General features: G+C 42.8%; 4 protein-coding genes across 7 annotated transcripts; 3 read left to right on the top strand and 1 right to left on the bottom strand.

Moving 5' to 3' along the window:
- Positions 1-44,437: 44,437 nt before the first annotated feature.
- On the top strand, positions 44,438-50,225 carry ZBTB39 (zinc finger and BTB domain containing 39). Its single transcript, XM_063444764.1, has 2 exons — positions 44,438-44,494; positions 47,991-50,225. Exon 2 carries the CDS (start codon positions 48,117-48,119, stop codon positions 50,205-50,207), a length of 2,091 nt encoding a protein of 696 aa, XP_063300834.1. The 5' UTR covers positions 44,438-44,494; positions 47,991-48,116; the 3' UTR covers positions 50,208-50,225.
- A 37,763-nt stretch (positions 50,226-87,988) lies between these two features.
- Positions 87,989-198,401, bottom strand: GPR182 (G protein-coupled receptor 182). 4 transcript variants are annotated; one of them, XM_063427301.1, is made up of 2 exons: positions 198,367-198,401; positions 87,989-90,096 (listed from the first exon to the last, which is right to left on the bottom strand). In XM_063427301.1, exon 2 carries the CDS (start codon positions 90,076-90,078, stop codon positions 88,939-88,941), a length of 1,140 nt encoding a protein of 379 aa, XP_063283371.1. In that variant the 5' UTR covers positions 90,079-90,096; positions 198,367-198,401; the 3' UTR covers positions 87,989-88,938. The 4 variants fall into 4 exon arrangements, with proteins under 4 accessions (XP_063283371.1, XP_063283364.1, XP_063283353.1 ...); XM_063427294.1 differs by lacking the exon at positions 198,367-198,401 and adding an exon at positions 197,047-197,202; XM_063427283.1 differs by lacking the exon at positions 198,367-198,401 and adding an exon at positions 151,466-151,520.
- Positions 140,485-202,037, top strand: LOC134568658 (retinol dehydrogenase 16-like). The gene is made up of 5 exons (XM_063427312.1): positions 140,485-140,547; positions 151,357-151,695; positions 151,992-152,250; positions 169,756-169,919; positions 201,753-202,037. Exons 2-5 carry the CDS (start codon positions 151,377-151,379, stop codon positions 201,977-201,979), a joined length of 969 nt encoding a protein of 322 aa, XP_063283382.1. The 5' UTR covers positions 140,485-140,547; positions 151,357-151,376; the 3' UTR covers positions 201,980-202,037.
- A 4,560-nt stretch (positions 202,038-206,597) lies between these two features.
- LOC134596336 (17-beta-hydroxysteroid dehydrogenase type 6-like) lies at positions 206,598-223,970 on the top strand. Its single transcript, XM_063444763.1, has 5 exons — positions 206,598-206,643; positions 216,497-216,833; positions 219,136-219,394; positions 220,013-220,176; positions 223,563-223,970. Exons 2-5 carry the CDS (start codon positions 216,518-216,520, stop codon positions 223,796-223,798), a joined length of 975 nt encoding a protein of 324 aa, XP_063300833.1. The 5' UTR covers positions 206,598-206,643; positions 216,497-216,517; the 3' UTR covers positions 223,799-223,970.
- Positions 223,971-241,508: the final 17,538 nt, after the last annotated feature.

The raw sequence follows: 241,508 nt of genomic DNA, 5'->3' as shown, positions 1-241,508 counted from the left end.
TTGTTGGCAAGATTTGGGGTGTCTTTGCCTCTCGGTTTCTACCATATAAGCCTTGTTAGGGCGAGTTAGAGCAGGAGCTCCACGAGATGCGACCGCTCTGTTGCCTGGCTGGCTCCGCCCCCCGATGTTATTGTTAAATATACACACACACATATATATATATATATATATATATATATATATATATATGTTTTATATATATATATATTTTTTTTTACATCTAAAACATTACAGTTGTGCAATAGCACAATTTAGACAATGGGAATGTCTGCCTTGGGCAAAGTGGTGTTTCAATTGAACACTGTACAGCTTCAACATTTTGGGTCGCATCAGCATGGCGTCAGTTCTGGTCTAAAAGTTGAAGTATTTCTGTGAGCATATAGCTATGTTCCAAAATGTTGTGGTGAGCCCAAACTTCATAAAACCCTGGACACTTTGATACAAATTACCAATACTTTGGACAACAGTAATTTTTGACTGTGCAATAAACTGCAGGGGGTTCTATGTTATATCACACTACAACTAGAGACTTAAAGAGATACTCTAACCACCAAAACATCTTTAGCTTAATTAGGTGGTTTTGGTGTATAAATCATGACCCTGAAATCAGGTGTGTAACTAGGAAGGACAGGGCCCCCTTTACTCTTTCACTGATACGCATACACTGACACACAAATTGTTTAACCAACACACATTTTCCGCGACTTTGATTTGACACAGATACACTCCCTAACAGACATTGTAACTCACTGACACATACACTGATTAGACAGACACACTCACTCATTGACACACACTAATTTGACAGACACACACACTGATTTGACACATACTCCCTGACAGACACACACTGATTTGACAGACACCCTCACCGACACACAAACTTACTGACAGGCACACACTGATTTGACACACACACTGATTTGACACACACTCACTGATTTCACAGGCACACACACTCTCACACACAGACATTCAAAAAGTAGTTTTAGTATAGTTTTGTTTTTTAAACCCACCTAGCCTCAAATACCAGCTCGATCGGCATGGACGCTCGCATGTGAGGCTCCTGCAGTATTGGGGACACGGCACACATAAACGGACTACAAAGCATTGCCTAAAGGTACCTCCAGACTCACAATGTCCCACAGGCAGAGGCAGAAAGCTGCCAAAGCAGAACGAGCAACTTTCTTCCTAGCCAGATCGGCCGCAAAAAAAAACGCGGGAAGCCGGCGGTCCCGTCCAAGATGGCGGCGGTGATCGTTCCCGCGAGGGATCTATCTCGCCGGCGACATCTATCACCTCCCTGACAGAGGAGCAGCCCCTCACCACAACCTCAATGAGGCTCATGCTGGCCGAACTGGCTGACAACTTCCAGGCTACTATGAAAAAGCAACTCCAAAGCCTGGCAGCAGAGTTGAGGAAAGATGTTGCAGATATAGGCCAGCGCACAGCCCAAATAGAGCAGAAACTGGATGACTGCACAGACGCTCACAATTATTTAGCTGAAAAAGTGCAAGACTACGAAACTACCCTACATAATCTTAAAGCAAAAGTGGCAGACCTGGAAGACCGCTCCCGGAGAAACAACATCCGGATAAGAGGCATCCCTGAAACAGTGCTGCAGGAGGGCCTTGGCGACTATCTTCAGGACATGTTCCAAGCGCTGGCACCAGCAATACACCCAGACCAGATGGTAGTGGATAGAGTGCACCGCCTCAGACGGCCGCAACACCTGCCGCCTTCCACGGAAAGGGATGTCATTGCACGCATACACTTTTTCCACGCAAAGGAGCAGATCGTGAGAGCGAGCAGAACAGCAGATATGCCGGACCCATATGGACACATCAAATTTTTTGCCGATTTATCAGCAGAAACGTTACAGTACAGGAAAAGCCTGGCCCAGATCACCGCCACCCTGCGAGAGAAGAACATCGCCTACAGATGGGGGTACCCGGCCAAACTACTGATCCACCGTGAAGGGAAAATGCATGCGATACTTAACACAGAAATGGGGCTTACTAAGCTCAAGGACTGGGGTATACCAGTCCTGGACGAGAAGAAACAAAACCATAACAAAACCCCCAGGGTAACCAGAGACTGGTCAACCACTTGAACATTGTAGCCTTACCTTACCTCCGGAAGGAGGCAGGTGGTGGATAACCCATGGTTATACTGCTAAAAATTTAAGACAGCGAAAGTGTAAGTTTAAATTACCAATGTATTACATTATGTTTCCCCTTTGGTTGTTATACCCCGTACTATCAGTTATATGCGTTCAATGTTATAGATGCAGGGGCTGGATAACAGGATCCCTGGGACGCAGGCGCTGTACTCTAGGGCCACCATCTTGAAACGCCAATGAGTTACACCCAGATAGGCGCTCATTATGCTAGCACAACGCTGCGACCCCACTGCTGCAGCCACGAATGAGTCACCGGATTACGGCCGGGCTCATACACCCACCCCCCAACAAATGTGACTGGGACCTCCCCGGCACATCTCAGCTCCTTATGGAGACGTTCTTTAAGGCGTACTGCCTCACTGTTTGTTATACCCCCTCTAAGTTTTTCCCACCTTCTGATGTCCCCTCCCCCCATGTCCCGTATAGCATCAAAAGACACCAACCACCGCCCTGTGGCCACACTGAACCGAAGGCAAGCAAACTAAATCCCACTATAGAGATAACCACGAGTAGATTCAGAGACCACCCAATACCACTATGAAAGTAGTCTCATACAACGTAAAAGGGTTAAACACCCCTGGTAAACGGAGGCTACTGCTTAAAGACCTCACAAAACATCGGGTTGATATAGCCTGTATCCAGGAAACACACTTTAGAGACGACCACACACCGGCAATATATACGAAGATGTACCCCACTCAGTTCCACTCCCAAGCTGCTGTAAAATCAAGAGGGGTGACAGTCCTTATACACAAAGATGTAGCAACTACCATACAGCAACAGTGTATAGACCCGAAAGGCAGATATGTCATACTAGTGGGCCAGTTTAACAGCGTCCAACTTACGCTGGTAGCCACATACCTCCCCAATGAGAAACAGGGACAGTACCTACAAATGTTGCTTAACCAAATAGACATGATTAAGCAGGGCGGCGTAATATTATGTGGGGACTTCAACTGCATCCAGTCACCCTCCCTAGACACGACAGCCACCCTCACAGGTAATAGCAAAAAAAGGATGGTCTCTACCAGCACACTTTTCACTAAGCTGATAGACCGTTATGACTTGTATGATGCGTGGAGGACACTACACCCCGGAGATAGGGACTACACCTTCCATTCAAGGGTCCATAACACTTACACACGCATAGACACGGTCTTCCTAGATAGGCCACTTCTGGCACAACTCAAAGAATGTACAATAGGGGAAATAACGTGGTCAGACCATGGACCGGTGTACCTAGACCTCCTCGATGCCTACCAATTCAAGGGGAGGGGCACATGGCGCCTGAATGACTCATTGCTGCTGAACCCAACCTTTGCGCAGGAGTGCAGGGAGGCACTCCAGAATTATTTTGCTACCAATGTAGGGGAAGGGGTCTCTGACACCATAGTATGGGCAGCACACAAAGCAGTCATGAGAGGGATATTCATTAGAAGGGCATCCTTCCTGAAACGGCACCACCAAACCACTCTCCTTGACTGTCAAAAACAATTGGCACTAGTATCCAAACAAAACAAACAACAACCCTCCCCAACACTAGCGACACAACTACAACAACTGCACACGAGACTAAACGAACTAAACACAGAAAAAACTAAAAACTTACTCTATAAACTGAAAGCCAATGTCTACCATAATGGAGGTAAAGCCAGTAAACACTTGGCCAATAGGCTGAGAGCCAAATATGCCAACACGAAAATCACACGAATCACAGGGGCAGACGGCAAACCACACCACACGCCAGCAGACATCAGCAAAGAATTTGCCGACTTCTACTCCAAACTATACAATCTACAATCGCAAGACACCACACACACAGTGAGCCACACAGACATAGACGAATACCTGAGACGAACCAATCTCCCCCAAATATCCCAAACCCAAAAAACGAACCTGACTAAACCCATAGGAATGCAGGAAATCCTGAAGGTGATAGCGGGTCTCCCTCATGGAAAATCTCCAGGGGCAGATGGCTTCACTAATGCCTACTATAAACTATTTGCTAAAGAACTTGCCCCACACCTACTTAAAGTGTATCAGGCTACCGCGAGCTCAGGGACTTTGCCGCCGGAGATGCTACTAGCTACCATTGTCACTCTCCCTAAACCAGGGAAGACACCAGACAAATGCCAAAACTACCGTCCAATCTCACTGCTCAACACTGATGCCAAAATATACGCAAAAATATTAGCTAACAGAATCAGTGACATACTACCCAACCTCATAGGAGATGACCAGACCGGGTTCGTGACGGGTAGACAGGGACTGGACAATACTAGAAAATTGACGCTGCTACTAGAGGGCCTCAGGAAAAATAGGGAAGGAGGACTGTTACTAGCCCTAGACGCCGAAAAGGCGTTTGACCGCCTTAGCTGGCCCTTCCTAGACCGAACCCTGAGAGCATATGGATTCCCCCAACCAGCGATAAACCAGATATTCGCCCTCTACTCCGCCCCGGCAGCACAGGTCCTTCAATCAGGGTTCAAATCTGATCCCTTTAGCATATGTAATGGAACGAGACAGGGATGCCCGCTCTCCCCTCTCCTATATGTGCTGGCACTTGAACCCCTACTTCGCACTATCAGGGCTCACCCCGAGATTAAAGGCATTACGGTAAAGAATACAGAATATAAAATCAGTGCCTTTGCGGACGACATCTTAATCTACATAACCAGACCCCAGGACTCACTATTACACATAATGCAGGCAATACAAACATACGGTCACCTATCATACTACTCCCTAAACTCCTCAAAAACCCAGGCCATGGGGATAAATCTTCCCTCCACCCTAATTCAATCGCTACGCAACAAATATGACTTTGACTGGAGGAAAGACTTTATAACATATCTGGGGCTCCACTTCACCAAACAAACCAAAGATTTAGTAACAGGGAACCACATTAGAGTGTGGAACGAGTGCAAGTCAACCCTCAAAATGTGGGGGCCCCTATTCCTTACATGGACCGAACGAGTGACTGCACTGAAAATGTCCATACTCCCCAGGTTGCAATATGTCTTTAGAACGTTGCCCATAGGGGTTCCCCAAACGTACTTCAAAACAATTCAAAAAGACATCAACGCATTTATATGGAAAGGAAAGAAACCGCGGGTAGCACGGAAACTGCTGACAGCACCGCTGAAAGCAGGGGGACTAGCAGTACCAGATATACGTGCCTACTACCATGCCGCCATTCTGGCGTCAGCACTGCCACACTTACTGGACCAACCACCCCCCCAGTGGGTGACACTGGAACAACACCTGATGGAACCGTACGAACTCTCACATGTGTTATGGCTCCCCAAAACACTTAGGCCACCAATGATAGATATCCCTGCACAGATCACTTTACTCCTAAAAATTTGGGATACACACAGGAACAAACTAAGCTCGAGCCTCCATGTCTCACAAGCCACGCCAATACGTGCCCTAACATACTGCATACCCACATTCCACGCAGCGCCATGGCATGAAAGAGGCATCACGACCTTAGCACATGCCCACACGGGTAACGCGCTCACAGATTTCAACACGCTACAACAAACACATAACATCCCGACCTCCTCACACTTTTCATACAGACAACTGGCATCATTCCTACATAAACACAACACAAAAGATCTCACACGACACAGCTCAGGTCCACCCTTGAGCACCCTCTGGGAGGACATTTGCATCAAACGCAGACTCCCGAAAGCATACAGACCACTGTCATCCTGCTATAAACAGATATTAGAATACACGCCACTAGCAACAGCCTCACCGGCGACACAATGGGAGAGGGAGTTGGCCACAGACCTTACCAGACAACAGTGGGACGACCTGGTGGTCTCCCCCAGGAAACTGATAAAATCTGCGACGCTCATAGAGCAACATATGAAGATGGTGTACAGGTGGTACTTGGTCCCCGAAAAATTACACAAACTCTACCCATCCAGCTCTCCAGGGTGCTGGAGATGCACCAAACATATTGGCACAACACTACATGTCTGGTGGCACTGCCCATCGATACAGCCCTTTTGGAAAGCCATCAGGGGGGTGCTCAGGGGAATCACACAAGACGAGCCGCAGTATGAACCTAGCACGTACCTCCTGCCTGCACTCCCCCCCAAGATACCCCAATTTATAAAGAAACTCATATACCACCTTCTACTCACAGCCCAACGAGCAATCGCAAGGGCATGGAAATCTCGCATCACTCCGCCATTAGAAGTAGTATTAGCAGAAATGGATACCCAAAGTATATACGAGAAACAATTCCATACGGTATGCCCTCCTAATGTAACAACGTTGGCTACTTGGGAGAGATGGGAGAACTGGAGACGAAAGCACCCGCCATAACAGCTAACTACCGCACCCCACCTGTGATACAGGGTAACTGGGAGGGAGACAATAAGTGCGGCCAAGTCAAGAGATAGAGGATACTCGGCTAGGCATAGCGAGGTCAATAGAAACCTACAATAGAAACCTACAAAGGTACCACATAGACTTGCCCATAGGAGAATAATAAGGTCTTGTGGGAAATATATGTATATATATGTGTGATGGCTAGATGGAAATGCTTGATTGATGCTTACCTTCCCCCCTCCCCCCCCTCCCCACCTTTTCTTCTGTATCCCCTCCCCATCACCCGGTCCTCATTGAACTTTATGTTGAATAAAATAAAAATTGTCAAATTTAAAAAAAAAAAAATATCAGCAGTAAAGGGTATATTTAGAATTTTATAATTCAACTAGGTTTAACAATTACACCCAGGAGTAATCTGACCTGCAGCCAGCCTGGATTATTCCGCGTCCACTGTCCATCAATCACTGCCGACCAAACCACGTGGCTCTCAGGTACCGCTCTACGCCAGAGAGGACAGGGATAGAATGCAGCCTAAGAGGAAAGGAGGGGATAGAACGAACCTGGCAGGAAAGGGGCGGGGATAGAATGCAGCCTAAGAGGAAAGGATGGGGATAGAACGAACCCTGGGAGGAAAGGGGCGGGGATAGAATGCAGCCTAAGAGGAAAGGATGGGGATAGAACGAACCCTGGGAGGAAAGGGGCGGGGATAAAATGAAGCTGGCAACTAAATAGGTGTGGATGGAACTTGTAAACTAGGAATGGGTGGGATGAAAACACAGACTGCGCTCAAAGGGGCAGGGACCAAACGCAATGATCTCCACCGCTAAAACAAACAAAAACCATAGACATTGTGACAAACTTCTCTTTTTACCTGAGTTTGCCATGAGCTCCTGGAGAAGCCTGCTTGCCAGCCTCCTGCCCACAGACTATGGACCCTGTGGAAAATAATGTAAAAGTCTCTGTTCATGCAATTGGGATTATATGGTTAGTTTATCGAACAACCGCACGGTGAGACCACCCTGGAGCTTGTTAACACCTATTAACAACTTGGAACGTTTCTCACCGCAGTGTTCTAATTGTTAGTCTGGTGGGCCGCAATTTCTATAGACAACCACGAGGTGGTGACCATCTTGTTCGCATGAACGCAGGCAGCGGTGTTTGGGCATGAATCTCCTGAAACTAAAAATCGGATACTGAAACTCCCGAACACCGCTGGACTTCCATCATTGACTGAGTTCGATTCTATTCAACTTAGAAGGGCACTGTTTGGTGAGATCATACGTCTGGATGAAGGGAACAAGCTCCAGGGTAAGACTATTGACTCTGTTCGGTAGTTTGTTCGTTTTCAAACTACTGAACTAGACCGACCGCAAGCCCCGATTCTCTGGAACTGTTTTGGGCATGGGACCATGCCTGCGGTCGGTCAAATAAATGACTTCCATAGAATATCTGAACCCCTGAATTGATCTGGGTGATTTTTGGATATGTTGGTCACCCAGATCAGGGGATGTGACATTTGTGGGGATATCATGTGTTTTGGGGTACTTTTGGGACTTTTTAGAAATGCGTGTTTTTTTCTGCCTGGAGATAACTGCACCCCAAACACACACACTTCACCTCAAACACACACACACTCTCTCTCTAAATGCACCCCTCACAAACACATATTGCACCCCAAATACACACACTCTAACTGCACCCCTCACTCACACACTGCACCCTTCACACACACACACACACTTCACCCCAAACACACACACTCTAACTGCACCCCTTACACACACACACATTTTACCCCTCACACACACACTGCTCCCCAAAGACACACATACACACACACACACACACACTGATCACCTCATATACCCACATACAATGACTGCACTCTTCACACACACACTGCACATTTCACTCACACACACTGCACCTTTCACACATACACACATTTCACCCTTCAAACATATACACACACATACTGCCACACTGAACCCTTCACACACACACACACACACACACACACACACACTACACTACATTTCTGGCATACACATTTTGAATCCCCTGTGCACACACTAGATCCCCTGTAAGCAAACACACTACATTCCCTAAACACCACTCTTTACAACCCCTCCACACATTACATCACCTACACATATACTATAGCCCCAATGTACACACTTGCTACATCCCCCATACACACTATGCACCCTATACACACACACTCTTTTTTCACTCTCTACAGCACCTAGCCACACATATTACAACACAACTAAAACCGACCTATTTACACAAAACACCACACCACAATCGGCTCACTCTACACACACAAACCCACAAGCAGGCTCCAAACACATGCACAATACCCTTTTCTGGCCATTTGGCCTCTGGTATCCCACTTATGGAGACAACAGAGACAAGTCACAAACAAACACAGTTCAAGCATGTTAATAAATGTACTTGCGCTGCTCAGAACAAATACAGGGCCTTTTTCTCATGCAAGTGCTCTTCACCAAGGCTTTGCGCATGGGAGGCCCTGGAAGAACATTGAACCAACATGGTCACTTTCAGAGGGGGGCATGCTTGTCATTGGTGATGACGATGGCCCAGACCCCTTCTCAGTGAGCCGCTGTTTTCAAAAACTCACAGTATGGCAGAGCAGGCACCTTCTTACCTTGATGACAGGTACGTGCTCTGCCATCAAATGCCGGTGACCGAAGGAGAAGCCAGGCGGCATCGAGGCATTTCTTGCAGCCTCTCACTCGTCCTTCGTGCACCCTCTGTGATGCCGGGAGCCGTAATATGATGTCATTCCGGCCCTGGCATACTAAACGGTGGGCAGGAGGAGTGAGGAGCTGTCTCACACTGGATCCCAGGGAGGTGAGTGTTTGAGTGTTTGTCAGTCAGTGAGTATCTGCCTGTGTGTGTGTCTTTCAGTGAGTGTATGTATGTCAGTGAGTGTCTGTCAGTGAGTGTGTGTCTGTGTGTGTCTCTCAGTGAGTGAGTGTATGTCTGTCAGTGAGTGTCTGTGTGTGTGTGTCTGTCAGTGAGTGTATGTCTGTCAGTGAGTGTCTGTGTGTGTGTGTCAGTGAGTGAGTATATGTCTGTCAGTGAGTGTGTGTGTGTGTGTGTGAGTGAGTGTATGTCTGTCAGTAAGTGTGTGTGTAGGTCAGTGAGTGTGTGTGTGTGTGTGAGTGTATGTCTGTCAGTAAGTGTGTGTGTGTGTGTGTCTGTCAGTGAGTGAGTGTATGTCTGTCAGTGAGTGAGTGAGTGTCTGTCAGTGAGTGAGTGTATGTCTGTCAGTGAGTGTCTGTGTGTGTGTGTGTGTGTGTGTGTGTCAGTGAGTGAGTATATATCTGTCAGTGAGTGTATGTCTGTCAGTAAGTGTGTGTGTCTGTCAGTGAGTGTTTGTGTGGTTGTATGTGTGTGTCTATGTGTGTGTCAGTGAGTGAGTGTATGTCTGTCAGTTAGTGTGTATGTCTGTCTGTCAGTGAGTGTCTGTGTGTGTGTAGGTGTGTGTCAGTGAGTGCATGTGTGTCAGTGTGTGTGTGTGTGTGTCTGCCAATGAGTGTGTGACATGAAGGGGTGGCAAAATGGATCTTTGCCTAGGGCGACAGAAATCCTTGCACCAGTCCTGTGTTAACCTGCAATATGGGGCAACAGTGCAGGCAAGAAAACACACAAGTAAAATCTTTCAAGAACATTTTTCCAGCTTTTTGACAATATACTTTGCCATAAAGCTTCATACAAACAGTGCAAAAAACTCCTATCTCCGACGAAAACGGAGAATAGGACATGAACATCAATAATGGAGGACAAGATCATACTAGACCCCAAGCTATAAAAGATCTATCAGTGACATTACAGTGCATAAGTGCAGAAAAATGCATCAACAGTGAAAAATATGTGACCAAAATTGAATCTAAAATAAGAGATAGATCAAATAAATATCTGGGGAGCAGTAAACTAAACTGCAAACATACAGTGCATATCATATGGAATAGTGTACCAAATGTTACTATATACAGTACAATTGGTACAAAGTCAAAAAATATATATTTATATTATAAGCATATGTATCAATACTGTTCTAGTTAAAGGAGAAGCATCAAATACCATCCTCTCGGTTGCTGAATGTGGGAGGTAGACAATATACCATACAGTATGAAATCAAATTCCTCTTATTAGGCATATGTCTATGTGAGGTACACAATTATTAAATTAACGTCATAGCATATCAACTGGCAATGTCCCCATCCCACACCTATAGGATCATGGTAGTCTATCTAATGTCAAAAAACAAAGCAAAAGAGGAGCTAGCCATTGACTAGTATTTCTGCCCCATGAGTTACATGGTATATGTCAAAATAGGATCACTCCTTTTCCAAGTCTGTACGAACAGACAAAGATAAAAAATGGAAAAAGTGTCAAAGAATGTCAAAGAAATGTCAGAAAACTGTGGACATAACAGAAGATACTCTAGAGAAACATCGAGAGGACAAGGTGTTCATTTAGTCCTTTAGGGGTCACCGTATTTAAATTGTGGATCCAGTAGGCTTCACGCTGGAGTAATAGCTTAGACCTGTCTCCTCCTCTTGGTGGGATCGGGACATGGTCAATCGCTATAAACCGGAGAGTCGGTAGATAGTGTTGTGCTGATAGGAAATGTTTGGCCACTGTTTTATCCGTTCTTTTGTCCCTAAAGGCTGTAGTAATCCCCGAGCGATGTTCCCTGATCCGATCTCTTGAGGTCATATCAGTCTTTCCAACGTAAGATAGTCCACACGGGCATGTAATGATGTACACCAAATGAGCAAATGTGGTTCCAGTAAGCATGTGGCTGCAAGTAACGCTGCAAGTAACGCAGCCACTGCATTTGTAGAAGCGCTTTTTATGGATTTTGGGCAATTGGGCATAACATTGTCGAGGGTCATTTTGCACCAGTAGATCCCTAAGGTTTCGATTCCTTCTGTAGCTGAAAATGGGTCTAGTTTTAAATCTGTCAGGAAGATTATGGTCTACCTGGAACATGTTCCAATGCTTGTAAATACATTTTTTGAGGAAAGGAGTTGCAGTGTTAAATGTCAGTGGAAGAAAAATGTTATTCTTCCTGGTGGCATTTATGGTGTTTGATTGATTGAATTTATTCAAAGCATTCTTTCTAGCTTTTTCCAGGGTTCGAGGATGGAAGCCCCTCGCCAGGAAGCGGTCCCACACCTCCTGTAGCTGTCGTTCACAGTTAACTGGATTACTATTGTACCTCATGACCCGAAGGAATTGTGAGATTGGTAGCGAATCCTTAACATGTTGAGGATGGAAGCTGGTGGCAGACAGAAGCGTATTCCGATCTGTGGTTTTCCTGAATAAGGTAAACCCTAGATGGTTTTCATCTTTGTATATTTTCACGTCCAAAAACTCAATGCTGTGCTCATTCCAATTAAGTGTTAACCTAACTGGGATTGGTAGAGCATTAATCTATTGAACCATCTTTTCAAGTGTAGTTATGGTGCCTTCCCAAATTATAAAAATATCATCCACAAACCTGGCGTATTTTCTTATGTATGGTTGGTATTCGTGTAGGATGTATTTCTTTTCGAACCAATACATGAAGCCATTGGCATAGGCTGGTGCCATGGCTGCACCCATGGCAGTCCCGGAGACTTGGAGGTAGAATGTATCCTCAAACTTGAAGTAATTGCATGATAACGCAATATCCAGCCATTCCATGAGATATGGGATGTGAGGGCCACTGTATGTGTCATCATTAGACAAAATCCCAGTTATAGCTTCAATTCCTTCTTGTTTAGGTATTATTGTGTAAAGGCTCTGGACGTCCATAGTGGCCAATACAATTTCTTTGTCCGTGATATCAATATTCTGTATCTGGCTGATGAAGTGTTGTGTGTCCTTCAGGCACGTCGGAAGTTTTCTCACACTGTTGTTAATGTAGTGATCAATGAATTGGGCAATCGGCTCAATTAGTCCACCTTTGGCTGATACAATTGGACGGCCTGGTGGCTGCTCCAGGTCCTTATGTATCTTCGGTAATGGGTACATAATCAGGTGTTTTGGATGTTTAACGAACAGAAATTTGGCCGTCTTTTCGTCCAAGTAACGATGTGATAAACCTTCATCAATGAGTTTTTCAATCTTTTTCTGGAATTTTTCAACCGGGTCAAAAGTAAGTTTTTGATATGTGGACGTATCCTGGAGTTGGCGTAAGATTTCTCTTCTGTAGTCAACGTAGGTTTGTATAACTGTGGCGCCACCCTTATCGGCTGGCCGGATTATAATGGTGGGATCCGGATTATAATGGTGAGATCCTTTAGTGCTGCATGTTCTTCTTTGGATAGATTGTCCCTGTGGAGAGGTGGAGTTGTCACAATAGGGCTTATCTCATGTCTCACTACTTGCATGAAAGTCCTAATCGAATGATTAGATGTATAGATATCTTTCTTGTGGCGATTAGGAAAGGTATGTGTCGTGGTGGGACTCTCATCCCTCCTTATTTCATGGCTGTATAGGGTTCTTTGTAGTTTATACAAGTCAATGGCCATATCAAATTTCTTGGGTTTGGCAACAGGTATAAACGTAAGTCCTTTCTGTAGGAGTGAGATATGATTATGATCCAGGATTTTGTTCGTGAGATTGAATATAGGTGTTATCTCCGTTGTCTGGGGTTTTTTCCCATGGCTCCTATATTTCTTGTGACCCTTTTGTCCACGTCTAAGATGTCTCTTGGGTCTCTTCGACTCTGTTCGCTGGTGTTGATAGCCCGTGGCAGATCGTTTGAATGCCCTCCATCCTTTAAAAAAGGAGCCTGTACTTCTGTTTGAGGGTCAGTTTTCTTTTCTCCATCTGAGGCTGATTCACCCAAACTAATATCCACTGTTTGTAGGGCAGGTTTTCTTATCCGAGTCCTGAATCAAGGAGCAGGGTTCCGTGTATTAGAATCTGAACCGCTTAACCAGCGGTAGACCTGGTGGAATTTATAATCATGGTTTACTTTTTCAACCTTAACTTTCTTAAAACGGATCAGTTCATTTTGGTATTTCTGAATGTCGTCCTGTAGTTTGAGCAAAAATTCCGTGGATGGCATAGCTTGCAGTGCAGTGACATGAGTCAACTCAAATTCCTGTATTGATTTTTTAACTTCAGCTTGTCGGCTGTCTGATTCTCTAATTGGTAAGCGTTACTACACTTATATGTATATATTGTACACGATAAGAATGTTTCACTGTGATCTTGATAAAGACCCCAGGAGGGTCGAAACGTCGATTCTTTTGCACAGGATTTGTATTATGTTTTGATACAGTAAAGACTATTTTTCCACTGTTTAGAAGCCCTAGTGTGCTCCCTTTATTTATTAGTATATATATATATATATATATATATATATATATATATATAAAATAAATGGTTCTTACCAGGCCCAGACTGGCAAAAGCCCGGTGGTCTGCAATGGCCATGGATCCAGAGGATCTCCCCTCCTGGCCCATGCAGAGAAATGTCGACCCTGCTGTGTGCATCATGGGCCAGTAAGGGAGATCATTGATCTCCCTAACTAGCCTGTGACAGTGAAATCCAGAGGAAAGAGAGAGAGGAAGACCTGGGGGCACTAACCTGGCTACTGAAAGTTCATCTTGCGAGGTTGGACCATTGTCGCTACAGGTTAGAGTTCATTCCCCACCGGACCACCAGGGTTTGCAAGCAATGTTACACCCTCCTAGGCCAAAGAAAAGAAGGTAGGCGAGATATAAAGTTTATTAATACATTAATAGCTTTACTTCCACCTGCTCCCCCGTCACACACACACTGCCCCCACCCACCCACCCACCCACCCACAATATCCCCTTCACACACATTATACCACACACACACACACACTGCACCCCTCACATACATTGCACCACACATACACACACACATTGCATCCCTCACACATAGACACACACATTGTACCCCTCATACACAGATTGAAACCCTTACACACACACTGCACCCCTCTTACACACTGCACCCCTTCACACGAGATCCCCTATAGACATTACATCCCTTATACATACACTCCAGAACTTACACACACTACATTCCATACACACACACTAAATTGCAGGGATATCCCCTTCTACACACTCTGGATCCTATACACTCACACACTAGATGTCCTACACCCACTGCACCACCTACACAGACACTACATTCCTGATATACACACTCTGGATTCACTATGCACACACTATACCTCTTGTACACAGACACAGACACTACATTCCCTAAACACACACTCTCTACAGCCATTACACACACTACATCATCTATGTACACATACATTGCTGCCACTATGCACACACTCACTACATCCCCTTTACTATTCCCCTATACACAAACACTCTCTCACTCTCTACAGCCCCTAGTCACACATTTTACACTACAAACACAACACGACTGAAACTGACCAATGTACGCAAAATACCATACAAAAATTAGCTCACTTTACACAAACTCAATCCTACAAGCAGGCTCCAAATACATGCACAATATGCTTTCCTGGCCCTTTTGTCCTCTGGTATCCCAGTTATGGAGACACCACATACAAGTCACAAGCAAACACAGCGCAAGCATGTCATTAAATTTGCTTGTACTGCGCAGAACAAATACAGGGCTTTTTTCTCATGGAAGAGTTCTTCAGAAGGGCTCTGCTTGTGGGCTGCCCTGGAAGAGCATTGAACCAACATGCTCACTGTGATAGGGGGCATTCTTGTCATTAGTGATGACAAAACACCCAGGGCCGGATTTAGATGAAAAGAGGCCCTAGGCTATTCCACTTATGAGGCCCTTTCACCTTCCATTTTTAAGTTTGTAAATTACATGAGAGACAATAAAATACATCATTACTGTGATATATATCAATATGTTAAATGAAACATGTTGTGATTGGTACTAACCTTTATAAAAAATGTGGCACGGATAATAAATAAATAAAAAAGTCGAAATGAGGAGAGGGGGGTGATTGTGAGAGGGAGGGGGGTGATGAGGAGAGGTGGGGGGATTGTGAGAGGGGGTGATTGTGAGAGGGAGGGGGTGATGAGGAGAGGGGGGGTGATTGTGAGAGGGAGGGGGGTGATGAGGAGAAGGGGGTTGATGATGAGAGGGGGTGGTGATTGTGAGAGGGAGGGGGTGATGAGGAGAGATTAGTACGCCACTGGTCATATCATATGCATACAATTTCTCCTTATTTTCAGTTCAGTGTTTTAGTGTTCACTGTTTTTAGAATAGTGTAATTTTAATTTTGCTGACAATTTGAATGTAGGCCCCTCTTGATCTTGAGGCCCTAGGCTAAAGCCTAGTTAGCCTATAGGAAAATCCGGCCCTGAAAACACCCCTTATCTGGCCCTGCCTCATTCTCAGAGGGCCACTGTGACGAGAGCATTCTCGCCACATTGCATTGGAGAAGCCTGGTTGCCCGCCTGCTGCCTTTGGACTATGGCCCTGGGAGATTGGGCCCTTTAAAAACAGTATCCGACCATACCAGAGTGTATGTCACTCATTCTGGCCCTTTAAATACTGTGGGGAAGGATTGACACTTTTTATATGGCACTTCGGATGCAGCCGAAGTGCAGAAGTTGCCGAAGTTGTCGAAGTGGCCGCCATTTTAATTCATGCGAACGCGGTGTGTGCAGCCAAATCTATGGAACTGTTTGCGGCTACCCAATTGCACGAACACCGCTGACCCGTACCGTCTTCGACACCGCGGCTGGAGACTAAGTCCCGTTCGAAGATTCGAACGCTCGTTCGAATGGGACTCAGTCATTTTCTCGGTGCAAAATAGACCGACCGCACAGCCCAAATCCATGGAACTGTTTTGGGCATGAAAATGTGCTTGCGGTCGGTCATAAAGGACTTCCGGCTTTCTTTTTATCTCCTGGGGGGATTTGTATGATTTTTGAGAGTGTTTATGTTTAAAGTATGCTGAGTTTAAATATGTAATTGTATCAGAGGCAGAGGGGAGGATTTTGGGTGTAAATGCTGGGAGTGTCTTCTGTAATGTACGTGTATGGTTGGTTATTTTGTAACACCCTGTGGGTGGTCCTACCTAAGGGTAACTGTCATAAAAGAAGGTTCTTTTGGTGCCATTAAACAGACCACTGCTTGACCCTCAACACGGAGCTCTGTCTCGTCTTTGGGGGGATTTACTGTATGCTGTTAGAGACTGATTTCCAGGAGTGTAAGCTGATTGTATGCTTTTCCTGTTCGTCTGCTAGCAGCTATTCGTGAGATTCCAGTTCGGGAGTTGGAGTGCTATTTTGTATCCAGTTCGGGAGTTTGGTGTTCTGCAGTAGCTGTGCCTGTGTCTCTGGAAGGGGAAGATCTCCTAAACGGCGGTTTAACCCTTTTATGTCTGGGGTTGCCGTTATAATTGGTGGCAAGCGGCGGGATCATCCCTACAGCCAGAAGGACAGCTACAGGAGACACCATTTCTTTGGATTTACAAGTTAAGGGCAACGCATGTCCCTAAAAGCAACAGAATGGAACCAGCAGTGGAGTACAGATACTCTGTGGAGGAATTTGATCGTATGATGTGGTTGTGGCTGAACTTCTTCAGACCCAATCCACCTGAGAAATCCATGAAGTTCGTGAGGAGTCTAGTGTTCAAGACTCTGGGCAGAAGGTGACGGTCAGCTGCCACGTTGGGTGGACCTCCACCGGCAGCTACAGTTGCGGAAAAGAGAGAGCCCAGTCTCCTCTCCCCAGCGGCAGATACAGCAGGGAATTGGGATCCCAGTCTCCATTCCCCAGCGGCAGATACAGCAGGGAATTGGGAGCCCAGTCTCCATTCCCCAGCGGAAGTGTGAAGTGCCAGGAATTGGGAGCCCAGTCTCCATTCCCCAGCGGCAGTGTGATATGCCGGGAATTGGGAGCCCAGTCTCCATTCCCCAGCGGCAGTATGAAGTGCAGGGAGAGGAGAGCAGCGTCCTCCCTCCCCAGCGGCAGGCTGAGTTACAGGGGGGCAGAGGTAGTTGTTCCTGCCCTCCAGGAGCAGAGTGGTATGCCGGGAAGGCAGTGTGAAGTGCAGGGAGAGGAGAGCAGCGTCCTCCCTCCCCAGCGGCAGGCTGAGTTACAGGGGGCAGAGGTAGTTGTTCCTGCCCTCCAGCAGCAGAGTGGTATGCCGGGAAGGCAGTGTGAAGTACAGGGAGAGGAGAGCAGCGTCCTCCCTCCCCAGCGGCAGAGTGATGTATTGGGAATTGGGAGCCCATTCTCCATTCCCCAGCGGGAGATACAGCAGGGAATTGGGAGTCCAGTCTCCATTCCCCAGCGGGAGATACAGCAGGGAATTGGGAGCCCAGTCTCTGTTCCCCAGCAGGAGATACAGCAGGGAATTGGGAGCCCAGTCTCCATTCCCCAGCAGCAGAATATCCTACAGGGAATAGAGAGCCCAGTCTCCTTTCCCCAGCAGCAGGTCTCTGTATTGGGAGCAGAGACAGTCGGTCTCCCTCCCCCGCGGCTGGAAGTATATATGGGAGAGGAACTTGTTACCCCCTCTCCCCAGCGGCAGCTTAACATACCAGGGGGAGACAGTAAGCCCCACAACCGTGCAGATGGGACCGTGGTCTCTGCACTTACAGCACAGGGGGTAGGGACGGTCGGTCCTGCCTCCCAACGACAGGGTTGTTTAGCCAAAGGGGAGACAGTCGGTCTCCCCCTCCGGCAGCATAGCTGTGCATCTAAAGGGGAGACAGTCGGTCTCCAGCAGCAGAGCGGTGTATCCAAAGGGGAGACAGTCGGTCTCCAGCAACCAGGCTCCAACCAGGCTACTTCCGTGGTAGCGCTGGCACCAGGGCAGAGCACCGCTGGTCTCTGCCCACTCAGCAACCCACCAAGTCAGCTTACCAGTCACCCACACAGCCATGGTGAGGCACCTGGACATGGACAAGTTTATCCCTTATTCAGGTGTAGTAACCAGTTATTGTGGGTGGGCTGTACTGCTGTTTCTGTTTTGTGGGTGGGCTGCTTGACTAACCAGGGCACTGACCGGCAGGAGCTCAGATACCCTGTTAGTCTGTTTGGAAAAGGGAAGAGATGTGACGAGAGCAATCTCGCCACATTGCATTGGAGAAGCCTGGTTGCCCGCCTGCTGCCTTTGGGCTATGGCCCTGGGAGATTGGGCCCTTTAAAAACAGTATTCGGCCATACCAGAGTGTATGTCACTCATTCTGGCCCTTTAAATACTGTGGGGAAGGATTGACACTTTTTATATGGCACTTCGGATGCAGCCGAAGTGCCGAAGTTGCCGAAGTCGTTGAAGTGGCCGCCATTCGACAAAGGAACACGTGGCGGCGGCCATTTTAATTCATGCGAACGCGGTCAGCGGTGTGTGCAGCCAAATCTATGGAACTGTTTGCGACTTCCCAATTGCACGAACACCGCTGACCCGTACCGTCTTCGACACCGCCGCTGGAGACTAAGTCCCGTTCAAAGATTCGAACGCTCGTTCGAATGGGACTCAGTCATTTTCTCGGTGCAAAATAGACCGACCGCACAGCCCAAATCCATGGAACTGTTTTGAGCATGAAAATGTGCTTGCGGTCGGTCATAAAGGACTTCCAGCTTTCTTTTTATCTCCTGGGGGGATTTGTATGATTTTTGAGAGTGTTTATGTTTAAAGTATGCTGAGTTTAAATATGTAATTGTATCAGAGGCAGAGGGGAGGATTTTGTGTGTACATGCTTGGAGTGTCTTCTGTAATGTACGTGTATGATTGGTTATTTTGTAACACCCTGTGGGTGGTCCTACCTAAGGGTAACTGTCATAAAAGAAGGTTCTTTTGGTGCCATTAAACAGACCACTGCTTGACCCTCAACACGGAGCTCTGTCTCGTCTTTGGGGGGGATTTACTGTATGCTGTTAGAGACTGATTGCCAGGAGTGTAAGCTGATTGTATGCTTTTCCTGTTCGTCTGCTAGCAGCTATTCGTAAGGTTCCAGTTCGGGAGTTGGAGTGCTATTTTGTATCCAGTTCGGGAGTTTGGTGTTCTGCAGTAGTTGTGCCTGTGTCTCTGGAAGGGGAAGATCTCAGCTGACACAATTATAGCATAAAAAAAAAAATGTCATGTCACCATAGAATTAGCAAAATTTGCTTTTTGACCAATAAAGGCGATATGCATCTCTATTAACAAATTCAATCTATGGATGACATTTCTCCATATAATGTTTGCTATTGGTGTCTGCTGAATTGGCTTGTTAGTTTCTCCTATGTGCCTTGGACATATCCCATCATATCTAGATTAGATTGTGATTTATGGGCTGACATTTTTTTTCTTCAAGTCCGGCTTCAATTGTATTTTTGTTCAGCTGACAAAATATGCAGGGGATAAATCACAGAGCTCTTCCGTGTGGTCACAAAAGCAATTTGAATTTTATTATAAAGTAAAACTATCGTTGTATTATTACCAAAGAAGATGGAAATAACCAGTGGTTCTGCAAACTGATAGGAAATATTAATAAACGACACAGATAAATAGGCCTATGTTTCAATTTCAATGTTAATATACTGCTTTCAATTGTTTTTGCAAAATATCTTACTGATTTAAATTGTCTATTTAAATTGGCTTAATTCTGCTCTGCTACAGTGCATGATTGAAAATGTGGATTTTAATGAGATATCTTAAAAGAAAATCAACAAGGATGATTTTGCAATCTTGGCTTTATGTTCAAATATTTTTTTGCTTAAATTGTTGAATAATTGCATTTATTTAGAACTCCTGAAACAAAGCTGTTCTCCCTGCTTACTAAACACAAAAAAGAGACATATCTAGAACATATATTTCCATGGCACTGACACTTGAACGTCTAATAGACGTGGTTATAATGCATGGAGTCTTTGGGGGTGCCATCCTTCTATTCAGCTTGAACCATTTTTAAGGAATTAACATTAAATGAGAGCTATGTGCAGCTTGGACTGATGAGAAAGCATTGACCTTAGCAACAACTGTCTGAGATTGTCATCTAACCACTTTCAACCTTTCACAGTTGCCTATTGTGGATATGAATTTTATCACATGACAGGAGGCTTCCTATTTTGCCTAACTTTCTTTACTTTATGCCTCCAGCAGCGCAAGTCAATCAATAAATTATTTAAACCAATCAGTAACAGGTATCACATCCATATATAAAACCCTGACAGACACAACTTCCTCTTTCTTTGCTGCTCCAGCCCAGGCACAGGTCTACTCTATTTGCTCTAAACTGTCTTTCATTAATATTGCAGTTTGACATTTATGGTGACTTTATATATATTGGAATACTCTATGGTAATATTCTTTTGTCTATAGGTCTGCTGGCACTGTTTTCTACTACTGTATATACTCGAGTATAAGCCGAGTTTTTCTGCACATTTTTTGTGCTAAAAAAACCCAACTCGGCTTATACTCGAGTCAATAGTCTGTATTATGGCAATTTGCATTGCCATAATACAGACTGGTGGAGAGGGGGGCTGGCAGAGCTGTAACTTACCTTTCCTGCAGCTCCTGTCAGCTCTCTCCTCCTCCGCGCCGTCCGTTCAGCACCTCGGTCAGCTCCCAGTGTAAATCTCGCGAGAGCCGCGGCTCTCGCGAGACTTACACTGTGAGCTGACAGAGGGAGCTGCACGGACGGCGCGGAGGAGGAGAGAGCTGACAGGAGCTGCAGGACAGGTAAGTTACAGCTCTGCCAGCCCCCCCTTCCCCCCACTGAACTGCCAATGCTGGACCACCAGGGAAGGAGAGCCCCCCTCCCTGCCATATATCAAGCAGGGAGGGGGGACGAAAAAAAAATAATGAATAATAATAATAAAAAATAATAATTAAATAATAAAAAATAATAAAATAAAATTAATAATTAAATAAATAAAAATAATAATTAATAATAATACAATTTTTTTTAAATAATAAAAATTTAAATAATACAAAAAAAAAAAACACCCACCCCCCACCAAGGCTGTGCAACTCTCACCCTCTCACACTCTCACACTCTCACTCTCTCACACACTCACACTCACACTCACACACTCACACACACTCACTCACACACACGCTGCACTCATACACACGCTGCACTCATACACACGCTGCACTCATACACACACTGCACTCATACACTCACACTGCATTCATACACTCACACTGCATTCATACACTCACACTGCATTCATACACACACTGCACTCATACACACACTGCACTCATACACACGCTGCACTCATACACACGCTGCACTCATACACACACTGCACTCATACACACACTGCATTCATACACTCACACTGCATTCATACACACACACTGCATTCATTATACACACACTGTAAATAAATATTCAATTAATATATTTTTTTTAGGATCTAATTTTATTTAGAAATTTACCAGTAGCTGCTGCATTTCTCACCCTAGTCTTATACTCGAGTCAATAAGTTTTCCCAGTTTTTTTGGGTAAAATTAGGGGCCTCGGCTTATATTCGGGTCGGCTTATACTCGAGTATATACGGTAATTCATATCTTCTATCTTTAACCGCGATCGCGCATTTTATTTACCGGTGCTGGAACTTCAGACAAGGCTACTGGGGGTGTGGGAAGCGGGGGGACGCTGTACCATACCGGGGTTGCGATCGCGGGCCGCACTTGCGCGAAAATGGCGGCCATCTTGAATCTCGCAGCACACGCGAGATTCACGTCGGCCATCTTGTTTCGCCAGTTCATGATTCCCACGAACTGGCAGTGTTCCCTCTACAGTTTTCCATATAAAGTAACTACTGTAAGTCTTATCTATGTACATAACCCACAGCTGCTGTACATATTTGTGAATATATTATCTACCTGATGTGTGCACATAGTGTAAATCATACCCAAAGAGTGTGACCCAACATGTCGTACTCCCCTCAATCAACCCGACCAATTTTCAGGCGATGATTAATGCTGCCGTGGCGGCTTCGGTGGAAAAGGTCTTCACCAAAATGCTGGCAAACAACCCTTTGGACATGGCAGGTGTGACAGCCCCACCACCGATGGAAGTCAGAGATACCGACCATGTGAGGTCGGACAGCTTGTCATCAAAACGTCATGGGAAGGGCTCCGCCATGGCCCCCCTGAAGAGGAAAGGGAAGGCCCGCTTAAGCGAAGCCGTCACTCGGAACGTCCAGACCATTCACCACCTCAGACTCTATCATCGGGGACGAGAACTCCATCCCACCCCCTTCTCTGTAGATCATGGACGAATGGAGAGCAGATGAGTATCCATCTGAAGAGGAAGAGTGGCAGGTCCTACCACAAGAAGAAGGGAGCTACACCTAGGGCAAATCACGTACAAGACGCCCTAACAAGAAAGGCCTTCGAGGGGCAAGTAGCGATTCATATGAGGATGGAGTCTTCTTCGACACACTAGGCACACTCATGTTCGACCCACGCACCATCCACCATCCAAGGTCATCCGAATGGGGTTTACCGGATCACTTGGCGCAATTTATCCACTTCTGGCTCAGGAGGCCTATGGAAAAGGAGGTTAGAGCCAAGCTCAGGGTGGAATGCCCACGCCCCATCTTACCAGACAAGATAGCACTCACACCGGAGTTCGCTACCACGGTGGTGGTATTCATGTCCCGATCAGGCTGGGTCCCACGAAACGGCATAGAAAAAGGGCTCAAGACAGTTCAGGATAAAATGCTGGACATGATCGGGCCCCTGGCAAAAATCCTATATTTTGTGGACCTGGCCCTCACCCAAGACTCATCTCTAGAAGCTCATGACGTGAGGGAAGGGGCGCAAAGGGCAATATGCATGCTGGGAAACGCAAATGCAGCCAGGTGCACGGACCAGCGCAAAGCAGCCCTATTAAAGATAGATTCCAAACTTCTGGAATTGGGGAAGAAAGAGCTGGACCCTCAAGCGGACAGGCTATTATTTGGAGAGCCATTTATCGCTGAGCTCAAGAAACAAGTGGGCCTACATACCACCCTGAACAAGGCACAGGTTTCCATAAGGCAGGTCTTCCGCAACTCTACACCGAGCCGGGGGTTTTTCGGAAGGGCTGGTCGGCAGAGGGGTGAGGCCACTAGCCGCTTCTCGTCCTCTTGCCCCAGACATCAACCCACACCTCAACCCTTCTTCCCAGCCTCAAGAGCCACCTTTGCAAGGGGATCCTTCCACGCAAGGGGCACTAGAGGCAGAGGTCGTGGACGATTCAATTCAGGTGAGCATGCCTCTCCCACTACTTTGTCAGTCAGGTATAACCGCAGGCAGATTGTCTCTCTTTCCACAGAACTGGGAAGCTATCTCCACGGACGCCTGGGGACGCCAAATGATGAAAGGGTACGTTATAGAATTCACCAGTACTCCAGTACAGGTCGTACGAACAACCCCACTACGAGCAGCGAATGCCCACACAGCGCTCATAGACAAGGAGATTCAAGCACTGTTCGCCAAAGGAGCCGTGGAATTAGCTCCAGACAATCAGGGTTATTTCAGCAACATTTTTGTTGTAAGAAAGAAGATGGGATACTATCGTCCAGTCATCAACCTGCGCCAACTGAATGGGTTGTGGCGTACCGACACTTTAAGATGGAAGGTATCCATCTCTTACGGGATCTACTCCTTGAAAACGACTGGTTCACCTGGTTGGATCTGAAGGACGCTTACCTATCGGTATATGGCGGTATATTCCACTTCACTTGGAAAGATCGACCTTGCCAGTTCACGTGTCTACCGTTTGGCCTCAGTTCGGCCCCATGGTGTGTCACGAAGCTTCTGAAGCCGGTCATGACACATTTGAGAGCGCAGGGCATCCGCTGCCTCATAAACCAGGACGTCTTGCTGATTTTTTGCAAATTCAATTCCAGACTGCAGTCACAGACAAGATTTACAATACAGTTTCTGGAAGCGTTGGGGTTCATAGTGAACAGAGAGAAGTCAGCTCTTTCCCCGTCCCGGGTGATTCAGTTCCTCAGCTTCGAAATAGATTCCACTTCATGTGTCTTACGACTACCCACATAAAAAAAAAACGTCAATCCAGAAGGAAATTCGACGTGTACTCCAGAAAGAAACCATCGACTACTAGCAAGGATTGTCGGACTTCTCTCGTCCTCCATCCAAGCAATTTTCCCGGGTCCACTGCACTACCAGGCCATGCAAAGGCTGAAAGCTCACTACCTGAGATCCGGACACACATATGACCATTGGGTGCCGGTTTCGGCAGAGGTACGGACAGAACTCCATTGGTGGATCCTACACATGGAAGCCTGGAACGGCAGGCCCATATTCGGAGCAAATCCGGACTTCATCATGGAATCAGACGCGAGTCTATGGGGCTGGGGAGCACATTGCACACACGCCTCCACGGGAGGCCCCTGGTCAGAGGAGGAGTCAGGTCTCCATATCAACTGCCTGGAACTGATTCCTTTGTGATCCGCAGTCTGGCCAAGAACATGTCCAATCGCTGCATTCTCCTACGCATGGACAACATTTCCTCGGTTCAATTTATAAACAACTTAGGAGGAGCACGGTCACGCGCACTGACGGAAGTGACAAGGGACATTCACCGCTTTTGCCTTCCCGGCAACATTACGATAAAAGCTAAATATTTACTGGGGATCAACAACCTCACGGCGGACTGGACCTCCCGGCACTGGCAGGACGGCAGCGACTAGCGTCTGGACACCTTGATATTCTCCATGGTGAGAATATCCTTCTGACAGACCCGAAAGGGGAACCTCATCCGTTGATGATGCAGGAGCGTCTGGAGTTAGTGACTTGGAGTCTTTTAGGGGAGCCTGGAACGTCGAGGGACTATTGCAACCAACTAGAGATCTATTATGGGACTCATGGGCACCAGGTACTCGACAGAGTTACATATCCACATGTAACACCTGGAGTCGCTGGTGTATGGGAAGGGACTGCGATCCCTTTACTGCCCCTGTCTCCACGGTGCTGAATTTTTTATCTCACCTTTTCGTTACGGGCAGATCGTACCGTTCCATTAACGTGATACATTCCGCAATTTCAGCGGCACATGTTCCAATGCAAGGCACTCCGGTCAGTCAGGATCCTTTGGTATGCCGCCTACTGCGTGGCATCAAACTATCCAGACCACCGGCGCCAAAGTATAACTGTTTGTGGGACGTAGATTTGGTTCTTCGGTTCCTTTGGGACTGGCCAGATAACGCAGAGCTATCCCTCCGTCAAATGTCAGCCAAAGTCACGCTACTTTTATGTCTAGTGTCCTTTCGCTGGCATTCGACGTGGACGGTTTTTCGGTGTCACCAGAAGGAGTGACTTTTACGGTGCCCCGTAGAACTAAAATGGACTCTGAGTCCGTATCATATCCCTTTTCCCCGTCTTTGTGTAGTGAAAGCATTGCTCCGTTATGTGGAGATCACGACACCCCTTAGAGCGTAACATTCAGGACAACTTCTGGTTTCTTATACCAAACCCTACAAACCAGTTACCAAGACCACTCTGTCTAGATGGGTTTGCTGGTTACCATCTCTAGTGGAGACATGTTTCGGAGCGCATTCGGTACAAGGCACGGCCTCTTCTCCAGCCTTCACGGCGGGTGCCTCTCTATCGGATATTTTACATGCGGCGGATTGGACACGGGAAGACACTTTCCGCTTATTTTATTTTCGTCACACCACACACGCATCTTTCTCGTTCATACCACAGCGTTAAAAATGCAAAATAGGAAGCCTCCTGTCATATGATAAAATTGTAGATTGTGCTAATGTAGTGTACCTATTATCTTAATATTAATAATGACAGGAGGCAAGTTTTTTCCCTCCCTGTTTCCCTCCCTATTCTCTGGGAAGTTCTAATTTTCACTGTTTGACATTTTCACAGTATATTAAAAATTCATTTTCTAATTCCGAATATTTATGGGGTGCTTTACCTGGTTGATGTACATTAGATCCTTGTTAATTATTAAAGGATGTTGGAAGTTGTATAATGCAGTTCAGTATACTAAATTGATGTAGATATAGATACATGTCGTATTGATCTTAATGCAGACAACAGTTTGTTTCCGTCACCTTTCACTTGTTTCTGTTCGTTTCAGCATGATCATCATGGATGGATTCGGCATGATAAAAGCTGGAATACATCAAGTTTTGATTCAAGTTTGCGTTCTACATGTTATTCAGGACTTTGTTTGAATTCCCTGACGTTGTATTAGAATGTTTCGCATCAAAGAAAGAGGAAGTCATGTGTCTGTCAGGGCTTTATATATGGATGTGATACATGTTACTGATTGGTTTAAAAAAATTTATTGAATGACTTGTGCTGCTGGAGGCATAAAGTAAAGAAAGTTATGCAAAATACTCGCCTCCTGTCATTATTAAAATTAAGATTATAGGTACACTACATTAGCATAATCTACAATTGTTATGGAATTATGCATTCTATGTCTTAGTCATACTTCCAGTGATTGCCGACGCTAATTCTGTTAGAAAATAGTTTAAAGGGTTGCTCCAACTACCACAACCACTTAATTGATTTGAGCATTTCACTTTGTACCGGTGGGGATTATCCCAATGCCCATCAGCACAGATATCTCTTCTTCCTTAAATTTTGGGCAATCACCTAGCTAAAGCGATGCACTAACCTTAGCAATCCAAGGTGGCCACTAATCATACTACACCACAGATACCGGTCGAGGAGGCACCACGTAGGGGAAAAGAAGACTTTTTCTTGACATATGATGAAATTTGTTCTAATTTTTGTCAAAGGCACAATGTGCTTGCACTCCAATTTACCTTACCAGGTACCAAGCTGGCTTCCAGTGGTGCATCAGACCTTCATTCTCTCACTCTGTTGTGAGTCAAAGAGGGTGCTAAAGAGGGTATAATTGAAATCAGGGTCATGGGTGCCCAATGCTCTTTGATGTATGTGGGAACGATAGCACCCTTTTGTCTCTAAACCTTTCCTTTTTTGTATAGCTATGAGACTTTTTTCCTCAATAACAGCATTCTTTGAGATGCCCTGAAGCAACAGGACTAGATTGTGAATTCTCATTGTATTTCTGTGTGTGTTTGGTATTATGTTGCCTTGTTAATGTATGGTAGGAGATAGCATGCATAGTGTGCATAGCGTGCATAGCATGCTCATGTGGAGTGCTTGTGCTCTTTGAAATAGTCTTTAATTGTGTCTGTGCCAATTTGTGAGCTCTAGCAACATCTATTGCTTGTTCTAGTGTTAAAGGACCACTATAGGCATCCATACCACTTCAGCTCACTGAAGTGGTCTGGGTGCCAGGTCCCTCTAGGATTAACCCTGCCTGCTGTAAACATGCCTGCCTGCTGTAAACATAGCAGTTTCAGAGAAACTGCTATGTTTACTTTAGGGTTAATCCAGCCTCTAGCGCAGGGGCGGGCTGGGCCGGGGGGCAGGGAGGCAATTGCCCCCCAGGCCGCCCGAAATTATTTTAGGACCGGCCGCGGCGGGCCGGCCCTTTAAATGCTGCAGCCGCCGAGCGAGCGCTCAGACGGCTGCAGCTGCTTTTCCCTCCCTTCCCTCCCCTGTAGGTGGCCAAGCTGCACTCCGGTCCGTGGTCCCGGACGGAGTGATGGGAAGGTGCACACTGAGTGTGCACTTCCTGTCAGTCCGGCCGGGTACAGGAAACAGAAACTCCTGTTCCGCGCGGAACAGGAGTTTCTGTTTCCTGTACCCGGCCGGACTGACAGGAAGGTGCACACTGAGCACCTTCCTATCACTCCGTCCGGGACCGCGGACTGGAGTGCAGCTCGGCCACCTACAGGGGAGAGAGTAAGAAGAGGGGAAGGGGGGGAGAGTAAAAAGAGGGGGGGGAGTAAAAAGGGGGGGAGAGTAAAAAGAGGGGGGGAGTAAAAAGAGGGGGGGGGGAGTAAAAAGAGGGGGAGGGGGAGAGTAAAAAGAGGGGGGGAGTAAAAAGAGGGGAGGGGGGAGAGTAAAAAGAGTGGAAGGGGAGAGCAAAAAGAGGGGAAGGGGGGGAGAGTAAAAAGAGGGGAAGGGGGAGAGTAAAAAGAGGGGAAGGGGGAGAGTAAAAAGAGGGGAGGGGGAGAGTTAAAAAGAGGGGAGGGGGGAGAGTAGAAAAGAGGGGAGGGGGGAGAGTAAAAAAGAGGGGAGGGGGGAGAGTAAAAGAGGGGAGGGGGAGAGTAAAAAGAGGGGAGGGGGAGAGTAAAAAGAGGGGAGGGGGGAGAGTAAAAAGAGGGGAAGGGGGGAGAGTAAAAAGAGGGGAAGGGGGAGAGTAAAAAGAGGGGAGGGGGGAGTAAAAAAGAGGGGAGGGGGGAGAGTAAGAAGAGGGGAGGGGGGAGAGTAAGAAGAGGGGAGGGGGAGAGTAAGAAGAGGGGAGGGGGGAGAGTAAGAAGAGGGGAGGGGGGAGAGTAAGAAGAGGGGAGGGGGGAGAGTAAGAAGAGGTTAGGGGGGAGAGTAAGAGGGGAGGGGGAGAGTAAGAAGAGGGGAGGGGGGAGAGTAAGAAGAGGGGAGGGGGGAGAGTAAGAAGAGGGGAGGGGGGAGAGTAAGAAGAGGGGAGAGGGGGAGAGTAAGAAGAGGGGAGGGGGAGAGTAAGAAGGAGGGGGAGTAAGAAGAGGGGAGGGGGGAGTAAGAAGAGGGGGAGTAAGAACAAGAGTGGGGAGTAATTAGAAGAAGGGGGTAAGAAGAATAGGGGGGTAAGAAGAAGAAGGGGGTAAGAAGAAGTAGGAGGGTGAAGAAGAAGGGGGGTAAGAAGAAGGGGGAGTAATAAGAAGAAGGGGGTAAGAAGAACAAGGGGGGAGTAAGAAGAACACAGGGAGGAGGGGGGGTAAGAAGAACACAGGGAGGAGGGGGGGTAAGAAGAACACGGGGGGTGAGAACACACAGAGGGAGGAGTGAGAAGAACACAGGGAGGGTGGAGGGGGGATGAGAAGAGCATAGGGAGGGTGGGTGGGTGAGTGTGAGAAGAGACCGCTAGGGGAGGGTGGGGGAGAGGAGAGACCACTAAGGGGCAGGGGAGAGCTCTAAGGGACAGAAGGGACAGCTCTATAGGACAGGGGGCAAGACAGGGAGCTCTTTAACACTACGCGCACACACACACACACACACACACACAATGCATCCCTATACATACACAGAAACACACAATGCATCCCTATACATACACAGAAACACACAATGCATCCCTATACATACACAGAAACTGAACATGCTTCCCTTACACACAGAGAAACACACAATGCATCCATTACACACACACACAATGCAACCCTTACACACAAAGACAATGCATCATTTGCACACATACACAGAAACATACAATGCAAACCCTTACACACACATGCAAACACACACACTGTTTTTCTTACATACACACAGAAACACAATACATCTCTTACACTCAATGCACACACATACAGACACACACCTTGCATCCCTTATGCATACAAACACAGATTCACACAATGCATCCCTCACACACAACCAGGAACACATAATACATCCCTTATACACAAATACACACTGCTTCCACTACACACAAACACACTGCATCACCTGCACAAACTGGTATCCCTATACACTACATACCATAAGCACACATATTAGATAACACATAACACATCCCCTACACACTCCACTCCCTGTGAGCGAGCTCATGGGTGTGTGGAACATATAAGTGGACTTATGAGTGGGCCTTATGGGCATACTCACCGTCAGGCACTGGGGCCCAGACCTTGAGCTGTGTAAGAGGCCCCCAAAAAATGGAGCTGCTTCCAATTCTCCCAGAACGTTGAATTTTGTGACCACAGTTGCAAACAGCCTCCAGAGGTCCTGTTCTACACCAGACCAGTGGAGCCAAACTGCAGCCCATCATCATCCTCATCTAATTGTAAGTAGGCAATCTAGTATATTATTAGTGACACTAATCTATAATTTACCTCACATTAAAGGGACACTATAACTTAATGAAGTGGTTCTGGTGTCTATAGCTGGTCCCTGCAGGCTTTTTAATGTAAACACACACTGTGTGCAGCACTGGCGTTAGTTCATATGGCAGATCATATGGGTGGGGCATTGTGATGTCACATGGGGGTGGGGGGGCGGCAAATTTATATTTTGTCTAGGGCGGCAAAAATCCTTGCACCGGCTCTGATCCTGGGCAGGTGCACCAGTCTACTGGTGACCCACAGGAGGGGAGTGCACTGATTGCACTGCACTCTCCTCCTGCCCAGACCCGTCTTGACCGCAGTGCAAGTGCCCTCTGCCCCTAATTTATAGTGGCTCACACTCACAACAAGCAGTGCCTGGAGCCCTTTGCAGAGACGGAAACAAAGAGGTTCTGCGGCAGCTGGCCGTCCTGCAAGCATTACATTAAACAGATGTTCCCCATGCAGCCACAGGTGGCGTTGTGCTGGGAGACTGTGATTACTCTTCACTTCCTCCCAGCCTACAGAGCAGCGCATGGGGGAGAGAGGAGGAGGCATGATTTAATCTTGAATAAATCCTCTAAGCAAACCTTTATAAATTTGAGGGGATCAGCTCTGTTTCCACAGTTTATTGGTGTTTACTCTCATCTCTGTATTAATATTGAGGGATGTCTAAGTAGTAACATCAGTGTGTGTCAGCAGGGCCAGCCGTTGGGGTGGGCAAGCTGTGCGGTCACGCAGGGTGCCATGACAACAGAGGCGCCCGGCGGCCAGCACAGCTCTCAAGTTGGGTACACCAGCATATTTAATTTAAACGATTCGCTGGTGGTCCACTGGTGCGCACCAGCAGTAGGTGCAGTCAGATCATATCCTCTCCCTCGTGGTTCCGGTGCTCAGTTAGTGAGTCAGAGCACAGGCTCAGAGATTCTCAGCCTGTGCTCTGACAACATTGAAAGTCAGAGCCGTGAAGGAGCGGGTATGGCAAAGAGCTACTGATTAGCATAACATCAATATCCGTTATAAAACCTGAAAAAGGTGGGCATGGATGGTGAACTGATTTGGTGGCGCAATGGGCCACTTGACTGGTTTTGCCCCCCAGGCCTAAGGCTGCCAGCCCTCCCCTGCTCTAGCGGCTGTCTCATTGACAGCTGCTAGAGGCGCTTCCACGCTTCTCACTGTGAATTTCACAGTGAGAAGACGCCAGCGTCCATAGGAAAGCATGGAATGCTATGGAATAGCCTGCCTACCGCCATCAGACTCTCCCCTAGTCTTGCATCTTTTAAGAAGTGCCTTAAAACCCATCTCTTTAGGAAAGCTTATGGCCTCCAAGACTAACCCTTACCTCACATACCTGTCTCTTGCCCTCTCCTAAAGGGCAGCCCACCTTATTTGATTGTAAATTCCTGTCCTAATGTGTTTTACACCCCACCTCCTATAGAATGTAAGCTCGTTTGAGCAGGGTCCTCTTCAACCTATTGTTCCTGTAAGTTTATTTGTAATTGTCCTATTTATAGTTAAATCCCCCTCTCATAATATTGTAAAGCGCTACGGAATCTGTTGGCGCTATATAAATGGCAATAATAAATAAATAAATAAATAAAGCAGTTCCTCCCTTACTCTCAATGTTTTCATTTTGCATTTGGATGGCCGAATTTTGCCTATATGGCAGTTTTACTCCAATTTCAATTAAAGAAAAAGATTTGGTAAAACAAATCAAGCGAACCAAAATAATGTGAAAATGTGGCAATCGGTGTACTGCTAAATATATATGATATATAAATATAAAGACACCTCCCTGGACTGACAAGGAAGGGGGGACATGACTGATGCTAGGCTAAGGAGTCTTGAAGGAGTAGCAGAGGGGAGGGGTATAGATGGATACATAGTGGCCAAGATGGAAGGACAGTTATAAGGACAGTTAGGGGAGGGGACTTACCAGTCAGCTCTTGGAAGTGCAGGGATCCTGACTTTCCCGCCCTCCCGCCCCTAGGACATTTGGGTACTGAAGGAATGTGGGTTTGTTTTTTCCAGTGCTTGTTGTTGGTTTTTCTTTTCTTGTTTTGTCACAGCACGCAGGAGTCCTGGCCAGCGCAGGCAGAAGTGAAGAAGTTGCCGAGGAGGCTTGGGGAGTCGCAGCCTGTTGGGAGCTGATGGCGGAGTCAGGCTGCTCTGGATTGACCTGTCTGTTGGGCAATCACCCCAACAGCTGACAGTATGGTTATGTTGCTGGCATGTAAGAATGAATAAAGCTGTGGCCGTTGCCCTTACCCAACTTAATATGGTCTCTTGCGTGTCATTGGGAAAGGGGGGCAACGGGTTGGTTGGGCATTACATCTAGACAGCAGTCATGTACACATTTTGCAGTACATTGCAAGGGAGAAAAAGTAACAATAGAGGTAAAAAGTGGAGGAGATGTAAAAATCTATATACATTATGCCTGCTTCAGATGCCCCTCTGGAGGTGACCATAGGAATGTATAGCAAACTCACTTTCATAATAATTTTTATTTGATATAGAGCTATTATATTATATGCATAGTGATTATATTAAAATAACTCATTTAATTATGTAGTTTTACACTGTATTTTACTGTAATTAATTTTGCACTAGCACAATTTAATTTGTCTACCACATTGGAATTAGTGATAGTGTAAGTGTCCGCTTATAACTTTAAATCTTTGTTCAGCACTGACTGCTTCAGGCGGAACCTTTCTGCCTTCTTCTTGTTTCCCTGGGGAATGTTTGATCACCAGAGCCCTCCTTCCTCTAGTTTTGGAGGCAAAAGCTCTCTGTGACTCAGCATACAGATGCAAAGCAAGCCAGCAGCACCTCGTGGGAAGGCGATTGTTATCGAGGTGTTTTTTTTTTCTAAAGTTTAAAGTTGCACCCCTTGGCAAGCAGAGCGAGGTACTCTGTAAAAGTTCATGTTTCTAAAAGTATATATGTTCTTAGACATAGTTCTTATAATTATGTCCATGCCGTTAGTTAAAAGATATGTTGTATAGTAGCCAATGTTTGTATATTAAGTACCATAGTCCAAATCGCTGTACAGTATATAGTTTGTACTCCTCAGATGGTTAAAGGGACACTATAGTCACCTGAACAACTTTAGCTTAATGAAGCAGTTTTGGTGTATAGAACATGCCCCTGCAGCCTCACTGCTCAATCCTCTGCCATTTAGGCGTTAAATCCCTTTGTTTATGAACCCTAGTCACACCTCCCTGCATGTGACTTGCACAGCCTTCCATAAACACTTCCTGTAAAGAGAGCCCTATTTAGGCTTTCTTTATTGCAAGTTATGTTTAATTCAGATTTTCTTATCCCCTGCTATGTTAATAGCTTGCTAGACCCTGCAAGAGTCTCCTGTATGTGATTAAAGTTCAATTTAGAGATTGAGATACAATTATTTAAGGTAAATTACATCTGTTTGAAAGTGAAACCAGTTTTTTTTCATACAGGCTCTGTCAATCATAGCCAGGGGGATGTGTGGCTAGGGCTGCATAAACAGAAACAATGTGATTTAACACCTAAATGACTAAATTAATTGAGCAGTGAAATTGCAGGGGAATGATCTATACCAGTGGTAGTCAACCTTTTTCTAACTACCGCCCACTAATGCATCTTTTTGGTTGAAAAAATGTCCTTACCGCCCACCAGTATTCGCGCAAGTGCAGAATATTTTTTTCGAAAGGAGGGTGTTTTTTTAAAAAAAAAAATGTACGTACATTTATCTTTTTATTTCCAATTAATGCATGTTTATAATGTTTTTAACTTTATAAAGTTTAATGAGAAAACAATAAAGTAAATTGAAATTACCTTTACTAGTGATTAATGAGATCCTTGAGGTTGATGCTGCAAGGCTAAATATTTGATATCTGGTTCGATTTTCTTAAGGAACAAACGAAGGTCTCCTCTTTCGGTGATATTCAGACGACTTCTCTGTTTGCGCATAATATGATTTCTCATCTGTGCGTCAGCTCCCTCTTCTCCCTCCTCAATTCCCCTCCCCACCTTTTTTTTCCCTTTTTTTAACCTTCCTTATAGCAATGCCCAGTAGGAAGGTTGAGCTAGGTATCCCACTATAACAGACTTGCACACATACATACATACATACATACATGCATACAGACAGACACACAAGACACACATGCATGCATACATACAGACAGACAGGCACACACACACACAAGATATACATACAAAGACACATACACACATACAGACAGACACAAGAAACATAGACACACATATATACAGACACACACACACACACACACACACACACACCACATACAAAGACATACATACAGACACATACAAACAGACAGACAAGACATACATACAAAGACACACACACACACAACACATACAAAGACATACATACAGACACATACAAACAGACAGACAAGACATACATACAAAGACACACACACACAACACATACAAAGACATACATACAGACACATACAAACAGACAGACACAAGACATACATACAGACACACACACACAACATACATAGACAATACACACATATATACAGACATACACACACAAGACACATACATAAGACACACATACAGACACACACAAGACATACATACAAAGACAAGACACACATATATACAGACACACACACACACAAGACACATACATAAGACACATATACAGACACACACAAGACATACATACAAAGACAAGACACACATATATACAGACATACACACACAAGACACATACATAAGATACACATACAGACACACACAAGACATACATACAGACACACACAAGACATACATACAAAGACACATACACAAACAAACACACATTATATTTAAGTCACCCTCCTGTTTCCTACCTTTAAAGTGCAGCAGGGTGACTTTCCCTGGGGTCCAGTGGTTGCTCAGGTGGATGGGAGTCAGAGTTCCCACTCTGACTCCCTCCTCCTCTTACCTCCCGCGCGGGCTCTCAGTATGCTGGGAGGAGTGACCGGGAAATCACTTCCTCCCAGCAGAGATGATGTCTTCACAGGGGGCCCGGTCGCGCTGTTAAAGCGCCCAACGCTGACCGGGCCCCCTCACAATCCACATCCATCGGGTGGCCCAATGGACCCCTCCATATGCGGCCCCAGCGGGGCCGCAAGTGGTGATGGCGGTACCCAGTCACAGGGGAACCGCCGGCTCGCGCCGCCCAATCAATCACCCAATCTGTAAAAAAAAAATTGAAAATCCCTACCGCCCACCTGGAATCCTGAAACGCCCACTAGTGGGCGGTAGGGACCAGGTTGACAACCCATGATCTATACACTAAAACTGCTTTATTTAGCTAAAGTAATTTAGGTGACTATAGTGTTCCTTTAATGTAATTTTGATATGTGTACAGATAACTGAACTCCACATGTGTAATCCTGTTTTTAACACCCCTTTTTGGTGAACTCTGTAAACAAATATATTCGTATGTCCTATTACAGTTTTCACAGTGCTTATGGTTTCACAGTGTTCGGAGCACTCCTGCACACTCCTGATGCAAAGAATAAAATACTGCACCCTTCAGAAGCTTTCCTCTCCTTTCTTTACTCAATGTCAAAGGGGCCGCTACAGTAGGACCATAAGTAATGGTGGGCTTAACATGATATGGCCATATGGTGGAAATGAATCCCCATATTTGTTTGCTGAGATAGGTAATTTTAAGTAGCCTTGTTAAATGTCAAACTTCATTTTTGTTTTACAGATCATTTGCACATTGTTCAGCCTCATGTACTTGTATACAGGTGCTACTCAAAAATTAGAATATCGTGCAAAAGTTCATTTATTTCAGTAATGCAACGTAAAACTAATATATGAGATAGACGCATTACATGCAAAGCAAGATAGTTCAAGGCGTGATTTGTCATAAGTGCGATGATTATGGCTTACAGCTCATGAAAACCCCAAATCCACAATCTCAGTAAATTAGAATATTGTGAAAAGTTGCAATATTCTAGGCTCACAGTGTCCCACTCTAATCCGCTAAGCCATAACACACGCAAAGGGTTTCTGAGCCTTTAAATGATCTCTTAGTCTGGTTCAGTAGGAATCACAATCATGTGGAAGACTGCTGACCTGACAGTTGTGCAGAAAACCATCATTGACACCCTCCATAAGGAAGGAAAGCCTCAAAAGGTAATTGTAAGGGAAGTTGGATGTTCCCAAAGTGCTGTATCAAAGCACATTAATAGAAAGTTATGTGAAATGGAAGTGTGGAAGAAAAAGGTGCACAAGCAGCAGGGATGACTGCAGCCTCGAGAGGATTGTCAGGAAAAGGCCATTCAAAAGTGTTGGGGACTTTCACAAGGAGTGGATTGAGGCTGGAGTCAGTGCATCAAGAGCCAGCACACATAGACGGATCCTGGACATGGGCTTTAAATGTCGTATTCCTCTTGTCAAGCCGCTCCTGAACAACAAACAATGTCAGAAGCGTTTTACCTGGGCTAAAGAAAAACGGACCTGGTCTGTTGCTCAGTGGTCCAAAGTCCTCTTTTCTGATGAGAGCAACTTTTGCATCTCATTTGGAAACCAATGACCCAGAGTCTGGAGGAAGAATGGAAGGGGACACACTGCAAGATGCTTATAGTCCAGTGTGAAGTTTCCACAGTCTGTGTTGATTTAGGGAGCCATGTAATCTGCCGGTGTTGGTCCACTGTGCTTCATTAAGTCCAGGGTTAACGCAGCCGTTTACCAGGAGATATTGGAGCACTTCATGCTTCCTTCCGCAGATGAGCTTTACGGGGATGCTGACTTCATTTTCCAGCAGGACTTGGCACCTGCCCACACTGCCAAAAGCACCAAAGCCTGGTTCAATGACCATTGGGTTACTGTGCTTGATTGGCCAGCAAACTCGCCTGACCTGAACCCCATAGAGAATCTATGGGGCATTGCCAAGAGAAAGATGAGACATGAGACCGAACAAAGCAGAAAAGCTGAAGGCCGCTATTGAAGCATCCTGGTCTTCCATAACACCTCAGCAGTGTCACAGGCTGATAGCTTCCATGCCACGCCGCATTGAGGCAGTAATTGCTGCAAAAGGGGCCCAAACCAAGTACTGAGTCTATATGTATGCTTATACATTTCAGAGGTCTGATATTGTTCTATGTACACTCCTTGTTATATTGATTGCATGCAATACTCTTATTTACTGAGATTGTGGATTTGGGGTTTTCATGAGCTGTAAGCCATAATCATCGCACTTATGACAAATCACGGCTTGAACTTTCTTGCTTTGCATGTAATGCGTCTATCTCATATATTGGCTTCCCCTTTTGCGTTGCATTACTGAAAGAAATTAACTTTTGGACAATATTCTAATTTTTCGAGTATCACCTGTAGATAAAACATAATACATTCTCCGCTTTCTAAACTAATTTTATCATTATGCCTACTTGTCCACACTTGCTCCCCTCAGTCTACTATGACTCTTGTAGCATTGCCAATCCCAGTTCTTAAACCCCCAACATCAAGGAAAAAACACCTCACTATCGGCACCATGCAAACTTTAATAATCCCACCTACCCTCTAACCACCTCACTATCGGCACCATGCAAACTTTAATAATCCCAACTACCCCATCAATCCATCCACCCTCTACTTCTTCCTACAGTTCCCTTCCTACAACCAAACTACCCTTCTCTTGACAATCCTTCCACAGTATCTTTTTTCACTTCTTTCTTCTTTAGGACTGTCTTTTACTCAGTCTTCCTCTACATATGTTCATAGTAAAACCTTCGATCGCATTCCGACTTCTGGTTTGCTATTCCCTCAAGTCTCCATATTCCACCTGCTGACCATTTCCTACTTTCCTCTTATCTTTTACTACAAACTAGCTCCTCTTACCATTCACATTATTAAACTGCATCTATTCTTTGGATAAAAAAACCTATAGTCCATCAATAGTTACATATTGTCTTCTATGGTTTAATCACCCCGTGGCCTTCCACCCTCCTCCCACCTCAAACTTTCTCCACTCTCCCACTTAATGATACTGTTTCCTGATGTTCTTGTCTCTCTGCACCATGCCCGCCCATGATTCCAGCCATCTCAAACCTGGTTTAATTATGAACTCTTCATCTGCTCACATTCAGGAACTCATAATAACACAATAACTTATTTATAAAGGGGTGGGAAAGACTATAAGTAACAAGAAATATGTCCCCTGCCTGCAGAAACCATAACATGCAAATCTGCCTGGATATGCAAATGAACGGACTTTGCTACAGAGGTAGTGCATATAGCGGTTTCAAAATCTTCACAACCAACAGCTGGCGATGTACAGGCTCTATAGCCAAATCCATCTGGTCAGGAAAAAGCATCAGCAGGACAGGAGCGCACACAAAACTTTTAACAATAATACACATCCTGCAGCTATAATGGGCACAGGGTGACTTAAATATGAGACATCTGGTAAACCACAAGAGGTGTCAAAGATACAACAGACAGCTCCTTAGCACCCAACAGAAAAGTTAGTCACATATGATCCCAGCCCAAGGTGTAGCAACTCAGGGGGAAATGGAGGCCGACAGTTATTAAAATAGCTGCCAGAGAGGGCAGAGTTTATATGGTCCCAGACATGGTGACTACTGTAACCGTTTCAATGCCCATTTTTTCACAAATGACTTCTAGATTGTTTTTCTCTTTTTTTTCTACCTGATCTTGCCTCCCACATTTTGTCATGCATCTCTGACATTGCTCATTTATTCATAAATGTACCCTGCTATGGATCATCTTTTCTGCAAAACTCATTATCCACTCTGTGATCTTCACCAGGCTTGATTACTGTAACTCCCTTCTACATGGCTTTAAACAAAAGCTCCATTACTCTGCTTCAACAAATCAAAATCGCTGCTTCCTCATAATAGCCACCGTGCACCCTTCTGCGCATGCTTGACTCCTTCTTCAAAAGCTTATCTCTTCAGATGTCTTATCCTCATGTTCAAATCCCTCCATAACCTTGCTGCTCCCTAACTCTCTAAAGTTATCTCCCCCTGCACGTCAAACCATCCACTTCCCTGTCACTTCCTAACCTGATCATTCACTTGTCCCTCACAGCTCAACATATCTGACCTCCCATTATTCCCTAATTCCCAGCAGTGTGTTGACCACCCATTTTGATTCTGCATGTGTTATGTATGAGTGTGGCGGCTGCTTTGTAAAGTTTTATGTATGAATATGTGAGCTTTGCGTGGTGTTGTGTATGTGTGTGCATGCATTGTGGGTAGGGATATGTTTGCATGGATTTTTACTTGTGCAAGCAATATTGTTTTTATAATAAAAAATGTATTCTAAAGTATTTTTATGCCCCTCCCCTTGCCTAAGTTTTGCCAGGGATGGAGCATTAATACTCCCTTTTCACTGGTGGTTGCAACTTGAGGTCTCTATCTAGGACTGCACATTTTTTAAAGTAATAAACAGGCTGATAAGTTATGTCAGCTAATGAGATGGCAATAAGGTTGAATGAGACATGTTATTTAGGCTGAAATTAGAATAGTCAAAGAAACAAAAATAAAATTGTGTAACACGCTAATCTATAGTTACTTCTATAGCTTAATTGCCGCTGGGAACTATTCTCAGTTGTCGAAGCCTATGAGAAGAATAGATTTCAATACAATAGCTAAACTAGCATGCCTATCACGAAATGTATCAATAGCAGCAAACCGAATGTTTGTTAGGTAGGTTGGTGTGGCCTGGGACAAATGCGTCTATGGGTAGGATCTCACATGGGCCAATCAAGTTATTTCAATTAAGGCACAAGAACACAAAATTATAACAATGAGGATTGGAGGCATTAACCATAGGCTATGCAGTCAGACAGTGGTGAGTAATGCAAGCCCCCGTAGCCGTTCGTGTTAGTCAGCTGATGTTCAACCTGGAGGCCTGAAATGTCAGCCTTTTGTGGAGGTGCTGATTCAGCGGTATACTATTATGCAGTGGGTCAGCCAGTGGGTATATAACAGCAGCTTTCAGTCCTCTGTAGGAGGTGTTGGGCCAGGGCGAGCTATCACGGCTTTCCTTCCAGGTCTGTGGCATCAGGGTGTCTAAGTTCTTCCGTTGCAGATAGCAGCATAAGGCCCTCCAACTGCGTTGTGGATGCAATCTCCGACGGTGGTGTCTCGTGGCCTTCCGCCTGTGGGGACTTTGTACCAGAGCCATACCCCTTCTGTTTCTCTGCCCCAGAGGGTGTGCGCGTTTATTTTCTGCAGTGTGAGAAATCACCTTGCCCAGCAGAGGCCTCTCCAGCTCCTCTCCGTGGAGCCTCTGAGCCTCCTGTGCTGACCAAGCAACCGGTGTCAATATTCTCAAGCAGGCCTCCAGTTTCGCCCAGAAAAGCTTGAAGATAGCATTCAATGCAGCCATGGGTTGAAGAGATAAGCTGGTCGAGCTGTAGCTGGCCCTGCAGAGCCAGACCATTTTGTGGAGCTAGGCCTCGGGTCAGGAGTGTTGCAGTGCTCACAGGATGCTTTGTTGGGTCAGTGTTTGCCGCCCCAGCAGGGACCGGGTTAACCCCTGCCTGCCCGGGGGGAGCGTGGCCCAGACCATAGTCTTGTTGACGGATAAGCAGGAGACGGGCTGCGTCTCCCACCCCAGTACAAATAGTAGGCCGCAGTAAGCTTCGGGCCCCAGAAAAATCTGAGCAAAGCTAAGGAGGTTGTCACATTTGTCTCCCTAGGTCATGGGTCAAATTCAGATGCACAATGTTAATATTTTACACTTTATAAGCTTATATCACAGGATAATCCAAGGAGCTCCCTGAGCCTGCGTTCCTGCTCGCTTGGTGGTCAGACTCTGTCCCCCCAGGATTGACCTTGTTTAATAAAAATAAATGTCTTGGATGTAAGTGGCAATTAGATACATTGAAAGGTTCATTAGTTGTGTTCACAAGTGTCTATAATGTATATGTTTGTTTTTGTTAACATTGATTGACATTGATATATTTCTAATGAACATATGATGTCCTTTGTCTTTGTCTGAAAATGTTGCCACGCTGAATGTTATTATAGTCTCTTTGGAACATGCAATGTTTCTTTAGCTATAGTTATATAGATATTAAAACTATTTGTATTTTTCATTACATGGCATTTGTGATGACTTATAAACTCTTTACAATTCCCAGTTCATATTCCAAGTTTATATTAATTGTTTTGAAATTGTCTTGTTCAGAAAAAAAAATTAAATAAAACTTTATTTTATAAGAGCTTTCAAATAAAACGTTGTTACAGCTGCTAATGTTGTATAGTTTAGCTTATTTGTTAAAAAGAGAGATGTCAGCCCATTAGGAATTTCATGCTTTTAATAGATTACCAGTTGTGTATCTAATGTTACTAAAGTTTCCTTATGGAGAACAATGTCATTTGATGTTATAATTGACATATTTTAGGGGAGACAGGTTGTATATGCATAAAAGGTAACCAGGAATCAGATAACTTGTTGAAGCAATAGCATCATGGAACAGTACACACAAATAACTGGTTTATATGTTGGCAGATGCAGGTTCAGTTCCTGTATTAAACATCACACAGCTAAGGGCCAAACATTTTCTCAAAACAAACAAAAATGGCGCCACCATGACCCACTCAAAGGCTAGCTAGAGAGAGTAAGCACAATGTAGAGGCACTCCACCGACCCCCCACCTTTCACCCTTACTATAGGAGCACTATAGTCACCTAAATTACTTTAGCTAAATAAAGCAGTTTTAGTGTATAGATCATTCCCCTGCAATTTCACTGCTCAGTTCACTGTCATTTAGGAGTTAAATCACTTTGTTTCTGTTTATGCAGCCCTAGCCACACCTCCCCTGACTATGATTGACAGAGCCTGCATGAAATAACAACTGGTTTCACTTTCAAACAGATGTAATTGACCTTAAATAATTGTATCTCAATCTCCAAATTGAACTTTAATCACACACAGGAGGCTCTTGCAGGGTCTAGCAAGCTATTAACATAGCAGGAGAAAAGAAAATCTTAATTAAACAGAACTTGCAATAAAGAAAGCCTAAATAGGGCTCTCTTTACAGGAAGTGTTTATGGAAGGCTGTGCAAGTCACATGCAGGGAGGTGTGACTAGGGTTCATAAACAAAGGGATTTAAAGGGACACTCCAGGCACCCAGACCACTTCTGCCCATTGGAGTGGTCTGGGTGCCAACTCCCACTACTCCTAACCCTGCAAGTGTAATTATTGCAGTTTTCTATAAACTGCAATAATTACCTTGCAGGGTTAACTCTACCTCTAGTGGCTGTCTACTAGACAGCCACTAGAGGTCACTTCCTCCTTCATAGCACAGGAAACCTGTGCTAGAGCGTCGCTGGACGTTCTCACGCTATGTGAGGGCCTCCAGCGTCGCTCATTTCCCCATAGGAAAGCATTGAAATTATTTTTCAATGCTTTCCTATGGGGAGACGTAATGCGCATGCGCGGCATTGCCGCGCATGCGCATTAGGTCTCCTCGGCCGGTGGGCGGGATCAGTCTTGCCCACCGGCCGACGCAATACAGAGGAGGAGCGGCGCGGAGGAGGAGACAGCGGCGAGGGACATCGCCGCTGCCTCAAGTAAGTGACTGAAGGGGTTTTCACCCCTTCAGTAACTGGGGATTGGGGGGTGGGAGGGAGAGGGACCCTCCAGTGCCAAGAAAACGGATCGTTTTCCTGGCACTGGAGTTTCCCTTTAACTCCTAAATGGCAGAGGATTGAGCAGTGAGGCTGCAGGGGCATGTTCTATACACCAAAACTGCTTCATTAAGCTAAAGTTGCTCAGGTGACTATAGTGTCCCTTTAATATAATGCAATATAAGTGTCTCTCATACAAATACAACCTACCAGTCATATGCTTAAAGGGTAATTAAAGACACTGTACGCAGCTTAACAACCTTAGTTTACTGAAGTTGTTATAATGCCTTCAGTCCTGTCCCCCCAAAATCCTTCAGTTCACTAGTAAGAGGGTTTATAAGTGCAGCTTCAAGCCACGCCCTCAAGCCATCTGGGTTTGAGAGACTGGAATCGTACTGCTCTCCTACCGTAACATACAGTGACGTCACATGCGCATGGCCATTGTGGTGGGTCATAGAGCATCATCGTATTCAATGATTCTCTATGGCAGGATCTTATATTGCAAAAATGGCAATAGGAGCTGCACTGAATCTCAGCAGCCACCCGGTGCTCCGGAGCAGGACCAGCAATCCTACAACGATAAGAAAACACAAGAAATTCTCCAGGCACTCAAGGTGTTCAAGCCGCAGGCACTTTTAATAGAACAAAAAAAGGAGCAGCAACGTTTCGACCTTCTAAGAGGTCTTTGTCAAGCTGACAAAGACCTCTTAGCAGGTCGAAACGTTGCTGCTGCTTTTTTTTGTTCTATTAAAACTGCCTGCGGCTTGAACACCTTGAGTGCCTGGAGAATATCTTGTGTTGTCCTATGGCAGAATCTTACGCGCAACATGGTGCGTATGGGCCTAAGGTCCCCAATAGTCCTCAAAGAGGAGCATTGGACTGGCCTTTCATCGTGGAGGCGTGCGCAACCCAAGTGTAAGGTCGTGGCAGCGCCGAGACTCGGTGCTGGAGAAAATGTAATTTTTTTTTTATTTTTTATTTTACACAGTGGGGTGGACCTAATTAAAGGTTAGGGCTGTGGTGTTAGAAATATAGTTATGTATTCCCAACTCTACAGTGGTCCTTCAAGTCAAATGCATGTTTTGCTATGATTTCGATATCCTGCTCTAGTGAAGATTCACTATTACCTTAACACAGTTCAGTTTCATCTATATGGAAACGAAGTGCCAAGCTGTGTCCTTGTACTGATCTAGTAATTTGTGGGCTCTACTCCGGTTCCCAAGACAAAGAGCATGCCTGTCAGACTCAAGCTGCCTCTGCCCATTATTTGTTCCCTGCAGTTCAGCCTCCGACCAGCAGATGTCGAACTTGTAAATTCAGCTTGCTGGAGAGTGAGGTCTCTCTTCCTCGGATTTTTGGCGGTGTCGTCATTGGCGACGGAGGCCGGACGCACCGAGCTGTCTTTGTGTGCCCGGCCGGAGCGGCACTGAGGAGATTCCGGTAAGATATTTCAGCGGAACGAGCCGTGTTTATACATTGTGACATATCTCTATGGTGATAGAATGTTCGCTGAATGCATCGTTCCATGGTGAACACCATTTACACTCATTATATAGGACATGTTTATCGGATCACAAACAGGTTGCTTGTTAAATATCAGGTTACCCAGTTGTTCTATATTTTTTCTGGTATATTTATTAAAGAGCGCGATGTCAGTCAAATATTCATTTTTTTCTTTTTTTTAGTTGTATTATTGTAACTGCTGAGTGTTTGTTTTATTTTTCAAAATTGTAACTAGAAACCTGTATGTGAGTTATTGTTTTTCTCCAGCCTATATGTGGGTATGGTTACAGTTCACACTTTGCTTTTGTGTTTTGGGATGCTCATGGAATCAAGCCCCCCCCCCCCAAAAAATAATAATAAAACAGGTACACATTAAAATGTCGAGTTCATATGCTTCACTTGGGTTCAATCATACCTGAGCTATTAAAGGAACTTGTCATTAAAAGGGTTACTGAAACCAAGAAAACCCTGGCTTCCATGGGAGTAACCCTTGCTAGCCTTGTTCTCCCCATCTCAATAAAAATAAAATAAACCAGTGTTCTAACTCATTGGAATTCAGAGCCAAAACCAAGTTCTCCCCTTTGCCCACAATTCTTCTTGACTGACATTACTCCGCTTCTTTAGAAAAGGGGGAACATGCTGACATTGGCTCTCTTGCTGTGTGTGCGCGCGCGCGCGCTGATGTCGGTCTTCAATTTTGCACAGGATTGATATTAGCCTGCCCGTACTGGATAATAACTCCCAATGACACTGCCGGAGGTGGTTAATCACTGTATGTGGGCTTCATAGCAAAGTGTTGCACATACAGACTCCAGGCACCATGACCACTTCAAATCACTGGAGTAATTAATTTAATTTAGAATGTTTTAAAACATTAATTGTCGAGGACGGCAAGAATTTATTACATGTTCTAAAATACCCATGAGCTTATAACAGATTACTGAGAAACAGCCAGGGTTCCTTATTGACTGTAATACTTTGGATGTAAATATTCAGTTCTCAGATATGCAAACACTATTGAAATATACAGATATTTCTTCTTTGGACAGAACAACTATTAAACATTTGGCCACTAACTGGGGATTTTAGAATACAAAATTCAGAGGATTGCAGCGTTATTTTCTTCTCTGCCAGTTATTCCTTACAGCATAATTGTAAAATGTAATATCCCTGTGCTGTGTAAAGGTAAATAAGGATTTTCTTTTTTTTGTACAGAGCGCACTTGAATTCTACATACTTATTGGCAGCACTATGAAGCGCTAACAGAATGCAGAATTCATGCATCACAAAATAAAGAGCCTAGGTAATATCTATCCAAAAACTTAGAATTTGTTGTGAAATATGTACATATACCTTACCTTGAATGGCAATCCTTCCACTGACTGCAATAAGTATAGATAGTGGTCTGTTGATCAAAGGGTCAGATAGCTAAAGTTTAGCTAAATCTTTAAAACTTCAAATCCCTTGTGATGTTATCCACCTTCCTTTTAATGCAGTTCATTACCAGATAAAATATTATGTGATATTTTAGTGTATATTGATAAATTATTGCATTCAATTTGCAATGGCTTTTAAATGAATATTTAAAATATTTATGATATTTAAAAAAAAAAAAATGTTTTGGGAAAGAAACCATTAACCACAAAAGTATTGCTTCTATTATGTTTAGTCAGCATGGGCATCATCAAGTTGTAATTTTACATCTGGAAGGCTACTTACCTTTTGAGTAACAGTTGTTTATATTGAGTGATCTTTATCATAATGTTTTTCTGCCTTCTTTTTTCCTACTTGATTCCATGAAGCGTAAAACCAATTTGTTTATAGTGAATTTAACATCTGAATCTTGAATGGTAAAAATTTCACAGAATGCTTAATGGCTATTATTTTTCATTGAATAAATGGGTTAAACCTTAATTTTCCTGTGTGATTTGTAATTACTCTTTATTTAAAGGGACACTATAGTCAACAGAACAGCTACAGCTAAGTGAGTATACTTATTCCTGAAAAGGCAGTGTTTACATTACCCACTAGGGACACCTCCAGTGGCCACTCCTCAGATGGCCACTGGAGGTGCTTCCTGGGGCTACAGCACTGTCGTTCAGCTGGAGACGCTGAATTGTTCTCATGGAAATGCACTGATTCAATGCATCTCTATGAGGAGATACTGATTGGCCAAGCTGGCGTTTGGCCTTGCCCCCGTCGCCCCTCCTCGCCTATTTCAGCCAATCCAGTGTGTTCCCTATGAAAAAGCATTGGATTGGCTAAAAATCATAAATTCCCATGATTTCAGCAAGGAGACTGATTGAGGGCGGAGCCAGCACCTGCAGACCCACGCAGCGCTGGAAATAAGCCACCTAAATGGCGGTATTAACACTATAGGGCCAGGAATACATGTTTATGATTATTATATTAAAATAGTTTAACGCCCCCCCTAATAAAATTAATAAGTAGCTTCTAATAATTTATCACTTTTATAGATTTTTAAATGGTCTGCTTTAAAGGGACACTCCAGGCACCTAGACCACTTCTGCTCATTGGAGTGGTCTGGGTGCCAACTCCCACTACCCTTAACCCTGCAAGTGTAATTATTGCAGTTTTTCATAAACTGCAATAATTACATTGCAGGGTTAACTCCACCTCTAGTGGCTGTCTACTAGACAGCCACTAGAGGTCACTTCCTGGGTTCTAGCACAGGAAACCTGTGCTAGAGCGTCGCTGGACGTCCTCACGCTGTGTGAGGACCTCCAGCGTCGCTCAAAGCCCCATAGGAAAGCATTGAAATGATTTTTGAACGTGCACTATTGACTCCGTCCTGAAGGGGTTAATGCTAATAGTTAGGTTTCATTATAAGTTTATGTATATATTTTTTTGAGATATCCTTGCTGGAAGCACTTTTGTTTTATGTGCAGATTATATTCAAATATTTAGGTGATCTACCCCACTGCATATTGACAGTAGTTCAAATTAATTTCTGTTGGCTGATTTCAGAATAGGGATATTGTGTCTCTTTACATTTTTGCCATTGGGTTTTATGGTGCTTAGTACCATATGTAATGTTTCTATAAAGTGTTATTTCATCTAGTCACTCTCTGGTGCGCACTCACTTTTTATGTGTGTTTATATGCAGATGTTCCCACTAAAAAGAAAAACCTAGAGTGTTTGACAGTGATGTCTGTAAAAGGAACAGCCATGAGTTCAGAAACTTGGTGCTATGTAACATGTGGTGTATTTCTACTGGGTATATTCTTTGTATAGTTTGGAATAATCTGTTTGTGAACATTTAAATTCACTTCTATAATTTTGTCTAATTTGTACATATGTATTATTTTTAAATATTATTTCACTTTTAGTAATCTTTTCTTAGTTCAAGAGTTGGCTATATCGTGCTTTTTAGACAAGAAGTGTTAATGCTCACTTTATTTTTTTCCTTCAGGTATATCCTCATCATTTATTGGATGGGGTACAAGAAACTTTTTCACAAGTGGAAGAGTTAACAATAGTGAGAGGTGAAGAATTAAAGCAGTGGACCGGGTATCCCTCACAAGACAAGAAAGTAAAAATGGGCATGCGGATCAAGCTAAACAGTAGTGATCACCCCAACAATTTGTTACGGGAGCTTAACAAATCACGCTTGTCACAGACACTATGTGATGTTACCATTGTAGTAGGAAATCGCTCTTTTGCAGCTCACAAAGCTGTGTTGGGCTCTGCAGCAGCCTATTTCCAAAAATTATTTTTGAGCACTGAGCTGGACATAGCACGTACATATGTGGTGGACTTTATCACACCGACAAATTTTGAGAAAGTGTTGAGCTTTATTTATACGTCTGAGCTATTCACAGACCTTATTAATGTTGGTGTTATTTATGAAGTGGCTGAGAAGCTTGGCATGGATGATTTATTGAGGGCTTGTCATGCAACTTTTCCTGATCTGGAAAGCTCCTCAGGACAGAAGAACCAGTGCTCTGTTTCCTCTAGTGAAGGTCGCACAAGTACTTTAAGTTCTGCTTCAACAGAGCAAATCCAAGTAGATTCAAAAGGCAGTGGGTTGGATAACCATCAACAGAATACAGATAAGACATTTGTTGGCCAAACAGATGGAACTAGTGGCTTTAAAGGAGAGGACATAGATGTGAATTTGAACCAAACCCAGAATTTCCCACTGACAGCAAAAACCGAAGAGCAAAGCACTTCTGGGACCTATCAATCCTCTCAATGTTCAGTAAATGCAGGATTTGGTCCAACAAGTACAAGCCAATCGTATAAAATTCAGCATAATGGAGAATACAACAAAAATAGTTATTTCCCTGGGGACAGTTCTGTGAGCGGAAACCCCAAAGAATCTACTGGAGGGTTTGATCCAATGGGAGATCTGCACTTGGATGAACTTGAAGAGGAAGAGCTACAGTTTGATGATGGTGGAGAAGAGGACTCTGGGCCTTCTGGAGAAATTATAGAACTTAGTGATGGCAGTGAGGATGAGCTGCTCTTGTTTGGACAGAGTGATGGCCGAAATAGTAAAGCTATGCCTTGTCAAGTGTGCAAAAAAGTACTCGAACCCAACCTGCAACATATCCGACAACATGCACGTGAACACGTGGACCCCCGTACTGGCTGTTGCAAAGTGTGTCAGGCCCGTTTCCATGATCGTGGCGCTATGATTACTCATGTCCTGTCTCATGTTGGGATATTCCTTTTTTCCTGCGATATGTGTGAAGACAAGTTTTTCAGCCAGTGGCAACTCACTCTTCACAGAGGACAAGAAGGGGCATCATCAGAGCACAATATTATTATTCACCCAGGTCAACCACTTCCAGGTGAAGTGAACACTTTTGTAGGGGCATTGGGTAGTGAACTACCTTGTGGAGCCTGTCATAGGACCATGCTACGTGATTTCCACTCGGTCCGATCTCACGCTTTAGAACATCTTAACCCTAAAACTTTAATTTGTGGACTCTGTGAACAACGACATTTAACACTTTGTGGGTTGATGTGGCATACCTTATCTCACATGTCTATATCTGTTTTTTCCTGCTCACTCTGTGCTAGCAGCTTTCTTGACCGCCACCTGCTTGAAAAACACATGACAGTCCACCAAAGTTTGGATGAACCATTATTCCGCTGTCACCTTTGCTCCCAGGGATTTAAGTCCGAATCAGCCTACCGGCAGCACCTGACTCAGCACCGCTGTGGCAGTATCCCAGCAGAACGTCAAGGGTTCTCAGACTATCCACAAATGCATATGGCATCTTCAAAGCGAAAGGTACCAGAGGATTTTGCAGTTGATGACCTTTCTCTCAGTGGACAGACAGGTCACAGTAAATACACATGCAAAGTTTGTGGTAAAAGTTTCTCTCATACCAGTGAGTTTAACTACCACCGGCGCATTCATACTGGGGAAAAGCCTTACCAGTGCAAAGTGTGCCACAAATTCTTCCGTGGCCGTTCAACCATCAAGTGCCACCTGAAGACTCATGCAGGAGCCCTGATGTATAGATGTACTGTTTGTGGACACTACAGTTCTACCCTGAACCTCATGGGTGAGCACATTGCAGTGCACCGGGGTAACCTGCCTACAGACTTTACCATTGACCAAACATTCATGTACACTATTCACTCCAAAGATACAGACAAGAGTGCTGACAGCTGATGTGTTATATTAAGGGAACAGGGCAGAGGGCTGTATTTTTTTAATCTATTTTTTTTAATTATATATATATATTTAAAGCTCAGTTCCTTTTGCAGTGTGACAAGCAGAACTCAGATTAAGGTATTTACATGTGTGTTTTCATCTCTCTGTCCTAATTTGTTTTTTTTTTTTCTTTTCTTTTTTTTAGAAAATGTTTGAATAATGGGGATTTCTTTTCATAAACAAATAATTTAGCTTGCGTGCTTAATGTGTCTTTAACGATTCATTAAGTCTTCAGTGCATATGAAATTAGTTTTGCATGTGTTAGAATGTATATCACTGTAGTTCTAGTTTGGGCACTTTAAACCACTCTAATTATAACCTCATTTGCTGCCATGGAGCTACAGGTTAACTCCTTTTAAGATGGCATATCTGACCATGGCAGGAACATGTCAGATTAGGGCATGACCTTTTCCTCAGAAAAGGATGTGCGAGCTGACCCGCTTTTACAGGGAATCACAGCATTGTGCAGTTATACTCATTCGTCTGGTGTGTGTGTGTGTGTGTGTGTGTGTGTGTATATCGCATTTCCATTTCCACTTTACACTTTACACTTGTTTTACCGTCAGGTGCGAAGTCAGCAAATTCAATTTTAAACTCTCTTATTGTTGCAGGTTGATGTTCAGTTTCTTGAACTAAACTAATTTTGTAATTACTACCAGAGAAGTAAATATGGTACACACAACGTTTATTTTAACTTTTGCTTCTTTAATAAAAGCAAGTGATAAAATGTGCTGCCTGAAAAGTGCATAAGCAGCATGGAAAGTTGCTGATGACCCTAGCCTTTCAGCTGATCTTAGGAGACCTATCTGTCCGTCACTTTCTCTCACTACTAATATAGAGAGGGAGTCTTATATTGTCAATGAATTAAATATGGGGGACTTCATTTTCTTTCTCATCTGGATAGAATAATTCTAAAATGTAGTCTTTTCACTGTTAGAAGCAGTGTATGTATACTGAATATTTTAACCTGAGACGTGTAGGCTCCGTGGTAACATATAAAATGGCCTGAAAGTACCTTCACCCTTCTGTTCAAATAGAAAAATATTAGTGGTTGCTTTGTGGCCTGTTCAAATAAAGGATATGAACATTTTGTAGAATGTTTCTGTGAAGAGATGTTGAAACCTGGTATCTCATACAAAAATATCTGCTGTAGTTTGGGGACAGGTAATACTGCATGAGTATTCTATTTAAGCCTTTTTTTTTTTTTTTTTTACAGCCTAAACACTGACTATTAAATGGATGTCTCAGTTCCCTGAAAATAACAGAGGGGGTGGGTAGAGGTATGTACATGTGCATTTCTCCCATAGTGCCCTGGGCGCTCAAATACCGTCATGATACCATGACGTTAAATAAATTTACATCATATGCTCTAGATGTAAATTGGAAAAGAGCAAAAATAAATTTTCAAATAAAGGAGGACAACATAGCTAACATCTTTTTAGTTAGCTGTTGAAATGTATAAAACGTATACAAGCTATGGTTCCAATTTAAAACATATGTTACTTGTGTGTTACTTTGTGGTTTCCTTAAAAACGTACACAAGTTGAGACCTTCTTAACCTACTTAAAAGAAATAACTAATTGTCACTGTCCTTGTCATCACAAATTCTAGCTAGCTTGTTTGACAGGAGTTGTATCACCAATCTTGTGCTTATTTAGGAACGTGGAATGCTCTCTATGGAACATCATTCAAAACTACAGATATTAAAGGTATATTTTTTATACTATCACCTAAGACCTTGGCTGTCAAACATTGACGGCTGGGAAGAACGGCTTACCAATAAAATCCTGGTTAAGCTTTCCAAATTCAGGTAGTGTTTACTTTGTGTTAAGTACACCTTTTAAATGAATTTGAGAAATATATAGTAATAAGGAGTTTTTCAAGGGGCACTCAATGCATCATAACCACTACATAGCACAGTTGTGGTTTTGGTGCACGTAGTCTTTTTGTGAGTACCGATAACAAAAAAGCACGTTTTGAAACTGACCTGACTCTGTCAGGTACCTATGGTCTTACCGGTCTGAGCTGGTGTGGTAATACAGACGTTCATGCCTGTGCATTATCATACCATGTTTGGATATTATTCAATGGTTGAGAGTGGTTATAGTGCTCAGAGTATCCCTTTAATTTAGAATTCAACTTCTTTAGGAACTGACAGTGTGTTTGCTTTAACACCCTTACTTCCTTAGAATGCTATTTAGCAATAACATTATCTAACTTTTGTTAACTTACCCTGTATGACTTCAATTGGAGAAAACTTGGTACCCCGGGGAAGCTCATAAAATGGCACTTGTAACATTTTGAACTACATTTTAAGATACATGTGTATATTGTGCTCTCTACCCTTTACACTATCGCAGTATCAATCAATACATGATTTAAAGGATGTTTCATAGATTGTTCTCATCTGCTAATAGGAAACTAGTGTGTCACTCCTTGATTTAACCAAAACATCATGAACAAGACTTATAGTTAAAACATGTAGGCAATCCAATATTCCCTTGCTTTGTATCACTTTTCACTACAAAGTTAGTTTCCAGATTTATGACACTAGATCTACTTTTTCAATAAGACAAAATATAAGTCTGTAAAAAGATTTAAAGTGGAGTATTTGCAAATGCAACCACACCAAATACACTGAAATAGTTGATGATATTTTAGCAGTAAAAAAAAAAAGTGCATGAAATTAAGGTCTGTGGCTTCAATCAGGAAGGCAGCTGAGATCTTCCAATAGCTCTCCATTCACAAAACCTAGTAAAAAAAAAAAAAAGTACGTATCTTTTCACTCTGTTTTGTGAACGGGGAGCTATTGGATAGACTGCTGATACTTTCAGCCTGTCAGCAGGAAAAAGTCAGAGGCTTCTTCACTGAAGCCTCCGCCTGAAACAGAAGTGGAGGGGCAAAGCCGACGGGCAGCAGACTGAAAGCTTTGAGGTTAAACCAGCTCTAGGGGCCTCCTCGCAGCATAACTTCACTCAGGTGAAGCTGTATTGGTGCCCATAGTGTTTACGTCAGTATTTCACTACTTCAGAGCTGTTTAATTGTTCTGGAGGTCAAAATTTGAAAACTACTAACTACTATGGACTTTGATTCAAATAAAATGACAAGTACCAGCAGTCCAAAGGAACATACACGAGACTACATGTGGATATAGGACATAGCTCATGTGGATATAGGACATAGCTCTTGCAAGGTTGCAGTCTGGAGAGCGAGAGAGAAATGGAGTCTAATACAATATTATCTGTTGTACGTTTTGTACAAATATTTTTAATTACGTAAAACTAACCATGCTTTCTGTAATGGTTATTAATCTGAATCAATATGGTGCAAGTTAATATCATTTTCTTTAACACCTTCACTACCATAACTGCATATGTACTTTTTTCAACTTTTTGAACAAATTATAGTTCATAAAGCCTCCCTTACCTACATTTATATTAAATTAAAATTACCACTTCGTGCATGAACTCATTTGATATCTGCATATAAGTTGTAAATGACAGCCCATTCCCCTCTAAACCGTATAGATGTTTACTATTCCTACCAACTGTGAAGGGAGAAGTTATTGAGTTCACTAATATGCCTCTTTGAATTATATTGGCATCACAGAGATTGCTGTAATACTTATAAATATATTTATTTTAGAAATATGTGATAAAACTACTTACTGTTGATCCACATTATGGTTAAATACAGACATTTGTTTTACATTATTTTACCACTCTTGGTATGCTCTGTTTGTATTGCCATCAGGGTCCTTACAAACACCTATAAGCAGAGTATTTTACACATAGTAGGATACTGTCTGAAATCATCATCCCCCCCACTATTTCTATTTAAGATGAATGAAAAATGAAATTTTATATCATTTTTATTATGTTTACCTTAACCGCAATCTATACATAAAATTGCTGTTTTATTTTATGTTTATGTGCTTGCTACACACACCAATATCAGACAAATGTTATGCTAATGTTGTTCTAAACATGCTTGGTAGTGATGGGCTTAAAGTTATCTCAAGCCCCTGCATTATCCCCTTTTATTCCAGAAGTTTGGTCTTTAAGGGGTTAAAGTAATAATAACACTTCACTTTTTGGATTCGAACTCTGTCATATGATATCCTTTGTTCTAAATAGTATAGGGCTGTTCTTTAACAACTACACAACCCATGCCATTAGAGAGACACTATCAGTGATTGTGACTCCTATTTTACAACAAAGTTCTTACTTTTCAAATTTGTACAGTTTAAGTATTTTCATGGCAAGATGATGTAATTTGCACAATCAACCATGTGGACAACTGTGAAAGGAACACAGGATTACCAAATCTATTACATTAAACAATCATTAAAATAAGTATAGTTTTGGGAGTATTTTAGTAAAATCTTACATGAGCTGCCTATAGACATCTTGTAGATTTTCCCCAGATCATGTGATCCGTAGTACTAGATGGAGTGACAATCTTGTAAGTGGGCGTGGATCTTGTTTTCTTAAGAATACGTCTTAAAGTAATTCTTCAATTTAACATCCAGGTGTAAAATAATCCTCCCGTTTTTAGCTTCAGATTACTTTTGTTTTAACTCTGTTAGCTTAAAAAGTGATTTAAAAAAAATATATATATAAAACCTGGAAGTGTTAAAATGGTTGTCATATATCTTTAGCAATTTAGAAGAGGAAGAACACAAATGTGTTACTTACCGGTAGTTTAGAAATACAGAAGGAAGTCAGTGTGTAACTCCCAATTATCACATGATTCCGTCATGACCGGTCTGATAGAACTCTGTTTAATAAGGCATCTAATTATATCTACATGGTGTGCTTGGAAAATGAAACCATGCAGTTGTTGCTTTATTCTTCTGCCCATATCAAAAACCGGCAGCAATTGCTATCAATACTTCAATACTGTAAATTAGGCATTGTAAAATGCTCCTTATGTCATTTGTGAGCATCTAACTGCCTCTATTATGGCAGTCATCTTGGAGGAGGCAGATGTAATCTGTTGGCATATCCAAACATGTTTTAATGTTTATTTTAGCTTAAGGTGTAGATAAAATTGACATCCAAATGTTTAGTGGTTGATGAGGAACCTTAACTGACGTATTGCCTTTCTTATTTAATGGCTTCATAGTGCATCCATTCCAGGAAAATGTATCTATGCGAATTCTTTTTCTCCATCATATAGCATTTAAAATCAACTTTTCCCTGTAAACTGAGCCAGGTAATGTGTACCACTGCTTTGATTATGCAATTAAACATATCTTCCCTCATTTGATCTCCTCTCCATTGTAGGTCACTGATGGATTTTTGAATTCCCTTTGACTTTAATGGGAATATGGTCCATTAATCTTCACAAGTTCTCAAATGTTTGCAGGCTCTGAAAGCAACTAAAGAATAAGTTGAGTTGCATAAAATGTGTATTCATAGAGCAGTAGCGACACCAGCAGTAAAGTTTTACTAATAAAATTAAAAAAATACCAACATTTCAAATTTTACAATTTCAACAGCACATTGTGTAGGTTCAGTTTATTTAAAGAAAACTGGCCTTATCTACATTTTGGTGATGACATGATTAATTTTAAGCTTTTTTGTTTTTCCCTTTCCTTCATTGAGGTAGGTACTAGACCATTAATTTGTACGTATGTGTATGTAAAATTATTTAATCTGTATATTGTATATGAAATGAAGGATCTGAGCGCTCATTTTTATTAACACCTTTGCCCCTTCACACACTTTTAGGATTTCACTATAAAATGTTAGTTTTTTTTTTTTTTTTCAACCATGTTTTAGGTTTTTAGATTGTCAACTAGGTTATTCAAAGTTTGTTGAAATTTAAGCACAACATAATAGTGCACACTTTGGTTTCAAAAAACATGGTGTGCTTCTTACACATGCATGTTGTTTCAGCCTGCGTAGAGTAGAGTGAAGTGGAACAAGGTGATTTTTGCATCATTAGCAAGTTGCCCAAATATGTGAGGCCTGAGTCTAGGTTTGTCAGTTTTGTGTAGAATCACACAGTTAAAATTTGAAGGGTAGGACATAAAAGATGAGAATGTAGCTCACAATGTAATATTTATTGGCAATTAAACACAACTCCTGAGTGACAATAAAAGTGAGTGTAAACCAATTTACGTTTGAAGAACAAACGTGTTTTTTTGGGTCTAAATTGTTATAGTTCACGTTTGATTCATTTATTGAAGTCAAATGTTTCTAAATGTGTGTTGCCAAAGTAAATATGTTTGTGTGGTTTAAATGTGATTCATTCTTACAATTTTAACTTTTCATAAATAAATGTCTTAATTAAAATAGTCGCTCCACACTAAACTGAAATCAGAGACCTGCAAGGGATTGTGCTTTCAAACACATTAGCATTTCAATGATATATCAGCTAGAGTTTGATATACAACATGAAAACATAATTTTGAAAATTATACATTAGGATATCATCTTGTTTAATGACGTGCTATGTCGGCATGGAATTTAGAGGAAAAAATTAATGAGCAACAAACAAAATCTTTAACAGAAATCTGAACTACGGGGCTTTTATTCTGTACATGAAGAAGTAGTATTCTTTATTTGCAACCATTCTCCATTTGAGGTAGAGTAATATATATTTGGGTGCTAGAACTTGTTTGTAAGTATGGAGAAAAACATTGCAACGATTGAATAATGTAATTTAAAAATGTAATTTATTATAATGGTGCAAGGACTGTTCCACACAGTAACAGATTATTCACCATTACAAATATGATTGTTATCAAGGCCATGGAGACAAATAATCATTGGAGATTCAGCCTCTATCACTTGGGCTCTTACCCATTTCACCGTTGCTTGTTGGATCTCACAACACGCTAAGACACACATATATAAAAACAACATATACATACATTTAAGTGTGCAGAATAAAAGAATAAAACAAATCCTATGGCTGTTAATGCATTTTAAACACTGTCTATTAATTTCAGTATGACTCTTTGAAATTATCAGTATAGTACTCCATGTTCACCATTTTCTATTATTAAGGTGTTCAGGTATTTACATCAATAGTGGTAGTGCATGTTTCTGGAAGCTAGACACGAGGAAGACATTGCTGTAGTTTTGACCTTCTAAGCACTGGAATTTCTTGAATCATTCTGTCAAACTTTTGATAGTAAAATTACGTTTATTAGTTCACTATGTCCTGAGTTTGCTTTAGAGTAGATTAGATAAGAATGTTTTAGGTCACTTGGCAGACATATAGACTCTTCAATATCCAGTCAAATTAAAATGGCGATACGTGTTGGCTGCTACACATGATCGGTGTAATTTCATTTGTGTAATTTCCATAATTTTTTAGCTCATTTTAAATGTGTCTATTTGGTGCAGTAGACTACCTCTGATTTTATTTCCCATAAAGCAAACTCTTATTACTCTGCCTCATTTATTTTTTCCTCTCTTTGGTCTTTCAGATCATTTTTGTTGTCTTCCTTGTCCTATCATCGGACCATAAAAAACTTGGCATGCTGATGTATTATAACTTTTACCGTTGCATACACAAACCAAATGGCAGGTTAATAAAGGTGTATATGTTATTAGATTAAGAAAAAAATGTCTGTACACCAATCTTATTTTTTAATGTAAAATAGTCAAGCTATCTAAACAAGACTCAGGGTCACGATAGCCCCAAAAATGTGCTTGTGGAATCCTCCTACTGTTTGTGGAGAGGAAGCATCATTTCAATCCACAATTGAGGATCTCCTAAAAAAGAAAATGGCTCACGCCCGTGGGTGAGGGTGGGGTTTCATAAGTGTCTTCCGCAGGACCGCCACATTCATTGTGTCTACGAAGGAAGGTCATACTCGATTTTTATCACAGCTAACAGACTCCTATTTCATGACATGTGATATTTGTTTTGTTCAGGCAAGCAAAGACATATTTAGCCCAGGGACATTAGACTAAACTTATATAAAAATTCTATACCATCAAGGAGAGTACTGCTGCTTTCACTGGTTTATCTCTTTTAAACAGGGTTTGTGCCTTATTCAAAATGCCTGTGCAAAGTTCATGGTTTCACTCTGTTATTAATGATTGGTTTCCAAAAATGTATCTACATTCTTCTGAACAAGCACTGTCACAATGATAGATCCTACTCAAAGCTGTAAACCTTTTTTTCTTTTTTCTTATGGACCCATATTAACGTGAACCAAAACATAATTCAGAGCCTGTCTACCTTCAATAATAATAGTCTGTTTTTCTGGTAAATATAGGCAATATTATGGTTAATTTCTACAGGATGACCACTGGAGGTCACAATTGTTATATTGAAATATATTACGTACATAGGACCTCATGCAGATGTTTATTTGCACAATTCCTCTTAACACTTTCTGTTGAACGTTTAGAATTTTTTTTATGCTGTTTGTTCGTTTGAGTTGTCTGTCCATCTGATTGTATGCCGTGGAAAAAATAATTCTAGGGAGTTTAGATTACCTCTAATATTTTCTTTTCTCTTATACCTTTTTAAGGTTACTGTAGACATGAACTTGTTAATATTAAAAATTTTACTGATCACTGTAAAGTTTTGTATATTTTGTAAACATTTTTAGATTGTGAATTTTTCTTTTTGTATAACACCATGTGAATTTAATTTAGAATAAAAAATATTTAAAACCTTTTTCTTATACAATGTCTTAAAACATCCACAAAATGTCAGCTGTACCATTTGTTGTTTATCATTCTGCAATGCCCCAGCAAGGGGAGGAGACAATTTTTTTTCCTTTTCTTAATTGGTACACAAAGCAAATTTTAGGTCAAAACAACCATTATAATATTGTCTGATTCAGAGCTGATGAATTGTTCCAGAAATTTCCTGGCTGGGACCCAAATAATAATTTATGACCCTTACACTAACATATGTCTTGATATATTCCCACCTTTCTATGGTTTTTGCCCTTCTCTCTACCAATGAACAATATGCTGCTGATGCTCTCTTTGACCTCATGGAAATTATAACCAGAAACAATCAAATTCTGCACAGCCAGGTATGTAATGTGATGACGCCACATTACTAAAAAGAGGGGTTTTCAGGCAAGTTCTGTTACCTAGCAACCCTCCCACCAGTCACCTGGGGTTTCACTTCCCATTAGTAGTCCGACAGAACATTATACCATTGATCTTACTTTTTATAACAAGCGGCTACTTTGAGAAGCAGCTGCGTTAAGTAAAAATAAAAATCACTAATATCCTCCTGCCCCTACACCAACTGAAGAGATCTGCTGCTAAATAGTCCAACATCCTGGGCTTCAGTCCCTGAAATCCGAAACACCACCCCCAGCAATATCTATGATTCTTTATTTATAGTAAACAATGTATCTGAAAATTCAAATTTTGGCATCTACATATACAACTGCTGTCTGGAAGCATAACATTCACTAATCTTGGACTATTGCATTTATTTCTTTGTGCTGATCTGAGATTATGGAACCCGCATTTTGCCATCAAACCAAGCATCAAAGGGAATAGTGCAAGGATGACAGCCACCATGCAGTACTAGATTTGAAGCTTTGGTCTGACCTTTCAAATAATGGACATTTTATGAGGAGTCTACATCTGAACACTGGTATGTATAGCACTGTAACTTGGATAATGGACAACAGGTCCATTAAATGTGTTCCTTCTCAACCCATGCTAGCAACAAGCTATAATTATGTGAAACATATAATAGTGAGAGCACAGCATGGGACTAAAGATGTGAAATATCTTCATAAATGTAAAGGCTGTTAAGCCTGTACTTATTGAGCCCATACATATCCATATCTGCATAGAGAGAGTGACGCGTCCTCGTATAGTAGTGTTGACTTGACGCGTTGCAACAGTATCGTGTGGCAACTTCTGGTTCTCCAAGTCTCGCATACAGCAAGGATCGACAGCGGCGTGTTCAGTTCAGTTCTCTACATCTCCTGGGGGCTGCATCCATAGAGCCTTGCACAGATATTGACCCAGAATAACATTGCTTTACATAACATACAATGTCCCATGCCCTTCTTTACATCACTCAGAGGTGGAGAGCATACGATGGCTTGCTGGTATAGTTTAAACTTCTTGAAATTAACTTAAATGGCACACATATGACTCCTATAAAGCATTTGTCTGCATCAGAGGTGTAACTAGAAACCACCGGGCTGTGCGGCCCCCCCATGTGTCTCCTTTTCCCCCCCGCCAGCCCCTCCATGTGTCTCATACTCTTGCCTGTCCCTCCACTGTCTCATTTCCTCCGTCTGTCCCTCCACTGTCTCATCTCCCCCCAATTCCCCCACATGTCTCATCGCCCCCCAGTGCCTCCATGTTTCTCTCCAACCCTCCAGCTCCCAGTCCCTTAATGTTTCTCTCCCACCTTCCCCATGTGTCTTTGCCACCACACAGTCCCCCATGTGTCTCACCCAGCCCCTCCGTGTGTGAGACACATGCTGACAGATACACACTCACTAATAGACACATACTCACTGACAGACACACATACGTTGACACACATACTCACTGACACACAGACAGACATAAACCCATACACACACTAACAGCCACACATACGCTGACAGACACTCACACATTCTAGCACACTCACAAATTAATTTTACTTTTTTGAGGCCCATCCAGCTTCCCTACCTTTGGGAGAGCTGGTCTGGATCCTCTCCATTGGGCTGTGCTGTGACAGTTTCTTTCTCCTCCTGCGCGGTGTTTAGTATGCCGGGCCGGAATGATATCATATTCTGGCTCCTGGCATCACAGAGGGAGCGTGAGGGAGTAGAAAGGAACTGTCCGATCAATGCTCCCTTGGCGAATGCTGCCTGCCTCCTGTTCTCCCCTCAGTATATATCGGCAGTGTAGGTACCTGCCATCAAAGTAACCAGGTGCCTACTCAGGCTCACTGCCCATGCGGCAATTCAGGGGGTGCCCTAGGTGGGCCCCCTTCCACAGTTCTTCTCACGGCGGTTCCACAGTTGCATGGGTGAGCAGGACTGCGACCGTGGTAGTTCCGCCACTGGTCTGCATGTCGATTAAGTTTTCATTTATTGGATTTCAATATGCTATATTTGTTACAGTTCTGTGTTCTTTAATACAGTACTTGTTTGTGTCCCTATATGTCATATGATATGCAAATTGTTCTAGTTTATATACCTCTAATGTATTCCACTGCTCTCTACACATTAACTTTTTTTTTTTGATGGGAAAAAGAAAGTACACCTTGTTTGAATTCTATGGTTTTACATGTCAGGGCATAACAATCATATGTTCCTTAGCAGGACTTAAAATTAGTTAAAATTAACCTCAGATGAACAACAGCGCATGACATATTACACCGTGTCATCATTTATATAACAAAAATAAACCCAAAAATAGAGAAACAATGTGTTTAATGTCATGTGATGTTGTTCATCCGAGGAAAAACGTATACATTTGAAATATGAGCCACTATATTAATTACAAACATTTCACTAATATGAGGGTTACAATTTGTGGAACTAGGCTGCCAAGGGGTATACAACAAAAGGTTGGGAACCACTGCCCTATGGGATACAGTGAAAGGGAGGTGTTTCCTGCAGACATACAAATTGGTTTTGATTTATGTAGGTCTCGGAAGACCTGGTGTCTTGTGGCAGGTATGTTTAGCCCAATAACATTAAATAAGAGGATTTTAAGATCCATAATTTGGACTAATAACATCAGTCGCCCCCAGGGTTCATAAGCGTAGATAGGTCTGTAAAATGTCGTGACAAAGAAGAAATAGTCATAGAGCGTTTCATGGCTTCAGGTTTAATTGTGTAAAAGTGTTATTCTTGTTATCATATCCCTCGGGGCACCTTGAGGTGCTTTTGTAGGCTGCTGTAGCTTGTGTGTACAATCCAACAATGCCCGATATAGGTCAGGGAGGAGCTCTAATAAAAAAAAAAAAAAAACCTTGCAAAACTCAGCTTTGTTTGATGTCCCCTGCAGCTTGAGCGCCCTCATTTCACCTGGTGGACTGTCTCATCCAAATCAGAGGCCTCTGCCATCTTGTTTCCACCGTCAAGGAATTTCTGTTTTGTTTGGGTGGAAGGGATAGCTAGAATTGTAGAACACTTTGTGCGAGCTCTGACTTTCAAGGCATCTGGGCTGCATAAATTGGGAAGTATCACGTCTCAGAAATTTGGTTTTAAAAGGAAAATGGTTCGCACGGAGCATCTTTAATGCTTGTTCCTCCCCCCCCCCCTTCCCATAGTGATTTTTTTTTTAACCGACTGAAAAAAGTCACTTGCCTGTCTACAGTGACCTGATACATACCATTCTTTAAATCACTATCCTTGTTATAAAATGCATTAGTGATGACAGATACACTCTATGGGTCATTCTGCTCTACTATGCTGTAGCTATTGGTTTCTGATCTTCCCAGCATTTGAGGAAGTCCCACAGTGCATACATGCTTTTTATTTCTTATAGGCTTAAATATTACAATCACTAACTATCCACATGCTTTGCTCCTTATTCTCTGTTGTAGAGACAGGTCACCTAGAAACAAGTATCCAGACCAGGTCTAATCTAATTTTTCACACTAAAAAATAGATAAAACAAGAAAACATCCAAAGCTAGTTTTCCCAGCTTGAGTTCTGTGAGATTTCCATTTAGCTAGTGCACAGACTAGTTATTTAAATACTTGTGAGCACATAGAGATCTGAGATAGATTAGTTTGCTGCAACCCAGAGATTTGTGAAACGCATCTTTTGCATTTCTAATACACTCCGTTCTAATTCTACTTGTCATCCAACAACACTTTTCCATTGTGCACATTTATTATTACATAAGAATAAAACAATGTTATCATTAAAATCAGGATGGGGATGGGAGGGGAAAAGGTTTGTCCACCACGACTGGTAGCTGCCATATTAGACCTGAGTTAACCAGAGTGAGCCTCCTTGTTTTTTTTTTTGTCAATCATTTTTTATTGAAGCGTGCAATGATATGGGTACAGAATAAAGAAGAAGGGACATAAAGTTTGTGTACAGGTTGGGAATATGCTAACAGGTTGTCACAGCTCTTTTGAGCGAGAAGTTAACTTAAGAGTTAATTATGCATTTTGCTATACAATCACCTTGTAACAGTAAAAGAGAAAGTAGGTAGACATAACCAGCATATATTATCTACAAATGTGAGTAGTCTATCAGTCAGCTTTTCATGGGGGGTGGTTCTGTACTGCAGGAACAATATTGGGCAGTGTCGTAACGATGTTACAATTCTAAAGATGTTTTATAACACACGGATAACATTAAACTGTATGACCAGAGGTAGCAGTATTGGTATCATCTTTGGTAGAGGGTCGGAGGTAGAATTCAGGGTCCGGCTAGGCTAATGGTTACCCAGGTGTTGAGGGGAGGATCACAGGAAGGCGTACTGAGATGCCAGGCTTTATTGCAAGACATTCGCGGTGAGGCCTGTGTGACCCGTGGCCAGGAACACCTATGAGTAGGTGGGTGAAGTCTGTGGGTACAATACCTGAGGTTGTTAGGCCGGCCCTATGTAAGTCGTGTTTGAGGTTACCTGTATAGGTCCCGCTGAGGGTGGAGGAGGCCTGTTGTAGCTGTAAGACGTCTGTGGGTGGTATGGCCCATATGGTTATGAGTAAATACATACGTTAGTATGTAGGAGATCGATTTGCGTCGGGAGCCAAATGTGTGCGTTGGTATGTAGTTGTCCGTAAGATGGACTATGTACAAGCTTCAGCTAGTCCGTCCGTCTGGGATTGTCATGTGGGTGGGGGAGAGGGGGGGAGGGAGGGGGGGGTGGGAGGGGATGGGGTGGGGGGGAGAATCTGAGGACTCCGGCCCACCGCCCCTGCTACCGAGAGGTACCATAGCCAGGGCGTCCAGGTACGGGTACATTTCTGCTGTCTATCCTGTAGGGTTGCCGTATATATTTCTCCCACTTTGTCTAACCACTGCTGGAGCGTGGGCGCATCCCGCCTCTTCCATTTTGTGGGGATCAACGAGGTGGCTGCTGTCAGCAAGTGTTTTAGCAGGGACTTTTTATAAGTAGAGGTTGGCATGTCTGTGTGATGTAGGAGCATGGGTAGGGGTTGGAACGGTAGGGAAATGTCTGTGATTTGTCGGATGGAGTCTCTGATCGATGTCCAGAAAGGGATGATACCGGGGCAGGACCACCAGATATGGAGGTATGAGCCATCGGCGGATCCGCATCTCCAACAGTGTCCAGGTATCTCCGCGTCCATTCGGTGCAGAGTGTCTGGGGTTCGGTACCAGCGAGTCAGGATTTTAAAGTTTGTCTCCTGGTATCTGGAGCTGACGGAGCATTTGTGCGTTAGGGTAAAGATCTTTTCCCACTCCTGGTCTGTGAGTGTGGTCCCCGTCTCCCTCTCCCACCTGGATACAAATCCAGGATGTGCTAGGTTTTCGCTCGTTAGTAGAAGTGCATAGAGCCTGGAGACCCCCTTATCGGGGTGGGTCCGTGCTGTGCAAAGTGATTCGAACTGCGTGGGGTCTCTGTGTAGGTGTTGTTTGGACGGGAAGGTCATGTAGTATGCCTGAATTTGTAGGTAATGGAAGTTGTCTATGCCCGAGGGAGTTTTGTCTCCAATGAGATCTGCTAGGGGCGTAAGTCGGTTCCCTTGTAAAAGTTGCCTCCTTGTTTTTATCCCAAGGCTCCCATTCGTGAAATCAGAATAGAGTGTTATGTATTGTTGCAGTCAACTAATCCACAAGGTGCTTTTCCTCTGTTTTGGCATGCACCTCCCGGATCACTGGAGCCTCCGTTTTTATCCAGTTTGCCACCAGCACATAAGAGCACACTGTGTGATCTTATTGAACTATTTTTGTTCCCTCAGTGGCAGGCCTTCTAAGTGCCTAGACAGAAGGAAGAGCCAACTGTCAAGCTTTGTGGAATACTGCTTCCATGAGTTCCCCAACATCCTTCCTGAAGTTGCGCAAAGCAGGACAAGCCCACCACATTTGGAGGTAGGAGTCCCTGTGCCCACAGAGCCTCCAGACATCTGCATTCGGCACCTTCCCTATTCTATATTACTGCACCGGAGTTGTGTGAGACCTAAATAAAATCTCCCCCCAGTCCACCTCCTCTATATCTCCCTCCAAGTCCTGCTCCCATTGCTGCATGTATCACATAACTGGAAATACATTTGCATGCATCTTCAATGTTTCTGAATTGCAATGGATGCACTTGTGGGGTCCCTTTTTTATTAAACTGGGGGTAACGAGCGATGGATCAGAGCTCAGCTGGAATTTGCTTCAGATCTTATCCCATATAGTCAATGAGGAAACTACATCAGGGAAGCCTGTACGTAACAAGGTCCTTTGCTTCCTCGCCAGCCACATGTAAAACGTTGGCAAGTCCGATCCCATCATCTGGACCTCCTATTCCACTCAACGCCTCTCTCCCACATGTGCATGCCACATTACCACCTAAGCTAGTTGCGCTGCATAAGAGTTCCAGTACCAATGGTAGGGCTTAAAACCTGAAGAGCACCCTTGGAAGCATATTCATTGTGTCACTATGCAGATGTCCCATCCAAGAGATTGGATTATTCACCCATTTCTCCAAAATACATAAACTTATACAAAGTCATAATTTTAGCTTGATGATATAATGCTGTTTTCCAGGTAGTTAATCTAATTTTGTCATTAGTGCTCTATGGTTTTCCAAAAAGCTATGCCTGTGTCCTTGCCTAACACCACAGGATCCTGTATTCACTATATTTGCTTGCTACCCCCATGAAGTGTTTGCCATAGCTCATATCTGTTGACCTTTCTAAATGTACTTCAAGTGGCAGATTCTGACTTTTTTTGCGTTTTCACCATCTAATGACTAACTCTCAATTTAACTCTCAACTCTTGTTGGATAGTGTTTGCTGTTGATAAAGTACACTTTCATTTCCCTTCCTTTCTGATTACTGGTTCAGCCAAGTGGGCTCTTTCCATTGAAATAGTATTATTAAAGATGAATACAATATTAAAGTGAATTACAGTGACACTCTAGGCACCCAGACCACTTCTGCTCATTGGAGTGGTCTGGGTGCCAACTCCCACTACCCTTAACCCTGCAAGTGTAATTATTGCAGTTTTTCATAAACTGCAATAATTACAATGCAGGGTTAACTCCACCTCTAGTGGCTGTCTACTAGACAGCCACTAGAGGTCACTTCCTAGTTTCTAGCACAGGTTTCCTGTGCTAGAGCGTCGCTGGACGTCCTCACGCTGTGTGAGGATCTCCAGCGTCGCTCAAAACCCCATAGGAAAGCATTGAAATGATTTTTCAATGCTTTCCTATGGGGAGACGTAATGCGCATGCGCGGCATTTCCGCGCATGCGCATTAGGTCTCCTCGGCCGGTGAGCGAGATTAGTCTCGCCCACCGGCCGACGTAATCACTAGGAGGAGCGTCGCGGAGGCGGAGACAGCGGCGAGGGACATCGCCGCTGTCCCAGGTAAGTGACTGAAGGGGTTTTCACCCCTTCAGTAACCGGGGATTGGGGGGTGGGAGGGAGAGGGACCCTCCAGTGCCAGAAAAACGGATCGTTTTTCTGGCACTGGAGTTTCCCTTTAAGAATTGTGAGTTTAGCATTGAGGCTTTCCAAGAGATAACATTCCTTATCAGTAAATGCATTTCCTAAAATATTTATTGTTATGCTGATTTGCTGTTATTTCAGTACCTTTCATACTTTAAAATATTCCCATGACATTCATATTTTCAAGATGTTATTATTACGGTCTAATCTTATGTGAAAGGGATGGTAATCCGGCTGCTAGATCTTAATCATATTTAACCTTTTTACAACGGGATTTGTGCATACATAATTCCCAGGTTACCCACCTATAACCCAGAGTCATATACACCATGCCCTTCACTAATATTGACACCCTTGTTAAATATGAGCAAAGAAGGCTATGAAAATTGTCTTTAATGTTGAACTTTTTGATCAAAAAATACTCTGCTCTAATGTATATCAAACAGTTGCAATCACAACACAGGTTGTTTTTTTTGTTTATATATATGTGGAACGATTATTGGCACCCCTATGAATTCATATGAGAAATATATATTTGAAGTATATTCCCATTGACGTTTTTACTTTTTTTTTATTACACCTGGGTTAATTGGAACAGGGAATTGGTTAACCCTGATTTCCTGTTTCACGTGAGTATATGTGTGTGTTTATGTCAGGAAATGTGTGTTAGTGTGCATGTATAAACACAATATAAGAACATATAGAATAATATAAATGTGAGAGGATTGTAGAGTATGTGGGGATAAATTGTCTTTGTTACATACTCAGATGTTATTTATTTACTGTTAGCTGTTCTTGTGATCACTAGGAGGATCACTAGGAGGATTAGGGCCCCCACCCCTGAGCTGCGGGTGGGGGCCCTAAATACTAATAAGGGGGGGACCTAATGTCCTCCCCTCTGGCTCCCACCCCTGAGCGGTGGGTGGGGGCCCTAAATTGTAATAAGGGGGGACCTAGTGTCCTCCCCCTGGCCCCCACCCCTGAGCAGTTGGTGGGGGCCCTAAACAAGAATAAGGGGGGGACCTAGTGTCCTCCCACCTGGCCCCCACCCCTCAGCAGCGGGTGGGGGCCCTAAACACTAATAAAGGGGGGGACCTAATGTCCTCCCCCCTGGCCCCCACCCATGAGCGGCGGGTGGGGGCCCTAAATTGTAATTAGGGGGGGACATAGTGTCCTGGCCCCCATCCCTCAGCGGTGGGTGGGGGCCCTAAATACTAATAAGGGTGGGGGACCTAAGGCCCTCCCCACTGGCCCCCACCCCTGAGCGGCGGGTGGGGTCCCTAAAAAAAATGCCCCCCCCGGTGACTAGGGGTCCCCAAACCCCTAGTCACCCCCTCCCCCTAATACAACTTATCCCCCTACCTACCCCCTCACTCTAAAAACTAATGAGGGGGGACCTTTAACTAAGTACCTGTAAAAAAAAAAAAAAAAAAAAACTTTCCATTCAATGTTTTCTTTCTTCTAAAATCTTCTTTTTTCAGCCCCAAAAAAGGCCAAATAAAAAACCATAATAACCGACGCAATAATAAAAAAAAAAAAAAACCAATCGCAAAAAAAAAAATCCTTCTTCACCCATGGAGGGCGGGGGAAAGCTTATAAAGCCTTGCCCCGCCCTGCAATTAGGCTCAGAGCACTCTGATTGGTGGATTTAAGCCATCCAATCAGAGTGCTCTGACAGGTAATTGAAGAGACTGACAGGTAAGTTTCTACATTTACCTGTCACAGCACTCTGATTGGTTGGTTTGAAATCCACCAATCAGAGTGCTCTGTGTCATTTTACACAGCGTGGGACAGTTCTTTGGAATTTTCCCACGCTGTGTAATTTGACTCATAACTCTCTGATTGGTTACTTAATCCACCAATCAGAGAGCTATGAGTCAAATTACACAGCGTGGGAAAATTCCAAAGAACTTTACTTAGTATTAGTAAATTTGGCTGAAAGACCAATTTAGGTCTTTCAGCCTTTTAGTAGATAACTCCCTAATACAACTTATCCCCCTACCTACCCCCTCACTCTAAAAACTAATGAGGGGGGACCTTTAACTAAGTACCTGTAAAAAAAAAAACAAAAAAAACTTTCCATTCGATGTTTTCTTTCTTCTAAAATCTTATTTTTTCAGCCCCAAAAAAGGCCAAATAAAAAACCATAATAACCGACGCAATTATAAAAAAAAAAAAAATCCTTCTTCACCCATGGTCTTTCAGCCTTTTAGTAGATAGCTCCCTAATACCATGGGAATTAGGGAGTTATCTACTTATTAATTCCTGTCATTACACTGACTGGCCAAGTAACTTACATTTTATATGAATGTATGTTACTTGATTGTTGTGAGTGTTGCAAATGCTTACAGGTGAATCCTGGCTATGTTTGTATACTTTTTATACAAACATGTAACATGTAACATTCTTCTTATTTCACTGGGTAAGTATATTAGTACTTAGGCAATACTGTGCTTCGGAACTTCGGCACTTTGACACTTCGGAACTTCGGCATTTCGACACTTCGGAAATTCGGTAATTTCGGAACTTCGGGACCTCGGCAATTCGGGACTTCAGCAATTTGGACATTCGGAAGTACCCGAATGTCCGAATTGTCCGAAATTAGTCCGAATTCCTATTCGGACCGAAACGAATTGCACATGTCTAATGTGATTGTCATCTCAGGTAATTGCACTGTTTGTAGTTTCTCCAATAATGTCGGTGTATTCTTAATGCAAGTTGGTAAAACGGTGATTGGTTCTTTAAACAAATAATCCGATCACTTTACCAAGTTCAATTACCTCTCCATTAGCTGAGACTATAGGCCTGCCTGGTGGTTTCCTGGAATTCTTATGTACCTTCAGAATACAATATATCAGTGGAGTACATGGATTTGGGTTGAACAAGAACTGTGCCAACTACTCACAAATGTATGCAGTTTCCTCAAAACCTGTGGTGTTGGATCCGATGGGATATGCTGATATGTGGATTCATCACTTAATCGTCGGAGCACTTCTTTCTAGTTTTCATTAATCTCGAATAACTATTCCTCCTTACTTGTCAGCCCCTCTAATAACTAGTTTTGGATCCTGTGATAAGGCTTTAAATTCTTGCCTCTCCGCTCTTGACAGGTTGCTATTTCTGCATGAGTGTTGTTTAAAGAATTGATTTTATTTGAAGACACAAAGGCCCGTATTAATTTACATAAACACAGCAGCAAATAAAAAAACGATAGGACAAAAGGATGTCATGATTGTGATTTCCCAAACACCACCCCTCAAGATTAGCCAGCCCTATAATAGCCTAAACTAAAGCCCCAACTTCCCCTTTCTTTGCTGCTCCCTTGGATGCAAGTTTAAGTACAGATTTCCTCACTTGTGTTTTATCTATGTATATTATTTATATGCTTTGTTTCTCTTACACGTCATGTTTCCTGCCCTCCTGGGCCTTTAATTTCAATCCCTGTACCTACTTAAGTTTTTCCCTTTAGGCTTTTTATTTTAGCCTTTTGTCACTAGGTCACATCCCTTTCTGGTTGTGTGGTTTCTGGACTGTTTGTCCCTGCTGTGTGCTCCCACATGCTGTGCTGCATCTAGGCCTGCTTGTCCCTGCTGTGTCCTTTAGTGAGCTTTTCTGCATCCAGGCCCGTTGGTCCCTGTTGTGTGCTCCCATGTGCTGTGATGCATCCAGGTCTGTGTTGGCTCTCTATACAGCTGCCCTGGTGTTTTTCCTATCTGCCTACTTTGTATGTCCCAATCTGGCACCTTTGGTACCAGTAGAGATGATGAGGAATGTCACTCCTCTGAGCTGAAGGCCTCTGACCCTCCTTCCTCCCTTGAGCTCAAAGATCATGTCCCCCTTGCCCCTGGGGATGTTGCTGCTGCTTTTTAGCTCTTCCTATCTGATGCCTTTGTCTTCTACTATTTCCCAATCCATTTCCTAGACATTGCTGCAGGTACACCCTGATCCCTGTCTGACCTGGCTGACTCTTCTGTCACCCAACCTATGTCCCCTAAAACTAGAAGCAAGAAGACAATTGCTAAGACACGCCACGTGCATCCAGAACCTGACTGATGGTAATTTTTGACCCAAATGAACTGCACCGCCCCAGGTTGGCATAGTGTTTACCTGTTGACTATATTGCCCAATATCTTCAGTTAAGGGTTAGGCACCCCCTTACCAAGGCTAGACGGAGTATCTCCAAACTGAAGGCCCACATCCCTTGGTTACATGCACAGTTGGTAGTCCCCACAATGGTCCAATTTCTAGTTAAACCTGGATGGAATCCCTGTAAAGACCTGGAATCAGTTTTGAAGGTTTGCCAGGACAAGACTTTTGCCATTTTTGACCAAATTATTTGTGATGGCCATCCTATTGATCATCACTTAATGTGGGATTGGCTCCAATGTGCCATATGCCTGACAGGCAACGTTACTACTTCACTAGCCATCGAGCGGTAAAGGCCATATTATTCAAGATGGAACCTAAGCTTGCCAATCTGGCTTTTGCCAAAATGGGTAAGCATACAGATGCAAAATACTATTCCAACCAAATTCAAAAGTTATTTTTTTTTTCACAAGTGAAAAAACAAGATGAAAGTAAATAAACAATTAATAGGTATTAGGTATTTTCTAGCATTGGTGGAGGTTGACTGCATAGTTTATTATGTATGTATGTATGTATGTATGTATGTATATATATATATATATATATATATATATATATAGGTTAGGAGTCTGGCACTCTACCCTAAAATAGTAAGAATCCAATTAACTACGATGCTGCACAGCGTAAGGTAATACAGAAAATAGGAAAAATGAGAGCACTCAGTGGATTTTGCAAAATAAATAAATTGTGTTGTATTAAAAAAATCAACGTTTCGATCCGCAGGTCTTGATAAAGATCTGCGGGTTGAAACATTGATTTTTTTGAATACAACACGATTTGTTTATTTTGCAAAATCCACTGAGTGCTCTCATTTTTTATGTTTCATGTGTAAGGTTGTCCTAATGAAAGTTGTCTCATAATTAAAGTGTTGTTTAAAATCTAGAGGTATTCATATATTTCATGCACATGAGTAAATTAAAAGGTAATTTACTAAACATAATCTAAAATTGCCTAGCTGCAAGTTGTACAAGTTTTCCAAATCAGCAGCTTTTTCCTAAAAGTTCTAGTTATTTTTTCAGTTCTCCACATTTAATTTTTTGGGTGCAAAATAACCCCCACTGTGTTGGAGAAAATACCATGACTCTAGCTATATTGGTCACAACCTGTTTAACTCTAAAGATGCTTTTACATACTTAACATAAGTGCACTGCTAAATTCTGGCATTGTTTCAGAGTTCAACAGGAAATATGGTGGAAGTCTAAATGAGCCAAACAATACATGGGAAGACTGTACTTGTGTTTTCACAGCATGCCCCTGAAATCCAACTGGGGTCATTCACAGGGGTCACGGTACATTACGTTGAAGTAATATCCACAACAGACATGAAAAGACTGTTACTTTTTTTTTTTTTCTTTTAAATTGAAATTCCACCCCATGATTAATGTGAAATTTTGACGGTTTAAAAAGTACAATACTTTAAAAGTATATATAAGATTTTAAAGATGTGCATGCAATTATTCCTTCGTAATTCAATGCCTATTAAATTTCAATAAAGCATTCAGAGTAAGGGTATACATAGATCTACATACAATTATTTATGCATAGCAGGGGTAGTCAACCTTAGGAACTCCAGGTGTTCTGGACTACATCTCCCATAATGCTCTTACAGCCATAATACTGGCAAAGCATCAGGGGAGATGTAGTTCACAACATCTGGAGTGCCGAGGTAAGGCACCCATGTGTGTAAATATGAATGAATATTTCCAAGGCTCAACTCAAATAACAAAAATGGCTATTGTGACGAAAGCAACTTCGCCACTGGTTCTTGGAGGGGCATACTTGCCAGCCTCCTACCTTGTGACTATGGCCCCTGTGATAAAACTTGGTTTAAATCACTGTTTGTGCCTTTTTGAATTTTTATGGCCACAGTTCCCGAACAGTCCAAGTGGCCACCATTCGACATTCGAACACGGGGTGGCGGCCATCTTCAGGGGGACTTAGCCGCAAATGCCCTGGCACCTTGTGGTTCCCGGTCAGTCCTCCAGTGGCACTTAGCCGCGATTCTATGGAACTGTTTTGGGCAATGGACCATGCCTGTGCCTGGGTGAAACTATGACTTCCATAACATTTCTGAACCCCTGATCTGATCTGGGTGATTTGTGGATATGTTGTTCACCCAGATGAGGGCTATCAGGGGATGTGGCATTTATGGGGATATGTTGTGTTTTGGGGTACTTATGAGACTTTGTAAAAATGTGTGTGTTTCTGCCTGGAGATAATTGGATTAATACAGTATCTGACTCGGTTATCTCACAGGCAGAGGGGAGGGATTGTATGCTTGTTATGGGAGTGTCATACATTTAATCACTGTTTTTATTGGTTTGTTTACTTGTGTCCCTGTGCCCAACAAGGTCCACGTGGGTGTCACCCTTGTTGGGAAACTTGCATAAAAGGCCAGTGTGGCTGCATTAAAATTGAGCTCCTGCTTAACCCTCAACACGTAGCCTCCTCTCGTGATTGGAAGGGAACTGCTATATTCACAATGGGGATTGCTATACTCCTTATACTCCCCTGGGTTTTAATCACTCGCTCTTGTAATAGCTGTTCCTGCTACGCTCTCCGAAGTAGGAGAGGTCTTTCTCACACGGTCCTGGATATCCAAGGTTGGTCCAGGGTGGGAGGAAGACGGCGAGATCCCAGCTAAGCTACGGCGGTTGTGGAGTCTGCAGTGCTTGTGGTGTCCATTGCGGTGCGTATCGTCCTCAGCATCAGCTAGGAAGCATCTGTTGGAGGAGGTGCCCAGTCGGGGTGCAAGGTGTTTCATTACAGCTATTTTCTCAGTCCTTGTTTCTACCCACCTAACTTCCCTGGTGGGGTAAGTCTGGTGGTCTCAAAGAAAAGATTTGTTCCTTCTCCATCAATATAAACTATTTTATCAGAATCATTGCATTGACATTCTTTCATTGATGGGGAACTCTCTTCTGTTGTTTTAACAAATTTCTTTAGCACTGGCTGTTTATAATAGCATTTCCTATCCCCTTAAGTCTGTCAGGAATTTGTTGACAGCTTGGAATACCAACCTCTTAACCCTTGCACCTTATGCAGGGAACAGCAACATGCTGTGAGTCATGAAGTCCACATCTCACATCCAGGATTTTGTAATACAGACCTTGTCTGTAATTTATGGTGAAAAATAAAAGATGACACAAAGTAAATAAAAGACAGCCTCAAGAATGCTGGTATGATGAGTCTTGGCCTGACTATTGGCCAAGCAGAAAGCACAAAAACAGCTAGTATTGGCACTATGTGGCACTTTCCTCAGGAATTTGAGCAGCACAGAGGCTCCTACAGCTGCTTCCCTGACCGTCCATTTCTTTTTTATTTCTTGCAGCATACAGCAATAGTATCTTACCTTGCTTTAGAGACTATGAGCCAACTAACTAACCAATGTTAGACACTACAGTGCTCTAAAAGCACGAATTTCTGCAATGTATCCCTCTCACACCTCCCGGGCAGATCCTCTCCTTATCAGTGACCTAGAAGCAAATTTTACTAAATTTCTGCACACTTTGTGTTTTGCCAGCCATTTTGTTTCTTCAACCATCAGACACAGGTGCAAATATTATTGTAGTATCGACATGGCCTCCCTCATGCACATGACAGGTACCAGTCTCACTTACCATAGTTAAATACACCCATCTGGTAGCTATGATAACCTCATTCAGATTCAACTTTATTGTCACTATACCATGTTCATACACAGGCAATGAAACACAGTTAGCCCCTGAACAGACAGGCAGCAGTAATTTACAAAATACTATTTAAAAAAATACTTCCAGTTAATACTTAATACCATAATTCCCTAATACTTAAGAATACAATCCTTCTACGTTACTACAAATTTTCAGGCTAAAAATACATCGACATTATACTGTAATGCCACCGTATAAAAATCCAACACACAATCTATAACCCCAATGTAAGTAAAAAAGTAAGTGTACCAGCTGCCATTCAGTTAATAATCTAGTGCAAATAAATACCCAATCCGTGATCATATGACATAAAAGTGCTTAACGTAAGGCCACATGCATAAAGTGCAAAATATAAGAACATAAACCATCTACATGGGCGCAATGGCCCATATGGTAAGTGTAACACATAAATCATGTGCAAAAATACATGTAAAAATGTGCATATAAAGTGCAAAATGTGAACACACAAGCATGTGCATAAAGGTGCAGAACATGATCTCATCGACCATGTACGTAAGAGCAATGTGAGCTCAATAATATGTGTAAATGTGTGTAATGCCACATACTTAAAGTGTAATTATATATTATGTGAACATATAATTGTGTGAATAAAAATGAATAATGCAATCACAGAGCAAATGAAATTACTTTATCATGTGCATAAAAGTACAAAATGCGATCACCATGACCAGGTGCACAAGTGCAAATGTGAGCACAATAATATGTGTAAATGTGTGTAATGTCACATACATAAAGTGTAATTTTATATAATAAACTGACAAGTGTATAATAGAAACCACTAAGTGCCATTTACCAATCGATAAAGCCTAATGTATTCTCCTGGCAGACAGACCAGAATGACTAAAACTTTGCACACCACAACCGTTAAAAAAATATTGCTGTTGGATTACCTATATACGCCTTACGACTAGCAAATGCATACCAGCTGACTCATAGTTTAACCTACGCTGTATTTTACTGTCGGTACATTAAGAATAGTTAATACACTGTTAATTTAGCATGTTACATACCGGATCTTATGATCCATAGCTTGTATTTTCATACTACAGTTTAAACTTTAAAAAATGTTATACTGTTAGCAACCTATGACAGCCCTGTCTATTTCTCTCTTGTAAATTAATCTTATGCTATTGCCACTCGCAAGGTCTAATCTACAGAATTACTCAGCATTACTTTAACATATATAAAAATGTGCCGTTAATCCTAATGCACCAACTGTATTATCTGTGTATAAGCTCGAGGAATGCTGTTGGGGCACCACGAGCCTGCATGTTATTCATTCACAGCACAATAAAAATAAAGAATAAAAAAAAAAAAAAATATTGCTGTAAACACAGCAGGACACAGTTTGTTTTTATATTTGCTAGTGCAAAAAAGCCTTAAAACATGTTTATACTATCATACATTTTGTGTATATTAATTGCGTAATAAGTCTAAACCAAAGAAAATGCTATCACCATAGTTACTGCTAACCTTAAAATAAACTTAAAATAGTGGAGATGCATAATTTGATATAATGGAAGAATGCTGTATTACCGAATCACCACGAAGCACCATACAGTAAGGTACTATACCATATATATAATTTGCTGACGAACTGCTAATATGGAATTGATTGTCTGAGTGTGGGCTATATAAACTTTTTATTCTTCTCTTTTGTTTTTATTCTAGGACTTTTCTTTTACTTTTTTTATTTTACTAACATATCTCATAGCTCAGCCAAGGGATGCCCCATTTAAAAGGAAGGATATAGGTACCCCTGATGTTTACTGTGCTCTCCAGCTGGACTTGAGGACCTCCTGTACACATTTTACATATTGAGCGACTGAACGGGAGATACTCTGGAACTGTTCCTCATATTGGGACTGTGCCGAAGTCCAGTCGACCTTTTAGCGGGTATCGCTCAGTCACCCAACCTCCAAATAGAGCACTCTTTGAGGCAAATAGGCATTAGAGGATATCTGGGGATAGAGAGCTCTCCCCTCCCCAGAGTTTGGTACAAGCATAAACTAGAAAGGATGCTTGTCTGGATCTGGTTACAACAAACAATGTTGATCTTTTGACCAACATTGAAGTAGCTGAGCACTTGGGAAATAGTGATCACAATGTGGTGTCTTTTGAAATAAACTCAAAAAAGCAAAAGCTCATGGGGTTTACTAAAACTAATCTTTATAAAAAGACTAATTTTAATAAGATAAGGGCAGCTTTACAACATATTGACTGGCATAAACACTGTAGGAAAAAATACACTTAAGGTAAATGAATATATTTAAACAAATATTAGAAAGGTACATGTCTCAATATGTACCATTGGGCAATAAATTAAAAAGAAACAAATCGAAATCGATTTGGCTTAGTGGGAAAGTAAACCAAGAGATTAAAAATGAGAAAAGGGTATTTAAAAGATTTAAATCTGAAAAATCAGAGGCATCCTAAATAAGATATAAGGAAGCCAGTAATGCATGTAAAAAGGCAATTAGAGTAGCTAAACTGTAAAATGAGAGCTTGATAACTAAAGAGAGCAAAACCAACCCCAACATGTTTTTTTGGACATAAATTCCTTAAATACAAAAAAATGAAAGTGTAGGTACATGGAAAACAGAGAAAAGGCAGATATTTCAAATATTTCCTCTGTATATAAGAGATATGCAAATGATTGCTGCTAAAGAATGCTGAAAATTGTGATTTGATGACTCAAGACAAGGTGCTACAGCAGCTAAAGAAAGTTAATGTAAATAAAGCTCCAGAGCCTGATGGTATTCACCTATGAGTACTTAGGGAGCTAAGTGTGGAAATAAGTGAACCTCTGTATTTAATCTTTTTAAGATTCTTTTCTTTCAGAAATTGTACCGGAGGATTGGAGGAAGGCAGATTTGGTTTCTATATTTAAAAAGGGTTCAACATCTTTGCCTGGAAATTTTAGACCTGTGAGCTTAACTTCTGTGGCTGGTAAAGTATTTAACCCATTAAGGACCAAACTTCTGGAATAAAAGGGAATCATGACATGTCACACATGTCATGTGTCCTTAAGGGGTTAAAGAGTTATTAAGGGATAATATTCAGGAATTCATTGTGAAGAACAGTGTTATTAGCAATAATCAGGAATTGGGGTAAAGAAGGAATTATTTTCTAATTTGTTGCAAAATTGGATGTGATTCAAACTGGGTTATTTGCCTTCTTTTGGATCAGCAGCAAAATTAAATGTGAGAAAAGCTGAACATGATGGACACATGTCTATTTTCAGCTATGTAACTATGTAACCCCATTTTGGAGACCGGGACTAAACCACCGCATTCCTGGAACTTCTCCTATTCTCTGATCTGGTAAAACTTTAACATGCTGTAACTCGGGCATGGATTATGCAATAAGGGTGCTATTTGGACAGCTACGGCGATTGGTAATGTGCTTTCCAAGGATATATTTATTGTGTGTGGGTATTGTCTAGGTAAAGGGGGTATACTGTGCTGTAGGACTGTGAGAGCACAGCATGGATAACGTAATTAAGTCCCCAGACAGAGTGGCGCCGGGAAGCGACAACTGTATTGTGCATTGCTTTGTATGGAGCACCCCCTGTAGGGAGAGTCAACACTGTTATGTAAAAATAGTTGTGTGCCATACAATAGAGTACATTCTACTCCCTACATTCAAACATCTAATCTGTGGGGGAAATGCTATAGTTAAGCTATAATCACTGCTCTACATGAGAGAATGTCCCCAGAGCTATAGAGCTATATTCACTTCAACTTGGTCTGGTGGAAGAGGTCCTTTTGACCCCAGTCAAGCTTTGGTGACTGGGTCTGAAGCAGGGCCGGACTGGGGATACAAAGCAGCCCTGGAAAAAAAAATCTATGCCAGCCCCATAAGTCATTGCGCCATATATTGCCGTATGTAATATGTAAGGCAATGTCTTGCCACCCCAGATGGTTGACTATATATATATATATATATATATAGATAGATATAGATATATATATATATATATATTGCTTTTTCTAATATATAATATTGGTCCTTTTAATTTAATTATACATTAATCATACTCACATGCAGTGTTTACATTGCTTCCTAGTGACACCTCTAGTGACACTCACTCAGACAGTCACTAGAGGTGCTTCCTGTGTCAGTGCTGCACAGCGTGATTGCACAGTGTGCAGCACCTACTATCAGGGCCTTTGCAGCCAATCCTATGGCAGAGCATTGGATTGGCTCAGATCATCATGCTTGATGATGTCAGCCATAGAGGCAGGGCCAGTCGAGGGGAGACCAGCACGGCGTGGGGAGAAAAAAAAAAAGGTGAGTAAAAACACTTTTTTTTTTAATTCTTTATTTTTGTTTGACAGGAAAAATTCATACATAACGGACAAGAATACAGTCACAACGCATATATAGCTTTGGAGGTACCACACTTAAGGCTATTGTACAGCGTGACTGTATTACAAACACTTGGTTACCCAAACACTGCACCGTAACCTGCTTCCCGTCCTATCCACCGTACAACTCTAGTCAACAGAATATTTTAAAATAACATATCCCTTTAACTAATGCTAAGACACTCCGGCCTGTGGACATCCTCCTCCTGTAGCAATGCCCATGAAACTCCCCTGTCTAGCCTAAGTTACCTGCTGTCTTTGTTAACTCTGGCCCTCCTGCTCCGGGGGCAAGGGCCCTTACGACACCCAGCTGCAGCGAACTAGATGTATCTTGCGTCCGTGGTCCTTAGTCCACCTCCCCGGCACAGGGGTGCCCATTGCAGGCGTGTTCGATTCGTTGCACACTGCTATTCCTATATCCTGGCCGGAATTCGGCCTGAGGCCTGATAAATTTTGAAACACTTGCTTCCATAAGTCAAGAATTTGCCTGTTGCCACACTTGCCCAAATGAGCTCAAGAGTAATATGGATAAATGTGCCCAAGAGGTGAATACTCCCAACAATAATTGACCCTACAGATCCTGACCTCCCAACAATTTCTCTTGTTGAAGAAGAAACAACTAGCCTAAGCTCCACTGGACTTGATATTCACTTCCCCTGGTGCAGTTACTTTAAACACAGATGCTTGTCCTTCGCGTCCCACAGGACATGCAATTTGTAAGCATAGCTACTTCCCTCTTACTATCCACTCCAGCACTAACAGGATAGTACTGCTGCTGACTATGCCTTGTAGTGCTGGACTTTCAAGGACACGGAGACACTTTTCCTGCCTCTTCATATATGGTATCCCACACCACCACCCGCTTGTACTGACTGTTTTAATTTTTTTTTTTTGTAAATCTCTTTTTTATTGAGGCATAAGATTATGAGGGTACAGAATGTAAAAATGGAAGACAATAAAGTTTCAAACAATTCGGGGGTAATACAATGCAAGACTTATCATCTCTGGAAGGTGCTAGCCTCATTTTATATGCAGAATAACAAGGTTTCGTCAGGCGATTATACAGTTGCAGTATATCTATATATATATATGCTAAGACCAGGCTAAGGTATCTATTAGTTGAGTAAGGATGAAATATACATGCTGGACAATGACGCAGCTCAACGTCTCCTAAGTAGGGCTGTCTCATGTGATATCGTGTGAACAGACTAGCTGAGTATTAAACCGAGCTTCTTAGTGATCAGGATTTCAGCAGCTTTGCAGTCCAGCCCAGATAAGGGTGGCTGGGAGAGTAAGGCGAAACTATGGCCAACATGGCGTATGCGAAGAATTAATATGCGTATCATGAACATGCTATGTGTCGGGGGTCAGTGTATGCTAGCGAAATACGACAATAAAATACAATAACATACCAGTACATACCCCGAATATACCTGTTGCGCTAGGCCTATCAGCCCATATAACATCTGTAAAACTTATGTGGTACCAGAGGGTAGTTATGTAAGGTCGTTTAGTATGGCAGAATTGAGACTGGTATGACAAACTGGCTATAAGAGTATAGGTAACGATCTAAGTCATACAGAGATTGCTAGCAATAAGGTTTTCTATGTCAAGCAGGTGCACTAATGTTGCACGGCTAAGGTATGTATGAGTCCGGCTATATGCCATACTGGAACATGGGAAACATCGCTGGGTTGGGGAAACTCGACAGAGACGGTGTCGTAGACCTCGTGGATCAGTCCAAGTGGGGTGCACAACTCCTGGCTTGGTCTCTGGTCCCGGCCCGCTTCCTCAGCCGATCCCTTCGCGTGTCTTGGTGGTGTTTGAAGCTGGCAGGATATGCAGGGTGCCAGTGTGTTGCACGGATGTGAGGACCTCCGCCTGGTCCCAGGCCTCATGTGGGGTCTGCATCTCGGTGCCACAAACTCGGGTGTACTTGTAGGCCGAGTTTTTCCCTGTTGGGGCGCTACGGAGATCCCTGGTGGTTCTGCGCCGCCAGCGGCGGTCGGACCTCCGGCGATGTGGACGATGCCGTGGAGGTAATCTCCCTTTGACCCTCAGGCCGGGTGATAGGCCGGTGGCCTTTGCTGGGACAGGAGGGTGAGCATAGCCCGGAGTAGGCCTGCTTTTCCTCTGATTTACTGGTTCTCTAGTCGGGTCCCCAGGTAGTAGGAAGGGTCTCGTGAGGAGTTGCTCCCATTTGTCCCAGAACCGCTGAAATGCCAGGTCTAAGCTTGTGGGTTGGTTCGTGGGCGCTGGCCTCGTGAGTTGGGTTGCATCCGCCATGTTGCCGGGTCTGGAGTGTTCAGAACCCAGGCTTGAGTGGGCAGCTGCAGGTCGACGGATCGAGTGTGTCGGCATGGTAAGGACCGGGATAACCCCCGCCGGTCCATAGGGGGGGGACGGGAGTTCAGACTTAGCTTTGCTGTGTTTGTGGACGGCGGGAGAGCGGCCGTCTCCCCCACCGCCGCCATGCTTGTAGGCCGCAACATTAGGGGACTCTGGCCCGCTGTCGAGATCCACGTTCGTGGTGTCTAACTGCAGGTCTCGGGCTCCCCAGTCGAGTGGGTTCCAGCTTGAGTTCAATCGCGGCCTCTGCTTGTCGAAAATCGACTTTGGATCGGATCAGCTACGGGAGCAGCAGCGACGTGCGTCTGCTCCCTTCTGCGGTCAGGCCCCGCTCCCGTAAAAACACTTTTTAAATACACACAGATACACCATGACACAGACACACAATGACACAGACACACACACCATGACACACACACACACCATGACACAGACACACAATGACACAGACACACAATGACACATACACACACACCATGACACAGACACACACACACACCATGACACATACACTCACACTGACAGAATTACAAATTTTACCTGTGGGTGACCGGCTGGGTGGGCTAGTGGCCGCTGGAGGTCTGCTGGCCGCTGGCTGGGGGAGGTCTGCTGGCTGCTGGCAGGGGAAGCTCTTCTTGTGGCCTCAGGGAGAACTTGAATGGCGGCCGCAGGGGAAGCTCTTTTTGCGGCCGCTGGGGGAGCAGGCTGTTCTGTCACTGCTCCCCCGCCCTCGCGCGCAGCTTAATGAGACCGGGGCCGGAATATGACGTTATATTCCGGCGCCGGTCTCTTTCTAGCGCGCAAAGGAGGGGGAGCAGAGACAGAACAGCCTGCTCCCCCAGCGGCCGCAAGAAGAGCTTCCCCTGCGGCCGCAGGTCACCCCGGCCCCAGGTGCTGACGGTTCACCGGGAAATTTCCCGGTATCCCGGTGGGCCAGTCCGGCCCTGGTCTGAAGTGTTCCAGAGTCCCTGGTAGCAGGGAGGAAGCTGACCTGGTGGAGCTACTCAGTCTGAGTACAGGAGCTCTGTCACACAGGACTCCAGGGAACTAAAGCGGAATGACAGGACATTACCCCAAAATTGGGGCTGTCCTGCCGAAAGCAGGCCTGTTGAGAGGTTTAATCCTCCTCCCATTTCATCCTCTGAGCTATCATCCAGTTTCATTACTTAACATGGACGTAATACTTATGGTGAAGGTTTTAGTTAATCTCCCTATAATCTTTGTTGCATTGAATCCACCCAGATTAGATGGGGTTTATCCTAAACCAGGTCACATAACTGGGAGGATTTAGTTAATTGAATTTTATAACTTAGTCGTGTGGTGCAGTATAATGCCAGGGTAATTGTATTACATCTAAACGTGTAAGGATACATTGACATGAAATTCCATCAAGAAAACAAAGGAAGTAAAGTATAGTCATTCAATACCAAAGTATCTGTAGGCAAATTGTTGTTTTAAATAGAAAGAAAATTATTAATTACACACTCTGGATCCCCCCTGCACACACTAGATTTCATTTAAGCAAACACATAGTGTCTCCATAAATGGGATACAGTGAGTATCCCAATTATGGAAACCACTGAGACAAGTTTCAAGCAAACAATGCAAGCATGTTATTGAATTTGCTTGCACTGTGCAGAACAAATACAGGGCCCTTTTCTCATGCCCTGGAAGCAGGGCCAGATTAAGAGCCCAGTGGGCCTGGTGCTGAAAATTATGACGGGCCTAATTACAGAATCACATCGACCAAAAACAGTAAAACACTCCCAAGCGTCATGTATCTGATGGAGATGGTGCTGAGAGAAAGAAAAAAGCAGCTATAAGAAAACACATACCCTAGGCTAATCTCTCTCTAATTTATGTTTTCATCTTTCAAGTAAATCCATAACCCCTAACAGCAGTGTCCAGTCAAGCAGGAAGTCAATGGGCGGGGTAAAAGGGTGTGCCACTGACACAAATCACGTAACCTGCCAAAAGGGGCGAACATGCCCAAAAAGAGGACATGTCTGCCCAAAGAATTAGAAGGCCAGCCTGGCCTGAATGCATGTCAGGCTGCCTGCCAATCCTGCAGCCGGCCAACTAAGGGCATACTATGCAGACAGCACCCTGAGCTTGGCATAAATGCATCTAATGATGCGCTCGCTCAACGCTTTCTAAGGACTGTCCCCTAGCACTCGCTGGTCCACTTGTCTCCTTACCTTCTTACTAGCAGGCAGAAGCTCCTGGTATATAGTCTGGGACAGAGAAAAGCTGTATGTAGTGACATGCCATAGTGTTAGAGAGACCAGCAAATCAGTATTACCTTAAAGGGTCACTATAGGGTCAGGAACACAAACATGAATTCATGACCCTATAGTGTTAACACCACCATCTAGCCCCCCTGGGCCCCTCATGCCTCCATAAATATAGCAAAATCTTACTATATTCAAGCCTGAAGCTGTAACTCTGCATGCTGTTTGCCTCAGAAAAAAGCAGTTTGCTGACATCATTAGAAGTGGTTGCCTGACCCAATCACAGTGCTTCCCCATAGGATTGGCTGAGACTGACAAAGAGGCAGGTCAGAGCCAGCATGATTCAAACACAGCCCTGGCCAATCAGCATCTCCTTAGAGAGATGAATTAAATTAATGAATCTCTATGAGGAAAGTTCAGTGTCTGCATGCAGAGGGAGTAGACACTGAATGTTTGGATGCATTTTAGGCAGCCATGACCCAGGAAGGATCTCTAACAGCCATCTGAGGAGTGGCCAGTGAAGTTATTACTAGGCTGTAATGTAAAGACTGCATTTTCTCTGAAAAGACAGTGTTTACAGCAAAAAGCCTGACAGTAATGATTCTACTCACCAGAACAAATTCAATAAGCTGCAGTTGTTCTGGTGACTATAGTGTCCCTTTAACTATATTCATTGTCAGCCAGTCCACACAAGTTTTGTTCCCATACAGCCCTCTTAAGTTTCCATACTTAAGTAAGAGTATGTGAAAAGTAGTTAGGGTTGCCACCTTTCTTGGAAAAACATACCGGCCTTACTAATTTGCATAATTTAATATGTATGGGTGACATCACATGATGTAAATCACAAGGAGTGACATAAGAGAAAATGCTGTAAAATCACCAAAAAACTACTTAGTTTGATTCTGCTGTATATATGGATTCCTACCAGTGCCCCCCATGTCTCCCATTGCCCTCATGACTCAGTGCCCCCATGTGTCGATTACTCCAGGTCTCAGTGTTCCTATGTATCAGTGTCTCAGTGCCCCATGTCTCCCAGTGTCTCCCAGTGTCCCCTAGTGTCGTGTCCCCAGGTCTCCCAGTGATCCTATGTATCACAGTGTCTCAATGCCCTATGTCTCCCTGTGTCCCCATGTATCCCAGGGTCCCCATGTCACTAGGACACTAGGAAGACTGGGAGACCTGGGGACATGGGGAGACCAAGGGACACGGAGACACCAGTGACACAGGGAGACTAGGGGACTCTGGCTGGGACACATGGGGACACTGGGAAAATAGGGGACACTTGAAGACATGGGGGCACAGACACCAGGGACACAGACACTAGAGACACTGGCTGGGGGGCATGGGGACATTGAGACATGGGGCACTGGGAGACATGGGGACATTGAGACACCAGGGCCACAGACACTAGGGACACTAGCTTGGAGACATGGGGACATTGTGACACTTGAGGCACTGAGAGACATGGAGGCACTAGGAGACATGGGGACAGTAAGACACTGGCAGACTAGGGGGCACTGGGAGACTAGGGGGCACTGAGACACCAGGGACACTAGCTTGGAGACATTGAGGCACTGGGAGACATGGAGGCACTAGGAGACATGGGGACAGTGAGACACTGGCAGACTGGGGGCACTGGGAGACTAGGGGTCACTGGGAGACTAGGGACACTGTGTCCCCATGTGTCTGTGTCATAATGTCTCCCAATGTCCCTTAGTGTCTCAGTGTCTGCCATAATGTCTCCCAGTGTCCCTTAGTGCCTCAGTGTATGTCTCCTTGCAGCCTTTCCCCCCCATTCCTTACTTCGCTGAGCTGTAGGCTGTCTCTGCAGGGTGGGTGTTGCTGTCTGGACTCTCTGTAGCTGCACCCCTGCAGATCAGTGAGTATAGATAGGCAGGGAGGGATATGCTGGAACTTCCTATCCCTGCCTGTCTCCACACACAGCGACCCCTACTGGTGATGGTATTGCAGAGTAATCTCTTGTTTATACTGAGAAAAATACCAGCATTGGTATTGCCAGTATCACTGCAATATTGGCACCAGCTAACAGCCTCAAATACTGGCTGTGCCAATAAAATAAAAGAAAGGTGGAATACCTAAGAGTAGTGTGTGTGAAAAAAAAAATGTAAAAAAAAAATATATATATATTTTTTTAAATCAATGGGCCTATTCCATGGGCCTGGGCCTGGGCCTGGAGCTGCAGCTTCATCAGCCCCTATGTTAATCCGGCCCTGCCTGGAAGAACATTGAACCAACATGCTCACTTTGAGATGGGGCGTGCTTGTCATTGGGGATGACAAAACACACCCTATCTGACCCTGCCCCCTTTTCAGTGGGCCGCTGTGAACAAAAAATGCCCGGGCTGAATTTTTTTCCCAGTCCGGCCCTGGTCCCACTTAGTTACATAGTTAGATAGCTGAAAAGAGACTTGCGTCTATCAAGTTCAGCCTTTCTCACATTTGCTTTTGCTGTTCATCCAAAAGAAGGTGAAAAACCCAGTCTGAAGCGAATCTAAGTTTGCAATAAAACAGCAAAAAATGTCCTCCTTGACCCCACAATGGCAGTCAGATATCTACTTGGATCAAGAAGGTAATACCGCACTATTTAAAAAAATATCCCTCTAACTTATGTTTTATATTTAGTTTTTATCCAATTGCTGTTTAAACATCTGTATAGATTCTGATAGAACCACCTCTTCAGGAAGAGAATTCCAAATCCTTAATGTTCTTACGGTAAAAAAAACTTTCCTTTGTCTTAGACTAAATCTCCTTTCTTCCAATCTAAATGTGTGACCTCCTGTCCTATATATAGTCCTGTTTATGAATAGATTTCTAGACGATGGTTTGTATTGGCCCCGAATATATTTATACGTGCTATCATATCCCCTCTGAGGCGCTGCTTTTCCAAACTAAAGATATTTACATTTGTTTACCTTTCTTCATAACTAAAATGCTCCATTACTTTTATCAATTTTGTAGCCCACCTCTGCACTTTTTCTAGTGCCATAATATCTTTCTTTAGAACAGGTGCCCAAAGATGCACAAAATATTCAAGGTGTGGTCTTACCAGTGATTTATAAAGAGGCAAAATTATATTCTCATCCCGAGAATTAATGTCCCTATTTAGACATAACAATACCTTACTGACCTTAGCAACTGCCGATTAACATTGCATATTGTTGTCTAGTTTGTTATCTATAACAATTCCCAAATCCTTCTCATGTGTTATTATTTTTCTAAATACTTTTACTACTCCCTGGCCTTAAGTCTAGGATAGCTTTATGCCTATCCCACGCATGCTTAACTCCCTCACTGAGTTAACCTCTACCATTATCATTGATCTATTGGTTGCATCTTTGACTAATATCCACCCTACCCAATCATAGTTTTTTTATTAACTCCCTCACTGAGTTAACCTCTACCATTATCATTGATCTCTTGGTTGCATCTTTGACTAATATCCACCCTACCCAATCATAGTTTCTTTAGACAAAGTATCAGTTGTGCCATAGCCTTTACATATTTGTAATAATGAATTGTCATAGTATTCTAAGGACTGTTCAAAGTTTAGTGTCTTCTTGGTGTTTTTCAAGAACTTTATCCTGAATTCACTAGGTGATTAGCATTTGTAAAGCTGTTTAAGTATGTGCTCTCACAAACACTAAGCGCTCCAGAAATATGTGTACTTAAAAACAGAGAAATTATAATATTCGGGAGATAAGATGTATTTTGGCAACAACTATTAGTTATAAGTCTATAAGTAACATAACATAAATTATAAAAAAAAAAAGAATCAAGGACATAGTGGTTCCCTTTATCTATTCCTGTACAATGCTATATATTTGAGATGGAGGTGATGATAAAAAAAATATTTAAACACGACTGCAATTTTATTTTTTCACTTGGTGATACATTTAACATAATTGTGGATGAGGCATAGTGCTTGCTTTGGGCAATTGTGAGGACCATGAACCAGATTCCAAATAATTTACAATGTTGCCACCCCAGTTTTCATTGCCAACACATCGCCCAGGATAGAAAAAAAACAATGACCAAATACTGTTATTCTCATAAAAAACAATTCTTGTTTATTTCAGTAGATTCTCAGTACAAACAATAAAAACAAAGACAACCCTTGTTCTTCTTGAACTCTATCCAGAACCTTCGATACCCTGTCAAAAGTTGGATGACATATCCATTTACCAAGGCAAATTAGAGAAAGCAATAGTTTTCAGTTTGTAGTTTCTGAGTTTGAACTGGACCTTTTGTGAACAAAGCAGTCCTGACGCTATTTCCCGGAGTATGTGAAAGTCCCAATCCAGTTTTTCTCCCAGACTGTCCCCTTAAAGTAAACATGTCATATAAAATATCTAGTTATAAACTGTGCATTGTTCTTGTGAGTTAACAAGCAAATATATAGCTTAAAAGATCTGAAGACTGTTCCTCCATACCTGTGATAGTTTGGGGAAATGGATAGAGCCATATAGCCAACTTTAAACCATCTACGTGACTCATTCTGTATCATGCGAAGTCCGCCTGAAATTTTCTAACTTTCTTCCCTCTCTTAATTAAATATATTTTAAGTGAATATGTGTACTCCGAGTCATAAAATTTACACACCCTATAGATTTTCACAGTTTAAAGAAAACTATAACTGTAAACATTTATATATAAGCTCGAAACAGTGATGCCGATTATTTACAAATGTGGTTATTATTTCTAGTGCAGTAAAAATACATAATTTTTACATTTATTTTTAAACTTATATTTATATATAACTACCAGAGTGGTGAACAATGCATTCAAATGAATATACTGACCACCACTGTGGTATTGAAAAGCAAGCAAATTGCAGAACAATAGGCATGCAACACTTGAAACATATAAATGCATGCACCTTGGTGTTCATAGATAATAGGTAGGTGCTATAACAAAAGCATTGTGGGTAATTCAATATATGGCCACTGTAGAATGTATGATGCTTATAAATTCTATGAATGTGTTTTCATATAGAATAGATGTCTTCATATAAGTATTAAGTGCTCTTCTATATGAGATGAATCTATAGTATTCTTCTAATGTCATATCCGTAATGCTTTTATTTTGTTTTCAATGGAGGTAGGCAATAAGAACCAAAAAAAAAAAAAATGTTTATCGATTTTGCCAATGACCTCGTCTTGGCTTTGTTCACAGTAATGTAAGAGGCAGATATTGCAGAAACAAACTAACGAAAATTCACATAATGCATTATGTTTTAGGAAATTCGGATGAATTGTAAGGGCATTGTTTTTTTTATATTTCAACATGCATGAATATGCAAATAACAATGGCTATATGTCTATACTACATTTTTGTTCCTTCAATGTTTACAGAAGATTGGTTTGCATTTGGAGCACTTTCCTTTGAGATTACAACGGAATGGTCTGTGCTGGAAGTGGAGTGTTCTTTTACTTCTCCACCAGCCATTTTCTCCTTGGGTATATACTTAACAACTGCATTGATGAATTTGCCTCTGAAGTCCTTACTCAATAAGTTATAAAGTATTGGGTTAGCTACACAGTGCAGCAGTGATAGACAGTCAATCAAGTCATACAAAAAGTAGAGAATGTGAACAAAATAACAGTGCAGGTTGATGTGACTTCCATGTAGGGTTAGTAATATCAGGGTCAAGTGATATGGAAACCAACTGAGAACAAACGTCAATATGTAAGCATAGATGAGTCGACAGTGCTTTCTGTTCTCAGGTCTTCCAGATGTCTTGATGTGGTGGGCAGTCAACAGGCTGAAGGTAAGTATAATTATAAAAGGAATGACGAATCCCAGAATGGTAGTCAAGAGACTAACCGCCAGAGCCCATTCATCAAATGTCTCAAATGGTGCCATGAACATGCACACAGGTTCAGAACCTGTCAATAGCTGAATATGAGCAACCTCTGGTATGGGAAATATGGCAGCCAGGACCCATATTCCGATACAAAGACCCTTGCGAATCCGAATCTGGTTCTGCCTCCAAAAAACAGAAGAAGAACATAATGTGAAGTAACGGTCAACACTTAAAGCTGTGAGGAAAAATATGCTGCTGAACATATTGACAAAATAAAAATAGTGTGTAAATCGACACAGAAAACTGCCCCAAAGCCATGTGTACTCCAACATTGTTTCTAGCATCCAAAATGGCAAGGTAATAACTACCCCAAGATCTGCCACAGCCATGTTGAAGATGTAGATATTTATGGAACTCTTGCTTCTTCGTGATTGCCAGTTGACCCATAGCACTAAAAGGTTTCCAGCCAAACCCAAAACAAATATAATGAGATACAGTATGAATAGGAAGATCTGCTTTACACCCTCATCCAAGTCAATGTCACAGAAAGAAAATGACCTGTTCAGGTAGTTCAAAAACTCTGTCCAGTTGTGGTATTCATCAAAGCCATCTCCAGAGAGATGATCTTCATGTTCTGATTCAGCAAACATCTGAGCCATTGCAAATAAGGAGAATGTCTGAAAAAGATGGGATACGGTTATTTGAAGAAATTCAAATATTTTTAGTTGTTTATAGAACAGCAGATAAGCTGAAGTACAATTTTTGTCTCAGGACTCTTTGTAGTTTTACTTAGTTTTGATACTAGAACAACAATTTGTATGTTAGCCTACAATAGCTTTCAACTGATTCTGAAGTTTAAAAAGTATGTAAGTCAGCCATTTACTTACAGTGCATAATATAATGGGAAAAAAGATCAGTGGAATTTACTGTGACAACATATTTTAAAAAGATAATGTGATCGACCCATCTGGGCCTTTATCAAGATGAAGACTAGAGAGGATGAAACACCAATCATATGCTGGCTGTATTTCTTTCAAATATTTTTGTCATGGAGTATCCCAGAGAGTGTTCTATGTTTTTCTGTTTTGTAATTTGTGCCAAGAGCCAATTAGGTGGTTACTAATTTAAAAAAAAAAACAAATAAAAAAAACCCCAAATGTTGGATTCTATGCATCTGAATAAGATAAATAAAAAAAACAGATAGATATTAACATGCCCATGCTTGTAATGTCACAATACACAATATGATAGTGTAAGATACTTGTGACAAGGTCAATCCAAAGAAAGCAAATGCTCACCCACATTGCATGGATTGTGTGAAACTATACATTAAGCGGTTAATTACAATTTATTATTTATACAAAGTAGAGGAGGGGATGGTTGGAAAAAAAAGTGGGGGGGCTCTCTTCTTCAACCATCCCCTCCTCTACTTTGTTTGGAGCCGGGTACATCGTGTCCACGCCATAGTGAACCCTTTGATTAATATGGTGAATTCAAACGTGATACAGTGTATATCACTTGTTATTGTTGATTTGTCTGTCTGACCATATTCAGTTTATTCCTTAGTTTTGGTTCCAATTTTTACAACCTCTATACATGACAGCCACTAATCATTTGTACCTTGATACTCTGGAGGTATCGATCTACTGAACTATGCAATTACTCAAATTTGAGAATACTTATGATAGCTATTAAAATACTCTTACTACTTGAAGTGGCTTTTGAGACTACTCTACCCAGAATTTTAAAGGTGTATTATCACTCTGTTTATTCACAATGTCACCTTTGTTTGGGTTTTGGTTTAGAACCTACTGTTTTAGTTAGGCTCTTCATATTTTAATATCCTAATATTCGGCTTTAATAAAGGTTTATACCACTTACGAATTTTTACTTTTAAAGGTACTTCTTTTGGTGGAGTGGGAGTCCGCACACTTTGAGTGGGCGGTCTTCCCATCCCGCTTTATTTTTTGTCTATACCAAAGGCTTATACCATATTAATGGATACTTCATTCATTTAGAGGTTCTTGTGTATGGAGGAGGGACCCCCCACATATTTGCGAGGAGTTATCCTGACTCCATTTAGTAGTTTGTTCAATTTACTTTGGGTGATGTCCTTGAGTTCCTCTGTAACCGATTAGGAGGCACTAGTGCTGTCTAGTGTAGCCCTGTTGCCTCTTCTTGTGTGTACACCAAAATTACTACATTAAGCACAAAGTGGTTCTGGTGACTATAGTGTCCTTTTAAGTGTCTTCTTCCATGCAGGGCACTGATTCGTAGTCCCAGATGCAAGCACACACACAGATCCACACTCCCAGAAACATACATACATTTTCATACACATGGGATACTTTTCTGGTAAAATAAAGCCACGTGGAGTAATGAATATAAGCAAACTAAGTAGCAAAGGAGAAAATGCTGGGACATTTTTGCAGACGGTTGATGTCAGATGTTGGGTGAAAGTGGCTAACTGCAGCTCTTAGCTAAATTTAATGTAAGCATATTGGAAAGATATCAAAGTGCTTCCTAGGTCATGAAAGCTAAGATGAGAAGGTAGAGGGGTCTCATACTACATAAAATCATTTACGAGACTCATTGGGAAATTGAAGGAATGTGTGATCTACTTTAGGCCATTTATGAACACCCCTATCTTAGGATGTAGAATGTTTGATTTAAAACTGTAATATTGTATCTCACAATCCTTTAGTTCCAGCAGCGTTCTCCAGTTTTTAATGTTAAATGCAGTAGTGTATTTGATAGACAGGCACAGCTTGAAGGTCTGGACAGTATTAAACCAGTGTGTACTATAATTGAATTTATGGAATTTCCAGGAATCTGTCCTCAAATTAATGTTTCTCTTTCCATAAAATTTTACAATAGAAGGTTGTGCACTTGAACTTTAGTTAATGGGGATCAAATGTGAGGAATTACTTATCTGCTGAAAGAATTATGAGACTCATCTAACAGATTTGTTTCAGAAAATGTATAGGCTATTATAGGAAACACTATGTTATATAGGAAAAGGTCAGGGGCCAAATAAAATGCTTAGGCGGCTCACATTTCCCTTTGTTCATACCTGGGAGTGGAAACCCAAGTACGAGCTGTTTCTAAAATTGCCTAAAGTATCAGCCCAGTGGCGTACACATGACCCATGGGGCCCCGGTGCGAAAATTGATCCGTGGGCCCCCCCCTCGCGCTTACTCTACGCGGGTCGGGGCAGCAACACATGGCGGCAGGCACCTGGTCGCAGGGCTGCGACCGCGGTATGTACGCCAGTGCATGCAGATGCACACACACTTAAAGGACCACTACAGACACCCAGATCACATCAGCTCAATGAAGTGGTCTGGGTGTCAGGTCCCTCTAGTTTTAACCCTGCAGCTGAAAGCATAGCAGTTTCAGAGAAACTGTTATGTTTCACTGAGAGTTAATCCAGCCTCTAGTGGCTGTCTCACTGACAGCCGCTAGAGGCGCTTCCGCCATTTTAAGACACTGAACGTCCATAGGAAAGCATTGAGTAATGCTTTCCTATGGGCGGTTTGAATGCGTGCACGGCTCTTGCCGTGCATGCGCATTCGGAGCTGAGAGGCGGAGGGATCCCCAGCGCCATGGGAGTCCGGCGCTGGAGAAAGGTAAGTGCTGAAGACACACACACACTCACAAACAAATGCATACACACTAGCTAACAGACACACACATTTACTGACAGAGACACACTCAGCGGCAGACATACATACACACTCACTTACAAAACATACACTCTCACTGACAAACACACACTCACTAACAGACATCAAACAGACTCACTAACACACACACACAAACACACTCAGTAACAGACACACAGTAACACACTCACTGACACTCAGTAACAGACACACACAGTCTAACACAAACACTCACACTAACACACACACACTAACACTCACACACACACTCACACACACTCACTCACACACTCACTCACACACACTCACACACACACTCACTCACACACACACACTAACTCACACTCACTCACACACACTAACACACACACACACTAACTCACACACACACTAACACTCACACACACTAACACATGTTTTTTTTTAATTTTTATTTAATCCCCCCAGCCTCCCTACCTTTTGGAGTGCTGAGGGGATTCCCTGGGGTCTAGTGGTGCTGCTGGGCTCCTAGGCGGGCAGTCAGGCTGGCCGGTGCGCGAGGGAGCACTCTCCCCTGAGTGCTTCCTCTTCAGCTCCCTCGCGCGCCGTGTAGGGATGCCGGCGCCGGAAGATGACGTCATCTTCCGGCTCCGGTATCAGGGCGGTGCGCGAGGGAGCTGAAGAGGAAGCACTCAGGGGAGAGTGCTCCCTCGCGCACCGGCCAGCCTGACTGCCCGCCGTGTGTAAGCAGGGCCAGCCTCGGGGGGCCCGGAGGTGGCCGGCTTCAGGGCCCCCCAGGAGAAGAGGCTGGCCCAGTGCGTACATACAGGGTCGCAGGGGTGGCCGGGCCCCCTGGTGGGCCGGGCCCGGTCGCAGCCGCGACCCCTGCGACCCTGGTATGTACGCCACTTTATCAGCCTAAGGCTGGATGCTTTACAATTTTATTGTATTTGTCGTCATTTGAAAAAAAGCAATATTTATGTAGGGGCTAATCAAAGCAGTGTTAATTTTGTCGACTAACAATTTTAGTTAAATTTTAGTTGACTACAATTTGTGAGATTTAGAAACTAAAACTAAAACAATTCTGATGACTAAAATGTGACTAAAACAAAAAGCCTTTTTATGAAAAAAATTTTTTTTGACTATAACGCAATAGAAATTTGCCACCAGAATTAACACTGCACAGAGAGGCTGTGGAAGGGGCAAAAGAGAAAGACCAGGGCTTGGGAGAGAGACACCTAGAGGGACTAGGAGGACACAAAGAGACACAGGGGTTGGGGAATTGGCAAAATAGACAGATAGGGCTTTTACTAAACTCATTAGATTTTAGTCACATCGACTAAAATCTATTTAAGATTTAGTCGACTAAAACTAGACTAAAACTAAAACAATTCAGATAACTAAAATACGACTAAAACTAAAATGGCTTTTTAGTCAAAATACTATAACTAATCCTAAATTTAAATTTGCCACCAAAATTCACATTGGATCATAGAAAATATTGATGCATCAATCCTTATGCATGACTTCTATAAAGACCTGGACTTGATAAATGCCACCTTACAGACTAAATTTTTTTCCAGCTTTTTTGTTTTATTGTGATTTTTACCTCCCATAATATAAATATAAAATGTAAAATGTGCTTAGAACATAGGACAGTCAGTACAGCACTGCACATTATATTTGTTTTGTTGAGTATGTCAGCTCTGCCAACTGCAATGCTTTTCATATTATTATTATTATTATTATTATTATTATTATTATTATTATTATTATTATTAAATTGCACACCATGTTTTTATTGATGCTTTGTTAGATACAAGGTTACAAAGTCAGGTACCTAGAGTGTCCCTCTAACTGCAATATGGTAGGTTTTGGATGGTAAGGCTGCTTTATAAATTACTTTTTCACTATACTTTTATTTTTAATTCAAATTATTTTTATTGCATTTTCAAAGTCAGGGTGTGACAAATACAAGAACAGTAAATATTGAAAATTGCTAAATATTACAAAACAGTACATGAATGTCCATCTAGACATGTGCACATTTTGGCAGACAACGTATAGACAAGTATTCCGAATAGTGATGTCCCGAACGGTTCGCTGGCGAATAGTTCCTGGCGAACATAGCTTGTTCGCGTTCGCCACGGATGGCGAACATATGCGATGTTCGGTCCGCCCCCTATTCGTCATCATTGAGTAAACTTAGACCCTGTACCTCACAGTCAGCAGACACATTCCAGCCAATCAGCAGCAGACCCTCCCTCCCAGACCCTCCCTCCTCCTAGACAGCATACAATTTAGATTAATTCTGAAGCTGCATTCTTTTTTTTTTTTTTTTTTTAGACAGAAGTGTGTTATATTTGAGCATGCTAGGCTGAACGTGCGTATATCATGGCTAGTTGCACTGAGGGTATGAGTATATAGCAGTACATTGTTGTGAAAGATGGCTGTCATGTTTAGGGTGTAGCTTGCACGTTATCAACTGTGTATTTATATCAGCAGCTCCACCACTAGTTATAAATCAAGTGTGAGTCGCCCCATGAGATGAGACTAGTGAATAACATAATACATGAACGGTTAAGGTAAAGGCATGTAAGGAACTACGACAATAAACTCTTTAGGAGGTGAAATAATGACATGTTTAAACGCTTGCTACTTTACGATTAGTTAATGTGCAGAGAGCAGTTCATGTGATCAAAGGCATGGTGTGGAGGATCGGCTATAGTGGGACATGCTTGGCAGGCTGCTGTTTACTGCTTGTGCTCATCCGATCCCTTCTGGGCACCAGGTGCAGACCCTGGGAGTCCCTGATACCTGGAACAACAAAGGCAAGTCTCTGGCTGAGTGCCGGGTTTGCGGCTTGAGGTGGTGGAAGCTTGTTTTGTCGGGTGGTCGGGTGGTCCCGGTGGTGCTTCACGTCCGGTGCGGGATTGTGGTGGCTTAAGGTGGAGGCGAGTGCTTGACGTGGGGCAGGCTCTGCATTTCTGTTTGTGCCTCCGGTCCCGTCTTCGACGCCTTTTGCGTTGGTGGATTTTAATGGGGACTGCTTCGCTTAGCTGTGGTGGAGCTTGTTGGGGCTGTGGTGGAGCTTGTTGGGGCTTCCTGCTTGTTATTTGCTTCCAAAATTGATTAAAGAGTCTGTCCAGCTTAGACTCAATATCCTGCCATGCTTTGCTGGTACCAGGAGGACACACGGCTGCTGCCATATTGGGAGAGTCGCAGATGAGTATGTCAGCCTGGGTGGCTGTGCTCTGTGCGTCCATTAGCTCCAGACAGCCTGTCAGGGCTGAACCGGGATAACCCCCACCGGTCCGAGGGGGGGATAACAGAGCTCCTGCCGGGATACGGCTGCTCCTGGGCATCTCAGGATCGGGAGATAGGCCGCCTCTCCCGCCTGGTGAGCACCAGGCCACACTTGCCACGCGGAGGTAAGTAAGACTCTGTTGAGTTGCTGACCGCTATTAAGCATGTCGGGTCGGTCAGGTAGGAGCAACATTGCTGGGTCATCCCCTTCTGGGGTGAAATTTGCTTGTTGATAGTGAGATATTGAGGGAGCTCACACGAAATGCGTCTTTCCTCCATGACAGCTAGGCCCCGCCCCCCGGAAGCTGCATTCTTAGTGAGAGGAGGGACAGAGTAGCTGCTGCTGATTTAATAAGGAAAACGATAGCTAGGCTAGTGTATTCAGTGTCCACTACAGTCCTGAAGGACTCATCTGATCTCTGCTGTAAGGACAGCACCCCAAAAAGCCCTTTTTAGGGCTAGAACATCAGTCTTCTTTTTTTTTTTTTCGGTGTAATCTAATTGCAGTTGCCTGCCTGCCAGCGTGTGTGTCAGGCTCACAGCGTATACTGTGCCCACTTGCCCAGTGCCACCACTCATATCGGGTGTCACAATAGCTTGCATTTAAAAAAAAAACAAAAAACTTTTTTGACTGTAATATAATAGCAGTCAGTTTCCTTCACACGTGTGCGTTTCAGGGCCTGCCAGGGCACAGTGTCACACCAGTGCAACTCATATCTGGTGTAACAGTAGTGTACATTAAAAAAAAAAAACTAGAAATTTGACTGTGAAATAATAGCAGTCAGTTTCCTTCACACGTGTGCGTTTCAGGGCCTGCCAGAGCACAGTGTCACACCAGTGCAACTTATATCTGGTGTAACAGTAGTGTATATTTAAAAAAAAAAAATACAGGGGGCTTGTTGTCACCTTTCGGGGACCCTTGGTGTTGTACGTGGCTAGGTGGAGGAAGAGACCTTCAATGACATCAGTGAGGACAAGGAACGGGACATGGCTAGCTTGGTATCCAACCTTGTGCAAATGGGGAGTTTGCGGTTGTGCAAATGGACTGTTTGCGGTTGTTTGCGGTGCGTTAAACGGGGAGTTTGGTCTGTCACTGTGAAGCGGGCGTAACCCTTACACTACCTGATCGATACAACATCATACCTGATGTTTTAAAGCACGTTATTCCAAACAATTTAGGAATGTTAGGTGATTTATGCCCTTTATGGATTAAAACCAGACTCTGCATCAACTATGTAATTTTCCATGGGAGTTTTGCCATGGATCCCCCTCCGGCATGCCACAGTCCAGGTGTTAGTCCCCTTGAAACAACTTTTCCATCACTATTGTGGCCAGAAAGAGTCCCTGTGGGTTTTAAAATTCGCCTGCCTATTGAAGTCTATGGCGGTTCGCCCGGTTCGCCCGTTCGTGAACATGTGCGGAAGTTCGCGTTCACCATCCGCGAACGGAAAATTTTATGTTCGCGACATCACTAATTCCCAATATTCTGTACATAACAGTAGTCATATAGTTGTCAGTAGTTCTTCATGTCACTCAAGCTGAAAATAGGTGTAATGTGTCATAATCAACAAAATCTGTGGATTCACAACACCACGCTACACAAATGCCTAATATACCGTAAGCCTGGGTGTCCTGAGGGGTAATTACTCTATGTGAGGCCTGCTCGTATAGAGGAGGTCTTCTAGACCAGCCAAACAGGCTATCTTAACGTATACCCACATGAACGTTTGGACAGACAGACTACCTTAGAATCCATAATGAGTAGATGTGTGATACATAAGTAACATAAAAAGAGTAACATCGAGAAAAGAAAAAAAAAGAAACAACAGACGAAATATAGATATCAAAGTGATTCACATATCACTAACTTTGAATTTGAATTTGAATTGGAGAGTGACTATAGTTTCAAATGTATATGTAGCTATAAACCCCTGAGGAGGCCTATTTGTGGTTCCTGATGAAGGTGTGGTTGAATCAGTTTAAGACATCTGGAAGTCGGTTTAGCTATCACCGATGTGCCTGAGCACAGACGTTCAAATTCAGTGTGTTCCCTGAGAGCTACTATGGAGAGTCCTGACAAAATGTGAAATCTGGAAAAATTGGAAAGCATGTGCTATGTGGGGCGCTGTCTCCTGTGTAAACTTTGAAAAAGATTTCTGCCCCCTTGATCCCCATATGCTGTCCGAGGGGATATATGGGGAATTGTCTAAGTGAACCTGTAGTACCAAAAAAATGAGACCTGCTTCCCCTGCCAGGAACAAAGTATTATGCAAAATAGGATACCTAGGCAATATATCTGGGGAAACGTCTGGGAGGTGGGCTATTTTCTTCCACATTGAAATTGTGGCTTCAATTGTCCAGTGTTGGGGGCTTGGGTATTCCCTGGATCCAGTGAAGGCCCACGGGATTGCTTGTAGAGGAGTTCGAGTTGCGGACTGTTCAATATGTATCCATAATTTATTGGATGGTTGTATTGACCAGTCCAAAATTTGAGCCATATGGACTGCGTAATAGTAATGTAGCAAATTGGGGAGTCCGATACCACCACTATGTTTGGGGCGCATGACAATGTGGTATGAAAGACGTGGTCATTTCCCAGCCCATATGAATGAAGTGAACAAGGATTGAATGGTTCTAGGTATCATGTGTAACAAATATAATAACCGAGGGAGTATATTCATTGAGAGGATGTTAACTCTGCCCAACCAACAAAAGTGAGGATTGTCCCACCTTTTTAGGTCGGTTTTGTATTGCATTCATTAGTTGGGGGAAGTTTTAATGATATAATGCATACGGGAATGCAGGAATGTGAATACTTAAATATTTTATTGACTTCTGTGCCCATATGAATTGGAAATCCCTCTGCAGCTTTCGCTTCCTCCTGCTCTACAGTAAGATTCAAGATTTTGCACTTTTCAGCATTGATTTTAAAGTTAGTGTATGAGCTGTAGTTAGTCAAGTCTCGCAATAGGTAGGGGAGAGTATGGGACGGATCAGTGATTGTAAAAAGTAAATCATCCGCAAAAGCGGACACTTTGAATTCTTGCAAGCTCACCTTCATACCCTTGATATTGTGGTTCTGGCGAACCGCTTAGAGCTGTGGTTCTTGCACTAAAATGAAAAGCAGGGGTAAAGGAGGGCAAGCGGGTTAGACAATATCCCATTCACTTTAATTTGTGCTGTGGGCTTCGAATAGATGGCTCTAATCCAGTTAAGCCAGTTAGGTCCAAAGCCAGGGCTTCCAGTGTGAGCAGGAGGAAGGGCCAGTCCACCCTATTGAATGCTTTTTCAGCATCAATGGCCAACAGGATGGCCGGGACTCCCCTGTCCCCAGTGTATCAGGTCTATAACCTTCGTGGTATTGTCCTTAGCTTCTCTCGCTGGGACAAACCCCGTCTGGTCAGGATGTATTAATCACCATAATATCGGTTTCAACCTGAGGGCCAGCATTTTAATAAACAGTTTAATATCAACATTGATTAACGATATGGGACGAAAACTACCACAAGCCTCAAGATTTTTTTCTGGTTTGGAAATCAATGTAATTGTGACTTCTAGGCTGGAAGGGGGGAAAAGCACACTTGGGGACAGGGAGTTCGGAGATTCTAAGAAGTGGTGATAGTTCTTTAATGTAGGTTTTATAATAGGCCGCCGAAAAACCGCCCGGTCCTGGGGCTCTGTTATCGGGAATAGCATGGATAGCAGTCTGTATTTCTTCTAATGTTAATAGTGCATCTAAAGCCTGACAATCTGTCTGCGATAACTTACTCTCTAATTGTTGTTCCAGGATGCCCACGTTGTCTCTCTGTCTGGTGGGACGTGGTTAAAGTTATAAAGAGAGTGGTAGAACTCACAGAATGCCTCTGAAATATCTTCCGCTGTGTGAGCCATGTTACCATCAATCTTCAGGACTCTAGGGATGTATGTGTGCTGTTGCTGTGTTTTTAGTGCAGATGCCAAAAATTTCCTGCACCTGTAGCCTTGAGAATAAAAGCGCTGCTTAGTCCACAACAATGCTTTTTTAGTGGTTTCCCTTAGGAGTATCTTGAGGTCAGTTCTAAGGGTGTTTAGCTTGCAGTAGTCTGTATCTGAGAGGGTGTCCTTGTGGCTATCTTCCAGATGTTTAACGTCCTTGAGTAATTTTTTCCTAGTTTTGGATTTTTCTCTTTTCAGGTGTGAGCCCCATTTGACTAATTCTCACCTTATGGTGCATTTATGTGCCTCCCATTGTAGAGCCGGGGTAGGGTTGGGTGTCTTATTGTCCTGAAACTAATGTGTGATGGAAGACGATAGCGCCAGGCGCGCTGTAGGGTTCTTAACCCCTTAAGGACACATGACATGTATGACATGTCATGATTCCCTTTTGTTCCAGAAATTTGGTCCTTAAGGGGTTAAGCGAGTGAAAGACTGCATTTTCCATCCTGCAGTGAAACACCTACCACTCTCAGGCCTCACTCAACTCAGTGAAAGACTGCATTTTCCATCCTGCAGTGAAACACCTACCACTCTCAGGCCTCACTCAACTCAGTGAAAGACTGCATTTTCCATCCTGCAGTGAAACACCTACCACTCTCAGGCCTCACTCAACTCAGTGAAAGACTGCATTTTCCATCCTGCAGTGAAACACCTACCACTCTCAGGTACTGACTGAAGCTGTAAGACACTCCACCTCCTGTATTCCTGTATTGCTAACATTCTCATGTATTACTATAGATTTGTAACCATTTTACCTGTAGTTTGTAATATTCTGTGCATGCAGTATTCACTATAGTCATTTAATGTTTCTGACCAATATTTCATGTAGACAGTTATTAATATTTTGGGTGATAGAATTTGGTTGCTAAACTTTTCAATAGTATAGAACACATGGATACTCTACCCCTCCTCCCCCCCCCTTTTCTCCTCCCCAGTTGTAAATACCTCCATATAACTGTTCAATCCTATTTTCTGTTATTCAGGCCTCACTCAACTCAGTGAAAGAATGCATTTTTTCTCCCCACAAAAGGGGGAGAATCTCTAAAAGCCAGAGATATGTGCAACTGGTGTAGTCTACTGGACCAATGGATTTATCAGACACCAGTGCCCATGGGTAGTCCCTATTGTCCCTATTGTACGGAGTTCGGAGTTCCGGCCCCCATGTGCCCCTTATTCCCTTCTATAACAACGTAAAACATAACATATGTACACAAACAGGTGGTCCCTTATCCCAATGCCCTAGCATATTTCCCCAAGCGACATCCCTCCAGAATGAAATTGAGCCGTGCCGCTAAACCACAACGACCTTCTTAGGAGGGGATGGGATGGGTCGGTACCGAGTCTTAGCCATATACTCAGAGAGATTGTAGGGTATGTTAAAATCCCTTATGCTTAGGAGGAAGAAGGGGGTATACTCCAGACTCTAGAGTCGTTAGAGGAGAGGGCACTCTCAGTATCTTAAAGGTGGGCTGTGAGTAAAAGGACCACCACCTGGGCCTAATGGGTATTTCGACCAACGGAATAATAATTGGAATTTTATACAATACCATGTAGCATTAGGATCTCTTGCGGAGTATGAGAAACGGCAACCTCAGTGAGAATCACTGAGACCTTCTGGGGATATCAGCAAGTCTTTGCTCCCCAGTTCTCAGTCCTCACACCCTCGGAGCAATTTAAAAGTGTGTCCCTCATCACCCACTTGGGGGCTTCATGTTGTTGTAGATTCATGCCTAGCCCTAGTGCTAGGTACTTGGGACTGCTGTTTAGGTGTGGACCCTTTCTGTGCCAAAGATGATTTCCACTTCTGCCTCTGGGGTGGGCCGGTGCCGCAAGCTGCTGGGGTTCCATATACCGGTCCTGGATCCTCATCTGAGGTAGCTCAAAGTGTTGCAGGAACTCCGGGACATTCGCCACTGATCTAATAGTGTACGTTGTGCCATAATGTTGTACTGATAAAGAAAACGAGTATCCCAACGTTCCTTTCTTTGAGTATCATGGTAATTGGGTGTAGAGCCCTGCAGCGTCGTCCAGGCCAGAACTGGGAAAATTTGTATATTGATATTGTTTTTCCGCAGAGCTGGTGAGTCTGTGGATTGGCAGAGAATGTCTTCTTTTAGGTTGTAATGCACTCTGCAAATGACATCCCTCGGTGTGTCTGGTGATAGACATTTGAGCTCTATCCTGGAGTATCTGTGGGCCTCCTCAAGATGTCATTGAAGAGGGCCTGTAGTATAGCTGGTAAGTCCTCCGGGGCATCCTGAGATTCTGGCAAACCTCTAAAGCGCAAGTTATTTCAACTGCTCTTGTTGTCGAGATCCTCCAGGTTCTTTACCACATTAAGGCATTTGTTTTCCAATACCTCCTGTATGTGTTCAATTGCTTTAAACGCTGCTTGCGTTTGAATATTTCCCTCCTCGAGTTCCCCCACCCTGTGTCCAATATGGCAGACATCTTTCACGAGGTTGGAGATCTGACCCTGCATAGAAGCTTCCAGTTGCGCCAACATGGAGGCTAGGTCAGTCTTGGAGGGGAGATTCTTAAGTAAGTATCTTATTTCCACCTCTTTAGATGCCACTGATCATTCTGAGATTTTTGGAACCTGGTTCCAGATGGTCCTGAGATTCCAAGAACTTCTTTTTGTTACCTATCGGAGTGAGTTTTGGGTTAAGGTTGGCTCTTTTTTATCGAGGTGTCGGGAGCACAAGAGATATGCAACCGTTCACATGTATTGTCAGCCATCTGTGAGCTGATGCCCATATATAAATATGCTATTATCAATGCTATGATTCAATTTCTGTTCTTATTATTTAATGCCAAAAGCCAGTGTCCTTAATTTAATAATTCATAAAAACAAACCTATTTGTTGACATGTTTAATATCTGTTAAGGCATATTACTTACCTAAAATTGCAGAAATGAGTTTCTTGATACAATTATTTAACTTATTTGCCCTAAATAGGTTAAATATGTTTTTTAGGACTTTACTGCACGTGAACGGGTATTAAAAGTGACTCTCAGGGAAACCTAAATTAACTCCCTGATATCCACATCCTTTTTACCTATTCTCCTTAACCACATTCTTCTTTAACAGATTATGATCTTAAGAACTCCCTGTTCCTTTCTTCTGACATCCTATTCCGTTTAGCTGCAGGAATTTGCAAATACTGTGCCCTTCACCACTGTTTAAGCCACGTGAAGAAGATATTCTTTAACTTGACTGTCATAGATAATGTGTGAATGTATAGTCGGTGAATAGTGGGTCTTATAGCTGTTTATGAGCAAGAATGCATAGCATGCTCTGCTGCGAATAGATTCATTCATCAAATGTGTGTGACGCTTATAGCAGTTTCACGGTGTCTACTGTTAGGTTGTGGTGTAGTTTAATTCATGTTGTGTCAATTAAGCCATGAAAGAGATATAACAGACTGGCACACATATAGACCAAGGCAGGACTGCCCAAACCATATGATGGAAATGTGCTCCAGATTTGATCATAGAGCCTGCTGTACCACAAGCGTATTTATAATTCATTCATGTTTCATTTAACCACAGAAAAAGTCATGGTTGTACATCGATGGAATTTGGGAATGTCCCTCCAGATTCGGGACTGTTGGCAACTATGTATAAAGTCTTGTTATACACACATAATGCCCTGTAAAAATGCCGCTGGACATCTCAAATGGACATCCAGTTTTATGGAATTTAGGAATGACCTCCCACACACTTTCAAATCTTCCTCCAGCCTAAAATCCTTTGAGAGATTCCTCTCTACATATCTCAAAACAGAATGCACCTGTCATGGTTGATTATATACTTCTTACCTGTTCTATGTTAAATTTTGTATATATTGTGTATTAATATTCTTTCTGTATTTTGGCATACTTGAAAACGAGATAAATCTCAATATATCCTTCCTCGTAAACTTTTTTTTATAAAGAAATAAATATATATATATTTATAAAAAAAAGTCTATTTATAAATATATCTATATATATTTATATTTATAAAAAAGTTTACATATATATGTGTCCTTCATGACTAATATTCAATTATTAAGCCAATATGTACCAAATATACATTTAATATAAAAAAAACAACCTGTTTTTACAGAATAAAAAATGCAGATAATTTCTATCTGATTGGCTTGAGGAATAATATGATCTTTTTTAAAGGCAGAAAATGTGTTGGTTTTATTTTCACAAAAACATGTCTATTCAGAAACTAAAAGAATTCCGACACACAGGGCCGGACTGGCCCACCGGGATACCGGGAAATTTCCCAGTGGGCCGCAGCACCTGGGGGGCTGGAGAGAGAGAGGGAGCCCTGCTCTCTATATTTTTATAATATCGCGGCCACTGGCCGCATGACGGTGCCACCGGGTGGCCGGTCCGGCGGCACACTCTGAGGTGATTACTCACCTTGCGGCCGGCGGCCCCATCTCCTGTGCTGTACTGCTGTCAGTATCAGTGAGTGTGCCGGGCGGCCGCCTAAGCGATCCGGCGGCACACTCACTGATACTGACAGCAGCATAGCTGTCAGCACAGGAGGACTGAGGGAGAGGGCAAAGCTAACTACCATGCTCCCTCGCGGTTCCCATAATTCCCAGCATCTACACATCATAGACAGTGGTGTATCTTGGTTTTGTGCTGCCCTAGGCAGGACAAAACTCAGACACCCCCCCCCCCTGCGCGCGCCACCCCCACCCAACCCTTCCCCCCTGCCCCGCCTTCTAAATACACACATTCACTGACAGATACGCATACACTAGCTAACAGACACTCACACACTAACAGACACACACACACACACACTAACAGACACACACACACACTAACAGACACACACAGTCGGACACACAGTCAGACACACACACACACACACTAACAGACACACACAGTCAGACACACAGTCTGACACACACACACACTAACAGACACACACAGTCACACACACCAACAGACACAAACAGTCAGACACACACACTAACAGACACACACACAAACAGTCAGACACACACTAACAGACACACACACAGTCAGACACACACAGTCAGACACACATACTAACAGACACACACACACACACTAACAGACACACACACACACACACACACACACACACACTAACAGACACACACACACACACACTAACAGACACACACTAACAGACACACACTAACAGACACACACAGTCAGACACACACTAACAGACACACACACTCACTCACATTAATAATCACTTCTCTTTTCTTTTTTATTCAACTCCCCCCCCCCAGCATCCTTACCTTTGGGAATGCTGGGGGGGGGGTGGTGGGGGGTTCTCCCATTCCCTGTTGGTCCAGTGGCTGCTGGGCGGCACTGGCGGGCGGGCGGCTGGCGAGGGAGCACTTCCCCTGAGCTCTCTGCTCAGCTCCCTCGCCCGCCGCCCGCAGAGTGAGGCTGGGAGGTGGAGCTGGAATATGACGTCATCTTCCGGCTCCCAGCCTCACTCTGCGGGCGGCGCGCGAGGGAGCTGAGCAGACAGCTCAGAGAAAGTGCTCCCTCGCCAGTCGCCCGCCCATCAGCCCGTTCCGGCATGTCGGTTAGCCGCAAGGCTAACAAGGCATTTGCCCTGGGCATTTGGGGGCGGCTATTTTTGCCGCCCCCTGGAAAATGCCACCCAAGGCAAATGCCTTGTTTGCCTCACGGCTAATACGTCCCTGATCATAGAGTGGGATTACTCTATGATATGTAGATGCTGGGAATTATGGGAACCGCAAGGAAACATGGTAGTTAGCTCCGCCCCCTCCCTCAGTCCTCCTGTAACAGCAGGCACACAGAAAAATAGGGTAAGGGGAAGGGGGGGACAAAAAAGAGGGGAAGGGAGGGACAAATAGAGTGGTAATAGAAACACAGGGGAAGGGGGGACACAGAGACTGAGGAGTAATAGAGAGACATAGGGCAAGGGGGGACACATAGACAGATGGGGTAATAGAGAGACAGGGGATGGGGGGGCAAAGAGAGGGGTAATAGTGAGACACCAGGGAAGGGGGGGACAAAGAGACAGAGGGGTAATAGAGAGACAGGGGATGGGGGGGCAAAGAGAGGGGTAATAGAGAGACACCAGGGAAGGGGGGACAAAGAGACATAGGGGTAATAGAGAGACAGGGGATGGGGGGGACAAAGAGAGGGGTAATAGAGAGACACCAGGGAAGGGAGGGACAAAGAGACAGAGGGGTAATAGAGAGACAGGGTATGGGGGGGACAAAGAGAGACACCAGGGAAGGGGACGACGACAAAGAGACAGAGGGGTAATAGAGAGACACAGGGGTTGGGGGGACACAGAGAGGGGTACTAGAGAGACACGTGGGTTGGGGGGACAAAGAGATGGGTAATAGAGAGACAGAGGAGAAAGGGGGACACAGAGACAGATGAGGTAATAGAGAGACACCAGGGAAGGGGGGACAAAGAGACAGATGGGTAAGAGAGAGACACAGGGAGGAGATGGGGAAGAGAGACACAGGGAGGAGATGGGGAAGAGAGACACAGGGAGGAGAAGGGGAAGAGAGACAGGGAGGAGAGAAAGAGACAAACAGAAGGTTTGTTGGGGGGACAAAGGGACACAACAGTAGGGAAGGGGAACAAAGTGACACAAGATTTGTGGGAGGCAACGCTGGGCTGCGGAAAAAGAGACAGAGAGTGGCTGGGAGAAGAGAAAGAGGCACACAGAGTCTGGAGTTAGAAAGAGACACACAGATGAGATTTGGAAGGGGAGAAAGAGACAAAGTGGCTGGGGCTAAAAACAACACAAAAGGGGCTGGGGGGGAAGAGAAATACAGAGGCTGGAGAAGGGTAAAAAGAAACACACAGGGACTGGGATGAAGTAAAAGATGCACAAGGGTCGCTGTAAGAGAAAAAAAGGAGACAATTGGAGACAAGATACTTTAAACGAGGTAAAGGTAATAGACGTAAATTGATGTGATCCTGACAGTAATACATATATATATATATATATATATATATATATATTGATGTGTGTATTAGTAACATATAATTATGCCTATAATATTTACACATATAGTAATATACATTTATATATGCATAATACACACATAATTGTCAATATATATATATATATATATATATATATATATATATATATATATATATAATGAGCACGTATTGGCCCAGTCTTGTTGCTAGTTGCATACTCATGCACAATAACATATTCAAAGTGAAGAGCGCACCCATAGAACTTAAAAATAAACAAGATCACTTCATTTTTTTTTAGTTGTGCAACTGCAGACATTCAGCATTTGAGTACCATTACTAAAATGTCCTTAATAGGCCAAAGTAGTTGTACTGAAACATTGATTACATGCAAATGTACGTCTACCTAAAATAAAGGCGCTCTTTGGTTTATTTTGAAGCCCTATATGCGTTCTTTCGTTGGAGTAAGAGTTTTCAATTTCAAGTTATTTTTTCACCCTATATATCAGCACACTATGCTGGCGCGACGCATTATTGGGCTGGTATAGAATTTTTTTCCAGGGCTGCTTTTAGTTCCCAGTCCGGCCCTGCCGACCCAGTCCTAAATTCAGGCATTCACTGTGGACTGCACAGCTCTTAAATCAGGGGCAGGCAACCTTTAGCACTCCACATGTTGTGGACTATATCTTCCATGATCCTTTGCCAGCATTATGGCTGTATGAGCATTATGGGAGATGTAGTCCACAATACCTGGCTTGCCAAAGGTTGCCTATCCCAGAGCTATAACACCTGACAATAAAAGGTCCAGGTATAGTGACAGATACTGTCTAAAACATGCTGTATGTTACATCAGACAGATCTAATAACCACAGCAGTTAGGTATTTGTCTCTCCGCTGTGATACAGTTATTGAAAAGGCAAAGAACATGCCTGCATGTGAAAAGCTTGTGCCAACAGGTGCACCAAAGAATGCACAATAAACAAGAGTTTGATTTTTATCCTTTGTGTTAACAATGTCTACTTAATGCCTAGCCAACCCAAAGCATGAGAATCGAACGATAATTATTGGGTAATCAAAATTATCTAAGGAATTAATTATAATTAGCAATGTTTTCTAAATTTCCCTTTCATATTCAGATCATCATATGTAAAATTGTATCTACTAATTTAACAAAAACATAAAAACTACACATGCTTTGAAGAATATATATATATATATATATATTTTTTTTTTTTTACTGGGACTGGGTCATTTATTCTTTATGATAACGATGGAACAAAGGACCCAGTCCTGGTTTTCTATTAGACACACTGATATTTCCCGATGTCCTCTCTTTCTGAGTCCTACTTCCTAACAACACACTGCATTTCCACCAGGGTTAAACATGCTTATCGTCAATTAAATATCATCAGTGTTGACTCTTTCACTCTGGGAAACAAAGAACCGAAAACAATTTAACTAAGGTTCTACTTTAGTCTGACTGCACAGAGCTCTGTATATATAATAGCAGCTTTGTTAACTGCCCGACACACTGTAAAACAGATTATTTCATCATACTGACGTAGTAAAACAGTGTGTACAGGAGTATATGCACTCTACCTGAACAATTTGCAGTGCTGTCTATAGTAGATTGTAGATAGTGTAGGTTCTAAGTTAGGTCTTACCTGCTGATAAAACAGAAGACTATCCAGGTATCCCTGGTGATCTGCAAACCTCCTCTACTCCAAATGAGATGGCTTATTTTACACTTGTTAGTAACCCTTCTCTTCAGGAAATGATTCCTGATACGCAAACATTGCTTCTGCTATGCTGGTCAGGATATCCTCTCTGCAAACACAAGCACACTCTAAGATTCTCCGAGCGACTTACTGAATCTGACTCTTTGTCCAGTGGAGATATCATGAAATACAGCTAAATACAATCTGGATATAAATAAGCTCTTTATTTTTTGAAGGGAACACACACGGAGAAACTGAAATCACGTACTGGGATAAAGAAACATTAAACAATTGCTTAATTTTTATGGGCTGAAAATTGCTATTTTTTTCTTAAATCTGTGCATCTGAATAATCTTTTCTTATACAATATTTTCTACAATGCACAATGCATTAGTGGTTTGATAACTACTATACTACAGAAATAAAATATGATGAAACATGGGCATCGATATTAATTCATCTATTTTTAAATTGTGTTTTATCTCAGGAGACTGGAAATAAAATTCAATAAACAAGTTCATTGTGATAAAATGAATACAACATTTAAAATGTAAAGTCTTGTTATCCAAGTTGGAAAAACTAATTAAAAACAAGAATTTCTTCAATACGGCTACTTTGGCCTATACGTTTTAGAATACATTTTTCATTTCAGCACAATTTATAATAATAATAATAATGTTTAATAAATAAACCCCAGGATGTTTATAAAGCATAGGCTTTTGCAAAGAAGACTTCTCCAAATTCCTGAAAATACTATAGCTTTATATATAATATAAACATGCACTAAAATAAAAAGCACATCAAACTCTGAGGGCAGCAATTTTTGTTTTCTTTTCGTCAAACTGAACCCTATAATGCACTCACAGTGGAATACAGGAGTAAGCGTTCCACACAATAGACACCTTCTTCACTTTTCAAGGCAAAAACCACCACGAAAACCACAACAAGAAATGAATAACTAAATAGGGGAAAAAAGAAACAGCAATAGTGTCTGTGGAATTCTGGTCTTTCCTCTCTCAAGTGTTGCTACTCCTGTGTCTATCTCCCTCCAAGTAAACGGTGCTACCATCAGCTCCACCACACAGGCTCGCTGCCTAGGTGTCCTCTTTGACTACTGTAATACGCTTCTCAGTGGTCTTACGTGCTCCCAACTTGCGCCGTTACAGTCCATAATGAATGCGGCGGCGAGGCTTATCTTCCTGTCCGCCCGCATCTCCAACGCCTCACCCATCTGTCAGTCCCTACATTGGCTTCCTGTAACATATACAGGGCTCAATTTAATATTCTGGTTCTTGCTTTCAAATTTCTACATAATGCTGCTCCCACCTATCTATCCTCCCTTATACACAAGTATGTCCCGTCTAGGCCCTTACTCTCTGCTGAAAACTTACGTCTATCTTCTGTCCGTACTCCCACCTCTGATGCACAACTTCTCCAGGGCTGCACCGTTCCTGTGGAACTCACGTCCTTCCTCCGTTAGATTCTCACCCAGTCTCCACTCCTTCATAAAATAATTAAAAACCCACTTCTTCATAAAAGCATATCAATTAAACTGTTAATAGCTCCAAACTGAATCCTCTTGCAACTGTTATTAGTCTAATACTATCCTTACCTTTTGTGTCATTTTACCCCACTCCCTCTAGCATGTAAGCTCATTGAGCAGGGCCCTCAACCCCTCTGTTCCTGTGTGTCCAACTTGGCTGGTTACAACTACATGTCTGTTCGTCCACACACTGTAAAGCGCTGCGGAATTTGTTGGCGCTGTATAAATAATAACATAATAATAATAATAAAATTACACTTATGTAATAGAATTGAATGACATAAAAAAGACCCAGAGTGACTTCTTTCCAGAATATGGATAGACGACCTTTTGGTGGTTCAGATGTTGTGGGACTATATCTCCCTTGATACGTTGCTAGCTTTATGGTTGTGAGAGCATTATGGGAGATGTAGTCCATAACATCTGAAGTGCCAAATGTTGCCTACACCTGTCCTAGAAGGTACAGTGGGTAAATCGTAAATATGGACCTATAGCTTTAATGTCTTTGTCATCAAAGAAAGAATATTATAATTATGCATTCTAAAAATGAAGAATGAACCGGTCATAAAAATGCTGCACTATGAACTCATTATCTGATCATGCTGACAGTTATTACAATGCAATATGGTATGGTGTTATTCTATACATGCCGTGTCTCGGCAGGATCTGTTGCAGCTGCGCTGCCTCTGAATAAAATCAGCAGGCGAATTCTTTTGTTGGAGAGAAGATCATGTTAATGTTCAAAAGTTATTTAAGTTTGGGTTTGGCTCAAAATATATATCTTCCTCAAATATGTGCCAGAGGAAGACAATGAAGGAATGTTGGGAAACATTAACAAAATCTCAAAGATTTATCAAAGTACTAGAGCAGAGGATACTATTTTAGAAATACATTAGGTAACTACCCATGAAGTTGTAAAGAAATAAAAGTAACAGCAACAAATACTTTTTTTCATAAAGAGTCGTAGATCCATGGAACATCCTCCCAGCAGATCTAATAATGAAGTGGATGAGTTAAATATCCAACATTCTCTCTTTCAGACAAAACTAATGAAAAATAAGGTTGTTTAGATATGGACACATACGCTAGTTTCCTTTTAATATATATATTTAATGGAATTATTCATTACATAGATTATTTTGGAAACTTTTTGTAACTGAATAAGACCACTTAAGTAGGCAGGAGCAGAAAATGGTTCTGTCAGCTAAGGGGCTATTCATTTTGGGATACCCCAGGTATCAGGTTATTTTTCTTTCTTTCAATTGTAATAAACGGGATCAAATCTGTCCCAACCAGAAGAGGTAGCAATACCAAAAGGCAACACCAAAAGGAACATGGTTTTGATGAGTGTTGAGTGTGTCCTCTTTTTTCACTTTACAAAAAGTGCTGATTTTAATATAAATTGGCTCTGTTATAAATTAATCTAGTTACACTATTTTGGCTGTCAATCAGATAACAGGTCCTGTTACTTCCAGGTTGTCTTTATTTGCTCAGTAGAGCTAAACTCGAGAGGCGGCAATAGTTTCGAGTATCTTCCTTGCAAAGACTTTTTTACTGCGCTGCATTGGGAAGTCACGGCAGGGTTAGAAAGTAGGGTTTTTAAGGGCTTCAGATTTGCAGTTTCTGCAAGCTGCATTGGGAAGTCTGTGAGTGGAAAGCCACATAGACTCTGTGTGGAGGAAAAAGAGGAAGTCTTGCAAAAGCTGCAGACATCATTTGCTCTGCGTTTTTTTCTAGCTGATATTAGATATATCCTATTTTTTTTAATTTAGGGATCACTCTTCCTGGGGGTAACCCATGTAACGGTAAGGTCTCCTTATTTACAATTGTATAGAATCATGTCTGGGTTGTTAGGTATAATTGTAAATAAGGAGACCTTACCGCACAGTATTGCACAAATATAGAAACAATCTTGACATATTTCTGCATCATTGCAAACACCGCACAAATACAGATTTAATTATATACAAGCATAATTGTGATACTATTACCTAGGCAACAAATTGCATATGATTACACTACTAATAGTATACCAATACATGTGTATATAGACTTGTATATAAGTTTTGTTTTTTAACTTTACCTTGAGCACTAAAATATCACTTCATTGAATATTCTCTCTCCATTCATTTTACTCTAATTACTAATAAAAGTTTAGTTTTATCTTTATTGGGACACTCAACTCTTGCCTATTCAATAAAAAATAGATATATATTGGTGGTATATCTGCTAAATTGTTGAATGTTTTTAAAAAAGGTTTCCTTTACGTTCGAAGCTCCATCTCTATGCCTCTTCTAAAATCCTTAGCTCTGTTTCTGCCTCCCAGGAAGAAGGTAAATTGGTTGAATTTCTGAAGAATATATTTTATTTTTCACATGCCGACATTAAGGATATGCTTCAAAACAAGAGACATCTGGAATGGTGTCTGGTGTCATAAGACAAGTAAATGTTGGGGTCTAGTTCACTATGATCGCATGTGGAGGGCTGACTGGCTAAGGTGACATTTGAATGGTAACATTTGTATGGAAGGGCTTGCATGTAGTGACTGCATGGGGAGAGCTGGTTGGCACTAGATGTGAAAATGGGGAAGGTGCCATTGTAATGTGTCGGCTTAGTAATATTGGCACACGGGAGGATGGCTAACAACAGAGACATGGGAATGGGGAGGACACTTTATGGTGGTATGATATGTGGGAATGAGGATGGGTGGCTGGAAATTGTGGCATGAGATGAGGAAGTGGGGAAGGAAGGCTAGCAATGACAGCAAGGGGTGGGTTGGCTGGTAATGGTGGCATGAAAAGGGGAAGGACTGGCTATGCAGGCATGTGATGTAACAATGGGGAGGACTAGCTGGCTATTATGACATAAAAAAGGGGGAATATGGAAGAATAGCGATGGTGGCATGAGATGAGGGAAAATTGGAGGGATGTCTGACATTATCATTGCAATGCAAGCAAGATAAACTGATACATTAATAATAAGAGCACACATGAAAATGTAAATATACTTTGTATTTTGAACCTTAGCTATATCCTCAATAAAACAAAAAATGCACACTTTACACATCAAGAACACAGAGAAATAATTTATATATAAAAAAAGTGGAGCACAATCACTGAAGCCTGGGCCCTGCCCTAGAGTGTGAAGGAATGACCCTGGAGACTGTTCCACAAATACCTCCAGGGAAGTAAAAAGCATATGTATATCCTAATATCTGCAGGGAAGCAACCTGTCCTTCATGCATCCTGTTCAAAACACTATAGGCAAAACACTTGCCTCATTGGAGCCTTTGTTTTGACATAAAAAGTGCCGCAGAGAATACCTGACCCACCCTTTAATATGTGATCATTCTAGATGTATCACATGTGTTTTGGTATATTATATATGTTATATGTTTGGGGAAAGAGAGCTCATAGGGGCCTAATAAGATTATATAGTGTATGCAGAAGATGGGGAAACAATATTGACATTTTTGTCATCCCAGGTAGGACAAATACACATGTTTACTACCACTATTACTAAAAAAAAAAAATATGAATTTACAGTAAGTCAGGTTTCTGTTTTTGGAATCAATAAACCAGCACTTTTTCATAAACTATACATCTAGTATTATGATTTTAACTTGTTTAATGGTGACTCCCATTATTCTGTGTAAAATTATATTTTCTATGCAAAAAAAGCTGTTTCACATAGAAAATGTTATCTCCGATCCAGGTGACATTTTTATGTTGAAGTCTACCTTATAACAATTAATTAGCTGGAGATTCTCAAGGAAAATAGCGCTTAAAGAGATAAAATCTATTTTCACCGATTTTGTAATCTGTTATTAATCTGTAATAAAATGGACCCCAATTATATTAATATGAGAGCAGAAATTGTGTGTTGAGTTGAGTATGGAAAGTGATCCAACATAACTAACTTTCTAATAGGTCAGGGGCAAGAGTAAAAAAGATCAGCTGAAAATAACAATTCCTGGAAGCTTCACTTTCAAGACATTACTGGGAAGGAGGGAGACAGGAAGAAAAAAAATCAATGAGACAAGGAAGTTGCCAACAAAGATACAATAGTTCCGGAAAGGATACCATTCAGTGCTGACCCCGAAAAAAAACACAAATTTGCTGAGTAAGTGATTTGTTAAGTACATAAGACTAAAATCAACATAGAAAATTATCATTATAAGAGAACAAACATTAAACATGCATATTTGTGTACCTGTATGTGTGTCAAAATCATGGTAACGTCATACGTAGGAGCAAGTATTCATTTTTGAAGCAGAGAATTTTATCAAGTTCAAAGTTTTCAATCATCAAAACAAAAGACATAGAGAAATTTGAAGAACGTGAAGTCAAAGTTGTAAAAACAGATTAATCTGAAATTTTAACATCAATTAAAATATATTTATGACATGTCTTTGTCTGCTGGTCTGTTTTTTTTTTTTTTGTTTTTTTTTTATACAACCATTTAAAAAAGTTCTAAAAAAAAAAAGTAAAAAAGGTTTAAGATTATCTCCAGATTGTATTGAACCCCAGTGTGGATTCATAGGTTCATCCCAATTATCCCAGATGCTTGCTGGTGGCACTGTGGAGATGTTGGATTCACTGATAGATATAAGGTGGAGCTGCCTTTTAATAGACCTGTGTTGGAAAAGGTTACATGTGGAACTCAAGATTCAAGAAGGGTTTTGCTAGACATTAAATGCCGCAATGGGGGGGCGGAGCCTGGCGTCCGAGGAGAATGGCGGCAAAGTGTTAGAGCTCCGCTGAAGCAGGCGATTAACGGCACACAATAGCGGTCAAACCCACCCGAAAACTACCCCACTAGCTGGAGACAGACCCCAACATACCTCGGCACACGATGGGAGGCGGCAGAAAATCTAGACACAATGTGGCGGTAGCCCCAATCTTCCGCAGCTGCGGGGAGCGGGAACACACACGTGGTGATGGCGTCCCAGACTCTGACACAGAATCCGAAACCAGCGAGCACGGTCACTCTCAGGAGCAGGCACCACTTACAAAAGCAGACCCGCAAAGCCTCCTGAGAGAAATGAAAACAAATATGACGGCTGAATTCACCAAACACCTGGCCCCAATCAGAGAAGGGATTGCTGACCTGACCAAGCGGACCACTGAAATGGAGGACAAGATGGAGCAAGTGACAACAACATCCTCCTTTCAAGCACAAGCAATACAAGATCTCAGAGACCAAGTCAGAGCACTAGAGGATGCCCAGGAGGACCTCAATAACCGTTCCAGAAGGAATAATATACGCATCAGTGGACTCCCTGAAACAGTAACTATAGAAGCTCTAACCACCACTCTCAGGGAAACGCTATGCGGATTGCTCCCGGTGGCGCCACCAGCAGAACTGTTAATGGACAGAGCACACAGGGCACTGAGGGCCCCAACTCTGAATACCGCCATGCCCAGAGACGTCATAGTGCAGATGCACTATTTTCATGTTAAAGAAGCAGTGATGAGAGCGGCAAGAGACACCCCACTGCAAATCGATGGACACCAGATCCAGCTTTACCAGGACCTGGTCCCCAGCACCCTGCGCAAAGGCAGGGAGCTGCGACCCCTCACACAAGCGCTCACCCAGAGACGGATCCGGTACGCATGGGGACACCCGTTCAAACTCCTAGTTCGCAAAGACAATCAAACCCATGCCCTGCATCATCCTTCAGAAATGCTGAACTTCGCGGAACAACTAGGAATAACAGGCCTGGAACAAGTGCAACCCGGCCAGCCGGACGGGATGACCCAGTGCCGAGCCGGCGTCCCTGGGAGACCAGCTGTGACCAGAGACCAATAAAAGCAAGCGCTCACACCCAACCCCAGGTGGCCAGCTGATCCAGAACCGACACCCCACTCTATCCCGGACGCTAAGCAACCATGATTCTACCTAAAGACCCACGATGCAGACTACGGAGCGCACACTGAGCTAACCCTGCGCGAGCCCACGGGAGACCGAAGCGGCTGAACACTGAACCCAGCAACAACTAAGCCGCAGAAGGGTGCAGAGACTCAGAGAGACGTTCTGCAAGTATACCAACAGACTCTCCCCTTAGGGGTATGCACCCCTCCACACCCCCTCCCACACTAGACCCCTCTCACTCCCAGCCCCTCAACCTAATACTCACCCACCAGGGCGAAAACCAGCGCATATCCACCTATATAGGCAATACTAGCCACTATGCTGGGAGACCCCCCTTAGACCAACATGAGACAAGGGGCACCTAGTCCCCGATACACCAGGCCACGAAACCCTAACCCAAGAGCAAAGCGCCCAGGCTTTAGTCAGACCAAGCAGGGACCCCCCCACAATGCAGCAAGAGCCTAACTGTCAGGGGGCCGGGAGGGAGGTCATAGGAGAAGGTACTCCTCAATACCGGACCCCGCCACAGACCAAACCTAAGGTGCCCAACTTAAACAATAGAAGGGCGACCCCCGGCATAAGAAACTCCCAAGAACTCCCCCCCCCCTTTTGTTTTCTTAAACGGAACACCTGGGGAAGGGTAAAAATGTTGTGTTTTTTTTATGTCTTTCAACAATGTTTAACTAAGAGGTTATACGATTTTCTTAAGAATTGTTAAAGTTAATGTTCATGAATGTTTACTGCATGTAGGCCGCGCCCCTGGGCGGCCCTTAACAGGGCAGACTCCTCCCGGCCCCCTCCCGGCGGGGTGCGGGGAGGACCCGTCCAGGCCGTGTGCTCAAATGTTGATATAGGTGACTATGTAAGCTGCGCATGGGCTCTTCGCTACACGATACAAAGGGGATATCCCGGGGCCGTCGGGGCGGGCGTCCGCGCTGACAGAGGGCGCCCAGAAGAGGGGTGCCTACCGGGCCTTCCCGGGCCCCCCCTCCCTCTGGGGGGGCGGGGTCCGGGGACGCGTCGGGGGCGGCGCGGACGGCCGCGCCGACTCCCGGGGCTCCGAACCTTACTGCAGGGTTTGACCTTACACGCATGACCTTACATGCCTGCACAAGAGAATCTGCCAGACCGCCAGATTCCAGTATCCACACTTCTCACCCCACCTGAACTTTGGATAGGAGCTGCCAGGCAGCTACCCCCAACCTCTACTGGCCCAACGGATAAGTCCAGTAGTCCTCATCCACCTACCCTTCTGCATCTGCTGGAGCCCCGGGGATCCTACACTTCGACCCGGGGACCCCCCCCCCCCATACAGCCACCTTCCCAAGGGCTCAGGCACAACCCCCACCAACCACTATGCCCCTTGATATTAAGTGCGTATCGATCAATGCCAAGGGTCTTAACTCAAACGACACACCCTCCTAAGATGGGCCCACAAACAAAAATCGGACATTTTGCTTATACAGGAAACTCACTTCACCGATCGAGCGTTCCCCATAACAAACAGATACTACAACCGCAGCTTCCTCGCCAACTCTTCAGACACAAAAACAAAGGGAGTAGCCATCCTCCTTCGCACATCATGCCCTCTAACAAATATAACGAGCACTGCGGACCCACAGGGACGATTCATTACAGTAACTGGCAACATAGGTACCACCACGTACGCTTTTATCTCATTATATGCACCAACTACACCAGAACCTGGCTTCTGGATTCAATACCAGACGCACCTACAAAATGACACCAACAGCCCACTCATTATCGGAGGAGACTGCAATGCAGTACACACCCCAGCAATAGATAGACAAACTAATCACCAAAGCGGCACACAACCCACTAGAAATGACACCCTATTCGCCGGTTACCTAGCAACCAAAAACCTACTAGACCTCTGGAGAGCCCAACATCCCTCCACGAGAGACTTTACCTTTTACTCCCACCCACACAAATCATACTCTCGCATAGACCACTTCCTGGTCTCGCCGAGATTACTCCCTCACATCACCAACACGACTATAGGCACGATCTCCTGGTCAGACCACGCCGACATCTCATTAACTATCAATCTGCCGCACCTCAGATGACAGTGGACATGGAAATTCAATCCACTTCTCCTACACGACAAATTAATAACAGCCAAAATAACTAAACGCCTCAAAGACTACTTTGACATTAACGCCAACCCCGAGACCTCCCCGCTCTCCGTGTGGGCAGCCCACAAAACAGTAATTCGAGGCCATTTAATCAGCATAGCAACAGCCAAAAAACGACAAAGACAACTACAGCTCACAAATGCCCTATCAGACCTGCGCCGCCTAGAGACTAAACACAAACAACAACCATTAGACTCCACTCTAGCCCAATTGATGGCCACTAGGGAACATGTAAAACGACTCACACAGGCTGACACTGCAAAAGCCATGATGTGGCTTAAACAAACATACTATGAGAAAAGCAACAGAGCGGATACTATGTTAGCGCGTCGCCTCAAAAGCAGATAGAAGCCACTAGAATACACAAAATCCGCACCCCATCAGGTCAAGATAGCACCGACCCCAATAGAATAGGGGAAACATTCCAGAACTACTTCACGGCCCTGTACAATCACTCCCCCCGTCAACAAACGAAGACCACGCGCGACAGACAGCCACTGACGCCTTCCTAGACAAATTAAACCTCCCCACCATATCCCCAGAGGCCAAACAGGCAGTAGCAGCAGAGGTAACAACAGAGGAAATGGCAGAGGCCCTTAAAACCTTCAAACCCAATAAGACAGACGGGTATACGGCCCTATATTACAAAGAATTTAGTCAGCTGCTACTGCCACACCTCACACGTGTCTTCAACACCTTGCTCAAAGGGGACACACTACCACCAGACATGACTACTGCGAATATCTGCCTCCTCCCAAAACCAAACAAGGACCACTCACAGCCAGAACACTACAGACCAATATCCCTCCTTAATGTGGATCTCAAAATACTCACCAAAATAATGGCCAACAGACTGAACCCACACCTGGAACGCATAATACACCCAGACCAGGTGGGCTTTATTCCTAACAGACAAGCCTCAGATAATACCCGCTAATATTCTCGCTAGATGCCGAAAAGGCATTTGACCGCCTCCTCTGGCCATTCCTCTACAACGCCCTTGCAAAATTCGGACTTCCAAGGGAACTCACAACATTCTTAAAGGCTATATACCACAACCCCCAGGGAGCACTTCTGCTCCCTAGCATAACCCCCCCACGTTTTACAATCACTAATGGCACGCGGCAGGGATGCCCCCTCTCGCCCCTGCTGTTTGCGATTTCCCTCGAACCCCTACTACAAGCATTACGAGCAGACCCAAAGGTAGAGGGACTACGGATACGGGGGGAGGAGTTCACAGTAGCCGCATATGCAGACGATGTTCTGCTAACGCTGACAAACCCGGAAACATATATAGAAGCCACATTAACCCTCATACAGACCTTCTCTACATTGAGCGGATATAAATTAAATGCAACAAAAACAGAACTCCTCCCAGTTAACATAACCAAACCGAGGCTGACGAGCCTACAACATTTATTCCCATTCCGCACTTGCCCTTCAAACATCACATACTTGGGCATCCAGCTAACAAATGACATCGCCAAACTCTATGAGGCGAATTACACTCCTCTCCTGCAAACAGAACTCAAAAACCTCATACACTGGCGCGCCCTGGGGATATCGTGGCTGGGGAGGGTAACATCCGTTAAAATGAATCTCCTCCCCAGATTTCTTTACGCGTTCCAGACCCTCCCGATACCGTTTCACAGGCAGGACCTTAGGGCCCTCCAGAGGGCGGTGAACTCCTTCGTGTGGAACGGACGCAAACCGAGGGTGCAAAAAGCTACTCTTTACGTCCCCAAACAGGCCGGGGGACTCGGCCTCCCCTGTTTTGCACACTACCTTACAGCGACACACCTCGCCCAAATACAACAATGGCACCTACAGCCAAACCAGAAGCGATGGGTGGACCTAGAGCACATGATTTTTGGGTGGGACCATCCCTCACTGTACATGTGGCTACCCAGGTCACAAAGACCACTGCCCCCACCAACAGCACCAGCAATCACATACTCACTTGATTTGTGGGACAAAGTGAGAGACACGTATGACCTGTCCTCCTTCTTGTCCCCAAATACTCCCATCTGGAGAAGCAAACTCTTTCCCCCCGGGCTAACCCCGGCACACTTTGCCAACTTTGAAAGGAGAAACATATCTAGACTGAGACACTTATATTCCAACAACACCACCATAGCCTATGAAGACTTACCGGACCACAACACACTAACTACATTCGACCACTTTAGATATATCCAACTCCGAAGTTTTGCGTCCACACCCATCATAAAACAGGCGGGCACGGCCCCTCTCACACAGTTTGAAAAAGACTGCATGTCACACCCAACACGAACGGGACAAATCTCGAACTTATACCTCACCATTGCGACACACCCGACACAAGTCACGCTCCCATACATAAAGGCCTGGGAAAAAGACTTGGGCCCACCGGACGACCCCACAGACTGGTCAGACATCTGGAATGCCACAGCTACTATATCCATATGTGTAACGCAAAAGGAACAGGCCTAAAAAATGCTGTTCCGGTGGTACCTTACAAACTAGCAATTATGCACAAGACCCCATCGAACCTGTGCTGGAAGGGATGTGGTGAAGTGGGAACCTTCCTCCACTGTTGGTGGACCTGCCCCAAACTGCAACCCCTATGGCACAGCATTACCGCCTTGATCACGAGACTGTTAGATGTAACATGCCCAATGGACCCATGGATGCTCTTACTGTCCAAACCCATAGACTCATTCTCCAGGGCCGAGAACAAACTAATCGCACGAATAGCACTAGCCACACGCCGAGCAATTGCAGAGGTCTGGGCCACACCACACATCCCCTCACATAAGATTATAGCGCACAAGATACAGGAGTGCGCTAACATGGATAGCCTTACAGCCCAGATACACGAGACCACCAAATAATACCACAGAATCTGGGACCCATGGCTCGAGGGAGACACCACCCGACCCTTGTAGAGGGTACCTACAACCCAACAATCTAAACTGAACCGCCCGCTACCACTTCAATAAAATAGCTATACGGGCTCAAAGAGGCCCCGAAAACTACCATGCCCACACCACCCAACATTCGGCCCATCACCCGGGGCCGGTGGGAGGGGACCCGGGGTACCGGTCGAGGCATACCCATCCCCTATAAATACCTACCTACTAACAGACCCCCCCCCACATCCTACCCCCCCCTTTTCTTTTTTGGACCGACCTACCCCAACACACACAGCTTATATATCAAAGAGACCAACACGCCCGGCGACGGTCCCAAATCCAACTGGTGTCACTCACAGAAGGACAAAAAGAGGGAGGAAGTAACTGGGATCCAGGTCCCTAGAGCCCTAAGACACCAAGCTCCCATAACTTTGAGCGGACAGAGGGCAGACGGGACACAATCCGAATACCTCAAAAGAGGCGACAAGCACAGCAGAAAACTAAAACCAAACTAGACCACACACTAGAAACAAAGCACATCCCTCCCCCCCCTTACACTAGCAAAGATCCAGAATAGCAGATGCATAACGACCCCTAGACTTAGCTGAACGCACGAAACCCAGCCCTAATATAAACTAATGAAGCACTGGAGAGGGCGACACACCCGATCTCGGTGCATACTAGTCAAACCGGGCTTGGGAAGCTAGGAAACGAAACACCGGACTAAGGGAAAAGTGCTACCCAGAAATAGTAACATTACAAAGCTGCCCTCACAAGTGCCCCTAGCATGCCTCGAAGAATGTCTTAACCATACATAAAAGCCTAATGTATAGAGGTATACTGTGAGATGATACCATTGGAAATTGTATCGATATATACCCTACTATGTACCCCACCCTCCCTCCCTTTCTGATTCTGTAACCCTCACCCCTACCAACCTATGACAAAAATACAAATAAAGATTTTTTTTTTTTTAAATGCCGCAATGGCTCTTATTCCTACTTACTGGAAGCAGCAAGTTGTGCCCTCACTGCGGCAGTGGAAGTCCAGGGTGGATAAAAGATAGAGTCCTTGATTGAGCTTAATATAAGACAACAAATGTAGTTTTTAATTTTTTTATGGAAAAGATTTTTTAAGCAGCTACACAATTTTCATTATGAATATTTTTGTGTCTTACTACTCACCGATAAAGGAGTTCAGCAAACTGAAGAGGTTTTGGGGTGTAGAGTGGTCCTTTAATGATCTTTAACCCCTAAGCAGGTTGTTTCCTCCCCACAGATATCAGGAGAGCGTACAAACCCGACAAACAAACGCTACCAAAAAGCCAGAGTGTGCGTTCGGTATTTCTTTTGCATGGAACTCCCAAAGTTGACCGGCAAAAGCACCAAACGACCATGGAACTGTTTTGGGCATAGGGCCATGTGTGCAACCAGTCAGAACTTTACCCCGGGGACGTTTCATCTGTGTTCGTGGGATCTGAGCGCTTTTCGGATATGTTGGGTGCCAGGCTATCCAGGCTATCCAGGGATATGTGGGAAATATGTATTTTGATGTGTTTTTCCTATTTTATGTTTTATGGCTGAGTCATGGTAACACTGCACATTTTGTGGGTGTGTTTGTGGGAGTGTCCTGGGCGGGTTTGCTGTGACTGAAATGTATAAAAGCAGGCACTTTGGCCAGATTAAATCATTCCAACTTGTACTCCCAGAACTATGTGTTGTCTGGTTACTGGGAGGGGAAAGGGCTAATCACTGTTCCAGCTTGTTTAAGCGTGGAGGATTCAGCAGGTAAGGTCCTTGTAAGCACTCCAGCTCCCAGGACTGTGTGTTGTTCAGTCCCTGGGAGTGGATAGAGCAAGTCCCCTAGCCTTCTCCAAGACGGAGAGGTTCCAGGACCCCAGTCAAGTCACGGCAGCAAGGGATCTGTAAAACCAGGAACTTGTTTCCATTGCCTAAGTTGCCCCTATTTGTGGTTGCAGTCCACCATTGAGCAACTAAGAGAAAGCTCAGCAGAGATTGCTGAAGAGGTAGAGCAGAGTACCCAAGTAGTGCTCCCAGTGTCTGATTTTGTTGGTGGTTGTGGGGGTGAAACTTGTGATGATGATATTGCTCTTTCCTCCTCTTACGACATTTGTTTGAATCTGGCCTAGGAGGACATTGACTTTTATACAAAGGAATTACAAGAGGAGAGTCCGGAGAGAAGAGGCAATGGTGTACTATTTTCTGCACCTAGTGTGCACTGGCCACTTTGTCTATGTCCAAACCTATCTGCAGTAGAATCGCCTCTTTTAATGGAAACAGTTGGATCATCATCTCCTACAACAACTAGATGTAGCTTACCCAGTGATATTATTATTAACACCACCACCTTTTTTCCAATTACGATTAGTCAACCGAGTGCTAGTGTGCAGCCTAGTGTTGTGACAGCTTCCACTGCAACCTATTTAAATCAACCCGTGTCTTCATCCTTAACAAGACAAAGGGGTAACACCTTAAGGACTGAGCCAAATGTACCCGTTTTGGTTAAAAATAAAAGGTAAACAAAATTTGGAATTTGACTATATTTCTGTTCAACCGTAATTCACCTCTTTCATATACACTTATTATATATCATTTTATTCAGGTGAAATAGGGCTTTAATTTAGCTTAAAATATTTAGTTATAAAACATAATTTAATTTGAATAAAATATATATAAAAAATTATTTCTGCATAACATTTTAACTGTGAATGTCATAATACTGGTTTTACTGCAATAAAATACACATATTTGTATTCAGCGATGTCTCTCGTGTAAATCAGTAGCCCCTATGTACAGGTTTTATGGTGTTTTGGGAAGTTACAGATTCAAATATAGCGTGTTACATTTTTCAGTTAGTGTTAATATTTGTTTGTGTATGGAAAATGCTAAAAACTAATTTGAACACCAATTTTGGCCAGTGTTTGTGACTAAGTGGGTACTAAAAAAGACTGGACATACCCTATTTGCAAATGGTCTACTTTTGCAAATGGTATGCCATCATGGGGTAATTCTCATTCCTGGGCTATCATACGGTCTCAAAGACAATGTAACCAATCTTGCAAATTTTAATGTGAAAAAACTGAAACACAAGCCTTATATTTGACTCTGTAACTTTTGAAAACACCATAAAACATGTACATGGTGGGTACTGTTATACTCAGGAGACTTCGCTGAACACACATATTAGTGTTTCAAAGCAGGAAAATGTATCACAAGAATTATATCGTCAGTGTAAGTGCCATTTGTGTGTGAAAAATTCAAAAAAACGTCACTTTCACTGATGATATTATCGTAATACATTTTACTGTTTTGAAACACTAATATTTGTGTTCAGCGAAGTCTCCTGAGTAAAACAGCACCCCCCATGTACAGGTTTTATGGTGTCTCGGAAAGTTACAGGGTTAAATATAGTGCTAGCAAATTAAATTATCTGGACTTTCTGCCTGGGTTATCAGACAGGCCCCGCAAATTGTAATTAATAAAAAGACTTAATTATGTAAAAATATTACATAAATATATATGTAGAATAAAAAAAAAAATATATATATATATATATATGTATGTGTATATATATATATGTATATATATATATAATTTTTTTTAAAATATTTGTATCTATATATAGGTATTTATATAGTGATATATACATATATATTTATGTATATAGATATATATATTATTTTGTTCTATGTGTATTTTAATATCAATATATATATATATATATATCAATTAATATCAAATTACAGTTAGAATGAAATTACATGTATATACCGTATATACTCGAGTATAAGCCGAGTTTTTCAGCACATTTTTTGTGCTGAAAAAACCCAACTCGGCTTATACTCGAGTCAGAGTCTGTATTATGGCAATTTGCATTGCCATAATACAGACCGGGGAAGAGGGGGGCTGGCAGAGCTGTAACTTACCTGTCCTGCAGCTCCTGTCAGCTCTCTCCTCCTCCGCGCCGTCTGTTCAGCACCTCGGTCAGCTCCCAGTGTAAGTCTCGCGAGAGCCGCGGCTCTCGCGAGACTTACAGTGGGAGCTGACAGAGGGAGCTGCACAGACCGCGCGGAGGAGGAGAGAGCTGACAGGAGCTGCAGGACAGGTAAGTTACAGCTCTGCCAGCCCCCCTCTCCCCCCCACTGAACTACCAATGACACTGGACTACCAGGGAAGGAGCCCCCCTCCCTGCTATGTATCAAGCAGGGAGGGGGGACGAAAAAAAAATATAATAAAAAAAATAAAAATTTATAATTCCGTTAATAAATAATAATAATAAAAAAATATAATAATATTAAAAAATAAAAAGTAAAATAATAATTAATAAAATAATTAATAATATATCAAAATGCCCACCCCCACCAACACATACACATACACAAACACACACTACATCACACACACTCACACTTCATTCATATACACACACACTGCACTCACACACACTGCATTCATACCCACACACTGCACTCATACACACACACTGCACTCATACACACACACTGCACTCATACACACACACTGCACTCATACACACACACTGCACTCATACACACACACTGCACTCATACATACACGCACTGCACTCATACATACACACTGCATTCATTATATACACACACTGGAAATAAATATTCAATTAATATATACGCACACACACTGCACTCATACGCGCACACACTGCACTCATACGCGCACACACTGCACTCACACTGCACTCATACACACACACTGCACTCATACATACACGCACTGCACTCATACATACACACTGCATTCATTATATACACACACTGGAAATAAATATTCAATTAATATATACGCACACACACTGCACTCATACGCGCACACACTGCACTCATACACACACACACTGCACACACACTGCACTCACACTGCACTCATACACACACACACTGCACTCATACACACACACTGCACTCATACGCACACTGCACTCATACGCACACAATGCATTCATTATATACACACACTGTAAATAAATATTCAATTAATATAATTTTTTTAGGATCTAATTTTATTTAGAAATTTACCAGTAGCTGCTGCATTTCCCACTCGAGTCAATACGTTTTCCCAGTTTTTTGGGGTAAAATTAGGGGCCTTTGCTTATATTCGGGTCGGCTTATACTCGAGTATATCCGGTATATATATTTTAATTATTTTTTTATTTTTCAATTTTTACGTATTTATATATTTATTTGCTTTATATTTTATATATATATATATATATATATATATATTTAATATCATTCTACGTGTACTTTGATATGAATATATATAATTATATTTACATTAATATTAAAATACACTTAGACAGTGTATGTGTATTATGTATTTACTTAGATCATATATATAATATATATATATATATATATATATATATATATATATATTTGTGGGAAGGGCTCATGATGGCAAAGAGAAATAAGACCTTAATAAGTGTAGGATGGTATAAAAGTAGCAAGTCGGTTGTGGTGTGCCGAAACCGACGATGAGGTAGGCCTGAAAATAAAGAGGGCCCACCAAGAAGAAATGTAAGAAAAAGGAGTTGATAAAGAGGTGTGGGTGGGAGGGTGATGCAACGTTGACCTCGAAGGTATGGAGCCAGGTAAGGGGTGTCCCTTAAGTAGGGAAGGGGTGTGTCATACGCCCCTCCCACAAACACAGGCCAAAAGGCCTTACTACTTGTGTGAAGGGCTCATGATGGCAAAGAGAAATAAGACCTTAATAAGTGTAGGATGGTATAAAAGTAGCAAGTCGGTTGTGGTGTGCCGAAACCGACGATGAGGTAGGCCTGAAAATAAAGAGGGCAAAAATAGAAATTTCAATATTTAATACAAACTACCAATATACATACTTTTAACAAGACATGTTCTGAAAAACATTTCTTACTTCTTGTACAGGGTTAGGAATGTATCGTGTGTAAGCGGATGATTTCCAGCGCCCCAGTGTCTTGATAACATGAACCGGTATGTTAACACTGGAGGCTGTGGAGGCCGCTCCTATGCGGAAGGAGTGGCCTGAATAGTTAGCTGGCTTGAGTCCCAGCTGTGTTAGTAAGGACCTAACGTGGGTCATGAAGTTGGTAGTAGTGAGAACTGAACCTCGTAGAACAAAAAGTGGTTGTGATGGTGGTGCCTTGAGACTCTCTGTATAAGAGTCCAGTATTTGGACGGGGCACCATCTGTTGTGAGTCGGATAGTATTTAACCTCTACGGGTGGAGCGTGTTGACTGTTTTTGGAATGAGGTAGTGTCAGGATATAATAGTCCATGTGTTTGGTTAAGTGCGAATGGAGCAGTAGGTGAGTGGATTGTGTTGTATTGATGGCGGTAAACTCTCTAGGTCTCAGAAACCCATAAAAAGCCACGTAAATAGCTGTTTTGATGACTAGAGTTGTGTTGAAGGAGAAGGGTTTTAGATCTAGTAGTTGTGATAATTTCTTAAGGATATGAAAATCTATATGTGCTGTATGCGGGGGTTCGGATCTTTGTATACCCCTAAGGATGTTCTTGATTTGGTATGATGACATGAAACTTGAGTTGTTGGGTTGTAATGTCAGCATGTGATGTTGGATGCCTGTAAGATATAGTTTGATTGTGTTGTAAGAAAGTTTGAGTTTGATGTGGCAAAAAGAGGCAAAACCTAAAAAAGATGTCATGATGAATGGTTGTAATATGTTGTGTTCCAAAAGGAATCTTTTGAATAAACTGAAAGCTCTGTTGTAGGTTTTCCTGGTATTTGTAGATAGAGCTAGTTGGGACAAAGTTCTGCAATGTTGCATGATAACGTCTAGTCCATTACTAGCTGATGGAACAGTGGAGTGGCCGTGGCTGTGAGCGCGGCTGATGGGAGAAGTTGATGAAAGGCCTGGAATTTAAAACGAGACAAATTATCAGCTGCCTCGTTACAAATACCTGGAATATGAACACAATGCAAGAAAAAATTATGACATGCTGCCAACCAAGTGAGTTTCCTCAAAAATCTCATGATAGTAAGGGAGTTGGAGCGACCTTTGTTAATAATGGAACAGGTTGCTTGGTTGTCTGAGTAACACCTGACTGATGAACCTGTCCATAGATGTCCCCATGCCACGGCAGCCGCCACGATGGGATATATCTCGAAAAGAGCTGAGGTAGAGAAAAAACACTCCAGGTCCTGCACCTCTGAAGGCCAGCTACCCCAAAGCCATTCGTTCCCAAATATTGCTGCAAAACCTGTGGTAGACGCCGCGTCTGTCCAAACAGTAGGAGAAGTGTCAGACAATTGAGGGAGGAACATGCTTTTTCCATTCCAGGAGTTTAAAAAGTTTCTCCACATGAGAAGGTCTGCCGTGGCTTGGGTATCTAGGGATAATCTGTGTGCATCATGTAGAAACAGTGGGAACATGCTGAGGAGACGTGAGATGAAAGCACGGCCTTGAGGTATAATACGCATGGCAAAATTGAGTGACCCCAGTAAAGATTGTAATTCTTTGCGGTTGCAAGTGCGTAGTTGTATATAGAGGTTGATGTTTGTCAGGATGTTTTCTACCTTAGTGCGTGGTAGGCTAGCTTGCATGTTGGCCGAGTCTAGCATGATGCCCAGGAAAGTGATGATGGTATCTGGGCCTTCGGTCTTGGTAGGGGAGACTGGGACCCCCAACTGGTTGAATAGGCTGACGGTTTCTTTGAGGCTACTGGGAGGGGAAGAATTCTCCTCGACCATTAGGAAATCGTCCAGATAATGTATGACTGTAGGGCATCTGGATATATTGAGTAGTAACCAGCATAGGATTTCGGCAAATGTGTCAAATATGGCTGGACTACTTTTGGAACCAAAAGTTAGTCGTGAGAAAAAGTAGTAGTTCCCTTCCCACTTGATGCCATGTAGGTGCCACAGTGTGGGGTGGATTGGTAGTAGTTTGAATGCATTTGTTATGTCGGTCTTGCTGAGCCATGCACCGACTCCTGCCTGTAAGATAGCCGAAATGGCGTGGTCTATAGTGGAATATTGCAGGGAAAATTCCTCCGATGGTATTAGGGAGTTGAGGCTAGGAGTGGTAGAGGTGTGTGGTGCCGACAAATCGATAATAAGTCTCTGCTTGTTGGAAGATTTTCCTGTGACAACCCCGATAGGGTTTGTCCTCCATGTAGTGAAAGGAGGGGATTGAAAAGGTCCCAATAAGAAACCTTCTGTCACTTCTTTAGCTATGAGTGTGTCAACAGCTGTAGGGTTGTGTTGGGCGGATTGTAGATTTGGACATTCCAGGATTCCTGAAGGCATATGTATGATACCTGTGTGGAATCCTTCTGATAGACCAGAGATTATGAAATCTACTAAATGTGTAGATGGATGCTGTGACAGAAATGTCGCAAGTAGGGATATGTTGATAGACGTTAGGTAATGTTTGGGATACATTTTATTGGGACACATGATTTTTGCATGTGCCCTGAAACATTTTGAGCATATATGCAATAAACGACAACCGCTGTAATTACATGTACCAACATTAAAGTTATTACATATCTGGGATTTGCCCAGAAACTTGATAGGTCTACCCAGTTTGTCTTTAGCTATTTTCTCCGTAGGACCAGCGGAGCTAGGTACTTGCACGTGGGTATGCTCGTTAGCAGTGGTGGGACAAAAATTTGCCGAATGAGACATGGAGGAGCAGTATGCACAAGCCGGCGTCCTTAGCCCTGCAAAGTGTCTGCAGAAAATCACTGTGTCTATCTTACTCCAGTTGGACCTTGTCCCATACTGTGAGAAGGCGCCTGACACTTTTGCAGAAAAAGATCTATGGTAATCGTAGAATGCCGATCCACCATATTTATTGCCCAGGTCCACCAGCTTGTGCATATACATGTCAAATTCCTCACGCCTGTGTGGGTAAACGGCACATATGACATCCCGGTAGATGCCAAAAGCCAACACAAATTCCGGGATGGTGAGTTTCCTGTTTAGGCGTGCATCCCTGGACTTGACCACCACAGAAATATCCTCATACGCATAAGTTTTATGCTCCACCACATCCTGGGAGGCAATTAGTAGTGCAGCTAAGTTGACATCTTTACCTTCCAGGATGTCTTTCTTAAGGTGCTCAGGTATCATATGGGCAGGGTTAACCTCTTGCTCGTCAGAGGTGGTGGCTGGAGAAACTAGTGGCAACTCGACCAGTGGCGGAGGGGTCACAGTGGCTGACCCAGCCAAGGTAAGGGCTGTGGTGACCGATTCCAGTTTCTCCAGCCTGGAGTTGACCTTGCCCATGGATGACATGAGGGATGTAAGCATGCCATGTATATCTGTCGGGTTAGACTGGCTAGTCCCTTCCCCTGCATCAGAGTTATCAGTTGAGGTGTGCAACAGTTTGTATAGTTCCGCTTTCCTGGCAGTAGCGGGGAAAGGAATGTGTCGCCTCCTGAGTTCGCTAGTTATGCGAGGGATTGTCCAGGACCTGAATGATGCAGGACTAGCCATGTCTTCTTCCGGTGATGGGGTGTTTGGTCTAGCCGGAGTGCTCGGGATGGAGAAATCCTCTACCCCTTCTTGAGACATACTAGATGAGAAAATATACCGTTAGTGTTGAAACCCAGGGGATGTACTGGCGGGCTAATTATGCCATGTGAGGCGAAAAAATTAATCTTGTCCTTTGGTGACAGGTGAGGCCCTGCTATTTGCCAAGTGGCTATGAGAGGCTCTATCTATGCGTTGGCGCGAGGGAATATTGAGGCCACCCATCGTAGTGGCAGGAATTCGTAGGCCTCTCGGTGACAATAAAAGAAAAACAGGGGAAGGGAGTGACAGGTGACGCCCTCTCTAAACTTTGCGAGGCGGCTAACTAACGTGTGGCTCGAGGGGTGTTTGCCTCCGAAACGTTGAGGCGGGGTGTTGGCCTCGCGGACCTCTAAACTATAGGCGGTATGCCAAGAGGGGAGATACCTATTTGGGCCTATACCCCTAACTTGCCAGTACTCTATGTCCTATTTAGGGAGAACGTATGTGATACGTGAGCAGGCTTACGTACCTGATAGTATGTATACGTATATGATGCGTAAGGTATAGAAAACCTGGATAAACCTAAATGGGTAGAAATAGATATGATAGTATGAGAAATGGATCCTGTGATACTAACGTAGACTAGATATGCTGTGGTTGATTTTATTAACCGTATGTGTTGAATGGGAACAATTTAGAGTAAGGTAGTACCCAGCCTGATTTGTTATGGAGAAAAACCGTAACGCAGGGATTAGCTTGTAGTGGCTACGTATAATGTGTATACATGGTGACCAATTTAAAAATATATATGGCCGTGCTACTGTAGTAATCATAGTGCAGGGAGTATGAGTTAAAAAATATGAAAATTGACCATATGCAGAAAAAGTTGACGTATGAGAGGTTAAACCAAAAGTGTGATTCAATCCCGAAAGTGTGTGATGTTGGGACCGTGTTCTGTATACACGATATATCGTTTGAGTATATGCAGAAAGGTCAGGAATTGTACGTGCCATGTCGGGTGTACATGGTAGTGACAACGTAATATACACAAATAACTTAGAGAAACCTTATCACATATATATACACTATACCTATTTCCTGATTAATTATCTGAGTTCTTGTGTATGTAATTTGAGTACATAAAGAAAAAGTCAGCATATGAAAACGTGCCATGTAATAGAAGTGTACATGGTGTGTTGCAACAGGAACAAAACCCGTTGTTACAAACAAAAATTCTCTAAGTGCTGGTGGAAGGTACACAAAATAATGTAAAGTTTAATCAAGCAAGACTATGTATATGTATACCAAGATTAATATCAAGATCTAATAATACAGTGAGCCCTAACCTAAGTATAATTAATGAATATGAAAGCACAAATTAGGAAGTGTATGCTCTGATCATTATATGTATATAAAATACAGACTGTGTACTCAATGAACTATAAACAGCATATTTAAAACGGATAATACTAATATCAGACACTAAAAAGTCTTATAATATGGTAAATAGCAAAACTGAAGTGAAGGAGGGAGAAAAGCAAAGCATCCGAATGCTACATACTCAGTACATTGGTTTCCGGAAACCAGAGGGTTAAATTCGCCTGAGACTTGGCCGTAAAGCGTGTGGCCGTAAAGTAAGGCTGAATAATGATTGCGACGCCGTGGGAATTAATCCGGGCGACGGACTTACGTTTTAGAAGTCCTGGGGACTCAATCAGCGAAGAAGACTGGGTTTTTGTGCGTGGCTGGCCGTGGAAAGACCTGTAAGGAGTTCCTGGACACAGCTAACACTGAAGAAAAAACGCGGAGTTTCCGAAAGCAAGATGGCGCCGTCCGTGAACCGGAAGTGGATTCAGGATGCAACGCTGACCTCGAAGGTATGGAGCCAGGTAAGGGGTGTCCCTTAAGTAGGGAAGGGGTGTGTCATACGCCCCTCCCACAAACACAGGCCAAAAGGCCTTACTACATATATATATATATATATATAATCTAAGTATATATTATTTTACTTTACACTGTTTTAAAACTTTATTTTAATTTATTACAGGCAGCAGGGGGACTACCTGTCATTCCAGGCACTCCCCCTGCTAGCACTGCTATGGACGGCTATTCCATCCATGTGATGAGGAGGTCCTCACATGGCCAATGGGATGCCAGGTAAGTCCCCCCATTGCGATCACAGGTGTGGTATCATCGGCGAGCGGGTATCACCCGCCGTTTTTAAGGGGTTAAGGCAAATATGATGTGCCAAAGCAAACTTTGGTATTACTTCCAGTCTCCCAGAAAGGTAAATTGTGCGGCAAGTAAATGTATTAACCTATTGAGCTGCAGCTTCAGATCCATAACTATGAAATAGAGCCATTAATCATAAAAAATAAATAAATACATTATTTATTTATTTAAATTTTCCCCACTGCTTACATACTTGTGCTCTAAAATGTTGTGCAGATCAAGGAAGAATAAGAACTTAAGAGGAATACAGAGAAACAAAACTTTAGTTAACTGTCTAACTCTCAAACATTTAAAGGAACACTATAGTATCCTACAAGCTCGACTCAAGCAATATATGGACCGGGAATTACCAGATGTACAAGCTGGGTTCCGCAGAAGACTAGGCACAAGAGACTAGGCACAAGAGATCGAATTGCCAATGTACGATAAATAATAGAGAAAGCCAGAGAGTTCCAGAAAAACATCTACTTCTGCTTCATAGACTATTCTAAAGCCTTTGACTGTGTAGATCATAACAACATGTGGCAAGTTCTTAAAGAGATGGGAGTACCAGATCATCTCATCCACCTCCTGAGGAATCTGTATGTGGACCAAGAAGCCACAGTCAGAACCAAACATGGGACAACAGAATGGTTCAAGATCGGGAAAGGAGTGCGATAAGGTTGTATATTGTCACCTTATTTATTCAACTTATATGCGGAATACACAATACATAAGGCTGGGCAGGGGCGTACCTAGAGCATGTGGCACCCGGGGCGGGTCCTGGGTTTGACACCCCCCGCCCCGCCCTCTCCAAAAAAACCCCAAAAAACACCTACTAAATTTTTAGAATGTGTTCTTTTTTTTACATTTTTTAAAAAATGCATTGAACAAATTTCTAAACTTTTTAAAACCCCTGCCCCCTTCTACAAAATTCCTGCACACCCTCACACACAGTTACAGGCAGACATCACACACAGGTACAAGCAGACAGTCACACGCACACAGTCACATGCAGACAGTCACACATATAGTCACAGGCAGTCATACACACAGTTACAGGTAGTGAGGTAGAGAGTTACACACACATAGTCAGTTACAAGCAGTTACACACAGTCACGCACACTGTTACAGGCAGACAGTCACATATACAGTCACAGGCAGACAGTCATACACATAGTTACAGCCACACACACACACAGTTACAGGTAGACAGTTACGCGCACACACACACACACAGTTACAGGCAGACCGTTACAAACACACACACAGTAAAAGGTAGACAGTTACGCACGCACACACACACACACACAGTTACAGGTAGACCGTTACACACACACACACACAGTTACAGGTAGATAGTTACGTGCGCACACCCACAGTTACAGGCAGACAGTCACATATACAGTCACAGGCAGACAGTCATACACATAGTTACAGACACACACACACACACAGCTACAGGTAGACAGTTATGCACACACACAGTTACAGGCAGACCGTTACACACACACACACACACACACACACAGTTACAGGTAGACAGTTATGCACACACACACACAGTTACAGGCAGACAGTTACACACACACACACACACACACATATTTACAGGCAGACAGTTATACACAGACACACAGTTACAGACACACACACAAGACAGACAGTCACACACACACACACACACACACACACACACACTTACAGAGAGACAGTCACACACACAGTTACAGACAGACATTCACACACACATATTTACAGACAGACAGTCACACACACATAGTTACAGACAGACACACAGACACACACACAGTTACAGACAGACAGATACACACACAGTTACAGACAGACATTCACACACACACACACATATTTAAAGACAGACAGTCACACACACACAGTTACAGACAGACAGACACACACACAGTTGCAGACAGACATTCACACACACATATTTACAGACATACAGTCACACACACAGAAACATGCTCTTACTTACAGACAGTGTGGGCTGGAGGAGTGGATTCCCTGGCCTGAAGTCCTTCCCTGGGTGGAGCCTGGTAGGTGGAGGAGCAGGGATTTCTTCTTGCTGCACCTCCATGTGCAGCAGTAACAGCAGCGGGTAAAGGCTGTGTTAAGCCCCGCCCCCGCTTGCGGTTAGGCTCCACCCCTAAATGTATGTAGCTCCGCTCCTTCATCCTTCCGTGCGGCCAGTTAAGCTTGCTGGTCTCCGTGTGAGCTGTGTGACACCCCAGCTGCCATGGGGCGCAGCTCACACATCCCCATTAGCCCTCAGACCAGGGTAATGGCTCCCCTCTGCCCCCCCATAGTACGCTGGGCATGGGAAGAATTAGAGGCAGTGACAGATTTTATATTCCTGGGATCCAACATCTATTCAGGTGGTGACTGTAGTCATGAAATTAAAATATGTTTGCTTCTGGGGAGGAAAGCTATGGCAAGCTTGGACAAACTGGTAAAAACGAAAGATATTACACTATCAACAAAGGTCCGCATAGTCAGAACTATGGTATTCCCAGTAGTAACATATGGATGTGACAGCTGGACTATAAAGAAGGCTGAGCGTCGTAGAATTGAAGCCTTTGAACTGTGGTGTTGGTGAAAACTGCTTAGAATCCCTTGGATTCCAACAAAATCCGTACTACAGGAAATAAAGATAAACTGTTTACTGGAAGCTATAATCATGAGGCTGGAGAGAAGACTCTGATGCTGGGAAAGATTGAAGGCACACGAAGAAGGGGACAACAGAGACGGAGATGGATAGATGAGGTCCCTGAAGCCACGAACATGAAGTTGTTGGAGCTCAGAGGGGCAGTGACTGACAGATGTACTCGGCGTGCTGTGGTCCATATGGTCAGGAAGAGTCAGACACGACTGAACAACTAAACAACAACAATAGTGTCAGGAACACAAACATGCAGTGTTAGACTATTTAGGTCACCAGTCCCCCTTAGATTGCATAGGAAAGGTGTTTAAACTCATCTTTTTTCCCACACCATGACTGTCTTGTTGTGGCTGGCCTGCCTGGCTTGAATCGCTGCATCTCTATGAGGAACGTTCGATGTCTCTACACAGTGCAGCACTGAAATAGGAAGCAGTGTTTACACTGAAAAAAGTGTTTACTTTAAAAAGCTTGAAGAGATATGCTATAGACACCATAACCACTACATTAGGCTGCAGTGGTTCTGGTGACTATAGTGTCCCATCATGGCCAGCCCAAGACTTTTTGCTGCCTGGGTCTAAGGATGAAATGCCTCATTACTTTCCAATGGGAATTTCAATGACGCTGAATGTCCTCATGCAGAGCGTAAGTACATTCAGCGTCGTTTAGGAAAACTCCCGTAAGCGCCTCTAGTGGCTATCTAATAAAGTATTTAAAAAAAAAATTATAGGGTTTCAGCTGTTTTTGGATGGCCAGCATTTACGATCTGCAATTTGGAATTTGTAGGTTTATTGATGATTGATGATATTGATGCGTCTATCCTCCTGCCTTGGGCAGTCTGGCATAACTCCTTTCAGCTTCACTCACTACATCCACCTCTTTCTCTGTCCCAGGATATATTATATACCATTACTTTTTGTTTGTACATAGGTAAAGGAGAGATAATTCAGAGTTTGTGATTAGTGAGATAGAAGAGGTTTGTGGGGTTTGCATGACAGATACAGATATGGAGATTAGAGAGAATGACATGGGGTAGGTTATGTCATTAAAATGCATCCTAAAAATGTCCCCTATTTAATGACTCAGATAGTAAATGATCTTTAGATTTAAAAACTACAAATCCCTACGGTGCCACAGCATTCTCAGGATTTCCCCACAGCTTGACAGACATGGTGGGGTGGCTAAAGATTTTTGTTCTTAGATCAATTTGTCTTTTCTATGCCTTTCTTGTCACTATTTATGTTTGTGAAGGTGTTGTATCCTCAACAATGTATACTTTGATGTATGATGGAAATATGCAGTTTTTTTGTTTTTTTTATGACATGTTAAAACGTTTGTCTCGGACTGTATTCTCATAAAACTTTTCGGTAAAAAGAAAAATACAAAACTTTTGTCTCGGACTGTATTCTCATAAAACTTTTCAATAAAAAGAAAAATTTAAGTAGAAAAGAAAACAAAAAAAAACTAAAATACTTTTTTCTGCAAAAATGAGTCGGAAATATAAAATCAGTCATTATGAAAAGAAAAACAATAAATTTCTAAAAAACAATATTTTTATAAGAATACGACCCAGAACCTTTCAGGCCCTTAGCTTCATCCACCTTTCCTTTTAATTTGCAGGAATGTCCTTTAACATATTCTTTTTGAAATGTGTCTAATATTTGTTTCCTGTTCCAGGATCACTCTTCACATTATAGTACAATGCTTTGCAGGCATGTTCGCTATGGTACAAAAGCCAGCATTGCCCCTGGACTGAATAAACTAAACAGACATTCTCTTGTTTGTGAACTTTGAACACCATTTCTTTCTCTCTCTTTTATTCTCTGCGTGTTTCTTGGCAGGATAGAAAATGTGGGAATTTCCATGTTTTTTTTTTTATTTTTTTTTTTTTTACATAACCAGCCGTACCATGGATTTAACCTCATGTTGTATTTTAATCTTTCCAGAGACGGAGTGCAGAACATTGCTATTGCTTTTAAGGGATTGCTTGCCTGCATAAATAAATGAGTTGATATAGATAAACCGGAAGGGTTGAGAAACTGTTAATAATCTTTCTGCTTTTAGGTAGTGTGGGGACATTGCATTGTTGTGTCTTCCGAGCAAGCTGGTACTAAGATTTTAAAGACATTAATTGTTTTATAAAAAAAAACATTACTGTGTGTATTATTCCTATGGAGGTTTTTTAGTCACCTCCAATGGCCATGAGAGGATGAGCCCACCTGCCAACGTCAAGGCAGACCCCCCCCCCCCCCCAGGTGGGTCCTAACTCTAACCATTCACCTTGCTTCCTTTAGCTTCTGGCAAAGATCTCTAATGAGACAGAAAGGGGTATTTTTTATATACACCCCTATACATTAGGATAGAAAAGTGCCTGGTGTTTATTTATTTATTTATTACTGGCATTTATAAAGCGCCAACATTATCCGCATCACTGTACAATTGGTACATGTCAATGTGGCCAGCAATCACAGCAACACAAATATTTACCTACTCCCCAAGTGTCCCTTTTTAAGAGGGACAGTCCCTATTTTGGGTATAATACCTTTGTTCCTTTTTTCTGTCCTAATAACCCTCTATTCTAGAAGCTCAATATTGTTGGTGTGTTTGAGTGCACAACAGAGCTCTATAGCAATAATTATCCCAGTAATGTGTATCCCAGAATAAACGTGTTTAGAAATCAGTCTATGTAAATAAGAAAAATTGTTAGCATCCAGGAAGTGCCCCTCATTGGCTGTCTGATTGACAGCCACTAGAGGCAGCCTTAGGCCTGCACGGCAATCGTTGCAGTTTCTCTAAAGCTGCAGTAATTTACAATGTGGGACTAAGTGGGACAAGGACACTGCACCAAGTCCACTTCAATGAGATGAGGTGATCTGGGTGACTATAGTGCCCCTTTAAACTCTGCACATTGTCACATTTTGCCAACTTGAATATTATACATAAGGAAAAGTATTCCCTATTTTTTCCTTATGTATTTTATGAAAATAAATCACTCAGGAAAAAGATTTAAACACAGGTGCCTACACAGATTAGGTAATGTTTATTCTTGTTATATACTCCCTCTGGGGTGCTTTACAGTTATCATTAGAAGGTCTCAGTAAATTCTCCAGCCAAGGCTCAGCCTGCGAGGAAAATGACTGTTGAGATAAAAAAAAAAAAAACACCAACTGCCAGATTTATAAATCTTTGTAGTAGATGCAACTCTAAGATTCTATTTATTTAACCATGACATTAATGAGCACGAGTTGGTGGTGTGGCGACATAAAGACGCAGACAAGCACAGAACGAAGTGAGCAGGGTACAGAAATACGCTTGTTATTTTGAATGCAGTGAACAATGACAAGTGGTTACAATAAATTAGTATAATGGTGGCCAATGAAAGGTGGAGAGAATTCAGAGTCCTACAGTATGAAGGAATGGTAGGTGAAAGAAAGGTTCTTGGATGCAAGAACCTATTAAGAAAGGTGACAAGAGTCACCTACCATATGTCCAATGAGAAAATGAGAAGCAAAATGCAAGTGTGGTCTTTAACATTTTGCACCTTAATTTAAAGGGCTTGGTTGTCTAATAAAGACTCTTTTAAGAAAAATAATTGGATATTTTTTAAATTGATTTATTTATGGTTCAAAGTGGACTCAAGAATACAAGAGTCTCCAGAAAAGCAAGCATACTACAAAAATAGCAAAATTCAAGCTCAACAAATCTATCAAACAGACTCAGATAAATACTGTATAATTCACATTTGCAAAATCATTGTACAAAAATCAAAAATAAAACTGTAGGCAAAATCTTGAATATACTGATATAAACTAGATGTGATTGTAAGAAATACATTGATCTTGGAGGGCAATTGGCCACAGACTCATTAAAAAACACCCCAAACACCATTAACCGCTACATCTCAGTATAGAGTTTATATTGCTTATAGTGTCCTGCCCTGTGGTAGGATGTACTTACCTGTTAACTGCCTCACACTGGTGCCTCGATTGCTATCTCTGCCCTTCTCCAGCAGGAGAATCCAGATTGCTCTATTGCTCAATTGATGCTCTCTGCCAGTTTCACCAGGTATTGTCAAACCATACTAAAACATTTGATATCTTACTGCGGGTTGAAACCTGGATCCATAACCATAACTGTGTTAATTGACCATTTACTGGATCAAAGTATGTAATCAAATATTTATTCATCAGCATTCAACAAACAAAACAAAAAAAACACTAACCGTTTTCAAACTGGCCGAACTAAGAGAAGTTTTCCAACTCAACTATAGTTCAGTAAAATGTGCCATATTTAACATTTTGATGTTAAAATATTGTACCTTATACATCTATTACTTTTCCACTACTCTGTTTTTTGATTGAAAACAATCTTATGAATGATAGCCTTTGCTCATAAATCTGGATGTTTCTATCAGAAACCGACTAAAAGAATATGAGTTCAGAATAAATTGATCCAGGTCACGTGATGTACTATAGTTAATCATCTACAGGAGAAATGAGAACGTGTTTCAGTAATAAGTAGGTAAACCAGTTGAAGTTGCTTGTCTTTGAATCATCATTCCTATCTAGTCCAGTGACTATCGAATGCACTGCATTAATCAGAACTTGAAAGGTGAGGACACTGAACACATGGCGTAGGATGAGGTCATTGATAATGGGTTATTTCATTTGGACCTCACAATATTATAGAGTTAATTTTAGTGTAGACGTGTTGCTGTTTTTGTTGTTGTTGTAACAAAATCGAGAATGATTCTTGTGCTTCAGATAGGGAATGGGCAAAACCGATGGAAAAAAAATAGATAGAATACAAGGATTTTTTCTACTGTCTACATTCATTTTTGTAACATGTAGCTTATTATCAGAATGTTTTATCTTCTTAGCCAATGGGAAAGGCAATTATTATCATTATTGTTATTTGTATTATTGGCATTTATATAGTGCCAACTTATTTCACAGAATAGGAATATTTGACAAGTATTCCTGTACAGAATATAGCAAGAGGTGAAAAAGTCCCTGTTCAAACAAGCTTACAGTCTATGAAAAGATGGATCTTAACCTTTATGTATGTGCTTTATTAAATGGAAGCTTACATTGTTGCAAAAACTGTATTCTTTATCCTGCATAATGAATTTAAACATACTCAAATTGATATACAGTTAGTTTAAACGCCAAATGTCTCTATAAAGAAGAGCTGTCAGTTCAGTATCATATCTACTAATGATTATCTAAACATGTGGTATTAGTTTCTAGTACATTTTTTTTCTACATAAAAATGAATAATAAAACTGCAAAGTAGTCCTGACACAATCTGCCACGAGATTAGTCTAAATTATATGCCATGCTTCCATGAAAGCAAAGATACCATGGGGGAAAGATGTCCAGCGACCATGTACAAAAGGCATTTTGGGAATATTATCCAGACAAACACATCTCAATTGGAAATATGTGATAGTTTTTATCCAGTTAGTCAGGGGCATGGCTAGAAGAAAAAACTCACAGGCACTCCAATTTTCAAGCCGCAGGCAGATTTATTGTGACAGAATGCAACGCAACGTTTCGACCAGAGTCAAAATATAACTTGAACTTGAGCCCAAAACAAGATTTGGTGAACCTCACCCCTGGCCCTCCTCAAAACTCCACCCCTTAAAACCCACAAGAAATGACTCCTGACACACTAACAGATACAGACAAAGATACAGATGGAAATGCCCAGATAGACACGTCATTTATTCACTAAATCATTCATTGTAATTGAAAGCTGATCTGAAAAATTAAAGACAAAATAGCTGGATTGGAAAAGCATTCCCGAATCCACTATGGTCACAGTTTGGATATTTTATTCAGAATTTTGCAATTTGGTTTTCAGTTCATTATAATTTGCTGTATATTAGCTGTTATTCTTCCAGTTTGGATAATTTGTTATACAATGTAAACAAAAAATAAAAATTCTCCACAATTCTCAGTTCAATTAATAAATACATGTGCAAAATACGTTTGTAAATTCTATAAGGCTACTTAAAGCCACCAATCTCAGCAAACACATATGGGGATTCAGTTCCATCATATGGCCATATTGTGTTAAGCCCACCACTACTTCAGAGTACCCCAATATCAGTGGGTCCTACACTAATTCCAACGTGGGAAACACATCAAATAGTGCTAGTGCTAAATAAGCTAAAGTGTATTTATATAATCTGTTTGTAAGAGCATTGCGAGTAAAATTAATGTGATAAATGCAATTTAAAAAATTCAGTGTCAAAACTAAACAGTTAAAGTGATGGTACTTTTATGCATATACTCACAATGCAAATTATATATCTGCTCCTATTAAAATTATAATTAAAGTGACATTACTATCCAAAACCTCCTCAAATATATACCTGTGGTCAGCTCCAAGCTGAAGCTGAGCACGGTGCTTGAGTGTTTATATAGAGAGAAAAAACGGGTCGCAAGAGTATTCTGAGAACGGACAGCAGCTGAAATAGCCTGCCCTTCGGTGGGTCCCCGCTCAGAACTCAAGCTGGTTTTAGCTCATCTTGTGCCATTACAGAGAGAACATATCTGAAGCATATCAGACTGGTCCCACCCATACAGGCAGTCCAGACCCGAAATGCCAGCAAGTTCTCTCTGCACGAGAGATACAGCAACCCCAGACGATCGTTTCAGCCTTGTTAGGCATCATCAGTGAGGCATATCTGATATCTCTCTAGGCACCGTGAGCAAGGGGTCCACGTCTGGATTACCCTTTAAACTTATGGAGAGAAAAAACGGGTCGCAAGAGTATTCTGAGAACGGACAGCAGCTGAAATAGCCTGCCCTTCGGTGGGTCCCCGCTCAGAACTCAAGCTGGTTTTAGCTCATCTTGTGCCATTACAGAGAGAACATATCTGAAGCATATCAGACTGGTCCCACCCATACAGGCAGTCCAGACCCGAAATGCCAGCAAGTTCTCTCTGCACGAGAGATACAGCAACCCCAGACGATCGTTTCAGCCTTGTTAGGCATCATCAGTGAGGCATATCTGATATCTCTCTAGGCACCGTGAGCAAGGGGTCCACGTCTGGATTACCCTTTAAACTTATGGAGAGAAAAAACGGGTCGCAAGAGTATTCTGAGAACGGACAGCAGCTGAAATAGCCTGCCCTTCGGTGGGTCCCCGCTCAGAACTCAAGCTGGTTTTAGCTCATCTTGTGCCATTACAGAGAGAACATATCTGAAGCATATCAGACTGGTCCCACCCATACAGGCAGTCCAGACCCGAAATGCCAGCAAGTTCTCTCTGCACGAGAGATACAGCAACCCCAGACGATCGTTTCAGCCTTGTTAGGCATCATCAGTGAGGCATATCTGATATCTCTCTAGGCACCGTGAGCAAGGGGTCCACGTCTGGATTACCCTTTAAACTTATGGAGAGAAAAAACGGGTCGCAAGAGTATTCTGAGAACGGACAGCAGCTGAAATAGCCTGCCCTTCGGTGGGTCCCCGCTCAGAACTCAAGCTGGTTTTAGCTCATCTTGTGCCATTACAGAGAGAACATATCTGAAGCATATCAGACTGGTCCCACCCATACAGGCAGTCCAGACCCGAAATGCCAGCAAGTTCTCTCTGCACGAGAGATACAGCAACCCCAGACGATCGTTTCAGCCTTGTTAGGCATCATCAGTGAGGCATATCTGATATCTCTCTAGGCACCGTGAGCAAGGGGTCCACGTCTGGATTACCCTTTAAACTTATGGAGAGAAAAAACGGGTCGCAAGAGTATTCTGAGAACGGACAGCAGCTGAAATAGCCTGCCCTTCGGTGGGTCCCCGCTCAGAACTCAAGCTGGTTTTAGCTCATCTTGTGCCATTACAGAGAGAACATATCTGAAGCATATCAGACTGGTCCCACCCATACAGGCAGTCCAGACCCGAAATGCCAGCAAGTTCTCTCTGCACGAGAGATACAGCAACCCCAGACGATCGTTTCAGCCTTGTTAGACATCATCAGTGAGGCATATCTGATATCTCTCTAGGCACCGTGAGCAAGGGGTCCACGTCTGGATTACCCTTTAAACTTATGGAGAGAAAAAACGGGTCGCAAGAGTATTCTGAGAACGGACAGCAGCTGAAATAGCCTGCCCTTCGGTGGGTCCCCGCTCAGAACTCAAGCTGGTTTTAGCTCATCTTGTGCCATTACAGAGAGAACATATCTGAAGCATATCAGACTGGTCCCACCCATACAGGCAGTCCAGACCCGAAATGCCAGCAAGTTCTCTCTGCACGAGAGATACAGCAACCCCAGACGATCGTTTCAGCCTTGTTAGGCATCATCAGTGAGGCATATCTGATATCTCTCTAGGCACCGTGAGCAAGGGGTCCACGTCTGGATTACCCTTTAAACTTATGGAGAGAAAAAACGGGTCGCAAGAGTATTCTGAGAACGGACAGCAGCTGAAATAGCCTGCCCTTCGGTGGGTCCCCGCTCAGAACTCAAGCTGGTTTTAGCTCATCTTGTGCCATTACAGAGAGAACATATCTGAAGCATATCAGACTGGTCCCACCCATACAGGCAGTCCAGACCCGAAATGCCAGCAAGTTCTCTCTGCACGAGAGATACAGCAACCCCAGACGATCGTTTCAGCCTTGTTAGACATCATCAGTGAGGCATATCTGATATCTCTCTAGGCACCGTGAGCAAGGGGTCCACGTCTGGATTACCCTTTAAACTTATGGAGAGAAAAAACGGGTCGCAAGAGTATTCTGAGAACGGACAGCAGCTGAAATAGCCTGCCCTTCGGTGGGTCCCCGCTCAGAACTCAAGCTGGTTTTAGCTCATCTTGTGCCATTACAGAGAGAACATATCTGAAGCATATCAGACTGGTCCCACCCATACAGGCAGTCCAGACCCGAAATGCCAGCAAGTTCTCTCTGCACGAGAGATACAGCAACCCCAGACGATCGTTTCAGCCTTGTTAGGCATCATCAGTGAGGCATATCTGATATCTCTCTAGGCACCGTGAGCAAGGGGTCCACGTCTGGATTACCCTTTAAACTTATGGAGAGAAAAAACGGGTCGCAAGAGTATTCTGAGAACGGACAGCAGCTGAAATAGCCTGCCCTTCGGTGGGTCCCCGCTCAGAACTCAAGCTGGTTTTAGCTCATCTTGTGCCATTACAGAGAGAACATATCTGAAGCATATCAGACTGGTCCCACCCATACAGGCAGTCCAGACCCGAAATGCCAGCAAGTTCTCTCTGCACGAGAGATACAGCAACCCCAGACGATCGTTTCAGCCTTGTTAGGCATCATCAGTGAGGCATATCTGATATCTCTCTAGGCACCGTGAGCAAGGGGTCCACGTCTGGATTACCCTTTAAACTTATGGAGAGAAAAAACGGGTCGCAAGAGTATTCTGAGAACGGACAGCAGCTGAAATAGCCTGCCCTTCGGTGGGTCCCCGCTCAGAACTCAAGCTGGTTTTAGCTCATCTTGTGCCATTACAGAGAGAACATATCTGAAGCATATCAGACTGGTCCCACCCATACAGGCAGTCCAGACCCGAAATGCCAGCAAGTTCTCTCTGCACGAGAGATACAGCAACCCCAGACGATCGTTTCAGCCTTGTTAGGCATCATCAGTGAGGCATATCTGATATCTCTCTAGGCACCGTGAGCAAGGGGTCCACGTCTGGATTACCCTTTAAACTTATGGAGAGAAAAAACGGGTCGCAAGAGTATTCTGAGAACGGACAGCAGCTGAAATAGCCTGCCCTTCGGTGGGTCCCCGCTCAGAACTCAAGCTGGTTTTAGCTCATCTTGTGCCATTACAGAGAGAACATATCTGAAGCATATCAGACTGGTCCCACCCATACAGGCAGTCCAGACCCGAAATGCCAGCAAGTTCTCTCTGCACGAGAGATACAGCAACCCCAGACGATCGTTTCAGCCTTGTTAGGCATCATCAGTGAGGCATATCTGATATCTCTCTAGGCACCGTGAGCAAGGGGTCCACGTCTGGATTACCCTTTAAACTTATGGAGAGAAAAAACGGGTCGCAAGAGTATTCTGAGAACGGACAGCAGCTGAAATAGCCTGCCCTTCGGTGGGTCCCCGCTCAGAACTCAAGCTGGTTTTAGCTCATCTTGTGCCATTACAGAGAGAACATATCTGAAGCATATCAGACTGGTCCCACCCATACAGGCAGTCCAGACCCGAAATGCCAGCAAGTTCTCTCTGCACGAGAGATACAGCAACCCCAGACGATCGTTTCAGCCTTGTTAGGCATCATCAGTGAGGCATATCTGATATCTCTCTAGGCACCGTGAGCAAGGGGTCCACGTCTGGATTACCCTTTAAACTTATGGAGAGAAAAAACGGGTCGCAAGAGTATTCTGAGAACGGACAGCAGCTGAAATAGCCTGCCCTTCGGTGGGTCCCCGCTCAGAACTCAAGCTGGTTTTAGCTCATCTTGTGCCATTACAGAGAGAACATATCTGAAGCATATCAGACTGGTCCCACCCATACAGGCAGTCCAGACCCGAAATGCCAGCAAGTTCTCTCTGCACGAGAGATACAGCAACCCCAGACGATCGTTTCAGCCTTGTTAGGCATCATCAGTGAGGCATATCTGATATCTCTCTAGGCACCGTGAGCAAGGGGTCCACGTCTGGATTACCCTTTAAACTTATGGAGAGAAAAAACGGGTCGCAAGAGTATTCTGAGAACGGACAGCAGCTGAAATAGCCTGCCCTTCGGTGGGTCCCCGCTCAGAACTCAAGCTGGTTTTAGCTCATCTTGTGCCATTACAGAGAGAACATATCTGAAGCATATCAGACTGGTCCCACCCATACAGGCAGTCCAGACCCGAAATGCCAGCAAGTTCTCTCTGCACGAGAGATACAGCAACCCCAGACGATCGTTTCAGCCTTGTTAGGCATCATCAGTGAGGCATATCTGATATCTCTCTAGGCACCGTGAGCAAGGGGTCCACGTCTGGATTACCCTTTAAACTTATGGAGAGAAAAAACGGGTCGCAAGAGTATTCTGAGAACGGACAGCAGCTGAAATAGCCTGCCCTTCGGTGGGTCCCCGCTCAGAACTCAAGCTGGTTTTAGCTCATCTTGTGCCATTACAGAGAGAACATATCTGAAGCATATCAGACTGGTCCCACCCATACAGGCAGTCCAGACCCGAAATGCCAGCAAGTTCTCTCTGCACGAGAGATACAGCAACCCCAGACGATCGTTTCAGCCTTGTTAGGCATCATCAGTGAGGCATATCTGATATCTCTCTAGGCACCGTGAGCAAGGGGTCCACGTCTGGATTACCCTTTAAACTTATGGAGAGAAAAAACGGGTCGCAAGAGTATTCTGAGAACGGACAGCAGCTGAAATAGCCTGCCCTTCGGTGGGTCCCCGCTCAGAACTCAAGCTGGTTTTAGCTCATCTTGTGCCATTACAGAGAGAACATATCTGAAGCATATCAGACTGGTCCCACCCATACAGGCAGTCCAGACCCGAAATGCTGGCATTTCGGATCTGGACTACCCGTATGGGTGGGACCAGTCTGATATGCTTCAGATATGTTCTCTCTGTAATGGCACAAGATGAGCTAAAACCAGCTTGAGTTCTGAGCGGGGACCTACCGAAGGGCAGGCTATTTCAGTTGCTGTCCGTTCTCAGAATACTCTTGCGTCCCGTTTTTTCTCTCCATAAGTTTAAAGGGTAATCCAGACGTGGACCCCTTGCTCACGGTGCCTAGAGAGATATTAGCTATGCCTCACTGATGATGCCTAACAAGGCTGAAACGATCGTCTGGGGTTGCTGTATCTCTCGTGCAGAGAGAACTTGCTGGCATTTCGGATCTGGACTACCCGTATGGGTGGGACCAGTCTGATATGCTTCAGATATGTTCTCTCTGTAATGGCACAAGATGAGCTAAAACCAGCTTGAGTTCTGAGCGGGGACCTACCGAAGGGCAGGCTATTTCAGTTGCTGTCCGTTCTCAGAATACTCTTGCGTCCCGTTTTTTCTCTCCATTGAGTGTTTATATAGTCACATTGAGTGTAGTTGCAGTATGTGTGAATTCAAGAACATATATGAGCATGCAAGTTTAGAAGAGATTGTATTTATAGGAATGTCGGTGTGTCTATGGGAATACAGGTGTGTTTTATTACATACATGCCAATGTGTAAATGCTGTATTGTCTTTGTGAGGCATGCCAATGTTTGTGTGAATGCAGAGTTGTCTTTGTAGTTGTGACATGTCTCCTCATCTTCCACCACTTTTATCAACAGTCTCTGTCTCCAAACGTGTTCCTTACGTTATCCAACTCCCTGACTTTTCTACAGTAGTGTACCTAGGGTGGGGAAGCCCACTGTGTTTCTGTGTGCACATGACTGTGTGTGTGTATGTGCATGTGACTGTATGTGACTGTGTGTGTGTGTGTGACTGTATGTGACAGAGTATATGTGTGTGACTGTGCGCATATGTATTGGACTGTGTGACTAGGTATATGTATTTGTAAGTGACTGTGTGTGTATATTTTTGTGATTGTGGCTATGAATTATTATATGTCTGTGTATGTCCTTGTTTGCATGTGAGTGCGTGTATTTTTGCATGTCTATGTATGCATGTCACAGTTTATATTTGTGGGGGGGACAAAAAAGGTTAAGTTGGTAAGAGGTAAAGGGGAGGTTAAGAGATGCATAAAAAGTAATTTGATTAAGAGACAAGAAGAGGGTGAAATGGTTTAAAAAACACATATGGTTGAAAGGGGTGGATAAGAAGGGTCAGGAGAGACACACAAAGGAATGAGGGGAGCAACAAAAAAAAGTTTAAAATTGTGAGAGATATTTGTCAACAGGAAAACTCCCCCACCAGCAGAGTTGCGATCAGGCCCTTTTAAACCCACCGATATTTGTTCAGTCTGTCCCTGACTGCCAGACTGCCCTATGCTCTTGCAGGCCGCTCATCTCGGTGAATCTTCTCTGGCAGTAGAAGCAGAACACGTAAGGTGTCTCTATCACTGTCTGCTACCTCTTCTGCTGAACCGTAGACTCACTAACGAGACCGGGCAAGGAGGGTACAGAGTAGACATGTGCAATTCGTTTCGGTCCGAATATGAATTTGGACGAATATCGGACAATTCGGACATTCTGGTACTTCCGAATGTCCGAATTACCGAAGTTCCGAAGTGTCAAAGTGTCAAAGTGCCGAAGTGCCAAAGTTCCGAAGCACAGTATTGCCTAAGTACTAATATACTTACCCATGTCTAGTAAACAGTAAGCAGCCTGTGACTGCTCACTGTTTAAAAAAAATAAAAATAGTGCCCCCCCGGCCCCCACCCCTGAGCGACGGGTGGGGGCCCTAATGTAAAATAATGGGGGTGGGTGGGGGCCCTAAATTATAACAAGGGGGGGTCCAAATGTCCTCCCCCTGGCCCCCACCCCTGAGCGGTGGGTGGGGGCCCTACAATAAAAGAAGGGGGGACCTAATGTCCTCCCCCTGGCCCCCACCGCTGAGCGGTGGGTGGGGGACCTAAATACTAATAAGGGTGGGGGACCTAATGTCCTCCCCCCTGGCCCCCACCCCTGAGCGGCGGGTGGGGCCCTAATTTGCATTCGGGGGGGACCTAATGTCCTCCCCCCTGCCCCCACCCCTGAGCGGCGGGTGGGGCCCTAATTTGGAATAAGGGGGGGACCTAGTGTCCTTCCCCCTGGCCCCCACCCCTCAGTGGCGGGTGGGGGCCCTAAATACTAATAATGGGGGGGACCTAAGGTCCTCCCCCCTGGCCCCCACCCCTGAGCGGTGGGTGGGGGCCCTAAAAGAATGTCCCCCCAGGTGACCCCTAGTCACCCCCTCCCCCCCAATAAAAATTAGCCCCCTATCAACCCCCCTCACCCTAAAAATAATGAGGGGGGGACCTTTAACTAAGTACCTGTAAAAAAAGAAAAAAACTTACCATTCAATGTTTTCTTATTTTTTCAGCCCCAAAAAAGGCCAAATAAAAAACCATAATAACCGACGCAATTATATATATATATATAAAAAAAAACATTAGGTTCCCCCCCCCCTTATTCTTGTTTAGGGCCCCCATCAACCGCTCAGGGGTGGTGGCCAGGGGGGAGGACATTAGGTCCCCCCCTTATTAGTATTTAGGGCCCCCACCTGCCACTCAGGGGTGGGGGCCAGGGCGGAGGACAATAGGTCCCCCCCCATCATTTTACTTTAGGGCCCCCTCCCGCCGCTCAGCGGTGGGGGCCGGGGGGGCACTATTTTTATTTTTTTTAAACAGTGAGCAGTCACAGGCTGCTTACTGTTTACTAGACATGCCCCTACTCGCGGTATAGCGAGTAGGGGCAAAATTTTATAATAGTCAGTAATTTTTACTTAGTATTTGTAAATATGGCTGAAAGACCAATTTAGGTCTTTCAGCCTTTTGGTAGATAACTCCCTAATACCGTGGGAATTATAGAGTTATCTACCAAGCGGCTGCATGAGAAGTCCCAAAGTGCCGAAGTTCCGAAATTCCGAAATGCCGAAGTTCCAAAATTCTGAAGTGTTGAAGTGCCGAAGTTGCCGAATTTCCGAAGTGTCAAAGTGCCGAAGTTCCGAAGTGCTGAAGTGCCGAAGTTCCGAAGTTGCCAAAGTTCCGAAGTCTTGAAGTGCCAAATTGCCGAAGTCCCGAATTGCGAAAATCCCGAATTTCGGAATGCTGAACCGAACCGAAAATTTTCTCCATGCACATGCCTAGTACAGAGCAGACAAAATGATTCAGGGTTAAAAGCCTCAAATTTGGTCTGGAACCCCCCTTTATTAAAGCTTTACTGGTCCACATGTTATAATCAGCTTCCCTACTTCTCCTTGGTTTTGAATAAATAATATTAATACACCTATCTTCTTCTTAGTTCCAGATCACAATGATTCTGCATAATGGCATTGTCTCCCTCTCTTCTCTCACCCTGTATGTGGAAGAGTGGGCTGTTATTAACAGAAGTGATTCATGGTAAACAAAGAAAGAGCCTCAAATGCATGTTTCTCGTTCTACCCTCCACAATGCATGGTGGTTGGTAGAGAAGGTCTTCCTATTAGAGGGAGCAAGAGATCTGTGCCAAATCATGATATACCAGCTCACTTCCACTAGTAAGAACCTTTACGCTATCTTGTCATAATCTAGTGCTTTAGTGTGGGATCTGTGCTGCTAATGGCCCATATCTCTCCCCCTACCTAATAGATCAAGCACTGCCCCCGAGTTATTATCACAGCATTGGCTAAGCATTACTGATTAAACTCCATTGATTGAAAGCCACTTCTTCCGACACAGGTGGATTTGTAATGGAGCTGCTTTATGTTTGTTAGTAAGCTCCAACAAATACAAGCATATGTAAAGAAGTTCGATAGCATAAATAGAGATATAGATAACTGGCATGTTTATGTAAATATCTTTTCTTTTCTTTTCTTTTTTTATATTAGCGACGTAACCTGCCTCCATCATGTGGATAACTATACTGTTGGTAGTGTTCGTGATGCTGATATTCATGTACAGATGGCACAGACAGAGCCAGATACTGCAGAATCTCACAGATAAATATGTGTTCATCACTGGATGTGATTCTGGATTTGGGAATCTCCTGGCGAAGCAGATGGAACGGCGTGGCATGCTAGTACTGGCAGCTTGTATGACAGAGAAAGGGTCAGAGGATCTGAAGAAGGAGACATCCCGCAGACTGCAGACCGTAATCTTAGATGTCACAGATAGCCAGAGTGTAAGCTCTGTTGCCAAATGGGTTACTCATACGGTTGGTGACAAAGGTCAGGCACTGTACTATTTCTATGTTTAAATTTCAAGTCTATGTAAATATACTATATTTAATTGTAATTAAACACTTTGCTAACAGCTCATACATCCTGAGAATGTAACTTGTACCTACACCATGTATGATTCTAAATTCTTTTTCCTTAAACAGATTTTTCATCTCCACAATTATTTAGAGTAACTCACATTTTCCATGAATCATGTGAACATGTACACATACTTCTGCCTTTATATTTCCCAGCAGAATACTGGCTGAAATGTATGACTTCTCACTGAACATCTTTTATTTTAGGGCTGTGGGGTTTGGTGAATAACGCAGGGACTGGAATGCCTGGTTGTCCCAACGAATGGCTAAATAAACAAGATTTTACCAAAGTGTTGGATGTCAACTTACTTGGGACAATTGATGTGACCCTCCAGTTCCTGCCACTAATCCGAAAATCGCACGGGCGCATTATTAATGTTTCCAGTATTGTAGGAAGGGTGACAATCTGTGGGGGAGGCTACTGCATCTCAAAATTTGGTGTGGAGGCCTTTTCTGATAGCCTAAGGTAAGAAATTTAATTTCATTTCTGAACAAAGCTTTCTATATTAGCTTGACTATATGAGTGATTGATGTATTCTCCAGTATATGCAATGTACATGCTGTAGTGTCATGTTTTCAGAATAAGTTAACAGGGAGGTATGCAAGTAATCTCTTAAAGCCAGATTAGGTTGGTCGGTCAAAAATATCTTTAAGTTATATCAGGTTGGTCAATGTACCCTATATAATAATGCAGTGGTAATGAAAGATGTGTATCAGACTTGATCTGAGATCAATACTATCCTGGCGGGGCAAAATATATATTTACATTTATTAATTAGAGAAAGGACAGATGACTCGAAGGAGTTTATTAATATAAAGCAGACTGATTTAAATTGAAAGTAGTCATTATATGATTATAGCACACTTGGAAAGTTTTTCCATATCAGCTATTTTTGCCTTTTTCTTTTTAGCCTTGTATTATTATTTTATTATTATTTTATTATTTATATAGCGCCATCAAATTGCATAGCGCTGTACAATGGGTGGACTAACATACATGTAATTGTAACCAGACAACTTGACGTACAGGAACAAAGGGGTGGAGGACCCTTACATTCTAGAGGAAGTAAGGTAGCATATATTTAGTTCTACAAATGTGAAGAGATGTTGGTACAGAGCAGTGATGGCGAGCTGTGCATTGAGTACACAGCCTGGTCCCATCAGCAAGCCACTAGACACCTTTTCTGCACTCTATGCCACTACCTCTAGCATGTAAGCTCGTTGAGCAAGGCTTTCAACCCCTCTGTTCCTGTGGGTCCAACTTGTACAACTTGTCTGGTTACAAATATATATCTGTTAGTTCTCCCATTGTACAGAGCTGTGTAATTTGTTGGCGCTATATAAATTATAGTGAGTATCTTTGTACATACATTAGTTTATGCATGTGTTTAAGAATGCATGTCATTGTGTCAGTGTGTCAGTGTGTCTAATGTCTATTAGAGTATGTGTATGTATGTATGTATGCATGATAGTGTGTGTCTACATGTTGCTAGTATGACTGGAATTTATGGCAAGTGGTGTACCTGTGCAAGAGGCTAGTTATATAAGCGTCTGTAAGTGTATATTTGCATCTGCCTAATTACATTAATGTGAGTGGACATCTCTGTATGTATGTCTAATTAAATGTTTATAAGTGGCCTTTTATGCTGGTGTGGCATAATATTTATGTGCACTTGTGAATGAGGCTGGAGGTCCTGCAGCTTTTTCTAGCCAAAGGACTAACAAATGGTAAAGGTGGCCTTACCACTACAATACACTGTAGTTATAGTGTTTTCAGTGTCCCTTTAATTCTAGTGACATGTAGCCTTACCCATTCTCTCTCTAAGTTTTAACATAGGTGTTAAAGGGACACTATAGTCACCTGAACAACTTCAGCTTAATGAGGTTGTTTAGGTGAGTCCTACAGCTCCCTGCAGCCTTTTTCTTGTAAGCACTGTATTTTCATATTGGAAGCTTGCAGTCAATCAGACGGCCACCAGAGGGACTTCCGAGCTCAGAAGCCCTAAAAAGGCTTCATTAACGTCTGACGTATTCACGCATGGGTGAATACTTCAGACGTGCTATCAGCACACAAAGCACTGTGAACGCGCTTTGTGTGCTGAGGCTGTCAGAACTGCGTGGGAGTGGCATGAGCTTACAGGTCTGAAAAGGCTGAAGACCGAGGAGGGGAGGATTCAAACAGTAAGTAAATTTATTTAGTGAGTGTGCGTGGGTGACTGAGGGTGAGTGGGTGACGATGGATGGATGGATGATGGGAGTGGATGGATTTGGATGATGTGAGTGGATGGATTTGGATGATGTGAGTGGGTGGATTTGGGGATGGATTTGGATGATGGGAGTGGATGGATGATATGGATGATGGGAGTGGATGGATTTGGGGATGGATTTGGATGATGGGAGTGGATGGATGATGGGAGTGGATGGATTTGGATGATGGGAGTGGATGGATGATATGGATGATGGGAGTGGATGGATTTGGGGATGGATTTGGATGATGGGAGTGGATGGATGATATGGATGATGGGAGTGGATAGATTTGGGGATGGATTTGGATGATGGGAGTGGATGGATGATGGGAGTTGATGGATTTGGATTATGGGAGTGGGTGGATGATGGGAGTGGATGGATTTGGATGATGGGAGTGGATGGATGATATGGATGATGGGAGTGGATGGATTTGGGGATGGATTCGGATGATGGGAATGGATTGATGATATGGATGATGGGAGTGGATGTATTTGGGGATGTATATGGATGAAAGGAATAGATAGAAATAGATAGATATAGATATATAGAAAGAAATAGATAGATAGAGATAGATAGAAATAAATAAATAGATATATATAGATAGATAGATATAAAGACATAGATAGAAATAGATAGATGGAAAGAGAGATAGAAATAGATATATAGATATAGATAGATAGATAGAAAGAATTAGATAGGTAGTTAGAAATAGATAGACAGAATTAGATAGATAGGTAGTTAGAAATAGATAGAAATAAATAGATAGAAATATATAGAAATAGAAAGAATTAGATAGAAATAGATAGATAGAAAGAGAGATATAAATATATAGATAGATAGAAATAATTAGATAGATAGGTAGTTAGAAATAGATAGATAGATAGATAGATAGATAGAAAGAATTAGATAGATGGGTAGTTAGAAATAAATAGATAGGGGCGTGGCCTGGACACGGAGCGAGATGGACGTGTTCGCCTAGAGCTCCGCTCCGTTCACACCACCAGACAGCATACAGCAGCGTTTTCCACCCGCAAAAACCCGGCGAAAATTTCTCAGAATGGAGAAGAGACCGGCCAAGAAACAGATCAAGAAAGGTCAGGATACTGGTGCCTCCGTAGCGGAATATTTTTCCACGCCACGCACCGGACCCGCGGGCCCACAAAATGGCGGCGGCCAGGAGGATGAAACCGCGGGAACGCAGGGACCGCCACAGAAACATGCAGCAGCACCCACAGGGGGCTCCCCAAGGGCTACCACAGAGACAGCGACCATCCTGGCAACCCTCACAGAGGTAAAAAATTACCTAGCAGGGGAAATAGAGCGCTCCACACATGTCCTGAGGGGGGAGATACAGGCCATAGGCGAACGCACCATGCGGTTAAAAAACCGCCTAGAAGCCACTACAGCCGCACACAACACAGCGATCCATCAAATTAATCATCTGACCAGCCGGCTGGCTACCGCTGAACTTGCCATAGAGGATATGGATAATAGATCGCGGCGGAACAACCTGCGGCTCAGAGGGTTGCCGGAGGCGTCAGGGGAAGGCCCAATTATCGATATCATCACAGCAATTCTCAAACCCCTCTTACCAGGACTACCAGATCACCTCTGGCACATAGAACGTGCCCACAGGGCCCTGCGCACCAGGAGAACGGACGCGAACACCCCACGGGATATTGTTATCCGCTTTCTGCACTTCCAAACTAAAGAAGCGCTGATTAAAAGGGGTAGAGACGGAGCAATCTCCTACCAAGGGGCTGACCTGGCTCTTTATCAGGACTTAGCGCCAGCAACCTTACAACGCAGACGGGAGTGGAGGCCTATCACGGAGGCCCTGAGAGGGGCGAATATACGCTACGCTTGGGGCTACCCCTTTAAATTGCTAACTTTCCACAACGGCAAAACACACGTTCTACAACCAGGAGAGGACGCCTCGACGTTCTTTGCAGCTCTGGGCCTCCAGACCCCACCGCAAGCACCTGCCACGTTGACCGGAGCTGGAGAACTTCCACCTCTTCCAAGGGAATGGCAGACCGTCGGAGAGTGAGGTACCGGGGGCACACTACACGGAGTCCATAGGACTGCCACACCGGGTTGGGTCCCGCTGACACCGTGGGGAGGGGGTATGTTGGGGAGAGAATTGGCAACTCAAAAAAGGTTTTAGACACCTCCACCAGCATTGATTATTGAACCCTTATTTGCATCAGCCGGGGTGCAGGGCTCACTTATGGGGCACCAGGTAATTGGGTGGGGGGCACGGAGGGTTGGGGGAAGGGACAGAGACAGAGGGGACACTAAAGGGGACCTCACCACTATGCTATGAACACACAGGCAGTTTTTATTTTTATGCCAAGGGAGCGCTCGGCACACTCGGGAGAGGGCACATTCAGCAACAGCCACAGGCCCTAATGGCAAGCACCCTCACACGTGTGACCTCATGCCACGTGCAGCAATTGTTGTGCCTTGCACTCGCTATATGTTTTTGCATCAAGAGTGGTAACATAGTCCGACGCCATGCACCCACTCGGGAGACCCAAGACCCTTTCCTAGGGACAACGACAAGCATGAGACCACACAGACAAAGACAACACTGCTGACAACCAAAGGGACCGCATCCAGACACGCACACATCAACGAACTTCATAGCTCTACAGACTCTGCTTAATGACACTCCCTGACCACCATACCTTCGACACGAACCAATCTCCCCGCACAGGTTCACGACGGCAAACGCAGCAGGGGAAGCCATAAACAGACAAGACTGCCCACCAAGGGTTGCACGACCGACACTCACACACAAGAGGTTTGACAGTCAGGGGCCCCCATATGATAACACCAGCAGACCCGACCACATAACCCCCTGGTCGCCCTCACCCTCCACGACCAACCCGAGGAAACGAGAGACAGCACCAACAGAGCATGACTCCCTCACCCCCGCACCCCCCCTCCCCCCCCCGCATTGACGGGACCAGCAGGGACCAAGACGATAGGGCCCAGGTTTTTTCTACACATGGCCGCACGGACCAGCACTAATCCGATTAAGCGGCAAGGTTTCATATTCTGTTATTGTTCAAATGTTTTTCACTATAGTTTACAGTCTAAAAATGTACATGCATACCAGCAGGTCTGTTAACCTATGCTATAATTTTCTCTTCTATGTTTGAAAACGTGTGAATATGTTTGACCACATAGGTCGTTTTTCCTTTCTTCAACGCTGAGCACGGGGACCTCCCCTTCCTCATACAAAGCGCATAGAAACACGGGAGCGGTACTGTAGGGGGACCCATGTTGCGGGTACGCAACACCCCACACATGACACTAACCCAGCCAACTCATACCGGCAGAGCCGCACCTAGTGAACTACTGCCCCTCTCTAGTACACAACACCCACAGACACGGCACAAAAGCCCTCATATACTCGAGGGTGAGCGGGCACTGCACGTCACAGAGGAGTCACTCCCACACCCCCGACCATAGCCCGGCATACCCTGGACGCCCAAAACCAGGTCACATCAGACCAACATAAGTAGGGGGACAGGGGGCAGGGAAATAGCCCACCTCTCTACACGGGACGCACGAGGGGATACCCAGGGAGATATCCCCGACAAAGGGACACTCGAAAAATGCCGGATATACTCAGCCGAAACCATCGACATAACACAAATTGTAGCTTACAGGTGGTGTGACTGTTACCAGGAGTAGGAACCCAAGTCTCACATACCCCTTTTTAGGAGGGTACATGGGACAGGGATCACCACCCCGTACTGATCTGGCGATTAGTAAGTCCAGATCTTCTGTTATTCTCTCAGAGTTCCTATCTTTCTTCACTCTTCTTTCCCCCCTCCTTTCATTCTACCTCCCTAACCTGGTCAAGCCGGTGGCGGACGCAGAGCGGCACACAAATGTGGCACCGCACATGACAGGTCGGAACCCAGGGACTATCCATGTCCCGGTGTTCGGGATCAACGATAGGCACCTCTCCCAATGGCAGGGATGACCCTAAAACTAACCTCAATCAATGTTAAAGGCCTGAATGCACCAAACAAGAGACGACTGATGTTCAGAGAGATAAAGCGAATAGGGCCCGACATAGCCTTCCTTCAGGAGACACACATCTCCAAAAGCACCACATTCCACATCCGAGATCGCACGTACTCCACCACATACGAAGCGAGATCACACCGTAAGGGCAACGGAGTCGCCATTCTCATACATAACAAGTGTCCGTTACACGTTATGACATCTGAAATAGACACGGACGGGAGGTATATCATACTATCAGGCACTCTACACTCCCATCCAGTACACCTAGTCAACATCTATGCGCCTAACGCACCCGACCCCACCTTCTGGGGAAACTTAGCCACAAAAATCAAAGCCCTATCCCATGGCCTGACCATTGTGGGAGGGGACATGAATGCCGTGCCGTGTCCAGCCGCAGACAGGAGCTCTGGTAGGGGCCAACAAAGGTCGCAAGGGAGAGGTTCCCAGGACAAAATTTACTACAAGTTCCTTCAACAGACCGAACTGATAGATGTGTGGCGAGCACAACACCCGAGCTCGCTAGACTACACCTTCTATTCAGCCCCTCACGGGTCGTATTCTAGAATTGATCAGTTCTTGGTGAACAAAGTGGGCATGGCTAGAGTAATGGAGTCGACAATAGGGTCCATATCATGGTCGGACCACGCTGACATCTCATTAAAACTGGGTAATCTCAGTACGGCCTCACCTTGGAACTGGAGAATGAGCCCCCACCTGCTGAAGGACGAAGAATCCCGAGAAGCAATCAGAAAAGATCTCAAAGAATATTTCACACTGAACGAAACAGGTGAAGTAGCCCCAGGAGTAATTTGGGCTGCACATAAGGCAGTAATAAGGGGAACGTGCATTAAAATAGCTACACGAAAAAAGGCTCAGAAAACACAGAGACTGACTCTGCTACTAGATTCACTACGAAAGATAGAACAACAACATAAATCCTCACCGACCCCACAGATCTTGGACCGCCTAACCGAGACAAGACGATCCATCACCAAGCTGCTGCTGGACGACACTGCGAAAGCCCTCACCTGGACCAAGAGAAACTATTATGAGAAAATGAACAAGATGGACACCCTATTGGCCAGGACACTACGTCCGCGACAGGATAGGACACACATCACATCTATCAAGCACAAAGACGGATCCATCAAAAACACCCCTACGGGTATTGCGCAGGTCTTCACAGACTACTATGAACAGCTATACAACCATACGACCAGGGACCACTCGGAACAAGAGGTGGCGGACTCACGAATGAGAACCTTCCTGGACAACCTAGACTTACCAAAACTTCCGACAGCTGCAGCCCTGCAACTTAACGACGACATTACTGTAGAAGACATAGACCGGGCAATAACAGGTCTCAAAGGCAACAAGGCCCCGGGCCCTGACGGCTTCGACGGGGCATACTATAAAACTTACAGAGAAGAACTATCACCCCGATTAGAAAAGCTGTTTAACGAATTCATGAAAGGAGGTACACCCGAGAAGGAGATGTCAACGGCCAACATAATTTTGCTCCAAAAGCCCGGGAGAGATCCACTCCTTCCCGAAAATTACAGACCAATCTCTCTTATCAACCACGACATCAAGATCCTAGCGAAAATATTAGCAGACCGCCTCAACCCCTTCCTGAAAACGATGATACACCCCGACCAAGTAGGTTTCATTCCAGACCGGCAACTGTTCGAGAACACCAGAAGAAACATCGACCTTATATGGCGCCAACAGACATCGGACACACCCACGGTCGTGGTCTCGATAGACGCGGAGAAAGCTTTTGATAGGGTAGAATGGCCCTATCTTTTTAAGCTACTGATGTTCCTGGGATTTCCGGACAGATTCATATCCACCATTAGAGCAATGTATAACCAAGTATACGCACAGGTGAAAATTGTAGGCGCTGGATATAAACCATTCAAATTGGGGAATGGCACTCGGCAGGGTTGCCCCCTCTCCCCGCTACTATTCGTTATCACGCTAGAACCACTCCTACAAGCCCTACGGCAACATCCGCATATACAGGGAATCACAGTGGGGGGACAGGAATTTCTCGTGTCCGCCTACGCCGATGATGTTCTGCTGACACTCACAAACCCACTTGACTCCATGCGAGCCCTACAAGAGGTCCTAACTAATTTCGGAGCTTTCTCGGGATACAAGGCCAACCTAGAAAAATCTAGCGCCATGCCAATGGGCCTGTCTGCGGAGGACACGGCGGCACTGGGAACAGATTTCAATATTCCCATAGAAAGGGACCAAATAAAGTACCTAGGGATCCACTTAACCAGAGACCCGACCAAATTGTTCCAACAGAATTACACACCACTCATGCGCACCCTACTACGGGACATGGAAAAATGGTTAGATAAACCCATTTCCTGGATAGGTCGTATTCATGCTATCAAAATGAATATACTACCCCGAATATTGTTCCTATTCCAAGCACTACCTGTCAAACTCCTTAAATCAGATTTAGCCCCACTGCAAAAGGCCATAGGGGACTTCGTGTGGCAAAACCGACGCCATAGAATATCCCGAAACATATTATACAGACAGAAAAGAAGGGGGGGGGGTTAGGCTTACCACATCTATATTTTTACTATGTGGCGGCACAGCTAGCACAGGTGGCCATGTGGCACGCGCCCCTAGACGTGAGGAGATGGGTAGATCTGGAATCCCTCCTCACAGGTCCAGACCTGCCCCAATACCACATGTGGGTACCTAAGGAGGTGAGACCTATTTTAAGAACCGACTGCCCCGCAATACTGAACTCCCTACGAATCTGGGACCTGTCAGCACACAAATACAAAATGGCTACATCGCCATCCCCATTAACCCCCCTGCTGAGAAACAGGGCCTTCCCCCCTGGCATGACACCCAGAGAGTTTGCAAATCTCGAAAAAGTGGGATTACAAAGAATTTGCCACATGTTTCAAAATAACGAAGTCATATCATTCGAACTCCTCAAGCAGAAAGCACACCTCACACCAGCGGACTTTTTCCGCTACATACAATTACGGGACTTTTCACAACACCCCCACATGCAAAAAGCGGGCAAGGGTCCTTTTACCACCTTTGAGAAAATGTGTCTACGCGAAACAACTCCACAGGGCCTTATATCCATGTTATACGAGCACATTAGCACCGAAACAGAGGAGTAGGGCACATTGACGTACACAGGCACATGGGAAAGGGAATTAGGTGAAGTACTGGAGGGGGTGGAATGGAGGGACATATCGGAGGCCAACAATTCGGTATCCATCTGTGTGGCCCTTCAGGAGCAATCCCTCAAAACGATGCTCCGGTGGTACACCACCCCGGTCAAACTATTCCACATGAAACAAACCCCATCAGACGACTGTTGGAGGGGGTGTGGCCACAGGGGCACCTACCTCCACATGTGGTGGGAATGCCCAAAGGTGCAATGTTTCTGGAAAACAATCCACAACATTATTAAGAATATATTTCAGAGGGCCCCGGATCTCAACCCCTGGACATATTTACTAAACAGAGAAATAGACGGTTGGACAATTAGGGAACAGAGGTTAATCCAAAAACTGACATTAGCAGCAAGGAGAGCCTTAGCCCAATCGTGGCTTAAAGTAGACATGCCGCCAACTAAACAGGTCATATCCAATATTAAAGACGTTCACCTGATGGACGACCTTACAGCTAGAGTTCGAGGTACCACGACTAAATTTGAAAAGATGTTGGAACCCTGGGTAAACAGTGAGTACGCCTGACATACCCCAGGCCACCCCGTAGAGGAACAGGCAAAAGACCAGGGGCGTAGCCGTATCCTGCACCACACCGGCGCACCCATCCCCTTCTCCTCCCCTCTCTCCCTCCCTATCTCCCACCATCTTTCCATTCTGGCACTTTCCCCCTCCTGCTATCCTCTTCTCTCCACTGTTCTCTACTCTTTTTTCCTTTCAAATTAGGGGACGGGACATAAACACAGCACCTATCACGAGGGCTCACATAACGGTTCTCCGACACCAGACGAGGACCACACCAAAGAGCCAAACAATATAGTCCCAACCCACACATTAAGCATTATCGTAGCCACCTCAGGCTGTTCATTATAGAAAGTATGCTGAAACGCTCACCGCTGGTTTTTCTCCAAGTCATATAAAAATAAAACCGAAAGATCATCGTAATAACATGTAACGAAAAACCTGATGTAAAAGTCATGATATTGCTCTGGTAGAGACGAAATCACCTTGTATGTTAAACACCGATATTCAGCCATATATTGTATTGTAACTTTCTTGACATGATCTTTCATTCAAAAATAAAGTTTAAAAAAAAAAAAGAAATAAATAGATAGAAAGAATTAGATAGATCGAAAGGAATAGATAGAAATAGATAGAAAGATAGAAATAGAAAGAATTAGATAGATAGGTAGTTAGAAATAGATAGATAGAAAGAATTAGATAGAAAGAGATAGATAGAAAGATAGAAATCGATAGATATAGATAGAAATAATTAGATAGATAGAAAGGAATAGATAGATAGAAAGGAATAGATAGAAATAGATAGATAGAAAGAAATAGAAAGAATTAGATATAAATAGATAGATATAAAGAATTAGATAGATAGAAAGGAATAGATAGAAAGAGATAGAAAGAAATAGAAAGAATTAGATAGAAATAGATAGATAGATAGAAAGAAATAGATAGAAATAATTAGATAGATAGAAATAGATATAGATAGATAGAAAGAATTGGGTAGATAGAAATAGATAGAAGAAATAGATAGATAGATAGATAGAAATAGATAGATAGATAGATAGATAGAAATAGATAGATAGAACAAATTAATAGATAGAAAGAGATAGATAGAAATGGAATTAGAAAAAAATTGAAGAATAAATTAAAAAGTATGCTTTACACAGCGTATAAGGGTGATGTCACAGCACAACGGGAATCTAACAGGGGAAGAGGTGAAAGTCATCCTCCTCCTCCCACGACCACGCCGGCAAGGACAGAACTCTTTAAAGACGTGTTGTTGATGGAGGACATGCAGAGCTTTTTAAGTCCTACGCATCGCCACAGCCCTTCGGGATCCATCCTCAGAGAGCGACTCGACCGACAGGTAGCAGACTACCTCGCCTTAACTGCAGATATCGACACTCTGAGGAGCGATGAACCCCTTGACTACTGGGTGTGCAGGCTTGACCTGTGGCCTGAGCTATCCCAATTTGCGATAGAACTTCTGGCCTGCCCCGCTTCAAGTGTCCTGTCAGAAAGGACCTTCAGTGCAGCAGGAGGTATTGTCACTGAGAAGAGAAGTCGCCTAGGTCAAAAAAGTCTAGATTACCTCACCTTTATTAAGATGAATGAGGGACTGACACTGGGCGATACATTCGACTAAAAAAGGCCTGATGAGATGAGCTGCCTTGGGCTAAAAATGGTCCACATGCTGCTGTATTTTAGCTCTGAATGCCGGTTTACTTACGTGACTTATCCGCCACCAACTAGGGTTCAAGCCGCAATGTTTTAGGGCACTTTCTGCCTGGGAAACAAACATCATTTTTTATGGCCGCTGCTACAGCAGCGGCTGCAACAATACCTAATTTTTCAGGCATGTGTACATGCCTAATTTTTCGGCCCTCTGGTGCTGCACTGTGGCTTCAAAAACCAAACCAAAAAAAAAAAGGCACATAACAGGGATTAAACTGATAGGAATAGTACTACTTAACACACCACTCCTATCTGGTGGCACATTAGATTTCACGCGCAGTGCCCCAAATTTGAAGTAGGAGGACCGACCAAGCATCTTTTTCCATCTCCCGGTTCCTAAAATCAATGCCATATACACGTCCCCTGATAGGGCGCCAGCTCGTTATTCTCTTGGGCGCCAGCTCGTTATTCTCTGTTTCACTTCCCTAGGGACACTTTACTGCACTATGGGCAATTAGACCCACTCTTTGTCTTGCACACTGTTATTCCTAGCCAGCATCTGTGATGGGAAATCAGGCAGTCATCTAAATGTTTAGATTGAGCTTTAGCTTAGAACACCCTTGAAGGTGTTTAAGGAGATTAGGGCTAGTTTAGAGGATTCTTCTTAGACTTCTCTGGGTCTTTATTGCCCTTCTACCTATCCAGCATTTCTGGAAACTAGCTAAGAGAAAGGGTGGCTGTGTGTCTGTGATACATTTAACTTTATATCACCTTATTGACACTTTATCACTCCGGTCTCCATACTCTCTGCCTATACCCATCTATTTAGAGGGAATTTCCTTGCCCCTGACAATATTATATAATAGGTAATAGTATTACCATTATTACACAATTAGGTCTCTGAGGACAGGTGTCAATCCATATCTGCCAAGTGACCCTATGTAGGGGGAACAGTCCCTATTCTGCTCTGTGTCAGTGTGTATCAGGGGCTCTGAGGACAGGTGTCAATCCATATCTGCCAAGTGACCCTATGTAGGGGGAACAGTCTCTATTCTGCTCTGTGTCAGTGTGTATCAGGGGCTCTGAGGACAGGTGTCAATCCATATCTGCCAAGTGACCCTATGTAGGGGGGACAGTCTCTATTCTGCTCTGTGTCAGTGTGTATCATGGTCTCTGAGGACAGGTGTCAATCCATACCTGCCAAGTGACCCTATGTAGGGGGAACAGTCTCTATTCTGCTCTGTGTCAGTGTGTATCAGGGGCTTTGAGGACAGGTGTCAATCCATATCTGCCAAGTGGCCCTATGTATGGGGAACAGTCTCTATTCTGCTCTGTGTCAGTGTGTATCATGGTCTATGAGGACAGGTGTCAATCCATATCTGCCAAGTGACCCTATGTAGGGGGAACAGTCTCTATTCTGCTCTGTGTCAGTGTGTATCATGGTCTCTGAGGACAGGTGTCAATCCATATCTGCCAAGTGACCCTATGTAGGGGGAACAGTCTCTATTCAGCTCTGTGTCAGTGTGTATCATGGTCTCTGAGGACAGGTGTCAATCAATATCTGCCAAGTGACCCTATGTAGGGGGAACAGTCTCTATTCTGCTCTGTGTCAGTGTGTATCATGGTCTCTGAGGACAGGTGTCAATCCATATCTGCCAAGTGACCCACGTAGGGGGAACAGTCTCTATTCTGCTCTGTGTCAGTGTGTATCAGGGATCCTTAGGATAGGTGTCAATCCATATCTGCCAAGTGACCCTATGTAGGAGGAACAGTCCCTATTCTGCTCTGTGTCAGTGTGTATCAGGGATCCTTAGGATAGGTGTCAATCCATATCTGCCAAGTGACCCTATGTAGGGGGAACAGTCCCTATTCTGCTCTGTGTCAGTGTGTATCAGGGATCCTTAGGATAGGTGTCAATCCATATCTGCCAAGTGACCCTATGTAGGGGGAATAGTCCCTATTCTGCTCTGTGTCAGTGTGTATCAGGGTCTCTGAGGACAGGTGTCAATCCATATGTCAAAGTGTCAATATGTCATATGTCAGGTGTCAATCCATATCCATTGTGATTTAGGAATGTTAGGTGATTTCTGCCCTTTATGGATTAAAACCAGACTCTGCATCAATTGATAACTGAAAAAGATGTCCCAGGGATCCTGCGGTTTGTTTGCCTACATACATGGCCACCCTCATGACCATACAGTTGGTTTGATTCAGGCCCACAGAGCCCTGTGGTCCCCTCAACAGATGGGAGCCCCCTACAAGATATTGTCTGTTGTATAAAGGACTTTTTCATGAAGCATGGAATCCTACAAGAAATAGAGGTACAAATCTCTACAGTTCTACAAGACATAGAGGTACAAATCAAAGATCTGACATTACTCTACAAGCAGACAAGCCTTAGAGTGTGTAACCTCTACTTTCTGAGTAGCCAGATTACCTTACCACCGGGGCTATCCATTCTATGGGCAGACTAGATGGGCCGAATGGTTCTTATCTGCCGTCACATTCTATGTTTCTATGTTTTTCACTCTCAACTAACCTGGGCATCGAACGACCCTCCAATATCCTGGAATTTAGTATCCCATACTTCCCATTCCTCTTATCGACTCTATCCTATTCTTTTCCCACTTCTCCCCTCACTCAGGTGGGATGCATCAGCAACCTACCTCTCCCCATGCCACCTCTTCTTCCCCTTCTCTCTTTTTGTTCTCTCTCTTCTTCCATCTAAATTCTCCCTTCTGTTTCTATGCCATTCAAGCTACCATTACACACTTGTTTTGATACACAACTCTAATATCGATAGTGGGTTAGATAAGGATGGTTGTCCTTCTTTAGTTTCTCATTTCTTTATTACTTGTAAAAGTTGGAAATTATAAATGGCTTTGAAACAATGCAAAGATTGCAACCATAACCACATGCATAGTTTATCTTTATGCCTTTTACTAACTCATTTTATTTTCTGTAAAATGTCTCAATTGCTTAATAAACCCTTACTAAAGACAAAAAGTGTCTGTTTTTTGTGAAAAAGTTTCCCACCTGCTAGATGGCGCTGTTGATGAACTGTAACAAATTCTAATTGTATTTTTTTTTTTTCAATCTCTCTTTTTTATTAAGGCATATGTGATGGGTACAGAATAAAGAAAGGGAAATGCATGTGTGATTTACAGGTTAGGGTTAATACAACGAAAGCATTGTGTGATTACATTTCCAGAAAATTAATGCCTCATTTTTTATTTTTTGTATGTCGATTAAGGCTAGCGTTTTATAAACAGGCTGAAATGAGATACGAGTCAAACGTGGCATATCCATTGTAACTAGTGCCTTGCTGTCTTGCTATGTCGCGCCAGACTCGTTTAGAATACAGCTATTCTCAGTACATGTGCTTTCATTAAGACATGGCTAGTACTCAACGGGCTAGTTTAGTGACTTGTTGCAGCACATCATGCCATGTAGCTATAAGACCGCACAGGCCAAATGTTTGAAGTACATGTTAGGCAGGTTCTACATTATGCAGTTGTACATGAACAGTTTCAGCTGTCTCAAGCTAGTAACAAAAACAAACAAATTAAACTGATAACAGGTTGATTCTAAACATACACGTGCATATAAAAACATATTATACACAGGCTTAAGTTCCCTAACATGTCATGTATGTATTCAGTTTCGGATAAGGAGACTTAATTTGCATATCATATACAAGCTTAAAACATATTATAAACAGGTTTAAGTCCCCTAATATGTCACAGATATAATAAGCTGGGCGACAAGGTGAGGAGGGAATGCGTGCGTGCAAGTTTACATATGTGATCCTTGTGTGCAGATTATTAACAGGCTTAAACTCCCACCTTGTCACAGAAATAAAGGGTTAATTAACGAGATGATCCGGACATGTATGTATTCAGTTTCGATTATGGAGGTTTCATTTGCATATCATATACTGGCTTAAATCACTGAACATGTATCGGGGGTAAGGGGGTTAGTGACAGGAAGAATATCATTCTAATTGTATTTTTAACTGGATATTTATTAAAGAAACGTATAAAGTAACTCATAAAAGAAAAAATTCTAAAATACATACAAAATATTTTTGATTAAGACTGCTTCTTGGTAACAAGTGATGTCTTATTAGGACTTAAAGTGTCATTCCAGACCCCTAAACAACTTAAGCTTGCTGAAAAGCTTCATGTGGGAAGAGTTTTTTTATCGCAAAAAGTGCAGATTTCCATAGAAATCAACACTTTTATAAATTAACGTGGTTACACCTCCTTGGCTTTCAAGCAGACAACATGTAATGTTACTTCCTGGTTTCGTTAGCTCAATGCAGCTGACCTCAAGAGGCAGCAATTGCCCAGATCACCTGACTTATAAAGACTTCTCATTGTATTGGGAAGTCTGTGATTGGGCAGCCACAGAAAGTCTGGGTGTGGTTTGAAGGGGAGAGCATGCAAAGGCAGCAGACAAGAGAACTACAGGTTTTGCAAGCTGATTGTTGGTCTATCCCCAATGAAAAAATGCATGCAAGTTTTAATTTGTGGTATATCTACTAAACAGTGATTTTTATTTATTCTGTATTTGGACAGTGAAGTGTCCATTTAAAATAAAAAAATACAAGTACAATAAAAGGTATCTGATGCATCATATTATTAGGTTGAAGGATGATGGATATAAAATATCTATTTTACTTTACATGTCATTGGCATTAACAGCTTCCAAAAATGCAGTTGGCATGCCACTAAATAGTATTGCACTTATTTTGTAAGCAATGGCTTTAAGCTGAGGTTTCCTTAACTGGGCTGCTGATAGTGGCAATATCTTAATATGCACATTATGCACGTGTTTTATTTAGTATTAATTTATTGCATTGTTTGAGGGTATTGTAGAAAAACGACAATGAACACACTAATAGAATAGAATGAGCAATTAATTCAATACCAAAAAACCCCCCAAAACACTGGACCCTTTTTAATAGCAGCTGGGTAGTTTGGGTACAAATGAAATGTTTACAGCCATATAATTTGCATGCATACAATAAAAAAGTAAAAAAGCTAATTATTTAAGCATGCAACTATCAAAAATATAAAATCTGGTTGTTGCCTGTAGTGTCCCTCTAGATATGCTCTACTTGTGTTTAATAATTTCTAGACAGATGTATTATTTGAATATTTTGTAAATGTTATATGTCTCCTCTTCTCTTGACATTTAATTAATTGATCAGAAGTCAAAAGTATGTACTCGCTGGGTGTTAATAGGTTAACAGTGGAACACAACATTCAAATGTAATATACATTTTTTCTGATCAAGGCACTTTCTACACCTTCACTAGCTAGCAGGACTAACTTTGCATATCTCCATATTACCTCAACCTACTAAACCAATTTTTGCTGAGGATAAAGTTATTTACACTCTGTTGGGCTATTGACAGCTGCCCTTTTTTCCTCATAGGAAATACAGCTCTTACAATATTTCAATCTCGAGGTGACATGTACTATACTAAATATGGAATATACAATTTGTGGGTACAATCATGATGCTTAAAGGGAAACTATAGTGCCAGGAAAACAAAGTTGTTTTCCTGGCACTATAGATCCCTATAGTGCCCCCTCACCCCTCTTTTTGGTGGCCCCCACCCGTGGTGCAGAAGGGGTTTAAAACCCCTTTTGACACTTACATGAGTCCAGCGCCAAGGTCCCTCAGCGAAGGCTTTGGCTCTGCCTGCGCTCAGCAGGGAGACCTAATATGCGTGCGCAGCAATTGCCATTCTTACATTTAAGATTCTGCCATAGAAAAAAGTGTGTATATTGCTTTCCTATGAGGTTGTGGGTGATGCTGGACGTCCTCATGTCTAGCGTGAGGAAGTCCAGTGTCAGTCAGGGGACCAAAAGTCGACTAAAAACCCGAGAGTCCATCTTGTGGCTGTCTGCTAGACAGCCACTAGAGGTGGAGTGAACCCTGCAAGGTAATTATTATTGCAATTTATTAAAAACTGCAATAATTACCTTTGCAGGTTTAAGCAGACAGGGGCACTGAAACCAGACCACTTCAGTGTGCTATAGCGTCTCTTTAATTCATTAGCATTGAGTGCAGTGGTAAATATCTAATCTGTGTCACTCATGAAGAAAACTGTTACAAATATTATAGAGAATCAGTAAAAGTTTCTACAAGTTTCATCAGAGTCTCACCGTTAATTTTGTTATATAGGAAAATTGAAGTGCAGGTAATAGAAATAAGAAAAAAAAGATATTGCTCTATATCCCATTGTATAATTACAGACGCGAGTTAAGACGCTTTGGGGTTAGAGTGTCCATTATAGAGCCCGGGTATTTCAAGACACCATTAAATGACCTAAAACACATGAAGGAAACCCTGAAGAACATATGGAGCAATGCCAGGCCGGACATCCAGCGTAGCTATGGAATTCAGTACTTTCAGGACTGTAAGTAATTGAATCCCCATCTAAATATATAAAATAGAATACGTTAAAATGCTTAATTCTTTTAGAGCTCCACAGGTTTCTGGTCACTTCACTGAAATGTTCAGATAATATAGTGAAAACAAGAAAAATGGAAAAAGTATGTTGTATTACTCCAAAATTATTATTTTTTTTTTAAATTTGTAATTTATTGTTTTTTCACAACGTAAAGATAGATAGGAGGGGGGGAGGGGAGTGGGTACAGAAAGAAAAACGGGGGGGGGAGGGAGGGTGGGAGGGGCGGGAATACAGTCACGATACCACATATCACATGTTGAGCAATGGGGTATGCAATTACTTTGTTCATATTGTTACATTGTTTAAATTTTTTACATTTTTTTTACATTTGTTACATTTGTTACATTTGTTACATTTGCGTGCATCGGTTCATTAGCACACGGTGGATTGAACTCTCTCTGTGCTGGTCGTCTCCGCTAACCCTGTTGCTATGTATACTGGTCGGTCGTCTCAGAGTTACACATTGTCTGACTACCCCGGTTCTGGCCTACCCATTCGAATTAACTACTTACACCTAAGATGATACAACACGTGTTAAGGCGGGAGTTGTGATTTAGCTATTCTCCAGGAGCGCCACTGGTCCCACGCCCCGCTCGAGCGGTGTGGTCCCGGGTTAGCCCCGGCAAAACTGGTTTCATAGATCGCTTGGTTGTCTATGTCCTGAATAAGAGTTGGAATTGAAGGAGCCCCAGTTGTCTTCCAGGATCTGGCTATTAATTTTTGTGCTGTCAACAGGATATGGTACATTAGTTTCCTCAACTTTATGGGCATTTCCTTGGGTATGTCCAGTAATAAAAAGGTCATGGGTTCGAAGGGTAGTTTGACATTAGTGATTTCAGCAATGAGATTTTGGACTTCGCCCCAGTACCTGATTAGGCGTGGGCAACGCCACCATATGTGCAGGACGGAGCCTTTCTCCTGTTTACATCTCCAGCACGTCGAAGACGTGTGGGGATACAATTTGTGTAAGCGTACCGGCACCATGTACCACCTATATAATGTTTTCTGGTGTTGCTCCACAAAGGAAGCAGATTTGACCAGCTTCCTAACTGAAGATGTGATATAGTTCCACTGCTTTTCAGTGATGGAGGTCTGAAGATCCAGCTCCCATTGACTCGCCTGTGTCGAGTCAGAAAGGGGTTGGTATGGCAGGATAAGTTTATAGCAGCCCGACAGCGGTTTAAAGGTTGGAGGTATTTTACCCGTGGTACCTATTTGTTCCCAAATCGAGAGTTCTCCCTGTTTTTTATGTTCTACCTTGTTGTCTTTGTTAAGTTTATGTAAAAATGATTTAAGCTGAATGTAAGAGTATTGTGATGTGCGTGGGATGTCATAGGTTTTACTTAGATGCTCAAAACTCATCAGTCCACCTGGATCAAAGGCTTGGAATAGGTAAGAGATACCTTTCGCTTTCCATGGGGTGGCATGGAAGGTCGGGATGCAGTATGTTATTGCTTCAATGGGGGTCGCCAGTGAAAGGGGATGGGCCGTTTCAAATTTCGTTCGGTGCAGGTCCCAAGTCTGCAGCGCTAGCTGAAGTTGAAGGGGTATCAATGGAATGTTTGGCCTGCTCTTGCTGGGTAACCATATTAGATTGTTGACTATGAAGGGTTTAATGGCTAAATTTTCTAAGGTAACCCATTGTGGTCGGTTGCCTTTCACTAGGTGAGTCATTAGGGGCGCTAGCACCGCAGCTTGGTAGTAGGATTTTACATTCGGGACTGCCATTCCTCCCTGGCCTGCAGGAGCTGTTAATAGTTTACGAGAGACTCTTGCTCGTCCGGTGCCCCAGATAAATTGAGCAAGCGCAGACTGTATGGCTTTAAAGTAGGATTGTGGTACCCTCAGGGGGAGGTTCCTAAACACATATTGCAATTTTGGTAATACAGGCATTTTAAGCGCAACAATGCGCTCTGTCCAGGTAAGGAATAGCTTGCTCCATCCCCGTACTAGTGACAAGCATTCGTTCCAGACTCTGGTATAGTTAGTAGGGAACATGTCAGAGGTTTTTCTAGTGAACGTCAGTCCTAGGTATTTTATATCGTGATTTCTCCACTCGAATTGGTACTCTTCGCGTAGCTGTGTTAGAACCAATGGATCTAATCGTAACCCTAATGCCTGTGTTTTGGTTGCGTTTAGGGAATAGTAGGAGAGTTCCCCATATTTTTTAATAAGGTGCATGATGTGGGGGAGGGATTTATCAGGTTGGCTGATATACAGCAGGATATCGTCGGCAAATGCACTAATCTTAAACTGCCTGTCATGCCAGTTCACTCCTTTTATTTCTGGGTGTGATCTAATGGCCACCAGTAGGGGTTCTAAGGCCAGCACGTACAACAAGGGTGACAAAGGACACCCCTGTCGGGTGCCATTCAGAATCTTGAATGGGTCTGATTTAAACCCCGCCTGCAGTACTTGGGCCCTAGGATGACAGTACAAGGCAAATATTTGTTGGATGAACTGTTGTGGGAATCCAAACACCGACAAAACCTGCCGCAGGAAGGGCCAGCTCAGGCGGTCAAACGCTTTTTCAGCATCTAAAGCGAGGAGTAATCCGCCTGGGCCAGACCTTCGCATCGATTCCATGATTAGGGACAGTTTCTGGGTATTGTCGAGCCCCTGTCTCCCCATCACAAACCCCGTTTGGTCGTCATGAATGACTGAGGGTAAGATCTTTGCATATATCTTAGCATCTGTATTTAACAATGATATTGGCCTGAAGTTTTTGCATTGGTCTGGGGGCTTTCCAGGTTTTGGTAGCGTAACTATGGTTGCTAGAAGCATTTCAGGAGGGAGCTCCCCTGTATCTGTGGCTGTCTGGAATACTTTGACTAGTCTCGGGCCTAATACCTCCGCAAATGTCTTGTAATATAGGTTGGGGAGGCCGTCTGCTCCCGGAGATTTGCCTGGAGGGAGGTGTTTTATCGTATGGAGTACTTCCCCTAGCGTGATAGGTCGGAGTAATAGGTCTAGGTGGGCTTGATTAATTTTTGGAAGGTTGAGTTGGGACAGAAACTCCCTGACATTTTCCTCTCGTATGGGGTGCGTATCGGGATCGTCTCCTAGATTATATAATTTTGAGTAATAGTTAGCAAACTCCTGAGTGATATCTAACGGATTTGGAATTTGGTGCCATCTGGGCTCTGTATGTAGGCTACTTTGGCTGCTGCCAGTTTCTCTCTCAATCTATTAGCTAACTGTTTGTTAGCTTTCCCGCTGTGGTGGTAAGAATTCGCTTCCATTTTAAATAAGAAGTATGAGGTTTTGGTTGCTTGTATTTCGGTAAGTTTGTCCGTCAGGGTTTTTATTTGTTGAGCAAGAGTAGGTGAGGGTGTCTGCTTATTTTGGGCAGTGACAATTGCCAGTTGTTTTTGACAGTCCATTATAGTCAGTTGCCTGTGTTTTTTAAGATAGGAGGAGTGTCTTATAAACAGACCTCGCACCACGGCCTTGTGTGCCAACCATACCATGGCCTCAGGGGTCTCCCCTCCCGCGTTAGTCTGGAAATAATTTGAGAGTTCGTCAGTCATCCGGTTTACAAAGGTGTTATCCTTTAATAAGGATTCATTCAATCTCCAGTTCCCTCTGCCCTTGTACTGAAATCTGTCATGCAGTTCCAGGGTCACTGGACTATGATCTGACCAGGTTATGTCTCCCATGACGCACCCTGATACTTGTGCAAGCGTGGATTGATCTACATAGAAGGTGTCAATGCGGGTATATGTATTGTGTACTTTAGAGTGGAAGGAGTAATCCCGTTCCCTGGGGTGGAGTACTCTCCAACTATCATATAAGTTGTGTAATAAGAGTAGCTTGGACAATTTCTTACTTGTGGATACTATACTTGCTCGTCTAGCCCCTTGCGGGGTAGCAGTTGAGTCTACGTCCGGAGATGTTATAAAGTTAAAGTCTCCACACAACACCAATCCTCCCTGTCTCAATTTATCAATTTCATTTAGTATGCGTCTTAGGAATCTCTCCGCTCCAGTATTGGGGAAATATACCGATGTCAATGTATATTGGATATTATTAAACAGACCCACTAGAACAATGTACCTTCCCTGGGTATCTATAGAAATCGCTTGCTCCTGAAATGCTATGTCTTTATGTATGAGAATAGAAACTCCTTTAGTCTTATTATCTGAAAGGGCATGGTACTGTGTAGGGTATAGTTTGGTAAAGATTGATGGGGTGCGAGACCTTACGAAGTGCGTTTCCTGAACACACGCAATATCTACTCCATCTTTTTTAAGGTCTTGCCGTAAGAGCCTGCGTTTACCAGGGGAATTTAGCCCCTTTACATTATACGTTAGTATTTTAACCATTGGTGTGTGAGTGAGTGTAAGGCTCTACTGAAACTGATCAATATTTCCGCAGTGGTATTAATATTAATGATGCACGTCAATATTGCACATCCGCTATGGTGCAACCTGAGTGAGCTATATAGTTCGTGACAAAGGGAAGCAAGAATGGGACAGGGGAAGGAGTAGATAGTTAGGTAGGAAAGGGTCGTAAGAACTAGTGGGTAACACACCCAACTCGGCTCCAAGGTCTGGGGCCATGCTACCTGACCCAGTGGGTAGGTACGTCTGGTGGGGGTAGTGGTGGTGAAACTTTCACTCATAGTGGTTTTTTTTTCACCATGAAACCAGAGGGCTTTTGTTACACATATCTAAACAAGCTAGTAAGTCGATGAGGATAAACAAACACATAACCTTATCCTAACAGTTAACTCAGTATGGCCTCTCTTACACAATATCATTCTGTATCTAGTCGGCATTTACGCTTATGACCCCGCGGGGGGCCTTTACAAGGCATAATGGGCAGTGTCACAATCTAACCTGCTATCCTTGCTGCTTATATTAGGTATACTATAATGCATAAATCAACAATTAATAAGTTTTCTCCAGTCTAAGGCCTTGTCAATAAACTAACATGAATCAAAATCCAAACATTTAACTGTGCGTTAAAGGGCAGTATAGTTACTTATACTCCATAAGGATATCAAGCTTTCATTTGACAGTCCACTCTGGCGACTTTCTCGGCACTCTCGTTGACTTAGCTGGTTCTGAAGCTGGTGTAGGGAGCCCCCAGTCCCCCAGCTTTTGTATACCTTGTCCCAGGTTCGCAATAGAGTGTATGGCTCCTTGATGGGAGATCAAAAGCTTAGCAGGGAAACCCCATCGGTAGCCCAGGTTATGCTCACGTAGGATGAAAGTTACCGGTGACATTGACTTCCTGAACATCAGCGTGTCTGACGACAGGTCCGCGAAGATCTTAACGTTGTCATACTCTTTTGGCATACCCGGATTTCTGCTGACACGCATGATCTTATCTTTTGCGTGGAAAAAATGGATTCTGGCAATCACATCTCTCTCAGCTGTTTGTGGCAAATGTTTCGGCCTGCGTAACCTGTGCACTCGGTCTATGATCAATTGATCCGGGTGTATTTCCGGGACCAGGCTCTGGAACATATCTGATAGATAATTTTGCAATTCGGCATTTGTAATGGATTCCGGAATTCCCCTGAACCGGAGATTATTCCTCCTCGCCCTATCTTCCATACAAGCCAGTTTCAGCCTATGTGCTTCCAGACTGTCTTCAAATTCCTGTAGCTTGTCTGCCAAGCTATTATGTGCTTCCACATATTCGTCCATCTTGGACTCCATGTGGGCTGTGCGATTCCCAATATCTTGTATATCCTTTTGTATATCTGCCTTCATGGCTTGTATTTGATGTTGCATGTTTTTCTGTATGTCATCAGAGAATTCCGCCATTAATTCTCGTATTCCCCTCATTGTAGGTGGTTGATCCTCTGCACTCTGTGTGGGAGACATATGAGGTGAGAGGGAGTGTTCCCGCGGTCCCGGATCGCCGCCATCTTGCGAGGGCTCTGCTCCCTCGCGCTGTTTGGAGGCCGCCCGTTTTGCTCCGAAAAAGGAGGCTCGTTCCGACTTCCCCGTTTTGGATTTGGATCTTTGGGACATTATGCACGCGGACCCACGGTAATTAGCTTGTATCTGTCAGTATTCCGCTTATTTTTCGCCCGTTCTGGCTTCTATGCAGGGAGCTGCTCCTACATACGTCTGCTCAGCTCCAGCGTTAGGCCACGCCCCCTCCAAAATTATTTTAATGTCTTAAACTGCCAGTCCTATAAATGGCTGAAGAAACAGGTGAAACAATACATTTGATAGTCACTTCAGTTCTCTAGGATGCTGTGATGAACAAAATATGAACACAATAAAACCAAGTTTCCCTCTTTAATTATATTATAATGTGCTCCATTTCTTATTGTGAACTGGGAAAAAGCTGCCACTATTTATCTACTGCAAACAATCGTTTGAATCAGGAACAGGACTTCCCATATACATAAAGTCATTTCAAACACCAGCAGCCGTCAATTGGAGGAAAACTTGCTCATTAAAATTTAAGATACTGCTACGAGAGGTTACCACAATGAACTAAATATAGAAATTGTTTTCTGGTTGTCTGCCACTAAGAGCATGCGGTGTTCTTGTTCTAAGTTAGAACGGTGAAGCACATTTGCTGACTCATTTTTTTTTAATATGGAACAGCATGTCTTGCTATGAACAATATCCCTTTTTCCCTTGAGAAGTTATTGGACTCCAGTCTCCATGACTGAGGTTAGACGCCCCACTCTAGATCGTATCTTATGAAACATAGTTCTGGATCTCCATGATCTTGCAATTTAAGAAGGTTTTCTTAACAGTAAAGAGATATGTATGCAACATGTCAATACAGAAACCATTTGTAATGACAATCATTACAGCAATAAATGCAAGGAAAACAATTGGATTATAGAGAGTACCTCTCACATGAAAAGAGGTTTTAAACATATTTTTCACTTTAAGGAAATAGTCCTAGTAAGTGCATAAAGTGTGAACAGTGGGGCAAAAAGTAAGAACTCGGAGGACAGGTGCTGCCAATGTGTTGTCCATGAAGAATATAGTTGGACATGACTATCAAAGATTTATATAGTGTCTTCACTTCAGATAACAATGCAAATCAGATGAAATCAATGGAATCCAAAATTTTTGTCAAGTCTATAACTATATGTATAAAATGATGTATTTTGTTGAATAACTACTTTTGTCGTTTCCTACAATCCTAGCAGAATTTCAGACATTTAAGGACCTCCTGAGTTGAAACCTCAAAGCCCATAAGTAAAAATTTCAGAACATTTCCTATCCAACACAAGTCACAATGTAACTCAATCTCTGTTCCCATTTTAATGCCCGGACCAGCTAAAAGCTTTGGGGCCTGTGAAAAAAAACAAAACAATTCATATTTTGACCTTTTACATTTTCTCCATGCATTAATGCTCCTACATCGTCACACGAATTACAATTTCCAAATACAACAACTCACTAGCCAAGGGCTGGCAGAAGCCATTGCACGGATTGAGTCCAATGACCAAATACTGCTTTGACCACAGCCAACTATATAAATAAACACAGAGTGGTTACAAGGACATGATCTGCTTATTAAGACATGCTTTGACTGGGTAAATGAGAGTTCTCTCTTTCAGTTGTTCTTTGTTTTACTTGTGCATAAGAAACTTGTGCTCCAGAAGCCTACTTATTCTTAATAAGCTTTAGGTCATGCACTTGAATTGATTGTTGTTCATTGTAAATTCTTCAGCAGTAGTAAGCAAAGACAAGCAATCTGCAATAACTTGAGTTCTGAGTGTCCTGGCTACATAGTGCTTATGGACTGTCCCAATATGCTTAAACATAAAGTATTAGATGTCCTGGATTGTACCATGCCTCAGGGTAGGGAAAAATCCTTGTTTATTTATTGGTATAAAAGAACAAAACATTGAGGAGCTTATACTAGGTTTTGCCATCCCCTAAATTGTCTCATCCTTAAAAGTTCTGAGCCCAATTTACCCACTTGAACCGTTTATATGCAGAGTAGTTGCAGAATACCTCTGAACTCAACAAATCGGAATCTAGACCTCTGGCTGCATGGACTCACATTTCAGCAATGGGTAGACAGGATGGAAGAAATAAGAAATTAACATGGTTATTCACTAAAGTCCAAACATCTTATTACCGAATAGGTCAAACACATTCGGTGCTGTACCCATTGACAGTGGGTGGGAGCTATTCATTTAATAATATATGTGGGGACCTAATATCCTCCACAGCCCCACCCATGGGCAGTGGATGGGGTTTACTAATAAAATATAGAAGGGATTGTAAATACCAACGTGCAGTCCCTCCCAAAAATGTTGGCCACTGTCAAACACCGAGGAAGGCTAGCGGTTCTCAAGCCCCTAGAAACCGCATGTCACGGTAATATACCCCAACACGCAGGAATAGTTCACAGTCAAGAGACAAGAAACAGTGTTCGTCTTACCGGACCTTAGAATGGCCGGACTAGGACGAGAGAAAGACAGAGTCAGAACAAGCCGAGGTCAAGGGAACTGAGAGACAGCGTAACGTAGAACAAGCCGAGGACTGGTACACAGAGGACAAAACAGCGGATAAGCAAGCAAGGATAAGGAGAGAGCGGAGTCAGAAACAAAGCCAAGGTCAAGCACCAAAAAACCAACTGAACGATACAAGCACTAAAGGGAACTGGACAGAAACCACGATAGGGCAAAGAGCAAGGGAAACAGGTGAGTATAAATACCCTTAAGGTTCACTTTGATTGGCCCCTGTCATATCCACGCCCCCAAAACGTGAGTGTATGGGGAATGTGGCCTGACAGGGGCCAATGGGAGACTGATTCTAATTTAGTCTCCCACTGTCCCTTTAAGAGCGCGCCCGAGACGCGCGGCGCGCTCTTAGTGTCGGGCGGGACATGTGACCGCTTCTCGCGGTCACTGCCCGCCTGACTGATCCCATCGTTGGCTGAGCCGCGCGCGGCTCGTGCAGGAGCAGGACCGTGCGCGGCGAGAAGGGAGGACCCCGGCCGGCCCCTGGAGAGGGTAAGTACCGCTACAGTACCCCCCCCATAAGACACGCCCACCGGGCGGGGAGGAGCAGGCCTGGCAGGAAAACGAGCGTGGAAAGAACGCACAAGGCGAGGAGCGTGAACAGCGTCAGCGGAAATCCAACTGCGTTCCTCAGGCCCATAGCCCTTCCAATGTACCAGATATTGGAGGCGACCCCGAAGCAAGCGAGAGTCAATTACAGCCGCCACTTCAAACTCCTCATGGCCCTCCACCGAAACCGGAGGAGGAGGGGGGACATGCCGAGTAAAACGGTTGCACAGGAGGGGTTTTAACAAGGAGGTATGAAACACGTTAGGAATGCGTAAATTTTTTGGAAGATCCAATGCATACGAGACAGGATTAACCACATGCAAGATACGAAAAGGACCAATAAAACGAGGGGCCAACTTCATAGAAGGCACACGAAGACGAATATTGCGAGTAGAAAGCCAAACCCGGTCTCCCACAGCATAGGATGGAGCCGCCCTGCGATGCTTGTCAGCGTGAACCTTCTGGCGAGCAGCTGAGGCCACCAAAGAACACTGAACCTGCTCCCAAGTATTACGTAGACTAGCCAAATGTTCGTCCAGGGCTGGCATGCCCTGTAAGGAGAATGCAGCTGGAAGAACCACGGGATGCCGGCCATAAACAACGTAAAAAGGGCTGTTACCGGAGGATTCATGAGCAGCATTATTACGAGCAAACTCAGCCCAAGGAAGCAGGTCAGCCCAATTGTTCTGATGGTGGGACACGAAACAGCGAAGATACTGCTCCAGAGATTGGTTGGCACGTTCAGCAGCTCCATTAGACTGGGGGTGGTAGGCTGAAGAAAACGAGAGGGAGATACCCATCTCTGCACAAAACGCTCTCCAGAATCTGGAAATAAACTGGCTACCCCTATCGGACACGATCGAAGTGGGAATACCATGCAACCGAAACACCTCCCTGGCAAAGATAGAGGCAAGTTCCTTGGATGATGGCAATTTGAGAAGAGACACAAAATGAGCCATCTTAGAAAAACGATCCACAATCATCAGGATGACAGTTTTACCATTAGAGGGAGGTAATTCAACAATAAAATCCATGGATATATTGGACCATGGCCTCTCGGGTATGGGCAACGGATGCAACAACCCACAAGGAACTCTGTGGGAGGACTTCATACTGGCACAAGTGCTACAGGCATTAACGTAATCGGTGACGTCCTTGCGCAAGGAAGCCCACCAGAAATATCTAGAAACTGCTGAGACTGTCTTAGAAATACCAGGGTGTCCAGCAGTTCTAGTGTCATGATATAATGACAAGATGTCTCGTCTCTCTGGTATATCAACGAATAGCTTATCAGCAGGCCTCTCCTCAGGAGCCAAGTTTTGTTTAGCCTGAATAGTTTGTAAGAGAGAAGACGAAATAGAAAGAACAGTAGTCGCTATTATTCTGTCAGGCGGAATGACAGGGGTAACATCGACCTCGAGTTTGTCAGTAGTCTCGAATTGTCTGGACAGAGCGTCAGCTTTAGTATTACGATCACCCGGTCTGTAAGTGATTATGTAATTAAAACGAGACAAAAAGAGAGACCACCTGGCCTGCCTAGAAGACAATCTTTTTGCTTCACTAAGGTATGAGAGGTTTTTGTGATCCGTTAAAATGAGGATAGGATCCCTGGTACCCTCTAGCAGATGTCTCCATTCCTTGAGCGCCAAAATGATAGCAAGGAGTTCACGATTGCCTACATCATAATTCCTCTCTGCTTTGGACATCTGTCTGGAAAAGAAGCCACAAGGGTGTAACGGCTTTTCAGGTGAATCTCTTTGAGACAAGATAGCACCTACCCCTATCTCAGAAGCATCAACCTCAAGAATAAAGGGCAGTGAAGGGACAGGATGCTGTAAAACAGGAGCAGAGGCAAATGTAGCTTTCAAGAATTCAAAGGCCTCGAGTGCTTCTGGTTTCCAGACATGAGTATTGCCATCCTTCTTGGTCATTCTGGTTATAGGCGCTACAATGGCAGAAAATCCTTTAATAAAACGCCTATAATAATTAGAGAACCCCAGAAAACGCTGAATGGCTTTCAAACCCTGGGGCAGAGGCCATTCCATAATGGCAGACAGTTTCTTGGGATCCATACGAAAACCCTTGGCAGAGATTATATAACCCAAGAATTGGACTTCAGATTGATCAAATGAACATTTTTCGAGTTTGCAATAGAGACCGTTAACCAGAAGAGTTCTCAACACTAATTTAACATGCATGTGATGAGTCTGTAAATCATTAGAATAAATTAATATGTCGTCCAAGTATACTATAACGAATGTATGTATAAATTGACGTAGGACATCATTAATAAATTCTTGAAAAACTGCTGGGGCGTTACAAAGACCAAAGGGCATCACAGTGTACTCGTAGTGGCCACTCCTGGTATTGAAAGCAGTCTTCCACTCGTGATCCTTTTTGATATGTATGAGGTTGTAAGCACCCCTAAGGTCCAATTTAGTAAAAACTGTGGCCTGTTTAAGCCTATCAAAAAGTTCTGTGATCAAAGGTATGGGGTACGCATTTTTGACGGTGATTTTATTAAGGCCCCTATAGTCAATACAAGGCCTTAATTCGCCATCTTTCTTAGACACAAAGAAGAACCCAGCCCCTGCCGGGGAAGAGGATCTTCTTATAAATCCCTTACATGTCTTAGCGTCCCCTCCATACCTAGGTGGCGGGGTTAGATGTGCAGAAGCATTAGACATATTAGCTGTGTCCGGTATAGGGTTTACAGGAGGCGTAGGTACAGGTACCGGAACAGATCTGGATAACAGTGTCTGGATGGCCTGAGCCATTTGATCCATACGGTGATCCTGTTCTGCGAATCTAGCCTCATGAGTGGCCTCAGGGTAGGGAAAAATCCTTGTTTATTTATTGGTATAAAAGAACAAAACATTGAGGAGCTTATACTAGGTTTTGCCATCCCCTAAATTGTCTCACCCTTAAAAGTTCTGAGCCCAATTTACCCACTTGAACCGTTTATATGCAGAGTAGTTGCAGAATACCTCTGAACTCAACAAATCGGAATCTAGACCTCTGGCTGCATGGACTCACATTTCAGCAATGGGTAGACAGGATGGAAGAAATAAGAAATTAACATGGTTATTCACTAAAGTCCAAACATCTTATTACCGAATAGGTCAAACACATTCGGTGCTGTACCCATTGACAGTGGGTGGGAGCTATTCATTTAATAATATATGTGGGGACCTAATATCCTCCACAGCCCCACCCATGGGCAGTGGATGGGGTTTACTAATAAAATATAGAAGGGATTGTAAATACCAACGTGCAGTCCCTCCCAAAAATGTTGGCCACTGTCAAACACCGAGGAAGGCTAGCGGTTCTCAAGCCCCTAGAAACCGCATGTCACGGTAATATACCCCAACACGCAGGAATAGTTCACAGTCAAGAGACAAGAAACAGTGTTCGTCTTACCGGACCTTAGAATGGCCGGACTAGGACGAGAGAAAGACAGAGTCAGAACAAGCCGAGGTCAAGGGAACTGAGAGACAGCGTAACGTAGAACAAGCCGAGGACTGGTACACAGAGGACAAAACAGCGGATAAGCAAGCAAGGATAAGGAGAGAGCGGAGTCAGGAACAAAGCCAAGGTCAAGCACCAAAAAACCAACTGAACGATACAAGCACTAAAGGGAACTGGACAGAAACCACGATAGGGCAAAGAGCAAGGGAAACAGGTGAGTATAAATACCCTTAAGGTTCACTTTGATTGGCCCCTGTCATATCCACGCCCCCAAAACGTGAGTGTATGGGGAATGTGGCCTGACAGGGGCCAATGGGAGACTGATTCTAATTTAGTCTCCCACTGTCCCTTTAAGAGCGCGCCCGAGACGCGCGGCGCGCTCTTAGTGTCGGGCGGGACATGTGACCGCTTCTCGCGGTCACTGCCCGCCTGACTGATCCCATCGTTGGCTGAGCCGCGCGCGGCTCGTGCAGGAGCAGGACCGCGCGCGGCGAGAAGGGAGGACCCCGGCCGGCCCCTGGAGAGGGTAAGTACCGCTACAGTACCCCCCCCTGAAGACACGCCCACCGGGCGGGGAGGAGCAGGCCTGGCAGGAAAACGAGCGTGGAAAGAACGCACAAGGCGAGGAGCGTGAACAGCGTCAGCGGAAATCCAACTGCGTTCCTCAGGCCCATACCCCTTCCAATGTACCAGATATTGGAGGCGACCCCGAAGCAAGCGAGAGTCAATTACAGCCGCCACTTCAAACTCCTCATGGCCCTCCACCGAAACCGGAGGAGGAGGGGGGACATGCCGAGTAAAACGGTTGCACAGGAGGGGTTTTAACAAGGAGGTATGAAACACGTTAGGAATGCGTAAATTTTTTGGAAGATCCAATGCATACGAGACAGGATTAACCACATGCAAGATACGAAAAGGACCAATAAAACGAGGGGCCAACTTCATAGAAGGCACACGAAGACGAATATTGCGAGTAGAAAGCCAAACCCGGTCTCCCACAGCATAGGATGGAGCCGCCCTGCGATGCTTGTCAGCGTGAACCTTCTGGCGAGCAGCTGAGGCCACCAAAGAACACTGAACCTGCTCCCAAGTATTACGTAGACTAGCCAAATGTTCGTCCAGGGCTGGCATGCCCTGTAAGGAGAATGCAGCTGGAAGAACCACGGGATGCCGGCCATAAACAACGTAAAAAGGGCTGTTACCGGAGGATTCATGAGCAGCATTATTACGAGCAAACTCAGCCCAAGGAAGCAGGTCAGCCCAATTGTTCTGATGGTGGGACACGAAACAGCGAAGATACTGCTCCAGAGATTGGTTGGCACGTTCAGCAGCTCCATTAGACTGGGGGTGGTAGGCTGAAGAAAACGAGAGGGAGATACCCATCTCTGCACAAAACGCTCTCCAGAATCTGGAAATAAACTGGCTACCCCTATCGGACACGATCGAAGTGGGAATACCATGCAACCGAAACACCTCCCTGGCAAAGATAGAGGCAAGTTCCTTGGATGATGGCAATTTGAGAAGAGACACAAAATGAGCCATCTTAGAAAAACGATCCACAATCATCAGGATGACAGTTTTACCATTAGAGGGAGGTAATTCAACAATAAAATCCATGGATATATTGGACCATGGCCTCTCGGGTATGGGCAACGGATGCAACAACCCACAAGGAACTCTGTGGGAGGACTTCATACTGGCACAAGTGCTACAGGCATTAACGTAATCGGTGACGTCCTTGCGCAAGGAAGCCCACCAGAAATATCTAGAAACTGCTGAGACTGTCTTAGAAATACCAGGGTGTCCAGCAGTTCTAGTGTCATGATATAATGACAAGATGTCTCGTCTCTCTGGTATATCAACGAATAGCTTATCAGCAGGCCTCTCCTCAGGAGCCAAGTTTTGTTTAGCCTGAATAGTTTGTAAGAGAGAAGACGAAATAGAAAGAACAGTAGTCGCTATTATTCTGTCAGGCGGAATGACAGGGGTAACATCGACCTCGAGTTTGTCAGTAGTCTCGAATTGTCTGGACAGAGCGTCAGCTTTAGTATTACGATCACCCGGTCTGTAAGTGATTATGTAATTAAAACGAGACAAAAAGAGAGACCACCTGGCCTGCCTAGAAGACAATCTTTTTGCTTCACTAAGGTATGAGAGGTTTTTGTGATCCGTTAAAATGAGGATAGGATCCCTGGTACCCTCTAGCAGATGTCTCCATTCCTTGAGCGCCAAAATGATAGCAAGGAGTTCACGATTGCCTACATCATAATTCCTCTCTGCTTTGGACATCTGTCTGGAAAAGAAGCCACAAGGGTGTAACGGCTTTTCAGGTGAATCTCTTTGAGACAAGATAGCACCTACCCCTATCTCAGAAGCATCAACCTCAAGAATAAAGGGCAGTGAAGGGACAGGATGCTGTAAAACAGGAGCAGAGGCAAATGTAGCTTTCAAGAATTCAAAGGCCTCGAGTGCTTCTGGTTTCCAGACATGAGTATTGCCATCCTTCTTGGTCATTCTGGTTATAGGCGCTACAATGGCAGAAAATCCTTTAATAAAACGCCTATAATAATTAGAGAACCCCAGAAAACGCTGAATGGCTTTCAAACCCTGGGGCAGAGGCCATTCCATAATGGCAGACAGTTTCTTGGGATCCATACGAAAACCCTTGGCAGAGATTATATAACCCAAGAATTGGACTTCAGATTGATCAAATGAACATTTTTCGAGTTTGCAATAGAGACCGTTAACCAGAAGAGTTCTCAACACTAATTTAACATGCATGTGATGAGTCTGTAAATCATTAGAATAAATTAATATGTCGTCCAAGTATACTATAACGAATGTATGTATAAATTGACGTAGGACATCATTAATAAATTCTTGAAAAACTGCTGGGGCGTTACAAAGACCAAAGGGCATCACAGTGTACTCGTAGTGGCCACTCCTGGTATTGAAAGCAGTCTTCCACTCGTGATCCTTTTTGATACGTATGAGGTTGTAAGCACCCCTAAGGTCCAATTTAGTAAAAACTGTGGCCTGTTTAAGCCTATCAAAAAGTTCTGTGATCAAAGGTATGGGGTACGCATTTTTGACGGTGATTTTATTAAGACCCCTATAGTCAATACAAGGCCTTAATTCGCCATCTTTCTTAGACACAAAGAAGAACCCAGCCCCTGCCGGGGAAGAGGATCTTCTTATAAATCCCTTACATGTCTTAGCGTCCCCTCCATACCTAGGTGGCGGGGTTAGATGTGCAGAAGCATTAGACATATTAGCTGTGTCCGGTATAGGGTTTACAGGAGGCGTAGGTACAGGTACCGGAACAGATCTGGATAACAGTGTCTGGATGGCCTGAGCCATTTGATCCATACGGTGATCCTGTTCTGCGAATCTAGCCTCATGAGTGGCCATCTGTTGACCTAAACCTGCGGGGTCCATGGCCCTATCGTAATGTCACGGTAATATACCCCAACACGCAGGAATAGTTCACAGTCAAGAGACAAGAAACAGTGTTCGTCTTACCGGACCTTAGAATGGCCGGACTAGGACGAGAGAAAGACAGAGTCAGAACAAGCCGAGGTCAAGGGAACTGAGAGACAGCGTAACGTAGAACAAGCCGAGGACTGGTACACAGAGGACAAAACAGCGGATAAGCAAGCAAGGATAAGGAGAGAGCGGAGTCAGGAACAAAGCCAAGGTCAAGCACCAAAAAACCAACTGAACGATACAAGCACTAAAGGGAACTGGACAGAAACCACGATAGGGCAAAGAGCAAGGGAAACAGGTGAGTATAAATACCCTTAAGGTTCACTTTGATTGGCCCCTGTCATATCCACGCCCCCAAAACGTGAGTGTATGGGGAATGTGGCCTGACAGGGGCCAATGGGAGACTGATTCTAATTTAGTCTCCCACTGTCCCTTTAAGAGCGCGCCCGAGACGCGCGGCGCGCTCTTAGTGTCGGGCGGGACATGTGACCGCTTCTCGCGGTCACTGCCCGCCTGACTGATCCCATCGTTGGCTGAGCCGCGCGCGGCTCGTGCAGGAGCAGGACCGCGCGCGGCGAGAAGGGAGGACCCCGGCCGGCCCCTGGAGAGGGTAAGTACCGCTACACCGCACCATTAAAAAAAAAAACTACCCCTCTAAACCCTGTGCAGAGCACTCTAATAGTTGGAGGGGGGGAGGGGGCAAAATATGTAATACACTAGAAAAAAATAATATACTTACCATCAGACATTTCTTCTTCTTAAATCTTCTTTTCTTCAGCCCCACAAAAAAGGCCTCCCCCTATTAATTCATGATGTTACTCTTAAAAAAAAAAAAAGCCTTATTTCAAAAAAATAAAACCGTGCCTCAGCAAATATAAATTAATGTGGGAACAGCACAGAATTAGCTTTCAAGATGGGAAAAGCCTTCATAAAGTCTTTCCCACACTTTGAAACCTCAACAAAGCACTCTGATTGCTTTACTTGTAAGCCAACTAGTCAACGTGCTCTGATGGCATGTCTTACTGCTCTCAAAACTGGCCTGGGAATATTCTAGTGGAAAGAGTAAAGGTTAGCATACATGCCCCCACCCACAGCATAGTAGATGGGGGCATAAGGGAGGTTTTAAACCTTGATTATAATAATATGGGGTCATGGCTATGGGCGGGCGGTACGTGACGTAAGCGCGTCCGTAAGCGGCAGGACCACGCGCTTCTCGGAAGGAAGTGAGGCAGTGAGGCAGCGAGGCAGCAAGGACGCCGAGCTCGACAGCATAAAAAAATTGAAGAGGCCGAAAAGGAGATCGGGTTGACAATGACTGTCATCTGGATAAGACCGACTTCATAACCCTCAGCCTGTAGGTACTTGCGCTTTTCAAGCAGAAGACTGGTTTTGGCATCGACATGATGGACATGTGACTGATCCCACCGAACATAAAGTTAATATTTGTGAGTAAATATCCATTTTCCCATCTACCTGTCACTGACTTCCACCTGTTATTTGACGTGAAATAAGGGATATCTATCTAAAGTCATAATTAAAAAAGAAAGGGGAAAGGGAAAGGAAAAAGAAAAGGGAGAAAAGGAAAAAGAGAAAGAAAGCCAGAACCTCTTCAAATAATAAAGGCTGAAGGGGTTTAAAACTACAAGCCAATAATTAAATACCCGTTAAAGGTAAAAATACCATTTAAAGACATATGCGTTAAAGAAATATACAATTTATTACCCCAAGTGAAGTGAAGTTTGAGCAGCGGACCCATCACTACACATGGCTCCTAAGAAAGAGCCCAAATTATTGAGAAAAAGAAGGCAACAATTGGTACATATTACTCACCTAAAATGGCATCTACAGAATCAGAGAGGCAACGAAAATATTTGCCCCTAGAAAATGCTGAGCTCTCTGTTCATCAAATGTCAAACTTATCAGAAGAAAAATTCCCACATCTGCCAAAAAACTCACAGGGAATGACGCAACAACTATTAACTCAAATGTTGGACAACTTACATAAAAAAATTAAAACTGATATCGAACAAAATACAAATGATCTTAGATCAGAAATTGCCATTCTTTCTGAGAAACTCTCAAGTCACGCAATTATACTACAAAAAGTTCAAGACGACTATGAACATATCAAAGCATCTAATATACAGTTAGAGAAGAAACTGCATGACATTGAGATTAAAATTACAAACTTAGAAGATCGCTCCAGGAGAAACAATATAAGAGTTAGAGGTATACCAGAATCAATAACACAAGAAGATTTATATTCTTATCTGGACAGCTTCTTTTCAAATATTCTGTCTCGACAGACCCTGGGCCCTGAAACTTTTGAAAGATTTCATAGATTGTCTAGACCAAATGGAATTGATAAATCCTATCCAAGAGATGTTATGGTTTGCTTTTCGAGCTTCCGGATAAAAAATCTAATAATGCAGAAAGTAAGGAACGAGACCCTGGTCACCGATGAATGGAGACATTTAAAAAAAATTCAGGACTTATCTCAAAAGACAAGACAAGCAAGAAGAACTTTCTCAGAGGAAACGGCAATCCTCAGAAACATGGAGATACGATAGAAGTGGCTGTTTCCGATGGCAATTATGGTCTTTTTTTAAAGACCAAACATATATTTTTAGAGACAAAATGGCACTAAAAGAGAAATTGATAACTTTGAAGCTTACTCTAACCTCAAATTGAAGAACTGTTATTTTTTTTATTTTTTTTTTCTCTCCTTGTATTGGGTCAATATTTGATAAGGGGTTTCCGGCACGGTTTAGAAATGGAAATGTTTTAGAGTTGACACATATAGTTGACACATATATAAGAAAAAGAAAGGGAAGAACAAGGGATAGAGGGATAAACTTACCGTTAAAGTAATGAATAAGGTGGAAGAGTTAAAAGTTATAATTTGTTTACACAGATATACAACTAAATTTAGTTGCACTTAAAAGTGGAGAAATTAATGAATGAAAATGAGCATTATAATACGCACAAATTTAACAAATTTTGCAGTAGATGAGCATTAAAAATGCACAATTTCAAAAAAAGGAAGGAGAAAAGGGAAAAAAGAGAGAAAAAAAAGGGAAGAAATTTTAGTTTGTTCACAAGGGGAAAGAGGGTAAAGGGAAAAAGATAAGCAAATGAAAGATGGACTAAGGGGAGGGAAAGATAGGGGAAGAAGGGAAGAAAGGGAAAAGGCGAATATACTTAAACATATGTATATCACTTAAATTAATATGAATTATGTAGTCATGATATTAGGTAAATAATGGAAGTACTGACCTAGAGGAGAAAATAGGAATTTGTATGAGGTGAGAAAGCTAAACGAGAAAATTTTTGGATATAATAACATGATGATAGATGAAGTTGTTTTAGATAAACTTAGATAATTGTATAAAGATATAACTAGGGAGTAATCTGTAGATAGGTTCTGGGGTTAAAATTGTATATTTAAACTATAAAAAGAAAAAAGAAAAAAGAGAAGAAGAGAAGGAAAATAATAGTGTAATGTCTTTGAAAAGGAAAAGGGAAAGCGAAAGAAAAAAGGGGGGAAAAAAAGGAAAAAAGGCCCACTATCCTGGTTCAGGGTCCTGCGACGGCAGCAGGGTTAAATATGAAGACTTTATATAGAAGTTCTTCATATAATGGAATGAATGCTCAAGCAGATTGTTGGATGTGGAGCTTCTTCAGGAGGCTAGATATTATATGGCCGAATGGGGTGGATTTGTGTGTTGGTTGCTACCCGAGAGGAGGTTAGAGGGGAGGAAGGAGTGGGGGGAGTTGCGGCAAGATGTCACTTAATATATTATCTATTAACGCAAGGGGTTTAAACTCAGGACAGAAAAGAGGTTATCTGTACAAATTACTGATGGATAGTAAAACGTATATTGGTTTTGTTCAGGAAACACATTGGGTTAATTCTACATCTAAATTATGGAATTATAAAAAATTTCCAATGGTCCATAGATCTAATTTGATTGGAAAGAATAAGAAAAGAGGAGTAGCAATTTTCTTTTCAAGTAGCTTGAAGTATGAGTTGGTTTATAAGGAGGTTGATCTTGGTGGTAGGTTTCTCATAGTAATAGCCCAAATTAATGACATCTTGTATACTTTGGTAAATGTATATGCTCCAAATCAACTTCCACATAGATTTATGGAAAGCTTGTTGCAAAAGGTTGACCGCGTGTCATCTGGGAGTTTGATTATCGGCGGTGAATTTAACTGCATTATAGATAATAAAGTAGATAGGAACAGAATTAAGCCCGTAAATAAAGATGGTAATCAAAAAATAGGACCATCAATGATGCAGACCTTTTTAGCAAAAAACTGTCTGTATGACTGCTGGAGAACATTTAATCCAGAAGAGCGAGATTATACGTTCTATTCAAACGTTCATCAGTCATACACTAGAATTGATTATGTTTTGGTTAGGGCTGAAACTTTGGATCGAGTTAACAAAGTGATAATTGGACCTATAACATGGTCTGACCATGCACCAGTATGCTTAGTTATAAATAATAACGCCGAATATAAATGCAGAGATAGATGGAGATTAAATTAAACTTTATTAAAATCAGAAACTAATGTAGAAGAACTGTGTATCCAGGCTCGAGAATTTTTCGAAAGCAATGATACAGGGGATGTTTCTAACGCTATGTTGTGGTGTACTTTTAAATCATAAATGAGAGGATGTCTTATAAAATTGGGAGCTAACATAAAAAAAAAGAAGGGAAAAGAGCTGAATGAGCTTAACATCGATTTGGCAAAACAGGAACGTTTACATAAGATTACGTTAGATTATAAAATCCTGGAGGATATTAAGGAGATTAGAAAAAAAGTTCTAGTAAGAACTCAAGAGAAAATAAATAAAGCAATGTTAATATTAAAGCAGGGATGGTTAATATTAAAGCAGGGAAGGTTCATTCTCCCACATCTGGTGGGACTGTGAAGAGTTGAAACCTATGAAAATAACTTTATCGGACTTGGTAGATTTTATTTTGAAGGTTCAAACTGATATTACGGCTCAAATGTTCCTGTTTCATTTAGACATGCCAAAGGCCAATATAAAATTAAAAATCCTTATGATTCACATTTTTATGGCAATTAAAATAGTTATGGCTAGAAATTAGAGAAATATGGGTCCGTTAATCTGGCAAGATATTTGCATACAAGTGGATTATCAATGCAGGATGGAAGCAGGGATAGCAATAAACAAGATATCCAGAGAGAAATATGATGAGATCTGGGCCCCTTGGAATAGATATCTTAGTCTTAAAACTCAAACCCCCCCTCCCACCCCCTATTGATAACCACTCTTAGGTAGTAGCTCTATGTGGAACTGTAAGAAAGAGGATAATTTTCTCTTTTTTGCCTGTAGTTAATGTTTAACTGTATGATGTATGAAATATGGCTTTACTAAAAATATGTGTATGTATAATATTTAATTTACTGTAACACTTCAAACCTATTTCTGAAAGTGTGTATATGGATGACATTTTAAAGCGAAAAATAAAAATGGATATATATAAAAAAAAATAAAGAAAAAATAATAATAATATGGGGTCATATTGAGCCACATAGATTTTTTCTTTCAAGTCCTTGCTAGCAGCCACGTGATTAACCCTTGTACTGCCAAGGTTTTTTTTTTCTTAGTATTTGCCCGCTGGCTGCTAGCACTGCCAGTGTGCAAATAGTACTTCAAATGTTTTAGCACTTGTAAAAAGCAGATGAATGATAATTTGCGAATGTGCATCCTACTGAATTCATTTTAAAATCAGTACCGAATGCCAGACAGAGAATGCTTCCAACCGAATGACATAAATTCAGTCAAATCAATTGAATTTTGACTGGAATTGGCATTAGTAAATAAGAGAAAGGTCATTCCTATCAGAATTTGGCAATTTTCACCAAATTCTGTCCATTTTATAGTGAATAATCCTGTATGGAGGCACTGACCACCTTCCTGTGTAATATAAAACTTCCTTTCCCTTCCCATGTTTCCTTTGTTTTTCTTTTCTTTAATGCTACATGGCACATACATATTGCATTGAAAATATCTTCTTCTTTTGGTATTAGTTTAGATTATCTTTCCTGTATATACCTTAGTTTGCCTGCACATTTAGATTTTTTGTGTCTTATCAAATATAAATAAATATTGTAATATATATATATATATATATATTTAATGGCAAACAAGGAGTACCAGTTTCTGAACAATATATGCACAGACGGCAAAACAACACGAGCCAAGTGCGTGGCAGAGATAAGCTGTAACCAAGATAATGAAGTAAAACCAGTAACTAACAAATAATGATTGTGCGCATGTCTGGGCAGGGCTTACTCTACCTACTGTTCCTGTTTGTCAGACATGATTAAATGTTTGTTTTGTTTACCTATTGTATAGCATTGCAGAATATGTGGTCACTATTTTTATTTATCAAATATTTTACCAGGAAAGATACATTGAGATTTCTCTCATTTTCAAGTATGTCCTGGGTCCACAAAACATTGCATTGTTACAATATTACACAAATACAATATACAAACTATAAATATATATACACATACACATATATATAAATTTAATACATAACAGGTAATTAATAGATTCAACCATGACAGGTGCATTCCGTGCTGAGGTATATTGCCATAGATCTCTTAAAAGGTTTTAGATTGAATGAAGATTTGACTGTGGCCCTGAGGTTATTCCATAATTGCGGTGCTCTGTAGGAAAAGGAGGATCGAGCCACTTTATTTTTTGTATTGCAGTATGCTAAATATCATGCCAGTACTGGATTGGAGGTTATAGGTGATGGGAACAGCCGGGGAGAGCATTCTGCTCAGGTAGGGTGGGAGCTTCCCAGAAATGCTCTCTGGAACAATGAAAAGTGCGTTGGGATTCCAGGATTCCAGCGATTGCCAGTTTAACATGGCACAGTGGTGGGTAAAGTAATTACATTCTAGTACAAAGCGGCAGAATGAATTAAATAACGTTTTAAGTTCATTAAGGTGGGTTTGCAGTGCGGGTGCAATCAATGACCGGCATTAGCATTTGTTTCCTTACTGTAGGGCTTAGGCAGGAATTGTTTCTGTACAGGGCACCTAGTTTTGGGTAAAGTTTTGAAGAGATTTTTTCAGTGTAAAGGCCAAAGGATAGAAACATAGAAACATAGAATGTGACGGCAGATAAGAACCATTCGGCCCATCTAGTCTGTCCAATTTTCTAAATACTTTCATTAGTCTCTGGCCTTATCTTATAGTTAGGATAGCCTTATGCCTATCCCACGCATGCTTAAACTCCTTTACTGTGTTAACCTCTACCACTTCAGCTGTAAGGCTATTCCATGCATCCACTACACTCTCAGTAATGTAATACTTCCGGATATTATTTTTAAACCTTTGCTCTTCTAATTTAAGACTATGTCCTCTTGTTGTGGTCGTTTTTCTTCTTTTAAATATAGTCTCCTCAGATAGATTAGGGTCTAGCAACATACCTAGGTATTTGAAAGAGCAGACTGCTGTCAGTGTGTAAATGAATTTGTTCTGATACACAGCTGTTGATTTTGTTGTTTATGTAATTTAGGTATAGTTTCAAAGATCATTGTAACAGTTTTGTCAGTGTTTAGTAAGAGTTTGTTATCCGCTATCCACTTTTCTACCTCTGTGAATTGGTTTTGGAGCACAGCCTCAAGCTGCGGTAGATTGGGTTTACTAGCGTAGATTACAGTGTCGTCTGCATACATGTGTACTGTTGAGGATTTGCAGATGTTAGGCAGATCATTTATAAATAATGTGAATAGCAGGGGGGGCTGAGTATGGAGCCTTGGGGAACACCACATGTGAATGGAAGAGGGAGGGAAGCGCTATCAGAAATGGTCACATATTGCAATCAGTCTGAAACATATGATCGAAACCAGGTTAGCGGATGATCACCAATGCCTGAGATTTTAGGTTTTTGCAAAAGAATGCCATGGTCTACTGTGTCAAAGGCCTTGGTAAAATCAAAGAAAATAGCTCCAGTTAAGTCTCCTTGTTCCATGCCAATTTGGATGTCATTGCAAACTTTTAAGAGGGCAGTTGAAGTTGAGTGATTTGCCTGATTGATCAGGGGTCAGATAATTTGATTGTTGATAATATTCACATAGTTGCGTGTGGACGCATTTTTATAAGATTTTTGACAATACTGGGAGCACTGATAGGTTGTTGTTCACATTTTCACAGAAATAGTGGGCCTTTGCCATTATTATTAGTTTTTTTGCATGCATTTCGCCATTGTCTGTAGGTACAGTGATCGTTCATGGAGCCAGTACGCTTGAACTTTCACCACAGTGATTCTCTAAACTGGTACAGTTGAATGAGGTCAGCTGTAACCCAGGGCAGGTGTGTCCCTTTTATTCGCAGAGGGGCATGCAAATTCCAAACACGCAAGAGCTCGGACTAAAAAAAATGCAATTGCAGAGTCTAGATCTGGTATTAGACTAAATCTGTGCCATGGTATGTTCTTGAGATCGTTTAAAAAAGATTTAAGTAGATTACATTTTTTGAAAGACCTGGTGATTATATTCTTGGGAGGGGATTTCGTAGCCTTTATTTTGTGCACACAGTACACTAGACAGTGGTCACTGAAACTGTTAGGGAGAATGCCCGACTCCTGGATTCTGTCAGGACAACTGGAGAGAAACCAAACTAGCAAGGTATGGTTCTGGCATTTAATGTTAATGCGAGTAGGGGAGGAAATTAATTGTGTTAGCTGCAAAGTCTTAAACTGCCTACATGATCTATTATTTTTAGAGTTCAAAAGTGCAGTAAGTAACAAGAGGTAGAGAAATCACATTTAAAAGAGCTATGGCCAACTCTAGTGTGAAGAGTAGGCATGTGCATGGGGAAAATTTTCGGTTCAGTTCGACATTCCGGAATTCGGGATTTTCGCAATTCGGGACTTCGGGAATTCGGCACTTCAAGACTTCGGAACTTCGGCAATTCAGCACTTCGGAACTTCGGCACTTCGACACTTCGGAACTTCGGCACTTCGGAACTTCGGCACTTCGGAACTTCGGCACTTCGGAACTTTGGCAACTTCGGCACTTCGGAACTTCGGCAACTTCGGAACTTCGTCAACTTTGGCACTTCGGAACTTCGGAATTTTGGAACTTTGGAATTTCGGGACTTCTATTGCCGCCGCTTAGTAGATAACTCCCTAATTTCTACGGTATTAGGAAGTTATCTACCAAAAGGCTGAAAGACCTAAATTGGTCTTTCAGACAAATTTACTAATACTAAGTAAAAATGACTTAGTATTAAAAAATTTTGCCCCTACTCGCTATACCGCAAGTAGGGGCATGTCTAGTAAACAGTGAGCAGCCTGTGGCTGCTCACTGTTTTAAAAAAATAAAAAAATAAAATTAGGGTCCACCCTCCCGAGCCCCCACTGCTTTTAAACTAAAGGGGGGACCTATTGCCCCTCCCCTGGCCCCCACCCCTGAGCGGCGGGTGGGGGCCCTAAAGTAAAAGGATGGGGGGAACCTATTGTCCTCCCCTCGGCCCCCACTCCTGAGCGGTGGGTGGGGGCCCTAAATACTATTAAGGGGGGGACCTAATGTCCTCCCCCCTGGCCCCCACCCCTGAGCGGCGGGTGGAGGCCCTAAACTGGTATAAGGGGGGACCTAATGTCCTCCCCCTGGCCCCCACTCCTGAGCGGCGGGTGGGGGCCCTAAATTGGAATAAGGGGGGGACATAATGTCCTCCCCTGGCCCCCACCCCTGAGCGGTGGGTGGTTGGGGGCCCTAAATACTAATAAGGGGGACCTAATGTCCTCCCCCCTGGCCCCCACCCGTGAGCAGCGCATGGGGGCCCTAAATACTAAAAAGGGGGGGATCTAATGTCCTCCCCCCTGGCCCACACCCCTGAGCGGCGGGTGGGGGCCCTAAATTGGTATAAGGGGGGGACCTAATGTCCTCCCCCTGGCCCCCACTCCTGAGCGGCGGGTGGGGGCCCTAAATTGGAATAAGGGGGGGACCTAATGTTAGGGGTGGGGGCTGGGGGGAGGACATTAGGTCCCCCCCTTTTAGTATTTAGGGCCCCCACCCACCGCTCAGGGGTGGGGGCCAGGGGGGAGGACATTAGGTCGTCCCCCCTTATTTTACTGTAGGGCCCCCACCCACCGCTCAGGGGTGGGGGCCAGGGGGAGGACATTAGGTCCCCCCCTTATTAGTATTTAGGGCCCCCACCCACCGCTCAGGGGAGGGGGCCAAGGGGGAGGACATTAGGTCCCCCCTCTATTCTGATTTAGGGCCCCCACCCGCCGCTCAGGGGTGGGGGCCCAGGGGGAGGACAATAGACTGCTCACTGTTTAATAGACATGCCCCTACTCGCGGTATTGCGAGTAGTGGCATAATTTACTAATACTAAGTAATCTTTACTTAGTATTAGGAAATTTGGCTGAAAGACCAATTTAGGTCTTTCAGCCTTTTAGTAGATAGCTCCCTAATACCTTGGGAATTAGGGAGAGTTATCTACTTATTCATTCCTGTCATTACATTGACTGGCCAAGTAACTTACATTTTATATGAATGTATGTTACTTGATTGTTGTAAGTGTTGCAAATGCTTACAGGTGAATCCTGGCTATGTTTGTATACTTTTTATTTAAAATTGTATACAATGTAACATTCTTCTTCTTTCACTGGGTAAGTATATTCGTACTTAGGCAATACTGTGCTTCGGAATTTCGGCACTTTGACAGTTGGAACTTCGGCAACTTCGGAACTTCAGCACTTCAGCACTTCGGAACTTCGACACTTCGGAAATTTGGTAATTTCGGAACTTCGGGACCTCGGCAATTCGGCACTTTGGCAATTCGGCAATTCGGACATTCGGAAGTACCCGAATGTCCGAATTGCCCAAAATTCATCCGAATTCATATTCGGACCGAAACGAATTGCACATGTCTAGTGAAGAGCATGCAGCGGTATAATACCCGCTTATGGGATGTGGGAAGATGTGTCCGTCAGCACCGTCTGGTAATCCAAAGCTCCAAATGGAATATAAAAGGCAACAATAGTGCTCTCAATAGTGATAAAATAGAGTATAGAAGAGTGATAAGAGTAATACTCACAAGTGTAGAGCAGAAACACTGCTCTATTGATATAGCGTTGGTGTATGATCCCCACCTCGGATTTACTTGGAGTAACAGCACAGGGCAGGCTTACTGCTCGATGGTATCAGCTCTGGTGGTATAATCTCTACCTCGGATTTCTTTTGATTAGTAGTAAAAAGCCAAGTAGCAAAGGAAATATATTATCAAATATATTTTAAAATGGTAAATAAAATTTAAAGAAAATTGGCACAAACTAGGTCTATTTGTCCAAAATAATTCCTTTATTCAGTAGTAAAAGTAAATATAAAACATCCAAATACGCGTTTCGCTGATGTGGCTTTCTCAAATTAGGATAAAAACATACAACCATAATAACAATGCCTACTCCTCTCTTTGCTCTGCCATTTCTAAAACACGAATGACCCTGTATTACAATGCCATAAGGAATATCACTGTAAACAAGGAGCTAAACACCAATTAATATATGGATATCTATAGAGATTTTTAGATAAAATACTATGCTGAACAGTGATGACTGTACTATGTGACTAAAACTGTTTTTGAATGATAAAATCATTTGCATTAAAATAGATAAAATATTCATAGTTCTATTATAACCCTCAATACACACCTGGCACCTTCCCAGTGATAAGTAGTCAAACCATTTGCAAATTATTTGACAACTTACCTGTGGTCTGTTGGGCACTGGTCACCTCTAACCATGAAAGATCCTGCAAGGAGCTTTTGTTAGATCCTGTGAGCTAAATTATACAGTCCAGGGCACGCTAATTGAAAGCCAGCGAGCTGTCAAAACGTTAGCAAACCTTTTGATTACTTATGATTATAGATGGAGGGTACCAGAGCATACCAGGCACCACAATCACTACAGTGATCTGTATTAGTTATAGTACTTGTAGTGCTCCTTTAACACATTTAGTTTGGCGGACAAAATGTTGAATTCAAACAAAATAAAATCATCTAAAATCAACAACAGTTAAACAACATAATTAATTCACAGAATTAAAGTGAAATCAGAGTGACTTTCAAATTTCAGGGCAAATTAGTTAATTCGAAAAAATTCTCCAAGTCAGTTATCCTTCCATCAGTTATCCTTCCAGCTCAGCTATGTTGGGATAAAATTTTAAATTTACTTTGAATTCACATTAAATTCCATACAACTCTCATGTTAGTAAATAACACTTACAGTTTTTAGGAATGTGATGGTTTCACTATCATCACATTCCAGCATTCAATACTCCTACCCACATATTACTTATCTATCATATAAGAAAACGCAGACACACATAATTAAAGAAAGACAGAATTTCTACCTGTAACTCTGGATTCTTGGACGGATGAATTCACATGAACTGCAACATTGACTAAATGCCAGATGTACTTACACGTACAAACAGCAATAACACAATAGTGTGTTATTGAGATAAGAACCCTTCTTTCCTGGCATTCCTTATCTTAACGATTATAACACAAGGAAAATGCTAGTTACTACTGATGAAAAATGATAAAAATATACAGTTTCACGTGTGACTGAAACACACCATGCACACCGTTATACAGACCTACTGTTATTATAAAGTTATTTTAAACATAACATATATGAAGTCTCCTATCCTACTTATTACAAGGGAGTAGGAAATAGGTACAGATGAGTTTAGTTTAACATAAAGAATCATATTGTGTAAGGGACTCTACATTTGACTAGAGCTACATGTTTTCTTTTGTTTTGTTTTGTTGCTTATACAAACACCTCTACTATGCCAACTAGTAAATCACAACGTGCCAACACTTTGCCAGACTTTTTTTTGAAGACTCCAGCTAGCAAATCATGCCACTTGTGATATAACATGACATGATATATAATGGTCTTTTTGAACCAAATGAAAATGTATTACACCAGCTTTGTCTTGGGTATATATGTATGCTTCTTACATAGTATCTATCTATCTCTCTCTCTCTCTATCTATCTATCTATCTATCTATCTATCTATCTATCTATCTATCTATCTATCTATCTATCTATCATATGTAATACCCATACAGGGCCAGATTTCCCGTAGGCATTGTAGGCAGCTGCCTTCAGGTGCCCGTCTACTTGTAAAATGTTTGCTTTTCTTTTATACATATTTTGATAAACAAAGAGAAAAGACCACTTGCGGGTTCACTCCTGGTGTTATTGGGATCCTGGGGTACCTCACGCTTTAATTTTTTTTTTTTGTGAGATGATTAACTCTCTGTGTTATTATTACTCACAGACCTTAACCTGTATTTTTATTTTATTTTATTTTCTATTTATAGCTGCAAACAGCATAGAAATGTCACTGCAGGTGTTATTTACAAGCATACTACTGCTATCTTTCTAGTATTGTCAGCTCTTATGCTAGGAAAATAAATCTTCGCTCTGAGCTTGTGAGCTCAGTTATGCTCAGAAGCCAGCTTGCAATATTGAATGTTAACAGATCTTTAATTTGACTTCTGAGCATTGCTAATTTCTAGAGCAGCGTGGCCATTTACGTTGCTTAGTGAACTGATGTGTTAATTTTGCTACATGGTAATTTTGTTTTTATTTATGAACAGAGAGATATATACTTTATGACTCTCGTATACCATGGTCATTTTATATGGTTTTATTTATGAATGGAGAGATACTTTATGACTCTCGTATACCATGGTAATTTTATATGGTTTTATTTATGAACAGAGAGATATATACTTTATGACTCTCGTATACCATGGTAATTTTATATGGTTTTATTTATGAACAGAGAGATATATACTTTATGTATCTCGTATACCATGGTAATTTTATATGGTTTTATTTATAAACGGAGAGATATATACTTTATGACTCTCGTATACCATGGTAATTTTATATGGTTTTATTTATGAACAGAGAGATATATACTTTATGACTCTCGTATACCATGGTAAATTTATATGGTTTTATTTATAAACGAAGAGATATAAACGTTATGACTCTCGTATACCATGGTAATTTTATATGGTTTTATTTATAAATGGAGAAAATATATACTTTATGACTCTCGTATACCATGGTAATTTTATATGGTTTTATTTATAAACGGAGAGATATATACTTTATGACTCTCGTATACCATGGTAATTGTATATGGTTTTATTTATGAACAGAGAGATATATACTTTATGACTCTCGTATACCATGGTAAATTTATATGGTTTTATTTATAAACGAAGAGATATAAACGTTATGACTCTCGTATACCATGGTAATTTTATATGGTTTTATTTATAAATGGAGAAAATATATACTTTATGACTCTCGTATACCATGGTAAATTTATATGGTTTTATTTATAAACGAAGAGATATAAACGTTATGACTCTCGTATACCATGGTAATTTTATATGGTTTTATTTATAAATGGAGAAAATATATACTTTATGACTCTCGTATACCATGGTAAATTTATATGGTTTTATTTATAAACGAAGAGATATAAACGTTATGACTCTCGTATACCATGGTAATTTTATATGGTTTTATTTATAAATGGAGAAAATATATACTTTATGACTCTCGTATACCATGGTAAATTTATATGGTTTTATTTATGAACAGAGAGATATATACTTTATGACTCTCGTATACCATGGTAAATTTATATGGTTTTATTTATAAACGAAGAGATATAAACGTTATGACTCTCGTATACCATGGTAATTTTATATGGTTTTATTTATAAATGGAGAAAATATATACTTTATGACTCTCGTATACCATGGTAAATTTATATGGTTTTATTTATGAACAGAGAGATATATACTTTATGACTCTCGTATACCATGGTAATTTTATATGGTTTTATTTATAAACGGAGAGATATATACTTTATGACTCTCGTATACCATGGTAATTTTATATGGTTTTATTTATGAACAGAGAGATATATACTTTATGACTCTCGTATACCATGGTAATTTTATATGGTTTTATTTATGAACGGAGAGATATATACTTTATGACTCTCGTATACAATGGTAATTTTATATGGTTTTATTTATGAACGGAAAGATATATACTTTATGACTCTCGTATACCATGGTCATTTTATATGGTTTTATTTATGAACGGAGATATATATACTTTATGACTTTTGTGCACCAACCAAATCATAAAGCAAACCAAAAAAACTGTAATTTTTGGGAGATTAGGGACACCTCAGAATTCTGTGAAAACAGGTGTCTGATATGTGTACCCAGCCCCATAAACATATTATAATTGGGCTATAGTGGTGGCGATTTGTCAGTTTTTATTGCTCTTACATCTCTTCACTATCTTGGGACAGTCTTACACATACAAGCTTTGTCACTGGGTACATCTTGTTTACCCATATTTTATAATAATTTTGCTTATCAGACATAAAATGCTTCTGTAGATCACTATCTTGGGACAGTCTTACACATACAAGCTTTGTCACTGGGTACATCTTGTTTACCCATATTTTATAATAATTTTGCTTATCAGACATAAAATGCTTCGGTAAGGTTTCCAGTAAAAAACGGAACGACCTATATTTTTACTCACCTTTCACTGGGATGCATTGTTTATTTTTTTAATCAGGAGGCAAAACTATATGTATAACAAACATCACTATTTATATAAATATTGGTATTTCGCTAGACTACATTTAAGCTATATCTATACCCTTCTTGTCTTCATACAGATGTTACAGACATGGAGAAGACCTTCTTATCTCTATGCAATACAGATCTAACCCCTGTCACCCAATGCATGGAGCATGCTCTGATAGCTGTAAATCCTTGGACACGCTACTCTGCAGGATGGGACGCCAAGCTCTTCTTTATTCCAGTCTCATACCTGCCCACCTTCCTGTCCGACTATCTACTAACACACTCTGTTCCAAAGCCAGCTAAGAACACATCTCATTAACTTAAGCAATTGTAACATGTAACTATGCATTCCGGAACAGGTTTTCTAGATTGCACTTCACATCTTGGCTGGTACTAGTATCAAGCGGAAGTATTTCCAACCTTATCCCAACATATGTAGGCATTCACAGTAGGATCTTATTAAAATCATCAGATGGTAGATACAATTTTCTGTGCAAAAATCTCAATACCTACAATAATACACCACATGCAACGCAAGCAATGACCTTCTCATTTTTATTATTAATATTTGGTATTGATGTAGCGTTGATATCTATCTATCTATCTATCTATCTAATACAGCAGAGAGAATAATGAACATGTATTGATACAAAAGGAACAGAAGACCCTGTCCGGGAGCATACAAAGCTCATATATCAAGGGCTGACAATTAATCTGAGGTCTAACGAGGTTATATCCACTGGCTGAGTTTTACTACAATTTTCTGTATGTGTTTTTTTTTTTTATTGCATTAAATCTAACTAATATCCTTTACAGTACTATCATTAATAATTCATTATGAATATGTAATGCATGCTATTTTTTCATTTCTCATTTAATTTCCATTTTTTTATTTAATTTTCTTTTTCATTTCCCTATTTGTGTTTTATTTTGTCCTTCTGTTTTGTTTATGGAATGGTTATCCTATTACTGCAGGCTGCAATTAATCTGGTCCAAATAAATAATAAACTAATGAGTTATAGAGTATTGTAAGACAAGAAGAAAAGGGAAACATTATATTTAATATGAATGTCTAAAGTGCATGCTTCCCAGGCAAAATTGACTGAAACAGGACATTTTGAATCTGTTATTGTGGCAGACCTGGATCACATTAGCATAAATAGTTTTATCTGCCATTTGTATCGGTGCACATATGGATCAGGTATGACAGTGCTGAGAGGGAAACAACACAATCAAATGAGTCAGTGGGTAAAAGTTGCATTTAATGAATGTAGAGAATCTTGGAATTAAAGGAACACTATTGTGTCAGGAATGCAAACATGTATTCCTGACACTAAGTGCTGCTGTGGGTTTTTAGGTCTCTGGCCCCGCTGTCAGAGCTGTGAAAATGTGATTTTACTCACTTTTTTCCCCACGCCACGCCGGCGTGTCTTGATTATCTCACCCAAAACAGATCTAACCCCTGTCACCCAAGGCATGGAGCATGCTCTGATAGCTGTAAATCCTTGGACATGCTACTCTGCAGGATGGGACGCCAAGCTCTTCTTTATTCCAGTCTCATAGGAAAGAATTGGGACTCATTGAGCATGTGCGGCAAAATGCTGCGTTGCGCCGATCGACGTCTCCGCATATAGATGCATTGAATCAATGCATTTCTATGGAGAGTGTTCAGCCCCTTCACGTAGAGCGTTGGGACGCTGAACACCAGTGCTGCACACTGTGCAGCATTGGACTAGGAAGCACCTCTAGTGGCCATCTGAGTGACCGCCACTAGAGATGCTCCCAGGCACCAATCACAAGGCAGTGTTTACATTGAAAAGCCTGCAGGGACAGGATATACACACTACAATAGCTGTAGTTGTTCTGGTGTCACTATAGTATCCCTTTAACTTTGCAAAGTGAGTATATTTTGACTTATATCACTGGTTCATAGAGGGCATGCCTGCACTTGTGTTTTAATGTGCTTCTAATACCTTGGCTCAGAATGGGTAGTAAATGACGGTTTGTAGGACTCATGATCAGATTGTTCCATTAAATGCATCCTGAGTTTTTAAAGAGACTGCCAAAGCTGATGTGTTGATTTCAAAAGGTGAAGAAAAGCTGTTGGCTAGAATTCAATAGTTTGTGTGTACAATGGACCCTCTGTAGTCATACCGTACCATGTTGAAAAAAAATAAAAATAGTGTATATGAAAGAGTAAATCTGTCATTGCTGCTGTCCCTTCAAACTTGCAAACAGGACTTTTAGGGTTGAAATATTGCTGATTTCTTTTCACTTTGGAACGGAATCCATCACAGAAACCGAGTTCCCGCTTCCTTTCTCATAATTAGTAATTAGCATTTTCTGACCTACATTGAGATTTTGCCAAATGACTCCGTATTTTGTTGAAGAGATATACCAAAGAAATTCTAGCTGTTTAATCCTGTCAGGGAACAATGCATAATCTATAACCAATAGTATGCCTTCATTCAAAATTAGCCGCATACCAAAAATCTCGTCTTCACCAACTGCAATAAATATGGTTAATAAAAACCTGATGCCCCTAGTGCTCCCATTTGTTTAGTGTTGTACACAAGGGCATGTTTAGGCCTGGTTGTTGGTTCTAGGTATGGCCTCACTAGGTGAGTGACAACAGTCAAATGAATCCTTCCAGTGATGAAGCAAATGGCAGTGTGCTACACTGCCCTCTTCTGTGACCTTCTTGCTATTGCAATTCTGAGAGAGGCCTACTCATTTACAGAGTAACTATCTTCTTAACCCCTTAAGGACACATGACATGTGTGACATGTCATGATTCCCTTTTATTCCAGAAGTTTGGTCCTTAAGGGGTTAAACAGTTTGACTACTTACCCTGGGAGGGCACCACAGCACTCCTGGCACCATCACCACTACATAGTACTTTAGTGGTTATTGTGCCTGGATTGTTTCTTTAAATAATCTGCCAGTGCCCCTTCCAAGATTAGGTTTTGGATTCGCCCTTGACAGGGAATTATTTCTGCTGAACAAGGGCTCAGTATATGCTGCAGCGCTGTACATTTATACAACCTAGAATTATTTTTGACTTGGGGCGCCTTGGAAAAATATTGAAATATTAAGGGCGCCTTGAACCTAAAAAGTTAATATTTAAAATATTTTTAATCAAGGAAGTCTCATAGGATATGATGGGCTTCACATTGCCCTTCTATTATTGGAGACCTCAGTGTCAAGCTATGTTTTTATCTTGGGTTATTGTGTCTGTAGTAGTGGAACCCATTAAATTGCTTTTTTGCATCATGGGGATCAGTAATTCCTCTGAAAGATGTCTGCAGTCCCTTTCTGAAACCCTTTATGTAATGTGTCAACTGTAATGTAAATTTGGGAATTCCCACCAACAGAATAATTTGTGAATTGGGAAGGTCAGCATATTACTACAGCTAGATGACTGCTGTAAAAGACATGCACTGTGAATGTGTGTCAGTCAAATTTCTTTTCTACTGACTCATAAAACTCACACAAGTCCATACATGAATAAATGAGAGAAACTGCAAATTGTAGTCCAAAATATTTAAGCTGAAAAAATAGCTGAGCCTGGTGAAATCTTTCATTTTGGCTATTTTAGGCTAAATAAATAAACCCATCAGTGCTCACTCACAAGGACAGACATTGAGAGACACAGATAAAAAAAAACCAGAGAGAACAGACATCAAGGGACAATGAAGAGAAACAAGCAGACTTATGAGAACAACAAATGACAAACTGGAAAAAGCCAAAAATATACTCGCTAGAGATACAAGAAAAATATTGTTTGCTTATGTATTTATTTATAAAGCATTTATCTAGAAAGATTAAACTGAGATGTCTCTTGTTTTATAAGTACATCATGTAGAGCTTATAATTAAACAATATTACATATCAAACATTAGACACATACAATATATTTATTCATTAACCAGAAATGCAGCGGCATTTTGACTGAATACACAATGTAGATGTTTTTAGAGAATTCTGACTTGTGGCAGATGGTAATATTTTCTGGAAGAATATACCTCATTGCTGGAGCTCTGTGGTAAAGGTTACTGGAGTAATCTTCATTTTATAGTGAGGGAAAGATAGAAAAGTGCTGGTAGTGGAAAAAAACATCATAGTTTATGTAGACATAAGACTCTGAAAGACACTTAAAAAAAATAGACACAGATAGAAAGCCAGACAATGAAAGGGCACAGACAGCTGAGAGACAGAGCAGAGATATGGCGAGAAGATTGAGACAAAAGAGAGAGGCTGAGATAAACGGTTAAGATCCAGGATACAGTTGCAAAGAGAGAGATACAGAACTAAAGTAGAGAGTTTGATTCAAATAGAAGAGACGTAACAATAACGTGATTTCCATTTTAAAATGACAGCACGGACTTTACATTTAAAAATGACAGCAGGGAGAACAAGAGAGAGGGTGAAAAAGGACATGTGGAGTTAAGTACATGGAAAGAATATTAACATAGAAACAAAGATTCAGTGCTGCGGAATCTGTTGGCGCTTTATAAATACCAGTAATAAATAAAAAGAAAGACAGGACAAATGGCTGTTGGTTGGTGTAAAACGAGCTAACTTGGAAAAAGAAGAATGGAAAAGAATGGTGTGGACAGAGAAGTGGGGAACAGACATGTGATGAAAAAGCAGACTGACAGAGAACGAGAGACATGACACACGAAAGGGAGCCAACATGGACCTACGGTTATAAAATCCATGCTCTGTTAATCTTTGTAATGCACTTCATTCTCCTTCATTTTAGCATCTAATTGTTGAAATACCAAATGTTTTTGAACTCTTCCACTGTATCCGCCTGTACCACCTTTGATGGGATGGTATTCCGTGAATACAACACCCTTTCCGTGTAGAAGTACTTCCTTACTTTTTCCCATGTGTCTACTTACCCTTGAGTTTCAAAGCATACCCTCCTGTAATAGCACTTCCTCGACTGTGAAAGATATTTCCTCCCATTACTATACGGTACAGTATATCACATTTTCCATGTTTGTTCTCTTTCAAGCATATAATCAAGGCGTGTTTTGTTTTGGAGATGCTAGTAAAATTTTGTGATATATTTCTAATTGCAGCTTGCGATTAGCAAGCATGCTTTGCGTTGGACTAATTTATATTTCCCAGCTGGAATTAATAGACAAAGAACACAAAGAATTTGGGGCAGGTGTGTTTGAGCTTTTATATATTACAAGAACAAAAAACAGTAAAGAATTTAGCAGTGCTGATTGATAGATATGTTTTGTGTTTAATGTTTTTGTTGTGTACTGTATGTGGATAAGATAATGCTTTGAATATTAAAATTTCGCAATAGAAATGTTTCATTTGTGGATTTTCTCAATTCAGGGGTACAATGTAATAGTTTGAGTGGCTATTTATTTATAAAAGTAAATAACACTTTCTTGTTGTATGTTTTAAAGATGACAAAAATATGTACTAAAAAGATGTGAGCAATGTACCCATAGTTCCTTGCTTTGTCTATTCATAAAATATATTTTTAGTGTGACTATTTTGAACATACTCATTTAATGGCTCTCATTTCCTCACCGTATGAGAAAAACACATGGCAATGAATCAACGATTAGCTGTTGGAAGGAAGATGATAGAGCAGCATAGAGTTAACCAGGATAGGGAAATCCTTATAATATTTACTAACAACAATATTAGTTAATTATAAGAATTGTATTGTTCTAATATATTGTGATTGATGATGTGTATATATAGCAATATTATTGTGAATGATTAAATACAGATGTGCAAAATAATAGAGAATCTCACAGAATCTCATTGAACGTTTGCAAATTTAGAATGAGATTTTGCTTTTAATAGGTCTAAATAATTCATCTCTCTCTCTCTCTCTCTCTCATGCCACAAATGTCCGCCTGCCAGAGATTAGTTGTGCTCCCAGGTACAGTTTTATATGCTGTTGCCATATAAGAATACAGAAACAATGTGATTCTGTCTCCCAAGCTCCTCGGGCACTCTATCAGTATATGGTAGACGGCTGAATTAAAGAGGGCAGCTGCTAATTGCAACCATTTGTAGCACCCTATCCATAACACTAACACACTAACCCTATCTGTAAATTACCCACTGTTTGCCTGTTTGCCTATGTCCTCGTTTGTGTCTATAAACAGAATGTTGAAAGGGCACTGATTTTAATGTGATACCTATCATGTAACCAAGAATATAAGTCATCATTACTATCTTAATTAATGAAAGCACATCCTACTAAAATTAAAATATAAAAATGTTGAGTTCTAGGTTTTAGAACAATAGCTTTTCATGATTATATCTTGAGGCATGACTTACATCAAGAAAACGTGAAAACAAGCACGAAAGGTGCAGTAGAGCAGTAAAGACATTTAATAAATTGGTAATAATCCCCAAATTTTAAAGTTACATAAAGCAGTGTGTATTTAAAACAGCTCTTGATGTGTCGCTTTGAAGCTTATTAAGGTTGCTCCTCCTTGTCTACGTTATATTAGAATACAAACAATCTTTTCAGACCTCAAAGCAGAATAGAGAGAAACATATAGATATACTGTTCAAGACATTATGCCTCCTAGATCAGAAAAAGAGAGCTGAGCCCTTTTCGTCTCATGTATCTTTCACCGTTTGTTTGCCTGCCAATAACTTGCTGTTTCTTATCCCAATTTTTCACATTCTGGGAGTACTAAGAAAGGACGTGCTATTATTGCACTATGTTTTATTAGTTTGCATTTTTTTTAATGTTCTGGGACTCTCTTTTGGGAAGATATCTTTCCATTCAGTATGCCATCCTGTGAAAGAAGCTGGTGACTGTTGGAAGAGAAGGAGAAAGAGTATGAGTTCACGTGATACAGTGATTAAGAAGCATTTGACAGATTTTTCTATCTTCTGGTGGATTAGTACAACTCAATCTAGTTATTGTAAAAAACTGTTTTTTTTTTTATTATTATTATTCTCTTTTCACTGTCAAAAGGGCTCTCCACTTCAATAGAGAAGGCGTTAACGATACCATAAATAATATATTGTGGGTAGTTGCCTGGGATCAGATGAATATGTGCCTGTTAAACCACTGGTGACCCACTGACATTTTTTGGAGACCAAATTTGGGGCTGTGACTCAGGGAATAAGGACCACTGAACTAATATAATAAATAAATATAACATACAATGTGTTCCTGAGTGATGCTCCATTTTGAGTATTTTGGCCTAGAATTGGTCTTCCCGCAATGCTTCCTATCAAACTTGGAAATCTAACTTGGTGAATATATATCACTTCTTGTTCTTATACCACAGTCTAAATGAGAAACAGATTAGAGACAGGGTTAGGCATGCAATACACTTGGATAACTGCAATCTTTCAAGGTCTTTGCCGCTGATTGAATAGATCATAATGGGGAAAACATAAAGACGAAAGAACTTGATGAATAACTGTTCAAGATAGCTGTAAGAATAGTTCCAGTTTCCAGACCACTGATCTCCTGATTGCACCATGCATGTATCAACATGGTGCCCTAGCAGTGCACTGTCTGTACTATAAGAATAAATGCATATGGCTGGAATAGAAGAAACGCATTGGGGTTAATTTATTAAAGGTTATAATGTAGCTAAATTAAAACTCAAAACTCAAATGTATTACAGTTCAGTCTTTAATGATAACCTTGGTTTTCCAAATTGTTTCCAGCGACCAGTTGTTATTGGGGCGGTGAACTGCCCCCATGCCTGTCTAAGACAGCCTGATGGAGTATGATGCTCTTGTTCTATGTAGTCCCTTCTGTTTTTACTCTATGTGTTATTTTGTGTCCACGACTAATCTTGGTCTCACATTTCTGTGTCTGCTATCACATGCTTTTTTTTCAGTTTCTGGTTCCTGTATTAGGCTGCTGTGCTTGGCGTGCTTCCTGATATCCATTTGTTTAAATTATGAGAAGTGAAACATAACTGGAGATGACAGTGGGGGTCCTGATTTCATATATTATGTGATCTCTGTTAGCTCACCAAATCCAGACACAAAGCAGAAACACCCAGTCTTATACTTCCAGAAACAGTAGTGGCTTCTAAAAGCAGACAATAAGTTTATGTTTATTCTAATTCCACTTATGGTAGTTTCTTTGGACTTTGTTCTATTACGGGACTAGTTCAGGTCTGAGCATTCTCAATCTCTGCCATGCACAATGAGGTTACATGTGAATGTGTGATTATTAATAAATTAGTTATCTATATAATCACAAACTCTGATTTGAATTGTGGACACTATAGTCATCTCATTATTGGCAATATGAAACTAAATTATTATTATTATTATTTTATTGGGAAGCCTCTGCAGAAGTGTTTGTAGGGTTTTTGTATTTTGCTTTACACACTCATTTCAAATATCTGAGTACATTACAACTTTTCATTTGATATTCACTAATACCATAATTCAAATACTTCTACCATTATCAGTTTGGTAAAAGGGGACCTAAACATTATATTAAACTGTCAAGTTTAAGAAATAACAATCCTTTCAAAGAATATCTGTTGACACTTTAACGGAAACATAGGAATTCACCTGAAAACACTTTTCTAATAGTTAAACCATAGCCCAAAATAAATAAGTGTTTTATGCACTAGCAGGACAAACGCCAGAAACAAACGCCCCCAACTTGATTTGTTATCAATGCCGATTCCTTGTTAAACAATTAGACCAATTAATTGAGCTATTAGCACTGTATTACAATATCACATAGTAAAACTGATAACATAACAAGTAAAAAAAAAATCACTTTTTACTTTTGTTTATTTTCTTCTCTGTAATGAGCTGATAGCTTTCATAGTTTTGCATTACTTTTATTATTTTATTTAAAATGGCATTTGTGACCTTTAAGCCAGTACATGTACCCACAGATCACTGAAGATGTGAGTGCAATGTTTCAGTCCCCGATCTGGTTCTTGGTTATTTATTTGTTTCTGCTTTTTTTCTGCAGTGTTAAAATAGATATTAAGAAACCACACACAGAAAAAAAATACTACTTGAAAATTGACCAGGCTACTTAAAACCATCAATCTAAGCAATCAAATATGGGGATTCAGTTACACCGTATGGCCAGGGGAGAGCTGGCAGCCTGAGGCCTGGGGGGCAAATCCAGTCAAGTGGCCCATTGCACCACCGAATCAGCTCACCATCCATGCCCACCTTTTCCTGGTTTTATAACGGATATTGATGTTGTGCTAATCAGTAGCTCTTTGCCATACCCGCTCCTTCAGGGCTTCGACTTTCAATGTTGTCAGAGCCAAAAGGAAAGTGTATCCCGCGCCTAGTATTTTATAGGTGCAAAATATACATACATATGTTCTCAAGTATATCTAGAAGAAACCGAACCTCGGAATAAAACAGAGAATAAAAAACAATAGTGCAATACAGTAGTTAATTTTTTTTTAGCGGTGGTGAGTATAGCTATATATAATCCACTCACATTTATACGAGCTATAACAGAGCTCAGCTGTGAAGCGCTTGGACGGTACAATCCCCGTCTTAGGATATGTTGTTGTGGTACGTACAGGTGCTTCCAAAGTGCAATATGCGTGGTATATGCAAAAAAAGGAAATAGCAGCCAATGGTGAAGTAAGTACCAATAATAGCATAAGTAATGGATAGTATTGTACTTACAAATGCTAGAGATCAGCTTAGGTGGTATAATCCCCACCAAGGATATACTGGATCCAGGAGGTAAAAAAAATGAATATAAAAAGTAACTTTAAAAGTATACTTTAATATAAACAAAATATAAACAAAAAACATAAAAGGTATAAAAGATAAATGTCCCACTTAACGCGTTTCGCCTGATAGGGCTTCTTCAGAGGCACACTTCTTCAGACACACACACACACACACTTACTGACAGACACACTTACTTTCAGACACACACACACTCACATATTAATTCTTTTGCTTGTTTCTCCTACCTTTAGGAGTCCTTTGGGTCCTCTCCCCGGGGCCGAGTGGCTTTTATGATCTTCCTGCTCCTCTCTGCTCCCTCGCTCCCTCTGCTCCCTCCGGAATGACACCGGAAGATCATCAGCACAGTCAGTGCTCCTTCGCCGCCTGCCTCCTTCCTCACCCAGCCGATATGTTGCTGGACAGTAGGCACCTACCATCTGGGACAAGCAGGTGCCTACTCTGCCGTGCTAGGGGGCACCCTTAGGTGGCCAGCTAGCCACCTGCTGGGCTCCCTATGACAAGCCATGCCATCAGCCTTCTCCGCGCAGCGACCCCCACCTCCTGGCGCCTGGGCGCTCAGGATCGGCCCTGTAGTGGCTGTTTTTCAAATGATTTAGGGCGGCCTGGAGGGCAATTGCCTCCCTGTCCCCCGGCCCAATCCACCCCTGCATATGGCCATATCATATTAAGCCCACCACTAAGTCACAGTACCCCAATATTGGTGGGTCCTACACTAATTTTAACATGGGAGATAAACACGCTAGTTTACTTTTATTGTTTTATTTGAGATGGCATTTGTGACTTTTAAGCTGGCTCTTGGTTCTTTATTTGTTTCTGCCTCTTTCTGTAGTGTTAACTGTTAGAGAATTATTGGCAAGTCTACATCTAGAATTATATTTCTATTTCTTGATTCGTTTGGAAATACTGTTGGCATTCTCTCATACGCAAGCATTTTATTTCAGTCCTCAAGGCATTTCCTGATAGCACAAACACTTGCTTTGTTTCTTTAGAGGCACTTTTACCAGTTGTAGACAATGATAATCACTGCAAATCCATTGCCATCCAAAACACATCTGGACTGGAAACATCACATTCGTATTGGCTTAACATTAATTCTGTAACAAGAACTCAAAGGGTGCCCTTCTAGAGTATAACTATGACTTGTTTCACATTTCTCTGCAGTCTCATTATGGCAATTTCTATACAAGTATCTGAGCTGTTGTGAAATGCTTCTGGTAGTTATTAAGCAATCAGGTAGACTTGAACACTGGAGCTTGGCTAATGGAACATTTATCCACACCTAACTAAATAGTAGAGTCTGGACAACATCATAAATGTAAGTAATGCTTCATTCGAGAATTTCATTTTATACAATTACATTCACCTAAATCTACTGCAGATTGGTAGTATCATTTTTGCAGACTGGAAATATTTTGTTACATGTTAGTGCTGAGTTGCATTTTTTGGTACAATGTCTGTTGTGTTAAAAAAAATATCTGTTTGTCATTTTAGTGCTTCTCTGTTTGTTTGAGTGGTTGTTCTTGACATGTAAAAAGAAACAAAGATATAATTCCTGGTAAACCAGGAAAAATAAATGGGTGGATTGGCGCTGTTCAGAGAAGATGCAGCTACTCCCAAGTGCTACAGAATCACCAAAAAAGCACAATAGACATACATAGAAAATAGCAAATTGGATTTAGGGAGGTGCAACAAAAAATAAATAATGAACAGATTATACTTATATTCAGTGAATCCTGATTTCGACCTAGAATTCAAGAAAAAAGCATAGTATAATACTGTTACACTTAAAAAGCAGAGTGAAAACAGAGGTAATGGGTCACTCACGATCTGCAGAGCCTTAGGAAGCAGGCTCTGGCTGTAAAAGCATGTGAATAATGAGCTTATTCAGGCTATCTCCACTGGTTCTTGGTGATAAGGCACTTTCTCTCCCCACAAAGGACAACAGCAGAATAAAATAAAATAAAAAAGTTTTACTGGTTAAAAAACAATAAGAGCAAAGGCACTCACATGTTCTTGACATGTGTCTCATTTGGAGGCAATGGGATAAATCAGAGAGAGATGACAGTTAATGTATCATGAATACTGGCCAGCCCTCACTCATGCAAAGTGTTTGAAGAGACAGTTATCTCATTGTGCAGGCAGAATAGGCAGCTATATAAGATTTTCTTTTATGTTTACCTGTTATATCTTTCCTGCATTTTCTCCACCTACCCAGGGGAGCACTGATCTAGCCAATCAGTGTAATATACCTAATTATCATGGAAAATAGCATTGTACATCACTGACATCACAAGATCCTTGAATGTGCACCAGCTGTGAATGCACATCATGGTCAGTATTTCTACTAGAACCCACTTGCTGCCCTGCAGCCATAGCAACCCACGGGATCACCAGGGAATAAAGCTGACCACCATGGAATATATATAGATATACAGAGGTGTGCAGAATAGATATAGGTACAGGGGTGTGCAGTAGTAGTCACAGTGGTGTATTATGGTTTTGTGCTGCCCACGGTATGACAAAACTCGAGCATGCCCCCTCACCCCCTCCCCCTTATAAATTTTTCCTCCTATTTAAAACCAACAGACTCCTTGCCTGATGGACACACACCCTCACTGATGCATGCATTGACATACACTCATTGACAGATACACTGTTATTGTCACACACACTGTTTAACCTACACACACTTTCACGGAAACATACACATTCACAGACACACACACTCACTCATTCACAGTTACACACACACTCACCGACAGACACACACATTTACCAACAGACACACATACACACTCACTGACAGACACACATACACACTCACTGACAGACACACATGCACACTCAGTGTCAGATGCACACTCACTCAGTGTCAGACACACACACTAAAATATACAGAGGTGTGCAGAATATATATATATAGGTATACAGAGGTGTGCAGTAGTAGGTACAGTGGTGTACTCTGGTTTTGTGCTGCCCAAGGTATGACAAAACTCGAGCATGCCCCCTCACCCCCTCCCCCTTCTAAATTTATCTTCCTATTTAAAACCAATACACTCACTGACAGATACACTGTTATTAATGTAACACAGGAACTGCACTCAATCTTCCAACCTTAGAACCAGGGTGCAACCAGATCCGGGTTCAGCACCAAATCCCAAATGTAATAATTCAAAAGAAAGGATAAGGGCACTCCAAAGGTTCAATTTCAGGCATTTTTTGTCCCAAAAATGTGCAAAACAACGTTTCGACCAGTGTGGTCTTTATCAAGCTGACAAATGTATGTGACAAACACAATTATATAGCACACATAATTACAACAATGAATCAATAATACATCAATCAATGGAATTAACAAATTAAATCGCTGTATGGATAAAAAACATGTAGGAGACTTCATAGGCAATTAAAGACATAGATACAATGAAGCACATCTGAAAAGAAAGCAATTGCTTGCCACACATACTTGATTAATTAAATACAATCAAGCATATCTGAAAAGTAAGGGGGAAGAAATCACCCACCAAACACACTTGAGATGGAACACACATGAAAAGGGGTCCAAAGTAATGAATGCTATAGCAATGCACAGTGCATATGTAAAAAAAGTAAAGATTTTTTTGGCACAAAATAGAGTCTTCCACAATATATCATCCAACAGTAATTAGTGGACAAAAATCTTTTTGACAAAAAATGTCAAGTCAAGTTATGCACATCCCTCAAAACCATACCTAAGTACCCTTATGGGTAGTAACATAATTTTATATTTTAATGGACACTGTAGGCACCCAGACCACTTCATCTCATTGATGTGTTCTGGGTAGAGTGTCCCTGCCCCCCTTAGTCCTGCAATGTAAATAATTGCAGTTTTTGAGAAACTGCAGTCATTACATTTCAAGATCAAGACTGCCTCTAGTGGCTGTCAATCAGACAGCCACCCGCCAGAGGCACTTCCTGCTTGCTAGGCAGCTTTTGGGCACCTAACGGATGCTGGATATACTCAGGTGCTGAATGAGGACATTTAGCATCAGTAAAATCCCCATAGAAAAGCATTTCAGCAATGCATTCCTATGGGGAGGGCCTAATGCGCTTACCGCATTAGCTGGGCATGCCCGTTAGCTCCCCCAGTTTGGTGACGTCAGAGGAGGCACCAACCCAGCGCCAAGGGAAATTGACGCTAAAATCAAGTGAGTACAGAAAAGATTTCAATGGTTAGATTTCAGCCCCACGGCAGGGCCCTATTTTAATTTTGTATTTGTATGTGTATATTGTACATTCTCCCCTAATTGCACAGTGCTGCAGAATATGTCAACGCTTTACAAATGCCAGTAATAAATAATATACGTATGTGAACAGGTTGCTGATCCAAGGAGAAATCTGATTGCCATAAGGATGTTTTCTCTTGCTGTGCCAAAGTTGGAAATGGATACAATAGTTTTTTTTGGATATCTGAAGGAGCTGTTGTACATGAACAAGCAGCGTATACTTGAGCAACTCAAAGAGAATATCAATGCAGAAATTTGAGCGCTAGAGCCACAAACTTTAACTAATATTATGTACAATGCAATAGAAGGAACACAGCTTTGACGTCATACGGATCTCATTTATACGATGTCATCTTCCGTACCCAGTCAAACAAATCTCCATACTTTGAGCATTCATTGTATATAATATCATTGAAATTGGTTTAGTAATAAAAACATTATTGAATCCTCAAACCCTACTCACACACACACACTCACACTGTTTGTGGATGCACCATGCTAGCATCTTAGTAAGGATTTTAGCAATAGCTCTCTGTTTTCTGTCAAATAAACACAGAAACAAATGCCATATAAAAAAGGAACGCTATAGACATTTTAAGACAGCTAATGTTTTGAAGTTTATAACTGATTGTGAGTTATAATTTAATTTCACTCTTGAGAATACACCCTTACCTCTTATCATTTTACCCCCACTCATTTTAGAATAAAAGCTCTTTGTTATTGTTGTAAATACTTGATTTTTAGCACAGCTATCGTACAGCGCTGCAGAATTTGTTGGCGCTTTATAAATAAAAATAGTAATAATAATATTACAGTAAATCTTACTGGTAAATCTGCTTTATGTTTTACAGTGACAAATAATATCTTTAATCATGTGGCTCCCTCTGCTGGTGGTAGTTCTGAGTTTGATCCTCCTGTATAGATGGTACAGACAGAGCAGGATACTGCAGAATCTCTCTGATAAATATGTACTAATCACTGGATGCGACACTGGATTTGGGAACCTGCTGGCAAAGCAGTTGGACCGGCGTGGGATGCTGGTATTGGCAGCTTGTTTAACTGAAAGAGGGGCTGAGGATCTGAAGAAGGATACATCACATAGACTGCAGACAATAATCCTGGATGTCGCTGATAGCCAGAGTGTGAGCTCTGCTACCAAGTGGGTTTTTCACAATGTGAATGATAAAGGTGATTTTGAGAAATATTAAAGTACATATATGTTGTTTTCTTGAATGTCAAATGATCAGTAGGGATTAGTAAAAGCCAGAGTTCATGTGGTAGGACTAAAGTAGAGAGGGCCCTGGTGCAAGGGTGGCCAAATGCAGATGTAGATCCTGGTCTGTCATACATCTCCCACAATGCATTGCCAGCAGGGTATCTACTATTTGCCCCTTCTTACAGGTTTTTATTTGTGGGCAGTGTCTGTATGTTTTATATGGAATATGTGTGGACTTAGGGGTCTATTTGTGTGTAGTGTTGGCATTTGGATGCAGTTGTATTTGTATGTACTGTTCCCACTTGAAAGCAGTGGCGTAAATTTGTGTGTTGTGTTGACTACAGGGGTGTGTTTGCATGTATTGTTCGTGTTTGAATGAAACAGTATTTTTGTATGTAGTTTTGGTGTGAATGCAGGGGTGTGTTTGTATATCATGTGGATGTTTTAATACAGATGTATGTAGTGTGGGTGATTGCAACAGTGTGCTTTTATGTAGTATGGGCATTTGATGTGAATGTATGTAGTTTTGATGTTTGAATGTAAATGATGGGAACTATGCAAATATGCAGCCACACACATACAGTGACACAGATACACACTAACACACACATATCCACACTGACACACATACATATACACAAATGCCACATTAATTAACACTTGAACTGCTGAAATTTCTTTTTTTTTCCAACTAAATAGCAGTAAATGTATTTGGCAAGATCCAGTTTTAGGAAATATGTAAATTGCACTAATCTGGTTGGAATCCAGTGAGTTTGACCATATTTTGTGGTCTGAATAAAATGCAGTATTTATTGAAAAGCCTAGCTATTGGCTCACCATAATTCATATTTGAGTAAACAATGCCGATACATACCCTGCTACCACAAGCTAACACTACTTTCAAATTTCCCAATGTACTGTCTCACTTACACCTTTCTTTGGATCATAAGTCCACGTGGGCATTTAACCAGCCCTAAGAACCCAGAACAAATGAACCATGTATGAATTGTTTAAAAAGTCCACATTTTATCCAACCAGAAACAATATTAAAATAAGCAGCACAACCCCATTTGTGTTAGCTACAATGTGGTATTAAACGTGCAGTGTGAGACCTTACATTGACATTATTTTAAGCATTTCCATCCAGTTGCCTTTTGGAGCGGAACATTCTTCTGAAAGTTCAGCAAAACCAAAACATTTGGTTTTGTGCTTTAGACAACCGTTTCTCAACCTTTTACAAAGAAATAACCCTCCAGGTCTAAAAATGCCCAAGTAATGCAGCCTCAGGAAAGTAATTTTAATTAACTTAAATTCCAAATGAAACATGTGGACACTGATATTTAGGTTAATTCCATATTGGAGAATATTTTAAATTAAATATGAGATAATGTGAATATTGTGTTTGTGAAGAGGAGTGTATAAACAATGATTCTGAAATATAAAAGTCACAAAATGAAAATATAATACACACATAATAGTTACACACAGAGGACACTGACGAACACACTTACACACAGAGGGCACTGATACACACATTTATACACGCACACCCTTACACACAGAGGACACTGATACACACATTAACACACAGAGGACACACTTATTGACAGGCACAGTCTCACTGATTTGACACACACTATCACTGATTTGACACACACTGACAGACACACTCACTGACACACACTCTCACTGATTTGACAAACACTGACAAATACATACACATTCTCTCATACACACTCACAAGATATTTATTTTTATTTAAGTCCAGCAGCCTCCCTATATTTGAAATAGCTGTAGTGAATACTTTCCCTTGGGTCCAGTGTGAGGCTTGTATAATCTTCATGCTCTTCCAGCACTGCTCACTCGCGCGATGTTTAGTGAAAGGGGGGCCATAGTGAAGTCATAACCTGGCTCTCGGCACCACCGCAGGGCACACTAGGGAGCAGTGTGGAAAGATCGTGAAGATTACAGTTCCCTTTCCATTTCTTTTCTAGGGCAGAGTAGGCACATGCTGTCTGGATAGGCAGATGCTGTGAGTGCTAAGGTGGTCAGCTGGCCAGCTCTTGCTGTACCCCATGCCTTTGGTGCGTATACCTCTTGGGGTATACATACAACTGGTTGAGAAAAAAGGCTCCAGACAAAACCATTGTTTTCAATCATCCCTAAGAAAGCCCATTTCTAGTAAAGATTTAGCAATTTTTACGTTATAGCTAGCAGTTATTAATGTATAAATGTGATACAAAAAGATAACTTTTTAATTTTTTTTCCTAAAAGGTCTTTGGGGCCTAGTGAATAATGCTGGGATCACAAGACCTGCAGCCCCAAATGAATGGCTGACAGTGGAGGATTTTGTTAAAGTACTGAATGTGAATCTCCTGGGGACGATCAATATGACACTCAGTCTTCTTCCGCTCATTAAAACATCGAGGGGACGTATTGTTAATGTGTCCAGTGTCATGGGTAGACTGGCTTTTGCAGGTGGTGGATACACGATTTCCAAGCATGCTATAGAAGCCTTCTCTGACTCCTTAAGGTAACATTAACAAAATTATTTATTTTAATGATAATTATGCAAAGATGATCTTTGGCAATATTGATTGAAACATAGATGTAAATAATCAATAGAAGAAGTAATAAGTTGAACCATGTAGCTACTTTGCATCATAGAACAATTACCGATATGCTGCAGAGTCAGGCTTACTGACTTTAATTCGGAGTCATAGAAGAGATTATTGCCTCTGTATGGTGGGATAGTTAATTTATTTGACAGTTGAAATTACAGTAAAGAAGTTACTCAAAACAGGTCTGTCATCCCCCCAAAAATGTCCTAAGGTCTGAGTTGGAAGTTCATTGATATTCCAATTCATAAGATAAAGCAGGGTCACCTTGTTTTATGGTAAAATCGTGCCGTAAAAAAATGGTGGAGCTACTACGGTCATGTTTTGTTACTTCTCCCAGCCGCCTCTTGAACACTGACATGGTGGGAAAGAAGTTGCGAAAATCTGTAATTCTCTCTCACTGGCTCCTCTCTTGGCATATCGTTAATTGGAGAGGGGCTGGATTAATTGTGACAGCAGCATATAGCAGCTCTATCCTGGAAGTATAACTCCTTATTATACCCACGATATGATATATTTTTTTTCTTTTTCAGACGTGAAGTTCAGCCATTTGGTGTCAAAGTTTCTATCATTGAACCTGGGTCTTACACGACCCCAGCTACAGATGTGCAGGCCACACTACAAAGTATTCATGACGTTTGGAGAAGAGTTCCTCAGTCAGTCCAAGAAAGCTATGGACAGCAGTATTTCCTGGACTGTAAGTAAATAAAAAATAAAAAAATAAAAAAAAGGAAGTGTTTTATTTGTTCACTTCAGTTATTAATGGTTGAGGTCATTTGTTTGATTCCTGTGAATGATTATTGGGAAAATAAATAAAATGTAAAGTAGAGATAATCTTTCTCTCTTCCATACTGAGATAGCAAGGTATGGAAGTGAAAAATGCATTATTGGGAATCCATATCAAGTCTTGGTCATGTTGGTGCATTTTGGGCTGTTTCAGCCATGCACAGAAAGTACAATGACATCCAAGTAGCCTTTACTTGCAAGTGTGCACCCAACACAAGACCTTTGTGACTGGAGTTAGCATTCCATGTGTACCACCACTGAATGTTAAGCTTAGACATATTTGATATAACATAACTTCCAATATTGGAAGGTATGGAGTTAGTACAGGCCTTTTGGAGGCAATGTTTGTCACTGGCAATGCCCATAAGGGACAGGCTCCCCCAGCAAGTTGATGTGTCCACAGCAAGCCCACCTACTGAATGGGCATGTCACCCTTTCATAATGCAGACCAGGCTGATAGACAGCCTCCCAGCCAAACTCCAACCTATATGACCATGCAGAGAGCTGCTGAAGCATACGATGTAAGTGCCTGCTGCTGCAGCGTGTCTAATTATGATTTTCCCAAATGCACTGCTCCAGCGAACTAAATCGGGAGGGTGGCAGAGCATGCTAAAATTTGGGAGACCTGATATAGGCAGCTTATACTCCAAACCTTTAAACTACTTCATCTAGCTCTCTTTTATACTTCAACAGAAATCAGATCTTTGACAGATGGAAGGGTGCAACTTAGCACCACTATAAGACAGCCAAGAGGGTTATCTTCTTAATTGTTTTGTGCCCTATCACAAAGCAGATGCCAATGCATATCATAGAGGTACAGCTAATGCCAGGGCAGGACAGGGAAGAAAATTCGGCCCGAGCACTTGTAAATTACAGCAGCCCACTAAAAAGGGGGCGGGGCCAGATAGGGTGTGTTTTGTCATCACCAATGACAAGTGCGCCTTATCACAAAGTGAGCATGTTGGTTCAATGCTCTTCCAGGGTAGACCATGCGCAGAGCTCTGCTGAAGAGCTCTAGCATGAGAAAAAGACCCTGTATTTGTTCTGCACGGCGCACGCAATTTTTAATAACATGCTGGCACTGTGTTTGCTTGAAATTTGTCTCTGGTGTCTCCACAGATGAGATACCAGGAGACAAAAAAAAAGGAAAGCATATTGTGCAGTGTGTGTGTGAGGGGTGTAGTGTGTGTGCCATGTGTGAGTTATGGGTGCTGTGTTTGTGTGAGGGTGCTATGTGGGTATGGGTGCTGTATTTGTGTGAGGGTGCAGTGTGTGTGTGAGTGAGGGTGCTGTGAGTTTGAGGGGTGCAGTGTGTGTGTGTGTGAGTGAGGGTGCTGTGAGTGTCAGGAATGCAGTGTGTGTGTAATGTGAGTGTCAGGGGTGCAGTGTGTGTGTGGGTGCAGTGTGTGTGTGTGTGTGTGTGTGAGAGGGTGCTGTGAGTGTCAGGGGTGCAGTGTGTGTGCTGTGAGTGTTAGGGGTACAGTGTGTGTGGGTGCTGTGAGTGTCAGGGGTGCAGTGTGTGTGTGTGTGTGTGTGCTGTGAGTGTCAGGGGTACTGTGTGTGTGAGTGAGGGTGCTGTGAGTTTTAGGGGTGCAGTGTGTGTGCTGTGAGTATCAGGGATGCAGTGTGTGTGTGTGTGTGTGTGTGTGTGTGTGTGTGAGGGTGCTGTGAGTGTCAGGGGTGCAGTGTGTGTGTGTGTGAGGGTGCTGTGAGTGTCAGGGGTGCAGTGTGTGTGTGAGTGAGGGTGCGGTGTGTGTGTGTGAGTGAGGGTGCTGTGAGTGTCAGGGGTGCAGTGCATGTGTGTGCTGTGAGTGTCAGGGGTGCAGTGTGTGTGTGTGTTAGTGAGGGTGCTGTGAGTGTCAGGGGTGCAGTGTATCTGTGTGATGGTGTTGTGAGGGTCAGGGGTGCAGTGTGTGTGAGTGAGGGTGCTGTGAGTGTCAGGGGTGCAGTGTGTTTGAGGGTGCTGTGAGTGTCAGGGGTGCAGTGTGTTTGAGTGAGGGTGCTGTGAGTGTCAGGGGTGCAGTGTGTGTGTGCTAGTGAGGGTGCTGTGATTGTCAGGGGTGCAGTGTGTGTGAGTGAGGGTGCTGTGATTGTTCAGGGTGCAGTGTGTGTGTGAGTGAGGGTGCTGTGAGTTTGAGGGGTGCAGTGTGTGTGTGTGTGTGAGTGAGGGTGCTCTGAGTGTCAGGAATGCAGTGTGTGTGTAATGTGAGTGTCAGGGGTGCAGTGTGTGTGTGTGGGTGCAGTGTGTGTGTGTGTGTGTGAGGGTGCTGTGAGTGTCAGGGGTGCAGTGTGTGCTGTGAGTGTTAGGGGTACAGTGTGTGTGGGTGCTGTGAGTGTCAGGGGTGCTGTGTGTGTGTGTGTGTGTGCTGTGAGTGTCAGGGGTACTGTGTGTGTGAGTGAGGTTGCTGTGAGTTTTAGGGGTGCAGTGTGTGTGCTGTGAGTGTCAGGGATGCAGTGTGTGTGTGTGAGGGTGCTGTGAGTGTTAGGGGTGCAGTGTGTGTGTGAGTGAACTCTAAGAAAACAAAATATAAGTGGAGCTCTGAGATACATGTACAAACGAATTTGTTGAATATGTTGGTTAAATATTATTACAATAATCTGCAAATAACAAACAATCAAATCATAGTGCAGATATTTGTTGTAAAATATGGATAATTGTATAATACAAATTAGCAACTCACAAGATATAGAGCCAAGAGGTCACCTGGCTCTAGTGGTATACACCTTGGGATCTTTTAAGGGAGATCCACTACCCTCTCTTTGTCTCCTCCTGGTCTCCTCCACTGTGGGGCTAGAGTTCACTCTCGTGAGAGGAACCTGGCGGAGCCTCTCCTGGCTGTCTCCCTCACTGTCTCCCCGCTGGCGGCCACAATATACTGTATGTGGGCGGGTGAGGGAGATCTTTGGTCTCCCCACCGGCCCGCCGTGTACTACTGCAGGGCCAGCACTCAGAGAGTGCCGGCCCTGCAAAGACCGGCATGGGAGATTCTGTGATGGCCAGTCCGGGCCTGGCTAATGCTATGCATGCACCCTGTCTTCCAGTGCTCTGCACTGGCCAGTGTATCATCATTATTGGTGATCTTCCAGAGGCAGAGCAGAGCTGTGGTGAAGGACCCTCATGCCTCTCAATTATAGGTAAATTAACCCTCTTTTTACAGGGAAGGGAGAGACAAAGGGGTGTGGGAGATTTACCAACACTCTAGTGTTATAAATATATGTATTTATTACTAGCCCTAGAGTGTTCATGTCACTATTTTTATGATGTTAATAAATATTATACATTTTCTTTTTTCATAGATTGCAAATTCATCCAGTTCAGGATAACTAAGTGCAATCCCCATCTAAACCAGGTTACAGACTGCATGCAGCATGCCCTAATGGCTGTATACCCGTGGACTCGCTATTCTGCTGGCTGGAAGTCTAAGCTCTTCTATATTCCTGTGTCATATCTACCCACGTTTGTATCTGACTATCTGCTAACTTATTCTTTCCCAAAGCCACCTTCCAACAGAGCTTCAGAAATAAATCATTGACAAAAATCAGAATGCAATATGCTGCTGTTGAAAGAAACAATTAAGATTATTCTAATTTTAATGCCAGAAGTAGTATATTTCAAGCAGCGATGTTTATTTGTTAGTTGAGCTCTAAATATTTTAACAAAAAAGGCTAACAAAATTACATTTACTAAACAAAACAATATACATGTGTTCTTTGACATGATTAAATGTTTTTGTTTTTTTTTAGGATATTATTTATCGGATTCTATATATAAGTGGCATCTTATGTTCCCCTTCAATAATTCAATATTGACATTTACTAGATTAGTAATTATACAGTCAGAAGAACCAAGTAGAATCAGATTAGATTAATAGTGGCAATAAAGATAATGATAAGTTGAAGTAAGCGAAATGAGAATGCATGGATAGGAAGTTATGAAATGTTGAATGCAAATTAATAAAGCTGGATGAGAACTGGTAAGAACTAGCTAGAACATTGCCATTTGGTGTCAACATAAGAAGGATAATTGAGCTATGGAGGAGCAAGGAATGTGTTCATGAATAAATAGGTTTTCAGAAGTGATGAATTATTAGACTGTGCACAGAGGAAACATTTGTTTCGGATGAATCACTTCTGCAGAAAATCAAAACATTTTCAGGATGGCCGAATTTTGATCATATTTCGGCTCGGCTGAATTTAATTAGCAAAGAAAGATTAAGGAAACCGAATCAGATATACCTAAAGGCGTGAAAATGGGCCAATGAGTGTACTGTAAAATATATACAATATATTTTATTTATTATATAACTATATATATATATATATATATATATATATATATATATATACATATTTTTTATTTATTTTTTATTAAAATATATGTAATAAAAATACACTGCTCAAAAAAATAAAGGGAACACTTAAACAACACACTGCAACTCCAAATCAATCACACTTCTGTGAAATCAAACTGTCCACTTAGGAAGCAACACTGAGTGACAATCAATTTCACATGCTGTTGTGCAAATGGGATAGACAACAGGTGGAAATTATAGGCAATTAGCAAGACACCCCCAATAAAGGAGTGGTTCTGCAGGTGGTGCCCACAGACCACTTCTCAGTTCCTATGCTTCCTGGCTGATGTTTTGGTCACTTTTGAATGTTGGCGGTGCTTTCACTCTAGTGGTAGCATGAGACGGAGTCTACAACCCACACAAGTGGCTCAGGTAGTGCAGCTCATCCAGGATGGCACATCAATGCGAGCTGGGGCAAGAAGGTTTGCTGTGTCTGTCAGCGTAGTGTCCAGAGCATGGAGGCGCTACCAGGAGACAGGCCAGTACATCAGGAGACGTGGAGGAGGCCGTAGGAGGGCAACAACCCAGCAGCAGGACGGCTACCACCGCCTTTGTGCAAGGAGGAACAGGAGGAGCACTGCCAGAGCCCTGCAAAATGACCTCCAGCAGGCCACAAAAGAGGATGTGTCTGCTCAAACGGTCAGAAACAGACTCCATGATGGTGGTATGAGGGCCCGACGTCCACATGTGGGGGTTGTGCTTACAGCCCAACACTGTGCAGGACGTTTGGCATTTGTCAGAGAACACCAAGATTGGCAAATTCGCCACTGGTGCCCTGTGCTCTTCACAGATGAAAGCAGGTTCACACTGACCACATGTGACAGACGTGACAGAGTCTGGAGACGCTGTGGAGAACGTTCTGCTGCCTGCAACATCCTCCAGCATGACCGGTTTGGCAGTGGGTCAGTAATTGTGTGGGGTGGCATTTCTTTGGGGGACCGCACAGATCTCCATGTGCTCGGCAGAGGTAGCCTGACTGCCATTAGGTACCGAGATGAGATCCTCAGACCCCTTGTGAGACCATATGCTGGTGCGGTTGGCACTGGGTTCCTCCTAATGCAAGACAATGCTAGACCTCATGTGGCTGGAGTGAGTCAGCAGTAGTGATGTCGCGAACACAAAATTTTCAGTTCGCGAACGGCGAACGCGAACTTCCTCAAACGTTCGCGAACCGGGTGAACCGCCATTGACTTCAATGGGCAGCCGAATTTTAAAACCCACAGGGACTCTTTCTGGCCACAATAGTGATGGAAAAGTTGTTTCAAGGGGACTAACACCTGGACTGTGGCATGCCGGAGGGGGATCCATGGCAAAACGCCCATGGAAAATTACACAGTTGATGCAGAGTCTGGTTTTAATCCATAAAGGGCATAAATCACCTAACATTCCCAAATCACAATGGATATGGATTGACACCTGCCATATGACATATTGACACCTTGACATATGGATTGACACCTTGACATATGGATTGACACCTGTCCTCAGAGACCCTGATACACACTGACACAGAGCAGAATAGGGACTGTTCCCCCTACATAGGGTCACTTGGCAGATATGGATTGACACCTGTCCTCAGGGACCCTGATACACACTGACACAGAGCAGAATAGGGACTGTTCCCCCTACATAGGGTCACTTGGCAGATATGGATTGACACCTGTCCTCAGGGACCCTGATACACACAGACAGAGAGCAGAATAGGGACTGTTCCTCCTACATAGGGTCACCATTTTTAGCCCAAGGCTGCTCATCCCATCAGGCATTTTTTAGTCGAATGTATCGCCCACTGTCAGTCCCTTCGGGATCCATCCCTCATTCATCTTAATAAAGGTGAGGTAATCTAGACTTTTTTGACCTAGGCGACTTCTCTTCTCAGTGACAACACCTCCTGCTGCACTGAAGGTCCTTTCTAACAGGACACTTGAAGCGGGGCAGGCAGGTTCTATCGCAAATTGGGATAGCTCAAGCCACAGGTCAAGCCTGCACCCCCAGTAGTCAAGGGGTTCATCGCTCCTCAGAGTGTCGATATCTGCAGTTAAGGCGAGGTATTCTGCTACCTGTCGGTCGAGTCGTTCTCTGAGGGTGGATTCCGAAGGGCTGTGGCGATGCGTAGGACTTAAAAAGCTCCGCATGTCCTCCAGCATGTCCTGTCCTTGCCGGCGTGGTCGTGGGAGGAGGAGGATTACTTTCACCTCTTCCCCTGTTAGATTCCCGTTGTGCTGTGACATCACGCTTATACGCTGTGTAAAGCATACTTTTTAATTTATTTAGCAAATGCTGCATCCTTTCCGACTTGTTGTAATTTGGTAACATTTCAGCCACTTTCTGCTTATACCGGGGGTCTAGTAGCGTGGACACCCAGTACAGGTCGTTCTCCTTCAGCCATTTTATACGAGGGTCCTTCAACAGGCACGACAGCATGAAAGACCCCATTTGCACAAGGTTGGATGCCGAGCTACTCATTTCCCGTTCCTACTCCTCAGTGATCTCAATGAAGGTATGTTCTTCCCCCCAGCCACGTACAACACCACGGTACCAGATAGGTGACAACGAGCACCCTGGGATGCCTGTTGTGGTTGGTCTTCCTCCTCCTCCTCAAAGCCACATTCCTCCTCTGACTCCTCTTCCTCACAATCCTCTTCCAGCGTTGCCGCAGGTCCAGCAAGCGATGCTGATAAGGCTGTTTCTGGTGGTGATGGTGACCACAACTCTTCCTCTTCCTCTTCACGCTCATCTACGGCCTGATCCAGCACTCTTCGCAGGGCACGCTCCAGGAAGAAAACAAATGGTATGATGTCGCTGATGGTGCCTTCGGTGCGACTTACTAGGTTTGTCACCTCCTCAAAAAGACGCATGAGCCTACAGGCATTGCGCATGAGCGTCCAGTAACGTGGCAAAAAAATTCCCAGTTCCCCAGAGGCTGTCCTAGCACCCCGGTCATACAAATATTCATTAACGGCTTTTTCTTGTTGGAGCAGGCGGTCGAACATTAGGAGTGTTGAATTCCAACGTGTCGGGCTGTCGAAATCAAGCACCTCACTGGCATGTTGTTTCGCCGCTGGATATCTGCAAAGTGCGCCATGGCCGTGTAGGAACGCTTGAAATGGCCACACACCTTCCTGGCCTGCTTCAGGACGTCCTGTAAGCCTGTGTACTTATGCACAAAGCGTTGTACGGTCAGATTACACACATGTGCCATGCACGGCACATGTGTCAACTTGACCAACTTTAATGCCGCCAACAAATTTGTTCCGTTGTCACAAACCACTTTGCCGATATCCAGTTGCTGCGGAGTCAGCCACTTTTCCACCTGTGCGTTCAGGGCGGACAGGTTGGGTCGAGTACAGGTTGGGGATTGCCTTTTGTGCAAAAAAATTTCGTCCGGGTACCTTCCACTGCGGTATCCCAATAGCCACTAATTTTTTGAACGCCTCAAACTCCACCAGCTTGTATGGTAAAAGCTGGCGGGCTAATAGTTCAGACAAGCCCGCTGTCAGACGCTGTGCAAAGGGGTGACTTTCTGACATTGGCTTCTTTTGCTCAAACATATCCTTGACAGACACCAGACTGTGGGCAGATGAGCGGGAACTGCTCAAGGCGAGAGACGGAGTGGCGGATGGTTGAGAGGGGGCAAGGAGGACAGCAGTGGTTGACGTGGCTGAAGATGCTGGACCAGGAGGAGGATGGCGGCTTTGAGTTTGTGTGCTGCTTGTACTCATGTGTTGATCCCATAGGCGTTTGTGATGTGCGATCATGTGCCTACGCAAAGCAGTTGTACCTAGGTGGGTGTTGGACTTCCCACGACTCAGTTTCTTTTGGCACAGGTTGCAAATGGCATCGCTGTTGTCAGAGGCAGACACACAAAAAAAATGCCACACTGCTGAGCTCTGCAATGACGCCATTCTGGTGGTGGACACAGCATGCGTTGATTGGCGTGCTGTCGGGCTGACCCCGGGTGCCGATGCATGCTGTCTGACTGTGCCACTAGCTCCTTGCAACGACCTCCCCCTGCATCCAACTCGTCTCCTCCTCCTCCTCTCTGTCTCCCCATCTGAACTTTCGCCCTGTTCTTCTTCTTGCCGAACGGGCACCCACGTGACATCCATGGACGCATCGTCATCATCAACCGCTTCACTTGTATCTGACAACTCAGCAAAGGAAGCAGCAGCGGGTACAACATCATCATCATCACACCGTACGTCCATGTGTGTAATGCTGCCTGCCTGAGACATATCCCTGTTATCTTCATCCTCTGGCAATAATGGTTGCGCATCACTCATTTCTTCAAACGGATGTGTAAATAACTCCTCTGACATACCAAGTGAAGCAGCTGTGGTGCTAGTGTTGGTGGTGGCGGCAGGCGGGCGAGTGGTATCTTGAGAGGTGCCCAAAGCTAAGCTGGAGGAGGATGGTGCGTCAAGGTTCCGAGCGGAAGCTGTAAAAGATTGGGTGTTAGCCAGTCAACTATGTCCTCAGAACTTTTCAAGTTCAGGGTACGTGGCCTCTGAAAACTGGGCATTATTCTAGGGCAAAAGGGAATCACAGCACCACGACCACAATAACCCCTGCGGGGTGGCCTGCCTCTGCCTGTCATTTTTTTTTTTGATTAGTGGTACTATGCATGCAAGCTACTGTGAGACCAGATATGAGTGGCACTGTGCAGTGGCAGAGGTTGGCAGAGTACACGCTGTAGGCCTGACACACCCGCTTGAAGACAACTAACTGCTATTCAATCTATTACAGTGAAAAAACTGTTTGTGGGTTTGTAAATGCACGCTATTGTGCCACCAGATATGAGTGGCACTGTTCACTGTGCACACTGGCAGAATACACGCTGTTGGCCTGACACACAGACGCTTGCAGACAACTAACTGCTAATTAATCTATTACAGTGAAAAAAAAATAATGTTTTTAAATGCAAGCTATTGTGACACCAGATATGAGTGGTGGCACTGGGCAAGTGGGCACAGTATCCACTGTGAGCCTGACACATAGACACTTGCAGACAACTAACTGCTATTCAATCTATTACAGTGAAAAAATATTTTGTGGGTTTTTAAATGCACGCTATTGTGCCACCAGATATGAGTGGCACTGTGCACACTGGCAGAGTACACGCTGTTGGCCTGACACACAGACGCTTGCAGACAACTAACTGCTAATTAATCTATTACAGTGAAAAAAACATTTTTGTTTTTTAAATGCAAGCTATTGTGACACCAGATGTGAGTGGTGGCACTGGGCAAGTGGGCACAGTATCCACTGTGAGCCTGACACAGAAGCTGGCAGGCAGGCAGGCAACTGCAATTAGATTACACAAAAAAAAAGCAGACTGATGTTCTAGCCCTAAAAAGGGCTTTTTCGGGTGCTGTCCTTACAGCAGAGATCAGATGAGTCCTTCAGGACTGTAGTGGACACTGAATACACTAGCCTAGCTATACATTTCCCTATCAAATGAGCAGCAGCTACACTTTCCCTCCTCTATCTAAGAATGTAGCTTTAGAATGAATCTAAAATGGATGCTGTACAGGAGGTGGGAGGGTTTGGAAGGGAGGGTCTGCTGCTGATTGGCTGGAATGTGTCTGCTGACTGTGAGGCACAGGGTCAGTTTACTCAATGATGACGAATAGGGGGCGGATTGAACCGCGCATGTGTTCGCCTGCCGTGGCGAACGCGAACACGCTATGTTCGCCAGGAACTATTCACCGGCGAACAGTTCGGTGCATCACTAGTCAGCAGTTCCTGCAAGACAAAGGCATTGATGCTATGGACTGGCCCGCCCGTTCCCCAGACCTGAATCCAATTGAGCACATCTGGGACATCATGTTTCGCTCCATCCACCAACGTCGCGTTGCACCACAGACTGTCCAGGAGTTGGCAGATGCTTTAGTCCAGGTCTGGGAGGAGAACCCTCAGGAGACCATCCGCCACCTCATCAGGAGCATGCACAGGCGTTGTAGGGAGGTCATACAGGCACGTGGAGGCCACACACACTACGGAGCCTCGTTTTGACTCATTTTAATGACATTACATCAAAGATGGATCAGCCTGTAGTGTGTTTTTCCACTTTAATTTTGAGTGTGACTCCAAATCCAGACCCTCATGGGTTGAAAAATTTGATTTCCTTTTTTACATTTTTGTGTGATTTTGTTGTCAGCACATTCAACTATGTAAAGAACAACGTATTTCAGAAGAATATTTAATTCACTCAGATCTAGGATGTGTTATTTTTGTGTTCCCTTTATTTTTTTGAGCAGTGTATAAAACAGCTTTTTACTAGTCTTATTTGGTTCCCTCTGTTGGTTACTTCTTCACATCTGTGAATAAAATCATAATTTATGGACTGTGTGATTCAAAATCACAAATCAAAACTTATCTTGACCATTGCGCATCTTGTTTTTGTAATGATTCGACTATATTTCAGCATCGAGTTCAGGTATTGTAAAGGCAAGTCTACCCCTCAGCCTTGACTCCTTCCCATCCCTCACCCTGCAGTATTTAAGTAAGTTTTAGCATTATTTTTTATAAAGTTAGGGGAACCAGGATAGAAAGTAATTCTTTAAGTTTAGTATTTAAATGCAGCAGAAACACTTTGCAGTTACTATAACAATTGCTATAGATGTTACCATACAGACTATACATTAGGTGTCACCCTAACAGTAAAACAATAATCAGAAATAAATCTGTTCATCCTTTACGTGGAACTGTTTGTGCAATAAGGATTGTAAAAATGACATGGACATTTAAGAGTTAATCACATGTGCTACATGTTGGTTTGCAGTCATGTTTTCACTTATTGTATACTTTGTTCAAATATGTGTGATACTATAATGATACAATAAAAGATTTTTGATATTTTGTTTTTTTCTTCCCTATATTTAGCAGTTATGTATTTGTGATGGCTGAAAAGGAAATTAAATATCCACACCTCTTTATCCTGCAACTGGGGAACTTAGCTCCCTGTCAATCACATGACCATTACCCATTTAGAGAATGTAACATGGCAGAAGAGCACAAACTGAAACAATCAGGGTTATTCACCAAAGTGAAAGTCAAATTTAAGACCAAAGTAGGTGAATTTGAAGAATCCCTGACTTAGAGAATGTTTCCAGTTCAGCTATTTTTTACGTTTAGTTTCAAATTTACTTTTAATTTTCTTTGACTTCTCACTATAATGAATAACCCTGAATCCTTCTGTTTTTCCCCTCACTGTTTGTCTTGGCAATCATGGACTGACCTGTATTATGATAAAACAACATTAAAGTAATAAATATCAAGCGGTGTAGATAGAGTGTAGTTACGACGGTCTAATACCCAGATCCAATAAAAGCAATTCACAGTTAACACATACATATTCCCAACTTTCCTCTCAAACATCTTCAGGTACTAATACCAAAAACCTTGGTAGTTGAGAACACAACTCATGTCAGTCTCAGCTTGATCAACGTAGTAAAACTTCCTAAAAGACTGATATAAATATCCAGTAGGTTGGAACCAAGTTAGAAATCATTTTTTAAATTAAATGATTAGTGTTTTATTCAGTGGTGTAATTCCAAGAAAAAAATATAATACAGCTTTAAATCAAACAGAAAAACACTGTCAAGTACATTTATAAAGTAAAAATCACAGGTGTATATAAATCACCTGTATGCTCACATACAAACTTGACAATGCAAGCATAAATAAAAAAATATTTCAATGTATTTCAGGTATATACAACTGTCTCCTCATGTTTTATCTCAGTTAGTCGCAACAAAAGTAAAAGCACAATTGTTCTAAATGAAATTTCTTCATTTTTCAGCTTAACAGTAATTCGGGCCAAATTTACAATCCCCCAAAAAAGTTACCTGCACGCTATCCTAAATCTCTAAACACATTTGAATAATAAAGGCTTTTATGAACACTGCAATGGCTATTAAAGTGTAAGCTCACCTGCCAATGTACATGAAACCTGAAATTCTCACCTTTAGACTTTAGTAGCTTTCAAACTATTTTTTTTTTTTTGTAGTCATCTAGCAGCTTTGTTGGTACGACCCATGAAACAGGCTTGAACAGTGGTTTAACAGTTCAGATGTCAAAGGGGCATTCGTAATACTAATTATATATATATATATACATATATCCTGTTAATATAACACAAAATACACATAGAAAGTGACTTGAGCGGCAGCACAGTAATGCAATATTAAATAAAAAATACACAGAATTAAGTCTTGTGCTTAAACTCCTACTTCTTTTGGGCAGTGAAATATAGTAAAGTATATAAACAAACTAACAAAAATACAGTTGCCTGCACACTATTACAATCCCAATGCACATTTAAATAACATTGTATATTGTTCAATCTCTTGTCATGTCACTCTGAACATAAAGTTTTTTTAAATAATAAATGGCATATTTGGTGTTCTGAATTCAGAAGCTCAAAGCGGATCTGTCACCTTTTGCAAAGACCTCAGATGGAGGCATTGGCGCTGAGGGTCCAGTGGCTGAAGGGCAGGCAAAGGTGAGTTTCACTTTCCTGAATCTGTCCCTCACAAGCCCCGCCATACTCCACTGTCTTCTGCCAGTCACTCAATGTAGTGTGGCCGAGCAGCACGGACCGCGGTACAGTAGCTTCTGTTTCCTGTACCCGGCCGCCGGCCGGACTGAAAGGAAGTGCTCACTTCCTGTCAGTCCGACAGGATACAGGAAACAGAAGCTCCTGTACCATGGTCCACGCTGCCCGGCCATGCAAGAAAGCTAGATAGGAGGCATACTAAGGGGGGGATAACACTAAGGGAGGAGAGCAGGGGGAAGAGGGAGGTCCACCAAAGGGGGGGCGGAGGAGAGGGAGGACCACTATGAAGGGGGGGGAAGAGGGCCACTAAGGGGCGGGGGAGGACCACTAAAGGGGTGGGAGAGAGGGAGGACAACTAAGGGGTTGGGGGAGATGGAGGACCCCTAAGGGGTTGGGAGAGATTGAGAACCACTAAGGGGGGTGGGGTGGGGGAGAGAGGACCACTAAAGAGGGGAAGGGAGAGTGGGGAGGACCACTAAGAGGAGGGAGACCACTAAGGGACAGGGAGGGAAGTGGAACACTGAGGGTCAGGGAAGAGAGGGGAGAAACCACTAAGGGGCAGGGTGCAGGGGAGCGCTCTAAGGGAGGGGACATTTCTAAAGGAAGGGAGGGGAGGAGAGAGCACTAAGGGACAGAGAGGTAGGGGAGATCACTAAGGAACAGGGGATATCACTAAGGGACAGGAGGGGAGATGAGGGCACTAAGGGACAGAAGGGGGGAGCTCTGAAGAATGGGTGGGAAGAGCACTAATGGACTGGAGGGGATATCACTAAGGGAAAGGGTGAGCACTAAGGGACAGGAGGGGAGATCACTATAAAAAAATAATAAAGAGCTGCTCCCTTCTCAGCCCCTATCCTACCCCACAAATCCTCTCTTACACACTACACATATACACAATGTATCCTTACACATACACAGAAACACACAATGCATCCCTACACACACACACAGAAACATACAATGCATCCCTACGCACACACAGACACACCGAAACACACAATGCATCCCTTATGCACACACACACACACTGCTTCTCTTACGCACACATATAAACAAAATGCATCTCTTACACACACGTAATGCACCCCTTACAGACACACACTGCATTACATTCCTTACACATACAAACACAGATTCACACAATGCATCCCTTACACACCCAGAAAAAGACAATGCATTCCTTACGCACAAACACACTACATCCCCTATACACACGCTACATCCCTTCCACAAATTGGTATCCCTATACACTGAATTCTATAAGAACACACACACATTACATCCTCTACAATAACTTATTCCTTACACACATACACTCCACTCCCTGTGATCGAACTCATGGGTGGGCCATGTAGGTGGACTTATGGGCGGGCCTTGTAGACATACTCACGGTCAGGCCCTGGGGGCCCAGACCTTGAGCTGTGTAATGGGCACTAAAAATGGAGCTGCTTCCTGTTCGTTGATTTTTGTGAGCACTGTTACAAACAGTCTCCAGAGAGTCTCTTCTACACCAGACCTGTGGAGCCAAACTGCAGCCTGAGTCCATCATCATCCTCTTGTCCTCATCTGGTGGTAGGTAGGCAATCCATTATATTATTAGAGGCACTAATCTCTACTTTACCTCACATAAAAAGGGACACTCTAGTCACCAGAACCACTACAGCTTAAAGGATAACTATAGTGTCAGGAAAACAAACTTAGGTCCCCCCCACCCTCAGGGTCCCCCTTCAGCCACATACCTTAATCCAGTGCCAGGCTCCCTCCTTCTCCTTCCCCGCCGTCAGCTCCTGAGTGGAGCGGAATGCGCATGCGGGGCAAGAGCCGCGCGCGCATTCAAACAGTCCATAGGAAAGCATTTCTCAATGCTTTCCTATGAACGTAAAGCACACTGAATGTGCTTTTTGCATCCAGCGTTGCAGAAGTGCCTCTAGCGGCTGTCAGGAAGACAGCCACTAGAGGCTGGATTAACCATGCAATGTAAACATAGCAGTTTCTCAGAAGCTGTTATGTTTACATCAGAAGGGTTAAAACCTGGGGGGACCTGGCACCCAGACCACTTCATTGAGCTGAAGTGGTCTGGGTGACTATACTGTCCCTTAAATGTATTGGTTCTGGTGTCTATAGCCTGTCCCTGCAGGCTTTTTAATGTAAACACACTGCCTTTTCCTATACAAGACACTGTGTGCAGAACTAGCGTTGGCCCATATGGCAGATCATATGGATTGTGATGTCGCATGGTGGGCAGAACATATGGGGGGTCAGCAAATTTTTGTTTGCCTACGGCGGCAAAATTCCTTGCACCGGCCTTGATTTTACCTTTATGAAATACTTGTAGCGGAGGGTAGTATTAGAATCCACGATCTCCGCTGGTATCCTAGGTAAATCCACAGTCAGCGCTGAAAAGTAAGGCAATATCCCAATCCTCCCAATAACCGGACGAAACACAGTTTGGGAGTCAACTAACTCGCTTTATTCACAGGCTTGTATATTTATACAGTTCCCCATGCAAGGGGTTTCCTGACAGAAGTTTCAGGGGATTTCTCCCATAATACAGTGTAATTCTCCCAGGGTACATTGCTACACGAGAGGGATACTCCCACTAAAATGGACGATTAAGTGGACTATCCCCTCGTGTAGCAAAACTGACAATTCACATTCAAATCCGTTTTATAAGTTTTATACGGTACATTTAACTAACCGAACGTTCGGTAGATAGCTGGGGTCTGAGCGCATCTTTTGTGTGAATACCGCTCAGATCCCAGCTGAAATGACCGAACGCCGCAACAAATACAGTTTACATCGAAGTTCCCCTCAAACTGTCGATTATACTTGGGGGAACGATTCTACCGAATACCGGGCTCCCGAACGGTCTGGAAGTCCAGTGGTGTTCGTGTCGTCGAGTAGCCGTTTTCAGTTCCAGGCGCTCGACGACCAAACACAGCTGAAGAATAGCGAATCCAAGATGGCCGACCGCCGCATGGTCGGTAGCCGAACGATGGCCACCTAGGAGAGCTTCTAATTACCGATTGCATACAGCTCTGAACGGTATTTCTGGGGTACCACTAACTGTTTGGTGGTCACTGTAACTGACCCCCTTACTTCCCGTTCAGCAATGCGGTACAGTAATCCTTTTTCCCACGTGTACCGCTCCCCCTCTAGCCCCCCCTGGTCAGTGCGTACCCTGTCTCTGTACACCTGTAGTGTGGGATCTGACTTCACCTCGGCTTCAAACTGAGCTGGGGTATCCCAGGACATGTGTGTCGGGTGGGGGTCTTGGTCTCTTACCTGAGCCTCAGAGTGTGTTGGTGGAGCCGTGGTGCGAGCTTGTTGCCGTGTGGTGACAGGATGGGCTTCCTGGTAGGGAGCCTGTGGAACAAAAGCAGAAGTCATCTGGCCCAAATCGTTCCCCAGTACGACATCTGCGGGTAAATTCTGCATCAATCCCACTTCTACTGTCCCCTCTCCCACACCCCAATTCAAGTGTACTTTAGCAGTGGGTAGTCGGTATACTGCCCCCCCTGCCACTCGTACTGCCACAGATCCGCCAGTGTGGGCTACATCAGATACCAAATGGGGTGCTACCAGGGTTAAGGTAGCTCCCGAATCTCACAGCCCCTGAACCTCTTTCCCCTCCAGGGTTACCAGCTGTCTGTGATGCTGCCGGTTGTCCGTGGCCCGGACGGACATCACTTCATGTAAAATGCCCAGGGGTTCCTCTGCGTGAACACTCCACAATTCTTGGGCGGCCGGTTCCCTTTGATAGTGATGGGCCGCCGCTCTGGGTGCTGGGTTTGGGCGCCCTTGATTCCAGGCGGGCTTGCCACGGTTTTGGGTACATTCGCGGGCCATATGCCCCCACTGTTTGCAGGAGTGGCATTGGATGTTGGCACGCCCGTTGTACCTAGAGGGTGGGGGTAGATTCCCTTTGGGAAGGCCGAAACGGGGAGGTTGTGTGGGTTGGAGGGGGTATAGTGCTGGGTAGCCCCGAGGGTCTAGGGTAACTTTTGGCTATAGGTCCCTGGTGTCTCCGTGCATCAAAGTGTTCATATGTTGCTCAGCTATGTCAGCTGAGTACAAAAATACCCCCGTATGTACCTTTGCCAGGTATACGTGGACATCGGACGGGCACATTTGGGACATAGCCATTCCAGTTTTTTTCAAACTATAAATTTTTACGCTGTGCCCATGTCCCATTTTAGAGTATTTCACCAGGCTATATAATTCAAACTACCCCACAAAGGCATACCATTTCTTAAAAAAGACATCCCAGGGTATTTCAAAAGGCATATTTTGAACCTTAGCGTGGGATAATTTTTCCGCTAGCTTGTACCAGGTGTAGTGGTAATAAGCGTTTTTTCTGCCTTTTTGACACACAAAGTGAGTTTGCACAGTATATTTTGCAAATCTTATGTGTGCTATGACTGTATAATATTTCATATGTTGCTCAGCTCTGTCGGCTGAGTACAGCAATACCCCCGTATGTACCTTTGCCAGGTATATGTGGATGTTGAAGGGGCACATTTGAGACGCAGCCATTCAGTTTTTTTCTAACTTTGAAGTTCAATGCTGTGTCCATGTTCCAATTTGGAGTAGTTTAGATGGTTGGTTATTGAAACTTCCCCACAAACACATACTATTTATTAAAGAATACACCCTGGGGTAATTCAAAAGGCATATTTTGAACCTTAGCGTGGGATCATTTTTTCTCTAGTTTGTTCTGGGTGTAGTGGTAATGAGCGTTTTTAAATGTATTTTTTTTTTACTTTTTAAAACTATTTTTTAAACTTTTGTTTTGCTTATTAATTTTTTTAAACTTTCTTAAAACTTTTTTTTTACAGATTTAAATTTTTTATACCGTTAACCCCTAACTAGCAGTAAGCAGCACTAACTGTAAATTCCCAATTTTCCCATAACTCCCACCCACCCCAGCTAGAAAAAAATATTTAATTATACAATATTTAAATTAGTTAATTAAATAAATTGAACCCCTGAGGATTGAAAAATAAATAAAAGTTAATCGTCAGGGGTTAAAAAAAATTAGATCACAGTATAATACTGTGATCTGTGTTTTGATCACTGTAGGCAGTGATCGACTGGTAGGGAAGGGGTTAATTTTTATTTGGACTGGGTAAAGTGGGGTGTTTTTTTTTTTTTACTTAAATGTTATTAAAACTTGTTTTTAACTTAATTTTTAACTTTTTAAAGCTTATTTTAAAACTTTTTTTAACGTTAACCCATAGTTAGCCTAACACCAAATCCCCCAATTCCCCACTAACTTCCACCCTCCCCAGCTAGCTGCACTAACCGTAAATTCCCAATTTTCCCATAACTCCCACCCACCCCAGCTAGAAAAAAATATTTAATTATACAATATTTAAATTAATTAATAAAATAAATTTAACCCCTGAGGGTTAAAAAAAAAAAAAAAAAAAAGAATTAACCCTCAGGGGTTAAAAAAAAATTGTCAGGGAAGGGGTTAATTTTTTATTAAAATGGTAAAGGGGGTGGGATTCTAAATAAACTTTATTTATTTTTTATACAGGGGGCAGGATCAGCACTGATCCTCTCCCTGCACTTCACACTGAACCCGGAAGTGCAGGGAGGCGGAAGGTGAGTATACACAGCACATGTGCTCGCTCTGACTTGCTGTCACATGTGCTGGGACAGCCCGATCCGGTGCTCCCGGTCTGCCTCTAATACAGAGGCAGAGCGGAGCACCATTAACCCCGCGATCGCCGCAATTGCGGCGATCTGGGGTTAATTTTACCGCATGACGGACGAGGTCCGTCACTCGTCGTTAAGTGTTTCCCCTGAGTGACGGACCTTGTCCGTCACTTGTCGTTAAGGGGTTAACTGAAAAGGCAGTGTGTTTACATTAAAAAGCCTGCAGAGACAGGCTATAGACACCAGAACCACTACATTAAGCTGTAGTGCTTCTAGTGACTATAGTGTCCCTTTAATGTGAGGTAAATTAGAGATTAGTGCCATTAAAAATATACTGGATTGCCTACTTACCACCAGATGAGGATAAGAGGATGATGACGGGGTCTTTACCTATGAGACTACAGAGGAGACAGGATTTGGCGGCCTGGGCAGGGGTGCACCAAAAAACTACTAGCTTCAGAAAGAATATCATAGGCTGCTGTTACATTGTTAAAAAAAATATTCCTTTAACCGCTCCCCCTTTCTTACTGTTAAAATATGCAAACGTACCAAACCACCTATTAACTCCACCCATCAGACTGAAATCTTATAATATCTCCACAGAGGCTATTCTTATACACTCAGAGTTAGAATCCTTCCAGAGGTGAGTGTTTTGCCATTATAATATACTTATATTTAAAAGTCATTTCGTAACAGAAGGATTACTAGAAAATGGACACAGAGTCACTATTATTTCAAGTCGTACACACACATTAGATTGCAATAATAATTAAAACTAGAAACAATCTATAGTTTGTTTTTTTATCAATCGGTTATGACCGTTAATTCTAAAATTCTGTTTCTGTAGGTAAGTGCTTGTTTTCAAATTTTGACTTACATTTTAAAGAATTTTATGCAACTTTTTTAAGTATTCAGATTATTTCACAATATGTGTGTAGGACTATGATATATTTTATAACTTAAACGTTAGTTTCCTAGTTTTTAATACATAGCAAACTCATATTTAATTTTTAAAGAAAAATACCTTATTATTTCATACTGTTGTTTTGATTTTTGGGGGGAGCACGGTGGGGGGGGGTTCCATATACACAGACCAGAACACAGAGAAGAACTAAGATCCGACATGGCCTCTACCCAGCCTGTGGGCTCAATCATTTAAAGACACAGTATACATATACTTCTACACACACACAATACATTAGCACCTATACAGATTTAAAACACTCTCACCCAGAACTGACATATTGCACTATTATCTGTATATACTGTTTTGTGTTTAAAGGTCCTGTCTTTGACGGTTAATGAGTGTATGTATATATAAGATTATATAATAATTCTGCACTATAAGGGCACTTCACAATTTGCATACTTCGAAAGGTTTGGGAATTCTTGCGAATCTACTGCAGCCAGGGCTGGCCTTAGGGTTGTGAGAGCTGTGCAGCAACTCAGGGCACAATGCCTGCAGGGGCCGCCGTGCTGCCCTAGATTTCAGTCTGATGGGTGGAGTTATTATTGGTTTGGTAGGTTTGCATATTTTAACAGTAAGAAAGGAGGAGCGGCGTATATAGAGCACCCCTATACTGCATGTCTGCACACCCGGGTGGAGAACTTCATTATTCTACACCCCGGACTATAAAAAACCCAAATCAATTAAGAGGGCAGCAGGGGAGGAGCTTCATGAGATACAGAGGCGAAGCCAAAAGAGCAGCAGGGCGGAGCTAAAAGTACTTGCTGCCTTTAACCTCTGCACACAAAGTGGAAGCAGTAAGGGGACCCTGCTTCCACAATGACCAGGTACCAGGAACTGCAGTGCCTTCCCTCCTCACTCCAGTCCATAATGGCAAAAGGTAAATGTGTATGTGTGTGTAACTGTCTGCCTGTAACTGTGTGTGTTACTGTCTGTAGCAGTGTTATACTGTCTGTAAGACTGTGTGTGACTGTCTGCCTGTAACTGTGTGTATGTGTGACTGTCTGCCTGTAACGGTGTGTGTGTGTGTGACTGCTTGCAACTGTGTATGTGTATCCATCTGCCTGTAACAGTGTGTGTGTGTGAGACTGTGCCTATAACTGTTTGTGTGTGACTGTCTGCCTGTAACTGTGTGTGTGTGACTGTTTGCCTGTAACTGTGTGTGTGTGTGATACAGATTACCAGCACACTGGACCATCAGAGATCAGCATGTTTCCCTATCTGCAAAGTAACAGGGAAGGAGGAATTCATATTTGTTTTGAAATAAAAATTAATTTAATAAATCCACTATAGAAACTCTACACCCATATACACACACACACTATACATGATGAAAAGGTATGAAAATATTTCGCAGAGGGCGTCTTTTAGCCTAAAGCCGGCCCTGACTGCAGCCCATACTTATTGATTGATTATAGTGAGCGCCTACACCTTTTTATTTATACATACACACTACTACAAAATGACCTACACATGCATATACATACACAAACACACGTACAACATTTTTTTATCAAATTAAAGCAATTAATTTTTGTTGTTGTTGAAGACCTTTTTTTGGTTGTTGCAAGGGGTGGTTTAGATGAGTGAGGATTCCTGATAATTCTGTGCCTACAGGTGCTTATGATGTAAATTCGGCCTTGGGTGGACTGGGCTAAGTGGCAAGATGCCAATTATCCCCCATACCAGCATTATAAAAA

The sequence above is a fragment of the Pelobates fuscus genome, chromosome 1 (genome assembly GCF_036172605.1).
Source record: "Pelobates fuscus isolate aPelFus1 chromosome 1, aPelFus1.pri, whole genome shotgun sequence".
NCBI classification, from domain to species: Eukaryota; Metazoa; Chordata; class Amphibia; order Anura; family Pelobatidae; genus Pelobates; species Pelobates fuscus.
This window is presented reverse-complemented; position numbering and strand designations above follow the sequence as displayed.

Coding starts and splice junctions, on each gene's coding strand:
- ZBTB39 (XM_063444764.1), top strand. CDS start 48,117: ATGGGCATGCGGATCAAGCTAAACAGTAGTGATCACCCCAACAATTTG.
- LOC134568658 (XM_063427312.1), top strand. CDS start 151,377: ATGTGGATAACTATACTGTTGGTAGTGTTCGTGATGCTGATATTCATG. Junction 152,251..169,755: donor GCCTTTTCTGATAGCCTAAG/GTAAGAAATTTA, acceptor GTATAATTACAG/ACGCGAGTTAAGACGCTTTG. Junction 169,920..201,752: donor AATTCAGTACTTTCAGGACT/GTAAGTAATTGA, acceptor GTCTTCATACAG/ATGTTACAGACATGGAGAAG.
- LOC134596336 (XM_063444763.1), top strand. CDS start 216,518: ATGTGGCTCCCTCTGCTGGTGGTAGTTCTGAGTTTGATCCTCCTGTAT. Junction 219,395..220,012: donor GCCTTCTCTGACTCCTTAAG/GTAACATTAACA, acceptor TTTCTTTTTCAG/ACGTGAAGTTCAGCCATTTG. Junction 220,177..223,562: donor ACAGCAGTATTTCCTGGACT/GTAAGTAAATAA, acceptor CTTTTTTCATAG/ATTGCAAATTCATCCAGTTC.